This window comes from Leishmania major, chromosome 14 (genome assembly GCF_000002725.2).
Source record: "Leishmania major strain Friedlin complete genome, chromosome 14".
Classification (NCBI taxonomy): Eukaryota; Euglenozoa; class Kinetoplastea; order Trypanosomatida; family Trypanosomatidae; genus Leishmania; species Leishmania major.
This window is the reverse complement of record NC_007255.2, coordinates 1-248,064: the sequence shown is the minus strand read 5'-3', so window position 1 is coordinate 248,064 and position 248,064 is coordinate 1. Positions and strand designations below refer to the sequence as shown.

The window sequence follows — 248,064 nt, the reverse complement described above, 5'->3', positions numbered from 1 at the left end:
ACCTCGCGAAGGACGTCAGAGCATCGACTTCATTGGTGCTGTGGCTCTTCTCTTCGTGTCTGTGCGTGACCTCTCCTCCTTCCATGTTGACCCTCACGCCGACCCGCTGATCGGATACGACACTCCGTTTGTGTCCCGCCCCTCCGTGTACGTCGAAGCTGGAGTAGGCGAAGTAGATGAGAAAGTCTGCGGGTTATGGTCATGTATGCCACCATCAGTCTGTCGGCTTACGCGCTCTTGCGGTGCCGCCTCGCCCACTGGGGCTCCCTTTTCTCCATCATGCAAGTTGCTATGCTCGTTTGTTGGTGTCTTCGGTCGGTCGTTGCTGTTTTGGTAATGCCGCCCCACTCACTCAGCGACTGCGCCGTGTGTCTGTGGTGGCCTGTGTGACCTCCACGGCTTCCACCTCTCCCCGTGTCGTGCGCTTTTGTCGTCTGCCGTCTGCCGTGCACGTGCCCGGACGACCTGGGGACACCCCAGCGTGGCATCCCAGGGTCCGGTGCCCCCACACACCTCCATCGCCACCCACTCGTTGTGGGGAGGAAGCCGCGCAGCCTCTTCGCCCTGCCAGCCACCGCACCACTTCTGGTGGTGACAGTGTCGAGCACCTGCGACGTAAGGGTGTGGGCTCAGTGCGATGCAGCGCCACTGAGGCTGGCGGTGAGGCCGTGGGATGGCGTTGCGTTGGAGCGGCATGCGACCGTGAACACGCTTGCACGATTCGTATGACGGGTGCAGCGTCGGCGTGACTCCGACGTACGCCACGCGGCCATGGCTGCCTACTGGTGCCGGGAGCCTGTGCCGCGCCGAGAGGGGGATGCAGCACGTGGCACCCGGCATGATGGGGGGAGCGGCTGTGAGGCAACCTGCGAGGCGGGCGGGTAGCGCTGGAGGCAGGGGCCGTGCTCCGATGACGGGGTCGGCATTTTGCTGCAAGGCGTGTCCGCCGCTGCCTCGCACCACGCGATGGGGCCTGTGACGGGCCGGGGGGAGGGAGGGGGTAGAGTGGCGTGTCGACCTGGTTGCACGGCCGAGAACGGACGTTGAAAAGGCCGTTCTCCTGTCGGTGTGTCGAGGTGCGCATCGCTCTAGCGTTCTTTGCGGGTAGCGTGGCGATGTCGGCGCTGGCGTGGATGTCTTGCCCGCCCGTCCCCGCTGTTACGCCGACACAGTTGTTTTTTTTCTTTTGGTTATTTGTTGGTGTTATTATCATTGCTGTCATTAGTTGCTCCGGCTGCCTGTTGTGTCTCTCTTTATAGCGTGTCTTTGCCTTAATCTCCACCCCTTATATATGTTACGCCTCATTTTTCTGAACTCGCCAGATATCGCCACATGCGGGTCAGTGAGTGTATGTGTGTGTGTGTGTGTGTGTCTCAGGTATGGCTGCAAAACGGCTGCTGGACTCTAGCGAAGAATTCGGATTCGCATTGTTGTTGGTGCCGTACCTCTTCGCTGCGCACACAGAGACAGACACACACGCGCATTTATTTTCTTTCTCCTCCATACATTCTCTATATACTACTGCGCTGTCCTGCGGAGGGAGGCGCGGACGGGACGCTTGGCCGGCCCATCCAACGCGGCGCGCGTGTTTCCGTTTCCCCTGTGTCTTCAAGATCTATTTGTACCCCTCCCCCTCATATGCGTTTTTTTTCTCGTTTGTGCTTTTGTGTTTCTGAGCAACGACATGAGCACGTGCCCATGGTGCAGACGCGCGTGCGGGTGCGTGAGCTCCAGGAAGCCAGAGAAAGAGAGGCGGCGGAGGAAGAGGCAGCGACCGAGACTCGGCCGCAGTCGAAGCATTGGTAGCTGCCGCGCGAGCACACAGACACGCATGCACGCAAGGAGTGGTTGTGTTGGTGCGCCCCGCTGCTTTGTGCCTGTATGCGAGTCGTTCTCTCTCTGTGTTCGCCTCTTGCATATTTGATGGTGCACGTCCGCTGTCGCAAGTCCAGGCGTTGAGGGCAGCATGCGCCGTATAGCTGCATCACCGAAAAGAGGATGGTGGTACGCCTTCAAGTGTTGCTCTTGCTTTCTCCTTCTTTCAATCTGACTGACGCGACATTCCGCGGAGAGGAGAGAGGGGTCTGACTCTGCGCTACACACGCCCCATGCACGAGATTAGTGACGCGACAACAAAGCACATATACGGACGGGAGTGCGGCGCGATGCACACTTCCAAGTGTGGAAGCGTGCTGTTTCACGCAACATCAAAGACGTATGCCTGCATGATGTCAGATGCACATGTATGTGTCTCTGTCTTCCTGTGTGTCGTGGAACTACGTGTTCGTTTTTTTTTATGCTTGGTGAGGTGATCCCATGCGTGAAAGAGTGCAGGGAGATGCACATCTCTGTGTATGTGTACAGATTTGTTTACGATGCGGATTCTATGCCTTGACCTCTCACTTACTTCACCATGGCCCCTCCCTTTTCTCTCCCTCTCTCGTCGCTTTCGATGTTTTTTCTTCCTTTGCTCTTGGGCATGTGTGTTTCCGCACGCGTGCTCTCGTGTCGCACAATCATGAACACCCCCACTACTTGCGTAAACACATCTGATGTGTCATTCTCTTTTGTTTTTGTTTCGGTGTGTGTATGTGCGTCCTTGTGGGACCAGTCGGTCGCCGTTTGAGCCGCCATCAGCACCTCTGCTAGCCTAGCCCTCACTCGCCCTCTCCAGCTTGCGCTCCTCGATAAGGTAAAACACCAAAAAAAAAAGGGCGGTTGCCGTTTTCTCTCTGCGTGTGTGTGCGTGCGTGCGTGTGCGTGTGCGTGTGTGTGTGTGTGTGTGCGTGTGTGTGTGTGCGCCTTCGCCCCGCGTGCTGCCCCATTCGGTCCCCACAAAGACGAGAAGATGTTCCCGGTTGAGGAGTACGTGAACGGTCACGCGGTTCAGCAATATTTGTATGACAACGTCGACTATGCCTGTTACCTGGTGTTTGCCTACCTCGGCATGGTGCGCTACGGTCCGGGTATTGCAAAGGCCATCCTTGGCGAGAACCCCGCGCCGCAACCGGCCGCCGACGGCAGGCGCGCAAAGCCGGCTGCAGATCCGGAGTGGCTGCGCCTCAGCATGATAGTGTGGAACTTCATGCTGTCTGGCTTCTCGATTTGCGGCGCGATCGTGTTGGTTCCGGCGCTGCTTTCCTCCATCAAGAACAATGGCCTGAAGAGCACTGTGTGCGAATACCGCGTCGAGCTCGCCTACATCTCCCCACGCGGTTCCTGGCTGGCCATGTTCGTCCTGAGCAAGATCCCTGAGCTCGTCGACACCTTGTGGCTGATTTTGCAAAAGAAGAAGACTCCGCCGTTCCTGCACTGGTATCATCACGTGTCAGTGCTCATATTCGCCTGGCTCAGCTACTCCGTCGGCAACTCGACGATGGCCGTCTTCTCCACCATGAATATCTTCGTGCACTCAATCATGTACATGTATTTTGCCCTGTGCGCATGCGGCGTCAAGAAGCTGCTTCGCCCCTTCGCCCCCCTGATCACGGCGCTGCAGATTCTGCAGATGGTCGGCGGCACCGCGCTCACCTTCTACTCGTACGCGGTGAATGTGTCGTCCTATAATGCAGGAATCGAAGACGTTAACAAGCTGCCGTGCGCCGTCCCCAAGTCCGCAGCCCGCTTTGGTGCCCTCATGTACCTGTCCTACCTGTACCTCTTCTGTGAGTTGTACGTGAACTCGTACATCAAGGGCCCCGCTCGCGACACCACCGCCAAAAAGGCCGCGTAAACCAGAAAATTGTTGTTGAAAAATAGCATCCGCAGCAAACGCCAAGCCAGAGGCGGGGGAGGCGACGAAACAGGGGGGTTGAAGAAGCACACGCACAGAGGCTCCTGTACTTGAAGACACCGTGGGCGGGAAAACAAGCCGCAAAGAAATGGGGCGGAAGAGGAAGAGGAGAGAGAGAGCGTCGTAACGCTTAGGAACTAGCCATGTTTTCATCATGGCCGCTCTCCGTCTCGCGTGCCTCTGCTTTCCTCCCTCCCTCCCTGTGTGTGTATGTGGGGGGGTTGACTCTGTATCCTTCTTTTCTTTTGTGTCGATGCTTCTTTACCTCTTCTGTGCGCAGTGAAAACAACTTGCCAGAAAATGAACGATATATTGCTGTGTTTTTCATTTTGTTTTCTTTTCTTGCCTATGGTCTTTTCTCCGTCTCCACCACCACCACCCCCCCCACCCCACCCCACTCCGTCTTATCCACACCGCCGCGAAAACCATCTCGTAGTATCAATACTCGTGAAAAAAAAAAGAAAACGGAACCCATGTCGCCAGCCCCCTCCCCTCAACCCTCGTTCTATGCCTACACCACCACCCCGCCCCGCGGCTGCCTCGGGCCTTCACCTCTTGCTCACGCACATATGCATGCACCCGGCACCTGTCCAACGCAACGCCACACGGAGGACGCTCACCTCGCGCCTCGGAAGGCTTGCGTCTGTCTGACCTCTGCCTCGTGTGTGTGTGTGTGTGTGTGTGTCTGCGTGTCCGGAGGACCCAGGCGAAAACACAAGCGGAAAAAAAGGACGCGAGCGACATGCAAGGAAGGACGGCGTCGAGAAAGAAGCACTTGCGAATGGGGGAAGGAGGGGAGGGGGTAGGGCGAAGAAAGCGAAAACGAAGAAGGGGAGAGCACCGTGTTCTTTGCTATCGTATCCCCCCCCCTCCCCTTTTTTTATGGGGGGTTGCTTGCTCACGTTCCTCCTTTGCAGGGGGGAGGAGGAGGAGGAGGAACGTGTGGGAGAGGAAGGAGAATCATGACGCATGCATAGACAACCACGCACTTCTACACACACACGCGCGTGCACATACATACATACCATCATGCTGTGACAGAAAGTTAAACTCAAGGGGGGCAGAGGTGTCGTCGTCATAACGACAAGGGAATAAACGCATGTGACGAAGAAAAAAAAGAAGCAGTGTGAAGCACCACGCGTGTGACTGCGCAGCAGCAATCTACTAACGGTATTTGCGTTTGCTCGTTCCCTTGATTCCTTTTAAAAGGCACCCTCGCTCGCTCGCTCTCTTCGCCCCTTCCCCCCCCCCTCCCGATCATCATCATCATTACCCCCTCCCCCTCACCACCACCACTACCACGCCCAATGCAATCCGCACCGATATGTGCGCACATGCGTTGAAGCGTAAGCAAAGCACACAGGAACTAAAATGACAAAAAAGGGGACAACCTCACAAGTTGGCGGTCGTTCTCTCGGTTTTGTTGCTGTCCTGTCCCCCTTCCCCTCCCCTTTCTCTTTTCGTGAGGTACGTGTACTGCTCCCTTCCCCATCAATCCACCACCGTCTCGCACCTGTTTTTTCCTTTGTTTTTTTTGTCTTCACTTGCCTTGGCTCTGGATGAGTATCACACATAAGTGATAAAACACAATCGGTTTGTGCACAAAGAAAAGAGGAGAGTCTAATGAGTGTGTGTCACCATCTGCCGAGGTCACTCTATCCCTCCCTCTCTCCGACACACACACACACACATACACACGCGGTCTTTCCTAATGTGTGGGTAGATGTGTGGTCTCATCCGCATATATGTATTTTTTTGTATGGTTTTCCTTTTTCAGTTTGCCTCATCCCTGTCCTTTCTCATCCCCTCGACTCTCCAGCCTTCGAGCCCTCCGCACACACGCCTCCTGCCGCCGTCTTTTCTTTTTTGTTGGTTTTGAGGAACCGATGCTGGTACCCATGTTTGGGGCACACACGCACACGCTGAGCAAGGAAACTGCATTGCTCACTCTCATCCCCCATGGCGTTTCACCTCCTCGCGCACTGTTTGTTTGGAGACTGCGTGCAAAACCCCCAAAGGAGGACATCGAAAAGTAAAACAAAGAAGTCGATGCGTGCGCTGCGTGTATTCGAGCCAGCGAGTGTCTGTCTGTCTGTCTGTCTGTCTGTCTGTCTGTGTGTGTGGGGGGGGGAGGGAGGGAGGGCTACGGGAAGTGGCGTATAGTGCACAGATGCCCGCCTCACCCCCTCTCCCCGCCGCCGTCGACCATCGCGGTCGAGGGAAGAGGTGCGAAGGGAGAGAGAGGGAGAGAAAGCGCTGGTGCAAGGAAGCGGTCGGTTCGCCATGGATCATGCGCGCTGTCCACTACCTGCTCGCGTATGTGTTTTGTGCGTAAGTATCCGGACGGGACTCGCGGCCCCAGGCATAAACTGCATCTCTCCCTCCCTTCCTCAAAGGGGCGCCTGCTTTCCCTTTATTTTGTTACCGTATCGACAACGGCAAAATCGGCCAGTGTGCACCACTTGACCTCTCACTACTCCCTCTGTCCCTTGTGTCCCTCTCTGTTCTTGTGAAGGCGCCAGTGACTCCAACTCATCACCTTCGCTCTCTGCGTGTGCGCACGTGCCCATCCATTTTGTTTTTAGCTTCTCATCCTGCCACCGCAGTGTTTCCACACACACACACACACACGCACACAGACACACAACGCCCGCTCAAAGATTCGGAAGCGCCCTCTACACACGAGGGCATTCGTCTCCTTGCCCCGGTGCACCGCATGGACAACTACTCGGCGACCGGCTTCGATGGCTACGCGGTGAAGGGAAGCTTATTTTCTAGTCAGACTACGCCACGTATGGCGCGGGACTCTACCTCGCCTTCATCTTGTGCGGGCCCACGTTGAACTCCAAGTACCAGTACGGCGGCAACAAAGCCCAGCGTGGCAGCGTGAAAGTCGGTGTGGATGCGCTACCCGTAGATTTTCTCGAACCTTCCGCTCCCTATCTCCTCTTGTTACGGCTCGTTGAACGTCACGCCAACTGTGATCTACAGAATACGCAAGCACGCCCGCTTCAAAACCCTCTACGGGCTGCACAAGTACTTCGCGGGCCTCATCGCCATAGAAATCTGCCTGTTCGCTTTCTCCAAGAACCCCGAGCGTATTGACGGCATCTTCATTGTGCTCCGGGGTCGTCGAAACCTGCCGTTTCTGCGGTGGATCTATCACGTCACGACTTTCCTGTGCTGCTCGCACGCCTAAGCCGTCGGCAGCAGCGTGCTGAGCTACGCCGCGGCGCTCTACTACTCGGTGCACACCGCCGTGCACCTAGGCGTGGCCGAGGGTGCGGTTCGAGAACATGGCGTGCCCGTTCCCGATGTAGATCACGCCGATCCAGACTGCGCAAGTGGTAACTAATCGTGTGCAGCTGCTCCTCGTCGTCGCGAACCTCTTCCTCTTTTCCCACATGTTCTCATATGTGCACAAGAAGTCGCGCTTCGATGGCTCCAAAAAAGAAGGTGAGCTAATATAAGCCAGGCCGAAGGACGTCCGCAGGGGCAGTGGCCACACGGGCACATGTGCGCACAGGAAGCTTGATGTGTGAGAACGCCCACGAGAAGGGGAGACAAAGAGAGAAATGAGAGAGGTAGCCGGGATGCCATGAGCCGTGGGTGTTTGAAGAAGAGTCTCCCCTCACCCCCCCCGGGCGTGTGGGGGCGGGTGCAGCTGAGTGGAGTAGAATGAGAGAGGAGGTAGCGCGTCGCGTTCGCACCGCGGCGGTGACGCGTCGAGGCACCGTGTCTCGCTCGCTCGCTCCTGCACATGCGCATACACGCAGGTGCAGAGGCTTTCACACACAGACCAGCTCGCACAGCTCTGCCCCTCACACGTCCCCTCCCCTCTCCCTCCCTCCCTCCTCCCCCCCCCTCACCGCCTCTACGCCCCATGCATGTTCTTCTCTCTCAGGCGTTGTGGTCACATTCTTTTGAATTTGACAAGAAAACATTGCGCACACCTGCTCGATTTTTTGACTTGCCGCTGTTCCCTGCTCCATGTAGCGTCACCTCTTACTTCATGTTTGCGGCGCCCACACACACACACACACACACCTCCTTATCGTTTTGTGTGCTGGCTTCTCTAGCAGCCTTGCAGCGCCAACACCACCTCCGCTGCCTCTGTCGTTGCACCGCGTCGCGGCATGCAAAATGCGGTGCCTCCTCTTCGTTTTCTCTCGTCGTCCCTGGCTAGTCTGGGCCATTTCTGTTGCTCCCAGTGCACTCCATACATGGACAACACCTTCGCCGCTGCCCCCGAAAGCAGAGAAACAGACACACACAACAGCGCACCCTTCGCTCCCTCACTCTCAAACACCTCACACACACCTCCGCCCTACCGTCGAGCACGCACGCACCTGTTTCGCTTGTTTTCTTTTTTGGTGATTCAAGCGTTCCCGAATGTTCGTGTTTCCCCTTCGTTTTTTTTTCTTGGTCGCGGATGTGCTTTACGGGTCCAGACGGTTATGGTCGCGATGGCTATGCTTGTGTTGACAAGCGGGGGTGGGCGAGTGTTTGAGGAGTCTGTCCATTTAGGTGGGGTCTGTGTGTGCGCGTGCGTGAGCTTCTCGCGTACATCACCGGTGGAGAGAGGGCAAACACAGAAAGGGAAACAAAGAAGAGAAAAAGAAAAGCGTGACTGATATCCTTCGTGTGTGTGTGTGTGTCTGTGTGTGTACGTGTGTGTGTGTGTGTACGTGTGTGTACGTGTGTGTGTGTCTGTGTGTGTACGTGTACGAGGAGATGGGCCCTTCATGGCCACCGCCTTTTCTCTCACCACCCATTACCTCTGCCGCCACCACCCCTCTTATCGACATATCTAACAGACACCTGTGCAGGCTAACGCACACCTTTCGCACCTTCTCTCTCTGGTGTTGAGCGATCCTTCACCCGCTTTCAACGCTGTCACGCCGCCATCCTACTCCCTTCTGTTCTCTCTCTCTCTCTTGTTGTTGCTTTTTGTTGGGGGGAGCGTCACTGCCCCTGTTTAGGGGTTGCCGAAAGCTCACACGCGCACACACATATCGACATCGAGTGTACCATCAGAAACGGGATGGAGGCCCTCGACAACTACCTCATCGACCACTACGACGGCCACGCCGTGCAGAAGTGGCTGGTGAACAACGTGGACATTGGTGTGTACATTGCTGCCGCCTACCTGACCTTCGTCTTTAAGGGCCCGCAGTTGGTGGACTTTATCTTCCGCGGCAACCCACCGACAAGGCTGATCAAGATGTGCTGGACCCTGTGGAACATCGGTCTTGCTCTCTTCTCCATGTACGGAGTGTACCACACTGTTCCCCTCTTCATCAACAACCTTCGCAAGTACGGCCAGAAGGACACGCTGTGCCGCTTCCGCGACGATGAGTTCTACACCGGCAAGAACGGCGTTGCCATGGGGCTCTTCTCCCTTTCGAAACTGCCCGAGTTCGGCGACACCTTCTTCCTGATCATGGGCGGCAAGCGCAAGCTCCCGTTCCTCTCCTGGTTCCACCACGTCACCATCTTCCTGTACGCGTGGATGGCGTACCAGCAGGCCTCCAGCATCTGGATCGTGCTGGCCTCCATCAACTACTTTGTGCACTCCATCATGTACACGTACTTCGCCCTCGCCGAGGCTGGTTTCAAGAAGCTGGTGAAGCCGTTCGCCATGTACATCACGCTTCTGCAGATCACGCAGATGGTGGTGGGTCTTTATTTTACTTTCTCCTTTATAAGCTACCACAAGGCAGACCCGAAGGGCTGCAACGGCTCGACGATGGCGCTGGCGCGCGGCCAGTGCATGATCTACTTCTTCAACTTCTACCTCTTCTCAGAGATGTTCATCAAGGGCTACGTGCTGCCGCGGAAGGCGGCGGCTGGCGAGTCCGCAGCTGCCACTGCCCCCGCTAGTAAGAAGCGCAACTGATGAGCACTCGTGTATAAAGCGGCCGTAAGCGGGGCGAAGACTTGTGACAGCGCGAAGAACATATGCTGCTGCTTCTTTTGTTGTTTTGGTGGTGGGGAGGGGGGAGAGGGGGTATCTCTGTCTGTGCTGATGCTGTGAGCCTCTCCCCTCTCCCTCGTTGTTCTCCGCCCGATCCGATGCCTCCTGTGCATGGCCTTGTAAGGAAGACGTATGTGCAAGACCAGTGGCACTCGCTCTCTTCATCTTTCTCCCTCTGGTTTGATTTTTTTTTTCTCTCACTCTGTTGCAGCCTTGCACGGCGGCGGGACACGATTCCGAGGCTGCGAGCAAGACGGCATGAAGAAGAGCAGCCGAAAAGGCACTTCCTTTACGCTTTTATTTTGGTTTGTTTGTTGTGGCGGTGATGCATTGCCGAAAGGCCCGCCCACCCACCCCCTCGTCCTCGCGCATGCGACTGCCGCGCATGTGCGCACGCACGTGGATGACCGAAAAAGTAACGGTCATATATGTGGTGTAGAGAGAGAAAAGCAAGTCTCTGTTCGGACGCTTGTATGCATATTGTGAGAGTGGTGACGGCCCGAGAGGGGGGCGTCTGTGACCAAGGCAAAGTCGCCTTCCGTGTCCCCTGTCTTTTCGCCTTGCATGAGCCCCTCTATCGCCGCCGCCGACACCATATTGGCCCAGCCACCAAGCGCGGGTGCACCCAACACGATACGGTGCACGTAGAAAATTCCGAGTGGAGGTGCCGTACGCGTCATGTTGAAAAGAAAAAAATATGGCACTGCACGTGTGAAGCCGAAACCGGTTGTTTCTGCAGGGTTTATCGGCACGTCATTTTACTGATGCCGGAGAGATGGTAGACGTGGCGAATGAGGGGGAGAGTTGTAGGGCAGGCCGAAGAGGGGGAGGAGTGATGGCAGCCATGTATGCGCCTAAGCACGCATGCGTCTACTACTCATACGTCGTGATTGGGTATACGTGATGCTCGACGTGCTATGGTGTTCCCTCCTTCCTACACACACCCTTCGCTCTCGCTCTACCTAATCAGATTACGACTCCGTTGTCCTCATGGGTGCCTTTATGCGCAGATGTGCGTCTGTGTGCGGGCGCATATGTGGGCACCTCCACCGGCTGCCGGGGTGTCCCACTGTACTCGTATCCGCACAGGTGATTGAAAGCAGCAAGACTCGTCTGGTCGCGCGTTCGCAAGCCGTCGTCTCCTCCGGTGAGCATCCATGCGGCGCATGAGGTCCTATGAACGCTCCAGGGCAACACTCCACCCCCACTCCTCTCTTCCTTGCTCCTTCTATGAAACCTCCTCTCACGCATGGTTGCTCGCATCTCCACCGCTCCCTCACACACAAACACACACACGCACATTTTCAACGGCGACAGTCCCTCTAAAGCGCACACGTCACCATCCACAGCACCGCTAAGCTACCCGTACGCCATCATCACCCCCTCCTCCTCTCTCTCTCTCTCTCGATCCACCACCACCATTCGCATCAACAAGGGACAATCGCCACTTTCTGAGCTGGTTCCTGGCTGCCGCCGTTGCACGTCGCAATACAAACACAGACGGCAAGCACAAGCACTCATGCAGTGGATCGACAGCTGGGGTGCTAACCACTACGATGGCTATGCCTTCAAGCAATGGCTGCTCGACAACCATGATATTGCCATCTACGTTGCCGTCGGGTACATCACCTTCGTTTTCCAGGCTCCCAAGCTGGTGTCCAAGTACCTGAACCTGCCCGCGAATGCCAAGAGCAGCGCCCTCGTGCCGGTGATCAACAAAACTTGGGCCGTGTGGAACATCCTCCTGTCCGCCTTTGCCTTCTACGGCACAACGCGCGTGGTGCCGCCGCTGCTGTACAACCTCAAGACGTACGGCCTGCACGACACCCTCTGCACCTTCCGCCCGGATGAGTTCTACACGTCCGACGTCGGTGTAGCGCTCGGCCTCTTCACCATCTCCAAGGTGCCAGAGTTCGGCGACACCTTCTTCCTGGTTCTGAAGGGCACGAAGCTGCGCTTTCTCTCCTGGTTCCACCACACCGCCATGTTCCTGTACGTGTGGCTGTCGTACGAGACCGGAAGCAGCACCCTCATCTGCGCCGCCGCCATGAACTACTTTGTACACACTATCATGTACTTCTACTTCTTCCTGTCGGAGGCCGGCTTCAAGAACCTCGCTCGGCCGTTCGCCATGTACATCACAATGCTGCAGCTGGTGCAGATGGTCGGTGTGATGTTTGTGTCGGGCTACGTCATTGCCCAGAAGTACATCCTGGCTGGCCAGGGGATCATGGACGGCATGGAGGGGTCATGCTCTGGCACTACCATGGCAACGGCCCGCCTTCAGCTCGGCATCTATACGGCGTTTCTCTACCTGTTCGGAGAGATGTTCGTGAACAACCACGTGCGCCCGCGCGTTGCCAAGAAGGCGGACTAAGCACTCCTCTTCCTGTGCTGCCTTTCCACTCGCGCATTGTTGTGATGGTAATCGCCGTTGAGGCGAAACGTCTGTTGCTCGGGTGTGTCTGTCAAACTTGGGAATGTGCGCTCAGTGGTGTGCCTTTGTGGTTGCACGTGCTATGCATCGTTCGTCTCCGTCGATCTCTCGACGGCTGAAGCGTTTTGTGAGGATCTGGCGAGACACGTAGCGAGAAAGAAAAGGAGCGATGAGACAGGCCCAAGGCAGCCGCGTGCACATATACGTATATATATATATATATATATTATGTGCGGGCGTGCCCATGTCTCTCTCTCTTTTTCCGCTCCCTTGCTCTGCTCCTGCGAATATGCGTTTTTTTTTTTCTTGTGTGTGTGTGTGTGTGTGTGTGTGTGTGTGTGGTTGTCTGCGATGGCGTTTTTCCGTAGGTGTGACGAGGGACACGTAGAGAAAGGGAGGAGGCACAGTTTCAACGAAGAAGAACGCAACAACTCCTTTTTTCTTTGATTTTTCTCTTTGTTTTCACGGGATCTCTTGCTCTACCTCTCCTGTGGCACATACCCCCACACAACCATACGCACGCACAAGCACGCATGCCCTTATTCCAGTAACGTGACCCCTTTGGTCGGAAGACACACTACCTTCTGCTCCCCTCCCTCCACCTCACTCCACCCAACCCAACCCCGCCCCGCCCCTCACTCTCGCGCACGCACAGACACCCGCTCTTTCTCTCCTATTCCGCAAGACGTGCGGGTGATATGCATCTGTGCCTCTGTGCTCAGGTGTTCGTTTGAGGCGGCGGGGTTGGAGGGGAATGGGGGAGGGCAGTGACGGTGGCAGCCGTGTGTGCATCTCACTCACCGCCCTCGGCCCCCTCCGACACACACACACACACACATGCACATCCTCCCGTGTATGATGTGCATGTGTGTGTGTGTACATGTTTTTTCCATTGTTTTTCTTTCTTTTCGTCTGTTTCTTTGCTTTCTTTGTATTTTCACTCTTTCTTCTCTTTTTTGGTGTGTGCACATCCCCTACAAGGCGACCACACCCAAACCCAAATCCACATTTCCACCTCAACCCCATGTGTGTGTGTGTGTGTGTGTATGTGTGTGTGCACGCGCGCGTGTGTGTGTGTGTGTGTGTGTGTGTGGTGGTTTGTTTCTCGTTCTTTCCGTTGCTTGTTTGTTCTTGTTTAATGGGTAGCCCCCTCACCCCCTTTTCCACCCCCTCACCTGAAATATACCTTCAAACGAAAACGGAAAAGGAACCTCCCCCCCACACACACACACATCATCATCATCATCACCAAACACACACGCACGCCTCATATAACAACAGAATAGCGTGAAAAAAGAAAACAAGGAAGACAACGTAAAACGATGTTGGTTCGTGAGAGGAGTCGGTAGAAAGGGATTTGGAAAGGTCGAAAGGACGGCAACCGACAATGTAAACGAAAACAGAGGAAGAAGACAACAAATAGGAGAGCGAGCAACAGACAGAGAGGAACGAACAACGACAAACAACAAGGGGGGAGTGAAAGGACAGCCCAAATGCGCAAGAACGGAAGTGTCAGCCCGTCCCCCACCCCACCCCACCCCTCACCCCAACTCACGCACACCGATTCCGTGAAGAAAAGAGACAATCATATAGAAGAAAGAAGAAGACTAAGATGGAGTGGCGGTGGTAATCTTCCTGCACGAGATGGCCTAACTTCCCTCTGCAGACGCGCACCCACATGCCCTTCGCCCTTCTCCTCCGTCCCCTTCGCTTATTGATTTGTCTTTGCCTGTTGGTTTTCAGCTCCTCCTCCTCCTCCTCTTTTTTTTTTCGCTCCTCCTCCCCTCCCCTCCCCCCACCCACCTCCATCCACACTTTATCCTCTCCTTCCTTCCTGCTCCCCCCCCTTCCCCTCCCTTTCTACGGACCGATACATATATTCATACGTATGTATATCTTCGCTTCTCTTATGGTTTTTGTTTTTTTGTGCGTGTGTGGGTGTGTGTGGGGGGGGACTTGTTTTTTTTTTCTCTTCTTTCTGTTGTTGTTTTTTGTTCGTTTGTTTTCCTTTTCCGTTTCGGGGCTCGCACAAGTAGCGAGGCACGTTCGTCGTCTACTCTTGTGCGAGTGCAACTCTCCATACACCCACGCCAGCGCACGCCCATGAGCACATAGTCTCCTGTTTCTTTCCTACTGTGTTCGTGTGTGTGCGTGTGTGTGTTATGCCCCCTTTTCCTTCCCCTCTCCCTCAAGGATCGATTTTGAAAGTGCGTCAGCTGTGGGTCTTATATTCCTCCTTCTGAGTTCACTGCCACCTGTCCGCGTTTTTTCTTCTGTGTGTGTGTGTGTGTGATTATGTGCGTGCTCGGCTATGCGGAAGGTCATACCATCGTCTCTCTTTTCTTTCCGTTTTCGTGATGGCGCACAAGTGTGCGTGCATACTTTGTATGGTTTTGTGTAAACGTGTACAGAGGGGTGGGGGTGGAACCCAACAGCAAGGATGGATGCACGCACGTTCGCACTTGAACACCTGCATGCTTACACCCACAGACATACACAAGTATCGAAGAGCTACAAAGTGGACGGAAACAAAAAAAGGTTGAAAAGATGGACCAGCTGGCTACCGCTGGTGCAACGTCCTGCGGGTGCGGATGAGTGCGGATGGGGTGGGTTGGCCTTCGTGCTGCATCGCTCTGTGTTTCCGCCCCCACAGCAGGGGCAGCTGTTCGGGGACAAGGCTGGAGCTCGCAGGCCTACCGGTGCGCACGCGCACGCACACGTGTGGAACGAAAGGGAAACGCAGGGAGGGGTACACCCATACTTGAACTCGTGGTAGTCTACCGCCTCTTTTCAGGAGGTTATTCGCGGTAAGAGGTGTCGCGGCGACACAGCGTGCGAAGTAAAATAAACTTCGCTGTGTATACATGCGTGCGTGTGTGTGTGTGTGTGCTCTCTTTTACTCTGGCTCTTACTCCTCCGTCTGCTGCACCTCTGTAAATAGCATTGGTGCGTCTTACGCAAACGGCTGGCTGGGTTGCCGACATCGATTCCACCCGCTTGAGCGCGCATACACAATTTTGTGTGCTTTACGCAAGGGACTTTGGCTCACTCTCACGAACGCACTCCCGCTACGCCGCCTGTCTTTTTCCGACTGGATATATCTAGTTCGTAGGACGCAGCCAAATACACGCCGAGACGAGATGCAGTGGCTCGACAACTACGGTGACCACCACTACGACGGCCACGCCGTGCAGATGTGGTTGGCGAGCAATGTGGATGTTTGCGCGTACATCGCGGGTGCGTACCTCGCCTTTGTCTTCACCGGTCCGCGGCTCATGGAAGCCCTCTTTCACGGCAAGCCGCCGACGGGCATCAAGAAGGCGTGGGCGCTGTGGAACCTCGGGCTCTCCGTCTTCTCCCTCTACGGCTGGCTGCGTGTCGGACCGCCGCTGCTGCGCCGTCTGATGCACGACGGCCTGCACAACACCCTCTGCACCTTCCACGAGGATGAGTTCTACACCACCAAGGTCGGCTTCGCCATCGGTATGTTCGCTATCTCGAAGGTGCCCGAGTTCATCGACACGGTCTTTCTGCTCATGAGTGGCGTGAAGCTGGCCTTCCTGTCGTGGTTCCACCACGTCACGACGTACCTGTTCGCGTGGTACAGTTATCAGCAAGGGACCAGCATTTTTATCTGCGCCGCCGCCATGAACTACTTTGTTCACTCCATCATGTACATGTACTTCGCCCTATCGGAGGCTGGCTTCAAGAAGCTGGTGAAGCCGTTCGCCATGTACATCACGCTGCTGCAGATCACGCAGATGGTCGGTGGTCTCTTCGTGTCGGGCTACGTACTCGTCCAGAAGCTCACCGAGGGCGCAGGGAACCCCTGCAGCGGCACGTCCATGTCCGCCGCCCGTACGCAGCTGGTTATCTACATATTCAACTTCTACCTCTTCTCAGAGATGTTCATCAAGGCTTACGTGCTGCCGCGCAAGGCCGGCGCCGCCCTGCGCCGCCCCTCGCCGTCGAAGAGGTCTTAGTAAAAGCACCGCAGTGCATCTTGATACTTATAGTAGTTTCCTTTCCCCTCCCCCTTTCTCTCTCCGTCTCCTCTGCCACCGCCCCCACTCCTCAGTGTTCTCTCGTATTTCTGTGTGTGTGTGTGTGTGTACGTGTGCACGTATGTGTGGGTGTGTGCCCCCGTGCTGTCGGATGCTCTTCTTCTCCTGCCTCTCCCTCTTCAAGCACTCTTCTTGCTCTTTCCCACCGTCCCGAGAGGCTCACGGGATGGTGGTTGCGTAGGCGTATACTTTTTTCCGGCTTGCCCGTGGTGGTGGAATGGACATGCTGAAGACAGCATAGAAGCAAATGAACGAAAATGGTGTCCGGCCTCATGACGTGTGAGGGTGTGATCAGGTTCGATGACGATTATGATGATTTTTGTTTTGGTTACGACGGCAGTGATGCGGTGCGTGCCTGTGTCGTATTACACGAGTCTTTTGTGCGTGTACGCGTGTGTGTAAATTTTTTTGCATGATTCTCTTTTCTTTATTTTTTGGTCGCATGTCAAACTCTTCGTGATCTACATGATAGATTCTGAAGACCACTAAGCGGCAAAGCGGAGGCGGTGGCGGAGGAGGGGGGGGGGATGGGGGGCCAAGAACTGCGCCCGCAGGGTATAGACACGCACGCACAAAACTATAAAGGAAGGCGAAAAGTAGCAACAGTGAGGCCGCGTAGGTCGGCGCATGCGCGCATGGGTACAACGCCATGGCGAAAGGCTGCAAAACGCTTGCATTTCTGGTTCTTTCTTTCTCCCCACCCACCCCCTCCCATGGAACTTTTATTGCCGGATTCCCTCATTGCCTATTGGATCGTTGTCTCGCTGAGTGAGCGCGCACAAGGGCGCAGTGCGTTTGTGTGTGCAGCCGTGTCTGGGTGACGCTCTTCACCATCCCACCCTACCATATCTTTATGTTGACCTCTTCTCTCCCTGTGCGTGTTTGTGCTGATCTTCTGTATGCCTACGCTCTGTCTGCGCACCGGCGTACGTGAGCCGGTGCATGTGTGGATGTGGTGTGCGCTTGAGTCGTCCGCAGAAACATCCTGTCCAAACGGTAGTCTGCAGCACCTTGGCCTTGCCCTTTTTTTTTCTTCTTCCCCGCCAGTTTGTGTGTGTCTGTGCGTCTGTGTGTGGTGTTCCCTCCTCGCTCGCCCCTCCCTATCCCTTCCAGTCTCTCTCATGTGCATTCATCATCATCGTGTGGAGCGCACCACCTCCTCCCTGGCTCTCTCTCTGCCCACACCCCACCCCAACTCGCGCCTAAGTGCCCTGTTCTCCTGGGTCGCTTCCAGCGTACACGCGTGGTGCTGTGTAGGGACTTCTACGCACAAATAAAACTATGAAGTACATGTATAGAGAGAGAGAAAGAAAAAGGTTCCTGGTGCGCGTGCACGAGAGGGGTGGGAGAGAGCAGGCACACGCGTCAATGCAATACGCCCCCTTCCCTTCTCCCTCTCCTTCTCCGCCTTCCCTCTTTTGGTTTTTTTTCCGCGACAACTACATGTGGTGTGTGAAGAATCGGGTGAGCGAAGAGGCGCACGGGATGAAGTTTTGTGGCGATGCCCTCCTGGATCCGCTGCCTTCAAGGCTATGCGCGCAGTAGCACGGCGCACGACGACGATGAGCTGCTGTTGCACCTTCCCCTCATACGACGCATTTTGGTTTGTTTTCGCTCTCTCTCTCTCTCTCTCTCTCCCCTCTGTTCTCTTTCGAAGAATCTAACTCGTCGCACATCACCACCGGGCCCCCTCCGCCCATCTGTCTCCCTCCCTTTCCGTGCATGGGACTCGTTCAGTCTGCTTTTCTCGACTTGACAACACGGTATTCGTTGGTGGATAATACCCTCGACCGAAAACAAAGGAAACATTACAGCGCATCCATTCGCCATTCTCTCCCCCCCCCCCTTCCCTTTCTCTCATTAGTATCCAGCACGCCGCTATCAGCCCCCTCCCCTCTCCTCTCCCACTCGTCGACATCATGGCCAGCCTCATCAGTTACATCGTCAACTACGACGGCTACCCGCTGCAGGCGTACCTGCTCGAGAATATTGACGTGATCGGCTACATCGCCTCCATCTACCTTGTCATAGTGGGCAAGGGAGACCGCATTTTGAGCTGGTGGAACAAGCGTAAGGCGCCGGCTGCCGATGCCCAGGCGAAGCAAAACGGTGCCAGCAAGGAGACGGTGGCGGCGCTCAAGTCATGCTATACTGCTGCCTCCACGTACCACCTTGTCCTCTGCATCGCGTGCGCCCTCGTCTCGTGCATTCTGGTGCCCGCCATGGCGCAGTCTGTCCTGGTCAACTCCTTCTTCGCAACCATGTGCCTTTGGGATGACGCTCTCATCTACAAGGGCGCCGTCGGCTTCTCTCTCAGCGCCGCTGTGGTAGTGAAAGTAGTGGAGCAGCTCGACACATTCTTCCTGGTCCTGCGAGACTACATTGTCGCCTCTCCAGAGCAGGAGAAGAAGCAGGTGCGCCGCGTGCGACCCTCTCACTGGTGGTTCCAGGTACTCATCGCCCTCTACTTCTGGCACACCTACAGCATTGGCACCAGCTGCTTCACGATGATTGCCACCATTACGATGGCTATCTCTGCCGCCCGCAACTTCTTCTACATGCAGCAGGATGCCGCGCAGGCCCAGGGCAAGACCGCCATGGCCACCAAGTCGAACCGTGAGATCTTGGCGCTGGACATGGCGGAATGGATCAGCTGCAGCGCGCTCTCCGTCTACGCCAGCTACATGAACTATACACATGAGCGCGGGTGCATGACAGTGCAAGCGAACGTGCGCATGGCCCTCGTCATGTACGTGACGGCTGTCGTGCTGCGCTTCCGCGAGCTGGGCAAGGGCTCGGAGGCCCCGGTAGCGCGCGAGTCCAAGAAGAACCACTAGCACCGCTGGCTCTCACAACCGCTCGCTCGTCCACACACGACGACAGTGTGGCCATGCACCAACGGTGTGCTGCTGCGGCATCCGATGTGGGCGCGAAGTCAGCTGGTGGACGCTCTGCGTGTGTGTATGTGCGTGCGTGCTGCCGTCGTAGCCCCCACCCCCTATCCTTCTTGTGTTGGTTGTTTTCGTTTTTTAGGGAGAGAAGAGGAGGGAGGGGGGGGGGGGGCATTCTTTTCCATCTCACCGGTGTCATCGTGCACGCAGACACACGCGCGCACACATACGAGGAAGGCCCAAATGCGCCCCAAGAAGGCAATATGCACATGAAAGTCTTTTCTGTCGAGGTCTTTGCGGGCTCTTATTCCTATCGCTGTGCGAATTATGTGCGAGTGCAGTCACCTTCGCCCACCCACCCACCCCCTCGCTGTATGCGTGCGTGTGGTATCAAAAGAACACTCTAGTTGCGCTCTCTATGCTCGTCGTCATCAGCACTACGGCCCTCCCCCCCCCAACACACACACAGACACACATACGACCTCTTCCTTTCACGAGAACCCGTCGTGTGGATGCATCTTACTTTATCCTTATCACTTGACTCTCTTGTTTTGTTGTGTGTGTGTGTGTGCGTGTGTGTGTGCGTGTGTGTGTGCGTGTGTGTGTGTGTGTGTGTGTGTGTGTGCGTGCGTGCGTTCCGCTGTTTCGTTACTCTTCGTGTTCTCCACGATGCTGCTTTGTAGTCGCCTGCTCACTTTCAGTGTATGTGTATGTGTGCCGGCGTGTGATTCGATTTTGTCGTCGCTTCCGCCTTCGTTCTCATTCCTCCTCGCACATGTGTGCGCGCCTCCCCCCCCACACACACACACACCCACACACACGTGCACGCACCGGCCTTGTTACACGCCCTTTCTTTTGCTTTGTTTGCCTTTTCTGGTGCTGTGTGGCTTCTCGGGGTGCGCATGTCCGCCACAGCCCTCCCCCTCCCCCCTCCTCCTCCTCCTCCCTCTGTAGGAGAGAGCAGTGCCTGGTCTAAGCGTCTCTGCAAGATGACAGCGGAAGACCAAAACAAAAACGCCGACGAACTCGGGAGTAAAGACGCCCGCGTGCAATGCACGAAATCCGTGAACGAAGGGAGGAGAGGGTTTAGTGGAAGGGGGAAGAAAGAAGAGGGGGCGCCGTCGCGAAACGGGGGCTCGTTGCTGTCGTTTTCTCTTTTCTGGTCACTTGTTTTTTTTTCTAGCCAGCTCTCCTCGTGTCGGCCTTCTTCGTGCTTGACGGACTCGAACCCCATATGCACGCCTGCTGCAACCTCCACCTCCGCCTCCACTCACCCTTCCTCCCTCCCACACACACACACACACACACCTCCCCTGCCCTCGCCTTGCATGTGTGCGCCCTTCTGTGGAACTTTACCTTTTGGGGGGAGCGGCCTTCTGTGTTTCTTCTGTATTTTTTTTATTCCGTCGCACTTCTCTTGGGCGCTGTCACCACCACCACCCTCCCAACCCCTCTCCCCTCCTCTCAGAGGGTCGCACACGATGACGGTGACAATGTGTACAGCATGGCGCCTCTTTTCTGTCGTCCGTTGGTTGGTCTAGTGGCTGCGTGGCTCTTGCGCGAGCAGAGGTGGTACGCCCGTGTGCTCTCATTTGGTTGCTTGACCCACTACACCACAGCACACCACCAAGCCCCACCCCGTCTCCTCACTTGCCTTTTCTTTGCTCATCCATTTTTTTCTTATTTTTTTTTTTGTTCTCGGTGAGGAGGAGGGGGGAACTGTGTGCTTCTCCTCGTATTCGGCATAAACACATGTGTATACACACTCATTGGTACCTTCCTCTCCACCACCACACGAATGTGATTCTCTATTATTCTTTTTATTTTCTGGGGGAGGGGTTGTTGTATTTTGTGTGCACTTCCTTTCGCTTCTCGCAACACCGCGCCCTCCCTCCTCCCCTTCGCTTCCCTCCGCCCCTCGGTAAGGGAGGGTGGCAGCGGTGGTGTTGGAGACCGTGACGGGGTCGGTGAATGGATGGAGAAAAGGCCATAGCATGCCCGTCTGTGTGATGCTCGCTCTTTCTTTAAGACTGGAGCTGTCTCTCCACCCCCTCCCCCATTCTCTTGCAAACACGCGATATAGGTGTGTGCAGCAGGCGAATGGCGTGAAGGAGCCTGCGGGTGCGTCATCTTCTCTCCGTTCTTCTTTTCGCTGTGCGTCGTTGTTTCCAACCGCTGAGACATTTCATTTCATTTCGCTTCGCTCTGTGGCTTGCTCAGTCCCCCCGCCAGCCCCGCCCGCTCGTTCACACCCTCGCGAAACCTCGCAGGCGACGGCGCCGGCAGACCTCACAAGCGACTTTGACGAAACAGTGGACGTGAGCGGCCTCACAGAGATGGTCAAGCAGGCGGACGAATAAAAGGCGCGCGCGACATACCGAAGCCATCAGCGCAGTCATGTGTGCTTACAGTCCACTTCTCGCGCTCTCTCTCTCTCTGCGCCTCTGCGTGCATAAGTGAAGTGGGCGCACAAGCAACTACTGATGCTCACCACAACGAACACGAAAATATAGAGATGCATATATATATATATATTGATGAGCGAAGCGGCTGTGGGAAGCTGTATCTCTTCCACACACACACACACACACACATGCACCTCGGTCGCTGGCTCTCCGCGAAAGTGAAGCGCGCCGCACTTTTCCACGTTTATCTTTCGCCAACTTCCCCGTCCCCGCTTCCCTGGCCGTGTAGAGGCACTCGGCTTGCGTAGGCCTCAGAAGAGGAGAGAACCAAGTATACATTAAAGACTCAACCACGCTTGAATTATGGACAAGGCACGAGGGACGCCCGTTCTCTGCGTGCGCGTGTTTTGGAGCGTCTACTGCATGATAGGGAGACGAGACAAGCGAAAAAAGGGGATTCAGTGGTACGTTTCTGCTGCCTGTGCTCCTCAGAAGAGGGAGGGTGCAGCGCACCTCTGGTGCCGCCGTCTGTCTGCGTGTGTGAGTGTGTGTGTGTGTGTTTGTGTAGTGCTTTCATAGGCTGACATGGTTGAGCGAAAGCATAAAAGGAAACATGTGAAAGAGCAAACAGTCGTGTACACGCATCCGTGTCTGCGCGAGGAGAGAGGTGGGGTTGTGGGGTGCGTTTAGCGCGCTCCACTCCCCATTGCTCGCGTGGTGCGTTGCGGCTGTTGTACCTTCGACTGTGTCTCTTCCTTCCACCTACACACACACACACACACACCTCTCTCTCGATTCCAACACCCCCTCGCATGTCCGTGTATGTGTTTGTTCGGTGCTGTTTTATGCAACTTACCCACTTGATGTATTGCCGCTCTGCTCTGATCCTCTCCTCGCTTGCGGCACATGACCGCACCACGCGCGACGGTCGCTCACGAACGCGCACACCATCACGCGTATCAGAAATCTGGTACGGACACATACACACATGCTCTCTCTCTCTCTAGTTGGCGAAGTCGTTTGCCCCCTCGAACTTGTCCTCCGCTCATCTCGCTGAGCGCCTCTGCTCACGCGTCTCTGTGCGGCGCTGACGGCACTGCCTCGATACGTTTTCTTTTCTTACCGACCGTGCCTTTCCATAGGCATGCTGTTTGGTCAACTGGTCTGCTACGGATGCCAGCGCATCCTCACTTACCCTCTCGGCGCCATCAGCTGCCGCTGCCGATTGTGCAGTAGGGTCAACGCGGCACAAAACTTGCAGATTAGATGCGGCACATGTGGACAAGAGCTCCACGCACCGATCAACACGCTAGCACTCCTGTGCCCGTGCTGTGGCACCGTAACTGACATCCCAGAGGAGCTACTGCCACCGCTGCCGAGCTGCGTCGACCTTGGCGGTGGCGAAGGAACGGAAAAGGTCATCTATGTCTCACATCCGACTCTGCCGCCTCGGCCGCGCCCCAACGGCGAGGCCAACATGAACGCCACTAGCTTCGTCGGTTCACGGAGACTGTCGACGCAGCTCCGGGGTGAAGGACGACGGCGCTCGGCTTCGTTCGCGCGGCGCCGCTTTTCGTCCGAGGAGGGTGAGGGCACGGCAGCACAGGGGAACCAGGAGGAGACCGTCGTCGACGTTGACGCCGATGGCGCGCGCGAGGCTGGAAGAGCGCACAATGCGGATGGAAAGTGCAGAGATATCATCGGTCCCATGGCGCCGGATCAAGCTTATGTATCATCGGCGGTCACCGAGCCGTCGAGGGGGGCGCAGCGGGTGGCTCCGAGCCGCCTGGCGCCAACGGTTATGATTGCGACACGCATTCTGTGAGAGAAGATGAGGGGAAGTACTCTGGGAGCAGGTAAATCAGTCTTTCGGCGTCTCCTTTGAGCCTTCTTTCCCATCCACTCACCCACGAGGTGAAGAGGGCGATTCAAAAATCGTTCTTGGTGATCCCCCACCCCTCCTTCCTTCCTTCCTCCCATGGAGTGCGGCTGCTGCTGTTGCTGATCTCACTATACGGATGACATCTTTCTCTCGCGCTGCTCTCTCTCTCTCGCTCTTTCTCGTTCATGTACACCGTCGCTTCCTTTCTTGTGCACGTTTACTGTGGTTTGTGCGGAAGCCGATCCGTTTGTTTTCTCTCTTCTATTCGCAGACGGGGTCATTGTCAATGGCGGTCATGGTTCGACCGTGTTTTTCATGACGCTCACTGTGCACTGTGCACAGGCCTGTACAGCTTCTCCGCCGATATCGGTGCGACGCCCAACAACAACAAAAAGTCCCTGGACCGCCACCCCTTTTCCATGTTGTGTTCTCGAGATGGAAACCAACGATTCCCACGCCCGCGCACGCGCAGCTGCTCGGGTGCTGGCACAAAAGGGGGACACCCCTTATGCGAATCTCTTTTTCGCCGCTGTGTGCTTGTGGTCTCCCTGCTCTCACTGCTGAGAGCCGTGCGAACAATACAAAAAAGGCGGCGGGCGGGCCGGGGGGAGAGGCTGGTCCGCTCCTGAAAAAACCTCGCTCGCCTCGGGCCTGTGTCTCTCTGGGTATCTTTCAGGCTGTGTTGATGATCCTTCACGGTGCCCTCTCACAGGAGCGGGACCGCCTCCTCTCGTCGTACCTGAAGTCACCCATCACACTGTCGTTCCCCCCCCCTCTCCCTCTCCTCGCTCTTCCCTCTCCCCCTTCCTTCTTTGTGTATAAAAAAAATGTTTTTTTTTTTCGTTTGGGGATGGGGGACGCTCGTAGTGCGTCAAGCAAAGCTAGCAGCCCTTCTTGTGTCCTTGCCGCCACCCCTCGTGATTTTGGGCGTTCAGCGGAGCCTGGAGACAGTCCGCGGCCCCCCATCATCGCCGTCCTGTATCGTCCAGGTCAAGCAAAAAGGGAACGACAACCCGCACGCGGGGGGAGGGGGGGGGGGCAGCGCCGTTTAGTTTCGTACTTTCTCCCCGCTCTTGCTGCTCACGTCAGACACGGCAAACAGTGGACGACGTATCCTTTATCTTTTTTGTATCCATATCGCCCCTCTCACTCTCTCTCCACCCCACCCCACACCCCCTCCATCATCACCGATCCCCGCATTACTCGCCGCAAGCTGGCGTCTGTTTTGTCTTTGTTTTACTTGCAATCCGTCACCATGATGGCGAGCGGTGGTGACGAACAACTCGATGCGCTGGTCGACTCCATTCTGCAGTCCAGTGACCACCTCGGTAGCATTGATCAAATCACCCAGCGGCTGCCATCACCACAGCAGCAGCAGCTGTCCAACCCTGCGTTCACCTCCTCGACACAGCAAAGGGAGCACACCAGCAGCGACAGCCACGACACCGGAGTGAGGGCCCACATGCACGCCGTGAGCCCCGGCGGCAGCAGTAGCTCTGTGGGCAATTTTGTGGTAGCCGTACCGGCTGCCCACCACGCGTCGGCGTCCACGAGCAGAGCGACAGCAACGCACCTGGACACCGAGGATGGAGAGAAAGGAGAAGAGGAGGACGACTTGAGCGCCCTGGTCGAGCGCATCCTTGCTGGTCCCGGCGTCCGTGGGCGCCCCTCTACCTCGTCGGCCTCGTCCCCGCGATTCTCCCAGGTCCCACCACCGCACATCGGGAACTCCGGGGCCACCAGCACAAGCGGGCTCAAGGGCGCCACTCGGGTGAAGGGAGGAAGTAGCAGCCTGTCCCGCACGTTCGGCGCCGGCCCCGCCTCACCGAATGCCCGCATGCAGGCGGTTGTCCGCCGGCTCACCCTCTGGTACGAGCGTAAAGAGGCGAAGCGCGTGCAGGCCGTGTACGAAGCCCTCGAGCGGGAGCAGCTGGACTGCACCTTCGAGCCGCGCATTAACCGCTTGGGAGTGGAGGTGGGAGGCAGTGTGGTTGTCGATGAGGATGATCGCCCTCTCCATCGGCGTCACTACAGCGCAGATGAGTATCCGCGTCGCTCCTCAGCTTCATCGAAAGCTCGTGGCAGCTCCGGCAGTCGCGCAGTCTCGCACACGAACACGATCAGCATGTCCTCGTCGTCTTCCCGAGTCACGCCGCACGTGTGTGAGTACATTCCGTCGCTGCAGCCACCGTCGCAGCCCATCACCGGCGCCGACGCCTTTGTGGAGCGCCTTCGGCGTGCACAGGACGAGCGGGACACGGTGCGAGAGGCCGAGGAGGCGAAGAGGCTTCACTACTACGACCCGACAACCTTCCGGCGAGACCTCACGGTGCCAGTGCCGTTCGAGTTCGTTGAGACACGTCCGCGGCGACTGGCGGCGGCGATGACTGCCGCGGCTGGCGGCTCGCCGTCGCGTGGTCCCGGCGACATTGTGGGTGTCACACGGACAAGCATACCTCCATTCAGCGCGCGCGCAGCTGCACTCGCTGCATGCGGAGATGCGGGGGCGACACCACCGCGACCGGCGGAGGACGGCTTCCGTGACGTGAACGAGGACAAGCGCCTCACGCCCGAGAACACGTTTCTCTCACTCGCCCCACACATTCGCGAGACGCTGCTGTTTGACCGACAGATGGAATTGCAGCTGCGTCGCGCGACGGACTCGGTGCGCCGTGTGACGCGGGGCGAGTGAGTTACGCGAAAGCAAGAGGGGAAGGCGGGCGATTTGAGCGGGGGAGGGTGGCGGGAGAAGGTAAGACTGTCCATCTTGTACATCCGGGGCCACTCCACAGCGTGTACAAGAAGCAAAAAAAAAGCACTGCCGCTGCTGCTTCAGTGTCGCCGTCAATGTTGTTGTGTGGTTGCACTTGCTCGAATATGCTCATGCCACTGGTGCGCCTGTGTGCGCGTAAAGCTGTGTGCTCATTCTTTGTTGTGGTTTCTCGTTCAGTGCGTCTCGCTGGCTTCCTCGTTACTTCAGCTCTCCCTCATATTTCCCTTCGCTCATGTACTTTGTATCTCGCCAAACCGTCCGAAACGAAACCCAAAATAAGTGCCCTTTCCCCTACCCCACCCTTTTCTGCCTTCTGTGGATCATGATTCCACAGGTGGAGACTCTGCAGTTGCGAGGTGGGGGGGAGGGGGAGGGGGGCAGGATGGCCTGGGAGGGTGAGCGGTTGTGCAATGACTGGCAACTTGGTCACCTCATGCCTTTCGGTCGATCTACTCTGCCACCATTACTACCACCAACACTGCAGCCCCTCTACCTGGCGCCTCGGGCGCTCTCTGTGTCTGAAACGCGCGCGTGATTAACTTTTCCGTCCTCTTCATCTCTCTCTCTCTCTCTCCCTTCTGCGCACGGTGTCCCAAGCAGCCTCGCACTTGCTGCTCGTACACATTGCAGCACCTCTGCCTCCCTTGTTGGCAGCGGTGTTTGGTGTCGGGAAGAGTACGAAAGCAGTGGCGGAAGTATGCGTGGGCTGCAGCTCTCTGGTCACGCATGGCGGCCGTGTTTGTCCAGCGCAGCGGTGTCTCTGCGCACATTCAGTAGCTGCACCACGAGCACGTCAGGTGCGGCGGTTGTCGTCACCGCCTCGCGCCGAAATGGGGCAGTATTATCTGCAGTGTACATCACGCAGCGCCTGTACCGCACAACACAACAGAAGAAAGGCACCAGCGACGCGGCGAACAGCGACAGCGGCACTACCGTGGGCACCAGTGTGGGTGCTGACGCGACCAGCGACGACGCTATGGATCTCATTTGGTCAGACATGCCCGATGTGCACGAGCCGAATCACGAGGCGACGTTGACGAGCGGCCCGCACGAGCACAGAGCTGCCGCAGCGACCCGCGCGCCAAAGAGCTCGCCGCATGAGGAGAGTCGCGCATCCGACGCGAGCGACACAGCCGCGTCCTTGCCGGAGCCACCGGTGTCGCACGTGTGGGTATCTATGCACAACATGCCCCGCAACTGGCTGCATGAAGACATTGTCGAGATGATTCACCAAGTCGCCGAGCACGCAGGCATCGCCGCATCCGAGGCTCCCCTCTTGTCAGAGTCCGCGGCGGGCCGAGAAGGCGACGTGGCGGGGGAAGGAGGCGAAGAGGGGCACACCGGTGAGGGCACCAGCAGCGCGCTGAACCACGTGTCGTCGCCGTTTGTGCGCCGCCTGCACATTCCTTTCGGCCGCCGCACCGGTCTTGTGTACGGCAGCCCGAAGCTGCTACTCACCTCGCGGCAACTCGCCGACTATCTCCTCCATCGACTCAGCTTCGACCCAGACGACTTCCGCAGCCGTGTGTACTTTACCCGCACAAAACCAGAAGAGTTGCCAAGTGGCTTTCAGCAGCAGCAACAGCCACGTGAGGGAGGAGGTGCTGAAGGTGATGCAGCCAACGGTGACGGGGTGGCGCAGGTTACGTACACCCCGATTGAGGAAACGGTGGAGCGAGAGCAGGACGAGGCGCTGCGCACGTTGGTGCTCGACCGCTACCTGTTCGCCCCGGACCTGCTCCTCGACATTGCCAAGTCGCATCAGAGGCGACTCGTCACTAAAAACGAGAAGGTGCTGCTTGACGCCTTCGTCGACGGCGAGGAAGACAGCGATGCTGATGAGGAAGACGAAGATGGCGGTGACGTCGAAGATGACGACGCAGTAGGCGGCGGCAGCGGTGCCGACGGCGATGCTGAAAGCGCTGCTGCGACGCTCACGCGCCGTCACCGGCGGCGTCAGCGGCACCGTGCCACGTCAACGGGTGGGCCCGGTAAGAGGAAGTCGCCCCTCACACGGCGTGTTCGGGCGGGAACGCAGAAGCATCTGGGCCGCGGATCCATGCACAACATGCCCATCCCGAAGCCGTACGTGGTGGGCCGCAATCTGTAGCTGATGGGCCTCTCTCTCCCTCTCTTGCATTAGGCGAGAGAGGGAGAGCGGGCGTGCTTGAACTGTATGGGTCGACAGTGTTCCGCTGCATGCGTGTCGCTCTTTCTCTCTCTCTCTCTCTCTGTGCATGGGCGGAGGGTTCGCCCATGCACAGAAGGAGCGAGAGCGGATTATGTGGCGAGGAGTTGTAGGCAAGTGACCATCTACGAAGGCGCGCGCGGAAATCGATGTTCGCCTTCCCTCCTGAAAAGTGGTGTACCGCCTTCACAAGTAAGAAAAACGCAAAGGCGAACAAGAAGAACAGTGTGCGCACTGGCGCTGCTCGTGCCCGACGGCACCCATTGCGAGCCCTGTATCGTGTGTGGAAGACAGCCAGCGCCTGCGGCTCATGAACACGTTCGCAGTACCGTCGTGACGGAGCAATCCACTCGGCTTAAACTGGAGCGGCAGTATGGCGAAGTTATGTGGGTGTTGTCGACGCTGACTTCTACGCGCGTTGCGTTGCGCATGTCTTTCTCTCGCTCTCTCCCTGCACATTTTTCGTTTTGCGTCGAAGGGCAGACTGCACCCATGAGCGTCTTCGAGCTTGACGTCGTGGATGTAGTTGTCACACACAGGTAGTACGAGCTGCAGCCACAACAGCGACGGCCACCCTCCGTACTACACGTCGGTATGACCAGAAAGAAGAAAGGATGGGGCACCAAGACGGCGTGGTCGATGTCTTTCTTCGACATGATGCCGTGGGTGGCCGGGGGCAACGTAGCTAGTGGGGCGCCGCTGACTGCAGCGGCACCCGCGTCGAGCTGCACTCCACCTCACGGCACCACCTCGCCTCCGTGTGATGCCGTCACCAAGGCAGTATGTGCATCGCCCACCTCCTCTACCCCGACCCTACACGGCAAGCCTTACAAGGAGCGCAAGATGCGCGAGCTGGATCCGCTCACGCGCTGGCGTTGCCGGCGTTGTGGCGTGATGCTGCAGCCGCCTCTCGATGCAGCGACGGGCAAACCGCGCTACGGGGTGATGATGACGGAGCACCTGGAAGGGGTATCGTCGGGAGGAACGGCGTGCCTGGCAACCGGGGTAGTAGTGTGTGCCGCCGGCACCATGCGCTACGAAAAGGTGTTGCATGAAGACACCTTGTCGCATTCTCAACCGAGCAAGCGGCCGCGAGACGACGCGGGCGAGGGCTTAGCTAGAGGGAGAGCGACGGAGGAAGAGTCTGTTGTCGCCGGTACTCGCGAGTCCCAACGCCACGAACACGACGGTGTCGACAAGACTACGGCCTGCGAAGCCCTTCGCCGTTTGCTGCGCCGGTGTCAGCAAGGGGCACGGCAGCACGGCAACGCGAACGCTTCACCCTCGCCGCTTCTCTTCATAGTTGTTGAGAATCCAAAGACACCGGCGAACGCGGGCGGCATTCTGCGAGCGATGCGCTGCTACGGGTTGCATGGGCCCGCCGCCGCTGCCGCGACGGTTGCGGCCTCCACAGAGGAAGTCACGGATTTGTGCGCGAGTGTCGGTGCCTCCATGCACGCCACCGTCGAGGCGGCTGCGGAGAGCGCAGAAGGGTCGGTACGACACCGCGTCGGCAGCTTCATCTACTCGGGAACGCGGCTGCAGAAAGCTATGGCGCACTCCGAGTACGCCCACGCACTGCGCACCGACCCCACGCACGCAGGACGCGATATTCCTCAGCTGTGCGTGCCGGCTCTTGACGTACTGTTCAACGTGCTGAGAGACGAGTACGGGTACCAACAAAAGGAGCCGCGGTCACCATCACCCTCCTCCGTGCGTGTGGTGGCCGTGGAGCTGGTGGAAGGTGCCATTCCTCTGCCATTTTACGCGCACCCCTTCAGTCATCCCACTCAAGATGTGGCACTGCCGCGTGTCGAGCAGGACGCTACCTCGACTGTCGCGCATGTCCCAATGGTCTTCTACATACTTGGTGCTGAAGACGGTACCCTTTCTGCCCACCACGTGCAGCACGACGTCGATGATGTTGTCTTCATTCCAACGACCGGCAGCATGAACCTGGCAGCCACCGTGAATGTTCTCCTGTACGACCGCCTCTCGAAGGAGTGCTGCGGTGTGCACCCCGGTGTTGCAGAGGCTGCATCGACAGGGAGTAGGTGGAAGGGCGTGTTTGACACGCGTAACGCCAACAACCGAATGCGCTGGACGCGCACTCCCCACTGAGGGCGAGAGGGAAGCAAGAGTGGCATTGAGTCTGTGCATGTGTGTGCAACCCAGAGCGGCTCTCCTGCGTTGCCAGCGCACCTGTGGCCACACTGCACCGTCGCACCCCTCCCCCTCCCCTTTTTCAGATTGGCTGCTCCCTGCGGAGAGAGGAACCGACGGAGAGCGTGATCATTGGCGGAAGCATGAGCGATGCTCTTTCGTTGGGTACTCTCTCCAACCTTACACCCGAGCACACACACACACACGCACACACACACACACACACAACGTCCACTAACGACCAGCATAACCAACTCACAAAAATTGCAGGCAACGAAGCAAAGCTGAAAGCGCAAGTTGTGGACATGAAGGAGAGAGAGAGAGAGAGAGATCGGGGAATGGATGACTGGCCTTGTTGACAACCGCACACGGGTGGACCCCTTGGGTGTGAAGCGCCTGCGTCTGATGAAATTCCACGCCTCGTTTCTTTTTCGTGTTTTCTTGCACTTTTCCGATCCCGGTCGTAGGCACACACACAGCTAGGGAGCGCGAAACAACGAAAACGAGACTGCGCTGCTGTAGGGCGGACAGAAAGTGGATGCCTGTTCTGAGACGTGCGCGCGTCGACCACCACGAGCGCAGCCAATCTTTCTTTCTCTCTCTCTCAAATCGGTCCCTCCTCTCACTGCCTCTCCACGATGCGCGAATTCAGTGTTCCCGTTTCTCACGCTCGCATGTGCATCACGCAGGCACGCGAAAATGCCTGCGTGATAGCCGCGTACGCATTCCGCGAAGCCGAAGACGTTGCTCACCACACGCACCAAACACGTGTAAAGTTCACTAGACCACCGCTAGCGGCTGCACCATAGATGCACCCAGACACGGACACGCACGCGTGCCTCCGAACATACAACGATTTGAGCTTCTTTTTATCTCCCCTGAAGGGCACTTGCATGGTCCTGTACGACTTGCCTGCATTTTTCGTGTTACAAGCGTAGACGCCGTATGTGGCTCACATGGCTACCTACCACGCCGCCACCTGCCACGTATGTGAGCGGAGCGGCGAGGAATGGGCCCCGCCGGGAGGGGTACCACAGCCGCCACCGCTACGGGAATGCCTTGCCTCTTGCTCCTCGTGTTCTCGCCTCTTCGCACACGACCAAGTAAACCTCTCCTATCCGATAAAGGACGCGTCAGTCACCGCCTGGAACGTGCTGGATCTGGCCCCGGCGCTGCCACGACACGACCCCGCATCAGTGGTGGCCACTGCAGACGCGACGCATGTGAGTGGTGGTACCGTGGACGGCCAAGAGGCATTGTGCAGTCGGTGCAGCAGACAAGAAGCTCCTGCGTGCTGTTGCAGCTCCCTGCTCCAGATTGACCTCGCCGAGCTGCGTGCGCTCCTCTGCGGCTCAGCATCAAGAGACGGCACTGCACTGCGGTATCCATCGGCTGCTCAGCCGCTGCTCGCCCACGCACCAGTATTTGCACGGTGTATACGCCTCCGCTGCATTCTTTTCGATGTTGTACTTCGTGACGGCGCAGGCGATCCAGGCATGATTGACAGCGGTCTTTGTTTATCGCCGTCTGTAGAAGGAGCTCTCGCTGTCGCCGTCGGCGCACACACCGGCGCCGGTGTCACTGAAAACGGAGGAGCGGATGAAGGCCACGGAGGCAGCCGCTATCTTTCACTGGCCGCGGCATCCTCGGTGGCCAGCGCGGCGTGCGCCCTGACGTGGCTCCTGACGGTCTTTCTGCCACGGCCACAGGTGCCGGCCCTGGCAATAGGGCTCACGCTTTCCCGCCCCGCATTTGCGGGTTCCGGCAACGAGGTCGGCGCTGGCACGCCTATGCAGTGGTGCTACGTGGAGCGCGGCGCCACCCCCTCCGTGCCGCACGACGCGTTGTGGGCGCACTGGACAGCGATGGTCCAACCACCAGAAAGTCGCCGAGCGGGTTCAAGGCTCGCGTCGGCGCCCTGTTTTGCCGAGGGCGATCACGACGATGACTTCATCGTTTGGGGCCGCCTGCAGCACTGCACAGAGAGAGCGACGACGATTTTGTTTGGTGGGCAGCCGGCCGACTCTGTGACTCCCAAGTCCACACGTCTGTGCGCCCTTCTCGCGGTGCTCGGCGATGTGCGTGCGTGTGCAACACGGCAGTCCACCTCCAACCCACTCCCGGTCCTGCTCTCCGACGAGACAAGTGTGCCGCAGCGTCTACTCTTTCAGTGGTTCACGTTTCTTGGGCTCCGAAGCACATCGTCGTTAGAGTGCCGGCCTTCGGGAGAGCTGTCAACTGAGATCCATGCCATCGTATCCACACGCGACTGGCTGGCAGAGCTAAGCGCGTGCAACTCGATTTGCTCTCTTGGGCACTGGCTGCACCTCGTCTCGCAGTGGCTGACTTTTCGCGTCCTGGAGGCCGCGCTGGAGTTGTTGCCGTCAGTGCTGCGGTGGAAGACAGGAAGTGCGTCAGCTGCAGAGACGCACCTTCTATTCCGCTCTGATGTCGACTCGAGCCGGTGCTGCTCTGCCAACCTGTGTTCCGGCCCTGATAGCACCGCGTGTCCGGCACGACAGAAGGGTGGCTTGGCACAGCTGCGGCCGTCTTGCTGGATGCGCTACCGAACAACAGCATCGGCACCAGCTGCAGCATCGCCCTCTACAGCCTCCATCGCTGCCGCGCTGCCGGAGCTGCCCAAGGCAGAGGCAGTTCTCGTGTGTGTGCTTGAGCGCCTGATGAGTGCCGCCATCGGCCCCGCCGACGGCTCGCGCAAGTCGCCCGGTCGCCCCGCCACCGCGCACGCTCTTATTCTCGAGCCTGAGGCGCACGGGGTGGTGACGTGTCGGCTGCACCTCGGTTCGCGTCCACCCAAGTGGCAGCGCAATGGCTTGCCTGTACGTGGGGTAAGCGTGCCGCCTCTCTCGCAAAGTTTCTCGACAAGGCACCCGGCGCGGAGCTCAGCACCGCCGACGGCGCGCGCGGCACATGCGCCCGTTGTCGCGGCCCTCCTATCCTGGTACGCAGTCGACTTTGAAGCAGTCTTCGGTCGCCTTTATCGTGTGTGGAGGCTCGCCCAACGGTACCACTCTCGCTGCCCCGCCAAGTCATGCGGCGAAATCGGGGCGGCGGATGCAGCGGCTCTACACAATAGTGACCCGTGGAGGGGTGTAGTGGACGCAGCCGTGCGATGCTACACTGACGACGCTGGTTGCAGTGGTCAAGCGCACGAGGGTCCTGCACTGGGCTCGCTCGGTCGCTGCCTCCTCTTGGCGATTTGGCTGTCACTGGCCCTCGTCGATGTTGACGGGGGCGTCGGTGCCGCCGCCCCCTGCCCACCAATGACGTGGAAAGGGACCCTGTACTACTCCAGTCGACGAAACGTGCTGCATGTGCGGGACTGGGGTACGGCCCTGCATCTACGCCACGTAGCCTCGTGTTTGTCTGCCGGCGACGACCAGGCCATGGGCGGCGACACTGCAAATGCCGGCGCCCTGCAAGATGGGAATAGCAGGGGGAAGGAGTGCGGCGCCGCTGTAAAGGAGGCAGTGTCGACCGTCGTCAACTCATTCGCTCGTGCTCGCACCGCCGCCGTTGCCGCCCAGGCTCGCGCTAGACTTCAAGCGCAGTCAACGACTCATCTGCCTTTCTCTGAGGCACAAGACCCTCGCGGGCACACCACGACAACCTCCCGTGGTGCTGGTGACAGCACGAGCCGCAGCACGTGCCGGCTTTTGCATATCTGTGGCGATGATGGCGCTGCCGCGGAGGACAACGACGAATGCGTCCTGCTGAGCTGGAGCTGCGACACTGCGGAGGAGGAAAGTGGGCCGCGTGAGGGCGGTTCTGGAGTACCGCTCGTGCAACAGCCACAGGGGAAGCCACGCAGGGGTGGTGATGACCCTCTGGCGTCCACAGATCTGCTGGTCGGCACCTCTCCCCAAAGCTTGTGGTTGGACTGCAGCATCGAAGAGTTCGCGGAGGCAAATGACGGCACGATCGGCCAGCCGCTCGTGACACAGGTGCCAGCGCCACAAGTGAAGGAGGGTCCAGAGCACTCTGCTCTGGATCCTGCCCTGGTGGTGCCTCTCGTCAAGCTCGAATCCCATCTTCGCGAACTGCTGACCCGTAACGCCCTGTCAGAGATGCTTTCGCTCATTGGCCTCACCAGAGGACTCGCATGGCGCACGTGTGATGATGGCGAGGTGGCTGCTCGGCAGCGTCCCGCTCGCCACGCGCGGTCACATCACGTGAGGGCGGAGGCGCAGCGGCGGTTCGGTGGTTCTAGTGCGCTTCCCGTAGATGAAGTGCGGCTGCACGAAGATGAGCAGCCGCCATCACCCGCTGCCGCTGCCGCCGCCGCTCACGTGGATGTATCCTTGTCGACGCGGCACGCTCCGGCTGCGCTAGCCTCCTCGAAAGCAACGCGTCTTCAAGAAGACGAAGAGCCTACTCGAAGCAGCCTCTGTAGAGCTGAGCACCGCATGCGTCAGTACGTCTACGCTCGTTGCACACACGTCGGCGCTCTGCTCCTACTGCAGAGCCGAGAGGCGCGTGGACGCCTGCACTTGAGCCAAGTGTGGGAACTGGAACAGGAGGAGTGGCAGGCCCGGTGGAGCACAGTGCTAGTGCCCGAGTGCGTGCTGCGTAGCCTCCTCCACGAGAAGTCCGCCGCAGGAGCCTGGAGAGCGTTGACCCAGCAAGAGGGGCCGCAACAACGGCAACCGCACGGCTGTCGACACCGCAACAGACGTCTTGGCTCTGCATCCCAGTGGCATCAGAGGGGTCCGTGCGGCAGTGCGGCATCCCTCAAGGTCGGCCCCTCTCCCCCTACACCAACTGCAGACGAGGTGCGGACACATCGAATGATTTTGCTCTGCGGAGACGTGGAAGAGGTCGACAGGGGGGCGCCAGACCGCCCTGCGCAAAGAAGCCCACGCGCCAAAGCCTACGCCTCCCACAGCCCTCCACCTTGCCAGAGGAATCAACAGGAGCCGCAGTCGCCACTGCTAGCGCCGCTCCACTCACCATCGCTCACGATGCGGCCGCGTCGCGCGCCTCCGCAAACGTGTCCCAATAAACCCGCGGCGAGGGTGCCTGTCTCGGCGTACGCGCCCGCTGCTGCTGCCCGTTCGGCGGTTCCTGTCCTGTCTATCTCGCTATGCGAGACGCCACCTTCGGCACCGGCGCGTGCATCAACGCGCCGATGTCTGAACGAACTTCCTCTCAACCGCCGCAGGATCGATGCCGGCTTTGCCCGTATCGCGCCATCGCACCAGCTTGTATCACCCCCAAGCACTGCTGCAATACGCTGGTGCTTACCGGCTGAGGACAGCGACGCACTCGTCGATCACGAGACTCCGAGAAGGAAAGCATCGCTCCCGAAACACGAAGACACCCACTGCGACACTGCAGCGCGCCGACGACCATCTGCAGGGGAGAGGGCGTCGGCTGCCTCAGTGAAGTGCAACCTTGCGGACAGCGAGAGCAGAGGTGCCCCTCTTGGCACCGCGGCCCCAGTCCCCTCTAAAGCGAAGGAGAGGTTGGCGACGCACGCTGGCCCACGCATCTCCGCCGCCCCACCTGTGCTTACGCATGTCGCGACTCATATAGCCAGCACAACTTCCGTCCCGCCACGTCGCCTTCGCAGGCCCGTGGTAACGTGGTCGGATGATATGCAGCAATATTGAAGTACGACGGTGCCTCCTTTCTTTCCCTCTCCCCTGCGCACCCCTCAATTCATACACCGGCCTGCGACTGTCCGGCCAACGCGGGTTATTGAAGAGAAGAAGCGCGCCCAAGACGAGGGTGATGGTGCAGACACGTTACGCGGAGCGCATACTCTTTTCCTTCTTGGGTGTGCGTGTGCGTAAGTCCGGTCAACGGCGTGGACTGCCCTGATGTCGACGATGGGACCCTCGATGGCCACAGTCACTGCTCACCAGCGAGTGCGACCAACGCGCTGTACCCCATGTCCTCCCTCCCTCCCTCCGACACACACACACACACAAGCACAGAAGCATCATTCCTGCACTCCCTGCCCTCTCCATCATTGCTCTCCTCTGCCTCATCGGAGGAGTGACAGCGCATCCTGTTCAAGCCCACTCAGAACACCTCGCTTGTAGGTGTCAGTACACACACACACACACACACACACGCGGGCGCGTGTTTTGCGCTCCAGCACAGATTCTAGCATTGAATTTCGACGCCCCTGCCTGCTCACCACCGGCACTGCCACGCTGTATACGTCTCGTGTTAACAGCGTACGGGCCATGCCCCTGTGCGCCTCGCCTGTGCGACTTCAGCTTTGCCGCACGCCGTCTGTGCTCGGCGCCGGTGGAAAGTGGTGGAAGGAAGGGCCTCCGGACTACACCCGCGCCAACCGTCGGCGCATGGAGCTGGAGCAGCAGCGCATCGAGTCGAGTCAGCACCTGCCGCCGATAGAGCCGACCGCCGAGCAAGCGTGCCACCTCTATCGCCGCCTTTTGAAGGAGGGCTACAAGACGCTGGTGGTGACAGACAAGGACTTCTACCGCCGCAAGGTGCGCTACGAGCTCGAAGTCACCTCGCGCCAGACAAGCTCTCGAGTGCGGGGGATCATGTTTGAAAAGGGTCACTGGATGCTGGAAAACAAGCTCGGCGGGATCATCTAGCATGCGCTTCCTCCGGGCCGTCATGCTCTAGCGACGCTGAGCACGCGTTGGGGCGACTGCGCGTGCATTTGCGGGTGTCCAAACCATGTTCGTGGTGTGGCGATGACTGCCGCTGCCTCTTGTCGCCTTTTCCCTCTAGTGTGCGTGTTTCCGGAGGACAGTGATGGAGAGACAGCAACGGATGCTGAAGGAGAGATGCCGCAAGGATCGCTCTGCTCTCGTGCATGTGGCCCATTATTTCTCTCGCACTTTCTCTGCCTGGGCGTGTCTTTCGACACTTCTCCTCTCCTCCACCTCTGCAGCCACAGAGCAGTGCTTGTTTTCTGATGGTCTTCGCGCCATTTTCTGGTGCGGATTGGTCACCCTGTGAATACCGGAGGAGGAAAACAGCGGCAGTCGGCGGTGTCGCACACGGCGGCTGTGTGTGTGTGTGTGTGTGTGTGTATGTGTGTGTGTGTCGGAAGCATCGCACAAGCACAAAACACACACACACTAAGCAAAGAAGTCCTTGTGTGAGAGCAAATGTGAAAGCGCGATGCTCGCCGAAAACCGGTGTCGCATTTGTTTTTCTCTCTCTCTCGAGTAGGTCGGTTCGCTGGATCAGCTTTACGTGGCCAATAATGATCAGGAGTAGCGTTGCCGCGCACGCACGTGTCCCTCTCCGTTGTTGCTGAAAAGACATTGCCCGCTGCTTTCTCTGTGTGGTTCGTCTGGGCACGCATACGAAGTGTTGTGCAGGTGCGTATCCGTGTACGTGCGTCGTGTGGCTTGACGCGCCTGACAGTCGATCTGCGGGAGCACCTGCCATTTAGAGCTGCAAGCTGTGCGGCGGTGCCGCTCAAATGCCGGCCCTTCTCTTTCCTCTCGCGTCACACACAAACACGCGTACATGTGCGCATATGCATATCGCACCTGCGTTCGATCCGTCTGCGCGGGTTGTGTCGGCAGCTCAGTGCGTCTTGAACCCACCCTCCCCCTCCTTCCCCCTTCCCTTCCTCCAGCTTGCTCCTCTCTCTTGGGCAGCGTACCCGAGCCGTGGGCGACGTGCACTTCTCCATCTTTTTGTTTTGTGCGCTTGCGGCAGCGGCGGTCCTTGTTCGCTCGTTGACAGCCAAAGGACAGGAGGAGAGAGTGCGCTCACTTGACAGTCGCGCGTGACGGCAACACATCCCGCACCCGCACCCTCGCCACCGCAACGAAGCCCCCTCCTTCGCAACTCTACCTCTGCCCACCTGAACTGGATTCGACAGGTGGCAATGGTGGAGAAGACGTACTTGCGCTACGTCGTCGGGCCACAAGGCGGCGCTGTAGTGAGCAATGCTTCTCTCGCGATGGATGCCGCTGTGGTGCCGTCTCGCTACGCCGCCGCCGGCAGCAGCGCCCGCCCGCGCACCGGCTCCCTTGGTCGTGGCAGTCGCGGTGGGTCGTCCTACGGACGTGGGGAACATGCCACCAGTGGTCGTGCGGCCCTTTCTCCCGTGGTCGCCACGTCGGCAGCGGCAATCTTTGTGCCCTCCCTCGAGGCCGTCCGTGTCTACTCGGTGCGCAGCGGAGAGCTGCTACACACTCTCATCCCTGCAGAGGCCAAGATGCCGGTCGAGGTCACCACACTGCACGTCGTGCCCATGGAGGCAAACCAACGTGGCAGCAAGTTCAGTGCCGACGCAGACGCGCACAGTGGCAGCGGTACCGCGATGCAGCAGTACAGCACGGGCTGGATGCTGTTTGTCGGGTACTCGAACGGATGCGTGGCGGTGTTCTCCTGCAGTGCGGCCAACAACTACGGTCTGCCGGTGTGCCGCTTCTACGCGCTGGGCCACCGCGTGGACACGCAAGTGCTGGCTGTTGCCGTTGACTCGCCCCGCTCGACGCTGTGCTCAGCAGGACAAGACACCGATATCACGGTCTGGGACCTCGTAAGTCAAGAGGCGTCGTTCCGTCTGCGCGGGCACCGCGGTGGCGTGGTGGCGCTGGCAATGGTGCCGTCCTTGTCTATGAGAACCGGTACCGTTGGTGATATGGGCGGCAGTTCTGGCAACGCCAGCGGCACCGCTTGCGACCGCACGCTGCTGCTGAGTGGATCGGCCGATGGCCTGGTCAAGACCTGGGACCTCACCCTGCGTCAGTGCCTCCACACCGTCATCGCCTCTGACACGCAGGTTACCGCCATGGTAGCGGACTCACAGGGTCGCCGCCTCTACTGCGGCCTGCGAGAGAACTACCTGAAGGTGTACAACACAGAGCCGCTGCTGGCGTCGGCATCGCAGGCCGCGGCAGAGCAGAGCAGCGCCGCCAACGCGCGCAACGGCACCGCCGCCGAGGCGCAGCTGGAGGACGGCGCGATCCTTGACCATGGCACGGTGCCACGCAAGTATCACAAGCCCATCACGGCACTCGACTTCTCGCACGACAGCGCGTTTATGGTGGGGTGCACAAGTCGCACCGTGGAGGTGTTCCACATGCTGACGGCCGAGGAGGTGAAGAGGAAGCTGTACCGCAAGCGCAAGCGACGCCGTGGCCCGGGTGCGGCGCCAGCGAAGGCTGGAGCGGCAGTCGGCGGCGCTGAGGTGGTGGACAAGGAGGCGAGCGCAGGTTCTGGGCGCCAGGCGGGCAAGAAGGCAAGCCGTAAGAAGAGCAAGATGGACGACACTGTAGCCGAGGACGACGGTACTCAAGACGGCGACGAGGACGATGCGGCGCCGTCGCACGGTGGTACCACCGCGAGCGCCGCCACCGTCGTCGCGGCTACGGCTGCGGAGGAAGTCGTCTCACTGCGCGCTTTCTTCCTCCCGCAGAAGATCCGCAGTGTGTGCTTTGTGCCGCCGACGTCCCGGGAGCAGCTTAGCGAGGCCGACACGTTGCACATCGCCGTCACGTACAGCAACAACACGATGGAAACCTTCACGACAACGCTGACGACGAGTGACCGCGAGGGGGCGTCGGTGCTGACTCTGACGGACCTACGGCCGCGTCACACGTTCGACTGGAAGGGGCATCACAGCGACATTCGCGAGCTGGCATTCGTCGACACCGACACAGCGCTGCTGTCGATAAGCCGGGAAAAGGTGATGATGTGGTCACTGACGGTGAAGGAGGACCTTTTCGACAGTGACCACCTGGACCATCACGACTTCTACGACGCCAAGGAGGCAAACCTAGCACGCGTGGACTTTAAGGGCGCGCTGAACAACGTGGGTAGCGTGGACGTCGAGGACGCAACCTGCATGTCCGCCATCTCCTCCTTGCTCTGCTGTGTCGGTCAGCAGGACGGGTCGGTGCTACTGCTCGACGTGGCGTCGTCGGCCGTGCTGTTCCGTGAGCCTGCCATCCACGTTGGTGGTGTCAAGAACACGGTGCGGAAGCCGGACGGCGCTGGCTTCGTCACGCTCGGCGCCGATCGCCGGCTACTTTTGTGGTCCATCGGGCTCACCGAGGACAAGAAAAATGTCCAGAGCGCGGGTAGCCGTGGTGCTGCCAAGAAGACACGGATGACTGGAGCAGATCGTGATGATGATGACGATGCAGTGACCGCTGGGGCCGGAGGCAGCGGTGCCACCCTTCTGCAGGAGCAGGAGATTGAACTGACGGAGGTGCCGCTGTGCGCCGCCTTCAGCCCGGATAGCCGCTTCTTCGGGGTGGGTCTGCAGAACAACAACGTCCAGCTCTTCTTTGCCGATACCATGAAGCCGTACCTCTCCCTCTTTGGCCACAAGCTGCCGCCGACGTCGCTCTCCTTCTCCACGGACGGCACACTGGTAGCCTCGGTTGGCATGGACAAGTCGCTGCGCTTCTGGGGCACCGACTTCGGTGACTGCCACCGCGCCATACACGCCCACGACGACTACATCACGCAGGTGGAGTTCCTCGAGGATACGCATTACGTCTTCACTGTGTCCATGGACGGGTCTGTGAAGCAGTGGGACGGCGACAACTGGACGATGATCCAGCTCTTTCGCCAGCACCAGCGCGGTCTCTGGGCGGTATCCGTCACCGCCAACGGCACGTGCGTCGCGACGGCCGGCGCTGACCGGTGCATCCGCTGCTTCCTGCGCACGCAAGACATCGTCTTCCCTCACGAAGAGGAGGAGCGCATGGCGCAGGAAGCGATGGACGAGGAGGCCGCCAAGCGTGCGGCGTTGCAAAAGCTCGACGGGGCGGACGTGAATGGCACCGGGGCGGCTGAGGTGGGCATTGCGGGCCAGCAGACGGCCACAACGGCGGAGGCAGCGGAGCGGCTAATGGAGGCGCTAGACATCGTGAACGTTGAGCAGCAGCGCAAGCAGTGCGGCGACGATACAACGCCGCGTCACCCGATGCTGCTGAATATGTCGGAGTGGGAGTTTCTCTGGTCCACCATCGAGACGATCCGGCCGAGCGAGCTGCGCTACACTCTGCTGTCGCTCACCAGCATACACGTCGATGCGTTACTGACGGCGCTGGAATCGATGCTGACGGAGAAGGCCGTGCTCAACTACGAGATGGCGTCGAAGATGATTCTCGCGCTTGTCATGATGCCCGCAGAGTCGGGGTCCACTCAGGGGCTGCGCGCCGCCGCCATCCGCGGCGAAGTCTCTGAAGTGCAAGGTGCTCGTCGTCTCGCCGTGCTTCGCCGACGCATCTCCGAGGGCCTGGACGAGAGCGTTAGCCGCATGGACTACAGCGTAGCCGGGTTGCAACTCGTGCGTCAATACCTTGAGGACACCGAAAAGATCAAATTCTTCGACTGCAGCAAGGTACAAGGGTACAAGCGCAAGTATCACAGCCGCGCGCTGTCCCCATCAGAGGACAAGCACTAAGCCTTAGGATCAGCGTAGTGGCGCCGAAGGCGGTAGCCGTGTTGGTGTAGGATGCGGGTTTTCTTCTCTTTCGAGTTTTCTTTGGTATCCTAACTCTCGATGACGCGAATAAACTATTGCAAGAGACAGAGGGCAGCGCCAGAGGTAGAGAGTAAGAGGTGGGTGTGGGTGTGGGTGTGGGTGCACGTGCCAGCGTTCGCGCGTGCGTGGCCTGTGCCTCTCCTGCTCCCTCTCTACTTGGCTGCCACTGGCTGCTCGCACCGCGATCCTTGTACCCCTTGTCTCTTTTATGCACTGTAAAACGAACTAAAACCGTCCCACTCTTCCCTCCCTTGTCTGACAACAAGGGCGGTGGAAGATGTGATGCAACTCCGAAGAAACAAGAGAGAACACCCCCCCCATGCGGCGTTCTACGAGCATAACACAAATGATGCGAGGAGCGCGCTCGTACGTGGCGGTGTCGGTGGGATGATCACGTATGCGTGCGAGGGAGGCCGACGAAATCGAGGATGAAGAAAAGAAGGGGGCTCACGCGGCAGTGCATTGATGTTTCTCTCTCTTGCTTGCGTTCGTCTTCTGCCCCCCCCCCTCCCTCCCCCCTCACCGTGTGTGTCAAGCACCCAGGCAGGGGTGTGTGTGTGGAGGAAGGCATCTCATGGCAGTGGTGGGTCTTCTACGGAGCATCGCAAACGCACCTTTGCTTTTTCGTCTTTCGCCCTCTCGCTCGCTCGCTCGGCCCCTCCCCCGCTCTTTCCCTGCGTTTGCATGTGTTTGTGTGTGTGTGTGTGTGTGTGGACGTTGAGCTTCAAACACGACGTCCGACGAACCGCTCCCTGTTCTGCTCCCTATCCTCCCCCACCACCGCCACAGACCCACTCTTCGTCTTACACCAAACGTCTCCTTTGATCATCCACTCGCTCACACGTCGCCAGGCCAACCAAAATGAGCCAGGCCCCGCCGCCCCTCTAACCCGCCCCCACCACCTCGTCACTCTGTGAGACGTCGCCAAAGCAAGGAAAAGAGGGCAGCTTCTCAGCATCTCTATTAGATAGTGAGGTGGGCGCGAGCCCCCTCCCCTTCTGATCGCTCGCTTCCATCCAGCACGTCACCTTCATCACTCCACTGGTCTCGGTCTCTCTCGCCCTTCGTTTCGCCACCTGCGCCTCATCGCGTCTTCTCTGACCTCTGCCAGGTGGATTCCTCGCCCGCGAGTAGTGTGATGACGTCGAAGGGCAGCCCAGTCAGAAGTGCCGCGTCGCTCACAGTTGATGAGCTGGAGGAAAAGCTTGCGACACTGCACAACTGCCTCAGTACCCCGTACCGCGCGCGTGCGGAGGCCATCTTGCAGCAGCGTCGTCAGCGCGAAGCAAGAGCCTCACGTAACCGGTCACACAACGTTCTCCAAGGGTCCGAGGACGCAAATGCGGGTAGAGTCCCATTGGAGCGCGTCTCGGTACCCTTCCACTCGCCAACATCGATCCAGAATCCTTCCCCGGCAGAGACAAATGGAAACTCGGCTGAAAAGGCACCCGACGAATCGCGCATGCGTGTCGCTGCAGGCATCTCTACCACACCCACGGAGTTTAAGAGCAAGTGCAACTCAGAAGACGAGGTAGCGAAACGTGACGGTAGCAGTGGTCTGTCTGGGCCGTCACCTACAGCGTGTGCGCCAGCCCAAGTGCTACCTCTGGACCCTCACACGAGGCGGTACGTGCAACAGCTAGAATGGCAGGTGAAGATGCTAGCTGATGCGCTCCAGCAAGAACGCGAGCGGCTCGCAGAGGTCGATGCGCGTGTGGTGCAGCCACTTCTGCGACTCGGAGATGCGGCTCTGCAGCGTCAGGTGCAGCTGGAATGCGCACTGGCGTCGTGTCGTGCTCGCGAGCGCGACGAGAGAGATCCGCCGCGTGAAGAAGTGTGTGGCGAGAGAGACGTCAGCCTTCTTGGCAAGAGTCTTGGCGACAAACTGAAGGAAGGCAGGGAGGGTGCGGCTCCCTCTTGAGCACGCACACACGCGCCCCTTGCATCCTCAATCGTCTCCGCTCGCCTGTCTTCGCAACAGAGGGCGTAGTTAGCGTTGTTTTTCAATTGATAGTATCTGCGGGCCCATAGCTTGCTCCCGGGGGAAAGGAAGGACCCCGCTGACACCAAGCGGAGCGTGTTCCCTCAGCGAAGTGTGAGTGGGCCGTTGCGTCTGTGAGCAGGCGTTACCTTTCTGCAGTCGACACTGCTACTATTCCCCACTCAGGGACGAGAAAAAGAATAACAAGCCTAACATGCTCATCATGTGCTGCTGCCGGGAGCCCTCAGTATCCGTTGCTCGTCTTCTTTCTGTTTATGGAGGAATGCGAAGCGCGTGGTTTGCACGGCAACTGTGATGACCATCAGGCTCGCTGTTTGCTCTTCATCCACCACCACCCCTCCTTGCTCCACAGCGGTGCCAATCTTACAATGTATGTTGTGTACTGTCTTTCTACTCTCTCTGATTCCGCCTCGCTCGCACTTTTCCTCGCCAACCATGACCGTTGCGCTTCGTGATAGAACGACCCCTTCCCTCACCCACCACCAACACCACCACCGAAGCGCACACAAACATGCCAGACGCTCTAGGCGCGCGCGATCAATGAAGACAGAAACGCGTGATTTCCGAGTCCCATCGTCACCCAACCCGCCCTTCGCCCTTTTTTCTTCTTGTGCCACACTCTCGATTGTGCCCTCCCCTCCCTCTTCCCGCAGAAAGCTAACAGAGATACGGCGTTCCGCTTAGACCCCCCACCCCAAGCCCCCCACCCCCGCTCACCTCACAATCAGACGTACTCCAACACGCATTCACAACTCGATCTGTTGCCGCCTACTGTGTCTGCTCCCCTTTCGCCCTTATCTCATACCCCCTCCCTCTACCTGACCAATATCGCCCTCCTCTTGTAGGCTCACAGCAGAACAAACATGTTCGCCGTCGCGGCACCGCTCCCCGCCGTGCAGGCTCTTCTTCTCACCCTGCTCCTGTGCGCGTCCGCATTCACCTCGGTGGTGGTGGACGCCTCACCGGCGTACCTGCTGGCGCAGCGCAGAGGCCAAAGGTTCGCCTATGAGGCGAAAAGCGACCCCGTCATCGACGTGGACGGCCTACTGCCGAATGCGTCGTGTAGCTTTCTCTACGCCTTCACCGAGGACATGAACATCTTCATCAAGAACCTCATCAGCAGCTCCGTCATGGCGAACTTCGGCACTGGTGCAGAGGAGCATGGCTTTGACCACTGCAACTTGTTATCCTTGCCGCAGAACGATTGGAACACCACCTACACTCTCTCGGGATGCTTCAAGACACTGCTGCACGCGGGCATCGCTGGCGACTGCGTCGCCGACAACCCGCTCTGCTGCGTTCAGTACTGGCGCTATCCGACGTCGCTGCCGGACCGCTTGCCGTCGGATCAGATCGACCCCCGACTCATCTTCTGGGATGGCACGAAGGCGGTCAACGGCTTCTACACCAACTTCTCCGACAAGTACCGTGCCCACTACTGGAACTGTTCATCCTTCAGGCCGTGGCCGGAGTGCTCCTGCACTTACGGCGCCAACTCTACACTTGCGGTAGACGCCAATGGCGAATGGCGCTACACACGTCGCTACATGCCCTTCTTGACCTATGTCGAGCACCGTGTCGACAGCCCGACCGGCAAGGCAGCCGCCCAGCTCACACTGCTGGACACCACCTCCACCCCGGCGTGGGCGGCGGTGCATCAGTTCGGCGACATCCCGCTACCGGTCCCGATCGTCGTGTTAGCGGGTCTCGTCGTCGTTCTCTTCATTTCTCTCCTCCTCATGTACCTGTGTGGGTACAAACCAGCCGTGAAGGAGGAAAAGGAGTTGTGCGCCAAAATTGAAGACGTGCAGGCTCGAACGGCGAAAGCCGAGGAGAAGCTCGCAGCGAAGCGGCGTCGAAATCAGCGCCGCTCCTCCTCACACAGCATCAGCCCCGAATCCGCCCAGCTCCACGTGCTTTCCCCTAAGCCGCATCAGCAGCAGCACGCCTACGCCGCGGCGTCGCTCCAGAGTCAAGGCACTCAGTCGCAGCTGCAGACGCGTGGCAGCTTTATGGCTGTGCGCAATAGAACGGATGCAGTGCATCAGCGTACGTCATCCCGAGCGGACAGCACCTGCAGTCGGAAAAGCAGCCCTGTCACCAGCGCGGTGTCGACGGTCAATGATCCACCGGCGAACTCGATATTGAAACGCGCGCCAAGTACAGGTTCCATGAAATCGGCAGCATCACGGCAGTCTCCGCAGAGCTTCCAGAACCCGCTCATTGGGCGACAGACCTTTGGCGTCTAGATTTGTTTCTTTGAATACCCACGAGTGGACGACAGAAGGGGGTAGGGAGGTCGTGGTCGTGCACACACATACACACACACACACCACCTCTCTTCCTCCCTCCCTCACACACTCTCCAAATGTGTAGTCTTTCTTTGCATGCACCCAGCTCGATGCTGGCTGCTTTCGTGGGCGTGTATGTCTGCGCTGTGGTCAAGCGTGCAAGCATGCTCTCGTTGGCAAGTCTCCCATCCTCTCTCCTTCCCTTCTCTTCTTGGCTGTTTTCTTGTTTCTTCTGAGCATTATAGGTAAGCATATTTGTTATTGCGCCTCTTATCTCCCACACACACACACACACACGCCCGCTCCGTTGGTGTGCGTGCCCTCCCCTTTTTCTCTGTCCTGCGCTTGCCCTTCTTTTTTCTCCATCCCTCACTCTTCACCCTCCCCCCCCCTCCTCCGCAGTAGCGCAAGCGAATGAGGATTACAGAAAGGGCAACGAAACATCCTCGGTCCACTCCAGCTCTCTCTCTCTCTCCCCATCCACCCGCCGCTAGACCCACTTCATACACGCGCGCACACACACACACATGCATCCTCTCAGTCTTTTTTTTTGGTGGTAGCGTACTCTCAACCATGTTGTTTTCTGTTGTTGGCTCACCTTTACGCACGCAGGCACAAGCGGCCTTTTTTGCTGTTGTCCTTTCTTCCTTCCCTCCTCACATGTGTATCCCTTATGACGCGCGTGCAGCACAACAAACAAAAAAATGGCGTCCGAACAGCAACCGATGAAAAAAAAACACGACCCCGTCACCATCACAACCCAAACGGCATCCGCTGCCATGTGTACAACGGCCCGTGTTTCTCGTCTGTTGCTGTGTTTTCTCGGTCCTTGTCCTCGTCTTTGTGCTCCATCAAGCTCTAGTTCCACCTATAGCTCCTCTTCGTCGTCCCGTGAGACTAAGCGTACTTGAAAGTGCGGCTTTCGCACAAGTGCTCTTGGGCGTGTGTGCGTCTGTGTACGTATACTTATCTATATCTATATATATATATATATAGATATATTCATACGTATGTGCCCATGTTTTGGGCTCTCTCCTCGCCCTTCCCCTCTCCCTCTCTCTATCTGTGCTGTCAGCGTGCAGTCGTGTGTGATTGTGCTCCTTGCTCCCCTCATGTGTTTATTTCTTCATTGCTTTATTTTTTTCTGTTAAGCGACACTCTGTGGACAGTGTGGCGGTTACAATGAGTAATGTCCTCATCCATGTTCTCTCTCCCCCTTCCCCTTGGATGTGCTGCTGACGTGATGTGGGTGCGGGTCAACTCCCTTCATCCCTATGTTATCTTACGTGTGTGTGTGTGTGTGTGTGTATGTGTGTTTCTGCCCCTTCGACGATACTCCCCATCAGTACTCACAGCCCCATCCACACACATACACACCTTCTCCCTCCTTCCCTCACACCCCATGTGCATATGACGCCTCTCTAAGCCCACAAGCACACACACACACACAGAGAGAGAGAGAGAGAGACGCACGCGCACAACGGCGAAAAGATGAAGGCGAATGGTGTACCCTTGCGTGTGCCTTCCCTCGTTCGTGTGCGCGTCTGTACTCTCTCATCGTGGAACGCAGAGGCTACACACATTGTACACCAGGGGGGAAGGAGGGGGGTCGTTTCAGTACAAGTTCCCTCTAAACTCTTGCACCCGTCTGTGGGGGCGGACACTCCATTCGTCTTTGTGTGTGGTGTGCAGGCGGTGGCCTCTGTCGTCTTGTCTACCTCAGCGTGGCCGACGGAAAGCAGAGCGAAGGGTGCGGTGGGGAAGGTACGTTCGCATTGAAACACAGTCGCACAGGCGCATGCGCAGCTATAGTGGTAATAGAAGGCGTGCGCGTAGGTTTGGCGTTGTTTATTTTTTCCTTTCTTGCATACGTAAGCTTCCTGCTATGCTAAGTATGGTACTCGTCCTCTCTTTCCTCTTGTAGCCCTCGTGCTCCACAGCGGCGGCGGCGGCCTCGAACGCCCTCCTCTCCTTCTTTGAAGCCCTCCCTTTTCTTCGGCGGCGGCGGCTTCGCGCCGTTGTTGTTTTTCACCTTCGTTGTAGCTTGCGCGGTTGACACAATGTTGAGTGTGTGTCTCTATGCGATTATTTTTTCCTGTACCTTGTTTTCTTTCGAAGTTCTGATCGGCTTTCTTTTGTACACACACACACACACACACAAAGCATGCATGCACCGGCAGGGACGTTGTTTATTTCTCTCAGCCTTGTATCCCTACCTCACCACTGTTGTATATGTTTTTTTTTCTCTCCCTTTCTACTGCCAGGTAGAACCGTATCCCCCTCTCCCTCTTCGGGTGCATTAGATGTCTTCATTGTTTCGTCGATGTGTAGGTGGGCGGGTAGATGTGTGAATGTGTGTGTGTGTGTGTGTTAATGTGTGTGTGCTTTTCATCGTCGTGGCCGCCGTGTCGATGTCGTTATGTTTCTTTTCGTTGGTGCCTCCCCTCCTCCTCCTCCCCCCCCCCACACACACACGGCTGTTTGTGTTATTTTCTCGGACAGGTTGAAGGCGCATGCGATCGAGCGGCCTGCGCCTGTGTGAGCATGTGCCTGAGTGGCGCCTCCGTGCGTATCTGCTTCGGGGGTCGGTGTCCACCTGCTAGATTCGCTCTTGCCTCCAATCACTTACCTATGTGCGTTTACCCTATCCTCCCTTTTCCTCGCGAGCGCTTGGTGGTGACACACAGGTAGATGAGCTCGCTTGACGGTATCGGTAGAAGATGTCCCACGGAACAAGCACATGCAGAGAGCGCGCGCGCGCGCGAGAGAGAGAGAGAGAGGAAGAATCGGAGGTGCGCGACGCGTGTACGCTCACCGCCAATAAAAACCAAGTCGCTATGTTTTATCCTCTGTTTGCGATCTCTTTCTCTCTGTCACTACAACTACCATCACCACACGTTCTGCACACACACGCCCCCCCCCACACACACATACACACACCACCACCACCACCACCACCCTTTGTCCGTGTCTCTGCCATGTCTGTGGCGGTGCTTATTCTCTACCCGATATATGTGTATGTATGCGTGCATATATATATATATATATATGTACGTGTGTGTAGGTGTGTGTACATGTCGATCATCGCCCCTTTTTTGTTTGTTTCTCCGCCTTCGCTGACGGTGCGATTCGCCCTTTGCGAGCTCGCTTTGCCTTCTTGAGTATGTTTCGATAAGGCACGTATAACATAACGTGTGCACACACGCTCTGCCCAGTCACCCCCACCTACCGTCGATGGTGTAGACATGACGGCTTTTTCCGGATATCGGCGTTCATACACTGTTGCCTCGATGGGGATGGAGCAGCCCGCCCCTCCTCTCTCCCTCTCCGCCCAAACGCACTATCACACGCACAGTGTGTGTATGTGCGTGTGTGTGAGGGGAGAGGAGAGGCAACAGCGGAAAGCTTTGGTGGAGGAGAAGGCGGGGGGGCATGCAAGAACACCTCTGAGTATCCTATGGCACTCCCCTTCTGAAGGATCCCGGCATCCCAGCGTTCACCAGGGCGCACAACGGAACCGCTCGATCGTATCACTCTGTGCAATCGACTTCTCCGCCTTTCCTTCTCCCTCACATGCCTCACGGCTCTTTGTATTCGTTGGTTGTACCTTTACCGCACCCACCAACTCACTGCATCGCTCTCTCATTTTACACACACTCACATATACATATATATGTACATCTGCTGCATCACGCTGTGCGTATTGTGAGGAGGAGGATGGGCTTGAAGGGCGCATCTGAACTGCACATCGTCAGACTCCTTTTCTCTCCTCTTCCCCGCGTCTGAGGTTCACGAACGGAAAGACATCGAAAGTGGCAGAGCAACGCACTGCATTGTCCGACCCCCATTCGCGCTCACTTCCACAAATACACACGCAAGCCGGTCAGTGGCACCAAAACACTTGTGAACACGGCTCCTCCCATCACAGACAGCTTGTCAGCTATGCTGTTGCCCGTCTTCCTTGAGAGTGTGTGTCGCTGTGTACTTGTGTATCTTCGCGCTAGCGCACACGTGAAGGAATGCCTGCCTCCCTTCACCCATCGTCCACACATTGATCCTCGCCTTCTTTCCATCCTGCTCGGTTGCTGCCTCTCTCTCTCTCCCCCCCCCCTCCCTCCCTCTTGCGCTCCCCTGCACGAGCTCCTTGTCCGCCTGCGCGTAGGCCTCACGGTGCGCGTCGACAAGGGCCGTACCCACACCCCACACCTTTCCCACACGCACAGTCGAATTCACGTGCACACACGCGAACCACCTCCTCTCGGTGCACATGTACCTCTCAAACCCACCCCTACCTCTTTTCTCCAAGTCACCTCTGCCTTCATTCTCTCGTTCTTCTCCTTTCTTCTCTCTCTCTGTGTGTGTGTGTGTGTGTGTAACGGAAGGGTCGAGCGTGGAGGAGGAAAAGGCAACAGTGGCGCGTGTGGCCTTTGTGTTCATCACGGGAAAAAAATTTACGCTTTGTTCGTGTTTGCCGGTGATTTTGTGCGTATTCGTGTGATCCGCGAAGCAGCTGCCAGCGAGCGAATGGCACCTTGCGCGTGCTGCGCCATACAGCAGCGGCCCTGTACGTTTCTCGCACTGCTTCTAGCCGCTGTAGTGTGCCTCCCCTCCTCCTCACCTTCATTGATCCTCCCGGGCGTCCTGCACGCCGCGGCGCTGCTGCCGTCACGTGACCTCTTTCTTAGACGCGCTGGCAGCACCTACAACTACACCATGTACTCCGGCAGCGCGGTGACGGGTGAGTCTCACTTTACCGGGCTCACCACGTACCCCTACGTCTTCTCTGCGGGCATGAACAGTGCCATTGTAGCCATGCTCAACGGGTTCCTCTCCTCTGTAAAGTCGAACGTGAGCGCGGTGGGCGGCGGCTTCCACGAGTGCATCGACAATAAGTTAGGTGCCGTGGACGGGACAGCGTGCTTCAAAACACTTTTGGCTGCCGCTCCGCCCGCGGACTGTCCAGCCGCGAACAAGCTCTGCTGCCCGCTCTTCTGGCGCGTCGAGAGCCAAGGCCTGCGCACCACCATGGCCCAGGTCATCCCGCAGACGCTCTTCTGGAACGGTGCGACGAGCGTGAACGGCTTCTTCACGAATTTCTCACGGTCGTACCTGGACGCCAACCGCAACTGCAGCAAGCCGCTCTTGAGCCCAGCCTCCCCCGTCAATCTCGCCATGGACGCGTACGGCGAGTGGCGCTTTGTCGGTCTCGTGACCACCTACACGCTTCTCGAGACCGCCATCAACCGCAGCGCGTCGAGCGCAGCCCCCATTTTTGGCGAAAACCCGCAGGACGCCATCACGAACACGATAAGGTCACAGCAGCCTTTCTACAAGATCATCACTGTCCACATCGCCGGCGGCGTCGAGGCGCTGCTGCTGCTACTGCTCTTTCTCTTCGTCGTTGTTGCAGGACCCTACAGCATCGGTCGGCCAGCGATACGGGTGCGCGAGCTCCAGCTGCTTACTGTGGACCTTGTGTCGCAGTACCGCAGAAAGAGTGCTTGTGCTTTTCTCGACGAGCTGAGCAGCTCAGAGGGGTGCCGCAGCCCGCGAATGAGGTCACGAAGCAGAAGCAGCAGCGCCGGTAGCGGCAACGGCGATGGCGGCGGCTAAAATGGTAGCCAAGTCGACAAGAAGCGGCAGAGGTCCGTCTCTTTTCACGGGGTAGCGGCGGGCAAGTGAAAGAATGAGTCGAATGTCAGCAGGAACGGGGTCGCAGCTCTGCAGCCACTTGCGCCCCAGCCGAGATAGTAGTTGCCGTGGGTCTGCTGGCGAATCTCCGCCTCGTCTGAGCTACATGTCTAGTTTTGTATGCACCAAGCGAGGCCTTGGTCCACGGCGACTGTCACACACGGTGGCCCCGCATCGGCAGCACCAGCAACCTGGAACAGAAAAACTCGATCAACGTTGGACCGCTCGAAAGAAACAGGCATGTGCACTGCTATTTCGCGTGCATCTCTGCATAGGTGTGTGTGTGTGTGTGTGTTTGTCGAGCGGTCGTGGCGGTGAAGTCGTATCGCCAAGGGGTAATTTGGCGTTGGGGCGTGAGCGATCGTGAAGGCAAACTCCCCGCCCCTCCCCTCGCTGTATCCGTGTCCATCTCCACCCTCTGTGACTCGTGGAGATGTGTGCTTGAATCTGTAACACCAATGGTAACTTTTTTTTTCTATACGTCCCTCATCATATATGTATGTCCTTCCCATCGTCTCCTTACCCAACCAACCACCCACCCATACATTCAAGCAGTTATGTGTAGTCAAAGTTCTGAAAGGATGGGTTTCCTGCATGTGATTGGAGTCTGTCAAGGCACCCCACTATTGCAACTTCCGGCCAACACTAGTGCTTGTGTGTGTGTGTGTGTGTGTGTCTGCTGCTGTTCTTTTTTTTTTCTTGAAGGACGCCTAACTCATCTCACCTCCCTTCGTTCTGTCTTCTCCAGCCCCTGCCTATGCGTTCCTCTGTGTGCGTGTGTGTGTGTGTGTGTGTGTTCACGTGTGTATGCTTACATTTGAATCGGATTATGGATTTCGGTGTTCTTCGCTTGTACGACTACTTGCTCTACCCCTACCCCTACCCCTACCCTCTCATTTCCATCACACGCACGCACATGCTGGCACCTTCTGGACGATGGCGTTGTTGGTTTCCTTTGTTATTTTTTTTGTGATTTTTTTGATTTTTTTCGCCTCAGCTGTTGGTGCCTCTTACGCAACAGGCACGCGTCGAATATGCTCGATGTCGACACTCATCTTTGTTGTTGATGATCATTCTGAGTACCTCCTCTTGACTGCTTGACGCGTGTTCGGTTGCTGTCCCATGTCAGCTGGTGATGTCCCTCATGTGCATTACTGTAACTGGGGCGTCTTCGTTGGTTTCGTTCTTGTCTTCGTGGAAGCCAACTCACCCCGCTCCTTCTCTTCCGTTTTTTTTTCAACGGTTGAGGATGTCGAAGTGGTGAACGCGATGCATGGACGAGTGCGTGTGCAGGTGAGCCCGACACTTGGGTAATGTTCAAGCATCGCTGTTCCTTTCTCACAGGCAAATCTTCTCGCTTTTTTTTGTGGGGGGTGTGGATGTGCACATTGTTTGATGAAACGCGTGCAATAGAGTTTGGTCCTGCGTGCTTTTGTTTTGTGTTTGTGTGTTCACAAAGGGGCAGCGTGCCAATGAGCCGGAAGTGTATCGCCTACTACACGAAGCCGAACCTCTTTTCTCACGCACGCTGCTTTCACCTCCGCCTGTTACCTGCGAGGATACGCCCTGCAACATTGTCATCATCGCCACTATGCAGTCGTCCACACGCACACACATAGGCATCCATGCACATGTGCACACTTAGACGTCGCTGCTGTTGCCTTTCCCAGTTTGTGTTTTCTCTTCTGAGGAACTCAATCGTGCTTACACGATCGCTTTTTTTCTGTTTTGGTCTCACCCTCTCCTCTTGAGTGCGTGTGTACGTGTGATGCCTGCATGTGTCCTGCCCATCATCCATCTACCCACTCCACATGAACGCGGACGCATACACACACACTCACACGCGCGCGTGCCTCTCTCGTTGCGTCTGCGACTGTGATGCAAGGCGCCTCGGTTCTCCCCTGCACCTTATCCTCCTCCTTCAATGTGCAATGGCGAATGCCTCTCTGCCTTCTCCTGTCCCTTGCTCCGCTACGCGAATGGCAGATGTAGACAGCGAGCACTGTGCACACGTGCGGTCAAGTACAGCTGGCATGGTGTATCGCACGGAAAGGAAGAATGCAGAGGTGAGAAGAGCAGGAGGGATGGACGGAGAAGGGCGCGAACGAATCCCATACCAATAAGCCCCAAAGTGCATGCGTGCAAACCATGCGGCATCTCCTACGTCTGACCGGGTGGGCTGATGAAGCACAGATGCCGGAAGCATGCGAAGAGCACCCTCGAGTTGCACCATCGGGTCCTCCAGACTCCCATGTGGAGAAGCATGGCATGCAGGCAGGATGTGCAAGGTCCCCAGAGGGCCCTGGCCTGGGGCTTTCCAGCATCCTCCCTGAGCTCATGCGGCAGCCACCTGAACCGCCCCCTATTATCCCGCATGACAGACGCCACCGCTTCCGCCCTCGAGCAGGACCCTGAACACTGCCCGCCTGGTTCGATACGTGCGGCCCACCCGGGTCTCTCTCTGGCCCCAATCGCGCCGCACGGCCCCGATGCAACGGCAGGACGGTTCGTCCTAGACGACGCGGATGTAGCCACGACGCTGCGGCGGCAGATGAGCCATATTTGTGTACGCGTATATATTTATGGAGTTGTTTGTGGCGGAATGGCACCTTGAAGGAAAACAAAAAACGACTCCGTCATCGTATCGGTGCCCGTCACTGGTCATCCATGCCCCCTTCCTCCTCCGGTTTTGGTACGCCCCTACCAGGCACACACACAAAAAAAAAAAACTCGCAATACCCGCGCAGTCGCATCCCCACCCCCGGTTCTCCTCCTCCTCCGCCTAGTCCTTTGCGCACATACGCACACATACACACGTGTGCCACGTCTTTGCTACTTCTGCTGCTCCGCCTCTCCCGTTCGTGCGCTCTGCAATGATCTCTAGAACACCTTCGAAGATCACGGAGGGCGGCCTCGGCGGCTCCTTTCCGCCTGCGGCCGCATCATCAGATGAGCAGAGATCCACCACGTCCGCGGCCGCCGCCGCTCCTGGCGGCACCATCATCGCAGCGAAGCGGCGTCGCAGCACCTTCGCGAAGATGAAGCGATCCATCACGAAAGGGCCGAGACTTCTCGGACGTCGTATCAAGCACTTCTTGAAGGATGATCTGTACATCAACGTCAGTTACCAGGAGGCGCCGCCGAAGATGGTGGCGCGGGAACTGACCGCGCTAGAGGTTCTCTCAGTGTATCACCGCTGGCTGCGCGGGGTGCAGGCGCTGCTCTCCATCGCCGTGTTCATACTCTCGCTGCTGAGCATTGGAAACTCGGCGTTTCTGGTGAACTGCACCATTTTTATCGTCTCCCAGGCAGCAGCCCTCGTCATATGCAAAACGTACCAGGTGAAAGCGCAGTTCTCCGGCGTGACAAACCTGCTGTTCGAGGGGCGCAACATCTTCACCTCACCGTACTTCCTTCACATGGTGGCCGAAATCGTGCTGTGGAACATCCAGACCCCGCCTTTTGTCTTCGTTGGCAAGCAGTTCTTCGAGCTGCTAAACTACTTCATCTTTCTGCGCCTGTACTCCGTCATCGTGTACCTGAACAACGCTATGTACGTGCACCGAACCTTCTGCCGCGTCATGTCCGCAATCAGTGACCTGCCACTTTCCACTTCCTTTCTTATTCGCACCGGGCTGCTCCACCACAAGACGCGCGTTGTGGTGACGGTGGTGATATGTGCGTGGCTGACGGTGGGCTGCCTGTTCGCACGCACCCAGAACCTCTCCCTCGGTGATGCCCTCTGGTTTTCCTTTCAGTCTCTGTCGACGCTGGGGTACGGCGACATCACCCCCTCCACGCTTTCGGGCCGCGCCGTTGCCTTCATCGCCTGGATTGTGAGCTACGTCATCATGGCCTTCCTGATCATCACTATGTACTCGCTGCTGCAGGCGTCGGACCGTTCGCACAACATGCAGACGTTAATGGAATGTCACGAACTCGCACACAGTCTGCGAGGCCGCTCTGCCCGCGTCATCCAGCTGGCGTGGCGGTTGCACAAGGCTCGAAAGGTTGGGCCTCACGAGCCGTCCGTGAAGCAGAAGGTCTACACACTGGCTTTGTCGTGGCTTTTGACTCACATGATTGCCGCGGTGCGCCGCACACGGCAGCAGCTAAACGGCGCGGTGCGCTCGCTGAACGAGACGAACATTCATCCGCTTACAGGGCTGTCGGCGTACCAGTATAATGAATACCTGCAACTCACAGAGAAGGCGGCGCGGCAGCTGCAGCGTGCAAAGGACGTGGATCGCGTGTACCTCGCCCTCCGTGACCGTGACGTGCTAGCTTCATCGCTATCGCGGCGCGACATCGAGTCCATTATTGTTCTTCCAGGCGACTCGCTAGAGCCCATCGACACTGCGCTGCCTGCCGCCCTGACGAGCAGCAGCGGCACAGCGGCGTCAGTGGCAGAGATGGCGGAATGGAGGGACCGGGTGGCGCATCTGGAACAGAAGTGCGCGCGTCTAGCAGAGGTGCTAGAGGCTATCAGCGCTGTGGCCGCGACACATCCCCCTAGCATGGCTGTGTCCCAGATGTGATGTAGATGGCTGATGGTGCGATCTAGTGCAGGATCTGTGGAGGCGGAAGAAAGACGGCTGGTGTTGCTCATCAACGCGCTGATCTTCTTCCCATTTTTCTTTGTCCCTGTTGCGGCTTTCATGCGTCTCTCGGTCGCTTAACGCTGTCTGTCGTGGACCCTTAGCGGTTTGGGCCTCGCCCGTGTTGCGCCTTCCTCGATCCCGCCCTTCCTTCTCACCTTCGCGCACGGAGCCGCCACGTCGCTCCGACTGCTGCGCACTCTATGCGCAGATGCGGGGAGCCGTGACGGCGGCACACAAAACACATGTGCATGCGTGCGAGCGCGTATGTTGCGGTGTCTCTGCACTGTTGCCTATGCGCTCTCTTTTCTCCCTTTCTCTACGTATACATGTGTACACATGTAGGCTTTATCAGTGTTCCTGTGTGTGTGCGTGTGTGTGTGTGTGTGTGTGTACATCTTTAGTTGATTTCGCTCTTCAGGAGCGTCGGGAACGTACAGGACGGATGTGCTGGCGTTGCGTGGAAGATGATGGGCTTTGCCTTCGTTGTCTTTGGACGCATGTTTTTCTTGTTCCTCTGCGTGACGTGCCGCGCATACCACGTTGCTTTCGTGGGGCATTCCAGACATCGACGAAGTGTTCGCGTGAAGCAGGGTGCCGAATGAATAGAGGAAAGTCGTGTTCCTCTAGCGAGAGGGCCCACGTGTGTGTGTGTGTGTGTGTGTGTGTGTGTGTGTGTGTCGCCTCCGTACATCGCGTCTGAAACGAGCGTGATGCAATTTTCCCTTTGTCTTTTCAAACACCAACAGCGAAAGGGGCAGCATTCCTGACAAGTGTGCGTAATACGTGTCTGCTGGCTGAGAGGTTCCAGCACCTGCTCCCAATGAGCAAGGAACACGCGACTAGAAACAGCGCAACTCGTTGCATGCAGCAACGCCCGAAGAGTATGGTCTTTGACTCGATGGCATCATGTTCCCCATGTCTGCTGTTGGTATGTTGGGCGTCAATACGCCGTTGGCAAGGTGTCGTCCAGACATGCAAGCCGTCCTTTCCGCTTCACAGTGCACTCATGGTGACTCTCCGCCTTCTCTCCCTCTACGTGCGCAGGTCGTCGTCTATTCGAAGGTGCTTTTTTGGGCTTACATTCTCATTCTACGTTAGCAGTTGTCGTCCTCGTGGCCGACTGTGTACGCGCCCGATGACTCTCCACCTTTCGACTTGTCTCTCTCGCTTGTGCTACCGCTGCCGCCCCTCTCCCCCCCCCCACACACACACATACATACATACATACAGTAAGTGAGAAGGGCCGACAAGCATAACGTCACTCTACCCAAAAGAGAGAGAGAGGCCGCGGCGGTGGTGATACCACGCCACGCAAAGGCAACAACGACAACAAAGCCAAAAAAAAGTAGCGGCACATCAGCCTGTTGCCGAGCACGGTGGTGCATGACACAGGGTTGTACGTAGTGCATTCTGCCCATACAAAGAGGCGCAAGTAGAGCGATGGAGCTTCGAGAGCGTGTCGGGAAGCTGTCGCGGGCGCAGGCGCCGACGGCCGTGCCACCCACGTCAAACCCGATGACGCAGCGTCTCGTCTCTCTCGAGCATGACCAGATGTCTCACCAGTGGTTCAGAGGGGTGATGGCCTTCCTCGCATTTATGTGCTTCATGCTTTCCATCTTCCAGGTGAGCGGGTACGCTGGTAACCTTGTGGTGCACGTCCTCATTTTGGCCCTCTCGTTGGCGGGAGAGGTGTGCATCGTCCTTGTCTACCGTATCAAGACGCGCTTTGCAGGTGTGACGAACCCAGCAAGTCACGCCGTGAACTCGCTGCACTCCCCGTACCTGTCGCTGATGCTGTGCGAGATGCTGGTTTGGATCATTATGGCCCCGCCCGGCGTCAAGGGCACTTCCAGCTGGGCTCGGGTGCTGGACAGCTTTATTGTGCTGCGCTCGTACGTCTACGTGATGTACGTCACACGCCTCTCCACCCAGAGCGTCTTCAAGCGCGCCGTGGCGTCGCTGTGTGGGTATCGCTTCAACTCCCTCTACATGTTCCGCCACACCTTTATGTCTCGGCACGCCATCGCGACGGCATGCGGCTTTGTCGTGGCGTGGCTCGGGCTGGCTCTGCTGTACACCAAGGGTGAGGAGGTCAGCTACGCGGACGCCGTGTACTTCTGCTCCTCCACCATGGGTTTCGTAGGGTACAGCGACGTCGTCCCATTGACGTGGGTGGGACGGTTCACTGCCTTTCTCGCCTGGTGTCTGGGGCTGCTTGTCATCGCCTGGTGCGTCAGCCTGATGCACGCGCTACTCCGCGTCACTCCGGCCGAGCGCAACCTGCACACGCTCTTTCGCACCAACAAGCTGTGTGCGCAAGTTCCCGGTGAGGCGGCTCGCACCATCCAGCGCGCGTGGAAGCTCTACCTGGCAAAGCTAGAGAAGCGCAACCCGCTCTCTATTCAGTTCAACGCGCTGCTGCTGAGCAGCCAGGCCTGCAGTTTTCGCTCCCTCCGCCGCGAGTTTGTCGAGTCCGAGATGGCGTTCATCCGCTCCACCTACACCTTTGATGACGCCCTCACCGCGCTGAGCCGCCAGTCATCTCTTCGCACAACCCCAGCCGGGTCCCCGCGTTCGCCGATGAGCACAGCCCTCAGCGCCAGCGGCGGGACTCCCAAGAGCACCACTGGCCGGCGCTCCTTTTCTCTCTTCAAGGAGGTGAAGTTGAAGTCACCGCAGATTTCGCCCTTGCCCCCTGGCGCGGATGTGGAGACAAGTTGCTTGGACGGTGGTGCACCACCGCCGGCGTCGTCGTTGACGTCACTACCAGTGTTGGAGCTGCGCGGGCTTATCAATCAGCGGCAGCTCACGCACAGTGGCGCCGGTGCGTCCGCGATGGCCAGCGACATCACCAGGAGGCTGGCCCACCTCGATGAAACCCTCAGCATATTAATTCGCAAGGCGGAGCGCATGGCGCCAAGAATGCTTGCCTCCTCCACTGAGGTAGCGTCGTAAGCCACTACCTGAAACGCAAAGAATCTTTAGCGTTGCATGCTGGTATTTGTTCTCGGATTTTGTGGATATGATATCTTGCGCCGTATCGCTCCGTCTTGCGAGCCGACATGCGAAGAGATGCGCGCGTGTGATGTTACGTTCTTTCTGCGTGTGTGTGTGTGTGTGTGTGTGTGTGTGTGTGCTGCTGCTGCTGCGGCCACCTGCCGCCTGCCGATCATTTTTGCGCACCTTGAACTTACTTCTTCACGTACGCGTGCACGCGTTTCGCTTGCCCTTCCTTCTTCATGAATCCAAAGACCTTGTGCGTGCGTGCGCACGCGCTTCGACTAGTCGGCATTACGTCCAACGACGACAGGAAAATCACGAGCGATAGTCGTACGGCAAGGGCTAGGAATACTGTCGCTTAATGCATCGCGTTGATCACGAGGGTTTCTTCGCTATCAACGCTCGACGAAGTCCCGAAGAATGCGATTCCCATTCTCTCCATCAGGCACACACACACACAAACACACACACACATCCACCAAGTCTCATGTTCAGCTGTCCGCAGTGCCTGTCTGAGTGGCCAGAAAGGCACTGTTGCCAAGCTCTCCCTGTACCCCCTGTGTGTGTATGCACTCGCCTTTCTCATCACTTACATCCTTCTCTGGCTCAACCCCTCACTCTTTCTTGATGCATTCTCCGAATCTCTCTCCCTCTTCCCATCAGGCCCTTCCCCCCTCCCTACCTATCCCACCCCTCCGGTCCGCCGCTCCCCCCCCTTCGCAGCCATGACGCGGCAGGCCGATGAGCAGAAGTCCATGCGAAAGGTCACCGGTAGCGGCGAGGCTGAGAAAACGTCCAAGCTGCGCACCGACGACCTTGCGGCGCTGCAGGAGCGCATGAAGAAGCTGCACGCCGAGGTGACTCAGCAGAGCGAGGCGAAGGAGCAGCGTGCGCGCGAGCTGGCCGCAGTCCCGGTGGCGGACGAGGATGCGCAGGTCGTGGCGGCGGCGCTGATGGTGACCCCCGAGTGCGCGCGGTCCTTGCTGCAGAAAAAGAACGGGGATGTGACAGCGGTGCTGCGCGATGCAGTGGGCCTGCCGAAGGCTCGTGCGTAGTGGCCGCAGCTTTCCTGTCCCGTCTCCCTTCCCGCCGGTGCGCATGTGCCTATGCGCGTCCGGCTACTCCGGTTGTGGCTTTGTGCTGCTGAGGAAGTGTGTTGTTGGGTGCTGCGTAACATGTCCCTGTAAGTCCGACTGGAAAAGTACATGCGAAACGACAAAGAAAACGAATGCCGTCAAGGAAAGGGCGGGGGGAGACCGCGATTCCTCTGTCTCGCTCTCCCGACAGCTTGCTTGGTTTGTGTTTGCTTTTCTTGTGTGTTGTCGGTCGCCCCTCTTGTAGAGAGGGGGGCTCCTCCGGCAAAGTGCGCCCCGGTCGTGCTCTCTGGCATGCGGGAGACGGGCAGGGAGGCCTCTTGCGGGTGTGTATGTATACGTGTATGCGTGTGTGTGTGGTGTTGGCATCGAGAACAAGGGGGGCAAGAGCGTTGCGTTAGCGCGGTGTCTGGTTCGTACGCCGCTGTCTGCTGGTCACTCACTCTCCCCACCCCGGCCCACCCCACATACACACCCTTCACCTCATGCACAGCACCACTAGATTTTTGCCTGATTGGTGTGCATGCTTTCCAGGGTGTTTCTCTCGTCACGCTCATCTGTTCCGCCTCTTCTATCCCCAATTCTCACCCTCACCCCACTGGAATTCTTCATTGGTACTCGTCATCTCTGCCACGAGTCATCCCAACCCCCGACCAATTTCACTTACACCCCGCACGCATGCCCCCAGCGCGCAGCGATACAACAGTTGTCACTCCAACCCCGCACCACCGTGCGCCGCCTCACATTACCCGCTTGGGGGTCCGCGGTTTCGTGAAGTTCCCAATTGACTATTTCGTTGTTGGCTGCCCGTCTCTGCTTTGCCGTCGAGAGTACCAACGGGCTTCACCCTCGGCTCCCCACCTCCGCTTCGCCAATCCTTCGCTGAGGGGCCACAGAACCGGGCGCAGACAGACGCACGGAGACACCTCTATCACACGATTGCTGTGGTTCGTCGTCATTACTGGTGGGGTGCATCGTGCTTGCAGCGCACACAACCGCCCACACGCACATCCATCGTTGCCGTTCGTTTAGTTTTTCTCTCCTCACTGACCCTCTCCCCCAAACTTCGTGAAGTGTGCGTGTGTGTGTGTGTGTGTGTGTGTGTGTGTGTGTGTGTGTGTACCTGCGCTCTCTCTCTCTCAGTGTAGAACACCGGCACACATACGCACCTGCCTCGCCCCTCTCGCTCTTACTCTTCGTCGCCTTGGGTTCCTTCGCCTCCTTTTTCCCCCTTTTCGAGGGAAAGGGACGGCTAGTACTGGATGGCTCCAGACGGTCGTTCAGCATACACGCACATACGCAACTACAGCACATACGAATACCTCGTCGTCTACGAGCATCCTTTCCTTTGCCTTTACACGTCTCCATCACCTCCATCACACACACGCACACACCTCCTCTGTGCTGTCCTCGTTATCGGTTTGTGCGTTTGGTTTTACTTACTAGATTTGCCTTGGTTCTTGCTTCAGCGCTCTTTTTTCATCTGCCTCGGCGGTGTGCGTACGTGTGTGTGTGTGTGTGTGTCACCATTTTAGTCTCGCTCAAGCTCTCGCTTCTCTCCCACCCGCCGTATCGTGCTCGTCGGCCTTCGGCTGTTTACACCCACACACCCTTCCTCACCTCTTCGCTCGCTCTGCCACGCCGGGCGTCAGCAGTGGATTTGCGCGTGTGTGTATGCGCGGGCCTTGGTACTCCTTGCGTTGACGCCCTCCCTACGCTCAAGCCTGGTTTTCTGTCTTCATTGTTCTACATTTTTCTTCCGTGTACACTGCTGTCAGCGGCAGCGGTTCACGACGCCCCCACCCCCACCTCCACCCCAGGCACACGTTTCGAGAGTCGCTTGGCAAGATGCTGCAGGCCGTGCAGAACCTCTTCACCTGCAGCGTCCTTTCCACGGATGAGACAAAGCCCAAGGTGGAGCGTGAGGTGCCGCAGTGGTCGAAGGGCAACTTCCAGTACAACTGGATCGGCATCTACATCATCGGTGTACCACTGCTGTTCGTGCTGCTTGGGTTGTACCTGCGCGTCCCTTTATCCTTCTCGCTTCTGCAATGGCTTGCATTTTTTGCCGTTGTCACCGGCATGGTGGGGGTGACGACCGGCTATCATCGTCTCTTCTCACACGGTGCTTTCACCGGCGGGCAGGCGATGCAGTGGGTGTGCGCCTTCGTCGGGGCAGGCGCGTTCCAGGGCTCTATCAAGTGGTGGGCTCGAAACCACCGCGTCCACCACAAGTACACGGATACCTCCAAGGACCCGTACGACGCGCGCCGCGGCTTCATCTTCACACACTTTGGCTGGTTCATCATGCGCATGGACTACGATCTGCTCGGCGACGCAGATGTGTCGGACCTGAAGGACAGCCTCGTTGTGGAGTTCCAGCGCAAGTACTTTGCCGCCATTGCGACCATGACAGGGATCCTGATCCCCCTCATGGTGGCCGGCGCAACCACTGGTGAGTGGGCAGGTGCGTTCTTCTGGGTGGTGTGGCTCAAGATCTTTCTGGTGCACCAGTTCTCCTTCTTCATCAACAGCCTCGCGCACACGGACCTCTTTGGCGCCACGCGGCCGTACGCAGATAACAAGACACCGCACGACTCCGTCGTCTTTGCGATCATAAACCTCGGCGAGGGCTACCACAACTACCACCACCAGTTCCCGAACGACTACCGTAACGGTCATCTGTGGCACCACATTGATATGACAAAGTGGTACATATTTATGTGCAGCTTTCTGGGCTTCTGCGACAACCTGCAGCGTGCGCCGCGCACTGTCGTCGACCGCGCCGCCGCGGCGCAGGCTGTGTGCATGCACGGGCGCAAACTTCAGGAGGCGGTCGAGAAGGTGAAGCAGCTGGAGGTGCCGGCGGACAAGGAGTACGCGTGGGACGACGTGCGGGCGGAAGTGGAGCAGGGCCGTAAGCTGCTGGTGATGGACGGCTACGTGCTGGACCTCGAGCGGCCAATCCCCGTGGACCCTGCGTGGGCGCAGAAGGACAAGAAGATCAGCTGGCTGAACATGCACCCTGGTGGCCGTGCGCTGCTGCTTGCGTACGTGGGCAAGGACGCGACGGCCGCCTTCAACGGCGGTGTGTATGGCCACACGACGGGCGCGCACAACTACCTGCCGGAGCTGCGCGTGGGCCGCATGAAGGAGCGCCCCGCCTCTTCGGCGTCTGGCGAGGAGGGGAGTGCCGCTGTTTGTACAGGGCAGTGCGTTACGCTACCTCGGCGATGTGACGTTCCCCTGTAATGCAGAGTAGAGCGGCGCTTCAAGTTCTGTCGTCGTTTACTCTGCTTGGGCCCTCCAGTGTCGTCATATTGGCACGGGAGCCTCACTTGAGGCCGACTGCAGGACCTGCACCGTCGCTCTAGCGATGGGCTTCTTTTTCTTTTCGTTTGAGGAGAGAAACCCCCTCCACGGTACGGTCACCACGATCATCGCCTACTCCATCTGTGTTTGTGTGTGTGTGTTCCAACCTAATGAACTTTTCACATCATTTTATGTACATGACATGTGTAAAGCAGATTGTTTTGTGTTTTTGTGCTCTCTTCTTCGTCATGGCGCACCCTGTGGCTCGACCATGGGTGTATGTGTATACTCGCGCTCGCGGTTGCCTTCATCTATCTTTCTGTCCTCGTTCTCGCTGTGTGGTGGTAGTGTGCTTCACTCTGGCTGTGGTGCTGTCGCATGCCTTGCGCACTGAAGGACACGGCACGAATAGGGTATAAACCCTGTAGATGATGTGCTGTGCATTTTCCGTCTATATTGTTATGTGACTGAGCTATGTCATGTGGGCTTGTGTCTGTGCCCCTCTCTGCGTTGATGGCCGGACCGGCAATAATGGTGATTGTGCCCCCTTTTGGAGAGCTGATAGCTTTGGTTTTTTTTCGTTGCCGCTTTAAGCTTGGGGTGTCATCACCTCCCCCCCCCCTCCTGGGGGGCTACACGGCCATCCCCCCCCCCTCTCCCCCTCTTCCCCCTCCGACGACCCCCGCGTTCTCTCTCCCTCGTCAACTCTCCATCCGCCACCTTGCTGTTGCCTTGCTGGTCCCTCTTCTTTATGTTTCTGTGCGTGTGTGGGTGGGTGGGTGGGCGGCTGCCTCGGTTAGCCTCCACACTTCCGCGCCCGTTTCATTCTCTTCTCTCCCGCCCATATTTCATTGATGTTGTGTGCATCTCCCTCTGCCTCTGTGCGTTTTTTTGTCGTTATTTTTTGTTGTTGGGGGGTTGTTCATTCTTTTTTTGCTCGTAACATCGTGTCGCTTGTGTGCTCTTGGTGCTTGCTTCGTGATGCGCTCATGATTGATTCCTATATATATATATATACATATATATACGCATGTGTGTGTGGGTGTGTGCGCTTCGTTGTGGGCGTAGTTCACGCAGGAAATGATGACCCCTTCAAACGCAAGAAATATCGATACATGTATGCATATATACATATGCATATCAGCAGAAGAAAGAAAGAGTATGACGAGGAAAGTTGTCGGTGAATCACGTATGGGGGGGAAACTCGTGGCGCACTTTCTTTTTCGTGTGTGTTGGTGCACGTGTGTGCGCGCGGCTTCTTCTGCTTGCTGTTTCCTTCTCTGTGCGTGTTTTTCTTTTTGTTTGCATCCTTCTACCCCCCCCCTCGCCTCCCAACTATGGCAACGCGGAGGGGTACAGCGCCACCAACGTGAAGAACGAAATGTGTCGGTGGACATCACCAACCAGATGAAGAAAAGAAGGCAAGCATTCATGACGAAAAGTTTGTTTTTTGGTGGTGGAGCTATTTCACGGAAGTGCGCTTCGCCGCTCTTCGCGCACTCGGCGTCTTCGTGTCGAGTGCCAAGTCGCTTAAACGGCACACACACACACACACACACACCAAATACAAACGAAGAGAGAGTTACCTTCGCTTTCCTGAGTGGAAGAGGGAGCGGACGCGGGTGTGTGCGCGCGCGTCTGTGGAAGCCAAGCTTGCCTTGCCGCTGCCACCGGACCTCTCTCCTACCCCTGACGGGCAACGCGATGATGGCATACGCGGAACTCCTCACCACCACCAATCACCCCTCGTCTGAACCTGCCTTCTTTTTTCTCCCGCTCTCCACCCCTCCCCCACGAAACGAAAGAGAGCGCATACATGCCCTCGCGCCGCTTCTCTCAGACTCGTCGTTGAGCCAGAGTCGGCACGCATCACCGACACAAGTCTCGGCAGCCGCGCATGTGGCTCGGTGGAAGCTGCTGAGTGAGTGGACGGTGACAGTGTGTGTCTGTAGGAGCTGTGATTGGTGTTCCCCTTCCCCACCCCCTTTCCCACTGCCAGGCGTTATGGAACGCGAGGAGACGAAGGCCGTCCCGCACCTTCTTCAAACGCAAGAAGCGAATATTCTCACTTTTATTTGTTTCAGCACCGCGGCTGCTGTGCTGTCGAGGGCTGCCCTCGCCAGAGGTGTTGCGCTTCTGGGGCGCGTCTCTCTGGCGCGCACCGTGTATCGGAGATCACTGTTATCGGACCCTGTAAGCCACCAGATGAGAGGAAAGAAGCAGACCGAATTCGTTTTCTTTTGTTGGTGTCGTTCCTCGGGCTACTCGGCGCTCTCCTTCATCACCAGAAAAACATGTAGCGTCGTTCTTCCCATCCCTTTCCCCCCTTTCCACCACCATCGCCGTTCACGCGCGCTCGAAAACAACGAAAGTGAATGATATCATAAGCAGCGGCATCGCCTGAGTACCCCTACAGAGCAGAGCGTAAGCCATCAACGTGGAACAAGCGACGACGCTCCACAACAACGACGGCAACGTCATTCACAGCGACCAGCACAGCACGAAGTGTTCAAATCACACACATATACATATATACATATATATATATATATATATGCATGATTCTCTGCTGTGAGAGTTCGTTTTTTTGCTGTGTGTGTGTGTGTGTGTGGCCTGTGGGATCCAAGGAGAGCTCGCACTTTAGTGTCACAAGTACGCACATCCTGCTCAAGTCCCCAAGTTACTCGGTGCTCCTTTTTTTCTCATGCGCGCATCTGTGCTACTAGGTTGTTCACGTTATTCATGTTTTCTCCTTCGTTTCTAATCGTTGCTATCTACTCCTTTCTCTCTCTCGCTTTCCTTTATTCAAAACTGGTTTTCGTTTTCTTCCGTCCATCTCGCGCGACTCATTCTGCGTATTCCTCTCTGGTCTCTCCCCCCCCTCTCTCTCTCTCTCTTACGGCCAGCTCGCTGGACAAGAACACAACACGGGTAACGAATCTCGGTGCTGGCGCAGCAATCTGTGTTCTTCTTTTTAGTTTGCACGCACTCCGTACAGAACGAACTCAAGCGCTGCTGTGGTGGTGGCGGTGGTGTCCTTGTTGGTGTTGCTGCTGCGGTCATCGCTCATGCGTGCCTTTTTTGTTGTTAAATCGGATGTGACGTCTACTCTGATTGCGTGTGCGTGTGTGTCTGTATGTTTTTGTTTGGTTGTAACTCTTCGCCGCTATCATGTCTATATACACACACACAGGCAGAGACAGGCTTTATCACTGCTGTTACGAGGAGTACTACCACTAACCCACGCACCCTTTCTTTGCTACCCCTCTTCCCTCTCTTCTCAGTAGGCGATAAAAAAATAAAAGAGGCATGTCATGAGTCGGCACTGCACAAGGACGCACGAAAGGAAACCAAAGAGCTCACGGAGACGACAGCGTGCGGTCTGGCGTTGCTTGAATCCGCGAATGTCCATGTCCATACGAAGCGCCAGCGTCGGTGCTCCGTCTCGCTCCCGCTGCCTGGCTGTGGCGCGGACAGCGGAGTGGAGCCGAACAGCTTCGAAGATGGAAGGTGAAGGCGTGAAAGCGGTGGGGCCGTCAAGAGCTCCCCTCCCCACCTTCAATCGTCCCCCTGCGCAACACTCCTTCGATCAACTCCCCCCTCCCCGTCCTCCGCTTTCTATCTCCATGGATCGTCTTTTTCGTGTACGAAGATGACTGCACCACAGGCGCGTGCGTACCACACTCTCTTTTTTGAGGAAAGAAATTCCTCTTGTTCTTGAGGTAACAACTAAACCTCTCGTTGCTTGCGCGGACATGCGTACGTCAAACCCATTGTCGATCATCCATCATAGGTGAAGCACACACCTTCTCCCTACTCTCCCCTCGCCTATCGCTTCCTTTTCGTGTTCTCTCCTTGTTTTTTTTCCTTTATCGTCACTGCGATGCATCCATTTGCGAAAGCCCGCGGGCTCGAGCAAGCGGTGATTCCTTTCTCGGTCGTGCACTCTTCGCCGTCCACAGCGCACCGCTCCTCTGTCTGCGAGAGTGGCGCCGCTGACGATGAGGAACCCCACGCAGAGCCTTTGTACCTCTCTCTCCAACAAGGAGGACGGGTGCGCGTGCTACGGCGAGAGTGTCATCACGGCACAGGTCCATATGGTGCCTCCTCACACATGCTAGCAGCTGCCGCCGGTGGCGCAGCTCTATCGCAGCCGCAGTGGTGTATCGCACAACAAGAAGATGGGGCTATCGGGCTTGTCCCCGGTTCCCTGCTGCAGCGCGTGCCTGGCGCACTTTTTTCTGCGCGTCCCGACTCCGCGGCGGTTGCTATGCACAGTGATCATTTACAAGGCCCCTCATCGTTGAAAGCCCTCACCACCACTCGCCACAGCCACCACGGCACTTTGGAGGCGAGCGAGAAGGCGACATTGTGTGGAGCTGAAGTGGTCAGACCCACGCAAACCCCGAGTGCCAAGAGTAGGTCTCGGTCGCGCGACTTGGCGGACGAAGATGACGAGGTCGCGCATGCGCTTCCACTGCAGGGACGGCGGCACTCAAGCCTGCAAGAGCGGCTGAACGCCTTTTGCGATGCCTCATCCGCGATAATGTGGACAGATGGAGAGCCACACACCACGGGTACCGCCACCGCATCCCCACTTGCGGCTCGCGTCACAGAAACGGCCAGTGACAGGAACTGCTCTGAGAAGGACGAGAAGCGTCGGCTCATGAAGGAAGAAGCACGTGTGCGTGCGGAGCTGCACTGGCTGACGGACGACCTTGCGCCACGCCTGCGAGTAGCGTGCACGGAAGTGCAGGTCCAATTGGAAAAGCTGCAGCAGGATGAACGTCACGTAAACGCAGTCCGCTCCTCCGCTTCCTCTTGCCGCTCCCCAGATTCACCGCATCTGCTCGCAACTATCGATCGCGAACACGAGCGTGTTGCCGGGCTGCTAGAGAGAGTGGAAGTGCTTCAGGCTGAACTGGAGCGCGAAGCGTCGGCGGACGCCGTAGGCGAGCCGCAGAAATCGCAGCCCTCCAATGGACACGATGTCACCGCCAGCAGCACCAGGTGCGAATTAGGGGAATCGAGCCCGCCCGCCGCGTTCCGCGCACGCAGCATCGACGCAGGTCCTCCGGGGCCGCTCGAGGCGAGGCACAGCCGCCACGACGACGTGGCCACACAAGGCCTCCAGTCACCAGACCTGTGCATGGTAGAAAAGCTGCGTCTCCTCGTGGCAGAGGAACTTGAGACGGTGGACTCGTACCGATCACAAAAACTGGCGCTGCAGCAACGTCTGTCTCGGCTGGCTGAGCTGATCGAGGATGTTGCCGCAGAAGAAGCATCGCTGAAGAAGTCGGAGACGGCACTGCATGAGTTGTTGGATGGACGGACAAGCGAGCCCGTGGTTGACTTTGCCTGGCCACGCACCCTGCAGGGGCTAACCGATGAAGAGGACGCAGCTCTGAGGGCGTCTGTTCATATGTTTGACAAGTACCAGCGCAAGCTGCAGCTCATCACGGACGGCGGCCAATGCAGCGCCTCCGCAAATGTCCCCAGCAGCAGTGCGGATATGAGTCTGTTGGCCAACTCGTCCGCCGCCGCCTCCTCACCCACGGCAGCCGCCGGGGCGACGGAGCGGAGCGGACTTCGCACGGCAACCTGTGCAGCAACGCCCAATCGGCGAACGCACTCAAATGGTGGCGCCTCCATATGCAGCGAAAGCAGTGCTGTCGCGACGCCTACCTCTTCACGTGTGGAGCACCTTCGCCAGGTCTTGAGGACGGGCGACCGTGAGCTGGCACAGCTGCAGGCAAAGCTGAAAGCAGCACAAGAGTACTGTGACACGTATGGCCCAATCGCACGAGAACTCGATGCGCAGCTGCAACGCGGTGAGCGGATATTGGCCGAGAGGACGAAATATTTGGCAGATTTACAAGCGGCAGAGAGCGGAGAAGCCTTGAGGAGTGTCTGCTGAAGCACCGTTGTCTGGGAAGGATACCGTCACTGACGTTGCAGTTGCTGCTACTCTGCTCGGCGCATCAGCCTCTTTCATGGCAGCGGCGCAGTGGGGGAGGGGTGAGGGGTCGATGCCATTCTCGCTCTTTCTCTCTACCTCGAAAAAATGGAAGATCACATATGCGGGTGTGTACAAGGGCACATCAGGGCTCTATGAGGCTGCCCGCTACCGCCTCCCTCTCCCCATCCGCACCCACAAACATCCTTTTCTGCTGCCTTCGAACGATGAGCTGTGCGCCTCTCTGTCGATTAGTGTATGTGGTGGTGGCGGTGGTGGTGACTCGCCTGGACACTGCTGCCTATTCGTTTTTTTTTCTTTTTGAACTCCTTATTCTTTTTCCGTTTCCATGAGCACACAGGAAACTATCCGCGCGCGTCGTTCGAGCACTGTGTGTGTGTGTTTGTGTAACTGTGTTTCTCAATCTCGCGGGGAGGGGGAGGAGATAGTGCGACAGTAAAGGGCAAAGGAGCCCTGAACATCAAGGAGGTGCCGAAACCTCGCCACTGCTCGCCTTTCCTCTCTTTTCTATCCACCCCACCATCACCACCGACCACTGTATGCCTGTGTCTCGTCCACACTCACGCGTATATGTCTCTCTGAAGCTGTTGAACTCATTTATATCGGTGGACGCCCGCCGTTGGGGAGCACTTGAACCGCTCCTGCAGCCGTTCGTCGTTGGGGTATATATGTCTGTGTACACCCATTTACATCGATGTCTCTCTCTCTCTCACTCTCTCTCCCTGTCACTATCAACCCTACGAAGCGTTCATCATCATTGTCATCACCACCACACGCGATGGTGCATGCGAATCGGTTCCCTGCTACATGGATCGATCCCACGGTGCACGGGTTAGGTATAGGAGCTAATCGAACGGCGCCGCACGTGGTTCCGTCCCATTCAGGCGGGTGTTCCACAGGAGCAGCCGGTGTGTAGCGTCCCCTTGGAGGAGAACAGGCTTTCACGGATGACACGCTTGTACAGTGCAGCCCAGCTGGCCCTGGCACCCGTCCGTTGCTCACTCCGGAACCCTTCTGCGAATGGAGAGTAGAGACAGTGAGTCCGCATCATCTCGACAAGGAGACGCTGCAGCTCCACTTCGCAGGCACGACGTCACGGCTGACGAATGTTCAAACCGGTCCTCATGGCTCTAGAGCCAATGAAGCAGGCATCACTCGAGATGGGGGATGTGCGCGGTGGGATTGTACGGCGCCGTAGGCCACAATGACCACCATCGACGACCAGGCTGCCCAGTTCTAAATTTTGAGGAGGGGGAAAGAGGTGTGAAGCCAAGCGGGCACCGGCAAAAGGTGGGCCGGGGGGGGGGCGTGTCCTCTGCCATGTGGTACGCGAACGGCCATCGGCAGGCCGTGCTGGATCAGCGACTCGCGCGGCTGTGTGGCTGGATGTTGATGATTTCAGCAGTGGTCTTTGGCACGCAGTGGGAGCTGCAGAGGCGCGACGCGCAGATGGCGAAAGCGGAGGCCGTAGCCACGGCACCGAGTGACCAGACAGATATGCAGCAGCGGCAGCCCGACAGCTCTCAAAGGGGCATGCGGGCATGACCTCGAGTGCGCCCGCACATTTTCGACTGGCAGCGTAGACGACTGGCAACCGGGAGCAAGCTCAAAACGCAACCCGGGAGGGGGAGTGTGACAGGCCTGGAAGGTCGCCTCGTCGTGCATTTCCAGACACTCAACAAGAGCCAGGTAGGGGTTGACGGCCGTGCTGCAGGCCATGGAACCCGAGCTGACAGCTGTCACTCACATATTCGCCGAAACGGGAGAGCGCAACCGCGAGGAGATGTTCGAAGGACAGGCGTCCTTCTCCGGAGATCTGAAGCGGCGAGAAGGCGAGTGATCGGGGATGCAGAGATGGCGGAGCCATTGCGCTCAGTTTTCAGAGTGCTGGGGCAGAAGCCTCTTGGCGGGGCGACTGCGGCTTATCCTGTGGCCCCGCAGCCTCGATACTGCGCTGCAGAACGCAGGATATTTGCCCCGCACGTCGCTACCAGCAGCTCCATGGTAGAGCGTGACGACGGATTGGGGGGGAGAGACGCGTAGTTTGACATGCTTGCTCTTCCAGGTACAGCTGCCGCGCAACACCTCCACGCTCGATTTCGATTCCGGGACGAGGCCCATCTCGTGCCACGAGATGCGGGTGCTGCGAATGGGGCTGCGCGTTAATCCCGAGATCATGCAAGCACACACACACACACACACACACACATACTCGTCGCCACCCTTGGAGGCGGTCCCCGCCTACACGTGGGTGTAGAGGCGGCCTCTTCACAGACAATAGTAGTCGCACAGATCGGCAACCTGCCCATCGCAGGGAAGGGGGAGGCAGCGGTGCGCGACCACCTCCAGCTGGTGTTGCGGCGAGTGGTGCGACCGTCGGCCACGCTGCCGACAGGAGGAGACAGTGTGCTGGCAAGCATACTTCTGTGGGGGCACCCTTGAGCGACGAACTCGATGAAGCTCCGCCTAGTCTCTGCGGCACAGCGAGAGGCGTTCTTCGGGAAGGCTGCGGTTCGCTGCGCACGCTCTGGCGATTCCAGCTTATCGGGTGTCGGTGGCTGTTGAAAGCGGCCCGAGGGGGTCACGGCAAGGCTGAACCGAGGTCGCATCGCCCTCAAGCATAACGTACAGCTGCAGTCCATCGGTGTTGCATCCACTGGACGAAAGCGACTGGTTCTTGCGCGCGATCGCCAGCTGCCCACGCCAGGTTGCGGTTACGCAGCCGACAAGGCAGACATTCAACGCTCACACCGATTCGTCCTCCGTTGGATGGGGTGACTCGTCCATCCAGCGGGGTAGAAGCTGGCCCGTAGTGGTGGGTGGTTGATAGCAGACGCGGCTGAAGCACGGGCAGCCACGCAAGGGGTTGGCTCCCTTTGAGACGCGATCCCCCTCAGATCTCGCGTACGCCCCCCCCCCTTTCGTGGCCAACACGTCCGCGCTTTCCGGGTGGCGTACGGGGGCACGAACGCAACTTCGCCATCGACCACGAGCGGCGCCATCGCACTGAAAGCGATGGCCTCCTTCAGAGTGTGAGCTTCCGACACGCCCCCCCCCCTCGCGATACAGCCTAGCAGATGCTCGGAGTCCGGCGTTGTGGCGGGCGTACGAGTTGTTTTATCGAACGCATAGTTTCTCATCCTTTTCTTCGCCGGCACTCCACGTGTAGATGCGAACGAACAGAACTTACACACACACACACGCACACACACACACGCGCGAGCACAGGGCTTTGGCATTCTCTATTCCTTGCCACCGGGTGTTCCATACATGCAGACTTGTACGTGTCTATGGGTACATGGATATTGGGGGTACGGTAGGCAATGCTCCCAGCCAATGCGGACACGATCCTTCCTTTCTTTCTTTGTTTTTGTCTCTCTCTCGTCGTTCGCTCCTTTGCCTGGTTTAGGTCCCCTTTTCTCAACGCCTTTTTTTCCCCTGATCGAGCGAACCCTTCTCCGCCTCACCCCGGGTGAGCCTCCTCCAATGGCCTGAAACTGGCGACACGGCTTGCGGTTTGGCCAATAACCCACTAGCGACTAGGAGGGGCTGGAGGGAAAAGGGGTCGGACCAGGCGAAACCGAGCAGGCTGAAGGAGGTGTGAGGGATGACTTCTTACACACACGCATACACGCACACGTCGTACGTGGCCCCATGCACGGGCCAAGCAGGTACATATATCATGTGTGGATATGCCGCTTCTGATCCGTGGACAGAAATGAACATGTCATTCGCGTGACGCTTCCACCCTCGCATTCACCCGCGGCGATTCCGGGTTCTCAGGACAGAGGTGGTAAAGGACTTTTCTAGCGTGGCTTCGACGCATACCGTCGCACCGCGCGCTTGTGTCATGCCATGCCCTGCTTTCCTTCCACTTCACTTTCTGGACGCTGCGGCGCTTGACTTCGTCTAGTGGGTGACTTCTACAACCCCACGTTACTCCTTCTATTATGCATTGGAGAGGCGGGGCAAGTATTTGTGCCCAGTCGTGGTCATCTCGTAAAGCAGAGGTGCAGGTGACGCACAAACGAAAGGGGCTTTGATGGTTGTGCGTACGTGGACACTGCGCTGTTTGCCTGGTCACACCCATGTGGTGGAAGATGCCCCCCTTTTGCGGATGTCGACAGGACTCGCATGTGCCTCTCTCCCCACCCACCCACCCCTCTTTGCTGCTCACCGGTACTCGCATCGAGGGACGACGCGGTGCGCACATGCACGTGCTGTGCAGAGGTGCGCCTCCTTCCCCAACCTGTACGTGTGTGTGCGTGTCTCTGCATGCCTGTTGTGGACGCTCGGTGGTCGCTCCCGCTCCCCCTTTCTCCTCCGCTGTGCAGCACTCTGTTGTGCACCGGACCCTGTCTCACACATCTCTACTCTGCCTCCATCGACCTCTCTCTCTGTTTTCCCACCCTCCACTCGCACGCCCTGCTGGACGCGCCCCCCCCCATCCGTGTGCACTACCCGCAACGCACGTCGAACCCCAGCTCTCGTTCTCTCTCGACTTCTACCGCACTCTTCTTTTGTCTTTCTTGCCTTTCCCATCCTCTCTTCCCTCCACTCGCCACCCATTCCTCCGCTGCTCCACTCTTTTTCTTGTCGAGGTTCCCCCCTCCCTGACCCGCCTACACACTTATTGGCCAGCTTGAAATAACCCCCTCTCGCCATCATGCGAACCGGCACCAACGCGAACTGCGAGCCCTTGACGGAGATCAGCTCCCTCCGCACCTCTCGCCGCCCATCCTCGCTGCACCGCCGCAAGTCGAAGATCGGTGGTCGCACGGTTCTCTACATCCCCTGCCGGGAGCGCGTGCTCATCGCCCTCGCCGCGACGATGCAGGTGATCACCTTCGTGCTGCTCATCGCCGCCGCCGCCACGGATGTCCTCATGGTCGACGGCACCAGGGCGATCAGGATCGGCGCCGACCTGGAGGCCGTGAGCACCGCCCTCGGTGTGTCGGTCACCGAGGGCTCGAAGCCGTTCTGCTACTCGCTGTGGGGTGCGCGCAGGTGCGGCACTTCCACCTTTCACACGGAGAAGTGGTACACGGAGCATGGTATCAAGGACAAGGGCTTCCCGTCGTCGGTGACCTACACCATGATGCTCGGCGCGGCCGCATTCGCCGTACTGGCTGCATGCTACTCCTTCATCAACATCATCGGCATCACCGTTGTCGTGTGCATGCAGGACTTCACGGCCGTGCTGTGCGCGTGGTCCTTCTCCGTGTTGATCACCATCCTCATCTCCTGGGCCCTCAGCGTTGGCGTGTACGCTCGCAGCATGGCGACCATGAACAGCACCACCATCGTCGGCCGCAAGGTGCGCGTGAAGGACTACTGCGACTTCTCTTCGTCCTTTGCCCTGGCCATGGCCGCCTTCGTCCTGCAAGGCTTCCAGTTCACCTTCACCACGGTGTACACGCGCGTGTTCGAGAATCGCATGAAGTCGGTGGTGGCTGAGCAGAAGCAGATGAAGGAAGCGCCCCTTAACCACGCCTAGGAGATAGCCGAGTAAGTCTGGTCTGATCGGCCGTTGTGTTTTTTGTTCTGGCGCAACGCACAGGCGGGGGAGATGTGGTGCAGATAGGTCACCGCTACAGAACTCAAGACGATGATGGTGAAAAAAGGCGCACAAGCGGCGGGTAGCTGTCATGTTCAACAGAAATCGCTCGAGGGCTCGTAGATATGTGAACTTTCTGTCTTTCCTAAAGAGAGGAAGGGAGAGAGGCGCTGATGGGAGAGGGCGGTCGGTGAAGGGAAAGGTGGGTTTCTTGTTCACTAAGATGCATGCGACTCCGACGGCTATTCGAGCGGGTTGAAGGAGGAAACAAGGGAGAGGGTAAGAGGGTCACGAAGGCAGTAAGGGAAAAAGAACGAGTGCCAGTTTTTCGTGCCGAGGATCCCTCATCCGTCCTACTTGTCTTTCTCTTCCCATCTCCTCTTTTCGTTTGGCCTCCTCCCTCCCTTTTCCTTGCCCTCCTTCCGTTGCTCTGAGGTGCCTTCTACGGTGTTCGGCTAGTGGTTCCCATCCTGCCTTCCTCCTCCCGGCTTCCCTGGTCCTCTTCGCGTGCTTATGTTCGTGGCCACAGAGGAGCGCCGCACATGTACCAGTCCTCCTCCCTTTTCACCCCACCCCCGCCCATCCCTCATCGATTGGGACCCTCATCCCGGTGGAACTCCAACGAAGCAGAGCAGGAGAGTTATAATTAATCATCTCTCTTTCTCTCGGTTTTTCAGGTTTCTCTGTGTGTGTCCGCGTCTCCTCCTCTCTCTCATCCTCCACCTCCCGCCTCCCCTTTTTTTACTCGCACTTGTCGCTTCCTTTTTTTTCCTCTCTGAGCCTGTGTGGTGTGTGTGTGTCCCTCTTCCATTTCCCCTCGATCTTTCCTCCTCCGTTTTCTTCGTGTTACACGTCTGATTTCCTCTCTTTGTGGATCCTTTCTTCACGTATCTTCCTGTCTCTCCCCCTCCTCCCGCGCCCCTTCCTCGCCACGACAAGTTGTCTCTTTCTCTGTGGACGTGGTCTCCACACATTAGCGCTTCCTCCATGCAGACGAAAAAAAAAAGTACCCGCACCCTTGCTTCTTGTTCCCTCTCCCTCAGTCTCGAGCATGTTCCTTCGAAAGAGCAACGGTAGGTCAGCCGGTCAGTATCGTTGACCATCCGCCTCCGCCCCCTTTTTTCAACCACGCGCACGCCCATAGATGAATTTGCGCACCTTGAAAAACGCTCCCTAGAGAAACAGCAACACGAGAGAAAGAGCACACACACACACACACACATACACACACACGCAGATATATATTTGTATGCATACCGAGGACGAATGTCGCACACACACCAAAAAAAAAAATCTACTAAAGTAAGAAGGATATTTTTTTCTTGTCCGTTGCGTTAAGCGACGAATACGCGGTTACCTGTTGTTTTCTCCCCCCCCCCTCCTTTTTGTTGTTGTTTTCTCGTTTCTCGCTTCCTTTATCCTTCTCCCACTTGTCCCATCCACCCACCCACCCACCCCCTCCGTCCCAACAGGCTCTTACCTCTGTGTTTCTCTTTCGTTGCGGCTCCCCGTCTTCTTGTTGTTTTCTCTGCTCCCCTCCACCGTCGTACGTGGAAACGATCCAGCGCGAATAAGACACACACACACACACACACACACTGGTCCACACTCTTTTTTTTTCTTTGAAATAAAGCAGCGATGATACTCCAGATCAGAACGAGGAATGGGAGGGGTGACAACGGTGCAGATCCCGCCTAGTGCGACGGCGAACACAAGTGGAGGAGGAAGGAGGGAGAGGGCTACCCCGGGTTTCATAGCAAGAAGAAAGGTGCGAACAACAGCAATTCGGTCTCGCCGCGCGCGCTCGTGAGCACGCGTGTGCGTGCGTGTATGTGTGCCCCAGCAGCCGGTGAACGTTATGGTAATCGTTTGTTTTGCATTTGTCTAATGCGTGTGGTGTAGGAGCACCGAGAAGGTGTTGTGAGGAGATAGGCTTCGCTGCGTGCTGCGTGGGTACACGACGGAGACTGGTGTAGATGCATGCTAATTCGCTGAAGCCGCACAAGCACATACATAGAAAGGGACACGCACTGGTGGACCAGAGAGCCTACAGCAGGAAAAACTGAAGTAGTGGGGAAGGCTACCCCTTCTCTTTTTGTGTTGTTTTGGCCATGGGGCACACTCTTCTTTCCTTCAGAAGCAAGACAAAAATGGATATATATCCGCGTAAGCTCTGACTTGTCCGTTTTTTCGTTCCGGCTGTTTGTGTTCTTCTATGGTGCATGCGTGTGTGCCGTTGCCCTTCCCCTGTCTCTTCACCACACCGTATTTTCTGTCCCTTTCTCTCTCTCCCTCTCTCTCTGAGTCCCCCTCCCTCTTTTGTTTCGGCTTTGGGTGCTTTCTCTCCAACCCAGCCCACATTGCTTTTTCTGGTCTGTAAGTGTTGCTCTTCTCGCATTCTCCCCTTCCCCCTGAGTAGTTCCTGAAATTTCTCGTCATGGTCTCTTTTCTTTTTAGCTCTGTTGTACACACCGACACGCACACATCCTGCTCCTTCTCTTTCTTTTTCTGTCCATCTGCGGATAAATCGATCTCCCGAAGGGAAGAGAAGCTGACCTATACAAAAAAAAAAAAACAGAAGGACTTCATTGTATGCCACAGTCTACCACAAGACTATTTCAGCGGTGAACGAAGCCCCCAGCACACGACCACACGCACATGGACACGCGCGCACACACACACACAAATACACGCGTACACATGCACACATCCTATTCAGAAGAGCGGTGAGCTCAAGTGTATGTATGTATTTGTGTGTGTGTGTGTGTGTGTGTCCATGTGCGTGTGGTCGTGTTTTTGCATCAACTCGGACGCACGGCTTGTTGTTGTTGTTGTTTTTTTTTCTGGTTGTGCCCTGCGTCCTTCTTGTGGTGTTTGTAAAGACGCGCACAGAAGACGTCCCTGTTGTGACGATAAACTCCCGCCCTCTCGTTGGCTTTTCCGGCACGCAATGGCTTTTTCTTGTTTCTTGATGTCTTGCCTTGTTTCCTCCGCCGCCTCGACCCATCATCGCCACCATCACCACTTTCTTTAACAGAGACCTCGCCACTCTCATGCGACTCTGTAGGAAGGGACATTTGTTTTTCCTGCCTCTCTGTCTCTCTTTCTTTCCTCTTCTGGTTCACGTTTTGTTTTCTGGCCTCGTGCTGCACGGCATTAACGCATACAGTTGCTTTCTCTGTCCCTCTTTTTTCTTTGACCTCGCCCTCCTCTTGTCGGCAAGTGTATCGTCTTTTTTTGGGGGGAGGGGGGGTTGGTTTGGTTTTCGTTTCTTTCAAGCCCCTTTTCAACGGGCGCTCGACATTCTTCCTTGTCCCCCCTCCATGTGTGTGGAGCGTGAGAGTTTATCCAAAAAAAAAAGGTGGTACAGGATAGCCCCATCCCAAAGAGCGAACGAAAGCGGGGAAGCGTGAGATGAAACAAACAAAAAAAGAGGGAGGGGGAGAGGGGGCAACACGATGAGAGACGCTGTTTTTCTTTCTGTTGTTGGTTTCTCTGCATCTGCGCCTCCCTCTCTCCCTCTCTCTCTCTTTCCATTTTCGTCTGAACTCACCTTCCATGGGAACAAGTATGCCTGTGTGTGTGTGTGTGTGTGTGTGTGTGCAAGCAAGCCCGACAGTATGACCACCCTCTGCCCCCCCCTCCCTCATCCATTGTGCGTGCGGGTATCGGCGTCTCTTCTCGCTTTTTCCTCAAATGGCTTCCACATACCACTTTGTGTCCATGGAACAGTAGGGGGGGGGGGGCGGTTCGGAGGGAAAGAAACAGCGGACACCTCTACAAACTGCCACCGAGAGTGAAAAGCAGCACATCACCACGAAACAAGTCTACTCACAGGAACTTTTCCTCAGCTTGGTGTGAGGCTCGCAACGGCGAACCTGGAGTGTCCACCTGCCTTCGCACCCTCACCTCATTCTGCTCTCTAGCCTTCCTCGTCTACGGCCGGGAGTATTTTGCGGAGATGGGTGGCGAGGAAGAGAGGGGGGCCACCACGTTTTCGGGGCCTAAGAAGTTGCGTGCGACAAGTGACGAGGCGGACAAGGACTATATCTTGCAACCAAATCGGAAAGGAAAAGTACAAGGGCATCTGCACCCTGCGCTATACCAAGCAAAGCCCATACGGTTACGTGCACGAGGGAAAAGGGCTCCTCGCTCACCCTCTCGCACTTCACCTGGTCAAAGCCCGCTCAGGTGTACTGCTTTAGAGAATTCTTTCTGCGGACCCCACATCATCGCTGCGATCAGAGCGGTGGTGTGGCTTGACGTCCCTTGCTCATGTATGCGCTTGCACAGGTTCGCGTCGCGAGTGTCATCGCCTCTGCATCGTATCACACTCTCCTATGTCGCTATGCGCCACTCACACGAAACATCACCACCTTCTCCGCTTCTCCTCTGCCTCTCTTGATTTCGTCCATGTATGGTCTGCTTTTCTGCTTCTCTACGCACGCAAAAGCCAACGCCACACCTCTGTCTTTGCCTTGTCTCCCTTTTGGTGTTGTGCTCCCGTCGCTGAACCCTCCTCCCCCTCGCTCCCCGCTCTCTCTTCTTCTCTCGTCAATCTCCGTCGTAGCTCCGAATCACGTTACGCACACGGGCATTTTCGCTTCTCCTCGTTCTTTATTCAACTCTCCTTTCCCCGGCTCTCGTTTTATTCCTCCCTTTTCCCCCCTCTCGCCATCATGCGAGCCGGCACCAACGCGAACTGCGAGCCCTTGACGGAGATCAGCTCCCTCCGCACCTCTCGCCGCCCATCCTCGCTGCACCGCCGCAAGTCGAAGATCGGTGGTCGCACGGTTCTCTACATCCCCTGCCGGGAGCGCGTGCTCATCGCCCTCGCCGCGACGATGCAGGTGATCACCTTCGTGCTGCTCATCGCCGCCGCCGCCACGGATGTCTTCATGGTCGACGGCACCAGGGCGATCAGGATCGGCGCCGACCTGGAGGCCGTGAGCACCGCCCTCGGTGTGTCGGTCACCGAGGGCTCGAAGCCGTTCTGCTACTCGCTGTGGGGTGCGCGCAGGTGCGGCACTTCCACCTTTCACACGGAGAAGTGGTACACGGAGCATGGTATCAAGGACAAGGGCTTCCCGTCGTCGGTGACCTACACCATGATGCTCGGCGCGGCCGCATTCGCCGTACTGGCTGCATGCTACTCCTTCATCAACATCATCGGCATCACCGTTGTCGTGTGCATGCAGGACTTCACGGCCGTGCTGTGCGCGTGGTCCTTCTCCGTGTTGATCACCATCCTCATCTCCTGGGCCCTCAGCGTTGGCGTGTACGCTCGCAGCATGGCGACCATGAACAGCACCACCATCGTCGGCCGCAAGGTGCGCGTGAAGGACTACTGCGACTTCTCTTCGTCCTTTGCCCTGGCCATGGCCGCCTTCGTCCTGCAAGGCTTCCAGTTCACCTTCACCACGGTGTACACGCGCGTGTTCGAGAATCGCATGAAGTCGGTGGTGGCTGAGCAGAAGCAGATCAACAGGGAGCTCTCGCCGGAGTAAGCGAGAACCACGGGCACACAGTGAGAGACGAGCAGCATTTTCAGGGCTTTTTATTGGTTTTGGCAAGGACGTGAGAAGGGACCGAAAGAAGGACGGAAAGTAAGGTGGGGCAAGGCCTCGCGCTAGAAGCCCGGATCGCCCTCGCAGCTTTCAACGTTGGGTGTGAGTTTGGGTCCCTGTCTTCGCCTACGCACGACAGGTGCTCTGTTTTTGTCCTCCCCTCGGCCGCCTCTGTCTGTCCTCTGCCGCCCCCTTTTTTCCCTCCTGTAGCTCCATGACTCGCTAAAAGCGTCTTCGTTCGTCTTTGCCTGTCCGTGATGTTCGCCTGTCTCCACCTCTCTCTCTCTCTCTCTCTCCCTCTCTCTCCCTCCCTCCTTGCCTCGCTGCTCCTTTATTTCGTTAGTGTTCCTTTCCGCTTCTGATGACACTCTGAACCTCGCAACCGCCATGTCTGTTGTGTCCCTCCCAGAAGTCTCTTGTCTTTGCCTTAGTTTGTTGACCGCTTTCTTTTTTTATCTTCCTCCACCTCGATAATCTCCCGCTCGCCCTTGTACCACAATCGCGCAGCTGCCAAGCCCCTCATCCTTTCGTGTTTTTTTTTGGTTATTGTTTCCCCGTGGTTTGGGTGTGAAAATAAGAAGGGAAGAAGAGGTCTTGAGGCGCCTCACAAGCGCTTGCCCACTTGTTGTGTTGTCACTTCGGCTCTTGATTGGTGTTTCTTCCGTGTGGAGATGAACATCAAGCTCCGCGCTCGTGAGGAGGAGAGGCAGCATCAGCAGTACTCGAGAAGAAAGACCGCACGCATCGCTGCGCGTGTGAGCATGTGTTGCGTACGCTCGCTCACTCAACTCTCCTCCGTTGATCGAAAAGGGGGGTGCTGATAGCAGCATTTTTTTTCTCCTGTTTACGTTTTTAACTGTGTCTCCCTCTTCCTCTGGTGTGTTTGCCTCTTGGCCTTCGCGAGTCCCATAAAGGGGAGCGGGTGGTGATAGTCCTTGATGATACGGAGGGCTGTCGACGACGAGAAGAGGAGGATGTTCGGCGCTGTGGGTTCCCTGTTTGCCCCGTATCGCACACGCACACACATTGTGTGTTTGTATGGGTACGTCTCCTCCCGATGGCCTTCTTTTCGCTTCCCCCCCCCCGTGTTTTGTGGTGCTTGCCGCGATCTTTTCCGTTTTTGTGTGTTTGTTTCGCTGTTGTTTGTTGATGGGTTCGCGTGCCACATGAACAAAACATGCGCGTTCAACTGAAGCGGTGTTTTTTGGGGGGTTGGTTGGTTGGTTTCTGTTCTTCGGTTTCTTGGATCTGCCGTAAAAAAAGGGGGGAGGGGGGAGACGGAAGAACAAAGCTGGAGCGAACGTTTCGAGGGTGTGCGTGTGTGTGAAATGGTGGGAGGGGGGATGTTGTGTTGGCGTGGGTGAGCTTCTCTCTCGCTCTAGCGCGGGTGAAAAACCACGCGTTTCCTTGTTGGGTACAGAGCACATGCGACGTAAATCACGAACGACGCCCCACTTCGCATACGGATGTGGCGCTGCTGCCACCATCATTCCCACCGGCTCACCACACACGCGCATGCGCACGCACTGGTCACAAACCCTACGACTGATTCCTAGCACCGCACATGCATGTTCCTGACGGCAGTGGTGGCAGCGGCTTTGGCACGGCGCGCGTATGTCCTCCGTCACTGTCGTCGTCACCGCTTTCCTTCTTGGCGGCGCACCTCCGTGTCGAGTTGCGCGCTCAGGCAATGCATTGGGCTACCCCGGGTGTAGGGAGAGAGACTGTGGTGCGCACCAACGGCAGTTTGTCGGGTGAACCACCACCACCCCCTCCTCCTTGCCCGTGCCCCCTCCCCATCTCCTACCACGCAGAAGATATGCATGCATACGTACGCGGGTAGGCATACTCGGATCGACCACTGTCGCACCCCCTCGGCGAGGACGGTGACCGAGATGAAAAGCCCCAAAGTAGCTTGCGAAACGCCTCCCTCGCTGCCGTTGTTGTTGATGCGTGTGTGCGCTTCGTTCTTTCCGTGAAGAGAGAAAGAAAGGTGCTGACGAAGAACGGACGGCACCACCCAAGCAACTCACCCGTGCTCGCAGACACACGCACAAACAAACGTGTTACGTAGCTTCCCCCCCCCTCCCCCTCCCCACGAGGGGGATACAAACTGGTATGGACACACCAGTGCACACGGCGGTGCAGGAAGCAGAGCAGGGGCGTCCGCACTTGAGCTGCTCTGAAGAGGGGGTTGCTGACACGCCTGTGCGGGCGCGTGTCGAGTGACCTCCCCCTCCCCCTGTTCCTCGCAACACTTCGCCTCTGCTGTTGAAAACCCACAACGCGCTTCGCCACTCTCAAATTTTTGTGTGTGTCAACGTGTCCAGTCTCTGCTATGGAGCACGAGCTAAACTCCGCTTCAACCAGCCCTCCGCACGTCTACTACGTGCTGCGAAGCAGCGGCAGGCACGCCGCTACGGCGGTGCACAGACACAGCCATCTGAGCACAGCCCCTGCCTCGAACCCCACCCACCACCCGCCCCGCAGGTTGCCTCACAGCAGCTACCATTGTGCCGGTTGCCACGTGCTGCATCCTCCTCGGGGTGGCTCCTCCCGCTCCCCACCACCAGCAGGGCAGTGTGAGGGCCAGGTGTGGGGTACGCTCGAGTCACGCTGACACGCTGCCCATCATACAAATCGTGCAAGCGTGTTCACGGCCGCGGGTCGCACCGACGCAGCGCCGTCCAGGACCTGACCGCCGGCGTGGGCGCTGGACCCTGTCACGACCGGAAGTGGCCCCGCATTGGGCAGGGCTAAGAGGGTGGGTGCTGCTTGGCTTCCCCATACCGAGAGAGTGCCGGACTCTGATGCCGTGCCGGGGTTTCCCTTTTCACCAGAGTTTACCATTTAAATGAACACAAACTTTTGCATGATGCGAAGCCGCGCGGAGAAGCAGGCGCGCACCAAGGCCACGCCGCTACACAGAGAGCGGCGCTCGCGACACGAGGGCCCCTAGAACACCCAGCCCGGGGCGCGCCGCGGGCGGCGACAACAGCCCTTTCAACCCTAGACCCAAAACCAGCTTCTTCCCGCGGCCCGAGCGGCGCCTCTCTCCCTCCCCCCCCCCCCCCCCCACTCAAAAAAGCGCCAATTCCCCCTTTTTCCCGGCCCCACAGGCCCCCCCCCCTCTTCCGCCCCGGAGAAGCTCGGCCAAAAGAACACGGGGCCGGCGCCGGGGCACCATGCCCGCGGCCGCCAGAGCGGAAAGGCACACGACGACAGCCGCCGCGCGCGCGGCACCCGGCGACCCTACGTCTTTCCCCCCACCCCGCCCTGCGGCCTGGCATTTGTGCCAGCACAACGCCTGCAGACGCACCCCGCCGCCCCAGCGCGTTTTCAACGCACGCACACCGGCCGGGCATTCGGGAAAGCAACCGCACCCCAACGAAGAGGCAACGCACCAAAAAGCGCGCACCCAAGCAATGAAAAGCCCCTAACCCGCACACAAAAATGGCAACGAGACGGCAAGGCAAAAAAAAACACCAACACAACCCACACACGGAAGCACCAAGCACCAGAGAGGGCACAAAAGACAGAGAACCGACATGGCGGACCACGCGGCAATGTTGAAGAGAGACCGAAGGAAGAGGCAACCAGGCAAGAAAAGGCGCAAACATGGCGGTGAGAAGGGGTGCCCGTGAACACAAGAAAAGCGCACATGGCATGAAGACCCCACAGCGACGCCCAGCTCCCCCCGCAGAAGGCGCAAAGGAGAGGTGAGGAAGGAATGGAAAACACCGGAGCCGATAAGAGCGAACCTGGCGCAAAGCACGAGGTATGAAAACAAAAAGACTGCCGGTGAGCATGGCGGAGGCAGCCGCCCCAGGAACGCAGAGGGAAAACACACACACAGAGACGCGCCGACACAAAACACCCGCCGAAAAAATGACAGACAGGCGCACAAGCAGCAAAGGGAAAGCATTCGGAAAAGGGGGCGCCACCCGACAGAGACAAAAGGACGCAAAGCGAGAAAATGTTTTTTCAAGCGGGACAAAACCAGAATCACAAGAGGTCAACGAAGCCGACGTTTTGCAAAAAGCACGGCGCGCGCGCGGCCCCCTTTCGTCGAAGACAACGCGCCCAGGGAACAAGCAGCACCGATCAGAGAAAGAAAGGAGATAGCGCACAATAGAAGCGCACCGCACCCGCACACGGAAGAGATGGCGGCAACACCCCGCTATTGAGGAGGGATCGCGAAAAGCGCGGAAAAACAGGGGAAAAAGCGCCGGAAAGGAAGAAGGCGCCCCGAAGGAAAGCCCCATGAGGAACGCAAGGGGAAGCACCCAAGAACAAAACGGGCAGCCAGAGGCAGACAAGACCAATCAAAGATCGGCCGCGAACCGGAACCGGCACAAACAAAACCAATGGGAGGAGCCCCAGCCCATGGCCAAAGATACCAATTCCAAGACGCGCGACCCGTGGAAAGCCCCATTGAAAAACCCAACAGCCGTTGGATGATGTTTTATCCGAGAGCTAAGGAAAATCATTGGGCCTTGAAAAACGTGCCAGCGCAGCCCCAAACACGCACCAACAAAGGGCCATCACGAAAGGCGAAAAGCGACCATGAAAAGAACAAGGGGAGAACCGGACAACACAGAACGATAAGCCCGATCCCAAACATGCCAAAAGACGCACCGAAAAGCACAAAAAGCCCAAGCGCAGCACAACTGCTGCACCCAGCGCCGGCCAGCAAATACCGCACACCCGCTTGCCAGACCCATGGAAAGGCCAACCCAAACCCCTTGCCTTTTACCAGTCATCACGGAGAACCCGAATTTGCAAAAATGCACGCCACACCCTCAAACAGCAGCACCCACCAACGACCCCACGCCCAAGGATACCGCAACGACCATGCAAGCGCAAAGCGTTTACCTATCCCCGACGGGAAACAAACAAAACATGAGGATATACCCCTTGTGGCGCCCCGAGCTTCAACAAAAAACACCGCAGCCCGACCCAGCGACAAACCCACAACACCAGCCAAAGCGCATTTACCCAGAACTGGGGCTGACAGCGTCACATCATAAATCACCCCACACATGAAGCGGCCAGAAACATCCACTGAACCCCCGAAAAACGATTCCACAAAGCCCTGCGCAACCACCTTTAAAGCTCCGCTCACGTAACCAAAAAAAAAGCCCAAACGAAAGACGGGTTCTGGCCCTGCCTCTCCCCTTTTCCGCCGGTGTCAAACTGAAACCGGCGCCCAATGCCCTGGCACAGACCTCAGGCGAGTGATCGGAAGCAGCGGCAGGCACGCCGCAACGGCTTTGCGCAGACACAGTCATCTGGGAACGGCCCCTTTCCGGAACCCCACCCACCACCCGCCCAGCACGTTGCCCCTCCGCAGCCCCGCCTTTGGGGCAGGCCGCCACGCGCCGCATCCCCCCCGGAAAGGCCCCTTTGACCCCCCCCCAGCCGCCAGCGGAGGAGCGTGAGGGCCAGGTGCGGCGCCCTTTTAGGTCGTGCCGGTGTCCTTTCCGCCGCAACTGGGGTCCACGGTGTGGTTGCGGGGGTGGGTGGGGTTTGGGCAAGCGGTGCCTTTTTCCCCAAAGGTGTCGCCCTTATCCGGCCGCTTAAGGGTGGGGCCGCTGCTGCTTAGGGGTACCAGGGGCGGGCGCCTTTTCGGGACGCCAACGCCCTGACCGAGCATCGAAAATTCCCGCCGCGAGCCGAAGGAAAAAAACAGAACGGTGGCAAGGCAATGAGCGGAGCCAGCCTAAGCAGGAAGAGGAAAGCCGGTGAGCAAGGGAACGGGGGCGAAGGGCTGCCCACTAAAAAAAAGGACAAGAGGAGCGCAGGCGCAAGGGGCCCGGCCGGGGATTTGTGTTTTCGGGTGGGGGCAGCGCGCTCCTGGGCAACCCTGCTGGCGATGCCAGAGGGAAAAAAGATCGCATGATAACACGTATAGAAACGAGGGCCCCCCGAATAAGAAAAAGGGCCCCCTTCGCAACCGCTTTCGGAAGCAGGTTACCATCGCCCAATGCGGTGGGCCTTTTTAAAAATCACGCGGGGGCTGAAAGGGGCCCTTTTTTTGGGGCACGCCGGGGCGGGAGGGAGCGGCAGGAAAGGGGCAGGGCCGGGGACCCCCCCGCAAGCTCTTTTGTTGCGCCTCGTTGGCATTTGGGCGCCCGTGGGTGGCGGTGCGGCCCCTGCCACGTGGTTTTCGCCTTTTCCTGCCTTTTAAAGCCACCTGCAAACCTAGAAGCCAACCCCCTAGAGATGAAATGGTTGAAGCGAATGCATTTTTTTCTACGCTGTAAGGGTTACGTTTCGGGAATGGTAGCCAATGGGCGTGGCGCATCTTTTGCGTCAGGCGATGGCTTGCAAAACGTGGAACCTCTGTGGCACCAAAACGCTTTTGTGAAGCGGACACTATCAAATTTCTGCCGGCGCGCTTTTTCTTTGGTGGCGGCCCCCCCCCCGCCTCAAGAAAAGCCCCGTTTTTTGTCAGCTGTGGTGTGGTGGCCCGTTTTTCTCGGGGGGCGTGGGGTCCGGGGGCGGCCGCCATCCCTTTTTTTTCCGGCGGGCGGGGGGGCCTGGGGTGGTTCTGTTTTGGGTGGCGGCAAAGCCGCCCGACCACCCGTCGGCAGACGAGCAAAAAGACGCGAAAAGCAGAGCACCACCCCCAAATGCTCTCCCACGCAGGGCCCCGCTTTTCGAGGCCGGTAGAATTTATAAAGCCTGTGCGCCTGGGCCCGCGTGGGGCTTTGGGCCCCGGGCCTGGTCGTTTGGTTTTGGCCCGTGCCTAGGCTGCGGGTTCTCGCGGGAAAACAGCCCCCGGGCCCCCCGCCACCTCACCCAAACAAAAACGCGGCCAGAAAAAAAAGCGGGGCCGCGGCAAAAGGAAAAAAGACGCCGCCATGCTAGCAAAAATCCCGGGAAGGGATCCGGTGGTCTTTTTTTGGCCGGCGGGTGTGCCGCGCGGGCGCCCGTCAGTTGGGAAAAATGGGGGGGGGGCTTTGGGCGGGGGGCCGCCGCGCGTTTCCCGGCTGGGTGGCCCAGAGGGCAGGGGAAACCCGCGACCCACCGCCCCCAAAACCCCCGCACAGAACCGAAAAGCCCCCGGGGAGCAAAAAAAAAGAACCAAACGGATACGCAATGAAAAGTATTTCTTAAAAGGATGCGCGGTGCGGCGCGGCATCGCGTCGGCCGGGCCCACGCCGGCCTGCTTTTTCTTTGAACCGTTTGGGCCCGTGAATAATGCTTTGTCGCAATGGCGGGCTTGTGAAAAACCTGGTTTTTGCAATCCCGCTTTGGTCCTGGGGCCGGCGGCGTCGGTAAACACGGGGGCTGGGGCGGCGAAGGCGAAACCCGCCGCGGCGGCCGCTTTGGGCCACCCCTTTCGGCCCGGGAAACGCCGGTTTCTTTTTTCACAAACCCGCGAAACCCTTCGGCTTTTGGCCCCGGGGTAAAAGGATGGCCCTGCGCCGTGGCGGTTCCGGGGTGCAAGAAACCCGGAGGCCGTCCAGGCAGCCGGAAAGATTTCAAAAGGCGCCAAAAGCGGATGGGGGGGGGGTGCTTTGGCTACACCGCTGTTTGCATCTGTGGGCTTAAAAAGCGGCTAGTTGGTCCCGGGGGGAGGGGGGCGTAAGTATGCGGCCGTCTCTACAAAACAAAGCGCGGTGGCAGAAAGCTGCGCCCCTTGTTTTGTAGCTGGCTGCTTTTTTGTTTTGCGGCCGCGAAAGCCCTGCGCAGTTGATGCATCGCGGGCGTTTTTCAGGTTTCGGTGCTGATGGCTTTTTTCGGATTCTTTTGCAAGGGGTTTGCTAGCGTTGGCCGGCGGGGGCGCGATGGTTTGCGGCTTTTGTGGGTTGTGCGAATTCTTTCTTGGGTTGGCCTGCGTCCCTTCGCTGCGTTTTTGGTGGGCTGCGCTTTCTGCTGTTTCCATTTTTTGGGGGCTCCTACGGCGGACCCCTTTATGTCCATCCTGCTTGGAATGCAAAGCGGCCAGGTGGTCTTTCTTTTTAGCTGGGTCAGGGCAACCGCTTTTGCCGGCAGCGCGGCGCTTTTTTTTCCAAAGCCCTTATAACGCAGCGCCGCGCGAACCGGGGGTCGTTCGAAACAGCAAGTGCATTTTATGGCCATGGCCCTGCGTCGTCGTTTGGGCTGTGGGGTAACGGGGCTTCTTGGGTTTTCGCTGTTGATGCTTAGCGCCTCTTTCCTACTTGGTTGGGCGCAAATAAAAGACTGCAAACCTGGGAGACACGAACGGCTTTCGGAAAGGTGCCCGTGGCCGCGCCGCAAAAAGGCCTCTTCTGGGGTGGCTGGCGGCGTGTGGGCGGGACCTTCCCCAGCACTGGTGCGGGGTCCCTTTGTCGGTTTGCTGCCTGCCGCGGGGGTTTCGACCGCTTCTTAGTAGCCGGGCATGCTTTGCGCAAAAAATGCTTCCTTCGCCTTTCCCCCGGCATGTGTAAAGGAGTTTTGCGCCTTGCGGATGGAATGTTGTCTTCGCCTCGGCGTTGGCGCTTTTTTTGTCAGCGCACGGCTGCGGGGGTGCGTGTGGTTTCCTCTTGAAAACCGTGTCACTTTCCTCTCTCCGCACCTTTGATTCACACTGTTTTCCGGATTTTGTAAAAGAGATGGGATTGTTACGGTGGCGGTTGCGGCGCCTATGGGGAAGAGCATTTCCGAACGCAGAAGTGTTTTTTTTTCACGTGGTCCTGCAAAATTCTTTGGCTCTGGGAAGGGGATGCGATTCCTGCCTGCTGTGCTGGCGGTTGCGGGGGTGCCAACTTCATCTTTGAAGGGCAGTAAAAGACCCGCTGTTGTCCCTCGGCTGTTTTGTTGTGGTGTCCGCTGTTCTTGTTGGCAGGGTTTTCGCGACGGTCGGGGGGCTGGGGGTTTGGGTGTGCCGTGTCTGGGGGCGTCTCCGCTTTGCGGGGGCCCGCCGGCCGGGGTTTGGTTGGTGGGGGGCTCGCCTCATGGGTGCGGGCTTGCTGGTTCCCCTCCCTTTTTTGCCTTTCGGGTGCCGGCTAAGGTCGCGCTTGGCGCCGCTTCTCGCTTTTGGCTCTTGCCGGCGTTTGGGTTGCGGTGTGTGTGTGGGGGGGAGGGGGGGGGCGCCCCGTTTGGGCGGGGGCGGGGCCTACGGCGCGCGCTCGTTTCTGGCGCACCCCCGAGGGGGTGGTGGTGTCCCCCAAGGCGAGCCCACGGTGCACGCGCGCGGCGGCGCCGCGTCTTTGCTGCGTTTGGTCTTCGCTGGCCGAGTCGTGCGCCAGAGCATCGGCCGCACCGCGGGAATCGGTAGGCACCGCCCGCGCAAACGACGCAGCACGCATACACGCCAACCACCTGAACTGCCGACCACGCGGCGAGGGCGTACCCGATTCGCAGCGGAACCGATAAGCTCGCACACGCCCCGGAGTGGTGTGTTCCGATGACGGAGCAAGTTGTACTGACGACCTTTGATAATGTCAACGGCGCGCAGTGGGCCGCCGTATGCGGTGGCGATGGCGCGCAGTTTCTGCAGCTGCCGCACCATTGGGGTGTTGTGGTTTTGAGTGACAGTCGCAATGACGGCGACGACGTCGGCGCGGGTCGAATGCTTTCGTTTCGCTGGCTGGAAGTCCGATGCGGACCTCCTCGACGCGCTGGCAAGCATCCGCTTGATCGGCGAAGAGTGGGAGGCTGACGATCGGTACCACCGCCTCGACAGACGCCAGCAGGGAGGTGACGCCGCGGTGCGTGAGGAACAAGCGCGTGTTCGGGTGCTTCAGAACCGGTACAGTCGACGGAAGCCAGGACGTCGTGTAGAAGCGAGCAGCCGGCGGCGGTGGCCTTGTTGATGCGGTGCGCCGCTTCCACACCACGCTGAGCGGGGCGACTTCAACGAGCGCGTCCTGCAAGCGAACCTCCACCCCCGGGTCTGGCAAGCTTTGGGTGCCCCAGTTTACGTAGACGACACCTTGTGAGCAGCTGCCTATGAAAACGGTGAGGTCTAACGGCAGGTCCTGCGAGCGGTAGGGTTGGCGCTGATCGCGGGTGTTGAGCGGGCCGACCTGGTGGATGTTGGGGCTGAGGGGTAGAGGGATGTCGAGTCCCCCCCACACAATCGGACCGATGATTGGGCCGTACATGCCCGCCACGTCGTCGACGTCCCGCAGCGGCGGAACACCGTTGGCGGCGACGGCGACCTGGAAGGCAAAGTTTGGGATGCGGGCGCGGAAGGTCATGTGACGCGGGAAGGCCAGTCCCACGGCTGGCAACATTGCCTGCAGGCCGACGGGCATGTGTGCGATGAAAGGAAACACGCTGAATACCGAAAAGTCTATCTTGAGGCCCACGGCAGCTCACGCGTAGATGGTGATGTCGCAGAGAAGCGTCGTGAGAGGCAGAGTGGCATGCACGGCCTGCGCCACTCGTGCGTAGTCTGGCAACGCGAGCTCGTGGTGCTTGAATATATTCTCAAAGAGCACCTGGAGGGACATGATGGTGGAGGTTTTCTCACTGGTAATGGCATGAGAGTCTTGCTCAGTGAACACATCCTTGCAGGGTGGAATGGCGACACCCTGAACATCGAGCGGGTCGTTGCCTTCTGCCATCGGCTTTGTATACGCCGCTGCGTTGATGTTTGCGAGCACAAGCGGCGCAGTGTGCTGGCTGTGCCGCAATAGAGTTTCACACCACACCGCCTGCTCCACGCATGTTACTTTGTGGCTGCGACAGGCCATCTCCTCCGCAAGCGCCCAGAGGTGTTTGAAGTGCCCCCCGCAACGGCACACTCATGACGGCGACGTGCAGATGCGGAACCTCACCGGCGGCACGGTACAGGGATGGCGCCGACAGGGCCACATGCCAAGGGGTGCGCACTGAGACTATACCAGAGACACGAGGCTCTTTTCCTTGTCCATTTTGTGAGCTTGAGACAGGGGCGCTCCACATGCCGTGAGCACGACGAACAACGGCAGCAACAGCGGCAGGGACAGGACCGCCCCACCCGGGCAAAGGCTGGCACTACCTTCATGAGTAAGGCAGAGAGACTCAGTCACAAGCGTAAAAAACACACACACGCGGGGCCTGAGCGAGTCTATCGACGATAGCGAGAAGAGCGTCAATCTTGTGGAGTATCTGTGAATGTCCGTGTGTGTGTGTGAATGCACCCAAACTGAAAGTGTGCGTGCGTTGAGAGAGGCCGGGATGAGGATGAAGCAGATGAGAGACGAAACGAGGAAGTGCAGAAGGTGGTGATTGGAGATTAGAGGCGACGGATGTATGCGTTGCCGAGGCCAGTTGTTGAGCAGCATCAGCCTCACTTCGACCGGAGCATGCCAGCTCGCGTTGCCTGTCCCTCTCCACGCTCATCGATGACTGCGCGCATGCCGCGTTATTTTTTGCTTGTTGGTGGTGGCAGCGGAGAAGACCGCTTCACCGCCCCGCGCAAGGGCACCCCGGTTTCGTCCACGACAGCGCAACGAAGAAGAGGCAATAACTCACACGGCTGTTGTGCTCTCGACCGTCCATTATTGTCACTTCTCGGATGTCCCTCATGACCGGTAGACACAAACATACCCACACACAGTGCGTCGCATCTCGGGACCCGGTGCCCCCACTCTCTCTCTTGCGAGGAGGCGGGGCCGCTTCCGGTCGTGACAGGGTCCAGCGCCCACGCCGGCGGTCAGGTCCTGGACGGCGCTGCGTCGGTGCGACCCGCGGCCGTGAAGAAGCTTGCACGATTTGTATGATGGGCAGCGTGTCAGCGTGACTCGAGCGTACCCCACACCTGGCCCTCACACTGCCCTGCTGGTGGTGGGGAGCGGGAGGAGCCACCCCGAGGAGGATGCAGCACGTGGCAACCGGCACAATGGTAGCTGCTGTGAGGCAACCTGCGGGGCGGGTGGTGGGTGGGGTTCGAGGCAGGGGCTGTGCTCAGATGGCTGTGTCTGCGCACAGCCGTAGCGGCGTGCCTGCCGCTGCTTCGCAGCACGTAGTAGACGTGTGGAGGGCTGGTTGAAGCGGAGTTTAGCTCGTGCTCCATAGCAGAGAATCGACGCGCCGAGCTGAAAAGTGTTGTTGTTGTTTTTTCCTTCTCCGTTTCCGTTGGGCTTATGACGATGATGAGAAGTCGCGCGTTTCGCACGCGTCCTGCTCATTAACGACGCGGTGCTGCACAGGCACTTTGCCAGACAAGACGATACGAGGAAGAAGAGGGAGATGATCAACCACCGTAAGAGCAGGCGCGGCTAAGAAGGATCCAACGCAAGCAGCGACACGAGCCCCCTCCCCCTACACACACAAACACACGCACACACGGGGATGGGCGGGGGGTGGGGTGGGGTGGATGAAGACGTGGCGACAACACTGGAAGAAAGAGAGCGAGGGTCGACAGAGCGCGCTGTCGGCTTCAGCACAGAGAAAAAGAGTGCTTTCCTCTCTCTTTCTTCCCACAGCAGCACACGGAATGGAAAGTCGACACGGTCACGTGCGCAGTTGCTCTGGTTCACGCGAGGATACGACACACACGCACACGTTCGGTTACCCAAACTGTGTGCGTTTCTACCGAGAGCTTCGTGTTATCCGTCGCACGGCAGCTCTGTCTCCACCGTTGTGTCTCCCCCTGCATATCGATGGTGTATTAGCGGGAGACCGAAAGAGGCAGAAGAGGTCAGGCGGGGAGGAAGGTCGCTGCCGCTCATACAAGCGCATGTGTGTGTGTGTGTGCAGCTCTTCGTTCGGGCTGTGCTGGCGGGGGTGCAGTATGGCCCGAGCAGATACACACACACACACACACACGCACACGCACACCACACACGTAGTAGAGAAGGGCACATCAGAAAAGATGTTAATCCGCAAGAAAAGAGAGAAAAAAACAAAAAGCGGGAGAGGGAGGGGATCACATAGATATGCACACACGCATAAGAAGGGATGCCGGCACGCATGGCAGCGCTGCAGAGGAGAAGGAGGGGGGAGGGGAAGGGAAGAGAAGGGAGGGAAAAGGGTGTGTGTGTGTGTTTGGGGGGGGTGAGAGAAGTGTGGAGCAAACAGGCGCGCGGTGAAGGTCCCGTATTTCCTCTCTTCGTGCGTATCACGCCACTATATCCGCTGCGAGGAGCGTATCCCTCTCCTCGATAGAGAGAGAGGCGGAGAGGAGCCGACCTGAGGACGGCGGGAGAGACGAATCTGCGAGACGCCGCGATATAGATAGCAAGACAGCACAACAACGAAGGCTGCAAGGAGAGGAGAGGACGATGGCGTACAGTTTACGCTGAAACACACACACACACACACACACACACACGCACGCATCCATTTCTCTTCTGCACCACTACCCCCCCCTCCCCCCAAAAAAAAAACGACAAGGAAGCGGTGATTTCAGCAGGACCCGTCATTGTCATGGATGGCGACCGCGGCGGCGATAGCCTGCGTTAGGTCCGCAAGTATATCCTCGATCTGTTCGATACCCACGGACAGTCGGATCAGGTCAACTGGAAGTGTGCGCTTCTCCTTCGGGATGGATGCGTGCGAGAGGAGGCAGGGCATTTCAACCAGCGAGTTGCAGCTTCCAAAGCTGACGGTGAGCTTGAACAGCTTGCAGGCCCGTACAAACGCGTTGGAGCGCTTGACGCTGCCGGTCTCAATGGAGAGCACGCTGCCAGGGCCGGAGGTCTGCGAGCGGTGCAGGTAGAAGTTCTCCTCAGTTAAGGAAGAGATCTGGGGGGACGTTGCGGGGTTCAGACCAGCGTAGTGCAGGCGCGACACGACGTGGCTCTGACGCGACAGGAACAGCGCCACCGCGACGGCGTTCAGCTCCTGCTTCTCGACGCGAATGGACAGCGTGCGGATGCCACGCAGGAGCAGCCAGCAGTCAAACGGGGCGAGGGCGTTTCCCTGCGCGTTCTGCAGAAAGGCCACCCGCTTCACATCCTCCTCAGACTTCACGCAGATAAGACCGCACATGGTGTCGCTGTGGCCGCACAGAAACTTGGTGGCGCTGTGGATGGAGTAGTCGCAGCCCAGGGCGAGCGGGGTGCAGCGGAGCGGAGACATCATAGTGTTGTCGATGGACACCTTTACGTTGTGCGCGTGGGCAGCCTCACAGACAGCACGGATGTCGACAATGCGCATCAGTGGGTTCGTGGGGCTCTCCATGTGCAGCAGCTTCGCCGCTGGGTTATCGACGAGCGCTTGGCGCACCGCCTCAGTGTCCCACATCGGCACAAACACAACGGTCATCCCGAGGCACGAGGTGATTTGTGTCAGGAGACGGTGCATGCCCCCGTAAAGGTCACTACTGGCGAGGATGGTGTCGCCAGCGTTCAGCGTTGTCACGAGCGTCTGCAGTGCCGCCATGCCGGACGAAAAAGCGAAGGCGGCGTGGGCACCCTCGAGGTTGGCGACGAGGGTCTCGATGGCCGTGCGAGTCGGGTTGCCGCTACGGCTGTAGTCGTACGGACCGAACTCCTCGATGTCGGGCTGCACAAAGGTCGCGGTTTGGTAGATGGGCATCGAGGTCGGGTGATAAGGGTCGTTGGGGCAGCCGTCGAAGATGACAACCTGCGTGCTGGGGTGCTTCGCTGCCTGGTCGAAGTGCGGGCGCTTTGGGTAGGTGGGGAGTTCGCTGTAATCAGCTCCTTTCGGGAACTTGTAGCTCACGGGAAGCATAGCCTGCTCCAGGTACTGCCGCTCCTCCTCCAGCGCCGTCAGAATAGTGCGATTGATGGTGGTTTTGGCGGCGCTGATCGCGTGCATCATGTCTATCTGGGACAGCTTTTCCTTGAGGAGGTGATTTTCCGCCTCGAGCTTCGCAATGTGGATCTCACTCTTGCAACAACAACAACACTTGTCATCGTCGTGGTGATCTGCCGCCGGCAATGTATCGTGGGGCGTCGTCATCGGCGGCGTGAGGTGTGTGTGGGAGTGGTCACTTAGCGGAATCGAGAAGGTGAAACGATCTATGTTGCTGAGCTCACCGCGTTGGGTGGTTTGGGCGTACACACACGCGTATACATATGGAAAACGCGAGGGGGAGCGATGGAGGTTGCCGAGGAAGGAGGGGTGGTGGGTGGATGAGTGAGCATGTGAGCGGCATCCGGTGGGGAAGATGACTGTCGATGCGAGTCGGAATCCATACTGTAGGGCTAAAGCGGCAGTTGAGGCGATGTCGGTGATGAGGCCGCCGTCCCCGCCGCCCCAGCACACGCATCAGCTACTATGTTTCCTTTCGTTAAAACAGGCGCGTGTCTGGGCAATGGCGAGCACATGCGCGTCTGTGAGTGGAGTAGACGGTGGTGGTAGTGGTGGTGGTGAGGGGGGGGGGGGCAGCCCCGTTACGAACGGAGCCGGTCGAGGACGCAGCACCCCTCGGCAATAATAGAAAACGACAAAGGAAAGAAAGACGACAACCTTATCGCTGCCGCGCCCACACAGACAGAGCCATCCGAGAAATGAAAGAGGAAAATGGTGGGTGGGGGGCTAAGGAGGGAGGGGAAACACACGTAGCGTGTCCGTTGCACTGCACACACCATCTTGTTATGGCTCCACCAGCTCGCGTTGGGGAACGAAGGAAAAGGGGCGAACAGAGAGCGAGCGAGCGAGCGAGAGACTGAGAGGGCTTACAGCTACTTAACAGAACTTCGCCTGCGAGAAGTCCATCTCGGGGTGCGCCTCCATGAACTTGCGCAACATATCCTGCTTCTTCTGCTCGTCGGAGGTTGGCTTGCCCATCATCTTCTGGCGCTGGTCGTACATCATCTTCTCGACCGTCTGACGGGTGTCGCTGTCGAGATCGTCCAGCTTCGAGTTCTCCGGTATTACCTTCTGCAGGTCGATCTCTGGATCGCCTTGGAAGATCGTCTTCCACCACTCCATTGAGTTTACCTTGTAGAGCGTCACGACGACTGTGTGGCCGTCTTCGATGGTCCACATGCACTCCTCGGCGCGCACCTTGCTGTACAGGTCTCCGTCCACGATGGGAGGCTGCCCCTTCATCCCCACCGTCAGGTGGCTGCTCGTGATCACGATGCTCACCTGCTTCCCCTTGACGTTTACCGCCGGCAGCGGCACGCGCACCTCAGCCTCCTGCAGGGACTGGGAGAAGATATATTTTTCATAGGCGAAGCCGTTGGCAGCCGTGGGCGGGAGTCCGCGCGGGGCATCACCGGTGTCGGCAAAGGCCTCCGTCGCGCCTGTTTCCGCCTCGTTCCCTGCTGCCTCCTTCTTTGCCTTCGCCTCCGCCACTTCGCGCTGCGCCCTCTCGAGCTCTTGCTTCCGCTGTGCGGCCTCCTCTGCGGCCTGAGCGGCGGCCACGGCATTCACCTCCTCCTCGCTCTCGAGGACCTCCACTCGAGAAGAGGTGCGCGCAGATTGCTGCTGCTGTTGCTGCTGCTGCTGCGCGGCCGCCTGGGCTTCTTTCGCCTTGCGCTGCTTCTCCTCGGCTTCAGCCAGGTAGCGGCTCATGGCCTGCTGCACGCTGCGGCGCGCCATGTCCGGCTGAGTGAAGAAGTCCGTCTTGCGGTTGAGAAAGGAGAAGAAGGTGTCCAGGATGCCGTCGATGCCCTGCTGCTGCTGCGCAATCGCGAGCAGCATAGAGTCAAAGCGTTCGTCGGCCATGGCGATGGAGAGAGAGTGAGAGAGAAAGGAGGGGCGTGTGTGCGCACGGCGCACCCGTCTTTACGATTAAGTCTGGGGACGATGATACGCTGAAGAAGAAGAGGCGAAGGTTACTGTCAGGCAAGTACTCACGCGCTCCCACCATGCGTGTGCGTGCGTACGTATGTGATATCGATAGGGCTTTGCAGGCTCTATAAGACAGGCAGAGAATGGTCTCTTAGGGAAACGGGGGTGTGAGTGTGGTTGAGGTGCTATCCTGGCGTCTCAACGGCGAGAGAAGGCATGGATGGAGAGACGAGGACACGCAGAGAGAAACAAAAGAGTTTAGGTGGAGCAGGACGCGCCGGAGAGGGAGAAGGGGTAGGGGTGGAGGATCGAAATGATTGAGGCACAGACAGAAAGGAATGGGCCGGCAGACAGAGAGAGAGAGAGCGGGACCGCGTATGTGCACCCATGGGCATCAGCGAAGCGACGACTGATGCCCCCCCCCCCCCCCCGCCGCACCGAGACGCACCGAGGAGATGGCTGCACATCTAAGGCATTCTGCTCAGCTCGCGTTACAGCAGCTCACGCATGAGCATGCATGTACGAGGCTGTATGTATGTGCGTGTGCAAGCGTTCTATGAAGCAGCAGGTGAACAAGGGAAGAAGGAAATAAGAGCGATAGCAACATCGGCAACACAGTGCCCTGCTGTGCACGAGCACCTCCGTGCATAGCCTGCGAGTGCGTCCACATGTGCGCATAGACGTCCTCCGGATCCACACTCCGCGGCGCCGCTGTCGTTGAAGAGTCAGAGGAGGCGAACGGGTGCATCAGAAACCGCCAGCTCAGTTCCCGCGGACTCACCCGACGCTGCGCCCGAGGTGCTTGTCCACTTCAGCACCTGCCTTCTCCTCACGTTTGCAGCACTGCGGCGAGGCGGGGGGGGGGAGTGCAAACGCCGTCCCACCCCTTCCGCCACTAGGCCAGGTGAGTCGCTACTGTGACTCCCTCTATTCTGTGGAGTTAGTGATGGTGTGATGGGCAGGGAAGGCAGGCCGTAGTCTGCATACAGCGCCACGGAGAGCGGCTGCCGCGCGCTGCGATCGCAGCTCCGCGGTAGTGAGGAGGAGAAAGTTGTCCGCTGTCACGGCTTCCTCTTTGTCTGCGAGTTTCCCCAGCTGGAGCGTTGGTCGTGATCGCAGGTGTACACGCAAGCGTGCACGTCTTGCCGACAGCTCCGCCAGCACCACGGGAGCGGCGGCTCCCCTTCCCTGCAGCTGGAAAAATCGGACGTCAGCCCCACCGTCCCGCATCCCTACACCCGCGAGTTGCGGAGGGGCGACGTGGAGGGTGCAGAGCGGATACGATGGCACCGGTGCTTGCAAGACGGCCCTGACGGTGTGCACAAACCGCAGCGCCACATACTCTAAAAGCAGGGGCGGCCCGTAGGCGCTCGCGGCGCCGGGGTCTGCGCATCGCTCGCGGTCTGCCGCCGCCGCTGTGCCATCCTCCTTCACTCTCCGAGGCCTGCGCCTCACTGTCACCCCTGGAGAGGAGGTGCAGGTACGCTTCCCTCCCTTAGAGCTGCATTCACTTGCATCCGCGTGACTGGCATTGTCGACGTGGCAGCAGGCGGGACCACCACCGGGAGTCAGTATCACACTCCCGTCGCACCGCAGCGTAGGTCCATCGTGCGCGTCGAGGTCCACGTAAAGCGATACGCACAAGAGCAGCACGGGCCCAGCGACATGTGTTGTGACTTGCCGATCAAGGGAGAAGAAGGGCATAGGGGACGCGCTGGAGGGTTTCGCAGGTGGGGAGGGAACTCCTGGTGGGGGTGGGTGGGTGGGAAGGCAACCCGCGATGGCCTTCATCATCGTTTTCTGTTGCCCTGGGGGGGTGGCCTGCATCGTCCGGAGTTCGCACACACGAGAGTGTTGCACTCTCCCTCCCTCCCTTCCGTCTCCGAAGAAAAAAACGACAAGGCATGTCGTGTGTGGTGTGTGTGTCTGAGCGTGTGCAGGAGCACACGGCGGTGCGGCCTTCGCATCTGTGTCTCTGCGCCCCCCCCCCCGCCCACGGATGACGTAAGGGAGAGGCGCACATCACAGATGAAAGGGGAGGAGAAGGGCGAATAAAAAAGGGGAGGAGAACCAGAGAAGTGCGAGCGGAGGTCACACGCCGTGTGGTGGCTCCATGAGCTGCACGCTTCCAACCGTTCGCCATCTCCAGCCGCATGCACGAGGCAGGGAAAGGAGAGAAGGATGGGCGTGTGCGTTGCAGAGACGAACCTGCGAGCTGAGGAACGAAAAGAAAAGGTAGCTTTCCAGGCACGACAGCCTCCGAGAGAGGACGCCAGCGAGAGGCTGTGGAGATGGAGAGAGATAATTAAGGTCTGTAAGAAACAACTGCACCCCCCCCCCCCCCCCCCCCCACACACACACGCACACGACAGACCATCGCACTGCTGCAAAGCCACACGGTCGAGGTGCGCCGCTGGTGTTGTTGTTGTTGCAACCGCTTGCGAGAGCAAAGGGGGATGCATGTCCGCACACACATACACACACACACACCTCGCCGCCACCGCTAACTTCCCTCCCCTTTCGCCAGCCATGCTCACATAGCGACTGGCATGTTCATATGTGAACGTCTCCCCCCTTCTTCTCTGCTGCGCTGGTGTAGCGCGGCCTGCGCTAACAATGGGAGAAGTCGACAATGTCAGTGATTTCCTCCTCCATCCACTGCGACATCCGCTGCTTGACCTTTGCCTGGTCCTGCTGCTTGTAGAAGACGGGCTTCTGGAACTCCCTCAGAAGGTAGCTGCGGTCTTGCATGAACTCGTGCACCGAGGAGACGCCGGTCATACCTCCCGACCACGGCGTGCACCCCACAGCGTCGTCGACGCCGAGGCGGACGTGTATGCGTGGGATTCGCATGTGTGCCAGCTGAACGCCGTCGCGGGAGTGCAGGAACATTGTTGTGGGGTTGCTGATGACGGAGTTGAGCTCGCGAAAGAGTGTCCGGGTCTCAATGTCGCTGGAACCGTAGCCGCGCATGACAGGCAAGTTTGTGCACCGCCCCACACCGAAGATGTTTGGGTGGTCTAAGAACTGCATGAGTGTGCTGACGCGGTAATGGCCATCTCTCGTCTCGTGCTCGCGCAGGATGTTTGGTAGTTTTCTCGACCTGCCCTCCAGCTCATCACACTGGATAGGCCGAGGGGTGTCGCCGGTCAGCGCGAAGACGTAATCGAAACCTTCTTCTACCCCGCGTGCCTGCACCACCCCGCACTCCGCCACCTCGTCCCGCTTGCCGTAGTACACCTGCTGCAGAATGGATGGCTGCTGCTGCACCTTGCTCTGCAGCGTGTCGTAATGGACGCTGTATTGATCCGGGACGACGCCGCGGCGAGGCCAGACAGTGTTCAGCAGCGACCGCCACCACGGCGCGTTGGTTGTGGCGAGTGTCAGCGACGACTCCGCCACCGCCGCGTTCGAGGTGGGAGGGTTCACCAGCTGGCCGGCACATGAGTGCCGTGCGGGTGACGAAGAAGAGGCTGCCTTGTCGCCGTTGCTCGGCAGAACTACACCGTCTATGTCCGTCACGCGGGTAAGCAGGTGGAGATGCAGATTCGGATTCGACAGCAACTTTTCCTGCGCGTGGCGCCGACACACACCGGGGAGGCGCGGCAGCAGCTCAGCCCGTTGGTGAAACAGGTGCACCTGCAGATCCGGCCGTGTACTCGCCAAGTCGTGCGCGAGGGACGTGCCGACGGGGCCGCCACCAACGACGGCGACCTTCTTGCAGGACTGCAGAAACTCGTTAAAGCGCTTCAGCTCCTGCACCCGCCCAGAGATGGTGCGTTCGCGGGTCTGGAAAGGAAACGGCTTGCGCTCGCCTGTTGCGAGAAAGAGAAGATCGTACGGCACGGTGCGGCCATCGCGCAGGTACACCTGCTTCGCATCCACACCAATCACGGTGCCCGTCACGACGTTGCTGCGCTTGAGGTAATAGCGGTGCAGCACCATCATGCGTCGGCACGCTTTTGGATTCACATCTTCCTTCCATGGGTTGGTAATGATAGGAATGATATCGTTGGTAAGCTCGTAGAAGTTTTTCTCATCAATGTGCGTGACGGCGAACATGCTGTCCAGCTGGTAGGCCGTCTTACTTCCAGCGTAGCCGCCCCCCACAATGACGGCGCGGATGGGGACAATGTCCTTGCTCGGGTCCATAATGATGGACAGCGTCGGCGGGTCGAGGGCCAGGGAGACATTCGTGGGACCGCGGTGGTAGGCCGAGCAGGCCGAGCCTACCAGGCCACTGACAAGAAACTTCCAGAACATCGTGAGACCACTGTGGGGAGATGCTGAGGGGCGGGGGAAGGAGAGGAGGTGTGGCGTGAAAGTGAGATCAATAGAAGACCAAAGGCCAAGAAGTGTGTGTGTGTGTGTGTGTGTGCGTGTGCGGGAGAGAGACAGAGAGCGAGAGAGAACACAGTAGAGCTGCAGGTTTCAATGCCTCGGGAAGAAGACACCGCATGTTACAGAAGTACGTGCATCACCTCTCCCTCCCCCCGCCGGCCTCGCCACGGTCACATGGGAAGTAGTGACAGCAGGTCATCATGAGCCAGCAGCACAGAAAACAGCGAGACACTTGCTACCCTCTTCCCTGAGACTGCGTGCGTATACATGCCAATGCACTCCGATGGGGAATGCAGGGAGAGGGAGAGGAAGAGAGAGAGGGGGCAGCGGTGCAGTGCGTGCGGATCCACGGGCGGTTCTCATTCGGAGAGTTCTGTTGTGGAGTTTGGTACTTTCCTTCGTAAGCACACCTCTGCACATGCATGTGTGTGTGTGCGCATGTGAAGAGGCACTCATGCACCACATGCCTGACCGCCGTCTTCCCTGCTACCCTCTACCTCTCCCTCACCCTGCTTCGACGCCTGACGACTGTGTGTGCGACATGTTTGTGGTTCCGCACCTTCGTCTCGCTGGGTTTCGGGACTGTGATGATAAGAGAGGGCGACGGACAGACAAAACCAGGATGTTCAAAAGCCGGGAGCCTCACTCGACGACGCGCACCTTGGTGAGCAGCTGCACCACTGCCATCACTTCTTCGGCCACGCGCAAGAGATAGGGGTCTTCCCTCTCCGCCAATACCGTGGCGTGCATATCAGCGTCGTCATCTCTGGTTGCCGTGGCTATTGACGGCTTCAGCAATGCGTCGCCTGCAATTGACGTTCCGGCGCACGTTGTATCCACAAGCGCCGAGGTGGATAGGTATGCAGACGCCGCAGCACCCCCATACACGCGTTTCCACTCACGCATCAGCGCGCGCAGGTTGATCTCCACCTCGACTTCGATCGTGGTCTCCGCGTCGCTCCGACCGATACGTCCCGCCGCTTTATCCGGATAAAACAGCACTGGTGTTGGGAGCACCGTGCCGACGCCGAACACGGTCGTGCCTGTGACCGCCGGGGGTGACGATGACGCGCCCGCGTCCATCTCGAGGTAGGAGCGCGCGGCCGGGGGCGGGTACCACCAGACATCCCGACTGAAGATCGACTGTGTCATTTGAACCGAAAACAAACGCCCGACCGGGACGGACGTGCGCGCACGGCAGCGCGACGCGATCGCCCGCTCCTTCGTTGCATCCGTCAGCTCAACGGGCACCTCCGTCTCCTTAGAGAGAGCGAGGCGCAGGTCAGCGCACCAGCCTGGGCAGCACATGTCCAACATAGCCAACCGGCTCTTCTTTTCGGCAGACAGAACCGTGATACTCTGGGTGAGGCACAGCGGATTGTACGGCGGCACCTCGCGGTTTGAGGCAGCCGTCTTGACGCCGTCTGCGCGCGCACCGTGAGTCTCCCCGTGGAGCGGTTGGTAGCGACAGTGAAGCCGTTTATCATTGGAAAGAAACACGTGTACATCAACTCTCCCGCCTTGCAGGTCCATGTCGTTTCGCGTGGCAAGACCAGCCTCTAGCAGAGCCGCCTGCATCCCGTGAAGCAGTGGACGCGAAATGCCAGCATGGAATTGGTAGACGTTGCGCGCCGTCTCATCCATCAAGGCTGGCGACGCTACGGGAATGGGTATATCTAGCTGACGTGCGCGAGTGTGCGCCAGGATGCTGCCGAGCCGCACCTCCAGTTCGAGCCTTGTCGAGGACGGTGTATGATGCTGCTCTTGCAAGCCGCGCAGGAGCATTCGGGCTACATTGCGGACGAGGGGGTCTCGGTACCGCGGCACACGTTGCAGACCTCGCATGTGTGCAGGGGAGCCACATGCAAACTGGGGAGGAGGAGTGCATAACGAGAGAGAGAGAGAGAGGTTGATGATGGCGCCACACACCCACACCCACAGAGACAAACACGCGCACATACACAGGAGCAGGAGCAGGAGCAGGAGAGGAGAAAGTAGAAGCCACTGGTGATATGATGCGGAGACAACATGGGTGGAGGAAGACCGGGGGGGGGTAGGGCTGCGTTTTTGTAAGTGGTCAAAGGATGATGTAGCAAGAGGTGCGTGACGTGGGTTGTTAGCCCGCTTCAGAGAGCAGCGTCCTGCTGTGAGTGTGCTTTCCATTCCCGCGTTCATTGCGCTTGGGCGCATTGTGAGGGCACAATGCGGAACTCGCGCACTACTCCACATTCACGCCTTTCGTGCGGCATAGACGTTTACAGTCAAGACCCAGTGGACACACCCGCCGCAGCGTACCCAGACGTCGCCCCCCACCGTAACGAGTGGTGGGAGAGGAGGAGGAGGCCAAGATGACGCCTGGATTCCCTCTTCTCACGCCTCCCTTTTTCACTGCTGGCGTCTGCGTGCTCATGCGAGGACGCTTGCGTGTTTATGTGCATCCTTGGCCAAGCTCGACTTCTCATTTCTTCGCACTCTGCTCCAGCACACACGCGCGCAGGCGGCCCAGCTTAGAGGACCGATTTAGCGAAGGGGTGTGCGAGTGCGTGTGTGTGTTTTGGAGAAGAGGAGGGAAGGGGACTTCTATGATCTCTATCACAGGCGAGCACTAAAAAGGCATACAAGCAACTGTATTCACCACACACACACACACACACACACACACGCACACGCACACCTCTTCTCTCCTCTTGCATCATGGCACTGTCCATCAGCCCTTGGGAAGTGAATCTCATCTCGTATATCGCCACGTGTGGGGCTGTCCGCCCTCCGTCTCGATCCAGCGCGCGCTAAAATTCGTAGCGTCTGTCTACGCGGAAGCGCATGCCGCTGCTGCTGCTGCTGCTACTGCTGCTGCTCAATGCCCGGAAGGACTTGATGGCCCCAGGCACTGCCGACGGTGTTGGCACCGGCGCATTGGCAGCACTCGGCACTGGCGCTGGTGGGGGCCAGCTACCGATGCTGCCACCGCGGGTGCCACTTGCCAAGACCGGCACCGGCAGGGACGGCGCGTGAGAGAGGGGCGTGTTTGTCACGCGAAGCGCTGGAACTGGCATTGGATGAGGCGCAGAAAGTTCCGGCGCTGTGACCGGGGGCGGCGGGCTGTGCTGCGTGCTGCTGTCGTGCGTGGCGGGCGGCGGAATAACCGAGAGCGGCGCTGGTGCCGGCGCCGCTGCTGCAGGCACAGGGGTGCAAGAGGAAAAGTATGACCCTACCCCGAGTCCAGGAGAGGAGACCACAGGGGCGAGGGCACCGGCAGAGGTCGTCGATGGCAGCGGAATCGTTGTCGCTGAGGTTGATGCCGCCGTCGCCATCGCAGGTGTGGCACTGCTAGTGAGAGAGGTCGAAGTGCCTGGCCACCCTTTGCTGACAGCTCGGTGCGGCGGCACTGTGGAGGTGGATGTGAGGCTGGAGTTTGTGCTGCTATCCACCCTGTGGTACGGTTTCGGATGCACCTGTGGCGACTGAGGGAGACTTACGGATGGTGTCGGAGTTGCAGCTGGAGGTGCGCCGCCCTCAGTTGTGGGCGCCGTGGTTGGAGAGGGTATCGGGATGGCGGGGGCGGAGAGGTCTGGCACTGAGGGCGTGGGGGACGGAACCGCCGGTGAGGGTTGCTGCTGTTGTTGAATGTTGTAGCTAGGTTGCGGTGCCGGGGAGCTGGACCGCAAGGGTGGCGGCGCGCAAAGAGAAGGCACCGACTGGATCGACGGCGCCGCTGCGGAGGTGAACTGGGGCTGCGTTGAAGACGACTGCGAGTGCGACGGCGGCGGCACAAGGGAGGGCACTGTGGCTCCTGTCGCGTAGACGTGCTGCTGCTGCGGTGGTGGTGGTATTGGAGTGGCTGCTGCTTGTGGTAGCGGTAGCGGTCCTGGGGGCGGCGTCAACGGCGGTGCGAGAGAGGGGGGACCTGCGGAGACGCTGGACTGTTGTTGCTGCTGCTGGTGCTGGCGTTTCTGTGCGTTCTCCAGTTCCGCCACCCACGCAGGCCGCCCAACGGCGGGAGCGTCCTTGGATGCAGTGACGCCGAGACCGGGGGTGGACGGTGGTGTGGCTGGCGAGCAGGCAGCAGCCGCTGCGGATGGCGAAGGCGGCGGCGGGGCTTCCGTGAGCACTGTTGGCGCTGCAGCCAGCTTGCTCGCCCTCAGAGCTCGTATCTCAGCCTCCAGGTCTACCAATTGGCGTCGCAGTGCGCTCTCCGAGGCCTCGCGCTGGCAGGAGAGGTTGTAGTTCATCATTGCGCTGATGTCTGGCACGACGGGTATACCTTTCAGATGCTCTGGGATGACGTTCACTGCCGTCTCGGTTGTTGTCGAGGACGGCACCGCGGTCAAACTCGGAAGCGGCGACGACGGCGACGGTGGCGGTGGTGAAACGGGCGGCTGCACATTCGTACTGGTGGGCGCCGGTGCTGGCTGCTGCTGCGGTTGCTGTGGTGGGGGTGACGTTGTATTCGACCGCGTGGCGCCGAGCATCATGAGTAGCAGGTTCTCACGCTGCTGCCGTTCCATCGCCTCCTTGTCCTTTTCTAACTGTTCCACGCGGTGGCGAAGCTGCTGGAGCGGCTCAGAAGCCTCCGCGGTTGCGATTGGACCACGAGCAGGGGCTGGAGAAACGGTTTGCGAACCCGCAGTAGGCGGCGGGTGAGAGGTAGCAGTGTCGGCGACTGGCAAGCTCGGCGACGCCGCTGTCGTGTTGTGCCTCTTGCGCAGGTGCGACTGCATGGACTCGGCCTTGTGGTACTCATCCCCGCAGTACGGGCAGACGTACAAAGTCGCAGGGACGCCAGCCGCACCAGCAGCGCCACTGCCGGCCAGCCCGCGCGCCAACGCTGCCTGCGCGTTGTACTCGTACGCCAGCAGCGTGCGACGCTGCGTCTTGACCTGCTTCTTCAGCAGGTTAGTCTCGTCGGAGAGTCGCTGGAGCAGCGCCTCCTGCTCCTGCGCCGTGGCTTGCTGTCCCTCTATCTGGTCGTTCAGCTTAACGTTGATTTCGGCGAGGATCTCCTGTGAGTAAACCAGGTACTGAATCACCACTTGGCACAATTGGAAGAGGTGCAGGATGTGGTCCGGCGTAAACAGGGCGGCCTCATCGCGCGTGACACGGGAGAAGGCGATGTTCTCGACGATGCGCTGCAGCGTGTCCACGGTGGTGGACTTCATCAGCCGCTCCACATCAATGGAGACCAGGACGCCCCAGTCAAGGCGCTCGTTGCCCTGCACGAATTCGAAGGCAGGGCTGGCCATCTTCTCAGGTGAGGAATGCTTGCTGTGGCCCACCGTCACGCCCGTTTGAAGGCAGATTATCTATAATGTCTCTGTGCGTTGGACGATGCTAGCGAGCACCTAGGGCGCTTGCCTCTCTCTCGAAGAGGTAGGCCGGGTGGGTGGAAATGAGCGGCAGCAGCGCGCGAGGAAAAGGCTTCCCACAGATCGCCTCCTTCCCACCCTCACTCCAGCTATCGGCGGATCAGAGCACGTGCGGCAGACGAAAACCTTTTTCTCGTCTACAAATGCACCCCTCGTTTTTCTTTTTTTGGGCGGTCGTTTGCGTATACGCGTATATGTGTATATATATATATATGTTTGTGTGTATGTATGTATGTGCAGGTGTTCTCTTGTCTGGCGTTTGCAAGGACGTCGCTGAGGACCGCCAACCATGCGACCCACCGGGCAAAGCAAGAAAGAAGGGGAGAGGGGAGGAGGGGGAGAAAGAAGCAGGCGAAAGAGGTGTATGTGTGTGTGTGTGTTTATGTCCGGCGCAGAGGTCTGTGAAGGGTGCTCAGGATGCCATATGCCCTGAAGCAGTTGCATGAGAGGCACCACAAACACAAACAATAGGACGAGATCGCTGCTCTTCCCACCGCCACCGTAGCCGCTCCTTGCTGAGGTGCCGAGAGCATATCTCGCGTAGGCAGGAACGGAGGCGGCGCGGGTGGGAGCGTGGAGGGCGTGGGGAGCTCGACTCCCCACGCCCTCCACGTCCCGCTCACCATACGCACCCGGCACGACACCCGTCTGCGATGGGGATGCGGGTGTGGATGCTGTTTTGTGTGAGGGGATGTGGTGTTGTTCGGGAAAGCGAGGCGAAGGCCGAACGAGAAGGCGGTGTGCCGTTATCCGGTTGCTTATGCAACCTCCTGCTTAGTCGTTTCCCAGCGAGGGGGCCGTGGACGCACAAAAAAGGGGGGGAGGGGGGAGGGGGGAGGAGCGCTGGTGGCAGAGCGAGAGACAAGGCGAGAAGAAGGAGGAGGTGTGGGCCGTGCGCGCGGGCACCCGGCACCGATAGACACCTACACGCGCATGCGTCACCGTGTTCCGCAGCACCATCGCTGACTCCATCCGTTACGCCACCTTCCTCTTCTCTCTCGCTATGGGGCGTCTCCGTCGCCCCTACGAGGTGACGAAGGAAAAGACGCCGGAGTCGCGCTCGAGCAGCTGCAACATGCGCGACGTGCCTACCAAGCGGTTCAGCTCATGGGTGTCGTAGCGGCAGTAGAGTGTCATTGTGAAGGCGTTCGGCGACGTCGCCACGAGCCTGTTCGTGAGGGATGCGTAGTACTCGGGGAACATTGGTGGGCTATAGAAGATGAGCGCCTCCGCCAGCTTGACGAAGTAGCGCTTGAAGTAGTAAAAACGCTCCGTCACGAGCAGCACCGGGCGCTCAAGGTCGGAGAACTGACCAAGAGCCTTGCGCTGCTGCTTTAGCGAGGTGTACTCGCACAGCGCCACGTAGCTCTCGCGGTACTCACGGTGGAGGTAGTTGCGCATGCGCACAAAGTCGAAGTACGAGGGCACGAAAACGATGATGCGGACGTCACGCTCGGCCATGGCGTTGATCTTGGCTTCGTACACCTGCTTTGTGAAGAACTCGAAGCGGTCATCGTCAACGGTGGCCAGCGAGCTTGGGTCGAAGCGGATGAAGTGCTGCCGCACCGGGACCAGCACACGTGACAGCACGCCGGGGTCGGCGCGACGCTGCAGCACAATTTTGCCGGAGTTGTTCACAGATGCTGTACGGAATGTGGACAGCATCGTCGCGTTGCACACATCCGTCGACATGATCGTCTGGCGGTGGCGGCCGCTCTTGCCCTCCAGCGCCCACGCGTAGACGCGGCGCAGATCAGAGAGACCGTGCGTGGTGTCGGTTGGGCGTTTGTTGAGTAGCTCCAACACCGCCGTGACGTGCATCCAGTTCTGCTGGAAGAGCATCTGCGTATCCTCGAGCAGGCACACCTCGATGGAAGAGAGCGACACGAGAACGTCGCCGTTCTTCTCGATGCGGCGGCGCAGGCCAAGTGGAGAGCACAGGAGTACGTCGCTGTTGAGGGGGTGCGAGTAGACGTGCACCAGCTCTGGCTCCAGCCGCAACCCCACGCAGAAAGAGTCGTCGATGTTGCCCTCGAAGGCGCGCTGGTAATCGCGCGGCCGCCGCTTGAAGGTCGGGTCGACGGCCTCCTCGATCTCTGTAAAGTCCTGCTCGAACATCGCTAGCTTAGGGCACTTGGACGGGTCAGCTTGCAGGATGGACACCAGTGAGTAGACGAACTTATAGGCGTGGTTGCGCAGCGGGCAAAACACACACAAACGTGTTTTGCTGAAGCCACGGTCGCGCAGCTCGAGCTCCTGCTCATCGACGTCCAGATAGTCGGCTTGCGGCTCGCTGTCGGCCTCACTGCTGGTTTCATCGGCCTTCGCCACTTTCTTCGGCTTGCTTTGCTGGCTTGCAGCGGCCTTACCCTTGCTCTTGCTCTGCCGGCCCTGTCTGCCCGGGGAGCTCCGCTCTGCAGGCCACTCGGCATCGGCAACGAAAGCGTCACGGCCCAGCGTGGCTCCGCCGTTTCCGTTTCGCCTCTTCTGCTGTTCACGACGGCGACGCCGCTGCTTCTCTCGCTGTTCTGCCAGCAGCGCATCATGCGCCAGCACGACAGATCGGGCCTTAAACCAGTGGTTGAGGAGGTGCAATACAAAAATCTCTCGCCGCGACGCGCTGTTCTGCCAGCAGTGCAGTGTGTCCAGCAGGTCCGCGTAACCTTGAAGAAGATCCAGCAGGCCACGCTCCTCCGCGGTGAACGTCGGCAGGTTTCGGTGTGCACGGAACGCCGTCCACTTCTCCCACAAAACAGGGTGAAGGTACGGTGGGCACTCCGTCCATGGCTCTGCTACCTGAGGTGTTGACGGCGGCGGCAACGAAGCAGCAGACCGCTTCACGTCAAACGGCGCGTGCAGCAGGTGTTGCTGAGCATGCGCCGTGGCGAGCACTGCGACGTTCTCGGGGTGCACTGCGGCGCACTCCTCCGGGGAAGCGAAGAAGATGCCCAGCTCCTTCTTATCTAAAGTCGACTCCAGCCGTTCAGCCGCGCGCACCTGAAGAAGCTTGTTCGATTCGGCCAGCAGCTCCAACGCTGCATGTGGAACCGGCAGTGGCTTCAGCGGCGTCTTATCAAGCGTGCCGTGTAAATCGAGGTGGTACTTGCGCATCCACTCATCCTTCTCTGTCAACACAACGGTGTTGCTGATACTGCCCTTTGTGTCGTTGGCCACACCAACAATGCCGCACCGCTGCAGAACAGAGACGCTGCTTGTGCTGAGCTCGAAACGTTCCAGCAGAAGACGCCTTTGTGCGTCCCTCTCCCGAACTTTTCCCTCCGCCGCGTCGTTGTCGTCGTCTTCGACAAAGGTGTCCTCCCGCTCTTCGTCCTCGTCGTCCTCCGCCTCGTCGTCGTACATCATCACATCATCGAAGAGATCTGCCCCATCATCATCATCGTCGCCCGCTTCTTCAGCATCGCCATCACCTTGCTCCAGCTCAAAGAGCGGATTGTCGTCGTCTTCGCTTCCCTCGTCATCATCGCTACCATGGTTGCTGTCACCATCGTCGGCGTCGTCGATGTCCATGAGAAGGTCTTTGTCAACGACGTTGTCAGCGTCGTCCGTCTCTTCCTCAAGCTCCGTCGCTTCTCCGTCCACCTCGAGACCGCCCTCCGCACTCTCATTGTCGTCGTCGCTGTCACTAGCGCCACCCAAGTATAATCGCCAGTCTTCGCCGTCCAGATCGTCGTCGTTGGCGAACGTGGAGCTCGCCTTCGCTTGATCCGGCTCATGCCGGGTGCGACGCCGCTGCAGAGGTGGGCGACGATTTCTCTTGCCGTCAGCTGAGGGCGATTCCCTCGCGTTTGCGTCGTCAGCGTCGTCATCGCCACTGCTGTTCCATGGATCTGCCATCTTCTCATCCTCATCGTCGTCACTGGCACGGAGGCGTGACGCGGATGTGGGCTGCCGGCGGGCACGCTTGTGTGATGTGGCTTGAGGGCCAGAGGATGGCGTCACCCCCAGCAGCCTCTGAAGCTTCCGCAACGACTTTGTGTGGCGGTACTCTTCCGCATCCGAGTCCGTCGACGGTTCGTCGTCGCTGGAGCTACTCACCGCCGCGAGCTGCTCCGCCTCACGCTTCGCCGCGTACAGCTCCACCCGCTCATTGTGCTTGCGACGCCTGTCTTCCTTGGAGGCACCCCTGGTGCCGCGCTGCTTGCGCGAGGAGGCGCGCTTCTCCTTCGCCTTTAGCTTCTTGAAGAAACCGTCGGGTCGCCCCATGAGTCGACCTCTTATTTGCTCGCTTCGTAGAGCTTCTCGAGATGCCGTGGATCGCGTTGGTGAGTGGCGTACACCCTTGTGTGCACCAGAGAGTTGTGTGCGAGACGTCAACGAGGGAGGGATGGGCAGGGAGAGAACATACGGGAGAGGTTTCAAGCGGACGATGCTCGCACACCGACAGGCAGGCCACACCGTCAGAAGAGTCGGCCCTGCAGCCATCGGGGTTTCTCTTCGCGCCTCCTCGACAGAGAGGGGAGCGGGGGTGCGTATATGTGTATATGTTTGTGTGTGTGTGTGTGTGTCTGCAAGACCTAGGTGAACGGAGTCGACCCGAAGAGATGATCAGGCTCCGACATACGCATTCACACACACGCACACCAGCTCTTCATGGGGTACTCGGACACCCCCCGCCCCTGTCCTGTGCCTTGTCTGACGCAAGTCTGTACTTTTGAGTTTGCCTCGAGTTGTTCTCGAAAGAAGGGAACTGACCCGAGAGGCACACCACGAACACAGGCAGTGAGCAAGACGCACACACACACACACACACACACACACCACCCCACAACACAAGACCAAGGACAGCGTTCAATGCAGCTTCTAACCAACATACACACACATGCACGGATACAAGAGCGGCCTTACGATTCTTGTGCATCTGTCATCGTCATTGCCACCGCTTCCGCCAGCGCCCGCTGCTGCGCATTCACAGTCTCGACGGCGCAGCGCAACACGCGCCTGTACGCTTCCTGGCACTCTCGCAGGGCACTGGAGGGGTACTCACTAAAGTAGTAGATCGGGTCTGGAGGAAAAAGATCTGACGCTTCACTTCCACAGTTGGGTGCGGGGGGTGCGTGCTGTGACGCAGCTGCGGGCATCTGCTTCTTCCTTCGGTCACCGCTTACCAGCAGCATCTCCCACGCACAACTGCTGCTGCGGATTCGGGCAGCCTCATCGCTTTCGCCACAGCCGGTCTCCTCGACACCACTTGTCGAGGTAGTGGCGGACGTCTGTGTGAGAGACACGAGGGCTTCGAGAGTGCCTTGCGCCGTGGGTACCGCATCCAAGGATACGAAACAGCCTCGCGTCGATTCCTCTTCCCGCTGCGCAGTCGTGAAGCTGAAGGCGGCTTCACGAAGGGCGCTGTGCAGGCGCTCACGCACGTCCTCCAGCTGCTTCAGAGCGGCGAGAACAGCGGCATCTCGTGATGCCACCATCGGCGCGATGGGTGGTACCTACCTTGATGGACGTGAACAATTCCGTGCTACCGGAGACCAAAAAGACGCCTGAGCCGACGCTTGTATGTGCACACACACACACACACACACACACACACACACACACACACACACACACACACACACACACACACACACACACACACACACACACACACACACACACGAAGGAACATGCGTAGAGAGGGTGCGATAGACACAAGAAGAAGGGAGGGACATGTGCAGTTTGCGTGCATGCGTGGTTAGTGCGCACATACACCTCCTGTCCCGTCATGCAAACCAGGCGAGCGAGGTTTAGGGAGCAGGCGCGATGTCAAGGGCGCGGAGGATAGCGGCGAAAAAGGAGGGCTCTCCTAACGACACGCCAAGAGCGTTCGCACAACCGAGGACGCAACCTGTGAACTAGACGGTGCTCCCACCCTTAACCCTTCCACTTCCCCATGCATCCCTGTGCAGGCGAGTGTCCCATGTGAACACCGACACACAGATCTATACCGTCGCCACCCTCACGACATATTTCCAAAAAAACTTCCTTTTAAAACCTGCCATACGAACATGCGTCGCATCTCATTGTACCCACGCGCGCAGACCATAGAACGACCATCACCAGAGTGCCCCTATATCGTCCCTTCTATCGTCCAGCGCCGCGGCGGTCGTTCTAGGCATCAGATGTGTTCGTTGACCGACAAACACTTAACCAAACCCACAGACTCACGTGCACATGAGGGAAAGTCATCCACGACTGCGCTTCTACCGCCAGTGCCTTCCCGCCCGCCGTGTTCGCTCCCTCCAGCTCACCTGCACACCGACAACGTGCTAACGAAACGAAAGCGACGAGAAACGAGAACGAATACGCACACGACCACCTAAAACACATATCTATTAAGCAGACAATGCTCAACGTGACCATCCTCTGACCGTCGAGCACGCGTTACGCAGCACTCTACCCTCCCCCTGGCACAGACCTCAGGCGCGTGATCTGAAGCAGCGGCAGGCACGCCGCTACGGCTGTGCGCAGACACACTCATCTGAGCACAGCCCCTGCCTCAAACCCCACCCACCACCCGCCCCGCAGGTTGCCTCACAGCAGCTACCATTGTGCCGGTTGCCACGTGCTGCATCCTCCTCGGGGTGGCTCCTCCCGCTCCCCACCACCAGCAGGGCAGTGTGAGGGCCAGGTGTGGGGTACGCTCGAGTCACGCTGACACGCTGCCCATCATACAAATCGTGCAAGCGTGTTCACGGCCGCGGGTCGCACCGGCGCCGCGCCGTCCAGGACCTGACCGCCGGCGTGGGCGCTGGACCCTGTCACGACCGGAAACGGCCCCGCATTGGGCAGGGCTAGAGGGTGGGGTGCCGCTCCGCCTCCTCGCAGAGAGAGAGTGGGGGCACCGGATGCCAAGATGCCACACACTGGGGCTCGTGTATCCACCACTCATCAGGGAGGTTAAGCACACGAAAAGAAAAACAGAAAACAGCAAAGAAGGAACGCGGCTTGCATGGAGACGCAAGGAAATGGTGTGGGAGGAGAAGTAGAAGAGAGCAGGGGAGGGGAGGGAAGAAAAAGTTGAGGCGAGGCGCTGGTCGAGAAACCCCTCTCCGCGTGCGCCATCGTGACGTGCCCGGCTTATCGACTCCCTATTCGGGAGCAACAGCAAAAATAGGAAGAGAAGATAGGAGAGAGAGAGAGCATGGCACCAAATGAAGAAAATAGGAAGAGCACAAGAGACATGCCTTCGCGCACTCTACACATGCTGCAGCTCAGCGTGAGTGCGGGCACGCAGACACGCACCAGAGTTGGGGGGATGCCAGGAGAGGGGTGAAGGGGGTAGCATAACTCACACGGGCGGCACACAGTGTGGCGGTGGACTGCCTGTAAGCGAGATTTTAGGGGAGAAACGCAGACTGCGTTGCGGTGGAAGTGCTTCTGCAGGCAAAAATAAAAGTGCAAAACGAAAACGAAGAGGAGGCGCATGGAGGGGGGAGTAGCGGTGGTGCCGGGCGTGTGCGTGTGTGTGTGTGTGTGCGGCACCGCGGTGGTGGTGGGGTGGGGTGGGTTGAGGGAGAGAAAAGAGAGCAAGAAGACGCGAGCAAGCAAAGCAAGCGAGAGACCGAAGGAGGAGGAGAGGGGTCGGGGGGGGGCAGCGCAGAAGGAAAAGGGAGAGGGCAGAGTGAGCCGACAAGGAAAACAGGCAGACACACGCCAAGAGCGAGCGGCAGACGGGGAGAGAGAGGTGTGTGGGGGGGGGGGGAAGGGTGACCACGCCGGGAGAGAACGATAAGGCAGACAAGAAAGGGCGATAGACAACAATACGGCGAAGCCACGCAGTATCAAGGACAGGAATAGAGCAGCAGCGGGAGAGGCCAAGCAAACACGGCATAAAAGGTCCAAAGGAAGTGAAAAGAGAGAGAACACAGAGGCAGCAGGATGGGGTGGGAGCACCGGAGGGGCGGGGCATCGGGAGATCAGTGTCGCTTCGCGCGTGCGTCTGGGTCCCACAAGAGATAGAGGAGCATAGTAGGTAGGCTCCAGTGCCGATGCCCTTCTTCCCCTCTTCCCTTCGTTCCCCCTTCCCGCTGCTCGTTGCTGCGGTCCCAGAGCCCCCCTTTCACTCCTCTTCTGCTGCTGCGGTCTCTTTCTTTTCGCTTGTCCGCGCGCCGTTTTGGCTGCTGAGCACTCGCTAAGCTCCTCCCTTTCTCATCCACCATCGGCTATATCCATACAAGTCTCGACCTGTGCACGTATGAGTGCACGTGAATCGACACCTGTACACACATGTGCACTCCAGTGTACTCACAGGCAGACGGGGAAGAACACGAGGCTGCCGCGTTGACTGAACGCACGCACCGACACGCAAGAGTTCCCCTGCCCCGTCATCCGTTCACCTCGCTCTCTAGTCGTCCATGACATTGTACAGTTCCCTCTTGTTGCCCACCTCGACGGACCGACCATCGCCGGTGCTGCCCTTCCGCTCACCTTCTGCGCTGCCGAGACCGCTAAGCATGTTCAGGAAATCCAACGGGTTTCCACTAGTGGAGAAGTTGATTCTAATGAGGAGGGAGCCGGCGCTCCCGACGTTCTTCTCAACCACACTGCGGTCCACCAGCGCCGTCAGCGCCGACTGATCACCGTTCCTTTCTATGCGATGATAGGCGTTGCCGGAGGAGTCCACGAGCTCGATGCTGTGTGGCGGGACATTGCCCTTTCGGCAGAAGACAAATATGATGTACGTGGCCACGTTGTTTTGGGCGCACTTAAGTCCCGTATGGCCATCTTTCGGCTTGATGTCCAACCGGGCCACGAGCAACGCGTCGCCCACAAAGAAGCCCCGTGAGGAGTAGGGGCACAGGTTCTGCATCTTCAGCTTCGGAATCGACCACGTGACCGATATATCACTCTGCCCGAGCTGATTCACAACGAGGGTGTCGTCATCAAAACAAAAATGCACAATCAGCTTGTCATCCTCCCCGAGGAACTCCTTCACGTCCGTGTGGCTGCACACGTTCCAGTGACCGCAGCGCTCCGAATCCTCGGGGATGGCGTAGGCTGTGTGCTGGCGCATCTCCTCACACTTCGAGTTCGTCAAGTAGTACGAGTACTTCGGGATCGGCGGCTTCTTGTAATGGATGTAGATGCCGACGGCACCGCTGGCGCATAGGGTCATGTGCAGGTGAAATTTTACTTTGGTGAAGCAAGTGACATTGTCGCTGTCGAGAGTCGCGTCAAGCGGGAACTGCGAGAAGTTATCGATCGTCCAGAGAAAACGGCGTCCCGAGTTGTCTGTGGCCTTGAAGGAGCCAGCGCGTTCCTTGCCGAGGAGACCCATTGCTTCTCTGGTGCGTATAGTGTACTGCGCGTGGGCACTGGTGGCGTGTGCGAATGAAGGCGCGGGGGTGTGTTATTGTGTGCTTATGTATCGGCGCGCAGTAGGGCAGGGAGCCGTGGGAGGGGAGGAGGGATATGGACCACTGGGGAAAAGGGATGAGGGACGCTTGGCGGTGACAATGGTGAGAGACGTGAGCGGTGGGCAGGGGTGGGAGGCTAATGAAGGGAAGGCACTAGAGAGTGGGGGACAAGCATGCTAAGGTAGGGGTGTGTGCGCGTGTGCGTTCGCCATAGTTGCATGGAGATGCGTAGGGGGCGGTGGGTGGCGGAAGGGAACAACGTAGATGGAGAGGTGACGCGAGATAGGCCATCGGATGGCGGTGTAGGGAACGTGGATGGCTGCCCGCAAGCGCATTCCACCGCCACGCAAAGGCATACATCAACACATGCACGCACACGCAGTCCCCGCCGCTCACAGGTGTGGGGCAGCGGTGCTTCACGTATCGGTTTAGGTTTTGTTCAACATGACCATCCTCTGACCGTAGAGCACGCGTTACACAGCACTCTACCCTCCCCCTGGCACAGACCTCAGGCGCGTGATCTGAAGCAGCGGCAGGCACGCCGCTACGGCTGTGCGCAGACACACTCATCTGAGCACAGCCCCTGCCTCAAACCCCACCCACCACCCGCCCCGCAGGTTGCCTCACAGCAGCTACCATTGTGCCGGTTGCCACGTGCTGCATCCTCCTCGGGGTGGCTCCTCCCGCTCCCCACCACCAGCAGGGCAGTGTGAGGGCCAGGTGTGGGGTACGCTCGAGTCACGCTGACACGCTGCCCATCATACAAATCGTGCAAGCGTGTTCACGGCCGCGGGTCGCACCGGCGCCGCGCCGTCCAGGACCTGACCGCCGGCGTGGGCGCTGGACCCTGTCACGACCGGAAGCGGCCCCGCATTGGGCAGGGCTAGAGGGTGGGGTGCCGCTCCGCCTCCTCGCAGAGAGAGAGTGGGGGCACCGGATGCCAAGATGCCACACACTGGGGCTCGTGTATCCACCACTCATCAGGGAGGTTAAGCACACGAAAAGAAAAACAGAAAACAGCAAAGAAGGAACGCGGCTTGCATGGAGACGCAAGGAAATGGTGTGGGAGGAGAAGTAGAAGAGAGCAGGGGAGGGGAGGGAAGAAAAAGTTGAGGCGAGGCGCTGGTCGAGAAACCCCTCTCCGCGTGCGCCATCGTGACGTGCCCGGCTTATCGACTCCCTATTCGGGAGCAACAGCAAAAATAGGAAGAGAAGATAGGAGAGAGAGAGAGCATGGCACCAAATGAAGAAAATAGGAAGAGCACAAGAGACATGCCTTCGCGCACTCTACACATGCTGCAGCTCAGCGTGAGTGCGGGCACGCAGACACGCACCAGAGTTGGGGGGATGCCAGGAGAGGGGTGAAGGGGGTAGCATAACTCACACGGGCGGCACACAGTGTGGCGGTGGACTGCCTGTAAGCGAGATTTTAGGGGAGAAACGCAGACTGCGTTGCGGTGGAAGTGCTTCTGCAGGCAAAAATAAAAGTGCAAAACGAAAACGAAGAGGAGGCGCATGGAGGGGGGAGTAGCGGTGGTGCCGGGCGTGTGCGTGTGTGTGTGTGTGTGCGGCACCGCGGTGGTGGTGGGGTGGGGTGGGTTGAGGGAGAGAAAAGAGAGCAAGAAGACGCGAGCAAGCAAAGCAAGCGAGAGACCGAAGGAGGAGGAGAGGGGTCGGGGGGGGGCAGCGCAGAAGGAAAAGGGAGAGGGCAGAGTGAGCCGACAAGGAAAACAGGCAGACACACGCCAAGAGCGAGCGGCAGACGGGGAGAGAGAGGTGTGTGGGGGGGGGGGGAAGGGTGACCACGCCGGGAGAGAACGATAAGGCAGACAAGAAAGGGCGATAGACAACAATACGGCGAAGCCACGCAGTATCAAGGACAGGAATAGAGCAGCAGCGGGAGAGGCCAAGCAAACACGGCATAAAAGGTCCAAAGGAAGTGAAAAGAGAGAGAACACAGAGGCAGCAGGATGGGGTGGGAGCACCGGAGGGGCGGGGCATCGGGAGATCAGTGTCGCTTCGCGCGTGCGTCTGGGTCCCACAAGAGATAGAGGAGCATAGTAGGTAGGCTCCAGTGCCGATGCCCTTCTTCCCCTCTTCCCTTCGTTCCCCCTTCCCGCTGCTCGTTGCTGCGGTCCCAGAGCCCCCCTTTCACTCCTCTTCTGCTGCTGCGGTCTCTTTCTTTTCGCTTGTCCGCGCGCCGTTTTGGCTGCTGAGCACTCGCTAAGCTCCTCCCTTTCTCATCCACCATCGGCTATATCCATACAAGTCTCGACCTGTGCACGTATGAGTGCACGTGAATCGACACCTGTACACACATGTGCACTCCAGTGTACTCACAGGCAGACGGGGAAGAACACGAGGCTGCCGCGTTGACTGAACGCACGCACCGACACGCAAGAGTTCCCCTGCCCCGTCATCCGTTCACCTCGCTCTCTGGTCGTCCATGACGGTGGATACTTCCTTTTACTCGTCGAGTTCGACGGACCGACCATCGCCGGTGCTGCCCTTCCGCTCACCTTCTGTGCTGCCGAGACCGTTAAGCGTGTTCAGCAAATCCAACGGGTTTCCACTAGTGGAGAAGTTGATCCTAATGAGGAGGGAGCCGGCGCTCCCGACGTTCTTCTCAACCACACTGCGGTCCACCAGCGCCGTCAGCGCTGGCTCGTCCTCGTTCTTTGCTACCTGAAAGTAGGCGTTGCCGGAGGAGTCCACGAGCTCGATGCTGTGTGGCGGGACATTGCCCTTTCGGCAGAAGACAAATATGATGTACGTGGCCACGTTGTTTTGGGCGCACTTAAGTCCCGTATGGCCATCTTTCGGCTTGATGTCCAACCGGGCCACGAGCAACGCGTCGCCCACAAAGAAGCCCCGTGAGGAGTAGGGGCACAGGTTCTGCATCTTCAGCTTCGGAATCGACCACGTGACCGATATATCACTCTGCCCGAGCTGATTCACAACGAGGGTGTCGTCATCAAAACAAAAATGCACAAGCAGCTTGTCATCCTCCCCGAGGAACTCCTTCACGTCCGTGTGGCTGCACACGTTCCAGTGACCGCAGCGCTCCGCACCATCGGGGAGGCTGTGGGCTGTGTGCTGGCGCGTCCCCTCACACTTCGAGTTCGTCAAGTAGTACGAGTACTTCGGGATCGGCGGCTTCTTGTAATGGATGTAGATGCCGACGGCACCGCAGGGGCGCAGTGTCAAGTGAAGGTGAAATTTTACTTTGGTGAAGCAAGTGACATTGTCGCTGTCGAGAGTTATGTCAAGCGGGAACTGCGAGAAGTTATCGATCGTCCAGAGAAAACGGCGTCCCGAGTTGTCTGTGGCCTTGAAGGAGCCAGCGCGTTCCTTGCCGAGGAGACCCATTGCTTCTCTGGTGCGTATAGTGTACTGCGCGTGGGCACTGGTGGCGTGTGCGAATGAAGGCGCGGGGGTGTGTTATTGTGTGCTTATGTATCGGCGCGCAGTAGGGCAGGGAGCCGTGGGAGGGGAGGAGGGATATGGACCACTGGGGAAAAGGGATGAGGGACGCTTGGCGGTGACAATGGTGAGAGACGTGAGCGGTGGGCAGGGGTGGGAGGCTAATGAAGGGAAGGCACTAGAGAGTGGGGGACAAGCATGCTAAGGTAGGGGTGTGTGCGCGTGTGCGTTCGCCATAGTTGCATGGAGATGCGTAGGGGGCGGTGGGTGGCGGAAGGGAACAACGTAGATGGAGAGGTGACGCGAGATAGGCCATCGGATGGCGGTTTAGGGAACGTGGATGGCTGCCCGCAAGCGCATTCCACCGCCACGCAAAGGCATACATCAACACATGCACGCACACGCAGTCCCCGCCGCTCACAGGTGTGGGGCAGCGGTGCTTCACGTATCGGTTTAGGTTTTGTTCAACATGACCATCCTCTGACCGTAGAGCACGCGTTACACAGCACTCTACCCTCCCCCTGGCACAGACCTCAGGCGCGTGATCTGAAGCAGCGGCAGGCACGCCGCTACGGCTGTGCGCAGACACACTCATCTGAGCACAGCCCCTGCCTCAAACCCCACCCACCACCCGCCCCGCAGGTTGCCTCACAGCAGCTACCATTGTGCCGGTTGCCACGTGCTGCATCCTCCTCGGGGTGGCTCCTCCCGCTCCCCACCACCAGCAGGGCAGTGTGAGGGCCAGGTGTGGGGTACGCTCGAGTCACGCTGACACGCTGCCCATCATACAAATCGTGCAAGCGTGTTCACGGCCGCGGGTCGCACCGACGCAGCACCGTCCAGGACCTCCCCCTACGGTGTGGGCGCTGGACCCTGTCACGACCGGAAACGGCCCCGCATTGGGCAGGGCTAGAGGGTGGGGTGCCGCTCCGCCTCCTCGCAGAGAGAGAGAGTGGGGGCACCGGATCCCGAGATGCCACGGACTGTGTGTGTTTGTGCGTCTACCGGTCATGAGGATATATATATATATATATATGTAGTCGCAGGTATGGGGCAGGGAGGGCGGGCAGCTAACAAACAAGAGAGACAAAAAAAGGGAGCGCGCCGCGCGTGGGTATCGCAAAGATGAGGCATGGGCGACGGAAAGGGCGAACCGGAGTGGCTGCTACGGTGGGATGGTGACCGCCTGCCCTGCCCTCTTCCCCTACTCCCCCCCCCCTCCCCACACACAGACACTCACGCACACGTGCACTGAAGTGACTCATGGGATTGGTAGGGAGGCGGCATGAATAGGAACGCAAGAGAGAAGCGATAAAGAGAAGTCAAACCGCAACAACAGAGAAAAGGACGAACACATTGACGAGCAGACACGCAAACCCCCGCAGACACACCGAGAGAGAGAGAGAGCCTCACCACCTAAAGGAAGGGTGGTGGTGGTGGGGGGAAGCGCACTGCTCGTGCAGCACTGTCCTGCTGCTGCCGCTGCCGCCATGATTTTTGCGACCTGCTGAACAGCAAGCAATGAACAGGAGCGCTGGCAAGCATGGAGACGGGGTGGGGTGGCGCGGGGGGGGGGAGGAGTGTGTGTGTGTGTGTGTGCTGCGCCGACAAGCAAGTCAAAGAAGGAAGAAACGAAGAACGGCATCAGCAAAGGACGTGGCGTGGCGTTTCCGTTTAAGGGGAGTGGGGGAGTGGGGGGGTGGGGGGGGGCAGGGCTTGCCGTTGTGTCATCCGGTGACGGAGAAGCCACAGAAAAAGGCACGCCGCAGCACACGTGCTCAGGCACGCAGCGACACCCACAGAGCAGGACAACACAGGAAAGGCGACGGCTTAGTGCAGATCAGCCAAAGAACAGAGCCCCCCCCCCCCCCCCACTCCCCCACACACATACGCCCTACAAACGTAAGAGATGTAAGGGGGGGGGGAAAAAAAAGAGCGAGCGGTGATGGAGAGCACCATAGGGCGACTTTCCGCGCACTCGTTGCCTTCAGGTGCTCATGGTCGTGCCACGGCGGGCGCATGCTGAGCAAAGGTGCGTAGGCAACACTGACCACGACGATCACAACGCTCATACAAGCACATCTGTATCCACACAAGTGGAACACAAAGAGAGGAGGAGAGCGAGTGGGGGGGGCGGGAGCGGGAGAAACAACATGCACTGAAGCAGAAAGGCCCACACGCCACACAGCACTAAACACCCCATAGAGACAGAGACAGACACCCCCCCCCTCCACACCAAAAAAAAAGAAGAAGGCAGTGCGCGCGCACAAGACAGAGAGACGGACAGGGGAGAGGTGTGTGGTGTGCGGAATACCATTCAGAGATAAAGGAAAAGAGGGGTACGCTGCCAAGGGAAAGAACAAGCGAACCTAGAAGACGACGACGACGGGGGAGGGGGAGGAGGAGAGCGAGTGGGGCACGCCACACGCGCCACACATCTGAACAAACCCACCACCACGCCTTTCTTGCTCGTCTTGTTTCAGCCCGCCTACTTCTGGTGTGCAGGGGCCTCTTTTATATTTCCTTCTTGCGCTATAAACATATATACCTATATATATTCATACATATATTCATACATATATATATATATACATATATATAGATATACATATGTATGTGCATGCATTTCGCCTTGCATTCTGACCGTGACACGACCACCCCCGCTCTCTCCCTTTCTCTCTCGAGCACCATGTCGCTCCCCGCTTCTTCGAGGCCACGTGTACGCGGGTGCAAAGAGACTTAGACAAGAGCGGTGCCGTACACGCTGGCCTCCTCACGGCGCTGCGTGTAGCCGGCATCGGCGTCCACAAGGGCGGCGTACAGCTCCGGGAACGAGAGCTGCAGCCCCACCGGAACCTCCGCGAAGCACACGTAGATCGTTGTCACGCACGAGCTTACCGGGTTGTAGAAGATGCTGCTCACGATCAGTGACATGAAAAACATCAGGGCCACCGCTGCCGCATTCCACGTCACCAGCGCCGTCAAGAGGGCCACCAGCACCGCGCTCATGAAGGTGAGAATGCCAATCACCTGCCCCGTCAAAAGATCGTTGAATATCGCGGAGAAGGCACACTGCTTCACAAGCGCCCAGGTCTCCTTGGCGGCGTCGACGTAGCCGCACCCGTACACGGCCACGTGAACGAAGGCATACTGGTTGAAGTACCGCACCAAGTCCTCGATGCAGCCCACCAGGCAGCTCATGATGCACATCCAGAAGTTGTCGCCGTCGCTGCTGGTGCGCACCGTATCAATGAGAAAGCGAACAAAGGACGCGATAGCGTTGATGAGGGAGCCCAGGCAGACCGAGCCGAAACTCGTCGTGGTGGCGCGCTGAAATGAGGCCTGCACGGGGAAGGATGGCATGTTCCCCTCACCGGCGAAGTACCACGTGGCTACCACGCCGCACACGGTCACATGCACGAGTGCGGTTAGCACCTCCTGCACCCAGAAGATACCGAAGACGAGGATGACGGGGTAGGCGATATCCGCGCTAGACGCCGTGCCGGCGAGGAAGCGTAGCACGCTCGGCAGCACGCACACCACCGCCGCCAAGACGAAGCACCAGCTTGCGATGGCGGAGCCGAGGGAGATGACGAAGAGGCTGCGATGACGTTGCAGGACCGACACGGTGGCACACAGCATCGTGGTGGTGAAGGGAATCCGGTCGTGAATGAGGTAGATCCACAGAAGCGGCGTGAACGCCAGAAAGGCGAAGACCATTGCCATCAGACCCGCGCCTTGGGCAAGGGCCACGCCAGCGGAAGCAGCAGAGAACATTGATGCGACGGCGGACTGGATGAATATAAGCTGGCGGGGGTAGACAGCGATGAGAAGAAGTCCGCCGTATGCCACCAGGATGGTGGTGGTTGCTGCCGTTGCACACCATATCAGTGCTTGCACGACAGCCCCAATCATCCCGGCGTAGGAGGAGGGCGAGGAGGCGTCACTGTTGTGCGCGTCCGCTGGAGGCTCCAAACCCTCCACCCCGGCCCACAGAGCCGCCACACCAGCACGCAGTGCAGCCACACCGTGCAGCACTTTGCCGTGGACAGAGCCGCCCGCCACAGCGGCGACGGTGTGTGTGTCTGCGTAGCCCTTCCCCTCGGCGACACCAGCGATCACGGCGAGGTCGCGCTCCGTCAGCTGCAGCTGCCACACCTGTTCCATACCCCAGAGCAATACGACCACGATGAGTGCCGCGAAGAACAGCGCTGCCCAACAGTCCTGGCAGCCGCGCGTGCGGAAGCGCCATAGCTCATTGCTGGAGGGTTTCCCACCGGTCGTGTGGAAGGTGTGTTGCGTCTGCTGCTGCTTCGCGTTACGGCAATTTCGCAGCTTGGCCTTCTCCACGTCCCAGTCGGCGTCGTCATCGGTGGGATCACAGTCGACGGTAGAGATGGTGCCAGACGTTCGACTCGTGCGATCGTCTCTGATAAGCGAGGCAGTATACACGAGGGCGCCAGGTCCCAGCTCCTCTACGTAGGGGTCCCCATGAGTCTCAGAGAAGTTACCACGCACCAGCGGTGCTTTCTCGCCTGCCCCACGTGCAGTTGGGTGGGACATGATGGCGCGCAGCACGCGTGCCCTCGCTCGTGCGCACGTGAAAATGACAAGGGGAGAAGCAAGCCGGCCAGGCAAGCAGGACAAGCGCAGCTTGCTCTTCTTCCTCTTGAACGTTCTCTTCTTGGAAGGGTGGTTTGTGTGTGTGTGTGTGTGTCTGCAGGTGTTGCGGTCGCACGTTGAGCGCAGAGTGGGGGGCAAGAGGAGGAGAGTCGGATGCACAGCGTCGACAAACAAGGTCCTCAGGGACAACCCACAAGATAACTAAAAAGAGATGGAGACTTTCGTCGGCGATAGACGTGCGCGCACCCAAAAGGTAGCAGAACACGAAAGCGTGCGTGTGCGACGGTGCGAGGGAGGAGGAGAGCGTGCAGGTGCGCTTTGATTTGTGGGTACGGAGGGAGTGTATATCTATCTACATATATATACATATATATATATAGAGGTGTAGGTGTGTATATATAGATCGATAGAGGGGAGCTGAAAATGGGGTCTTCCTGCGCGTGTACGCAACCGTGCAGAGAGGCCGTGGAGAGAGAACAGAGAAACCGGAAAAGAGGCGCCCGCGAAGCCGTAAAGCGTTGTGCATGCTCGTCGTTATGGACGAGGCAGAGGCGCGGAGGGAGAGAGGTGTGTGTGTGCGTGCGGTTTCAATGGAGTAGATATGTGAAGATACGCAGGGAGGTAGAGACAGACCCGCACAGACGTGGTCGTGTGTGCTTCATGCGCTGCAGAGAGAGACGGTGCTGTGTCTTCCACAGACTGGGGTGGGGGCGAGTAGTGGTGACGATGATGGTGCCCCAGTGCACACGTCGCCGTCGCCGCCTACGAGAAGTGATCACCGATTCGGATGCGGCGGAGAAGCCGGGGAGGGGGTATAAGCAGGTGGACAACACTCGTAAGTTATGTGCGAAAGGGAGTAGGATCAGAGTGACCGTCACCCCCCCCCCCCCGCCGCACCAGAGCTGCGCCTTGCGCCACCGCCCTCCCCCTCTCTCTGTGTATACGTCCATGAGAGCTTCAGATATGAAGCTCGGTAGGGCACCCTTGATTCGCGTTCGTGCGAAGACCGAGTGCGGCTTGCACTCACGGCGGACGATGGTGGCATTAGCCGTGGCGATGGTGATCATTGATGGATGACGAGCGATGACTACAATACCCCACGTCCCACTGACACAAGGGTGTACACACAGCAACAACAACAGCAACTAAACGTGCGCCCCTCGCCTCTTCGCCTTGCGCGTGGGCAGGCGGCGGAATGAGCAGACGCTCACAGCGGCACGACTTTTTTCTTACCTCCTCGCTGCTTCAGTGAGGAGGCCGACACACAAAGACATCGGCACTGCGGTTGTTCGCAGAGGAGGCGCGCCGCACAGCTGCGGCCGGTGTGGCTCGTCCACTTTCGCTGTTTGCCGGATCCTCTGGTGCGCCACTGGTGGCTTCCAACCACCTGCTCTCTTCTTTGTGATCCTCGCTTGCCGCTTCGGCACCCCGCGATGTGCTGTCGGCGGTTGCTTCCGGGAAGTACATGCTATCCACGTACATGCGCTGATAGCGCCAGTCCGCGCTTATTAGGAAAGACGTGGTGGCGTGGCTGTACCTCGGATCTGCCGGCGTCGCAACCGCGAACGCAGCCGCCGAGCCGTAACGACGAGATGCAAGCCGCGTGTACGACGCGATGCTGGCGCCAGGTGCCGCACTTGCAGAAACGGCTTCAGAGGAGGGTAAGGCAACCGCCAAGCCGCTCCGGCTGCCGTGGTCCATGTGCGGAGAAGTAGTAACAGCTGCGCCGGGTAGACCCTGTCTGCGGACAGCCCCAGTGCCCGTGACGCCGCCGCTAAAGCTGAATCCAGGTCGAGCCGCCCAGTGGATGGCAGACGCTGGCGCAAGCAGATGGTGATCTTGTGTCTGCGGCGCCGAGAGCATACTCCTCTGGGCTTGCCCTGACGCACCTCTTCCCTTTCCACTGACAGCGACAGCGCCGCGGCCTCCAACGCTATCAACACTGCGGCCCCGCCTGCGTGGCTGGGATGATTGCATATTATGCTTTCGCAACTCTACGTCTTTTCCACAGGCGCTCCGCAAGCGATCCTCGTCGCCATCCGTTGCAGTCTCAAAGTAGTCCGCCGGCACTTCCTCGTTGTGGTCGTGGTCGCGGAAGCGACGTTGCTCGGTCTGTTGCCGCTGCTGTCGCTGCAGCATCAGTGACGTTTCGAGGCGTGCGATGCGGTTCTCCAGTATCTCACGTCGCTGCTGCTGCTCCGGTGGTGGGGGTATGACGCGATCGTTGCCATCCGCTGCACTCGCTGCACCTGCGCGTGGTTCTGCGACTCTCGGTGATGGCTGAGGAGTAAGCTGAGCCGGCTGTGGTAGAGGGGCAGGGCTCTCATCAGCAACGTGCAAGTGTGACAGTTGGGGGGTGCTCGGTGCCCCTGGCTGGCAACGTATATCGGCGCTTGTAGCAAGTCCCGGCGCGGCCGCGATAGTAAGAGCAGATACCGCTGTCGCCGGCGAAAACGGAGACGGGGCTGAGGGGGTGCAATGTCCAGCGTGCACTTCACTCGCCATGGGTGGCGCGGGAAAGATGGAGAGCAGCGCTGCATCTGTGTCGGGACTCAAGAGACTTTCCTGATCCACAGGCGTCCCCGCACGGCTGGTATGCACCCCAACATCCTGGCCCTGACCAGCCGCATAGATGCTGCGGTAGGGGTTCGCCGCTGTCTCAGGTGTGCTCGCGCCAAGGCTATTGGCAACGGTGTGGCACATCTCTGCAGTGCCCACAGCAGCTAAGGCGAATCCGTGTCCACGTTCTGTTCCCCCTGTTGCTGCTGGGTCTCCCCTGAACGGCTCAGCAGGGCCTTGTTGCGAGAGGAGCTGTGCTGCATCATCGCTGCCAGCGTGCGGCTCTACGAGCCCCGCTGCATGTGCTTCATCCTCTTTGGAAAGGACTACCTGATGAGGTCCGAGCGCGTGCGGTGATGGTAACAGCGGCTGCGACTGAGGACCGTGCTCGGGTTTGTCACCAGGCGGGGTGGGCACAAATTGAGTTGTCTTCGTCGCATGGTGATGCTCTGCATCGGCGAACGTGGAGGCAGCCGTTGGGGTGTCATCGGCGAGGGTGCGCTGCAGTGAAGCTCCTGATGGCTGCTGCGGCGGCTGCGGGGGCGTTGGAGTAGGGGTCGATACGCGCCGAGCGCTGCGGCTATCGGCATCCGATCTGGTCCTCAACAAACCCTCCCCATCGTTCTCTTCGGCCTGCTCCGTCTCGTCTCGACCTCGAGTGGCACCTTCTTCCCCTGCCGCTGCTGTCGCGCTGAAGCCAACGTGCCCCAACGAGGTCGTGCCATGTGCCAGTTCAGAGGTGTGCGCTGTCGAGGCCGCCTGGTCACTCGCTTTCAAGGGCTTGCAGGCTTTGTCGCCGTCTCCGGGGCCTTCCTCTGCCGCATCCTTCATCGACGGGGCTGTCGGTGCGGCATGACGGGGAGCGGTGGCGACTGTGGGTGGTGGAGGCGGCAGCGAGAGGGGCGACGACGATGGCGGTGTACCAGACAGGGACAGCGGTGACTGTGCTCGTACGACATTACTGGTACGCACGTTTTCGCCTGCACACTCGGTCTGACGCGCGGCATCCGTTGGTGCGCTTGATGAAGCATTGCTCGTCATCCCGCCGCGAATGACGGCAGCCGACAGGCGACGCGGCTGATACGCTGAAGGCTCGGACAACCGACGAGCAGCCACCGCTTCATGAGGCGTCGATATGAGGGGGAGCACCCACTGCTCCTGCTGCCGAACTGCACGTCCCTCTTCAGTAACGCGGGGTTGAGGGGCTCCTGTTAGCCGCCACACCACCGCGCTGCGCGGGGACGCCGCAGCTCTGCCGCAGGCACCCGCACGAATGGGAGTAGGGGCAGCTTGACGTGCCCGGATGCCACGTGAGGTGGCGGTTCTTGTCGCCGGAATGGGGCGCCACACATTCGCGGACGCCCTAAGATGCGAGTAGCGCTCCCGCTCATACAGTTGCACGTACGTGGGCCCTGCTGGCTGCCGTTGTCGGCGTAGCTGCAGCAACCTTTCAGCAGTGTTGCGTGCCGCCTCTGAAGCCGAGTACGTCGGTGCCGAGGCTGCGCGGGTCTGCAAGCCAGTCGCAGTCGCAGCAGAAGCAGCGCTGCAGGGCGGGGGTGGCAGCGTACGAGTGCGCACTGGCGATGCTGATACAGCGAAGCCGGCAGTCCAGCGCCTCCCTGGCGTGGCATACGTGGTGGTAGTCGGCACCTTCGACCTCGTCGCTGTCGCGTACAATGATGCCGACTCCCGCAGCACATTCACGCTCTGAGTGCCGGCTCCAGGCCTTGCCCATTTTTCAAATCCACGCGCCTTTTCTGCATTGTGTGCTGCTGAAGCCCTGCAGACTGAACGACGAGGCTGCCACGGTGCGGCCTTAGCGAGACTCACAGGCGCAGCATGGTGTTCCTTCTTGGTGCATTGCGCCAGTGTAGCATACCAAGGCCCAGACCTTCGTGGCACAGCGGGCAGTACGGCCGTGAAGAAGGTGTCCTGGGCGCCAGCATCCGCACAGGCTGCTTCACCAGGTCCCGTCGCTTCCTTTGCTGCCTGCGCACGAGCCTCTCCGCTGCTATCGTCGTTGCTGCCGCTGCCACTGCTGGTCGAAAAGAAGACTGCCCGGAGACCACGAGTCAGAAGGTGAGCCCACGGACGACCAGGACGTAGGTGGGGAGGCGGGCGGCGGCGCGGAGCCCCGCTGCGGGTCTTCTGGTAGCGATGCGATGTTCTCGCTGCAGCACACGCGTCGCTGTGTGCCGCCGCGGAGGATGGGATGGAAGAGACGGTGGAGGCGTCGGGGGCTGCATGCGCTGCTGAGGGGTATCGGCAATCCATCTCATCCAGGCTGTCTGCCCAGTCTAGCGGGATTGTCCACGAGATGGCGGGCTGCTTCGGGGCCGCTGGCACCGCCGCGGAGTGGCGTGCTGCATTCTCAGCCGATTCCCTGCTACCGCTAGAGCAACCGCGGAGGGAGCCCCCCGTTGAGGCCCTCTGGCTGTCGTAATCAGGGTAAATTCCACCACCTACGTCAGGCGAGCAGCCACCGTGCCACGCCTCTCTGAGAAAGGATACGTCAGCTGCTGTGGGCCCTGTATCCTCATCGGTGCGAGGCTGTTCGCATGGGCGCTGGTGCCACGCGTGCGGTGCCGGCGCCACCTTGGTTCTCCGGTAAACAGGTGAGATCATCTCACCAGTGGTGTTGGCCTGGTGCAGCAGCTGCTGCTCTCGACTCTCGTCGCTGCTCACAGCACGGACAGTGCCTTGATTAGGCAGCGAGTAAAAGAAGGACCCTGATGAAGCACCCGACGAGGATGTGGTGCGCGCGTTCCGACGCGATTGTGGCTGCTCCTCATCAGGGTGACTATGTGCCGTGATGGATGCCGGCGCAGGAGAACGGACTGCAGTGCTGTGCTGTGCGCCATGGTCATTGCTCAACGGCTTTGTGGTGGTGGTAACGCTGGGGCTAGTGGTCATCGCTGTTGCAGCCCCACGCACCGGCACTGGCACATCTGTACTCGTGCGAGCAGTCGCATAAGGCGGAAGCGACGGCTCCGCTGGCTGCGGCGTCAGGTGTGACGGACACGGCGCATCGTCGTCCTTCTTCGGGCGTTCATCCACAGCGGCACCTTTTTCACGCAAAACTGGCACGCCCACAAACACCACAGCGTCGGCAGAGTGCGAACGGCCACTGCCGCGGTCGTCTTCATTGTCCGCAGCGTTACGGCTGCTTCCACCGCCGCCATCACTTCCTCCCCTCTCCTCAACATTGGCCTGCACAGCCGCATCGGCTTTCGCTTGTGCGTGCACCATCCCCGCCCCTGCTACTGGATGGTATTCGGCAACGTTGTCTGCAGCCGCCGCTGAGGAGGCACCCACCCACTTGAAGGCCGTCGCCGAAGAGGCATCAGCGTGTTCCACGTCAACTGTTGCCCCCTCCGTGCCGGTGCTGCTGGCATCTGCGCTTGCGGATGGAGACAGATGCGGCTGAGTCCTGATGCGCTGTACAATGAACACAGAACTGGAGGAGCTCGCGCTGCTGATGCTACTGCTGATCCTCTTATCGCCGCTGGGGGGCGATGGGGGCTGGGCGTCGTTGTCCGCTGCGGTGGCAGCCGCTCGTGCAGAAAGCGGACCTGCTCCTGACGGGATGGAGTGTCCAGCGGAGCTGCTGCCACCACTCGCGTGCTTGCTGCCTTCATACTCATCGTTACCCCTGCTTCTTTTATGGCCCTCCGACGTTATTGTTGCCTCCGTTTCCCCTTCGCCACCGTCACCCTCGCTCTCCCTCTTGTCGAGAGTCCACAGGTCGGAAGGAGGTGAGGAATGCCCCTCCAGCGGTGGCGGTGGCGGGTGCGGCATCGATGCGTCGGCGATGTGGGCGTTAGACACCCCGTCATCTCCCTGAAATACGGTTGCTGCCGCGTGCACCGTCTCGTCGACTGGCGTATCCGCGGCAGCGTCGACGCTACAACTGAGTGCACCCTTCCAGTGAGAGGAGGGCGGCTTATGGGGGGAAGGCGGCGACGCGTCTTCCTTTGCGGCAGACGTGGGCTTTGCGGCCAAGTCGGGTGTGGCCGCGTAGTCAGACTCCTGCTGCTGTGTGCGCTCCTCACCTGCCCGAGCGATCGCACCTTTTGGTGCGGGGTTCCCTCCCAGTTGGCCAACTTCGCGCACAGCCATCCCTGGTGTTCCTGTGAGCGATGCGGCCGGAGAGTCGTGCGTCTCCGCCGTTGCGGCGTCCTCAGCGGCAGTTCCCGTTGCCACTTCAAGAGATGACATCAGTGCTTGAGCCTCGCGACCGACGGGACATGCCCTCTTGAAAGCACGCTGCTGTTCTGCATTGTCGATGACAGACATACTGCTCTTCGAGCTTGACAGTGTGCGACCGCTTCTGCTGCTGCGGCTTTCATATCGACTTACCTCAGCTGTGGCGCCGTCATCCGCTAAGCGATCGTTCCTTCGACTTCCGCCCGCTTCCCTACGACTGCCGTCTTTTACGCGATGCGGCAGCTGTCCGACGAGCCGAGATGGAGAGCTGGAGAGCGTGAAGCTCGTGGCTGTAACAGTGTCTTCGTCCGCGCCTCGCAGCCACTCCAAACCAACATCAGCCGCATCGCTGGCCTCGCGGAGCCGAATCGCGTAACGTCCCTCGACTTCCCGCTTTACCACGCTCTGCCGGTGCTGACGCTCGCGTCTCCGCAGGGCACGCAGCTGCTGCGCAGCCGGCACACTTTGTCGCCGTGCCCAGAGACGCGTCGCCAGACACCGGCCGCCACTCACGTCCTCTTCGTTGCTCACGTAGCCTCTGCCCCTGAGACTGGGCCCACAAAGGCCTCCCCCGATGCTGATGGCAGTCAACGCGGTCAGCTCCGTGCTGACCGATTCCACCGACAGCTGCTCCTGCTGTTGTGGAGATGAAGGGATGGAGCTGTTGTGCACATCTGCCGAGCGGAAGCTGTTCAGTGTAGCCAGCACGTCCCCTTCAGCGTCTTGGCGCATCGCTGCATTCGCTTCGTCAACACCGCGATACCGCACAGCACCCGAAAGCCCTTCGCTCCCGTAACGCACACCTAAACTTCCGCTCAGCCTCGAAGCATCCACGGACACTTTATCTGATAAACCAAGATACCCAGCAGCCGCGCTGTCCTCGGCATCCCTGCGGGCTGGTGTGGAGACGTCGGCGCCAGCGGCTGCCTCGTGGCGCGAGGGAGTCGGCACATCGGCGCCGGACGCTGTCTCGAGGCGCAGCGGTGTCGCAGCATCTGCGCCGGAGGCCGCCTCGTGGCGTGAGGGAGTCGGCACATCGGCGCCGGACGCTGCCTCGAGGCGCAGCGGTGTCGCAGCATCTGCGCCGGAGGCCGCCTCGTGGCGCGAGGGAGTCGGCACGTCGGCGCCGGACGCTGTCTCGAGGCGCAGCGGCGTCGCAGCATCTGCGCCGGAGGCCGCCTCGTGGCGCGAGGGAGTCGGCACGTCGGCGCCGGACGCTGTCTCGAGGCGCAGCGGCGTCGCAGCATCTGCGCCGGAGGCTGCCTCGTGGCGCGAGGGAGTCGGCACGTCGGCGCCGGACGCTGCCTCGAGGCGCAGCGGTGTCGCAGCATCTGCGCCGGAGGCTGCCTCGTGGCGCGAGGGAGTCGGCACGTCGGCGCCGGACGCTGTCTCGAGGCGCAGCGGCGTCGCAGCATCTGCGCCGGAGGCCGCCTCGTGGCGCGAGGGAGTCGGCACATCGGCGCCGGACGCTGTCTCGAGGCGCAGCGGTGTCGCAGCATCTGCGCCGGAGGCCGCCTCGTGGCGTGAGGGAGTCGGCACATCGGCGCCGGACGCTGCCTCGAGGCGCAGCGGTGTCGCAGCATCTGCGCCGGAGGCTGCCTCGTGGCGCGAGGGAGTCGGCACGTCGGCGCCGGACGCTGCCTCGAGGCGCAGCGGTGTCGCAGCATCTGCGCCGGAGGCTGCCTCGTGGCGCGAGGGAGTCGGCACGTCGGCGCCGGACGCTGTCTCGAGGCGCAGCGGCGTCGCAGCATCTGCGCCGGAGGCCGCCTCGTGGCGTGAGGGAGTCGGCACATCGGCGCCGGACGCTGCCTCGAGGCGCAGCGGTGTCGCAGCATCTGCGCCGGAGGCTGCCTCGTGGCGCGAGGGAGTCGGCACATCGGCGCCGGACGCTGCCTCGTGGCGCGTGGTGTACGCTTGGCGGAGGCGAGTTTTTTCGTCGGACACGTTTGCGTAGAACACTGAAGGCATGCTCGCCAGCAGCAGTCTTCTCTTCGTTACAGGCTCTTCAGCAGCGGGCGGGTCATGGCATCGAGCGGCTCGCGGCTCGCTGCTACCGTATGTGCCTGCCAAGGCAGAGATGTCATCGTGACGGTAGCAAAACCGCGGTGTGGAGATGGCATCATCGTGCGCTGCACCGTCGCCGAGAAGATGGTCGAGGTGACGGAGGCGACGGCAAAACGGTGTTTCACAGGAATTTGGGCTGCCACCCAGCGAAGAGAGCAGCGACGAGAGATGATCGTCTGTAGTGGGTGATGTCGCTGTGGCGAGATCCCTTATGATATGCACAGCTCTTTCGTGGGCTGCCGAATTATCCTCTCTGTGTTGAGGCAGCTCGGTGATCCCCGGCTGCAGCAGCGACGTTGGGTGAACACCGTGGCGCTCGTGACAGTGCCGGCTGCTGCCGGGGTGGCGGTCGGAATCCATTTGCTGTGACGATTGCGGTAGCAGAGGTGAAGCTCGTAGGTGCTCCTCGAGCCCCTCCAAGAGGGCCCTCATGCTGCGACCTTGGCTCTTGTCCTGGGAGGACGCAAAAGGCAAGGGGCTGCGCGGGCCACAGCTCCGGCGCCGTGCGGACACCACGGCTGCCTGCTCACGGGCTGCAGCAGCATCTTGAAGCGACGCTAGCGGCGGAGGCTGCACCGCTGGTATAAGAGGGCTTGACGCAGCCGTGGAGTTGGACACTGGCGTCGTACCTTTCTCGTGTGCCGTTTCACTGGCACTGGTGGTGCTGCTGCTATCGTTGCTGCAGCCACGGCTGTGCATCGGTGTGGTCTCCTGCTGCGAAAAGGGCGGAAATTTCGCTCTTGAAGAGAGAAGAGCAGCAGTGTGAGGGGGCGCAGCCTCCGCCAGCGCCCGTGGAAGCCTTGTAAGCGACGAGGTCGGCGGTCGAATGCCCGTGAACGGCGCTGGGGCGGGATCAACAAGGTATGCTGCGGCTGTTCCCACCGCAGTGGAGTCTCGCATCGCTCGGGGAGCCACCAAAGTGTTCGTTGCAGTTGACAGCGGCCCAGCACAAGAGGGAGGCATATCGTACACCGTGCTCGCCTGCAGTCCTGCCTGCTCGTTGGCGCACTGATAAGAGGGACCCCCCTCATGGCTGCTACTCGCGAGGAAGAAAGCGGTGTAGGGTACCTGATGCAGTGAAGGCGGGTCATATCGTGTCTGTGGTGGCCGCGTCATGCGACGCAGATAGTCTTCAATGCTGTCGAGATGCCCATCGATTTTGCGATGGTGCCCATTATGCATGGTTGGGATGCTGCTCTAGGTATGGTGGTTGTTTATTTCGTGCTGTGAGTGGTTGTAGACGGATGCGCCGCAGCCACGGAGCGGATGAGCGCGTGTCGACTTCAGAGCTTCTGGCGACCGTGGTGATGATGGCGACCCGGAGGTCGGCATCCAGCGAAGCTCTTGACGGTACAGTTGCTTTCTCAGCAACACGAGAACCGTCTAGGTGAGCCAGAGAGCGTCCGGTCCCGTGCGCGCGCAGGCCCGACCGTTCCACTCGCATTCGCCAAGGAGAAGACGAGAACAAAGAAAAGAGTGGCAACAACGAGCAAGCAGCTGTGTAAGCGAGCCGTTCTCTGTTGCTGATCACTACGCGTGCACGCTCCCCCTTCTCTTCTCCATCCACCCAGAGACGCACGCTGGTTGCTATTTGCGTGAGAGCGAGTGAGCCTCTCTCTCTCTCTATGTGTGTGTGTGTAGATGTGTATATTGTTGTAGGTGAGCAATATCTAGTGTCGGCGCGCGTGTGTGTGTGTGTGCGGGGGTATCTAGGGCAGGCGCACACAGTGGTGTTCGGCGGGTGCCTTCTCGCCAATGAATAAATATAAACAGATGACACGAGTAAAGGCTAACGACAGGTTCTGGTAACGGGAGGGTAGAGATCAAGCAGAGCGCACATTCACTCGCAACACAGTGAAGCGCGTGTGTGTGTTGGGGAGGTGAGGTGAGGGGAGGGGTATGAATGGTATCGTCCTGCTGCTGCTGCTGCTGCTGCTGCTGATCAAGGAATGACAACGAAACAGTACAGCAGGTGCACCCCTCAACTAGAAGCTGAAGAAGAGGGACGAGAGAGCGAAGAGAAGGATGAGGGATGGAGGGGTGAGCGGGTGGGCAGGCTTGCTGGCTGAAGGATGCGGTGCCCACGGAAGTGAACGGACGGGGAATCAGAGAGAGAGAGAGGTGCTGCGCACCGATCGACCTTGAGAAAAGGTGAGACCTCCCTCACGCTCTCAACACGGCATCGCATGCGAGGGGGTGGGGGCGGGCACCATGGATGTCCGCACGCTTATTTTCCCTGCTTTTCGAGGTTTGGCTTATGGTGTGGTGGGAGATCGATCTGTGCTAGATGACGCGCATCATGCCTTTGGATGCTAGACGAGTGCAGAGGTGGCGGCTGCGGTAGCGCGAGTAGCGCCGCGCTGCGATCATTGCTGTCGCTGCTGCCTTCATTGCTTCCCCTCTTGTAGTTTGACGCCTGCGTATTGGACATGGCTTAAGGGGACGACGCTAGCGTGAAACGCGTCAGCCGTGCGCCGAGGCAAACGATAGGGAAGAAGGACGAGGGATGAGGGAGGGCGGTGAGCAACACGTGCACACATGCGCAGAAATGGACGTGCGTGCACTCAGTCCATGGCGCTGAGTCGCTTCTCCAGTCTCTTGATCTCTTCCAGCTGGTCGAACGGGTTATCCTGTGGCGGTCGCCCCTCCAGCTCTGCCACCGCCTGCATCAGCTGCTGCAGCGTCGCACTTCCCGCATGAAAAGCGCCGGCCCCAGTCGCCTCAGCCGCCGCTGCGGTGGCGAAACACATGCCGATGGAGCTGGCCACGGCAGTGCTCCGTGGAAGCTTGTGGGTAGCGACGGTAGACGACTTTGCGTGCCGGGGTGCATGCAAGATAGGCTGTGCTGGGGTTGCCTTGCCTTTGCCGCCGTCGCTGAGGCCAGAGTCGGAGTCGGGCCCAGAGTCGCTGCTATCACTCTTGCTGCTACTGCTTGAGTCGTTGTCGAAGGAGCTTCCCGACGACGATGACGAGGACGATGATGAGGACGACGGCGTGGGCAGCACCACACGCGCTTTCTTTGGCTTCTGGCGAATGGTGCGCGGCTTCCGTGGCGTTGATCGCCGGCGCTTTGGCGGCTTTGCAGTGGCGGCGACCATAGCAGCCCCCGCCGCCACCGGGAACATATCTACGAGCGGTACATCGTCGTCGTCACCACCACCACCGCCACTGTCGTCGCCCTGCCCGCCGAGGTTGTGTGGTGCCGCTGTGACCGTGTTTGGAGCTGCGTCAGTGCCGTCGATTTTCGGACCGCCTCTGGCTCCACAGTGTCGCCGCGCAGACGCCTTTGTGCGCTTCGCACCTTCCGTGGTGGCCTTCTTGAGAGTGCGCTTGTCCGCCTTGTGCTTCTTCTTGCGTGATGAGCAGCTGAGTCCCAGAAAGCCGCACGTCCATGTGTCAGGGACCGGGTTGAGGCGCGTCGCTAGCTTGTGCCACGCGTTGCAGTCATCGCACTGCACCCAGAAGTCTTTCAGGTCCCGGTTGGAGGTGGAGGACGAGAGGCTGGCTGCAGCATCGTTCGAGTTGGCTGAGCGGAGGTGCAGTACGCGCCTGTGCCGGCTGCTTTCCCCATGTCCGCTTGTACTGTTGACGTCGGCAGCATGCTCGCCTATGGGAGGGGGCTGTCGCAGGTTGGGAGGCACCACGGCTGCCGCCTCGCTAGGAGGGAACAGACTCGGCAAGTCCTCCAGAAAGCGCGCACCTGCAGTGCCCGGCTGCGGTGCGGCATGCTCGTTTGATGCAGCGAGCGGTGCCTCCCTCACGTGCGCTTCCTCTCGCACCTGGTACGCTGTCCAACTGTCTTCTTCGGCCTGCGAGTCCCGCAGCGCCTTGACACCTGCGCTGAGCAGCGCACTCGCCTGCTGGCTCAGCTCGCTCCCGCCACCGTTGTAGTCGTCGCAGTTCGCCTTGAGTGTCGTGAGCCGTTCGCGCAGGTGCGTGGGGCTGAAAAAGCAGGACTGCACCTCCTCTCCTACAGCGTTCCCGCTGCCAATGCGACTAGGTGGATACGCTTGCACTTCCAGCAGCCGGCGGGTAATGTGGGCGCGCTGGCGCACACACGCGCGGTGCGTCGGTGCAGTCAATCCACAAAAAGCTTCCTCGTACAGCTGGCAGAGGCTCACGGGGTCACGGGTGCTGCGGTAGTAGCCAGGCGCCTCCATCTCCGACACGGGCATGCGGAACGGGATGGAGGTGGGCAGCGTGTTCCACAACACATCAAGCACGTGAAGAAGCGAGAGCATGCGAGTCGCAGTAGGGACGCGGATGGAGAGACCGTCTGTTGGCAGCGGCCCCACCGCGGCGTCCTTGCGTGTCACTGTAACGAGAGTGGTGGGAGAGTTGGCGGCGGTGCCCGCCATCCCGCTGGGAGGGCCTGGTGGTGCCACATGATACGGGGGCATGACGGTGGCAGGCCCCGGGGGTGCAGGGCACAGGGGTGACTCCACCGATGGCGGGGCCCCGAGGGCAGTGAGTAGGGCATCGAAGCAGCCCACACCAAATGACCAGCTTCCACCGCTGCCAGAAAGCAGCAGCTGCACCATCAGCCGCTGCACTCGCAGACTCTCATACCATACCGCGTTGGAGTACTCGAGCAGTACCAGATCGCGTACGACGCGCGTCGCCGTAGCGGTGCCACGGTGACGCGCACCAGCGTCGACCGGCTCGACGTCGCGCAGTACCACTAGCGAGTCCCAGTGCTGACGGCGCCACGCAGCAAAGCAGCGGGTGAGCTCCGCGTAGAACACGCTAGCGCTGGCGGTGGCGACGGGACGCAGCGGCACCTCAAAGGCAGTTGTCTGCGACGTAAAGAGTGCGTGGGTGTCGTAGTAGCACAGATACATCCACCAGTCGAAGCACACGGAGAGGCTGGACGGGCGGGTAGCCTGCACCGCGAGCCGGTGTGCCTCTGCTGCCCTTTCTTCCGGTGAGGCAGATACCAGAGACGACGATGGTGGCACGGATGCAGCGGAGCGCGGCGGTGCTACTGCGGCAGAGGCTGCAGACTGCCGCACTGGTCGTGCATGGATACGCCTCGAGGCCGACTCGTCGGTGCGGCCCCCGCCTCTGCGCGACTCATGAGCAGCACTACGGTGTTTTGCTGCTGCTGTCGTCTTCGATGAGGATCCTGCGCGCGTTACAGTCTCTTCTGCCTCAGCGCCGTCCTTCAGCGTTCTCCGCCGTGACGAGGACTTATTGGGCGGCACTCGTTGTGGTGAGGGCTGAGCTGGTGTCTCGGTGGTCGCTTGTGGTGGCCCTGCAGTCGATCGCAGATGCAGAGTTCGGCTGAAAGACACCGTTCCCTTGCTCTCCGAGGGGGAGCTGTGCGTGCTTGAGCCCGCGGCAGTCACGGCGGCAGCACCGCTGAGTGCGAGTCGAAGCCCGTGTGTCACCTGGCCGCTGCTGCCAGTAAGGCTGCTGTTGCTGGCTGGAGATGCCGCACGTTCGTGCCACGTTGGGGCGGTATCCTGCACCACGTGCACGACTCCTGCTTTCGAGGCACGGAAGGCGGCGAAGTGAACACGGTGCTGCTGGGGCTGCTGCTGCACCGCGTCCACTGCGCAGGTCAGAACATTGCCCGTGCACCCCGCCTCGACTTGCGGCGTCTCCGCAACGCCCACCCCGTCACCGTTTTCCTCTTCCACCACGATGCTGGCAAAGGGCACGCGTGACAGTGGACATTCCATTGCGGGCCTCAAACCTGCGCGTATTTCCCTCCCTCCCTCACCTCTCTCTGTATGAGTCTTACTATATATATATATCCGTGTGTGTGTGTATGTGTGTGTGTGCCCACCGTTGCCAGGGAAGTGAAAAAAAGGGGGTGGGGGAAGGGAGGGACTTGCAGGGGCTGTGTGGTACGCCTACTGCGCGCGGATATGTGAGCACCACCACCAACACCAACACATCGTGCAGCCACAAACCATGATAATGACAACAAAGGAGGTGTAGACCAGCCAGACCGAGGAATGGGGTAGAGTGTGCATCTCAACCCTGGCAGCGGTAGAGGCCGAAGGCTATGGCCGCTCTAGCGAACGAAGACCTGACAACACACCTGTCTTGTTGGTCGCCGGCCATCGAGAGCCTGCCGCTACTTCCCCTTCGCCGCCGTGCTAGTGGCGGTCACGGGCGCTGCGCCCCTACCAACTGCCGCATCGCCAAATGCTGCCGTATTCGTTTTATCTCTTTTCTCCTCCTTCCCTAGCAGCGGCTATCGTGCTCTCAAGTGTGCGTGTGTGTGAGTGTTGGGGTGGTGGTGGTGGTGGTGGTCAGTGAGGGAGACATGCGCGTGCGCATCCAGCCAGCCGCCGATGCGTCCCGTGTGTTTTTCATTTTCCTGCATTTTGGAAACGAAGACCGTATGAGGACTTCCAGCGCGCACTGTGTGAGCGCCTACTCATCCTTCTTTCTCCTCCCCTCTGCCCAGCCACCCTCGCTCCATGCCTGACCTCCAAGCCATCCCAACGCGCGTGCCGGTGCAGATGCACCCACAGACACACAGGGACAGCGAAAGGGAAGCCGAGAGCGAGACGAGGCGAGCTTTCCTATCTTGTTCAACGTGACCATCCTCTGACCGTAGAGCACGCGTTACACAGCACTCTACCCTCCCCCTGGCACAGACCTCAGGCGCGTGATCTGAAGCAGCGGCAGGCACGCCGCTACGGCTGTGCGCAGACACACTCATCTGAGCACAGCCCCTGCCTCAAACCCCACCCACCACCCGCCCCGCAGGTTGCCTCACAGCAGCTACCATTGTGCCGGTTGCCACGTGCTGCATCCTCCTCGGGGTGGCTCCTCCCGCTCCCCACCACCAGCAGGGCAGTGTGAGGGCCAGGTGTGGGGTACGCTCGAGTCACGCTGACACGCTGCCCATCATACAAATCGTGCAAGCTTCTTCACGGCCGCGGGTCGCACCGACGCAGCGCCGTCCAGGACCTCCCCCTACGGCATGGGCGCTGGACCCTGTCACGACCGGACGCGGCTCCGCCTTCCCACAGGGAGAGAGAGTGGGGGGACCGGGTTCCGAGATGCGACGCACTGTGTGTATGCATGTGTGTGCGTCTACCGGTCATGAGGGACATTCGATGAGCAAAGAAGGAGCATGATATTGGCCACGGAAACAGAGCAGTTCCAGAGATAATAGGCGCGTTGGCACGCTCGAGCCCAATCAGCAATCCACAAAACCCCCAATGCATGCCCTGACGCACGTCTCCCCCACTTCTGTGATGGGCGTCCATTAGTGGCGGATGAGAGAGAGACATGGTGGAGGGAGGTGGCTGATGAGCGGTGGTGGCGACAGTTCTGACCACAAGCACCCACAGATCGACAAGCACGCCATCGTTCTCTCTTCTGCTCTCGACAGACGCGCGCATGCAGGTAGGCGTACGCGGGCTCACCGCTGAAGCTGCCGCCGCTGCTGCTGCTGCTGCCTCCTCTCCCTCTCTTCTCACCTCCGTCCCGCCGCTGCCAAGGAACAGAAAACAGGGCTCGTTCTGCTTCGTTTTAGCACTTCGAAAAATCCCTCAGCTCCTTCTCGATCGCTGCCACATCGGCGCCGACCGCGCGCACCTCCTTCGCCATCTTCTCCGCCATATCCAGCGCGTGCGACAGGGCCGGGTGCGCCTGCTGCTTCGGGGCCGCTTTCTTGATCTCTGCGTAGAGGGCGCGTACTTCCTGAATCGCGGCCGCGACGGACGGAGCCGGCTCACCGAGTTGAGCACCCTCGCCGCGCAGCGAGTGCAGCACCGGCGCTGGGAACTTTGCCCAGTGCGCCGTGCTCGCGATTACTAGCGGCGGCACATCGGTGCCGGTGTCGGAGGACGTCGGGTTGGTGAGGTCGCGCCTCAGGAGTTCCTCCTCGCGGAACTGCTGAGCAACGAAGACGGCGACGGCGGTGTGTGGGTCGAGCAGCCGCGAGCCGCCAGATAGCTCAAAGACGCTTTTAATGGTCGCCGCGCAGTCCTCCTCGCTACAGCGGCCAGCGGTAAAGACGGCCTGCATCGCTGCCCGCACGCCGTCTGGTAAGGTGAAGACACCATTCGTGTCCAGCTCGTTCATCAGCCGCTCCACTAGACCCGTGTCGCCGTTGCTCAGAAGGTACAGGAAACGCTCCACGTTGGAGGCCTTCAAGATGTCGATGGACGGCGACGACGTCACCGCCAGAGTGCGGTTGCGCATGTCGTACGTGCCGGTCTTCACGAAGTTGTAGAGCACGTCGTTCTGGTTTGAGGCGACAACCAACTTTCGCAGGGGCAGCCCCATGATCTTGGCGATGTAGCCGCTCAGGATGTTGCCAAAGTTGCCGCACGGCACGACCACATCGATCGGGTCGCCGAAGACCCACCCCGCAGGCGGGTGCTGCACGTGGTGGCGGTACGCCCAGAAGTAGTAGACCACCTGGGGAATGAGGCGGCCCCAGTTGATACTGTTGGCGGATGAGAGGCGCACTGCTGTCGGCTCTGCCACCGCGAGTTCGTCGCGAAGGGCGGCGTTGGAGAACAACTCCTTCACGGTGCGCTGGCAGAAGTCGAAGTTCAAGTCCACCGCGTAGGCCCGCACCTGCGTACCATCGTCGAAGGAGAGCATCTGCGCCTGCTGCACCGGCGAGACGCCACGCATGGGGTACAGCACCATGACCTGCGAGTGCCCGCCCGCGTTGACGAAACCGCTGATCGCCGCAACGCCGGTGTCGCCGGAGGTGGCGGCGAGGATGATGTACTTGTCCTTCGCCTCCGTGACAGTCGCCGCTCCAAAGCAGCGCGGAAAGAGCTGGAGGGCGAAGTCCTTGAAGGCGGCTGTGGGGCCATGGAAAAGTTCCATTACCGACATATTCGCCGCCCACCGCTCAGGTGCGTTGAAGGAGGCGGACGGGATGAGGCCGTACACTGCGTCAGCTTCGCCTTCCCTGGTCGGCGTGGTCTCCCCGCTCATCAGAAGCGGCGTCAAGGGGCATATGTCGTCCTTGTCGGACCAGCGACTAGGGTCGTAGGCCTGGAGAATCAAGGGATACAGCGTGGACGGGGTGATGCTCGCGTCCACGAGCTGCTCCAGAATCATCGCCGCCGCCTCCACGTAGGGGAGGTTGCGCTGCTTGCAGAAGTAGTATATCTGCGAGTCCGGCATCGTGGGAATCTGCTTGAGAATGTACAGCCCCCCGTCGCTCGCCAAGCCGTCGCGGACAACGTCCAGGAAGTTCGACGCCTCGGAGGCGCCGCGGGTGCTCATGAAGAAGCCGCCGATGCGCTTGTCTTTGTGCGCTTGAGCAGAGGCGATCGAGTCGAGGAGGTGGCGCACGGCCGACACCAGCTCCGCCATCGAGCTCTGTGCAGACCAGATAAAGCGGTAGTGATAGCCCTGGTAGAGCGGCTCCATGACCGCCGAGTCTTCGGCATCGATGCACAGCACAAACACGCTGCTGCTCTCGACTTCTGAGGCCTCCGAAGCGCTGAAAAGTTGCGCTTCATCGACCAACACCGCGCGCACCTGCGCCTTCAGCTCCTTCGATGCGCTGCCAGTGATGAGAAGAATGAGCATCGCTGCGGCAGCGTGCGCCGAGGAGGCAGCCGCGGACAGGTGAGGAAACGGTGAAGGGGAAGGGGGAGGCGTGCTGGTGGGTGGATGGGCTGAAGAGGTGGTGATGGTGGTGGTAGAAGCAGTAGCGGTGGAGCGTAACACACAAACAGAGTGCGGGGGAGGGGGCAATCAATGTGTGGTAAAACACAACGATAGGGCACGAAGAATCAGGCGGCCTGCACAACGCGCCTTGGAGTGGAGAGGGTGGGGGTGCTACTGGTTGGTGCGCGTGTGTGCGTTGTGCTTGGGCTCGCGTAGTGGAAAGAAAAAGTGGTGGCGCGGAACCGATAGAGGGAGGGATGTGTGTTGGGATCAAGGCGGCAGGCATATGGGCGCACCCTAGCATACTGCACCGTCGTGCGCGTGTGCGTGGGGCGGCATGCCGATGGCGGCACCTCTCCCTTCACGTATGCACACACCCACACTCACATTCATGTTTACACAAGATACAGATAACATAGTGGCGGTGACAAGCGGAGAGGGGAGGCGGAGGGGTACAGATGGCCAACAGGTCATCACCCCTGTGGCTCGCCGCGGTGCACTTGACTGGAGGAAGTCCGAGCGGCCTAATGTAGGCAACACACACACACACACACACACACACACACACACACACACACCAGCGATTGCCGCCCCTCAACGGCAGGAGGAGGGTGAGGGGGAGGGGGGGGGGGATACATCCCGAAGGCGAGGCTCGACTTATTTCTGCGCTCACCATTGGGTGCGCAAAGGCGTGAGGGAGCACCTCTACACACACCTGAGGAGAGGAGGCCATAAAGGAAAGGGCTGATGTGCGACACACGCCCACCAGCGGAGACACCGTCATGCATCGTCTCACCACCAAGGAGGAGGAAAAAAAGCGTGATAAGCGACAACAATCAATCAAGCACGCACACATCCATGCACACGCACACTCTTCACCAACCGTTACGACGTGCAGTGTGAAGAAGTATGCAGGGAGAGGCGAGCTAACCAAAGAAAAAAGGTGGAGACAGATGAGCCCACGAAGAGCCACACACACACACACACACACGTAGACGACGAGACAACCCAAGAGGCATGAGGATGAAAGGGATGCGGTGGGCGCGGGAAGACAGCTAGGTGTGTGTGCCGAAGGAGTGGGGTGGGGGCGAGGAGGAGGAGGGGAGCGTACCTGAGACAGATGGAGATTACGAAAGGGAAGAGACAGAGGTAGTGATGCGAAGGGGGAGGGGGGGGGGCGATGTGTGAGTTTAAGGGCTGTATCTGGGTCGATATCGATGCGTGCGTCCCCGTCAGTTGAGCAGCATTACTTGTGCCACGAGTGTACACATAATCGAGAGAAAGCAACACCAGCGAGGTGTGACAGCAACTCAACTATGCGCACATGGGATGCACGCATTCATCCTCCCTTCCTCACCGACTAGCTGGCACACAGAAAGAAACGGGTCAGAGAAAGCTTTCCTACCTTGTTCAACGTGACCATCCTCTGACCGTAGAGCACGCGTTACACAGCACTCTACCCTCCCCCTGGCACAGACCTCAGGCGCGTGATCTGAAGCAGCGGCAGGCACGCCGCTACGGCTGTGCGCAGACACACTCATCTGAGCACAGCCCCTGCCTCAAACCCCACCCACCACCCGCCCCGCAGGTTGCCTCACAGCAGCTACCATTGTGCCGGTTGCCACGTGCTGCATCCTCCTCGGGGTGGCTCCTCCCGCTCCCCACCACCAGCAGGGCAGTGTGAGGGCCAGGTGTGGGGTACGCTCGAGTCACGCTGACACGCTGCCCATCATACAAATCGTGCAAGCTTCTTCACGGCCGCGGGTCGCACCGGCGCCGCGCCGTCCAGGACCTGACCGCCGGCGTGGGCGCTGGACTCTGTCACGACCGGAAGTGGCCCCGCATTGGGCAGGGCTAGAGGGTGGGGTGCCGCTCCGCCTTCCCGCAGAGAGAGAGAGAGAGTGGGGGCACCGGATCCCGAGATGCCACACACTGGGGCTCGTGTATCCACCACTCATCAGGGAGGTTAAGCACACGAGAAGAAAAACAGAAGACAAGACACGCAGGGAAGGAAGGAGGGAAGCCCCGCACCTCACCGCTGCCTCTCCTCTCCTCTCTTCCCCCTGTCGCACTCTTTTCCAACACACCAACGTGTGAGTGTGTGTGTGTGTGTGCTTGTGAGAGAGCCACTGGCCCATCAGCGAGCGTGTCTTTGCCTGTTCTGCTTCGGCACGTACGCGGCACCATGTCGCGGCAAGCAAGCACGCGCGGAAGCTGCCACTGCAGTGCCGCAGGCTTGCATGTTCACGTTTGTAAAGAGCCGATCGAATCATGCTCCTGAAATACGAAGTGTGTGCCACAGCGAGCGCGTGCGTGCGGTCGACTACGCCAGCAGGGAGAGGAGGGTGTCAAGCGCCTTCAAGTACCCGACATCATAGTCGAAGTCGGCATCAGGATCGCCGCCCTGCAGCAGTTCCTTCGACTCGTACGTGTACGCAAAGTCCACCATCGTCACCCGCGCCGTCTTCAGCGGATCATCGGCATCGTACACAAAGAGCAACGAGGAAGTGTAGAAGCGGAAAATGGTCTGCTGGCTGAAGGCGACGCGCAGCCGCTGCAGCTGCCGGCGGAACACCTGCTCCATCTCGCGGCTGTGGAGCAGAAAGGTCGACATCTCGCTCTTCACCTCGTTGAGGCTAAGGCAGCGGCACTGCAGTTTGCTGCGGCAGTTGTACCGCCCCTCATCCGCGTTCCACCGGCGGTACCCAGCGAGGCGGATGCCGTACCGTGCCGACGTGGACAGCCTCGCCTTGCGCTCCTTGCTCCGCTTCTTCTCCGCGGAGGGGTGCAGGCCATACTGACGGCTGCCCATCTTGATGTCCATGACGCATGGACGACGGAAGCGGTAGCACACGTACTCAAGCATGATCATGTGGCAGATCTTCTTGTCGCCACTGTTGTTGTCCTCGTCGTCGTCGTTGTCTGCATCCACCACGATCTGCTGCTTTCCCGGCTGCTGCGGCTGCTTCTTACTTTCGCAGCGGAGCACGTCACGCGCGAAGAGGCGGCGTGTGCCGTGGTAGCGTGGCACGAAGGCGGCGAACAGCTGCAGCGCGCGGTGCTTCTGCACGGCGTATTGCCGCTCTGCGGCGCTGGAGCTGCTGGTGAGCCCTTCCAGCAGCGAGGCGGCAAAGGAGCCGACCATGCAAGGCGTGGCGGTACCGCTCACGCTGGGGGCCAGCGCCGCCGCTGCTTCACCCCTGTGCTCAGCCTTTTCCTGTTCTATCATGGATGCGCTCATCGGCGACAATGGGAGTGTCGGTGGCAGGGCTTCAAGGGAGTCGTGTGGCGCATGGTGAGGCTGCTGCGACGCTGGCGCGGTGTCTAAAGAATAGGTGACGGCTGCACCACCGCTGCCACAGGTGGTGGCCGCGGGTGGCCAGGCCAACGACGACAGTGGCGACAGACTTGCCGCCTCGGCCGCCTGCCGCTGCACCTCGTAGGCGGGCGCTGAAGTGCGGTAGAAGTGACGGCAGCGCACCGTCCACCACAGTCGGGCAGCCAACTCAACGAGATCCTTGTCCACCTGGCGCAGCGACGTTGGCGATGATGGGCTGTTGTATAGCAGCCCAGCGCAGTCACCGCCTCCGCCACCGCGCTGGCGCTCGCACCCCGCATTCTTTTTCGCCAGCTGTTCCGAGGCGAGAATGTTCAGGTTTGACATGTCCTCCGCCTCGTACTGCTGGTAGGCTTCCCACCTTGCCTCGCACATGGCAGCCACATCGTCCGGGTCGGCCACGACGCTGTCGCTGTCGTCATCTCTCTGTCGGTGGCTGGCGCTGGCGTGCAGTGGTGAGAGGTGCCCCGCTTTAGAGGAGGGGGAGGCGGCGGCGGCGGTGGAGGCTGCGCCTTGTTGAACTCCTGCGCACGGCGTGCCCGCGTGGTGTTGGCTCCAATGCTGAACCGTGTGCGGCGCCTGTCGCACCGCTTTCCGCACGAGTGCCTCTTGGTAGGGCTGTATCATGTTATAGAAGGCCTCCTCGCGGCGTGAGCCAGACTGCTTCAGGAAGACACTCCCCTCTGTTACGGAGAGGTGGTGACCGCCGACCGATGAGGAGCTAGAGAGGTCGACATGCGTCGGAGAGCCGGAGGAGTCCTGCAGGTGCTTGGAAGAGGTCTCGGCTGCTGCATGGCCTAGCGGGATTGTCGCGTTCGTTGACGTCAATGTGGCGACGCCGGCAACAGGTGCTGCCTGCAGGGCAACGCCTGTGGTCTCTGCCGCGGCCTCACCTGCCGGTGAAATGGAAAGCGTCTTATCGGGCCTAGGTTCTGCAGAGGGGCCTTGGGTGGCTTCCTGCAGCGGGTTGGCGGCGGCGGTGAGCGTGACAAACCCGTCGTAGACGTTCACCGTGCTGCTCTTCATCAGACCCACCGCAGCAGGTGCGACACATGCTGCCTCTTCGACGGGTGGAGGAGCCATCGCATCGCATGATGTCACTTGCAGCGCGTCTCCGGCGCCAACGGCGCTGCTATTACTTCCGTTGTTGTTGCCGTTACTGGTGATGACCGCAGTGCCCGCCAGGCTTAGCGTACCAGCGGGAGAAAGGATGGGCGGACGCGACATCGCGGTGGGCGACGTCTCCAGAATGCACTGGTCCCCTGCAGCGCGGTCTATCGACACCTCGGCAGCGTCGCAGCTATCGCGTTTGCCTAGCAAACACAGCGACGCTGCCGAGGAGCGCAGCGCCCTTGCTGACTCGCCTCCTCTTCCGTCACGCGCCAAGGCCGGCACCTGCACATGCAGCAGCACCGCATCAAGCGTGTTGCCCACCGCATTCCCTGACTTGGAGCAGGGGCTATCGCTGTTGCTTCTCGTGTCAGCCTCGGCGGTGCGGCTCTCGACGTTCAGCGCCGCTGAGATCATCGCCAGCGACGTCTTCGTGTTTGTGGTCGCGGTGATCGGCTTTGGATAGGGTGTGCACATCCCTTTGAAAGCGCCTTCGCGCGCTGCGCCCCCCGCTGCAGCCACCGCCGGCGTTGAGACGACAGGCGATGCCATGGTCGTCGTGTCAGAGTCCGCCGCCTTCGCCATTGCTGTCGACTCGTCGAAGCTCATGGCCACCAGCCGTTGCCACTCCTCATCGCGCGCAGCGCTGCGTATCAGCGATCCACGACCGCGATAGCGGTGGCGATGGTGGCGGCTGTGGGGCTTGCGACGAGCGTCCTTGCGCAGAGCTGCCGCAACGCTTGTCGACAGCGTTGCTCTAGAAGCGTCTTCACTACTGCTGCTGGCGCTGTTGTCCGGCAGGGATCCTTCACAGGAGCTGCAGTAGCCATCCAGCTCATCGCTGCTGTTGCACAGCTTCAGCGCATCCGTCGAATCGTCGTTCATGTCACGCAGCAGCGGCATCAGCGGCTCTTCCGCCTGAGAGGTGGTGGACTCGCCTTCGGCGCGGTCGCACAGTGCGACGACCTCGACGGCGGTGTCTAGCGCCTGTCCGGACATGGGTCGCAGAGGCTGCTGCTGTTGCGGGCGGTGGTCGAAGCTGGCGTTGACGCTGCGCTGGCGACTAGCGCGCTGCTCCTCGGCAGACAAGTGCTCGAAAACGGCGTTGAAGGTTGACCGCGACAGAGACTTGTGCATACCCGTCTCCCCTCAACGCGCGCGCCCAAGGTGGTGGAGGAAGGCGGGTGGTGACGGTTGCAGCGAAAAGGAAAAATAAAGGCAATACTTATGACGGCGTGCGTGAGGTTATACGATGAGGGGATGGGTGGGTGATGCGCACTCTACGAAGAGCAGATCAGAGAGCGAGGGAGACGTGCCAAATCCTACCGTTGCTCCACTGGTACGCTGCCGTGCACGGGTGTCACACACACACACACACACACACACACACACACGAAACAGCAAGCGATCAATCACAGATCAAAGGCGTGGGCTGGCGGAGATGGGGGAAGGGAGGGGGAAGGCGAGGGAGGGCAGCCCGCAGGGGGACAATGCCATAAATTCGCAGCGGCACTGAAAGTGAATACAGGGGTTCGAAGATGACCCAAGACGATGTGAGGGGGGAGGGACGCAACGCACACGCACGCACGCCTATGCACCGCACAGAGAGGCAACACGAGGAAGCGAGTGAGGCGAGGGTGGTGGCTGTGTGGCAGTGCCTTTCTTATCTCACAGCAACGACTGAAAACCAACGATTACACACGCAGACACGCACACACAGAAAAAAAATTGAGGTGAAGAGGAAGGGGCGATCCGAACAGCAATGACAACGGCGCAACGCGGAAAGAGAGAGAGAGAGAGGGAGGGAGAACCACAACCAAACCAGAAACAACAAAATGAAAAGAGATCAGCGCTTAGGGCAGTGGGAGGGGGGAGGAGGGAGGAAGGCGAGGAGGGAGGGGTTCACCGCGGCAGCAACGAGCACCCCAAGATACACGCGTGCACCGGCAGACAAGAGCAGAACGTAAACAAGCGCAGGTGGGTGATGGGATGGGAGGAAAGATGTTTTGCGAGGGAGTTGGGCAGCACCGCGGAGCATGTGACACAAAGGACAAGAAACAGACAGCGACACACACACACACACACACACACACACACACACACACACACACGTACACGTACAGTTGCAACGCGATGGAGGCGAGACGTCGACGACGACAACAACAGCAGCAGCAGCAGCAACAGCAGCGGAAAAAAAAGCAAGGAATGAAGAACCGACGAGACAAGCACCGAGTCCGCACTTGTTATTATATACACGTACACACACACACACACACACACACACACACACACACACACACGGACACGTACACACACACACGACGACGACAACACCAATACCCGGGGGAGGATGGAAGAGAGGGGGCCGGGCGCAGGGATGTAAAGCGACAAGAAAGAGCAAACAAAGGCACCAAGAAACGATCGGGGAGGGGGAGGGGGAGGCCTACTCACGGTCGCATCTATAAGGTCGGGAGGGGTGGAGAGTGGGGAGAGGGGTAAGGCACAGGGGGCGACGTTGAAAAGAAACAACTGCAGGAGAACACACGCATGCAGACTCGAAGCCTTCCCCGAAAAAAGAAAGAGGGGGCGGGAAGCACAGAGAAATCAGAGACGCACCAAGTCGACGCCGTCGACGGAGCGACACGTTGAGTGCCGGAGGTCAACGCGCACAACAGCTAATGGTGCCGACAGGAAAGGAAAGGCGTATATGTCAACGCCAATCGATGGCTCAGTGTGCACACTCACAGCAAGACGGAGAGAGCGAGAGACGCGGTGGTGACGGCTGCGGGGGAGGGGAGAGAGAGAGGTGGGGGGGGAGCGAATTCGGTGATACGAGGCGTGAGGGCCTGGCGAGTAAACCACACACGCACACTAAGGGTGAGAGGGAGAGCAAGAGCAGGAGCAAGCAAAGGAATGTTGTACTTGTAGAAGTCGTTCGAGCAGTTGTGGGAGGGATGCACGCATGTACGTGTGTGTGTGTGAGGGGAACAGGTGTGCGGAGGCGAATAATTCTAATCTACCGTTCACTAACCGCGCCGCCACTCAACATGTGCTCTTCCCTTGCCTCTTCTGGGGCGTGCGTGTATGCAGTCGGAGTAACGAGTGTACGTGGGTTGTCGTACGCGAACCAAGTCGAGGGGCAACGAGGGTGGAAGAGAAAGACTTTCGGGAAGTGGTGACGGCGCGCCTCTTCCGGGAAGGTAGCGATGATTATGGTGGTGGGGGTATGCCAACAGTAGAGCCGGAGTGCAGCTAAAGGCAGTCAGGAGAAGAGAAGGAATACGCTGGGTGGGTGGGTGGGTGATGCATGGAGTACAAGAGGGTGGCAAGGTGATGGACTGGGGCTTGTGTGTGGGTATGGGAAGCTTCCGCACAGTAGACACACACACACACACACACACACACACACACACACAATGGAGTAGAGTAGGGCAGGGGAGGGTCGAAAGGGAATGCACCGCCGCGGCAAGGACCGCAGAGGATACAGAGAAAGGGAGAGACAAGAAGGGGCGAGTGAGTGGAGCACATGCAACAACGACCACGTAAGTTCGGGGAGGAGAGTGAAAGGCGCTTGTGCGTGTGTGGGTGCGTTGCCACTGATAACATGTGGCCGCCTCAAATTCTCTTGGTGACCAACGGATATGCCCGCTGGGCACCCTTCGGCAGAGGCAAATCTAGCGAGTGGCCCGAAGAGAGGGGCACATGCAATGTGGGGGTAGCCTGTGCGTGTGCTGTCCACACGCTATCATCTCCTTACCACTGGCGGATCAGGAGGAGGTGTGCGGGTGGGCGGGAGAGCCTGCCAGCGCTCAGCTTGACGAGTTTCAACGCCGCCTTGTCCCGTCCAATCGACTTATTTCGCTCATTTCTCTTTCACTCTTCATCGAATGTCCCTCATGACCGGTAGACGCACACACATACATACACAAAGTGCGTCGCATCTCGGAACCCGGTCCCCCCACTCTCTCTCCCTGTGGGAAGGCGGAGCCGCGTCCGGTCGTGACAGGGTCCAGCGCCCACGCCGTAGGGGGAGGTCCTGGACGGCGCTGCGTCGGTGCGACCCGCGGCCGTGAAGAAGCTTGCACGATTTGTATGATGGGCAGCGTGTCAGCGTGACTCGAGCGTACCCCACACCTGGCCCTCACACTGCCCTGCTGGTGGTGGGGAGCGGGAGGAGCCACCCCGAGGAGGATGCAGCACGTGGCAACCGGCACAATGGTAGCTGCTGTGAGGCAACCTGCGGGGCGGGTGGTGGGTGGGGTTTGAGGCAGGGGCTGTGCTCAGATGAGTGTGTCTGCGCACAGCCGTAGCGGCGTGCCTGCCGCTGCTTCAGATCACGCGCCTGAGGCCTGTGCGAGGGGGAGGGGTGGTCAGTTTGGGTAGAGCGCCGTTTAGCTCATGCGCGATGGCAGAGAGCGGTCACGTATCAACGAGCACCTCCCCGCTATCACATTCACCGAACACGTCGGTAGGCGCGCTTCGCGTAAAGGGGACGAAAGGAGAGATCAAGACATAGGCACAGGCAGCACGACCGCACAGACATACGAAACGCGAGCTTACAGTCACACACGGACATCAACAGGTAGCGCTTAACACAAGGTCAGTAAACACAGGAAAAGACGGGGGAGGGGAGGGGAGGGGGTGGGGCGGCGCGCCGCAAGCAGAGAAGAAATATGGCAAGGAGAGGGACGGCGATGACGTGAGGCGAAGGCGACTGTCGGGGCACGGAGAGATGATAGCGCTGGTGGGGTGCCGCAGCGGTTTTTCGGCTGGTCGAGGTGGTGAAGAGAGAAGCGCGTTGAATTGCGGTGCCGTGACTAGCACACAGCTACCGGATATGAAAACAAGAGAGCAGCGAGCACCGTCTGCAGAGAAGCATCGTACTAGTAACCGAAAGGAGCGTGAATGGGCAACCGACCTCACCAACACGAGCCTGCATCTTTCCTTTCTCCTGTCAGAGACAAGCAGAGAAGCAGTCGCGGGAGGGGGTAAAGTGGTGGTGGTGGGGGCAAAGACGGAAGCTGACAGGAAATACGAGCAAGACACACGGCAGCGAAAGGGGGTGAAGAAGCGGCTGTGAAGACGGCGATAGCAGAGGAACGCGAAGTAGCGGCGACGTCGGGCTTATGTACACCTGTGTATGCGGAGGCGAAAGGGGTAGGGAGACGACGCGGTGGAGGCTCCGCTGTCCCCCCCCCCCCACCTTCGCGCATTCCCTATGCATGCATGCGGCATCACTACCCTGCACCACGCCTCCTCGGCGTCTATCGTATGACTCCTCTCGATCGACTTGACATGCAGACAGCCGGCATTCAGCCTTGGGTGTGCGCAGCAGAGTTCTCGCTGAATATACAGGCATAGACGCACACGCGCAAGCGTGTGCAACCACAAACGCGAACGCAGAGAGGGGGCGAGGAGGGGTCGGCGCCGTAGAGCGCGTGACACGCACGCCCAGACACATGAGCAGATATGTGTGCGTGGCTCCTTGACAGTGTCCTCCACCCTTCCCACTGTGACGGGCTCGTGTGTTGACTCGCACGCGTTTATGCACGCGCACAGCCTAGGATGGACGGAGCTCAGAGGACGGGAGTGGAGCGGACGGTGGCGCGTACGAGCGTGCGCCCCACTAGCAACTGTCAGGGGAGCTTGTCTGAACGTTCTTCCACAGCTGCTAGCTGCCGGATACGACCCCAATGATGACCACGACACACCCGTAGAAGCCGACGCCGAAGACGAGAGTGTACTCCCAGAAGCGAAGCGTTCGACCCTTCCGCAGCGCCCAGCGTTCGCGTCTTACATAGTCCAGCGCGGCGGGCACGACAAGGCCAACGATGCCGCAGCCAAGCGAGCCGGATATGGACAAGTCCGTAGTACGGAGCAGTGAAGGCAGCAGAGGCACTCAGAGTGAGGTATGAGATAGCAGGTTCGGCGTGATGTCCCAGTAGTGGGTGAGCCGTGTAATCCCTAGCAGTCGCCGGTCCGATAGCTCGCACAGCGAGATGATCGTGAGAGATGCGAAGAAGAGCAACGCGCTCGCCGCGGTCCGCAGTGGGCCGGACTTCAGCGACACCGTCATGACGGAGCAGGTGTGGTTGCCGTAGGCAATAAAGCCGCTGAGCCCGAAGGCCATGAGAGGTGCCCACGAAATCGGCACCGACACACGCAACAGCTTAAGGTAGCGCTGCGGCGCCATGACGCGCTCCACCGTGACCGTCGAACCAATACCGGTCAAGGCGTACACTGTTACACCAAGTGCGACGAAGAACTCAGATGGCGAGTAGGACCACAACTTCATGGGCGGCCGGGACTTGTAGGTGAAGTCCACACACATCAAAATCACCGAGTTCAGCACGTGTGTGTTGGACATGATCGCCAGCGGCTGCTGGCTGCGTGCGGTCGCCATGAGGACGAGCGGAAGGACGATTAGGGAGGGCAGAATGAGGCCCAGCGCCTGTGCACTGCTACCCTTCATGCCCATAGCACCGAGCAGCACCACCGCGTTCGACGACGAGAATGCAGTGAGGCCGACGAGGTGGATAACGCCGTAGAAAAAGTTGATCAACGGATACCACTTGCCCCATATTATGAGCGGCACCTCACCGCACGGGACAACCTTGTGCGCGTTCTTCATCTGGTTCTTTGCCCCAAAGTACGCCTCCGTCGCGTACTCGGACGTGATGGCGACGAAGGAGAGCAGTACGATACCGCCGATCAGCCCGGCTTGGCGGAACACGAAGGGCGTGGACAGAATATTCGTGCGGAAGAAGCTGCGAAAGGTGTTGCTGAAATCTGTGAAGAGCTGCTTCACACAATCGGACATCACGGCGGACGGAATCGCATTCACCACCAAGTCAGGCAGCCTGTCGATCGCGTCACCAACCTGCTGGGCACCCACGCCGACCGTGTTTGACAACGTGCTCGCGGCGCTCTTCACGCCATCGGGGACCATGCTCGACGAAGTGTGTACCACCGCGTTGACGGAGCTCGAGAACCACCGCGCCACGCCGTTGGGGAGAATTGTGTGCAGCGTATCTGAGACGAAGTCGCGACTGTTTGCGGCGATAACTCCATCGCCCCCCCCCCCCCCCCCCCCCGCATCGCTGCCGACAGCGGCGCCGGCGACCATCTCGTTGTACGCGCGCAGACGCGCCGCTTGCTCCTCCTCGGTTGTGAGCCGCACCGCGGGGACGTGGTGGAGGTTGTCGGCACCACTGCCTTCATCCCTAAGAAGACGGCCGCCGTTGCAGTTACATTCCACGTCGCTACAGTCAATGTCGCTGCAGTTGGCTGCTTCTCGATCCCTGTTGCTGATCGGCTGCACCGCGCCGCTGCTACGGTGCCACAGTGTTGTAGAGGGGTTTCTGCGATCGTCTGTGCCGTTGGGCGCGAGCTCGCCAGTCGACTTGGACTGCGGCGTTGTCATCCAGGCGTGGTGGAAGCTGTCTGCGGCCCTGTCCTGCTCCGTTTCCTTGAGCAAGGAGGTGTGGAAGTACCGCTGCCCGGAGTTTGCACCAGCGGCACACGACGATCTGTCAGTCTCGTCCATTGCGCGCGTGAGGTCGAGGAGCGGTGGCGAGGAGGGGTGGAGCGGGTAGTGTGGCTGCCGCGCCTGCTCTGCCGCCGCCGTCGCGTTCGGCCACGTCGACGTCATCGGATGCGACGACGGAGGGGTGAGGGGCGGAGAAAACATCCGCGGGCTCGTGCTGTGGCCGCCCTCCGCCGCGGCGCCGCTGTTGCTGTTGAAGCGCATGACCGCTGTCTGGTGTGAATGGCACACGCACACAGGCACCGCGTTTTCCAGCGAGGTTGTTCGGTTCGTCGTGGCGGAGGAGGGGAAGGGTTGGGGCGATGGTGGCGGTGGTGACGGACAGACGGCGGGCTCAAGGAAGAGGTGTACTGTGCACGGCTGGGTTGGGAGAGACGCAGCGACGTGTAGAAGGGATAACGAAGAAAAGAATAGAAACACGATACCCCAAAAGGAGAGAGAGAGACCGTGTATGAAGCGATGACGGCGATGGTGGAGGGTGGGTGAGTGGACGTCGGAAGTGTGCGTGTGCTGGGGAGGGAGGCGCTGAAGAACCCACAGACAGAGGGAAAGGAAGCACAGTAACAACAGAGGGTCCCGTTATACAGCTATATGAAAGCACACGCACACACGACTATGTGAGGGGATGAAGAGGACAGAGAGCGGGCAAGATGACCTCCGGCTTCACGCCGACAGCTGCCGCCTTCCTTTGTTTTTCTGTGCAGCGAACACACAAAGTTCCGCGCACAATGGACGGCAATGGGCTTTGTGAGCCGCAACAGGCAAAAAAAGAAGAGAGCAGCAGCAGCAGCACAGATGTGAAGGTGCATGGAGGAGGGAACATGGGGAAGGGGGAGCCTGCAAGGGGCTATTCGCATGTCATTACGGGCCTCCTGTGCATAAGTGCACGCATATGCTTGTGGGAGTCTCGGTATCTGTGTGCCGTCCCCCGTCTGGCGCGTTGGGTGTGATGCGCACTGCGTAGAGGTTTGAAAGACCTTTGTGAACCCTTGATGCTCCCTGGAGAAGAGGTGGGGTGGGGTGTGGTGAGAGGAGGTGGAAGAGGCAGAACAGGAGCAAGACACACAGGGCCCACCACCAATATACACATGCGCCAGTACAGAGTTTTCGGTCCTATGCTTCACAGAAGGAATGATGGGAAGGAGAAAAGAGGGAGCGGATGCCGCCATCGAGGCAATGCGAGTGGGGCAGGTACACGCGTGCACACAGAAGGTTGGTGTGTGTGTGTGTGTGTGTTGGTGTCTCCGGATTTGTCTCGTTCGGCTGTTCATTAACGTTAAGGAGGCTGTCGTGGACAAGCCTCCGATGCTTTATGCATATACATACAATAGAGGAGTGGGTGCATCTTCCTTATCCGCAGACGGATATACGTATAGCAAGGAAAAACAAACCAACGAGGGCTGACGCGGGTCACCTGACGGTCGCGCAGCGCACGGGAGAGGTAGAGAACGCGCGAGAGGAGTGGGGGGGGTGCGGTTGCGTACACAACAGCCGGAACACACACATACACACACACACACACATTCAAAGAACATGCAAACAGACACCCGCATGCATGCACATCTATGTGCTCAGACGGCAGTGGTGCATAGCAAGCATCCGCGCCTGAACCGACGTGGGGAGCTGCTGAATTACAGAGAGGTGGGGGGAGGGGGCGGCTTCCTGGTCGTGCTCATATTTATGGCGCTTGTCAAGATCGGGCTGCGGGGGCCGCTGGCTGGCGTTGGGGATCGGCTGCTGCTCCAACTGCCAGCGGCCGGGACATTGAGGAGAACCTGCTGAGGGCTCAATATCAGTTGCGGCGGCGATGTCGACAGCACTTGTCCAGGCAGGCCCGTAGCTGACAATGTGAAGCCGCCACCGCTGTGTTCCGCGGGGGTGATATCGGGATCCTCGCCGCTCTCCTCGCCGCTCACGGCCGGGCCGTAGTTGCCGCTGTTGGTCGCACCGCCTCCGCCGCCACCGGCGCCGTGGCTACGGGCGCGGTGGCGGTGACGCATGGTCGTCTCAACGCCGCAGGCGACCCTGTAGGTATGGAAGCTGCTGGTTGGCGAGCAGACAGCGGTGCTGCTCCCCAGCGCATGCGCTGTCGCGCTGCTGTTCACAACCATTATATCCGTGCTGGGCCCGTCCTGAAGGGCGTACTCCATGCCGATCATCTCTTCTCCCGCCTGACTGCCGATGGCGTCGCGGTCTGTCATCCCATGCCGCACGTGCCACTGACTGGAGCTGACTTCGCTGCCGCGCGGCAAGACGGTCGACGCAAGCGGCCCAGGTGCGGCCAGAGGCATCGGCAAAATACCGAGAAGAAGGTCGTCCACAGGCTCGCCGCTGTTGCGCTCTTCATCCGCGTAGAAGATGCCCTCGCTCAGCGCGCTGTCGTTGGCGCTGTCGGCCGCGCCGGCCTCCGCGTCGTCACCGGAGGACACCTCGCACTGCACAATGACGCCTTGAAAGCCGTTGCGGGCAAAGATGCGGCAGTACAGCCACGAAACACCACTTCCAACGACGACGAAGCCGACAAGCGCCATGCCTATGCCGAGGGACGTCATGGCTGACACGATCGAGGCCATCAGCGAGAAGGCCGCCGCTGGCAGCAGCACCAATGCCGTCGTGCATGTGCTGAAGGGGAGTGCGTAGGGCCGTGGTAGGTTTGGATAGTCGATGCGCATCTTGACGAGCGACGCGTAGATAAGCAGCATGCGGAGGCAGTAGATAGACTGACACAGCGATACGACACTGGTGAACTCCATGCTCACGCTAAAGACGAGAGTGACGAGGGAGTTGATGAAGATGGCCGGGATGGGGGTGCCGAGGCGCGGGTGGTAGTAGCCGATCACCCTCGACACCTTCTTGGGGAACATCTGCATGGTGCCCATGCCTGCCAGCAGCCGGCTCGTGCAGCACATGCTGGTCAGAGTGAAGCCGATGCCGCTGAGCAGCGCGCCGGCGAACAGCATGTACTTGAGCCAGTCACCGGCGATCACCTTCGCCACCTCAGGCCAGTGCCCCGCCTTCCACTTCGAGTAGTCCTGATCAACACCCATGGCGCTCACGCCAGCGAGCATTGGCATGACGTAGCCGACGTACGTGCTCAGCATGAGCATCATCATGGCCTTTGGAAGAGCCCGGCGCGGGTTCGCGACTTCCTCGACGACAGCGCCAGCGTTTTCAATGTTGGCGTAGTTCCAGCTAAGGATGGAGAAGAACTCGGCCCAGTTCACCTTCTTCACATCCACATACAGCACCGCCCTGTTGAAGCCCTTGGAGAAGAGTTGGATCACCGTCAGCAGCGTGAAGGGCAAAATGGTGATGGCACAGAGGATGATGGAGGAGCTGCCGACGATCTCGACGCCGACGCAGTTGAGGATGCAGCAGAGCGCCACCACACCGACCTTCACACCCGCCACCGGAGCGAGTTTGAGGTTGCCCAACTGCTGCGCGTACTCGGCCGTGAGGTTCGGGTACGTGGCATTGCCAATGAAGGTGATGAAGATGGTTGCAAGAATGCACATAAATGACATGAAGGGTGGGAACGCCGCGTTCGTCCACATCAGCACGCCCGAGTTGCTCGGCACGGCGGTGGACAGCTCGGCGACAGCCAACCCGGTAGGGAAGGCCCACATCCACGGCAAGATACCACACACGATAAGCGTGATGAGGGGACCAGCCGACCCGATGCCATCCTCGAAGCCGTAGCCACCGCCAACACAGTTGGCGAACATGATGCCGAAGAGGGCGATAGTGCTGAGGGAGCCGCGATGGGCGACGCATTCGCCAGCGCGGCGCACCCACTCTGGGCGCCGAATCACCTCCTTGGTGCGTCGCAGCTCCGGGTGGAAGATGACTTCAACGTTGCGGCGCACACGAACCGACTTGCCGTTGGCAGCGGTGGCCAGCTTCTCGTCCTCGATGCCACCGCATCCGAGCGAGATGCCATTCACGCTGACGACATCTTTTATTTGTGACGATGCGTGGACGAGGTCGCCGTCGCCAGCATGCGCCCCATCCGTAGCTCCGCTGCGCTCGCGGGCATGGCGCATCTCACCCCGGTGTGGTGGCGAGGGCGGCGGAGGATCGGTGAAAATCTGTAGAGGAGAGGGACAGATGCGACACAGCCGTCCGCAGCAGCGAATTGAGGGCGAGATGGCAGACACGCGGATGCAAGAGAGAGAAAACGAGTAAGCAATGGGGGAGGGGGCCGATTATGCCCACGCGCGCACACGACAAAGGCGGCAACGGCGTCAAACCAAGAATATTTAACGAGAAATCAACAGTAAAGCCTGAGGCGCCTGTAAGATTGGGTGAGCAAGAGAGAGAGAGACGAGGAGACGAAGGAGAACCAGCGCGAGTGCGTAGTGATGATACGGCTGTGGGCGTATGTCCGCGTCTTCTTCTTGATGGTGACTGTGGTTGTGCCACCACCTCAAACAATCAAAACAAGGAGGAGGACAGAAGTACGCGCTCACGCAATCAAACACCGACACACTCGCGTGCGCGCGCACACACACACACACACGACTATACACAGCTAGACGCACGCCAGTACCGCCTTGCACTATAGTGGAGAGACACGAATGGCGGTCTCGGTGTGTGCGTAAATCTCTGACCGCGCGGGCCAATGCGGACGTCCCTTGGCCGGCGCGAATAAAACGAACTGCACAAGTGCTGCAGCGAGACCAAGTGGGAGACGAGAGGGGAGGAGGGTGGGTGGATGGGCCGCGGATCGATGGCGGGACAGTGACACACGAATTGTGATCCGATCAGAGACCGAAGAGCACACACGCTGTCCAGCCAGGGAATCCAGTGACAAGAGCGAAAGAGGACAGAAAAGAAGAAACAACGGCGACGACGACCAGTGGCGTGTGCGTGGAGTCCACGTTCGGGCGCTACGTGGATATGTGCCACTGGTTGGGGGAACTACACGTATGGGTGCCTACTACCGCTGCTGCTGCTGCTGCTGCGTGCAGCCAACACAATGAAGACGCAGCACACACGCACACTGCTAGAATGACAGGTGTGGGGTGCACCCGAAGAAAACAAAGCGAGGCAACAAGAAGAAACGCGAATGGGCAGAGAGAGAGGGCAGTGCGCGGAGCTGCGATGAGGGGCAGATGGGCTGGGCTTGGCTGAGTGGGTCGAGGTCCCAAGAAAAGAAGAACGACGACGCACCGAGAAACAGAGGAAGGGAGAGCGAGAGAGGGCGGGCGTGGGTCAAGGGCAAAGAAGAGGAGTTGGTAGTGTCGAAAGGTGCCACAGTGCACGCGTGTGCCTTTGTTTTTGCTTGTTCGCCTCTTTCGTCCCCCCTCCTCCTGTCTCTCTCATATATATATATATAATATGTAGGTACGTCTGCGTATACCTCTCCCTCTTCCTCTTCACAAGCGGAGACGCCAAAGAGAAGCTCTTACGCGCGTGTGGGAGGTGGGGATGGGAGGGGAGGGCGTGCGATAAAAGCCAGCGCGGTGGTGGTGTATGTGGCGGAGGGAGTTGGAGGGGTTTGGGGGAAGCGACAGATTGCTATACAGGTGCTTGTGGGTAGGGGTGTCAGTGAACGCGTGGTGGTGTGGGTGAGGGAGAGAGGAAGGCAAGAGAGGTGTTGTACTGCGTGTGGCCACTGCCAGAATCGGTGCGGAAAAAAAGATGGTATATGCATACACGCACATGTACGTGTGTTCCAATGCGATTGTGTTGTTGACGCGTGTGAATGTGTGTCGGCGATGGGACGGCGTCGAAAGCCGGCAGGAGAGAGGGAGGAAGACGGGGAGGGTGTGTGTGTGTGGGGGGAGGGGGGGGGCGAAGCAGAAACAGGAGTGAGTGTGCGCTCGCGCACCCACACGACAAAAATACCCGCACACGCTGAGACACATGCGCCGCATCAAGGATTCGGTGCGCTACGCGTGTGCGTGTAGTCGATGGAGGTGTGGATGAGTCGTGATACTGCCTCCTGCTTGTTCGTGCGCGCGCATGTCCCGCATTTTCTGTTTTGTTCGGTGTTGTCTTCACACGTTCTTCAATGTACTTGTTTTGCTCAGTCAGACAAGATCATCACCCCATGCAGCACATACGGCCTCCACCTCCCTCTTCTTCCCTTCCCTTCTATCCATCCATGCACCCACCCACACCCACACACAGATACAGACAGATAGGCAGACAGGCCAGCCCAGCGGGCGACGCGCGACTGCACGCACGCATAGACACACCCGCACGCGCCAAATACGATGGTATGACCCATCACCTTTTTCTCTTCGTTTGACTTCGCCGCCGTACATCGGATTGCCCCCCCCCCCCCCCCACACACACACACACAGAGCGAGAGACAGAAGTGGTGGTCTGCTTTAGGGAGGAGAGAACATGAGGGGAAGGGGGAGGGCAATCGTATAAGAGAAAACAAACAAAGAAGCGGAGAGGGGGGGAGGGAGGGGGCGCTGATAGCCGCTAGTGATGGCCCCTCCTCCCTCCTCCCTCACCGTCTACACAACCTCGCGCGCACACACATTGAAGATGGAGGACGGAGCCGGGAGGGAGGGGATTTGCGGCATATATATATATATATATATATATATATATATACCTATGTTTGGAGAGCGATGCCGCTGAGCGGGGATGTCACTCGAACGGATATGTGTGCATGTCGCCGAGGGATGCCTCCTCGTGCAGCACCGGGACCCGTGTCGACACCTTTGTCTTCTATCGCCCTTCCTCTCTTCCTGCGTCTCCTCTTCTGCGTGCGCCACGCATATATCAGTCACATACCCTACACACACACACACACACACACACACACGCAGACAGACCCCAAACGTGCGCGGAGGCCTTACGACTCCAGAGCCTGCTCCTGCTGGCGCTGGCGCTCCGCCTCGGCCTGCTCCTCCGCCTCCCTGGCCTGGTCGGCGCGTTCGGCGTGCGGCTTCAGTTCACTAGGGGCGAGAATCTGAAACTGAGGCGCCGTCTTGGGGTGGTGTTTGAACGGCTCGAGCAGCTGATCAACGTTCGAAGCGGGCACTTTGCGCATCACCGCCACCTCCACCCGGCCGAGGTCGATCTTTGCCGTGTCCATCGTCTTGCCCAGCACCCGCAGCGCCAGCAGCATGCCGTCCTCTAGCGTCATGTTCTCGTGCCAGTCCTTCTTCAAGAGTGAGTGCGCCACTTGGTCGTTCTGTCCGATCGCGTACGCGCTCCAGGCGCTGTAGTCGCCACTCGGCTCGGTGGAGTAGAGCTGATAACCATAATAGCGGTCCCATCCAACAAGCAGGAAGGAGACACCGTAGGGGCGCACACCGCCGTACTGCGTGTAGAGCTGCTTCTCGTCACACAGGATGCGGCAGAGATCCTCGATCGCTATCGGCTCCTGGAAGGTGTACTGGTGGCGCAGTGCCGAAAGCCTAGCGTAGTTCAGCAAGGCGTACGCATCAGACGTCACACCCGCCACGCTGCAGCCGATGTGCTCAGCGATCTTGTACATCTTTTCCCCGCTGATGTTCTTGTCTTGCATGTTTTCGCTATCAAAGAGCGGGTGCGGCACCATCTTCTCACCCGCCAGCACGACGCCGTCTTTCGTGCATACGCCGATGACGGTGCCGGCCTGCTGAATCGCCTCCACGGCGTACTCCACCTGGTAGAGGCGACCCTCAGGGGAGAAGGTGGTGGTGCGGGAGTCGTACCGGTGAGACATGGTGGCGATGCGCAGTGGTGGTGATGGTAAGCTGCGGCACAGAGCAGCTGCTTGTTTCAATGCGTGCGTGTCTGCGCAGAGGCGGGGGTGATAGGCACCACGGAGAGTCACGAAGGCAAGGAAAGACGGGCGAACAGAAGTAAACAGAGAGAGAGAGAGGGAGAGGATGCAGTGAGTCTGCACAGCGATGCAATGCTGGAGATGCCATTCAGGGATCCGCCCGTTATCGCACGTGTGTGTATGTGTGTGTGTGTGTGCACAGGCGCGTGCAGATGAGGGGCAGAGGGGGTGGGAGCAAGAGGCGGAAAGAGAGGAAGGGTGTGCGTGGAGGGGAGTCGCACGGATGAAGGCGGCGACGGAAAGCATTCTCGAAGCGCCACTCTTGGATCGATACGACGGGCTTCTCTTCCGTTACTCTGAGAAGTGGGCCGATGTGAGCGAGGGGGCGATGAGCCCGTGCCGGCTTGCACATCGACGCATGCCTGAAGGGCCTCTCCTTTGCTGCCCTTTATCTGCAGCTGCGCTCTTCCTGCCATCTTTCGGTGTTGAGGACACCGGGCGGAGAGGCTGTGCGTCTTCGTAAACGGTTGCTGCTGGGCAGATGCGCACGTGCAGCGTGTACAGTGAAGTGAGGGGGATCTGAAAGAGCGTGGAGGCGCGCGCACACACGCACGGATAGAGAGAGAGGGGGCGGGTGCGAGAAGATCATTTTTTGGCGCAGCTCGAAAGCCTCCAGGGACAGGCAACACGACACATGCCACTACTCGCCCCACGGCTGCCCTAGCACTTTGATCTTCTCCTTTTTCAGCAGCAGCTCCGCCTCCACCAGGCGCCAGAGCGCCGTCAACTCATCGAAGGAGAGACCGAATTGGGTCAAGCCGATCCAGAAGGTGTGTCGCCGCGCCGCCTCGACCGTGCGCAGGTCGTTATTGCTATGAAAGAGGCTGGCGGTCATGGCGTCGTACATGAAGCAGCGAACCTCTCGCGAGCGCTGGAGGAGGTAGTGCTCGGCATCGCGAATACCCTCTGAGGTGATCGGCGGTGAAGTGGCTTCACTTGCGCCATCCTTGCCATCGCGCTCATGGATGCTGGATTGCCCCGCGCAGTTCGGTGCTACGGCTCGCTTGACGGCGACGTTGCCTGTGCCGGGTACCACCACCTCCCTCTCGCTTTCTTCATACATGCCAAAGCTCGTCCGCACTTCGTTGTCGCACGAGCCGCCACTGCGGCCGCCTCGCCTGGGGCTTTCCTGCGCGAGCAGACGCCCAAGAATGTGCTCTCGCAGCTCCTCCACATCCGCCTCCGTCGCGGCGTGCTGCAACGCTGTGTAGATGAGGGATGGGTCGGGGCTGGTGAGAGCAGCGCATCCGGCAATCCAGTCGCGCGCCAGGCGGCTCCCGCCGGAGGCGTGCACGAGGGCTTTGCAGTAGAGCTTGCGTGTGTCCATGGCGTCGTCCTCGTAGGCGCTGTCCCACGACCCCATCGTCGGCGCATCATCGGCGCCGTAGCGCAGTTTGTTCAGCCAGTGGCTTGCTTGCTGAGAGAGGCACCGACGTGCTGTGCAGAAGGCCGAGGGCGACGTCGCAGCTACAGGTGCGGCGCATGCGCGTCGCCGAAGAAGGGGAGAGAGGTTATGAGTTTCCTGCAACTGCCACGCAGCCCTGCTGAATGGTGAGGCGAGCCGCATGATGACGCCTACGACAACGGTGCTGGCGACACTGAGTGAATGAGCGGAGACTGTCGCGGCGGATGTGCGCGCACGCGGTTTCCTTTACGCGGCTCCCAAAAGACAAGAGGAAGGATGTGAAAGAGAAACTCGCACGATCGCTGTTGCGGCTACGGTGCATGTGCATGTGCCGAGTACAGACCTGCGCACTTGCACGCGCGCGTGAGAGGAGAAGAGCACCACCTCCGCTCTCCTTGAAGGAGAAACCATTCGGAGCCTCTGCCGTGAATGTACCGGCTCTCCCGCTGCTCTGTTATCCCTCTTCCAGTGTTGCCCATCGTAGAGTGCACGAGCACGCACACACACGCATACATACATAGAGGTGCGATGCCGTAGCTTACCTATGTGTGTATGTGTGTGTGTGCGTGAGTGGGTGAGTGCTCGTGCTTCCGGCGCGATGTGGAGGAGTCGGCGTGCGTGCCCTCGCTCTCGCACGGCTTATTCTCGTTTTTTTTTCTGTGTCTTGTGAATGCCGACATCCGCACACAGACACACACTTTCCTCCGTGTCTCTCTCTCTCTCTTGTCAACCGCCTCCTTTTACCTGTCGTTCTTGACCGTGCTCGCCTCCTTCGACGCAGTGGATGCTGTCACGGTGCCGTTGCGGTCCTCGTGCAGCGACGGATCGACAGCGTTGCAGATGTCACGCATGCGGTACACGTCACAGATACCGTGTATATCTTTGCCAGGCTGATTCGCCCACGCACACGCGCGCACGGCTGCCTCGGCCACGACGTCCACGCACACCGGCGGCATTAACAGCTTTCCGCCACCGATGGCCGTCAGCAGCTTGTCCAATGGCAGGCCGATCCAGCCCAGCGGTAGGGAGAGCGTGCTTACGGCGTCGGGGTTCATGGCGGAGGCGACGAGGACGTGACGCGTGCCGTAGATGAAGCTGGGCCGCAGCACCACTCCTTTGTTACCAAGGTTCTCCAGAACGGCCTTCTCGCCAATGCGCTTACCGTGGAAGTACCCTTTCAAGAGATGCTTGCTACCCAGGATGCGTCGAGAGTACAGGTTGTACGGCTCCGCCGACACGTACACTACTTTCTGCACCGACTGTGCCAGCTTCGGGTGGAAGACGCCGGCCGCAATGTTCGTCATGACATCTCCATTGACCTGGCGCGCGTCCTCGTAGTTGCGCGTGAGGAGGCCGACGGCGTTGACAACCGCTGTGGCGTCTGGGTGGTCATGCAGAAAGTGAAACACTTGGTCCCTGCTTGTGGCGTCGATGCTGACAAACTCCAGCGCGTTCTCCTCGTCCATCTGGTGCACCGTCTCGGCGAGTTGATCCGCTGACGGGCGCTGGTGAGTGCTGCCGCTACTGCTGCTCGCAGGCGACGATGCTACAGACGGCTGAGTCGTTGTTAAGGTTCGACTCATGGATTCCCGCGCGGCAGCTGGCCCACCAATCATGCGCACTCGCTTGAACAGCGTGTCCATGGGTGAGCCAAGTGGCGGTGCCCCGCCCCGGGTCGCGATGACAACGCGGTAGCCACGACTCAGCGCTTTCCGTGCCACCAACGAGCCCACGAAACCGGTGCCACCAAACAGAAGTAGCTTCTTGTGCATTGCGTGCACGTGTGTACACCTACGAGCAAGGCGGCACAACCACGAAGACTTCGATTTAAGCAGGGGGGAGGAGGAGGAGGAGGAGGGGGAAGGGGTCTGACTCTATCCAGCCACTTGCATGCGGGTATCTAAGCGCTTTAGGCTCACACGTTTTTCTGTATATATATATATGTGTGTGTGTGTGTGTGCACGCGTGCGTGCAGCTCACGGGAGGACGCCCACGCACACACACACAGAGCAGTGATGACCTCTTGCGGTCGTTGCGATATACATGCACATGTATGCGTGCATCGCGCAGTCGGTGAGATGGTGGGAAAGGAGAGAGGAGAGAGAGAGAGAGTGCCACACTGATGGGAGAATGAAGGGACGTGGACCACAGCGCGCCTCCTCTTTCCATCTGTATTACATCAATGCCGTCCAGACAGCAAGGCGCGTGCGATGAACAAGGGACACAACGTGAGCTCTGTTTCGTGCGCCTCCAGTCATCCATCACTCCTTTCGGTCGTGATGGCTTCACCCACCGCGCCGACGCACCCGCAGTGACGGTGCCCCCTCCCCCTCCACCTCCTCCGACACGCACACATGCGCATGAAGGAGCCGGTGGCTCACCGCGCCTATTGGTGGGGGTCCCACGCTGAGTCTCTCTCTCTCTCTCTCTCGCTCTCGACGGCCGTGCTGTTGGCCTAGCGCTGATCAACGCGTGCGGCTCAACGACTGCGCCACATAGCAGCGGATGCTCCACACTCCCCGTTTAATTTTGCGCTTACCGTTTTCCAGAGAGAGGTACGCGCGCGCACGCCCACGCATGCACACCATGATACACGCCCACGGACAAGCCAACAGCCGCCACATCTTGCATACAGACATACCCTCGTCCTTCTCTTGCTTCGACAGACACACACGCACACACACCAACACACAGGGGCACCCCTACAGAGTCGCCGCAACAGCAGCATCGCCGTCATTATCGTCGCCTCAATATTCCGCGCGCCACCTTAAACAGCATTTTTGTGGTACCACCTTACTGCGCTCCTTGTTCCACGTGTGCACGTGCCGTGGGCGGCTCCTCCGCCGTATCCTGCCGCACACGGGCTTCCTCGCCCGCTCGCGCGTCCGCGTCCGCCTGCTCGCCGTCACCATCGCTGCGGGGTCGCTTTTTTCGTGGATGCTCCTCCTCCGACAGCACGCAGTTCGTCCGTGCACTTTGGTGCTTCTCGTCACTACTGTCGCTGACGTGGCCGAGAGCGTCTTCCTCGTCCCCACTCAGCGCTGCCTCGCCGCCCGCGGCCCCGACCGTCTCGGCCGTGGCGGCTTCTGTTGCCCCAGTCGACGTCTCCGCCGCTGCCGCGCGGGTCTGTGTTGGTGTCGGAGTTTCGGTGATGGACGCGTACGTGCTCGCCATCATGGCTCCTGGTGTCATGTCGGGCAGATCGTTATCCTTGAAGAAGCGTGAGCGACCAACGCCGCCAGGGCGGTAGTCGGTCTCAAACTGTTCAACGAGCGCCAACACGCTCTCCTTGCCGCGTGCGTAATCCGTCGGCAGCAGCTGGTCATAGGCGTCGCGGTGCAGCAGATACGTCCAGAGAGTCAGGCCGGTGCGACGCAGCTCCTGCAGGTACCCGCGCTCGTCCTCGCGGCAGCGGGTGCAGTCCTCACTGCGGTGGTGGTACGAGTCGCAGAAGATGCACACCTCAGGGAAGCGGGCGGATCGAAACTGGCGCAGGTGCTGCAGGAGGTCGGTGGAGTTGCTGAAGAGCAGAAAGCTCTGCACCGTGTCCGTCGCGTAGCGGGCCGCAGCGAGCGGGATACGGGCGTCGTCCATCTCGCGGATGGCTTTCATGAAGGCGGTTGGCAGCAGTTGTGCACCGCGCCCGTACAGGTCCATGGCATCCAGCAGCTCGCCGTGCAAGGCGTCCTCTGACGCATAGCGCCGTACACACTGACGGAGCTTGTGGGGGTCAAGCCGCACATCGATCGGCCGCAACGACTCTCGACTCAGCGCGCGGTACGCACGGCGCTCGCAGTTGCGCAAACTGTGCCCGGTTACGTTGCATTGGGGGCACACGGCGACGCGCCGCTCATGGATGAGCTTCACCGCCAGTTGCAGCTCAGCCTTGCGGAAGTCCTTTGCAGGTCGGTCGTCCACGTCGATGCGCTCCATCGCGGCCGCGAGGCGGTACGCCTCCGCCGGGTACTTCATGAACAGGCACTCGTTGTCCTCTAGGACGCGGCGCGCCACCTGCAGGTCCCACTCCTCGATAACGGGCTTCGTCGCACTGGTGCCCGTGCTGTGGCGGCGGTGCTCGGCCTCTTCGTCTTCGCAAACAAGGGGGCAGGTTACCGCCGTGTGGAACGGCTCGAGGCACACACGACATAGGTTGTCCTTTAGGGGGGCCAGCGCCTCGACCTCCTCTGGCACTCGCGCGTACGTGGCAGGGTTGAAGCTCGCCGCGAGGGAGCCGTCCACCAGACAAAAGAAAAACGAGGCCGTCGCCTGCACCTCTTCGAGATTACGGCGAACGCGACTGGACACATCGCGGCGGCGGAAGCACATGTCAAGAACGTCTACCGCGTCCATCAGCTGCTCCCACTCCTGGAAACGGCGTGAGCTCCGGAAGAGGTTGCGGATCTTGGTCATGCACGGGCTGAGCGCTTCATCGTGCGGTTTCGCAAACACCGTCTTGGAGGGTAAAAGGTGGTAGGAGGCGTGCCGCCACAAGGCGTGCCGCTCGCGTGGGCCTGTCACGGCACCACGCACCGTGTCGAAGGCGGCGAGCAACTCCTCGTAGGGCTTCTCGTCGCGGATAAGCTTTGTTATTATGTCCAGGGCCTCCGGCACGCGCAGCGGCAGCCGAAGATGGGACGCGTAGAGGATGCGGGCGGACTGCACGTAGGTCAAGACCGGCAGCGCCGCACCGCCGGTGACGGTGGCGACCAGCGCGCGATGGGTCTTCATGGCACTCTCGTCGCTCGGGGAGCGCCAGAAAGGCCCTTCGCACGGACAACGGGTATCTGTGTGGTCCCAGGAATCGCATCCAGCACACCCGCCGCGCTTCTGGTGCATGGTCTTGAGCCACTGAAATACCGTCCGGTGCATTGCCGGGTCCAGTTGGCGCAGTTCTGCCTCTGTCTTCGGCAGCACGTAGCTCGGTGCCCGCACCGTGTTGTTGTTCTCGCGCGGAATCATCGTCATTGGCCACCCATAGTTGCGCAGCAGCTCCAGCGCGATGCTCGGCCGCGACGCTGTGCGGCGCAGCCGCCACAGACTCTCCCGATACCCGTCCGGCACGACCAACACATCCTCCGCCACGGGAGGCAGGAAGTTGCCGGTTGCCTCGACGCGCTTGACCATGTCCTTCAGTGTCTGGTACACGTCTGGGCGCCACACGGACTTCCACAGGGCGAGGTACTTGCGGTAGCGGCGGTTCATCGTCGCCACCGCGTACGAGTCGACGTTGCGAGTGCTGAAGCCGTTGATCAGCGACGCTGGGACGACCTTGTCGTAGTTGAGAACGACCTCGGCGCTACTGTGGAGCCCGTCTTCCTGAATGCTGCGCACCGACGTATGCCAGCGATATCCGACGAGGTAGGGCAGGAGAGAGGCCAGATGGTCGCCAAGCGACGTGCGGAACACTTCGCTGCTCGCGTCGCCGCACTCCGCAATCACAGCAGTCAGCACGCTCCACGCGCCGGCGCGGTCTTCGTTCACGGACTGGTCGAGCGTGTCATCGGCACTGTCGACGACGCGCCAGACGAGAGCGCGGGCAACCTCGCGAGGGTGGGCCGCGGCGTGCTGCTTTGCAAACTGAATCGCGTTGCCCTGCTCCGTGCTCAGCACCGCGGGGTCAACTAGTGGCGCCGACAGCTGCACGCAGCAGCGGTGAAGAAACTGCTCGTCCAAGCCGCTAGACAACATGCCGGGTCGGAGGAACGGGAGAGAGAGAGTCACGAGGGTCGAGGAGGTGCTAAAGGCCCTGTAGCGCGTGGCGTCTGTGGCGACGACCGGTGTGGGCGGGGAGGTCTGTGTGTGTGTGTGTGTGTGTGTTTGTGTGTGAAAGGCACGTTGTGGGGCCCACCAAACCCTTTGTTGGGGTGACGGAGAAGCAGGTCCGACTTTTCGTGACGCGAAGGCGCAGCAGAGACGCGAGGTGCAGCCGCGTCGACAGCGCGTCCCCCCGTTGCGTCACTGAGAGGCAGCACAAACAGCGTAGGAGGGGAGGGCGAAGAAGGAGCGCGTGCGCGTCTTTGTGAGCACGTGTGTGGGTTACCGTCGCGCTGCCAGAGATTCAGGATGGGATGGCGGTGGGTGGTGAGATGGTGGGGAGGCGACGCAACGAGTGCGTCTCGCGTTGGGTTGCTCACTCGCTCACTCTTTCCACCCAAGCGAGAGAGAGAGAGGCGCGTTAGGGATCAGGAGGTGATGGATGGCGAGAAGCTGGGAGGATAGCTGCAGGGCGCCCTGATCAAAGGCGAAAACCATGGACGAGAGAGAGAGAGAGAGGGAGAGGGAGGAGTGTGTGGAAGGCGCTGTAGTGTGCGTGCGTGTGTCGATGTTAGTGCACAGAGCAGCAGCTGTGGTATGCCACATCCGGCACGTGCTGACCCGAATATAGCTGCGTATGCACACATTGGGCATGCCGCGGCATACCTGTCGGATGCTGCTGACCCGACCCATCCCTCCCTTCCTCCTACATCTTAGTCACGGGGTATGCTCAACGTCACATCGCTGCTCCTGGCATGCGAATGGCGGCGCGTTGGGCTACCTGCTCGAGCTGCTCATCTCTTCCATCGTCGACGTGGCCGCTCAAACACATCCGCGCACTAAGGCAACTCTGACTTGCGTGTTCGCCAGCCAAGGCACACAAAGACACACACACACACACACACACACACACACACACACACACGCGCGCGTGCGTGGCGTCTCTTTGTTCCACATGCTGCACTGCACCTGACAGGGCTTCACGGAAGACTTCGCGACACACAGTGCTGAGCATGCGGACGCTAGTAGTCGGAGTCGTCTGCACGTATGCACAGATGCCAGCGTCCGAGCAGACAGATACACACAATGAGCGCGTAGAGCGCCAGCAGCGTCTCGCCCTCTAGCCACCGTACGCGGTTAGACGACACCACCTGCGCCACCACCAGCGTTGAGACAAAGCAGCAGCAGGCTAGGAAAGGGTGAAAGGACAGCTCCAGGGGGGCCTGCAGCACCCACCACCCTACCAGCACCAGCACTGGCAGAATAAACATGTACAGATGCACGATGGACGTGAAGGCAATGATGGCGGCGATGTCGGGTCTGCCGGCTTGCGACAAGAGAACCGACGCCGCCGCGCCGCCGGCTTCAAAGACACATGGTAGGAGGATCACCAGTATGAAGGGGAGCGGTACCGACGTTGTTGCCTTGGCTGCCGGCAGCGTCACGACCAGCATCAAGCACAGCGTCGTCAGCGTTGTTACACAAACCAGTGTCCCCATCACTGCAAAACGTTGCGAGTAGCGACTGCCGAGGTCGACCTCTCGCGTGCCGCGCAGCAGTTCGTGGTACTGAAGCGCGTAGACGAGGCTCAACGGTGCCTCAGGGCTGTCGGAGGAGAGGTAGTAGTTGCTGTTCGCCTGCATCACTTTCCAGAGGTAGAGGGCGTAGACGGCCAAGGCGCAGAGCGCCAGACTCCGAGAGATGAACAGCATGGTGTACATCCGCTGCTCCTCCACCACCTTGGCGGGTGTGTGCTGGCGACGCAGCTGATCGACGGCGTTGGGCCCGACCACCGTCACGCTGTACACCGTGGGGAGAAGGAAGACGACCGTTGAGAAGACTACGCCACTGGCGCTGAAGGCGGTCCAGGAAGAGATGCCGAGATCCACGGAAGTGCCGTCCGCCAGCGGTGCGGCTAGGATGGAGGAGCCGAGGACACCGAGCAGGTTCAGCAGGGTGCACCCGAGCAGCATCGGCTTCACCCAGCACAGGGATCGCTTCGAGTGGGCCATGGCAAAGAAGGAGAAGGTGAGCTCCGCCGCGTGCTCGGCGAGAAGGTTGGCGGCGATGTTGAGCGAAGGGCTGTCGTGGCGCACCACCAGGTCGTTGACATACTCGATAAGAAGCGTATTGGTGGGTACAATAAGCAGCAGTGCGCACCAGAATAGTGCGTTCCCGGCCGTCCTCGACACAGGTACCAGCGGCAATGCAGAGCTGGAGGCATCGACTGTGGACGGGGTGAGTGCCAGCACCAGCACCAGCGGAACCCACAGCAGCAAGAGACCCTTGACATATGGAGCGTAACGGAACGACTGCGCCAGCTGCTGTATCACCGTCCGATGCACATCATCCGGGATGTCATCGATGCCAGGGTTGCTCGTTATCACTGGCGAGTCCGCGCTGCTGCCGCGGAAGAGAGAGCCACCGGAGATGGACCAGGTGACCGTGCTGCCGACTCTACTGCTGGTGCCATAGTCCTGCACGAACACACCACCAGAGCTGAGCATCAGATGGTTTGCCAGCCTACGTGCGAGACGTAGCAACAGCGGGATGCCGCAAGGGGAGGGGCGGGCCCGAGGCTTGGTGGCGGTGGTGAAGGTGAAGGTGGCGTGGGTCCTCCACAAGTGGGAGGGCGAAGGGAAGGAGGGGAGTGAGAGAGGGGCTCCAATCCGCACGTAGACAGTGACGTCCACCAGGAACGCGTCGCCGACTGAAAGGAGGGAGGCGGAAGAGGTGGAGGGGGAGGGGGGGGGGAGGGGCTGGACGAGCGTGAACACATGAGCACCACAAGAATCGAAGCGGATGCAACTTGGTTTTCGTGCTCGCCTTGAGTGACGTGTGCTGTGTGGCAGCGGGTACGCGCAAACGTCCCTCTGCCACTGTCTGTCGCCTATCACTTCCCGAGAGCGCGGGCTACCGTCTTTGTTTCACGTCTCTCTCCCTCACTCGATTAGATTGACAACTCTGCCGCGCATCATCGACAGCGAAAGGTGACGAAGTCAACACACAAACTGAAATTCTCAAGTACATGCAACGCGCACGTGCGTTTGTTGTGTTGGGTCTGGGCAGTCCTCCCGGCCCCGCCTCGCTGCCGCCACCTTCTCTCTCAGGCGCAACAGCGACATGAGTCCCTGTGCGCTGCAGCAGCGGCGGCTCTCTTTCCTCCTTCCCTCCTCGCCACACACACGCATGCACACACGAGAGAGAGGGGGAGGGGCGGGGGTGGGGGCTGCTGCTGCTGCTGCTGCGGTACACGACCATCAGCGGAGAGACATGCGAACACAGAAGCGAAGGAGGGGCAGTGCAGGACAGGGCAAGACGGGAAGAGGAGAAGGCGGCCGAGTCGATGGCCGCACACGCGCGCACAAACAAGCCGATGTGCTGTATTACGTGTCTTACATTCAAGGGATAAAAGAAAAACCACTGCAGCGAATGGTCACTGTACATGTGCTCTGAGGGAGGGGGGTTGTTGTTGGGTGGGTGGGCTTTAGGGGTGTCGGCGGCCCCTCCTTCACCTTCATTCCCGCCCGCTCCCTCAGCACCGCGCGCAACGGCTCCTCCTCTAGCCACCCTTCGATGTGCTGCCTCTTCGAGACAGCGAGGGTGCGCTGTGAGGGACAGACAGCCTCCCTCGAAGCGCTTCCTGTAACACTTCTGGATGACGACGTCCCTCACGCCGGGCGCAATGCTCTAAGAGCGGCGGCCGCCTGCAGCTCGACCCGGCGAGCGCGGATGGCGAGCTCGACGTGCGCCGCCGCCTGCATCGACGGCAGGTGCACGACCCCGCCTAGCTTGTGCTCACCACCAGGTCCGCTGTTTCCGTCTGTCAGGGTTGTGTAGGGTGACGGTAGCATGTAGCGCTTGGAGAGTGCAATGACCTCAAGTGCCTCATCCTCGCTGGTGGTGTGGAGGATGTGCGTGAGGTAGGCGATGCGGGCCGCCGCTGCAGCGGTCATCAACATCGGCGGTGCCCTACCGGATTCCTCGTCCGTGGCGTCGGCGGCAGCAGCGGTATCGGCTGCGTCAGACTGCGGTGGCGGCTGGATCGCGGAGGAGGCGGTGTACTCCAGCCTCATCTCCCCTACCCGGCCAAAGACGCGCACCGCCAGCTGCGAGTTTGCGGAGGCGAGGAGGCCATAGAGCAGCCGCTGCGTTCCGTGAGGGACGCACGCGATACTGCCCCCGTCTGCGTCGGTGGCCATGCGTAAAGGCGACGGTGCGGCCGCTGCTGCTTGCACACTCGACGCCACAGCGATGTCGCCACCTGTCACATCCCACTTCGTGCGAATGTCGACCAAACACGGGACAGCAGCGGCAGAGACGGCAGCTTGCACGGCCTCGTCCACGGCGCTCCCACCCGCTTCGCTGCTGCCGGACGCCGCTGCCGACGCAAAGCAGCCACCGCAGGCCTCGGCAAGCGCCTCAAGCACCGCGTGATCGGCTGTGGCCGCGAGGGCGACGGCGTGTACTCTGCACGCTCTACCTGCATTGGTTACTTGGCACACCATGGCGACGGCGTCCGCGTCGACTGGTTGGCTTCCGCCGTCGGACAAGACGATGACGTTGCGGACGTAACCAGCTGGGATGCTTGTGGTGATACCGCGCCCTGTGGTAATGTCGTGCAAGAGGGAGGGGAGGTGAGGGGAGAGGGTGGCTGGGCCCTTTGAGGACGACGTCTGCACACCCTCTTCTTTCATGAAGGCTAGCATGGATTCCTGCGGCACCGCGGAGGACTGCACAGACTCATCCGGCAACAGCGACACGGCCCCACCGCGGTGGGCGTCGCGGCACAGGATCACGTTGACGAGACTCGCCGTGCCGTTCAGCGATCTGATCGCCGACATCACCGACTCTGCTGCTCTGGCGCCAAGAGCAGCGCTGTGCACGTCCACCACAAACATGATCTCCGCATTGATGGGGCAGTTGGCGAGGAAAGGGGCAATGCTAACCACCATCGCCGCGGCGACTTCGGCAGTGGGGTGGTCGCTCGGCGCAGAGGTGGGCGGCAGCGAGGCGGCGACGGTGTGCAGACGCAGCGGCTCTGACGTCTCTGCAACCGGTGCACGCACGCAGAGCGGCACCTGCATGTACGCTGTCTTCGGGAGGTCATCATGGTACGTCATCTGAAAGTGCGTGTCGCCCACGTAGTGGACGTTCACGCTGGTGCCGGTGACGCCCATCTCCGGCACGACCTCGGGCCCCTTCTCGAGCGTCACCACGCCTCGGAGTGGCACGAGAAGCTGCGCGTCCACGCAGACGCGCAGGGAGCCTCCTTGCTGCGCGAGGTGTCGCAGCTGACTGCGCGCATCAAGGAACTTCATGTACCCTCGCTGGACATCCGGCGGCCGCTGCACCGCCGGGATAAGCGAGGCGGGCAGCGTAAACACGATCTCGCCAGTGCGATGTGTCACCGAGATGGGGGCGTGGTAGACGGCCTTCATCAATACAGACTCGCCAGGGCTGACGTCCCATGGTACGGACTGCGTGGCTACGGTGGAGACAGCCGTGTCTACGAGCGGCTCGGCGCACAGCGCGCTTCCTGCCTCGACGGAACGCAGCGGACGCGACCGCACATACGAGCGCGCGCTGATTTCGCGCGCGGGGCCCTGCAGCGTTGCGCATTGCAGCTGATACGACGAAGGTGCCGGGTATGCGGCAATCGCCCGCACTAACTTGTTCGTCTCGTTTACATACTCAAGCGACAGAATCACCTGCGCAGCGCTGCCGGAGAGGCGCACCTGCACATCGGCGGCGTAGAGGGAGAGGGGCTTGTACGTGTCGGCGAGCAGGATGCCCCGTTCTTGTGTCGGGAAGCTGCGGAAGGCGGCGCTGGGATCCATGGCTGACAGACAGGCACGCCGTCTTTGAGGGAGACGCGAAGCGTGGTGCGACAGCGAGAGCGAGTGCACAGGTGCTACTCTCACGATGTGTGCCCAGGAGCGGGATGCAGAATAGTGGGCGGGGTGTCAAGGGCGGCAGATAGGGTCACCGCCACTATAGCGAGCAACACACAAGTGAGCGCTCACGCGTGTGTGCGCGAGTCAACGCGTGTGATCGTGGGAGGGAGGAGAGGGAGTGGGTGGGGAGATTAGGAGAGCAGTGTGCGCCGGAAGTGTTTGGTACACGTAAAATGGAGAGAGCAGGGAGTCAGGAGAGATGGCGAGAGGCACACGAACACACATGTGCACGCACACGTATGGAGTGGTGGTGGTGGTCAGCTGTGTGGAAGAGAGAGAGGGAGCGACCCGGCAAGCTGTCCTTGTGTTTTGACAGAAGTACCTACAGAGGACGAGAGGCAGTGGCCGGGGCGTGAGAGAGGGGCGCAATGAGAGAAGGAGAGAGGCATGTGATGAGGGCGATGAGAACCGGCACACCACATCTTCCCTTTCGCAAGGTCACCGGAGGACGCTTACGCTGCAGCTCCTCCGCGGTCTTCCTATGACGGAGAACAACGAACAGAGGGAGGAAGGGCAGGAGAGCTGAGAGGCTGAGCTCCACCGCTGAGCCACGAGCAGGTGATCATGGCTTGCACACACATGGGAGAAAGCACACCTGGCGGGATGGCCAGTGAATGCAGCGAGTAGAAGAGAGAGGCAGGTGGGTCCACCGCGTGACCGGGCAAGCTGGTGCCAACTGTCACGAACACCACGACACGGCGAGCCGAGCCCGAGAGCACCCACCACCGTCCCCAGTGTCCCCACTGTTCCTCTTGCTGCCCGGGATGCGCCATCTCTACTGGTGCGCCCTTCTTTTCGTGTTTTCTGGTCGGATCCCTCCGCGACCCACCCCCTCATCCACAGGCCGTTATCGACTACTTCTAATGCACCTTCACCAGTGATGCATGGAACACAGCGAGCCTACAGACGCACGCGCATGGGCACACACGGGTATTAAGGACCGTCGCACTACGCACGTCACGGAGAAGAGGGAATGCCGACACGGTGTCCCATCCCACACCGCGTTGAGGGCATCGCTCTCCGCAAGCACCATCAATAGGGGGGAGGAGGAGGGAAACGCTCCTCCCTCCAAACAAAGGTAAGATGGCAAAGACGAGCAGCCTTCCATAATGCACGCACACACACGACCGTGTGCAGCCACGCCACAGCACACAGACACATGCATACCCGACCAATATGGACACGGGGAAGTCCGGCCAAGGTCAACTGACCTCTCAACAGCACAGGCGGCCGGGAAGGCGCCGCTAGGCAGAGGACAATGAACAGGAGAGAGACTTCACCCCCGACCCCCGACCACGAAGCCAGCAGCTAATACATAAAACAAGAGCCCAGTTAGCTGCGACGTGGGAGGTAGGGAGAGCGGGAGAGAGAGAGAGAGAGGGAGACAAGGCGAGGGCAGCAGTGCCTCTGGCTGGGCGGGTGGGGAAGTTCACACAGGGCCTCTTGTGCTCTTCCGACACGTATTCACGCTCCCCTCCCCTCCGCCCTCCGCTCCCCTCAACGCCATCAAACCCAAATGACGCCCATCGAAGTTTACGCAGGCACGCGAGAGCTGCAGCGCTGACGGGCGACATCCATTATGCCGATGAGGGAATGACAGAGTGGAGCCACTCGCGCAACAAGGCGGCCACGAGACGGTAGAGGCGACAGGCGAAAAGAGGGAAGAGCAAGGGCTGCCACAGCCAGCCATCATGAGGTGACGGGAATGCTCTCTAAGCCTTGCGTCCGCCCCCCCCCCTCGCTGCCCGTCCGCCCTCCCCCCCCTCGCTGCCCGTCCGCCCCTCCCCCCCCTGAGCGGAAAAGCGGTAAGCTAGAAGGGAGAGGTCAAGAAGGGAGAGGTCAAGAGGGGAGAGGGGTGTGGTGGTGTGGTGGTGTGGTGGTGAGAGCTAGCACACTACAGCGCGCACATGCGCAGAGGAGCGATCACCCCAAAGCGAAGACAGGCAAGGCGTTGTCGCTGAACGGTGCACAGTGCTGCGATCTGCTGTCCTCTACTTTTTTCCGTGTGTGTGTGTGTGTGCGTGTGCGTGTGCGTGGGCGAGTGCACGTACGCCCTCAACCGCTGTCCCCAAGTTTCTTCGTCCTCGCAAATCAGTAACCTGCAGATAGCGCCGCACGCGTCTCACTGCCTGTCCCGGACTCGCTCATCTCGCCTTCCATTTTTCGCATCTACTTACTTGTGGAGACGCATGCGGCGCTGGCGGCTCTCCTCGTTTTTCTGCGCAATCAGCCACAGCAGGGCCGCTGTCAGCGTCGGCGAAAGGATGTAGCTGGCGCGGGGGTCGCTGTGGCGGAAGATGTACGCCATCAAGCAGGTGCTCACCACAAAGAAGACGCTGTTCAGGAAGAACAGGCTGTATCCCAACGCTACCTGTAGGCGCAGACGACGCAGCGCCTTGGCCTTCTCGTCCGAGACCTCGGCGAAGTGGCGCTGACGGCCCCAGAACTCGCTCTGCACCATCACAGCGTACGCTTGACGCAACATATACGTCGTAAAGCCCGTGATAACGATGTACAGGACGAGGTTCGGGACATGGCGCCAGTCGAAGCCGTTGATGGCGTGCGAGAAGTACACGGGCTGAAAGGAGGCGATGAGCGCCATGAAGATCAGTGACTGCTCCGGGTACTCGAGACGGTTCGCGCTGATGCAGGCGTCGAGGAGGGCCTCGTCGCTGGGCGCCTTAGGTGCCATTGTTTCTCTGCTGGCCGGCTGAGGGGCTGTGTCGCAATCCCTCGTGGAGTCGGAGGGTAGGGGGAGGAGAGAGAGGCGGGTTGGCGCACACGAGGAGACACGGCAGGGATAGATGTGCACGTGCAGCTGCTGGTTGTGTGGGTGTGGGCGTGTAATCGGGAGATAAAGCGATTATCCTGAGAGAGAGAGAGAGACAGAGAGAGGAGGGGGCGGGGTTGGAGGTTGGGAGGTTTGGTCGTATGTGATTGGTGGGGCAGAGGACCGCGAGACGCGGCACGTGCCCTTCTGCATTTTGGACCGCGATGTAGAGGGGGAAGGGCCAGAACTGCGTAGCAGGATGGAGGAGGGGTGGGCTGCCATCCATGAAGACTGCACGCTTACAGACAACACCACAGGATGGTAGGCGGGGGGGGGTCGGGAGGTGGGATGTGGGAGCGAGCAAGGCGGAAGGCAGGAGAGCCTCAGCATACCTGAGCGCCCTCGATGGCGCACGTACAGAGAAAAGAAGAAACAGCGACGCACACGTGCTCTTGCGCGAGGGATGCAAAGTTGTGGAGGGCGTGTGTGTGCGTGTGGGTAGGTGGGGGCTGAAGGATATGTGCTGCGGGAGAAGGAGAGAGACGGCGCCGTCGCACCGACATGGCTCACATCGTCTTCTTGTTGCATTCCTGGCCGCTACTGAATCTTCGCGATCGCCTCGCTGTACCGCTTCGCGTCTTCGGCAAGCTCGTCCGACGCTACCTTGACTGTGTCCCAGCCGATTTTCAGCCCCGTCTTCTCATCCGTCTTCGGGATGATGTGGAAGTGGACGTGCGGCACCTCCTGGTGGGCTAGACTGCCGTTGTTCTGAAGGACGTTGTACTGCATAGAGCCATCCGGCCCAGCGACGGCACGGCTGGCTTTGGCAAGCAGCACACCCACATCCGCGGCATCCTCCATGCCCAGCTCGTGCAGGCAACTTGCGTGCTCCTTCGGGATGACAAGCATGTGTCCCCGCGAGAGGGGGTTGATGTCCATGAAGGCGAGCGCCTTGGACGTCTCAGCGACCTTCGCGCAGGGGATATCGCCCTTGATGATCTTGCAGAAGATGCAGTTGGCGGCCATGGTGCGAGCTGAGGTGGTGAGGTAACACGGTACGAGAGAATGAGAGTGCAGACTGTAGAGGGAGAGGCAGGAGACTTAAAGTCCTGCAGTGACGACACACATAGAAAGCAGAAAACGTGCGGAAAGAAAAGAGGCGGCCGCGTGTGCGCATGTGTTGGAAAGGGGACGCGGGGGGGGGAGGGCGGGCGAGTGGTGGCGGGGGTAGACAGACAGACAGACGCACACACGCACAGGCAAGTACACGCAGAGAGTGGTGCGCGACGAGGGGAGTCGGGGCAGTGGGGAGTGGAGGGGTGGGCGGGCGGGACAAGAGAGCGAGACATGGCAAAGGCGGCACTGAGTCTCTTTCCGCCGCCCGCCTTCTCTCGTTCACTCCTCATCCCGCCCTCTTGCCAGATCTGCCGGCCTAAAAACCTGTGTACCTCTCTCCCTCCTAGTGTGTGTGTGTGTACGCGTGCATGCGTCTACGACATGGGCCATGGAAGAGGACATGGGGGACTCTTAGTCCCTTGAAGGCGCGACTTTCAACTGCACACGCACACCCATGCATAGTCAGCGACTACACCGGTGCGCCCTCCCGACTCTACACACAGACAAGCACCGACCACAGCCATTCAATACATGCGACCGCGTCTTCTCTCTATCCATCTAGCATCGCCACCTCTTCACACCTCGCTCACTGCGAAGCGTCGTGTGGTGCGTGTGCTTGTCGAGTTAAGCGGAGAGGCGCCGCAGATGAACAGCACAGAGCGCGCGGCGATGCGGCACCATGGCAGCTCAGACAATCCCACGAGCCGCTCCTCACCCTCACATCCACTGATATGCACGCAAGGGGTACACCACAGAAGGGGCCGGACGGGTAGAAGCCCACCCTCGGCAGACCCCCTCTCCGTCTCCCTTCTTGGCCGCATGCTCTCCACGCTTGGAAGTGCCCGAGGGGCGCTGTGCACTCGTCCTCAAAGCACATTCGAGCGCCGGAAGCGGTTGGCGCGCCTCTCGTGCCGCACCGGCACCCCGCCGTCATCGTCGCCGCTGACGACGCGCCGACGTGCACGCCGGGACACCCGATTGCGCGCCGGTACCGCTTCAGCCCCTTCACTGCCGTCGTCATCGTTGCCGCCCGCCGCATAGCCCGCAAGCGGCACCGAAAGCGGCGGCGGCACCGTTGCGGGTGTGGGCCCCGACTTGGCTATTCCCGCGCTCACCTCGCCGGCTTCCGCGGCGCCGTCTGCACCTCTGCCGTCGGCCGTGTCGACTTTACTCACGCGCCGCACCCGGCGCTTCTGCCGCTGGTCCTGGGCAAGACGGAACACGTTGCTGGCCGCCTCTGCCGCCTTCAACGACTCTCTCTCACTCTCCTGCACGGTGCGTGGGGTGAGGTGCTCTGCGCTCTCCGCGTCGCCGTCCTTATCGTCGCCGAGACCGGCTGAGCTGAGCACCAGTTTCGACCCGTCCGTACGGCGACGCAGCGGCTGGCGCCGGCCGCTCGTACCGGCGCCGCTGTCTGAGCCGACTGCAGGGCCAGTGCCGTCCTCGGGCGAAGCCGCAGACACCAACGCTTTCTTCCGCTGGCGCTCCACTTCTGCTGCCGCAGCAGCGCGAGCGCGGCGGAGCTCGTAGCCCTCCTTGCGTCGTTCGATGCGCTGCACGATGCGCTCTGCCACAGCGCTGCGCAAGCCATTGCCCGCGGCACCGTCTCCCTTTTCTGCCGCACTGCGCAGCTGCAGCAGCGCCGCGCTTGACAGCGACGACTCCTCGAGCTCCGTGTTGATGGCCTCTAGCATGTATGCTAGTGTGTGCATCGCTGCCTGCACCATTCCGTCGCGCCGCTCCTGTCGCTTGTCACGTGACAGGAGCGAGAGGGCGATGACCGCCTCGCTCGCACCACCTCCCTCGCTGTTGCGTGCGGCAACGATCGCCTCGCCGACGGAGGTCGCGTAGCTCTCCAAGGTTTTCGTGACGGCGACAAGGTTTTCCCGCGTCACCGCCAGCTCCGGTAGCAGCTCATTCGTGGTGGGGTTTGCCTTCACGTGCGCCACAACCGAGTCCACGACGCGCAGGATCGTGGCGGCCTCGGCCTCGAGCAGTGTCAGGCCGTACACCAAGAAGCTGGAGCTGCATTCGACAGAGAGCTCCAAGACGTTCACGTCGCTGGTGAAGGAGGTCAGGAAGGTACGCACGAGGTGCGCCACAAGACGCTGCGTGGCGGCGCTGCCGAGAACCGGCTGCCGAATTGTATTTAGCGTCTCGTGCGCGCGAGCGATGCACGCAATCGCGTCGGCGATGTACGGGCGCACTGCCGCTGTGGTGTGCGGAGAGACGCGTTGCCAGTCAAAGAGTGGTTGCACAAAGCCCTGTCGCCTGACGAGGTCCGTGATGGGCTGCTGGGCCAGCGCCAGGTACGCGTTCATCATGGCGTCCACAGCAAGTTGGCAGTGCTCTTCCACCACCGACAGGTAGACTTGACTATACTGTTGCTGCTTACTCTGCAGCATCGCGGCGACGTCGACTGGTGTCGCGCACAGCTCCGGCAGCTGACGCGCAATCAACTCGAAGAAGCAGGGCGCCAGCAGGTGCTCCGTGAGAATAGGCGTCAGCGTTGTGGCGAGGCACAGCGTGTCGGCCATGCACTCGACGACGCACCGCTCGCGCTCGGCGGGGTGCAGGGTGACGTCTGTAGTGGCTGTACGACACTTCAGCTGCAACATGTCAACGAAGGCGAGCAGGAGGTGCGAGAGGAGAGCGAGTACCAGTTCCTCGTGGTCCTGTAGGCTCTCCATCACTAGCCTTCTGTGGAACTGCGCGATGAGCTCCGAAATGGGGTCCACGACGACATCGGTGCCATCTCCGAGAGCGGCCGGTGCGCAGGACTCTGACCCTCGTCCGCGACGCTCCGTGCCCGACCTGTCGCCGCACCTTCCCCTACCGGAGGGATCATTCTCTGAACGCTGGCGCAGAAGCCGACGACGACGCGACGCAGGATTGCGTGCGCCAGCGTCACCGCCGCCTCTTTCACCCGCCACTGCGTCCTCGTCGGCGTCGTCGCGCAGGCTCCCCGACTTGACGGCGAACAGGTCCACGCTATCGTAGACCTCCGTATCGCGCGCAAAGAAGGGGACGCAGCGGTCCATGACGACCGACAAGACGTTGAGCAGCTTGTGGACTGCGTGGGAAGAGACGGAGTCGCGACTGAGCCGGGAGCGGACGCGCGCGTCGAGCGACTTGTCGGTGTGCCGCTGCAGCAGCGGGAGCGCCGTCAGGTAGGCCTTACTCAGCACGCCGATGCCATGCAGGTAGCAGCGCAGGCACGTGGAGCGCAAAACCTCCAGCTCCTGCAGCAGATCACCGACTTCCTCTACCTGCGCCTCCGACGTGATGGTGGCGGAGCTGCTGGACTCGCCAATGACGATCTTTAGCCGCAGCATCGCGTCACTCACGAGGTTCATCATGCGCTCCCACTGGCTAAGAATGACCTCGTAGAGAACGGCCGCGTGCAGCTCGACACGCTCGGAGCGGCTGTAGCGTCTCAGATCACTCGCCCGGTACTGTGCCAGTGCACTCACGAAGCCGTCCACGACGCTCCTGTTTATGAAAGCCAAGAAGAGAGCCTGCAGCGTGGTTGCAGCGGTGCTGATCATGTGATGAACCGCCTGCACCGAGATGTCGCGCAGGCGCTTCGGGCGAGTAGGCTGCTGTGTTGCACTTTCATCACCCGCGTCGGCTGCAGCGGGGTGGAAAACATGCGGCAACGTCGGTATAAAGCGTATACACGGCAGCTGCTCGATGGACCCGGACCCCACGCCGGCGCCTGCCGCTCTCCCTCGCGCGTCCGCCGCGGCCGCGCCGTGGTTTGCTGTGCCCGTCACGGCGGCCCCGTCATCAGAGACATGGGCGTTGTCATCTATCTCTCCTACACGACTTAGCGAGCGTGAGTGTGTGCCACTGAGGATGACCGACGGCGAGCGCTGCAACCCGTTGCCGCCGCTGCCGGCCGCCGCGGCACCACCGGCGCCTGCCGCTGCCGGGGCCGCCGTGTTGCCCAAGAGCTGGGTCAAGATAGTGTGCAGCGGCGAGTCCAGCTCAGGAACGAAGTCGAAGACGCCCGAGTGCAGCGCAGTCGCGATGCCGCCCCAGTAGGAGCCGACCACGTGCTCGAGCGTTCCAACACACTCGGTGCACAGTCGCAGGGCGAAGGTATTGAGAGAGCGTGCCTGCGCCATCACGGCCGACTCGACTTCAGCGCGCGTGAACAGCTGGTTGAGCAGGGAGGAGCTGTGGATGCGGATCTGCAGACAGCTGGACACGAGCACCGCATCCATGTCCAAGGTGCCAACCCGGAACTCGGTGCTGGTGGGGAAGGGCGACTCCGGCGTGTTGAGGGCATCCAGCAGCCTTGACACGTAGGCGTCGGAGATGATGCCGACAGTCTGGCGATTCTCCTCTGTCGGAGTGCCATCACTGCATACCGTGGCGCTGCCGCTGGCTGCGATAGCAGCACCGTCACCGTCGCCGTCGCCGTCGCCGCTCGTCGGTGAGCCCGCAGACGACTGTCGCCGCCTGCCGACGCCGCGTGCGTTCATCTGTGTGAAGGAGCCTTCCTGCAGAAAGGAGTCGTTCGCGTTGCCGATGAAACCGCCGTCGCCGCTGATGCTGACGCCGAGGTGCAAATTTTGCGACAGCCTGCGCCCGCAGATGTCGCTCCCGCTCAGCAGCTCTGCCGCTGCGCCTTCCCCAGCGTCCACCCCTCCAGCTGCTGCGATACGCAGCTTCTGCCGCTGCTCCTGTTGCCGATGCCGCTCCTTCAGACCGCGCGCTGCGTCTGTCTGTGCCTTCGACAGCCACCCACTCGCCTCTCGCAGGAGGCCGGCAGCGCTGGTGTGGAAGAGGTGCTTCTGCTGGCGCTGCACAATGGATATGAAGAACTGCACGGGGTGCTGGTAGGCCGTTGTGCCACGTCGCGGCGCCGTGACAGAGGAAGCCGAGGCTGCCGCAGCACCGCCTGCACCAGCCTCGGTCACGGGCCTGTTGGGAGAAAAGCTGACCGTATGATCGTCGGAAACACCCGGCGTCGAGACGGTGCGGCCACTCTTCGGACTAAAGCATTCAGCTGTTGCCCCGCCACTGGACAGCCGCGTGCGCAGCTTGGTCAGCAGCTGCTCATGCCGATCGCCTTCGCCAAGTGCCTCTTGCAGCACGGCGCAGAAGTGATGCAGCTTCACCGAGGCGATGCTGGTGTCCATCATCATGGACAGCGTATCCTCAATGAGCACGGTGTCAGCTGGGCTCGCGTAGATGAGTTCCTCGGCCAGCTGGCTACAGAGGTACAAGGCGGCGCGGAGGAGGGCCATGGAGAACTTGTAGGCAAACACGCTACGACAGACAGCGCTCACGTTCTTTGACGATCCGGCTACTGCTCCCTCTGTCGCAGCCGAAGTAGTGCCTTGCCCGGCAGGCGGGAAGCGGCCATCTCCTGTCGCAGCTGACGCCTGCGTTGCCTTCGACGGCTCTCCGTCGTCTTCAGTCAGCATCGCACCGTCGATGAGCGAGTACGTCTCCTCGAGGTATAGCATGGCACGTCGCAGGTGCAGCACGGCTGCCTCATAGTTAGCAACATGATCGACATGTTGCCGCCATGCGTCAACGTCCTTGAGGCGCACCAGAGGGGTGCCATACCAGAAATAGATTTCTTCCCCGCTTTCAAGCACGTACATGTCCGCGGGGGCGGTGCTGTCAGCGGGCCCTTCCAAGGTGCCGTGCGGCTTGGCAGCGGCAGCAGCGGTGTCATTCTCGTCGTTGTCGCTCTCGTCCTCCTCGTACTCGTTTTCTTCCTCGAGGCTGTCGCCGTCGTAGTCGCATGAGGCCTTGCGTTTTGCGGATCGGCGAGGCTCCTTCTTTGGCTGGTCGTCTCGACCACTCAAACCACGAGCCTCGCCAGCGCCCCCCTCGCGCGACGCGCTGTCTTCGTCGTCGTCGGAGCTGGTGGAGTCGTCCGCCGCCGTCAGCGCCGTCGCGGTCTGGCGCCGCTGCGCCACCTTGGAGCCGCAACTGTCGTAGATGGCACCAGGGACTCCGAGAACGCTGAAGAACTTGTCGAGCATGTCCTGACTCTTTCGGCTTTTCTGCACGTCGAGAAACGTCGCTGTGATGGGCCTCACGAGCGACTCGCAGCTGGTCGATGCGCTCTTGAACGACCGTGTGATGGCTTCGAGGGCCTCGCCGGTGAAGAGCTCCGCGTCGGAGTTGTACACGGCGTCCATGGCATCCTTAGAGTCGATGAACACGCCGAGGTTGTCGCGTATGAGCTGCTTGAGAGCCTCCCCGGTGTCCTCCTCCGCTACCCCGACTTTGTCGACGAGCTGGCCTTCGAACACAGCATGCGAGACATTGGCCAAGACGCGCTGGATGTACTTCTTTGGCTGAAAGGCGCGACTCGTGAGGTCGAGCGGCGGGTGACGGTGACAGTCCTTCTCGCCGAAGAGCCCATCCATGATCGCTGGACGAGGACGAGTGCAGGAGCTACTAAAACAAAATACAATGCAGCCATCGAAAGGAGACGCTGCTTTGCCTCACACAACGCGCGTAAGGCAGCTACGACGCACAAGACCGGTGGGGATGGTGGTGGGGTGAGTGAGGGGTGGGTGGGTGGGAGCTCCTGAGGCTACCAAGCACAGCGCGCCTCCGTGTGCGTGTGTGTATCCCTGATGTATGCCTCTGTGCGTGCTCGTCAAGGTGAGAGATGGATAGTGGGAGTGGTTGGAGGTGTGTGTGTGTGTGTGTGTGTGTGTGCTAGAGAGCGACGGAATAGTCGAGTAGGTGCTGAGTACAACCACGATGGCAGGACCACACGTGCGTCGCTTCACGTGCTGCATACCCTCGCAGCGAAAACGACAAGTGCATATCGCTTCTCTTCCCTTCCACACGGCACCGTCATCGATGATACATGTCTCCGTGAAGAGAGAGAGAGAGAGGGGAGGCTGCGACACATGTTTCCTTCATCCTGTATTTCTCGCTTCACATGGTACGACGTGCTTCTCTCCCACCCCTGCATGCGTACGCATCTCTCCCTCGCTTTGGATGCTTCCGTGCGATAGAGGGCGCAACGCACACTGGGGGGGTCAACCATCGTGATGGTGGTGGCTGGGAGGGGGTGGGGGAGCTGGCGGCTGACGCAAGCACGCAGAGTGCCACCGATCCACACATCCCTTCACAGGCACACACCACGAGCTCCAGCGGCAACAGCAACAACGAGAGATGACGAAGAGAAAGCATAGCGTGTCCGAGAGCGAGAGGGGAGGGAGACGCATACACATCTGCTATCGCGAAGGCTGACGACTAACTTGCGCGCTCTCCTCCATTCCTCTTGCTCTGCGGCCTGCGCCAGCGAGTGCGTGTGCGCTGGCCCCTTGCGGAAGCCTTTGGACACGCACGAGCCCGCCCTTGCCACTTTCCACTCCGATTCCCTTTTCACGCGAGAGGAAGTATGCCAGAAACGCGTATTCCGTATGCGGCTGTGGCCTTGACGGTGCAGAGGGGGATTCAGTAGAAGCGGAGCCCCGGTGGACTGATCCCGGAAGAGCAGCTGTGCATGGACATTCTCATGCATGGCCGCGCCTCGCGCAGCCTCACTTTTGCGGGGCTCCTGACGGGTTACGCCGGCTGCCGGTGGCATCCCATGAGCAATGAAGACTGGGGAAAGAGCGGAAGTCCTGCGCACGTGGATGTTGCGAGTGCGCATGGCTCGATCATCATGCTGCTGAGGGGAGGGGGTGCAGGTGTCGGAGGAGTTGTGGCGGGCCTGGGAAGACATAGATGCTGCTGCCCCTGAGGAGGTTCCTCGCGCACTGACACACCCACACACGCACGGTGAGAGTGGTATGGTCGCAGTTAGGGTGGGAGGGGGAGGAGAGGCACACGAAGGAGAGGAGCAGACACCTTCACGCGCACGCAGAAAGACGGGCAACCGCACCGTCTGTGCTCGAGAGGTGGCGGCTACACGGGAGGCCATGGCCGTCAGAGCAGCCCCCAACCATGCCGAGGTAGGCGCAGCAGATGCGCTCCGGCCTCAGTCGACGCACCACGTGTCGAGATGCAGGCCGCCGCCCTGTGCGCTGATGCCTGGGCCGCATGTGAAGGATGCGGCCAGCTCTGGCACCCTTCAGCACACCTTGTCGCTGCGCATCAACCGCATTATGTCACCACACAAAGTGGCTGTGGAGCTGTAGTCGCTGCAGCACACGAATTCCATGTAGGGCGCCGGCTGGGAGTCGGCCACCGAATCGGCGCTCGGACACACCGCCTTCATAAAACCAGCGCAGGCGTTGCCGTTGCGCGAGGACGGTGACGATGGAGCCATGCTAGGCGGTGCCGGCGGCTCATCGGTGCGAGAGGTCGACGAAACAGACGGTGGCGCGCCGCCGCTACTGCTGCTGCTGCGGCTGCTGCTCGTATCGGGTGCACGGTAGTTGGCCGCCTCCTCAGCAGAGGTAACACGGCACCCGATGCCGCTGTTCATCCGCGCCATGAGGACGCGCCTGGTGGGGTAGTTGCCTGCAAAAAAAAAAAACGCTGCTTGCCGGCTCGTCCACGCGCCACACGAGTCTGAAATTGTGCCAGTCAGACTGCTGCCGTCGAGGAAGAGTGTCGGCAGGAATGCCATACGATTTCACGACGGTGGAGATGTTCCACAGTGCATAAGCTGCCGCCATGGATGCGATACATGAGTGGCGCCAGCATACGTCACCTAGAAGAAATAGGGCCGGTCAGCGAGTCGCTGGAGAGGCTAAAGTAGGCCAAGGCGCTCAGTGCGCATGCTGCCCAATACAGTTACCACGATGACCAGCGCCGCCACCTGCCGTGGGTCCACGTCCGGTGCATGTGTGTGTGTGTGGGGGGGGGTAAAATCAACAAGCTGCCTGGCTCCGTCGCGTGACAGCTCGGGAACAGGAGCCCAGCCTTGCCTCCATCGGCGCAAGTGGCACCGAGACGGGTACAACAGCCTGTCCCTGTCCAGTGCTGCTTCACATCCGGTAGCAACGTATCCGTGAATGCGAGTAGAGAGCGACGCGTGTGTAGACCTGCTGTTTCTCAGTCAAATCTTTGATGGCGGCGGCTCGCACGCCCCGACCTCACAGCGAATCAGTGTCACGGCAACCACGGGCAGCTGCCAGGAGCAGCAGCACCGGAGTGGGTTGGCGCACGTGCGGAGACATGGTTATTATGCGTGCACGTGCTGTGCGTGCTTGGCAGCGTGATATTAGCGTCGACAAAGCAGGAGGATAGAGAGAAGGGAATTCGGCAGAGAACAAGTGACAGCGCCCGCGCATCGGTGAGCGAACGCGCCTACCTCTCTCTGTGCGTATGCTAGCAGGGTGAGAAGATGAAGAAGGCGTGGCAGCGCCTAAGAGGAGGTGTGCGTGTGTGTGTGTGTGTGTCGACTTCGTACGTGAGAGAGAACGGACGAGCCCGAAGTGTGGTGCCATTGCACTTTGGCGATACCGGTGGCCCGCGGCGGAGCAGGCTCAGCGCAATCTCCACCTCTTTCCTTCTCACCAACGCCAACTTCAGCGCATGGCACTTGGATCATGTGGGTACTAAGTGGGCATCGCAGTTTCGAGTGTTGCCCCACGCACAACCACGCACAAACATGTGAGTGTGTTCCAGGCTTGTTGTTTCGTTCTCTCCGTCGAGGTCAGAAAAAGGAAAACGGCCGACAGACAGAAAAAGAAAGCGCACAGGAAATACACGAGCATACGCGCGCCTGCACCGGCACACCGGAATATACGCTCGGGAGGAGCGCGAGGCGAAGCAGTGCGGTGGTGGTGGTGGGGAGAGGGAGTACCCTAATCAACAACAACGGGAAGAGAACCAACAGGCCGGAGGAACAACAGGAAGAGGCGAAGAAAAGGCGAGGCGCATTTCGCAGTGCCCGTATATTCGAAGGAGGAGCACAGAGTACGTCTGGAAGAACAAACGAAGGCCGGGCCATTGCCGGCCTTCCCGACAGAGTCAGATCCGATCCTGCCTCCGCCTTCGCCTTTCCTGTGCCACACGCACTGCAGAGAGGCAGCCCAGTGTGAAATCCACGCACAACCGCACACACTGTACAAGCACCAACTTACCATTAGCGGTGATACACGGCGCGAGCACAAGTCAGCGTGATAGGGAGGGGGGGGGAGAGAGAGAGAGGCGTCATGAATTGAGATGGGTGGAGCGATGAACGAAGCACACGTCAACCGCAGCAGCAGCGGCAAGTCGCAGAAATCACCGAGGCCAAGAGGTTCACGAGAAGACGCCACACATCAGCAGACGCACGCCCCACCCCCGGATACAGCACCGAAGAAGGCCACGGCGCAAGCACAGAAACCGCGGGAGCACTGAAAGCGAGAGCCGATGGCGGACTCCGGTGAAGCGTCGGCGTAACAGCACCAACACTGCATCCATCGCTCAACACTGACGCACCAGCAATCACTGAGCAACACGACTAACGGAGCTGCCGGTCCGCACGGCGGCGCACAGACACACACAAAAAGGACACCGACACGCGTGAACGCAACAAGCGAAATGAAGAAAAGCAGCTGTGGAGCACTCCACACGTGAAAGCCGTTCACACAAAACAACCTCTGACACCTTCGCAGCGCGCGAGAAAGTGGGAGGGGTGGAGGAAGGAGGAGAATGGACCCGAGAGGGCGCTTCTTCTCTGTGTGCTTCTCTCGCTGACGAGTGCGCGATGCGGCTCACCACTACCACAGACCCCGCTGCTGTGCGTGAGGCAATAAAAAGAAGATCGAGGGAGCCGCAGGGAGTGCACAAAGACCGTGCCGCTGATCTGGCGATGTGCTACCGTGAAGCGTCTCTATTTTCCTCTAGCGTCTACTACGCCACCACCTCGCTGACCTAGAGGCGCGCTACGCAGCAGCGGTTGCCGGCGAGCTCGCGGTGGGATTCACTTCCGTGTAAAAGGCGTCTTGCACCACGCGCAGCAACTCAGAGCCCTTCATGACCTGCTGCACAGCGGCGGCGCATTCGATAGCGGGCCGGGCCACCTGCTCCCGCACCAAGTTGCGCATGCGCTTTTCGTAGAAGAACTTGTATCGGTCACGGTAGTCGGCGAGCAGTGCACGACTCACGGTTTGGGTATACAGCAGTGCCTCCTCATGTGTGCGGTCACGCGTATTCATGAGCTGGGCGCTGGAGAGAAATTGGTACTGACCCAGCACCACATCCACCGCATCCAACACCGCATCAATCAAGTTTGCCTCGAAGCCCAGCCGCAAGCACATGTTCAGATACTTGCGCTCTATGTACTCGCGCTCCTTCTGCGTAACAGCGTCGATCATGCTGACTGCGAGGTGGTACTCGCCGCCAAGAGCGTCAAGCGCCGGGCTGGACCGAAGCGTGCGCTCGTAGTTCTCGAAGGACTGCGCCACCTTCAGCTGCGCGTCCTTCATGTGCGCCAAAGCAGCCAGGTACTTTTCAAACGACCGCGCCGACGCCTTCAGCGCCTGCTGGCGGCGGGCAAGTTGCTCACACACCCTCACCCACGCACAGGCGTCGGACTTGGCCGAGGACGGCAGGTAGGTCCAGTCGTACGTAAACGACGACGACGACGTTGGCACCGGCACGCTGCCGCCGCCGTTGGGGTGCCCGTCGCCACCGCGACCGTCAGTTGCACTGCCGTCGTTCTTGGAACTGAAGAAGAAGCCGGCCACGGACCGCACAAGGCTGCTGGACTTGGCCGCAATCTTGTTTGCGGTGTACTCGGTGAAGCTTCGGTGCCGCTTGCTGCACTCCCGGAAGGGGTGTGTGGCGAGGCGGAGGTCGCGCAGGGCGGCACGCATGCGCAACAGCGTGCCCGTCTCGAAGGTGTCGCGCGGGTCCAGGAAGAACGGCGCTACCCATTCGGAGAAGAAGATAACCTCCGGCATGCACGCGATTTCGTTGAGAAAGAACTGGAGGTTATGGCGCTGCGCCGCGAAGGCGTCCGAGGCGCTGAAGTAGGTCTCGATGTCGCTGACGCTGCTCTTGCGCGGCAGCGGCGACATGATGAGTGTGGGGAACTGGTACGTGAGAAGCTCTCGCAGATCGACCACCTCGCTGTACCGCCGATCCACGCTCGCCGAGTTGCCGCGAGACCAGTCGTTGCGCCGCACGCCGATGTCGATGCCGGCAAGATGCGGCGCGTTGGTCGGGACATCCGGCACGGTGAAGCTCGCGTCGTTCTCCGCGAGAATTTCCGTGGTGATCGGGAAGTATGTGATGGGGCGCATCATCTCGTTGCCCTTGAAGGCGGCGTCTATCCGGAATCGGGCGAGGACGACGCGGCCGTGTGTGTGTGTGTGTGGCGCGACGGAGGGCTCGCTCTCCGCTGCCGGCGGCGCCGACAGCAGCGCGGGTGGAGCGGCAAAAATGGAGTCTGAAGACGTCACATCGAAGCCGGTGCTTGTGTAGGCAGCTGTTGGCTGGGGCGGCTGTGGTGGCGGCGGGGGGCTCTGTGCTTGGGGGAGCGGCACATTTACGTCGCCGACAGATGCGCTTGAAGACCCGGTGGCAGGCGGCCGCGGCACAGGCGCAGCGGTTCGCTGGTACTCCTCCTCGAAAGGGCTAGCGTTGCTGGACAGCATGATTGCACGAGCGACGGTCTGGGAGGAATCAAGGGAGTCTCTTGGGCGTGCGCTGATGAACGCGAACAGTGCTCGAAGCGATGTCCGCCCCTCTCCCCAGAATACGATCGCGACACTGCTGGTTGGGGGGATGGCGATGCGAAGCGCAGCGATAGGGGAAGGGAAACAAGAAGCAGCAAGGGCAAGCGAAAAGACCACGAGACACACAGAGACAGAGACGGAGAGAGATAGTTTGAGCAGCACACAGCAGATGCACACGTGCGTGTGTGTGTGGCTGCGTGTGCGGAAGTGTATAAAAGGGCGGAGGTCCGGGAAAAGGAAAGCAGCGAAGCGACACACGGACACACACACACACACGCCCAAACAATAAAAACGAAAAAGAAGGGAGACGCTGTGGGCGACGATGCGAGCGTGTGGTGAGCACCAACCCAACCACAGCACACACACACGGGGCTGCGAGATACACAATGTACTTCGCGAGTTTCACACCATGCTCTGTGTGTGCGCGCGCGCGTGACTGTGCCCTCTTCTGACCTCTGACACACTGTGGATGATGTGACGGGTGCAGAGAGAGAGAGAGAGAGAGATAAGGGAGGAGGGAGGGAGGGGGGAGCAGGGGCGAAACAGAGAGTGCGCTGTGTGAGCTGTGGGGCGGCTGGAAGCAAATACAAATAAACGAAAGGAATAACAGCGGAGCGGGTGTCAGTGATGATGACGAGGGCGGTAGAGAGGGCGTAGGGATGCGTGGGAGAAAGGTAGATCTGCAGCCATGTGGAGGGGCAGTCAAGATGGAGAGATGGAAGGGATATAACAGGGAGGGGGTCGAAACACTCACGGCACGGTCACTCGCACACGCGCCCGAACAGAAGCAAAGAAACTCTCCAGCTACGTACGAGGACACGCCACCTTTAGCTGCGCACATAATAAGGGCACCATAGGTGTGTGTGTGTGTGTGCTTGAACTTCATTGTTGCCATCGGCAGTTGTGCATTGGTGTACCGTCGCTCATCTGCCTGTCCAGGCGTGAGTGGGACGGAAGAGAAGCACACCACACCTCTACGTCGCCTTTCATACCTCTTGTCCGTCTGTCTGCGCGGCGCAGCGTCGCGCCCGGCACGCTCCCACGCGCCCCCTTTTTTTTGCCGCATCGAGCTGGGCTGATACATCGTCAAGCACAGGGAAACCATACAAGGGTAGTACATAGAAAAGGAACCCGCTAAAGCGGAGTTGGCCACTGCCTTTGCCCCTTCCGCCGCTGCCCTTCACACCCACACGCAAACCGCGCACCACGCCGCTGCGCAAGACGGGCCCCACTGACACATCCGGGAAGGTCGTCGGGCGGAGGACCGAACGAGAGGGCGGCAAGCGATAGTGACGATAAAGGAGCCCTCTCAAAGAAGTGCGTTGATGCACATCGGGTAGTCTACACGGTCTCTCTTGCCACCTGTCAGGGGTCCGCTGCGGACGCTAGTGGAAGGGCTGCGTGTGCCCCCCCCCCCACACACACACACATGTGCGCACTGCCTCACTTTGGGTAGTGACTGAGCTCATGCTGGAGAGAGACGATGGTGGACTCCTCCTTCTTGATGCTGTCCGTCAACTCCTTATGGCGGTCCGTCAGCTGCACCAAGCGGGTGCGGTAGTTGTAGATGACAGCCTTGCGCTTCTCGTAGTCCATCAGTAGATCGCGCGATCCGACCAGGGGCATGCGCTCCTTCATCCGTGTGTTGGCGCGCAGGTGCGCATCGCGGCGTCGCTTTGACTTCGCCAGCTGATCGCGCGCACCACCGAGCTCCTCGTCCGTGCTCGCGACATGCTGACGCAGCTCGGCGTTCTCTGCCCGCACGCAGTCCAGCTTCTCGCGCACATGCGTGGCAATGTGAATGGTATTCGTGACCTTATTGCGCAGCTTCAGCACCTCCTCGGATCGCTCCTCAATCTTCTCGTTGAGGCTCGTGTTCTCAACCTTGAGCTGCTCAAAGTCGATTAGGAACATGTGGTGGTTGGCGGCGTTGGACTCCTCACCATCCTGTCCGGTGGCGGCTGCCGTTGCGGTGGGCGCGGACGAGGACAGTGCCGCGCCTCCTTTGGCCACCCGCCGCAGCCGCAGTAAGCGATTTTTGAGTTGGAGGTAGCGCACGCGAGAGGCATGGATGGCGCTGCGCTGCACCGCCTCCAGCTCAATGTACTTTTCTATCGCCTCGGTCGGGATTGGTCGATTGGACCGCATGAAGCGCACGCTCGCCGCTAGCTCTTGAATGTACTGCTGGAAGTTCCGTTCCTGTGTGGCGGCCTCCTCCATGATAGGCTCGTAGCGCTGCCGCTGCAGCTCGAGGTCCTTCTTCAGAGCGGTGCTCCGTGCCGCCACACGCTGCCGCTCCTCTGCTACCTGGCGCACGAGGGCCCAGTACGCTGCCTCCGCATCTGGTGTTGTGAGCTGTGCCACTTCGTCCTCGCCGTTGCGGCGCCGCTGCTCTGCGTAGTGACGGGACAGCAGTTGTTGGTAGACCAGGTTGTTCTCGAGCAACGCCTTGCGCTTCGCCAGGAGAGCGCGGTACTCCTCCACACACGCGCGGCGCTTCTCTTCTGGCGTCTGCACTGTTTGCGCAAGCTCATCAAAGCCGTCGCTCTTCAGCGGCCGGAGGGCTTCATCAGTCTCGCCTCCTCTGCGCCCTACCACGTCGCCGAACGCATCAGAGGCGACGAGCAGCACACCGTTGCCGCCCGTGCCACGGAGCGGCGCGGCATCCTGCTCCAAGCTGCGCCGCTCCGCGTGCTCGCGCCATCGCCGCTGAATCAGAGATGCGGCAGTATGCTGGCGGGCCTCCTCGCGCCGACGCACCTCTACATCGTCGTACATGGTCGAGTGCGCGCGTATGTGAGTGTGCCTTGGCGCGTACACGTGCACGCACGTTGATGAATGGACAGCGGTGTTGTGAAGACAGGAGCGAGGGAGAGAGGCGAAGGTGGTGCCCAAGAAGGAATAGCGAACGGGGCGAGGAGGAGAGGGTGGGGCGAGATGTGAAGGTGGAGGGCGGGGCGGATAGGCGTACACCAAGGGGCTGAGGTAGTTGAACACGCTGCCGTGCCGCAAGGCAAGTCACATGCGATAGGGAGCGAGGGTAGAGCTTGTTTTCTTTTCGTGTGTTGTTGTTGAAACAGACAGCCGCCCTCTCCTCCATCACTCGGGTGTGGCCGCAGGCGTGATCACATCCATCGATAACGTGCTCTCCCGTTGAGAGCACACGCATATAGCTCTGCGTTTAGTCTGTCGTAGACGCCGAGGGAGAAGGAGAGGAAGAAGAGACGTCCGTCGATGGCGAGATTCGCGGGCTGCGCTCTGGTGCACTCATAGAGGCGTCCGCACAGGTTTCCCCTTCCGTGTGCACCGGTGTGAAGCTCAACGTCTCCTGTGACGCCGCCCCCCTCGACGAGGCTGACGAGGCTACAGCAGGGGCCGCAGAGGGAGGCGTGGCACCACCGTCTCGCAGTGGTGTCGACGCCACGTTCTGGGGAGGTGCTGGCGCCACCGTAACTAGCGGTGACGGTGCAGGGATGGTTTTGACGCCTTCACCGGCCGTGAGGTCTGGCGATGTCCACACTAGTGGTGCCTGTCTTTGAGCACGGTTTGCGTCGCGCTTCTCCTTGGCCTCGCGTGCTAACTTTTTCTCCATCTTCTCGAGCTTCTCCAGCGAGTAGGACTTGACGGGCAGCAGCTTTGGTTTGCACAGCAGCAGTTGCATCTGCTTGATTTCGGAAAATATGAGACCGTGCTCAGGGAGGACGGCCATTGTCGCCTCGTCAACGACATCTCCATGAGGCGTCTGCGAGTCCATCTCCACCGGGGAAGGTGCGGGGAGGGTGGGGGGCGGGGTGCACTCGCTGCACTTGGTCAAGCAGGGTATGCGTGACTGTAGGTATGGATGCGCTAGCAGACACTCTCCTGCTGCTTCGCCTAAGGTGGGAGTAGGGCGGTTCACGGCGTGATTGTGTGTGTCTGTGCCTTCGACAGTGGTGCTGTCCTGACGGGGTTCAGACTTGATGGTGACAATCAACGCAGAGGCACTTTTCGAATGATCGGGCCGTTGCCTGAAGCCTGGCATCGGAGAAAGAGCGATGAGTGTGTGGCGGGGGGGGGGGGAGGCGGAGAGTGGACGAATATGAGCGCCAAAAAAGCAGGGGATAGGTGAGGTAGAGAAGGTGGCACCGTGACGCTTACATAATCAGCGTCACCGACGGCACGGCGATACATATTCCGCACCTACTTTGCAGACGCATCCCTTGCACACCCCCTGGCTGCGCTGATCTGCTTAGGTCCTGCTAAAGGAAAGGGAGACGGGGAGACGGAGGCGAACAAGTGCCGGGACGCAGACATACAAACCCGCTGACAGACGCACACCGACACACGTGTGCGCATACACGTGTGCTCTCGGGAATGCCATCCTTCTCCCGTTTCCGTGTGCGCATCTTTACGCGCTCGTCTCCCTCGCTCTCGCGCTCACTCGCTCTTTCCGCTGCATCGGGGCCCGATGCACTTTACATTCGCTTTCGAAGATGTGTTCGGTGAGCCCTTGGCGTCTTCCAGAGCTGTCAGCGTCTCATGTCGGCCTTCGTCTTCAAAAGTGTGGCGCGTGCAAGGAGGGGCGTCCATCCCGTCATATAACCGTGAGAACGCACGCACAGACACAGGTACACGCGGAAAACAAATACAAACACAAAAGCTAAACAGCCGAAGACAGCGTTAAACAAGCGAACAAGGATGGAGAGGACCAGCGATCCCATCGTGGGATGACGGCGCTCGAGAGAGGGGGGCACAGCACGTGCGCGTGAGCATGCAGTGCGGTTGAGGAACTCCCCCCACCAAACACCTGGGCTCCCTTGGTGTCAGCACATGTTTTTGCTGGGGAAAACGAGGGAGGGAAGGAGGGAGCGAGCGCTTGCTTCGCCGCTGGGAGAGTCGCGTGCATAGTCTTCACCATCCCACAGACACGCACGCCCACGCTGTACCACTTTGTGCCCCCCCCCTCCTCCTCCTCCCGCTGAGCACACCTCTTGTTAGATCCTCTTCACCTGGCTTTCGGGGGTCCGTTGCGGGTTCGCTGCTTACCCCCCCTTTTTCACGTCTTAAACAAACATAATTGCTTTGGCACAGAAAGGCGCGCACACACATGCCCAGACGGAGGGGAGGGTAGTGTGTGTGTGTGTGTGTGTGCGCGCGTGCGTGTAACACGAGACATGTCGAGCTCTCGGGGGTGGGGGAGGCGTTTGATGTCATGGCAGAATGAGCATCTTCGACCTCACTTCTACGTGCTCAGCATCGACACACGTCTGCCACTTCTCCTGCTCCTCCTCCCTCCCCTCACACACACACACACACATACACGACCTCTAACCCATCCTATGGTGCGGTGAAGGGAGCGCTGGTGGACATGTGCGACTTTTCCTTCTTAGAACAGCGACATATCGCCATCCATGCCTTCTGCCTCCTCTTCTTCGACCTCCACCTTCGGGCGAGGACCGTTAGACTCGAGCTCCTCACCAGCCAGCACGCGGGACAGCTGCTCGCGGAAGTTGGACTGGTTGACGGTGTGGGTCTGAAGGAACTGCTGGCGCCACGCGACCTTGCCATCCTTGACAACGAAGGCCATCGGGCACGACATCACGGACAGATTCGACACCTCCGCGTAGCTCTTGCTGATCGCCTTGCCCTCGTCGTAACAGATGTGGGACGGATCCAGGCGCAGGCGCTTCTTCGTGTTTTCATCAATGATCTCCTTCCCCAGGTACTTCTCGGTCTTGGCGATGTCGGCGTCCGTGCTGATAGCGACAAAAACGGCCTTGTCCGCCATCTCCTCCGACAGCGCCGTGAACTCGTCGTTGCAAATATCAGCGCCGCGGTAGAAGGTATTGAAGAAGTACAGCACGTAGACCTTGTCCTCCGTGATTGCGATTTTTTCGCCCTTGATGGGGTGTGCCGACTCGACCGTCGGCGCCTCCTTCCCGAGCGAGGCGTCATCGCTGTACGTCTTGATGTCGATGTCTGTCATCTTCGCTGCGTTTCGGATACAATGAAGGCTGTCGAAGAGGTGGGCGCAAAACGTTAAGGCAGATGGGTGTGAGCGTAGATGCGGGCGAGAGAGCAACTTCGGAAGTCGTGGTCCGTGTGCGCGCACGTGCGCGAGGGTGATGAGAAGAGGGAAGAGGGAGCGGAGGAGGGGCGAATACTTCAACGGAGCTGGCAGCTCTCTAAGAGGGAGGGAGGGACGGACGGTGCCATGCGATGCGCACAACCGTACAGTTGGCAGGCGCGACTCGATGTTCAAGCTTGCATGCGTCGTAGAGTGCGCAAAGACTTCTCCAAAAGCTTAGTCGAGGTGGCAGACGGAAGGTGAAACGGCTACAGCAGGCGACCTTGGGGGGGGGGGCTGCGTAGGGCGTCAAAACACCATCCAGCACCACCACTTGGCGGATTTCCTGACTCAGGGCAGCCCCGCTGGCTGCCACCGTGCTGCACAACAGCAGCCGTGGTGGACGGGGAGGGGAAGGAGGAGGGCGGTTCCGTCCGTGAGGCGCGTGAAAGCAAAGCGGCACATGAACGGTGTGAGGGACCGCAGCTGGGTTTTTGTCGTTTTTTTGTGTGTGTGTGTGTGGGGGGGGGCCCACGCCCACCGGTGGGCGTGGGCGGAAATAGTATATATAGAAGCAGAGTGGATGGAGGATGTTTGAGTGACCCAGCGCAGCAGCTAGCCAGTGGTGAGGCGGCTGTGCATCATGCCAACAACCAGAATGATCAGAGCGATAAAAAGGGAAAGTAAAACACGTGCTGACATCCGCGTACGCGTGTGTGTGCGTGTGGTCTACCACACCGGCCCACTCACGGACCGCGCACTGCGTCGTTCGTGCACTGACAAATCAGACCAAACAAATGAAAAAACGAAATCAAAACATGTATGAAAATTACCTTCGCATGCGATCGTGCGCCCACGGAGTTTGCTGATGTCATCTCGAGGAGAGAGGGAGCATGAAAGAACACACACGAGGTTGCACAGAGCACCAGGCGCCTCCATCGAGGAGCCGATGCCGCGCGTGTTCTCACACCTGTGTCGGAGCAGGGTGGATAGGGGAACGTATAAAGAACCTGCGTGGGCGTGTGCGTGCGAGTGGAGGAGAAGTGCCATACGTACGGTGTGGCAGGGGCTTGTTGACGCTGGCAGGGAAAGGGGGGGGGGCCAGTCCGCAGAACACACGCTCAAAGGACGGCAACAAGCACTGCTTCCACTCCTCAGTCCTCTTTGCGCAAGTAGCGGCGCTCCAGGTGCTCGCGCAGGTGGCGCGGGTTCAGCGGCTCGCCGGTTGCCTTGATAAGCAGCTCGTCCGTCTCGAGCAGGCAGCCCAGGTCCCAGATCATCTCCTTTTGCTTGGCCAAGATGGGATCGATGTGGCCCGTGCGGATGCACTGCGTCACGACGTCGTCACCCAGCTGCTGGCGGATGGCCGCCATGAGTTGCGCAGCGCCGATGGCGCCGATCGTGTAGGCGGGAAAGCCTGCCCAGTAGCCGGCAGCCCAGTGGATGTCCTGTAGGCAACCGAGGTCGTCACGCCCAAGCGTCTCCAGGCCCATGTACTCCTTCATCTTTTCGTTCCACACCCGCGGCACATCCACCGCCTCCAGGCTCCCCTCGATCAGGTCGCGCTCGATCTCGTAGCGCAGGATCACGTGGAGAGAGTAACCCACCTCGTCCGCGAGCGTCCGGATGTAGCTTGGCTTCACCAGCTGGTTGATCTTGCGCACGTTCTCCACCGTGAGCCCTGGCTGCGCGCCAAGGTGCAGCTTCAGCAGCGGCGTCAGGTACTCGGCGAACGCAGCGGACTTGGCTATCATCCTCTCCGCCAGCAGCGACTGCGTCTCGTGGATGCCGCCGGATCGCGCCTCGCACACCGGCTGCCCAAGCAGCTCGCGCGGCCCGCAGTTCTGCTCGTACTTGGCGTGTCCTGTCTCGTGGATCGTCGCCAGGAGGCACTTGGTGTAGTTGTCCGGCGACCAGTAGTACGTCATCCGCACGTCCTCCTTCACCATCCCACCAAACGGGTGCGGTGCCTCGTCGTAGCGGCCGGCGCCCCAGTCGTACCTCCACACGTCCGTCATCAGCTGCCGGCCAAGCGCAATCTGCTTCTCCTTCGAGATCGGCGTCTGCAGCTCAGTGAGGCTCGCGTCCACGTCCTTTTGGTTCTCCAGCACCTCCTTGTACAGCGCCGGCAGCCACGACTTGATGTCCGCGTAGATTGCGTCCAGCTTCGCAACTGTCATCCCGGGCTCGTTGGCACCGAGCAGCGCGTCGTACGGGGACTTCCCGCTCGTGCCGGCTCGAAGGCGGCCCTCCTCGCGCTCGAGGTCCACCAGCTCCTGCAGCGTCGGCAGCCACGCAGCAACGTCGTTTTCCGCGCGGCATTTCACCCACAGCTGCTGTGCCAGCGTTGTCAGCCGCGCCTTGCGCCGCAGCAGCTCCTCCGGCAGCTGCGACGCAAGTTCGTGCAGACGCACCATTTCGCGGAGGTTCGCGCGGTCCACCTCGGCGAGTTCGTCCTTAACCAGCAGCGCCTCCTTCAACAGGAGCGCAACGCGTGGCGCTGTGTGAAGCTGGCGCACGTGCGCCTCCAGCTCCGCAAGCGCGTTCGCGCGGGCCGTCGCGCCCTTCGGCGGCATCATGGTCTGCATGTCCCACCCACCTAGGGCAAGAAAGTGCCGCAGGTTGTGCAGCTGTAGATGCAGCTGCTTCAGCTCCTCGTACGCCTGCATGGTGTCGCTGAGATGTGGGAGGGGTAGGGGTGGGTGGGTGGGCGGGTGGTCAGTGGAAAAGAGCGATAGAGGTGTCGTGTGCGCACAGTGGGCGGACTTGCTGCGTGGTAGTGAGAGCGAGATGCGTGCACACCTCGTTGTGCATCACCACACACCAGCGGGATTATAAGGAGAGGCCGACACGGGAGAGGGGTAGAAAAGGAGAAACGGAGAAGTATGGCACGGTGTCGCGAGGAAAGGGTGCGCGTGGAGGATCGGCCGTCGACCAACGACGCGATGGCGGCGGGGCTTCGCGCATGTAGGCGCTCACGGTGGACAAGGTGCGCCCACCCACTCTTCACCCTTCCAAGCGCATGCGACCCCTCACCCACAGCCTGGCAACTGAGAAGGATGCGGTGCGGCGTGCAGAGCTGCCTTCATGCATATACATCCGTGCGCACAATACGAGTTCTGTGACACGGTACGGCGGCAGGCACATAGCTGCACGAGACGCCCGGAGCCCTGCACGCGCGTCGGGAAGCCACAGCAGACGAGGGTTGCGGCCCTGCGACAACAACCACGAACGGCGAAGACGACGCAGAAGGAATTCGGAGGGGCGGGAAGACCCATACGAGTTAGGAAAGCAGAGCGTTGTTCTGAGCAGATGCACACAGACGTGCACAGACGCTGCGTCGCTGTCCGTGCGGTATCGCGGATGGGATCGAGAGAGAGGAGAGAGAGGGGCGGGGGCGCACCATAACTGTGGCACGGGTAGAGGTGTGAAGCCGAGAGACGGCGAGGAGAGACGAGGAAGGCAAGGGAGGCCGAGTCGGCGGCACACAGACGCACCCACAGATACAGCGCTTGTGCTTGTCTGAAAGAGGATTGCGGTGACATGAGTGCCATGGCACCATCGCGAGAGAAGCAGCGGCACTGGTTGCGCAGCACGCCCACCTGAGTAGGTGGGCGGGAGGGAGTAGAGAAACTCGCTAAAGGCGAGCGCAGACTCCAATCACACCGCAGGGGGTGCTCCTCCTCAGGTGTCGGGATGAAGTACGCCTTTCGCCGAGAACAGGGGCACCCCTGTGCGCAACGCTTCCCCTGCGCGTAGGGGCTACGCCGCCTCTGACGCTTGTGGCGATGAGCGGGTCTGGCCGTGCTCAGTACTCTCGGGGCCGGCGCGGCGATGCTGAGACTGTGGCGGGTCTTTCCACGAGGAAGGTGCAGTCGAGCTCCGCTGAACTGCCCTCTGCACCGCCGCGGCGGTGCGGCGGAGTTCACGCACCAGTGTGTTGCCGCGCACAAAAGCCGCATCCACCGCTGCCGTGACCGGGAGGCGCGTAACAGTATATCCCAACGGCAGCGGTTCTGGCTTGACGTCCGCTGGTGGGGCGCCAGCGTGCGCAGCAGCTTCCCTGTTGCACATCTCCGCGCACTCGGCAGAGTCTCGCAGCTGCCGAATGAGGGCGGCGTACTCGGTAAAGGCCGATGACGTCAGCGGTATCCTGCCAAACTTGGTCTGCATGCGAGCCACCACGTCGCTCACACACTGCGGCAGCCAGTGAGCATCGCCGTCGCCACGTGTGAGCTGGAAGCGTACGCGGCAGACGTGCACTGCCGCTGCCATCAGTTCGCAGCGATGCGACGTGTTGGTGGAAAGATACGCCGCTAGTTCAGCGAGGGAGAGGGCGCATGTCAGTAGCGTCTCCGCCAGCGCGGCTTGCGCCAGTCCAGGTATTTCGCCGCGCTCGCAGATGCTGAAGAGCGCCTCGAGGATCCAACCGGCCGTCTGGACCGCCTCATCAACGAGGGCCTCCATCGTCCACGATGACTGCGGCTGCCCGTTCGGCACAGCTCCGCAGGCGCGCGCCAGAGCCAGGTGTCGAAGACTGCGCAGGCGCAGCGAGGCTAGCAGAAGCGCCAGCCAGTCGCGAGGAAAGTCAGACAACACGACGCCGGCGTCATCTGCTGCCCCGGCAGCGCTGAGCACCGAGTCTGCGACATGGATGACCTTGCAAGCCAGCTGAAAGGCGCGACCAAGACGACTGCGAGCCAGCCGGAGAAGAAACTGGTGATCGTTGCGCCCTTCTGTGCACGCCGCATGTACGTTGTCGGCCAGCGTTGTGCACTGGTGCTCCAGAAGGCTAAGTGCCCACGTGGCGACACCCTTGTCGGCACAGGTGGGTGTGACAACTCCGTCAACGCCAAAAGCAGCACGGCAAAATCGCAGCTCTTCACGCACCTGTTGCAGCGCTTCCTGAGGCGTCACACCCGCCGCGCGCTGCCGCAACTCTTGACAACGACGACCCCAGCGCTCCTGCTGTTTCACGAAGGCGGCGAGCGACCACATCGCATGCGCCGATGGAGGGCTGAGGAGTGGCGTCGATGGCGCTTGCGCGGCAAGACCTAAGTCGGCACTCAGGCTGCAGGGCCTCGCCTTGCCTGCCAGTCGTGCAGATGCGGTATGCGCGTCGGTGGTGGCGCGCGGCTGTGAGGCGCTGCTGCTCGGTGCGGACGCACTCCCTTGGCGTGGGGCCTTGATGGGGGCAGGGGGCGGTGCAGCCCCGGTGGCGGAACTCTGCTGCAGCGGGGTGCGCCAGTCAGGACCAGCCGTCTCAGGCGTCAGCGGAACTGCCTGCATGTAGAGAACAGAGGTCTGGTAGTGCCCAAACAGCACCTCGACGTCGGTGCACAGGAAGTAGCGCGTCTCCAGCCGCGAGGACAGAGAGGGCGTGATGGGGACCCAGGCGCCGCTGTCGACGTCCTGGCCAAGCACCTGCACATTCCAACCCATATGGGAAGGGGGTCGCTCCGGCTGAGGCAGCATCAACGTCGTCACCACATCGCTCCACGTCACTCCACCCTCCACGACGCAGAACGGCAATCTGCAGCTCGTGGCGGCAGCGAGGTGCAGAGATAGAGCGCGGGAGTTGGCGACTGGAATCCGGCGCACTGTGAAGATACTCACTGTCGGTGTCGTTGCTTTTTCGATAGCTGAGGTCATCACTTGATACGCAAACCCGCCTGCTGTATTGAACAAGACTGCTCTGGGAACCGGTGTGGCCGGCGCATGGAAAGATGCCGTCGATGGCTGCGGTGCATCTGGGTGCTTTACGGACGGCTGCGCAGACCCTGCTGCATGATGTGAGGAAAGCTGCTGGAGCTGCGGCATGAGGAGCTGCCGCAGAGATTTCTCTGCGTGTGAATGACCAACGTACACGGTACGCTTTCTGATGGAATTGTGCCGCTTCGGGCAGGATCAGGGGGGTGAGTGAGTGGGTGGGTGGGTGGGTGGGTGGGATGAGAATAGCACTGCGCTGGTGGTCAGTGCCTTCCACACGCTACTTCTATTCGCGACTCGTCAAGCGCGTCTTTTCGTATCTGCACGATGTGTCGTTGTCCACCGCAGCAGCAGCAGCAGCAGCAGCAGCTTCGACCGTCACAAGATCTGTTCTTCTATGTGCATATATGTCTCTGTATGCGTGCTTGCGCGCCGCTGTCGCGCGCGCGTGTTTGTGGAGCACGTGTACCCGGCGTGCTCCAGCAGCGACAGTACACCGCAAAGGCACCTTGCCAGCTTAGGGGGAGGGGGGAGGATCGATACGCGCACACGGGGCACCTTGTCTGGTTGTCTGCGCTTTGTGTGAACGCGAGTGGTGCCGCAATGCGTGAGCGGCTACCACCAACGCGTTTAACTCTTCAAGTGGACGGGGCCGAAAGGGAGAGGGAAAGACACAGCAAGAGATCTGCAAACGCGTCTGCGAATGGTCCTGGTGAATGTGTGTGCGTGCGTGTGCGTGTCTGTCTCTCTTCGTCTGTGCGGGAGGGGCTTGCGTATATAGGTATACGTCTTTCTTTGTTTTTCTGTCGTTTGAGGGTGGACGCACCCCTGAAAACTGCGTTTCGAAAAGGTTCTACACCACACACACACGCAGGGGACGGAGGGGAAGAGGGCCGTACGAATGGAGCGTAGTGGGGTGGAGGGGGGGGGAGAGCGGCGGCGGTTGTGCGTTCAATTGTATGGATGTCCTAGCTGTGAAAGTGAAGCGAGATATAGCAGAGAAGACGAACAACACGAGGATGTGACGAAGCGGTAGCGGAGGCGTGCAAGACGGCGAAGCGCGTAGTCGTGGTGGGTGTGGGCCACATGCACGATGTGTCGGTGTGTTGTACACATACATACACATGTCTGTTGTTTTACGCGTGTGTGTGCGGCGTGCTCGGCGGAGAAGAGCGACACACATTGTATGCGTGTGTGGCGGTGTTGCATCGAGGCCGTGAAGCGAACCACGGAGAGAAGATGGGGGTTGGGGTGGGCAGAGGGACAACGCACCGTTCCAAAGGAGATACGATTCAGACGAGGAAGGACAAAAAAGGGGTCGAAAGAGGCCGCGACCCACTCTGGGAGGCACAAGCGCGTGTGGTTGATGGGTGTCGAGAGCCTCGTGAAATGGACCACAATCGAGCATCAGACGAAACGAGCGGAGGGCGGCTCTGTTGACGCCGAGGACGATAACGGCGTCCGACTCAAAGTGAGATGTGAGCGTGCACGGCCTTACGTATGACGCACACGCGCACGACCACAGTTCGTTCCCCGACACCTTCCTTCCCTTGCATGTTTCTCGCCATACACGGCTTCGTTGGTGATATGGTAAAGCCCCGTCGCCCTTCCCGACACAGTTTGTATCCTCCTGAAAAAAACGTTGAGAACTCTGCTGCTCCGCCGTCGCATTCTCTGCCACGCAACACGAATTCAAATCCACTCTACCGGGCCTGCCACAGGCCCCCATCGCGTGGCGCAACGCATGCCGTGGGCACACGCGTTACAGCTGTGCACCGGTCCAGACATCCCAGCGGGGGCTCTGCACTAAACTCCATCTATCCCCAGCCTCGCAGGTCGCCGCACAGGCGCTCCCCCATTCTGCCGGTCGCCACCTCGTGCATCCCCCCTCGGGGTGGCTCAGGCTCTCCACCACCAGTAGGCATTGAGGTCCAGGTGGGGTGTGTTCAAGTCACACTGACGCTCCACCTACCATATGGATGGCGCAAGCGCGTTCTGACCCCCTCACCATCCTACGTCGTGGGCGCCTGAGCCTGTCACGACCAGAAGCGGCTCGGCATTGGGCAGGGCTAGAGGGTGGGGTGCTGGATCGCGAGATGTCACGCATGGGAGTTTCCGCCTGTCACCCAAGTATGTAGGTGTGGACAGGCACCGAGACGCGTGAACATCCAGCGATGCGCGTGCCGAGGAGCTGGTGTGGCAAGAGCCCCTGCACTTTGGACAATGCAGTTTCGAAGCCTTCGAACTTATCTTGTATAGAGGGCGGCCACAGCATCCCTCTCAAACGTTGGCTGGCAAGTCGTGCTTCCTCTCGCGTTTCTTTTCCGTCTCCTCTAGTATGGTGGTTGTGTGCATTTTCGCTTCAGTCCGCCGCACCTTCATCCGTCGCGGGCGAATCCCTTTCAATGTGCAGAGGAAGACAGGCTTCCCGAGTCTGATGCCCCCCCCCCCAACACACACACACGCTCTTTCATTCTGTGAACGACCGCTGCAGGGCTAAACAGAGATGTGGTGAAAGAGGAAGAGGTCGAATCGAGTTGGAAGCGGTGGCGTGCTGCCGTGTGCGCGCTAAGCGGTATCGAGACGTTCACAACACTTCTCCTTCGCTGCACTCAAGCGTGGAGCTTCCCCAGAGAGGTCGCGGGTTCCGTTGAACTCTTCACCTATGGACTCAGCGTCAGCTCTACCTGACCAGTGAGGTAGGCCGACGCCTCTGTCGTCCAAGAAGGGGTGAATGAAGACGTAATCAGCGCTGCTTCGAGTCGACGCTCTTTCCCATTCGACCGGGACATCGCCGCGTCGTCGATAAGACGCTGAATGTCTCTCGAGTGGCACTCGTACTAGTCGATGGTGCTGCGTGGCTTCAGGCTGGCGCCTGAGCCTGCTGCAGCTGCTCACCGTCTGCGGGCATTCTGAAGCCGAAGAAAAAGAAGCACTCGTGTCGAAGATCTTCACAGGGAGAGGGGGAGGGGTCGGTGGAGGAGCAGTGCGCGATGCCCACCTGTGAGAAGAAGAGCGGGGCGGAGAGTGGCTCCCGTGTACATTGGTCCTAGTGTTGTGCAAGGCAGGATCCGCAGGAGGCTGCCGTACAGATGATTTTGGAGCTCTCATGAGTGGCTGGGATTCATGGCAAGTCGTGGTCCCGATGCTCCTCTCGTGCTGCTTTCCTTGCTTTGCGTTCCACAGGACCCGGCTGAAGACCACGCGCAGACATGCAGTGATCATTGGTGGTGGAGCAGATAACGCACGAGCGCTGGCCACAGAGCGGCACAGAAGCGAATGTGGCAGAGCAAGACGAACACACGCGCCCACGTACACGCATGATGTAGCAGCTTCACGCACATGCCACGGTGCAGTACAGGAGGTGAAAAAGTGCGAGTGAGCAGGCAGTTGCTTCATCATCTGGCCCAAATCCATCAACGCAGAACGACGGAGTTCGTGAGCAGGTAGTCGATGAGCAGCTGTGGAAACACCACCCGGAAGACTGAGAGTGGCATGGAGGCGATGCGACCGTGAACAGGGAACAACTCAGTGGTGGGAGTGGCGGTGTCGTCATCGGTGGCAGGCGTCACCTCGGGAATGATGTACCGCACAACCATCTGCTCCACATGAGGCTTCACGAGTTCTTGGGCAGCACTACCGAAGAGCGGAGACTCGAGCTGCACGCTCTGTCGTAGCTGCTCCACATCCTTCTCCCCCACAAGAGGGTCTAGCGCCACGGGCAGCCCAAACACTGCGCCGCTGTGCGTCATGAGCGGAGGCGCGATGCTGATGATGCGCAGGTGTGAGGACCGCTCCACCTCCAGCGCCATCGCGCACCGCGTTGCCGGGTCGCATCCGTGGAGGCGAAAGTGCGGGTGAAAAGGAGTGATCGACTGCGCGACTTCGATGCTGTGGAGGAGGCTCTGTCCGTGTATGCCACGCCAGCGCTTCTCGATGTCTAGAGCCGGGGCGGTGTGAAAGGCGACGGCGGTGCTGACGGTTGCGGTTCTACACTTCTTCCGGTAGCTGCCGGTGCCGTTTAGGATGGCCGACGCCTCCTCCGCCAAGACCACCTCGCCCAGCATCAGGATCGTCCCCTCCTCCTCGGCGTTCTGGGCGCCGCATGGGGGACGAAGGAGAAGCCCATTCAATACTTCCACCTGCTCCAGGTCCTCCCCTGCAGCCGGAGAGACAGATCGACTGCGTTTTCGCCGCTCCGTTGTGGTGCCTACTAGCGGTGGTGCATCGTGCGCTCGTTTCGCGCCACGCTTCCATTTACCGTCGCGCCAACGTTCGAGTTCCTCATCGGTGGCGTCCATGCACCGCTGGTCCACTGCCTGCACCGTCTCTGCACAGTTCTCTGTTAGCTGGTGGCGCTTCTCCCACGTGAGTTCGCCGGCAACCCCCTCCCACTTCACGGCGTACTCGATGGCGCCGTCATTCTCGTTGATGCGACGATCAGTGATCTCCTCCACTGTGTAGTAGGTCATGCCTGCAAACGCGTGTGCTTGCTAGTCTCTCTCTCTCTCCGTGTGGGTCAGCGCTGTAGTTCAGCTCTCCGTGTGTGGGAGAGGTGCGAAGGTGAAAGCCGTTGCGTGGCGCTCCGTCCACGCGCACTCCCGCTGCATGAGCGAGTCTGCTGCGCGTGAGAGGCACGTAAAGAGAGAGAGAGAGAGAGGGCGAGGAAAGAGGGGGTGGTGTGGTGAAGCAGAGACGTCGGTGCGCAGTTTTCGCTTCTGAATCCTGATGAGGGTGGAAGAGCTGGCGGAGGGCAGGAGGCGGTGCCGTGCCGCTCTCTCCTGGTCCGCGTACGCGACATTCGCCCGCCTCGCACACAGCCCTTTTCCGCACTTGGACTACTGGATTAAAAAGCACAGGGGACGCGTGGCGGGCGTAGAGGGGGGGGGAGGCGACGCTAGCGAGTGGACGCTGCGACGAAGTTGATCCCTCCTGGCTGCGGCCAACTCTCTCACAGCGAAGAGGAGGCGATGAAAGGAAGCTCAGAGAAGACACACCCACCCACAGAATGAGCAACACAACACTACAACAGCGAAAGTATGTGAGGCGCTCATCAACGGAATCCATACCGACAGACGCACATGCAAGATAGACATACCCAGGAGGACGCATATGCACGCAGAGCTTGCAACGCCAACGATAGTTGCCCAAGTACCTCGAACACACACATCCATATCTTTTTTCCTGAAGCCAAAACACACACTTACACACACACACACACACACACACACACATGCCCACTCAATGAGTGCAGACGCCAGGCATTCTATGCCACAGCTGCTGTGATGTTGCAGCGCTTAGAGGAGCTCCACCTTAGCCCCGAGCTTTTCATACAGCTCCTTGAGCTTCTCCGCGTCGTCCTTGCTCATGTTGGTGGCCACAAGACCAGGGCACTTCTCCACTGCCTTCTTGGCATCCGCGATGCTGAGGTTGGTCACGGTGCGCAGCTCCTTGATGAGCTTGATTTTGATCTCTGGCGCAAACTTTTCGAGCTTAACATCGTACGTGAGCTTCTCAACCTTCTTCTTCTCCGTCTTGAGCGCGTCAGCGGCCGGGGCATCGGCTGCCGGTGCCACCGCCGCCGCCGCAGCTGGAGCCATCATAACCGCACCACCGCCACCGCCTAGACCGCGCAGCAGCGCCTTCTCGTAGAATTCGTCGCTGTGACCTAGCTTCTTGAATATGAGGCGCTGCAGGTCAGACACTTCCCTCAGCGTCAGCTGCGAGTACGCGGTGGCCAAGTCGTCGAGCTTCGCGTTGTCGCCTGCAGGCTTGGTGGAGCAGTAGCGGTGCGCCAGCGTGCACCGACTCATGAGGCCGCTTGCAATGAGCGCCCTGTGCATTGCGAAGTTGACAGATGCGTGCGTGTGTGATGAGTAAAGGGAAGGAAGCGAAGTGCTGAGGGGGTGGATGGGAGGGGAATGCACACGAAAATGTAAGAAGCACAGACAAGACGGCGATGCGTCGTGTTTGTTGCACTGCTGTGCCTACTATGGCGGTGAATCCACTGGCGGAGAGACGGGGCTGGTGTCAAGTGTGGCACAGCTGCTAACAAGGACTCTGAGGAAACATGACCGAGCCGTGCGATGTGTGCGATGTTCGGGGAGGGCAGAGGACAGGAAAGATGCGCAAGCGAGTAGATGATGCATGTGGGGGCGAGACGAGACGAAGAAGCGCACACGCTTTTATGAGATGCCCTGCAGCAAGAGGCAGCAGCGCTGCATGGTCAGTGCAGCGCACTCGAGAGACTCGAGAGGGGGAGAGGGGATCGACTAAGAAAGGAGGGAGGACGAGGAGGAGGGCACGAGGTGCGTCTGTGCGGAGGGAGCACACCCGTCGCCTCCACATTCTACATGTGCATGCTCAGCTCTGCATCAGCCGCAGCACATCTGCCTACATCGCTGTTTTTCATTTGGGTCTTTCATCATCTGCGCACACATGCGCTGCATGGAAAGACATCGTGCACCTTCGCTTTGTTTTCATCGCGGTCCTTCGTCTCTCCCTCTGGCGGACAGGCGGTGTCGGCGTAATTCCAGCCTCGGCCTTCACCACCCCACTTCTTCCTCAGAGCCGCTCCATGGAGAGTGCGGCAGCCAGAAAGGGGGCTTGGGGAAGGAGGGGGAGGATGATGGCTCAGAGGAAAACGATGCAGGCTTGCTTCCTTGTGCACACCTCGCGCGCCCTCGTCAACCGCCGGTTCGCGAGTGGGGCGCGCTTGGGTCGCGCCAAGGCACAAACGTTGGCGCTGGCGGCACGCCACGGAACTCTTCGTAGAAGCCGGGGGCCCAGCTGAGCAGGTGTGTGTAGAAGGTGTAACTCGTGATGTCCCGTTCCTTGGTGAGGCGCTTCGTGTAGCACCGTTCAACAATGTCCTCGGAGATGGTCAGCTGATGCCCGTTCAGAAGCTTCTGGTGCTGTAAGGCTCGTATCACATCTGCCTGAATCATCGCTGTTGCCTGCACCAGGTAATCCACAGAGACGCAGTGGCCTTCCTCCATAGCCCGGGCAATGGCCATGGTGACGGAGTCGGCCCAGTAGCTTAGGTACAGCTTCTCACCCAAGTCGCTGAGGGGCTTCTCCGGCGTGCCGACCTTGCCCTCACGGCGCGAGAGCTCGTAGCTGAGCTCGATCAAGAATCGACCAATGCCGCGGCTCTGATACTGCGGTAGCACCAAGATGCATGACAGGTTGTACGGCTCCGGGGTTTGCTTCTCCTTGCTGAAGTACCCCAACACTTGCAGGCCGTGCGTCTCCACGGAGCACAGTACGTAGAACAGGAAGGGCGTCATGTCGTGGTCCAGAGCCTTGTGCTCAAGAAAGAGCTTCGAGAGAAGAGCAAGGTGCTCACAGAAGGTTGGCTCCAGCGAGCCATCCAGCTCCAACACGACGAGGCGCCGCACTGGGTCGCGGTAGATCTCGTTGCCAGGGGGATGACGTAGGCAGTCTTGCTGGAGATGCCGCACTACCGCTGCGTTGTCAAGGAACGGTCGCAGACAGTAGGGGCATATGTGGAGAGAGAAGGAGCGCGTAGCGATTGGCCACTGCCGCATACCGGCACCACTCCCTCTGCCTGACCCGCCCGCCCCTACGCTGACATTCCCGGTGCCACCAGCGCCACCACCAACGTCGGCGATACCAGTGCTCACACCACTAGTGCCGCCTGGCGACGTGGTGGATTGAACCAACTGCAGCTCGGTGCTCCCCGTCACACACTGAGACGCTGCCTGCAGTCGCTGCTGCACCTCTGGGCGGGCGAGGTGGTACGGGCTGAAGTACCACGTCTCCACCTCGTGCGGCCCCATGCAGATCGAGTAGATGTTCTTGGTGCGTGAGAAAAACGCGCTATCGCGTCGCGCGCGCGTCTTCGACACTTTTACCAGGTGCGGGGCGGCACCACCGCCTTTCGCGTTTGCCGAAACCTCTGTGGGCATACCAACCCCTTCGCCCGTCAGCACTGCCGTCTCTGCGTTCTGCTGCTCCGTCACGTGGCTCTGCCGCCGCGTCTTGATACCGCTCGGCGTGTACTGCTGATGGGTGCAGCTGCTGCCATGATGTGTGCGGCCCTGGTGACGTTCCTTGATGTCGCTCGCCTGCAGCCATTGGTCCAGCCTGCTGTCCTGCTCCACGTAGCGAACGTAGTAGAGAAAACCGCCCTCTGTTGCGTCTTCTGCTACCTCCAACACAATCGCCGCATGGAAGGTACCGTTGAGGAGAGCGTAAACCTTCTGCTTCCCCTCGTACGCGGGGACGGCACTGCTCGACATGACTGGCAACGACGGGAGACTCCTCACCCGCCGGTCCTCACTTCTCCAGCGCTTCTCTCTGTGACTGAGCCTGTGCCCTCTGTCTGTATGTGCATGCGCGTGTCGCTGTGTGCCTGAGTGTAGGCGTTGTAGCCCGTTCTAGGCCAATAGTGAGCAGACGCGCGTGCGCACAACACCGCACAGACACATACACATGCACACAAACACAACTGTGTAGATATACTCGCCTACGCACCTGCCAACCGGGCGGAAAGGTAGAAATGGGGCGTGGGCGGGCCATCGTGGCGAGGATGAGAATGAGGCAGCAAGGCCGGCGATGCGTGCAGGGGCAGGAGAAGGTGTGGCGGGAGGCGTGACGGGGGATGCACAGGGGACGGGACAGCCATTGCATGAAGCAAAGTCGGCACTCTTAACGGGTTGTCGAGAAACTGCCGCGTTGCGCCGTTGGCGGCTACTCTCGTTCCTCGCCGACCCCCCCCCCCCACTCCGAAGCTGTGGGCACCACTACTACGCCAGGCCCTCACAGCAGTGGCTCTCTGCCCCCCCCCCCCCCCCCACACACACACACTGCTGTGTGTGCGCGTCGAGCCACATACGCAGACGGAGATTAGGGGATACGCGAGGAGGGGGAGGGATGCGTATTGTGGAGCTGCGTGCGACGCTTGCATGGCGCCATTCAATCATTTTCTTTTGCGCGTGTAGTGAGCAACACCTGACCCGAGGCGGGGCAACGACGAAAATAGAAAACAAGAGAGACACACAACCATCGAAGGGATCAACACAGCAAGCATATCACCGCAGCCTTCTTTTCAATGGCACAGCCCTCTACACACCCAGCTATCACCTCCCACATACGTCGCGTTGCGGCCGCTCCCCCTCCTCCGCTGCTGCTTGAAGGTTAGTCAAAGTTATACTCTTCTCTGAGGAGTCAATGTGAAGCAAAACCGGGAAGGGGGAGGCGGCGTTGGGGCGATAAAGAGTTTCTGAGAGCCACAGTGCATGAGAGAGAAGGGAGGGACGGAGGGGGGAGGGCAGCAGCTTTACAACCAGTCGGCCCGTCCTATAAGTACATTCAGCCACCACTGACAGATATACTGGAGCGACGAGAAACAATAGCGGGGCACGACAACCGCCCTTACACAGCAACAAAAAAGATAAACCAAAAAGAAGACGGCGCGTTGTGCGTGTGGGGATCGCACAACGGAGCCTCTCACCCCTTTCCTCTCATGAAATCAACATCTTCACCTTTCTCTCTGCACACTCTAGGGAACACTCTTTTTCACGCTCCTTGACGGGACAAGGACACATCAGAACAAGCGCGCGTTCTTCTTTGCGCCTGGCAACGCTGGCTGGCAGGCAGGCAGGCAGACAGGCAGAGAGAAAGAGAGAGATCTGGGAAGGGGGTGAGAGGAGGGCGGAGAGGAGGGGGGAGGGGGAAGTGTGTGCGCGCTCATCTGCGTGTGATGAGCGGGTGGTGAGGAGAGAAGGTGCACCCAACACTTACGTGGGTACCCGTATTCGCGCTCTCACGTGGATAAGAACGAAAAATGAAAACAGAGCACACGCAGCCCTGCACCAGAAACTTTCTTGATCATGCGGGTCGCTGTTTTTTTCCTTCCTGCCATGGTATGTGCCCATCGCAAGGGCAAAGTCAGTTGGCGCACCGGCGAAGGGCCGCTAGGGGGTGGGAGGTAGGCGGCGTCCGGGAGAGAGAGCGTGGATCATCGCACGACGCGAACGAGAGACGAAAAGAGCATCGCAGGGCTGCTTTGCAACACAGACGTAAATAAACGATGTGCTTGCCTTCGCTCCCGGCCTCACCTCCACCAGCCATCTACACCCACGCGTACACATACAGCAGAAGACGAAAAGAAAAAGATTCCGAGAGCGTTGTGTCCGTACCGTCATCAACACGACGGGGTGCATATTAAACGTTGTATTCCAGGATGCCATTCATCGCTTCCAAGAAGCGAGCGTTATCGACACGGGTGATCAGCTCGCAGTTGCACCAACGCCCTCGCTTCGCCATCGACTGCTTAGTGCCGTACCAGTCCAGGCAAGTTTGACCACGTGTCTCACGTCCGTGCAGCTCTACGGTGCAGTAGGTGATGAAGCGATCCAGAATGCTCTCGGGGTAAAGAGCGGCGACCACGGCCACCGCATCAGGGATGACACACGTGTTGTCTTGCGTTGCCTCCGCGTCCCCGGTGTTCGCCTTGGTGCCGTCGGGAAGCGGACGGGTGAAGGTCTCCAGCCGCTGGAACACCTTCTCAATGAAAACTTGAAATCGGTTTTGCTGCTTCTTCCCGTTCTCCTGGCGGCCTATCCACTTGTCAAAGAACGTCCACGTCATGGAGCAGTCCACCGTCACCTCCCACGAAACAACGCGGACGGGACGCATACTACGCTGGTTGAAGACGATGTACGCTGCCTCAGGGTCGCAGTGCATGTTGAACTCCGACGTCAAGTTCGAGTTGCCTTTCGCCTCGCTCGCGCCACCCATGATTGTGATGGCCGGTTCCGTCTCGCTGCCCAGTACGTGGAACACTTCCGGATCAAGTCGCATCGCCAGAGCAATGTTGGTGAGGGGTCCCAGGCAGACGAGCTGGTAGACAGCATCCTCGTCCGGCTTAGCCGCTCGCAGCAGCTCCGTGATGGCGAGGGCGGCGTGCGTCTTGGACTGCACCAGCACCCGCGCGGACGGCGGAAAATCTGCATCGCCAAAGCCGTCCTTGCCGAAGCCACCCCACTGCACCGTCTCGGGATCCGACACGAGCGGCGCCTCGGCGCCCTTGTAGAAGGGGATGTCGCGCTCGAAAACGTCGAGGAGCTTGCCGATGTTCTCCATTCCCTGGTTCACGTTGACGTTACCCCAGACGGCCGTCATGGCGATCACGTCAGTATTAGGGTCTGCCAGTGCGGTCATGATACCAATGGCATCGTCGCCGCCACAGTCCGTGTCGATAATGATCTTTCGGCAAGGCATGGCGCGAGGGACAGGGGTAGACCCGAGGTGTTTGCTACGTACGCCGGTGTAGGCGGGGACAGTGTCTCTGTGAGCGTGCTTCTGTGTGGTCGTCTGTGCGTGCGTTCGCCCACGTGGTGTGTGTGTGTGTGTGTGTGTCCAACGGATGAGGTGCTCGTACTACCAGGATTGAGCGAGAGAGGGCGTGGAGCGAAGCGAGGGGGTAGAGTGGGCTCTGGGCAGACAGCTCCACAAGTAACACCGACAAGAGCGTCTTTCAAAGCAAACCGAAAAGGAGAAAACGCTGGGGAGCGACGTCTCGTGCACGGAAAGGCGCTCCCGCAGCACCGTGTGTGTGCGTGTGTGTATGGATGCGGGCTGTGGGAAGGCATACCTTGCTGGAGCCCATCGAGGATAGATCGAGGGCACACAACGCATGACAACGGAGCCCCATCAATGGAGGCTTGCGGGGGATGGCTCTTCTACAGAGCTGCTTTTTTTCCAGTGTGCTGAGTGCGCAGCAGGTGTCATCTACCGAACGCGCTGGCCCGTTAAGCAAGAGGCGCGCTATGCGAGTTCCGATCTATCTGCATCTCCCGATGCATGCTGTATCTCTGACACATCGCCGCTTCCTTCGAATCCGGCTCCCCACCGTGCGTCTGCACAACCATGCACACCGAGGCAGACACACACAAACACGCACAGGCACGTTCGTGCGGTGGGGGAGGGAGGGGACGAGGGAGCAGGGAGAACGTGAGGTCTATCCATGCAGTTCTAGAGATTTGCGCTGCGCAACACCCCCCTCCTTTCCACCACCTCGCTGTTGGCGCGCCACACTGACTGCCTTCGCACGTGTGTGTGCCGTGCTCTGGTACGCCTCCACGCTGCGTAACGAAAAAAAAGGAAACGCCTCACTTCGATGGAGGAAAGCCGTAGTAGCGGTAATGACTGTATTGGCGCTGCAAATCGTACGTGCCCCCGTAGCGCCGCAGCAGATAGTTACCGCTGTAGGAGGTGGGGTACTCGACACACCCCGCCCCACCTGCTGCGCGCTTCGGCCGCTGCTCCGGAGAAGCGACGCGACGGTTCTGCGGACTGCGCCGGCGGCGAGTGGCTGCGATTTGCTCCATCAGCAGTTCGTAGGCGCTCTTGCGGAACGTTGGCGCTGCAGCGGTGGGGGTATCCTTCACTGGTGCCGCCGGCGGTGCAGTTGCTGCCACACGTTGCGCTACCTCAGCAAACTCGCGTTCAGCATCGCTGCCAGCCTGGTTGATGCGCTCGACCGCATCGGCAACAGCGTGGCGCCGCTGCTCCATCAGTGTGTCCCGCTGCCGCGCGTGCGCGGTAGACTGGGTGATGGTGAAGGCGGTGTTGTTCTCGTTTCGCAGCAGACCCACGTCATGACGCCCCACGTGCTGGAGGCTTTGGGCGATGTTTACCATGAGGGTACCAACATCGTATTCGGAGAGGATAAAGAGCCGACACACCTCATCTCGCACCCGCTCCTCCACCGCCAGGTAGCGGGTGGCCGCCATGTTGGGCACCGGCTCGCGGGTGGCGCTTTCTAGGGTCCGCCATGCCTCAACGGAAATGGGCTGCACAGGTGGTGGCGCTGTCACCCCTGGTGCCGCCTGCATGGGTGGAGGTGGGGCCACCACACTTGTGGGAGCAGGGGGTGCGGCTTCCGGAGGCAGCGGGGCCGCAGCGATCGCCGAGGGTGGTGGTGGTGGTGGTGGTGCTGCTGCCGATACAGCTGCATTGATACCTGGCGGCTGTGGCAGAGGAATGACGCTTGCTGGTGGAGGCGGAACCGACGGCGCGGACGGTGGCGGCGGCGTGGCCTCCGCAGGCGGCAGAGGAACGGCGGCCGCGGGTGGAGGGGGCGGCACAACGCAAGAGGGCGGTAGCGGAACCGCGGTTGCCGACGAAGGCAGCGGTATCGCCGCCGGGGGCGGGGGTGGCACAGACATGGATGAAGTCATTATGCAGAGGATTCAAAGAGGAAGAGCACGAGGAGACGCTGTCGTGAAGTATACGACAGCGCTGGGGTGCGTGCGTGCGTGACAGTACCGGTGAAGAGCGGCTCACGCCAACAGCAAAGGGAGGGGGGAGAAGAGCAACACCGACACGAACGCATCCTGCGAGAGGGTGGTGGTGGTCGTGGATCGTGAAAGAAGAGGCGATGAGAAAGGGAGAGAAGGATACTTGTGAGCCAGCGTTTGTGCGGTGCGGGCGGGTGTGCCTTTTTCGCTTCGAAGGTCCGGCCCCCCTCGCGGTTGCATCCCCACACCTGTGCTGCGCTCAGAGGCGCGACTTCGGCACAGTTAAAAATGAAAAAGCGACATGACGTCCCTCGCACATCAACAGTTCCCTCCACCACAGAGAGCAGAAGGGTGTTTATTCCGTATGCCTGCGCACTGACATCTCCACGTCGCGCCCTTGCTCACGCGTCCACGAGAACATCGAGGAAGCGGCCTGAGGAGAAGAGGGAGGGGGGAGGGGAGGGTGCACCGACACAGAACGAAAAATGAAATGCGACTTATTCAACCTGTAGCTGAGCTTGACTGCACCAATGCACGTACAAACACATACGGGAACAAGAGGATAAAGCAAGTACAGTCGGCGGCGTGGGAGGAAGGGGAAGGTGGCGGGTATTGGGGGGAGGGGCGGCGGGAAGGCGACAGTTCAGGATGTCTCAGCGCAGGTGCTGAAATACAGACGCACATCGATTTAGCCCCCCCCCTCTCCCCCTCATTGCCCTTCTTCCTACTTCATACCTAAGAAGTCTCTTGCGACTTGCCGCTCATCTCGCCAGAGTCGTAAAACTTCTTCGTTTTGGGGTTGTGTAGAATCTTATATGCTTCGATGATGCGCTGCATGTGGCGCTTCTTGTTTTCCGCTTCGCCCTCCGGGTGCACGTCCGGGTGATGAATCCGCACCGCCTCACGGAACGCCTTCGTGATGTCCTTCGCCGTGGCAGAGAACTCCTTCCCCTTCAGCCCGAGCAGCTCGTAGTAGCCGCGAGGGTCCACATCCGCCAAGTCGGTGCGGCGGCGGTTCTTCGGATCGAAGTGGGTGCCATGGGCTCGGACACGGTCGCGCGCCGCCTCCTCTTTCACGCGCTGCTCAAATGCGTCCCTCGCGCGTGCCTGACGGCGCAGCTCCTCACGGTACTCGTACTCTTCTTTCTCTTCCTCCTCTGGGGTCCAGCGATAACCCGTGCTGTCGGCGACGAGGTTCAGCACGCCGACGGACTTGAGCTGCGCCATCTGGTGCGCCTGCTCCCGCACAAAGCGCGCCCGCTGCACAGCCTGCTGTACAAAGCCAGAGGAGGCCACAACCGCCAACGCAGCGGCGGTGGCCACCCCGGGCTCCACGAGAGGCGCAAGGCTCAGCAATGTACCAACAGCCGCGGCGGCCGCCAGCCCCAGCCGCTTCCGGCGCTGCACGTGTAGCACCGGCCCTACTACCTTGCCGGTAGCGCCGCAGATGAACGCCGGCACCGGCGTCGAGTGTGAGATGGTGGACACTGTCAGCTTGAAGAGTGGCAGGAACGCAGGCCGAATACTTGACGCCACCATTTGCAGGCTCATCACGCTCACGTTGCTCTTCAGAAACGAGCCGTGAAACTTGCGGAGTTCGCGGTCGATGCGATCCAAAACGACGCGGCGGTTGACACGCCGCTCTATTACGGAGAGGGCCGTGACAGTTGACATGGTGAAGGGGATAACAGTGGGTCGGTGCTCCATCTTTTCCACCTCATGCAGCAGCTCAAACCGCGAGAGCAGCATCGACGGCACGTGGGTGCCGGTGAGGCAGCGCTCCACCACTTTAAGAGGCTCCCGGTAGGACGCGGAGACTTGATTCATCGGCATGTATTCCCCAAACGGGTAGTTGAACTGGTACCGGGGGCCCTCCAGCCACAGAAAGTAGTGCGGCTGGGTGATGTTCATTCGATCGTGCTGGAGGAGATCCGCCTTGAAGGTGCCAGCGGCAGACGTCTCTGTGAGCCAGAATGGCATAAGAAAGCGTTCCACGCTGTGAATCTCAACCGCGGCCCCGTGGTGGCGGCACACATTGTCGACCGCCTCAGCATCAGATATGTGGAAAGGGATTCCATGCGCCTTCTTCTTGATGATCGTCTTGCCCTTCTCCAGCCTGTCAGCGTTGACGGCAAATGCGGCGACAGCCTTGTCTTCTACGTTGTGCTGACCACCGCCGGGCTGCTCTTCGAACCACGACGAAAAACGACGCTGAGGCGACGCCAACGAAGTGCCGCACGCAGAGAAAGTCCGAACCACGCTATCCCACCTGACACGCGCGATGGCGTAGGTTGGCCCGTTCCACATGAGCAGGGCGACGAGAGACAGTGGACAGAGCGGCTTTGCCCTTGGTACCCCCAAGCGACGGGAAAAAAGAGGAAGAAGCTTGCGCCCGAGGACGTCGGCACCGTCGCAACAGCTCCCATCCAGATTCAGCCTCGTGCATCTGCCAGGTGATGCCGCAGCAGTGGAGGCGAGGGAAAGAGAGAGCGCAACCGGTCGGGAAAAAAGACGAGCAGGAAAAGAGAGTACCGGGAAATGAGGAAGCGGAGTGGCAAAGACTCAAGAGCAACGGCGCTGCCTGCTGTATTGCGCAGACCGATCAGGCGGCTCAAGGCCGCCGCCGTGTGGAACGGTGGAGGAATTGGCTCCACTGGATGGTCGAATTTGGGAAGGGAAGAGGCACTGCAGCCTCCCTTTCCCCTTTTCCATACTTCTCGGGAAGTAGGGAAGTGAGAGTGCCTCCGACGAACACAAAAGAGGAGGCCGCTGGAGCGTGTGCAGGTGGGGAAGAGGGCCAGCGCTGATCTGTGGTGCGCCTGAGGGCCCCATGAGTGGCGCCGCCGTCAGCTACCTTGAGTTCCCCAATGCGCAGCCGCAGCGCACTACAGCGAGTACATGGACACATGCACGCACATCAGCACTTACGCTCCGTGGCTGTCGTCGAGGAGACGACTATGGGGAAAGGTGGGGGGACGCAAGGCACGGCTTTGATATGTACATGGACAGAGAGGAGGGCTCAAAAGTGTACACGCGAGCGACGTGCTCGCAAGGGAGAGGGGAGGGGGGGGGTGCGCTGGAGAGAGGCGAGTGGAGAGATTGAGCCTTTGGCAACACACGAACACGGGCACAGGATGCCGATAGATCTACTTGACACAGGGACGAGAATGATGGCGCCAGTACCACGCACCACCGTCGCTGTCCTTTGTCCCTCTTGCTCGTCCCAGTGTCCACTTCCAACGCAGCACACCGTCGTTTCCTAGCGGCTAGGCGACGGTGCCGACTGATGGGCGTGCCTCCTGCGAGAAGTCCACGTTCCTGGGCCCCTCCAACCTAATTGTCGGAACAGTACCCAGGAGTAACGTGGAGTTGATATGGCGCGCACTCAGCTGCTGCACTGTGTGGGCAAGGAAGCCAGCGAGGCGCCGCGGCTCCGGCACAAGCGGATCGGGGCACCAGTGGTGAGCCAGCACCGCGAGCGTATCCACAAAGAGGTTAAATGAGAGCCCACCGCTCATGGCGCCCTTGCAAAAACTCCCCAACGCGGAGACCACCTTGCGTACTTGAGCAGCGTTGATGAAGAAGAGCGGCCGCGTGGAATCAGCTGAGGCGCCTATCGAAGAGTTTCTCCGCCCGCTGCTGTCGAGGAGGAATCGGCAGTCTTCCAGCATGGTGAGGAGCATTGTGATCGACATCTGCGAGGCAAAGCGGCCTCCGAACTGGGTGGCCATCGACGCGTCCTGCGTGTTGCGCGAGGACTCCTGCTTTTTCACGTAGAAGAGGTACACGCGGAACAGATCCTCGTTGAAAAAGCGCAACACATGCTGCGCTTCCGGCTCCTGCAGCGCGCGCGCCACCGGAGAGATTTCATTGGTGAGTAGTTGCAGCCCCTGCAGCAGGCGGCGCGTGCCTTCCACGAGACCGTGCTTACCCTTCTCCGACGCCATGGCCAGTCGCACAAGCAGCTCGACGAACTGCTGTGGTGTTGCGCTGCGGATGTCCATTTCTTGGTAGGCGACCTGGCGCAGCTTCTGAACACTCATCTCGCTCTGATTGCGCGCCACCGCTCTTAGCGCTGCGTCAAGCTGCGGCGTCACAACGTGGTCGTACTGCCTCGCTATCCAATCCATGGGAACTTCCATACCACCAACCAACATGCCACTGCACTCGACAAGGCGCCAAAACGCCACCTCCGAGAGCGACTTGGCGTTCTCTCCAGCGAAGAGAAAGAAGAGGCGTGACGTTGTGTCGACGTGCGCCTGCAGCACCTCCGGGAGCGTCTGTGTCACGATTAGGTTCCACATCTTCTCCTCGGAGTTGAGCTTCTTAGTTCCGCGCAGGTCATCCAACGCGCCGGATGGCAGCTTCCAGAACGCGCACCGTTCCGCTTCATCCACGAGCGGGATAGGGGTTCCCTGAAGACGCTCGCCGCCGAGGCGCGCCTCCTGCACCGCAATAGCGGTACTGGCCTTGACTACCTCGTTCTCCACTGCGAGTGACGTTCTGAACTCTTCGCTCATGGCCTTCACTCGTTCGACATAGTCGCTAACGTGCGCCCTCACTGCGGCCTCGTCCAGCTGCTCGATTGGAACGTCTGCGGCATCCTCCGTTGGTGATGAGGCCGTGCACCCAAGCAGGGCCGCTTTCATGTCACCCTCCGTAAACGCGTTCAGCTCTGTCACCGACCGCGACACCATCTGGTCCCACTTACGTAGCAGGTGCTGCTGGTAGAGCTCGCTCAGAGAGCACACAAGCAGATCCTCCCGCTCATTCAGGAGGTCGGATGGCACCAGCCGGTAGCGAAGGCCACAGTCAGCGACGTAGCCGCGAATGCGGCGAAGCCGCGACTCGACGTCCATGTTGTGGATCTGGAGCACCGTCGGGATCACCTCCGGGAATACGTGCTGAAAAATGTAGAGGTAGCGCTCGCCGTTCGAAAAGTCGGCGCCGAAGGAGCGAATCGGCTTGAATGGTTCTGTGCGACCGCTAGCTTGCCCCAGCACCCCATCACACCACTGCCGCAGCCACTGCAGCGCTGAGCCGGACGGGTTCTCCCAGCTCGCCTCCGTGACAGCGTTCACCTCAAGCGACTGGCCTTCATTTTCAGATGCTTCCTGACCGCCATCACCACTCTGAGAGTGCCGAGCTAAAAGCGGCTTCTCTGGCATAACATACTCGTCCGCTTGCTTCGAATGCAGCAATACGCGCGCCAGCGAGTCGTAGGTCTCCAGCAGCTTCAGCACCTGCGTCACGTTTCGCGTCAGCTTCTCTTTGTACTCTCTCTCCTTGCGCACCTGCTCTTCCTTCAACTCATCTACTTGCCGCTGAAGGCCCTTGTTGATCTGCGACACTCGCTCCATCTCTTCCGTCGCCTCCTTCGCCGTTTTCACCAGACGATCAGCGCGGTAGCACTGCAGCTGAAACTGATTCTTTGCGTTTTCCAGCTGAAACGCGGCTTCGTGCAGTCTCTCTGTCAAGTACGTACTTCGCGATCGTTCTACAAGTAGCTTCCAGTGGTAAAAGACTGTCTGCACACGCAGCCTCGACATCTCCTCTGCCCGCTGCTTCGCTGTGTTGTCGCCCATCATGCGCAGAAGGTGCTGTTGGCGTACATGGTGGCGCCAGCAGCGGAAGGTGACCTCAAGTTGCTGCTGCCGTCGGCGCTCGATAAGGTGGCACACAATGCTTCTGCGCTGGTCGTTCGCACGCAACGCTGCCTCCAGCGACTTTTGAAGCTTGGTAGCAGATCTCTTGTCCACCTGTACCTCATCCACGAACATGGAATGCGTGAAGTACGGGTTGTCCATGATTACGTCCGGTCTCCGCACCTGCAGCTGCACGGCGGGGGGTGCACTGCACAGCTTCTTCGGGTTGTACTCGCAGTACAGAGCCGGCAAAAGCGATTCGAGAACCGCGTTAATGGCGCCGTGGCCAGCGTGCTTGGCCAGGAGCTTGAGGCCCCACGTAGCTGCCGACGCTTTCATCGCAACACTGGCTTCGGTGGAGTGGTTGACCTCCTTCAGCATTGTTTCCACGAACATGGCGGTAGATTGGTATAGGCTGCGTTGCTCATTCAGTCGTGCAACAAGCTGCGCATAGTGGTAGCGGCCGATTCGTTTGTCCGTGGCGTCCTCCTCGCTTACGCGGTGCTGCTCTTCGTGCAGTAAGTTCACTGTATCGATGGTGGCGTCCACGTCGAAGCTGATGAGTGCCAGGCGACTTGGCTCCTCACTGCTTGTAGGAGCCGCCGCCACTGGAGAGGTACTGTGCTCTGCAGTGGGCAGCTTCCGAATTGTTGAGAACTTCGTGGCTCTTGCAGTGGCGGAGACTTTTGGCGCCTGCCGCGACGCGCTCATCGAGGGCATTCCTCTTCTCGGTCCAAGATGTCCTAGCAGGTACGTGGACAGGCACAAGAACCAGACAAAAAAAGAACAAAAGAGGAGTGCCGTTCATCACACACATACCCACAGCCGTCACAGCACACGCGACGCCGCATGTGCACCAAGCGAAAAGGAAAGAGAGAGGCGGAGAGAGGAAACACAGAGATGAAAGACACAATAACATAGAGGCAGGTAACAGTCTTGAGCGGCTGAGTGACTTGCCGGCGCAATGCGCACACATACACGCATGCTGAGAGGCCTGCACTTCTGTGACAGCTGCTGCAGCCAAGGGCACTCTGCATGCCCGCGAGGGGAGGGGAGCAATACTTTGATGCGGATGTCAGGTCATTTCTTCAGCACACTGTGGAGGAAAGGCGGCCTTTTCAAGGCGAATGAATGCGAGTTTATGAGGAGTGCGCCTTGAAAGCGACGGGAGCGAAGGATGGAACGAATTCTCCACGGCCCCTCTCGACGCCCCGAATTTGCCCACTCTTCTCCGTTGCAACCCCCCCCTGCCGACCGACAGACGCTGCGAGTGGCGAAGGTAGACGCCAGTTATCAGTGGAGAAAACAAGATATACAGATACAAAAAACAGAGCAGCATGCCTGATGCACACTCACACCAGGCGTGTGCGTGTGAGCGAACATGAACACGAGAGCAGTAAAGGAGAGAGAGAGAGAGCTGAGGAGCCGAACATAAGTATATACGTACATATACATACATCTATACATAAATGCATATATATATATATATATATATATATATATGTTCTCGAATGCATAACATGAGGCTGCTTCTCTCGTGTGTGTATGTGTGTGTGTGTGCGGTTGTAGCTGGTTGTTGTCATTGCTATCCCTGCTCTCTTGCCATGAGGTTTCACAGGATACATGACCGCACGTGTTTGGCTGTTAAGTGATTGGTGTGTTCGGTTGTGCCGATGATCTCTTTGTTGTTGTCTGCTCTCTTCTCGTGAGAGAACACAGAAGGTTACTTACATCAAGAAGGTACCCGTGTGTCCTCTGCAGCTCCTGCGGCCCTCCATCGCCATAAGTCTTCCATATCGCCTGTTCTGAGGCACTCTCATGCATACTTGTAGCTACAACCGTTGCGATCTAGTTGTCAGCTCTACGTCCCCCCGAGTACACGCGACTGAGATAATCGAGCCGGCGTAACTTATCCGCTCACTGTGGCTGCTTGCTGCGCTCGTACGCTTCAAAGCTAAGGTCGAGATCGAGGCGCACCGTGGTGTGCTGCAGGCGCATCTCTCGCAAACGAAGACATGCTTCATCAATCTGTCGCCGGATCGCATCACTGTCAGCGGGGATGGCGGCGGTAGGGATGAATGGGGAGTAGAGGGCGGACGCATCGCGATCACCAGCACCGCTGCTCTTGACACTCCCGGTGGGATCTTCTAACGTCTGAGGTGATGGGGACAGCGGTTTGTGTGGGGACACCGGCATTGCATAATAGAGGCTGCTGGACAGCAATGGGTTCGAGTTGGGTGACGACGCACGAGGCACAGTAGTCGTCTTCTCCTGTGGAGCGCTGGACTGCGATCGCCGACGATTCGCGCACCTCGCTCTCTCCTTCGTGGACATTACCGGCACTGTGGTGGCGAGGTGATCCTCCCCCACGTCGCTGTGACTCACCTCCGACTGCACCGCCGTGGTGCGCTGCGTGGCGCTGAAGATTTCGAAATCATCTGCGATGTCCTTCCGCTTTAGGGCGTTCAGCGTGATTTTGGTCCTTCGTAGTTGGGAGATCTTGGAGGAGACCGCGGCGGCGGTGTTGATGTCCGAAGTAACTGCAGTGGCGGCTGCGGGTAGAGGGACCCCTGGTCTCAACGGCCGCCGTCTGTGAGCTACGGTGGGCACCGCCGGGCCAGAACCCTGCATCTTGGGCTTGCCCTTGCCTCCATTTGAGTCTGCCGCCTTGCCAGGAGGGGCCTCAGTTGCCCCATCGCACTTTCGCCCCACCCCATTGCGCAGCAGTTCCAGCGCCTTGTCCTTCATCATTGTTAGTCTAAGAAAAGCTTCGTTGGCGCTTGGGCTTGGGTTCTTGTCGGGATGCGCGCACACGGCCAGGCGTTGAAACGACTTCTGCACATTCTCCGCAGAGTCGCGAAGGAGTACTTCTGGCGGCACGAGAGGATCTAGAAGCGCTTCGCAGATGTCGAGATGGCGATGCGGCAGCGGCACCCCTTGCGGGTTGAGGAGCACACGGCAGATGCGCGCCATGCGACTGTACCTGGTTGGGTTCAGCTTTTCTAATGAGTTGTACAGGGACGAGGCGTTGGCGACGTCGCCGTTGCTCAGGAAACTTCCCGCGAGTCGGTCCATGTTTCCCTCTACTGCTGCAAACACACACAACGCGTGCTGCTCTAATGCAGAGTGGCGTCACTCCCCCCGCCATCACACACCTGAAGGCGATGAGACCGCAAGCGACGCGCAGAGACGACGTTTACACAAGGGAAACCACATGCAGGGGTAAGGAGCAAACGCGGGTTCAAGAGTGTGACAAGAGTAGGAGAGACGCGAGAGGCAGGGAGGGAGGAGGAAGGGCAGCACTTCTTCGGCGCCTACTGGAGAATGCTCAGAGACAGTCGGCATTCAAAGCCTCTCGGTGTCGTTGCATGAGACTGTGAAGAGGAGGTTCGGGTTCAGCGGGACCCCTTCAGCTATTTCTGCCTGTGCCACCACGTCCTGCACACGCACTTGTGTGTCTGTTCGACTTTAGCGACAAAAGCTATGTAGCGAAGCACGATCTGCAGCTGGAACTGTGAGACAACAGCACCGCTCCAACACACACACACGCACACACAGCGACATACAAAAGACAACATGAGCGTCGACAAATCGGCTCACAGGGGGCGTATGTGCATGTCCAACGACTGAGGGAGGGAAGCGCACACACCTGAACGAAAAAAAGGATGGTGCATCCGTTGCACTCATTGGTGTGTTAGAACCACCGCCCTGTGCGGTCAAACTGCTTGCGAAGGTCGGCGGCGTCTTGTGAGTCTTTGCCGTAGCGGGTGCCGTCCTTCTTGAGCACCCCTACAACGATGAAGGGGTGGGTGTTGGGCGCCTTGACACCGTCTCCGAGTCTCACTTCAAACACCGGGTACTCCATCATCGTCTCCCAGTCGTACTCCTTGCTCTCGCGCTGGCGGAACTCGCAGCGGTACGTTATTTGAAGCCAGTCCTCCTGCGACATCTGCCCCATGTAGCATGTCACCAGGTCGAATGAGTCCACCTCCATCTCGTACGTGCTCTTAGCTCCTTGCTGCTTCAACGACCTCCAGCTCTTCTTGGCAAAGTCCTCGTTCATGCGTCCCTTGATTTCTTTAAGGATTCGGTCCGCCTCTCCGTGCGTCGTGATGCGCTGCAGCGTTTTGAAGCAATCCGGGCTCTTCTCATGGGAGAGCGTCTTGAAGTGGATGAACAGCTCCTTCAGCTGCACAGGGTCGAAGTCCGGGCGACGGTCCATCAGCTTGCGCATGGTCACGAAACGCCGGAACGCCTTCTTCACTCCTGCTACGGAGGTGTAGCGGATGGGTGTGATGTCGGGGTCCATGATGCAGTCCATAGAGGCAAACCGCATCTGTTTCATCCACTGCTCCTTGTCAAAGTCGTATTCAGTGCGCTTCTGCGAGGCGGTCTGGCTATCGATCTCCCATCGCGTCTGCACGCTGCGATTCATGTTCACATAGCATTTCTGCACACCAAACAACGGTGGCGTAGCCAATCCTGCCCTCTGCGTCGTCTGACGCACTGGCACTATAAATTGACGAAGCATGGTGGCGGTGCACGTCAGGCGGTACGTGAGTTCGGCCCACTACTTGCGTCTACTCCTGCTCCTTTGGAACCAGTGAGAGAGAGAGAGAGAGGCATGGAGGAAAAAAAGAGAGAGCTGGAAAGAGCTGCGGAGGTGCGCGGTGCTGGTGGCTATGGGCATAGAAGCGAGCGAGTCACTGCAGATGTCGCATGTGAACGTTGTTGTTGCTGTTCCATTCACTCAGCGCGAGTGTCTAAGTTCAGTTGCATGACGGCACCCTCGAGACTGGAAGGGTACACCAGAGCCCTCTTACCAGGGAGCCGTTCTGGTGTGTTATTTTTCACTGAGCAGCCATGCGCTGCACAGAAAGACCAATAAAGAGGGGAAGCAGGCTCAGTAATGAAAACAAGGTGAAATGCAGCCAACAAGAGGCTCGACCAAAACAACTCTGTTGCTCCGCCGTCGCATTCTCTGCCACGCAACACGAATTCAAATCCACTCTACCGGGCCTGCCACAGGCCCCCATCGCGTGGCGCAACGCATGCCGTGGGCACACGCGTTACAGCTGTGCACCGGTCCAGACATCCCAGCGGGGGCTCTGCACTAAACTCCATCTATCCCCAGCCTCGCAGGTCGCCGCACAGGCGCTCCCCCATTCTGCCGGTCGCCACCTCGTGCATCCCCCCTCGGGGTGGCTCAGGCTCTCCACCACCAGTAGGCATTGAGGTCCAGGTGGGGTGTGTTCAAGTCACACTGACGCTCCACCTACCATATGGATGGCGCAAGCGCGTTCTGACCCCCTCACCATCCTACGTCGTGGGCGCCTGAGCCTGTCACGACCAGAAGCGGCTCGGCATTGGGCAGGGCTAGAGGGTGGGGTGCTGGATCGCGAGATGTCACGTATGGGGGTGTCTCCCCTTGTCATCAGGGCTTCCCACAGCGACTCGAATAAATCAGAAAGAAGAGGAGGGTACCAGCGAGGGTGGCACGGAGCGCGATTAGCCACATTCCTTCCTCGGAAAGAACACTTGTATCAAGTTTGCAAAGAAGCTAGCACGACCGCGGCTGCGCGAGGCGGCGCCATTCATGTACTCACGATGCGACAATCCCATGCGAATTAGGCGGAGGTTGTGCAGCAGGTACCCGGCAAGAACGAGACTGAGAAGCACGGTGATGACGAGGCCGACAGTGAAGAGGATGTACAGAACCAAGTTTCCCTTCGGAGGCACAACAACGACAAAGTACCCGAGACACGCAGAGATGAAGGCGCTGCAGACGGCGGTACTAAAGAGAAAGAGAAGAAAGTAGCGCCTATTGAGCTCACCGATACAGCACCCGAGAAGACGGCAGTGATGATCAAACAATGCAACGCAGTTGTTGCAGCGCCTACAGTGGCCTGACTGCGAGGGGCGGTAGATGTGACACGTCATGCAATAGGGGAGAGTCGTGCAGTAGTCCTTCGCGGCCGAGCTGCTCAGCGAGGGAGGAAGATTGTTTTTGGGAAGAATACCTGGATTTGTGAGTGATGTGCACAGGAGAAGCGTTGCAGACACCACGGCCAGAAGCGCCACAATAATATCAGGCAACTGCATCATCCACCGGTTGGGAAGGATGTTCGGGGAAGTGTAGCGGAGCGATCCCCAGAGCAGCATAAACAGTAGCGTACCACCTGCCAGGGCGAGCAGGACGAGCATCCAGTGAGATGCCTCGGGGGACCACAGCAGCTTTCCCTTGCAGAACGGGCGCAGATGTCCATACGGCGGCACCTCCGCAGATCTTCCGACGGTGATCATGCCTGCCTCTTCATCTTCGGAAGAGACCACTTCGAAGTCGCTCATGAGGAGTGAAAGAGGTTGGTGGCGGTGGTGGTGGGTACCCGCAAGTTGAGAATCCAATGCGTCTCCGCAACAAAAAAAAAACAGTAACAATGCGCTGGGGGAGGAGAGGAGAGGGGGGGGGGTAAATCAGCAGACAACTCGACAGGTGCCGTGAGTGGCCCCGAGAAGGACTTCGGCACACAGCGTGGCGCGTTCGCGTATGAAGAGCGAAAAACAAAAAGGCACGCAGGAAGCACCTCTGGTTTCATTCACACCTTTACAAGGAAAAAAAAAACAAAACGCAGAAGCTGCAGGTGTGGCGGTCGAGACGGCAAAGACGGGGGAGAGGAGGGATATAGATGACAGCGACAGGCGCAATCGAGTCTTGCGAAAGAGAACAGCAGCGCATCAGGTGCCGCCTCCAATAAAAGGTCTTTATGGCGGGAGAGCAAGTTCGACATTCTAGCAGAAATGTGCCTCTGTTGCAGTCATTCTGCAAGATCGACGGGAGAGGCCATTTTCTCTCGGTTGTACGTGTCTGTTTCCTTTCAAGAGAGCGAGGGAGTTCTCTTGTACAAGATTGTGAGGAGGTCGAGGGGTAGGAAGCAATGGCAGGTGACACCCCTCCTCCCACCGCACACATACGCACACTCGCGCGCATGCGGCATGAGGCGCTCATATACACGATACGCAAAGGGGCCAAGATACCATCGCTACTGAAGGCCACCGAAAACTGCCTCAATCCCTTTGAGCACGTCCCCTGTTCCGATACCATTCCACGAGTCTACCTCAACAACGTCGACATTTGCGGGTGCTTCCACCTCGTCTAGGAAGAAGCTCCGCACTTCCTCTGCCGTGATGGCGTTTACGCTGGCGCATTTCTGCACGGTGATGAGCGTCGGCCATCCTGCGCAGGGTGCATGGCGGCCCTGCGTGAGATAACGGAACATGGTGGAAGCCAACGGCAGCTGGTGAGGAGCCACTCCATCGACGACGTAGATCAGAAGAAACGATGTGTCACCGCTGCCGCCGTCCCTGGCCTTTCGAGACTCAATAAAGCTCTCCCAGGTGTTCACCAGAGATCCTCCCAGCTCCCGCACCTCGACTGTGACTTTCCCTTTGCCAGCGGGGGAGCAGATATTGAGCTTCGTCACTTCCTGCCCCGTCGTCGGCGTACAGGCAGTCGGCACCGTGCGCACAAGCCCCAGAGTGAGATACTCCAGCTGGTGGACGAGGTCTGTCTTTCCACAGCTTTCCGTCCCCAAGACGTAGGCGACGCTTGACGGCATTGCTACCGAACGAGGGAAGGCGAAGTGGTACGCGTTTCCCCTACACACATGAGCGAGGCAAATACACGTCCACACGCCGCAAGCGCCTCAACATATTATTTTCGTCTTGGTTCGTTTGTAGAATGCTGCAGATCTGAGGGAGACAGGGCAAACATCGATGGCTCGGTGTCGTGCCTGTCCACCTCCAAGCGCGACTTTCTGGTGTGCGCTGCTCGACCAAGTGCAAATAAGGAGTAGGAGGATGGAGAGAGGGCATGTGAGGCGCTGGGAGCGGGTCAGAGGGGCGAGTGGGGCGGGCAGTGAGGGGGGTTGGGCGCCTCGACGGGTACACAAGGAGGGCGTAGGAAGAAGACATGGGGCGATTTCAGCAAAATTTAAGGCAGCTCTTGCTCCTTGGAGCCAAGGAATCGAAAAAAAGTGCAAGCACACCGCCAAACGATGAGCCCTATTCTACATCATGCAAGGCGCCAACGAAGTTAGGAAAAGAAAAACGGAGAGCGCGCCAACGCAATGCCTTCAGGGCAGCAGCGTCACGTCGCGCTCGAAGGAGCGGTGCAAGATCACAGAGAGCGCTTCACGCGCAACAGCTGACGTTGATACTCTCTTCGCTTGTCTACGCCATCTGCTTCTTCTCGGAGACGCGTTGCAGTGGTGCGCAACGCGGTAAGACGGGGAGAGAGCACACTGCACTGTCCAGCTGCCGCGGGGGCCGCCGCACGCACAGCTGTGCGCAGTGATCGAGGCACAACAGCTGCCGTCTCCTGCGTTGAAGACGTCTTCTCTTTCGTTTTTTCTCGCTGCTGCAATGACGCAGCGACTACGTCGGTTCTTGGTGCAACAATGACGGGTGAGGGAGCCACAGGGATCTCTGTCAAGGGGCGCGCGGAAGTAACTAGTGCTGGCAAGGTACAGGTGATAAGCCTGCCTTCGTCGTCAAGGGAAAAACACTCTGCACCTGGCCGATGATCGCTCGGGGCGTCGTCGTCCACCATCGTCAGCTCCCCTACCCGCAGGACGTTAAATTTTGCATCATCCCCTGTGTCGGGGTGCAGCGCCTGCAACTGCAATGCCAGACTGGCCAAGAGCTCATTCTCCAGAACGGTGAGGTTGTCGACGGCGTCGATGCTGGTGCTTGGTGGAGACGCTGTCGGCGCAGCTCCCGCGCAGCGACGCTTGTATGCCTTTACACGCTCGGCTGCTGCATTTTGCGCCTTGCTGAGGTTGCTGGCCCCAGTCCCATACCTGCCATTCACGTACTCTTGCGCACTATCCAACATGATTTTGATATCGTTTGACGCAGTGTCGAGCGCCTCCATAAGCTCAAATATTGCTCCAGGAGACCCGTGCAGCACAATAGAGCTGCTCTGCGAGATCACCGACTCCTCTAGCGCCATCTTCACAAAGCACTCGCAAAAGTAGCGAGCCTGGCCTGTGCGCAGAGGCTCGGGTGCTCTTTTCCTGTTTGAGTGCACGACCACGACTCCGGCTACGACGAGAATGCCCGTGCTAGGCGCTCGCTTTGAGGCTACGATCGTGTCACCCGCACAGTACACCCGCACCTGCAGCGCTCGAGCGACGGCAGCGACGGCCGCCTCGGAGATGCCAGCGAAGCAAGGACATGTACGCAGCGCGGATGCTGGCGCGAGCCGGCGCGTTTTGTCGACCAAGAGTTGCGCAGCTGCTTGCACGCAGCGGAGCTGTGTTGCAGCGCTGCACAGGGCAAGTAGCGCGGCGGTGGGGATGCACCACATCTCACAGTACGTAGCCGCCTTTGCCCGCAGCTTCTGATCGTAGTAGTCCGGAAAGCAGCACGGCACAAACGTCTCCAGCCCGACCGCAGTCGACACTTTCGATGTAATCGTCGATGAGCAGCTTTTGCAGTCTTCGATGAGTACCTTGCCGAGGCTGAGGAAAAAGACGTTGTCCGAGTTTGCCACATCGTGACAGATGACGTCGAATTGCAGAAACACGAACGGCCTCAGCTGGAGACGCAGGGCTCTCAGATCTCTTAGCGGAAGGCTTTGCAGGACCGGATTCGCCGAGGTTAGGGAGTGTACGGATGGCATCTCACCCAACTGCGCCATGGCACGTTGAGCAACGGTGCGTGCAACATCAATGACATCGCTTCGCAGCGGGCCGGGCAAACACTGAACTTCTTTCGAGAAAAGCGAAAAGGGAAAGCTCAGCATAACGGCGTCTGTCTGACATCGCAGCGAGCGCCGCCTTCCACCACCGAGCAGCAGCCTCTCGGCATCGACAAGGTGACCGGCATGGTATGTCGCCAGTGATTCCTTGATGCGCTCCTGGGTGGGGGTGAGAGGAGGCAGTGCCGCCTTCGCTGCATCCTCCAGAAAGTGAGCGGGCAGTACCACTGGGCCAGTCTTCGGTGCGTTTGGCGGCAGGTGCAGAAGCTCATCAGCGCACTCGCGCAGCTCGCTCTTCGTCGGCACTTGAGCGACTTTGCCGGCGATCACCCAGTAAACACGCGCTGCTTTCGGTGGCTCACATGCGAAGCCGATGCATGTCCCTTTTTTGTGAACCACCATCACTCCGTGTGACAGCCACTCCTGCAGTGCTGAGTCTGGCCATTTCGCAAAAATCTGAAGCTGCTTGAGGGCGTCTATGCTGGGTGCATGATACAGCGACGCCTTACGTGCCAGATCGGCTTTCGCTCGGCATCGCGAGATGTAAAGCGCGACAACGGGACCGAGCAGCCGCTGCAGCACGTGGAGGCTCTTAGCCTGCCGCACGCCTCGCTTCATGACAGCGGCAGGCACCAGGCGTGGCGAGCAATCCCAAAAGAGCTTCGCACAGGCCTGCGAGGATGCATACACAACGTTATGTCTGCAGGCAAGGCATCCGTGGGAGTTAGAGATGAGGGGTAAAGAAAGAGAGGTGATTAGGTGAGTGGGGAGGTGATGACCACCGAGACATTTTCCTCCAGGTAGCCGTCTTTACAAAAAAGTCATGCAAACAGTGGTTCTCCACTTTTTTATTGTTGTTGCTCACTTCACTCCCCGCGCGCACCCGCGCGTGAGGCCGATCAGGAGGAAGGCGAACTGTCAAGAAAATCGCTGCGTGGGTGCTCTGACCTCCCCTTCCGACACACGCACACACACATACGTTGTTGACCGTATGCGCTGCTCTACACTGTTTTCCATTGTTTTCTTTTGCTCCATCCGGACATACGCGCGCAAGCGCACACGCACAGGCCGGCGACTAGCTCATTAAGACAACACGAAACAGAGAGGGGGAGGGAGAGAAAACGAAGAGTATATATATATATATATATATGAGAAAGGGGGAAGGAATTGACTAAACAAACCAAAGGAATCCGCACAACACACCAATTTGTCATCTACCAAACAATAGGCAAAAGATGCACAGAAACACAGCCAAACACACACACACGTACACACACACGTACACACACACACACACGCACACGTACACACACACGTACACACACGCACACGTACACACACACGTACACACACACACACACGCACACGTACACACACACGTACACACACGCACACGTACACACACACGTACACACACACACACACACACACAAACTATGTGCTCTTGAGACTTCGACCGGGAAAAGCGCCGTGGATTGGGCCATACGCGCACCGTAATCACTGCCCAACGGTCCATAAACAGAAACACAAGCACAACAGTCAACAGAAACAGGTTGATTAGTAGCACCGAGCAGAGTGCAAAGCAGAATTAAACGACACCCAATGCTGACGAGGAGTTCGACGATCGCCACAACGAGTCAACTCACCCCTCACACACACACAAAAAAACGAGGCCCGAGCTGCAGCGTATGTCAATTCTCACAACACATACCTCCACCTTTTCCCCACGCCCTTTTATACCGATTACTAAGCCATATGTGAGCAGCCTGTGGCAGCAGCGTTCAGGAAAAACTGCTTACGCGCGTGAGAATGAGTGCACTGTATGATTATTCTCTCCTTGGCCAGACACACGTACACACACACACACACACACACACATACAAGAAAGAGACCAACGGCACAAAAAGAAAAGGAATACGAGAGCAGATGAGGAGGTACAAGATGAGGCATAATGAAAGGCACGTACAAGAAACACAAGAAAAGAGAGTAGCCAACAGAACATCCACATGGATTCGACGCCGCAGAGACGCCGCGCCCTTGTCGCCTGATGCACTCATTCGCTTTCGCGAACGCTCTCCTGGTAGCGATACACGTTCAACAACGCCCGAGTATCCCCAGCGAGAGAGGTCATCTTCAGTTTTGCCCAAAAGTTCCGCCTTTCTTCATCCTTCTCGTTCGCTGCGCAATCCTCCAGCTCGTCGGGCAACGCCTGCCGACTGGTGCGCTCATGGAGGATGCACTTGAAGAGGGCAATCTTTCGTGTCTGTGAGCGCAGCACGAACTTATTTTCGGTTGCTGAGATAAGGCGATACACGGTCACTGGCTTCCGTTGATTTCGCCTGTACGCGCGCGCGATGGCCTGTGCATCCACCTGCGGGTTCCACCACGAGTCGAACAAAACAACGTGATTCGCCGCTGTGAAGTCGAGACCGTAGGCAGCGATCTTTGTCGATAATACCAGCACAATGAGATCTTTATTCTCGCTGAACTCCTGCATGGCGCGGCGGCGGCGGTCTTGCGAGTCACGGCCGCGAACGGTAAATGTGCAGACCCGCAGCGCCGTCAGGGTGCGATGAATCAGGTCCTGCGAACCTACGTAGAGAGAGAAAACGATGAGCTTCTCCTTGCGGGCTTGCACGCGCAGCACAATATCGACGAGCACCCGCATCTTGCCGCTCAAGTCGATGAAGGCGTCAAGTTGCTCGTTCTCGACCAACTGGACATACTGCTCCAGTCGCATGGTATCAATTTCCTCCAGTTGGGACACCCGCTGCCGCGACGTGTTCGACAGCGCGCGCACTGTCCACCCGCTTACCATCGATTGGTAGCTGTCGGAAATGAAGGCCAGGTAGCAAGCGGGGTGCGTGGAGAGGTGATGCGGTCGGTGCTCCGTGGCTTTTAGGGCTGTCATGGCCGTCTCCGTGAGGCCCAGCTTCTCCTCATACTCCCGCTGCACGTCGGAGGAGCCGCAAATCAACAGGTAATCGTGCAGCGGTGGCAGGTCGTTTTCCATTTCACGAAACACGAACCCACGCATCCAGTCCTGGATGTACTCCTGCGCCACCACTGCATTGTAGAAGGCCCCATCGTCGCCTTCAACGAACTGGTTGATGTCATTCGCGAGCTCCTGGAAGCGCTTCGGCGGCAGTACCCTACTGACGCCTTTGTTCACCCACCCCACTAGCCGGTAGAGTTCGCTGGCGTCGTTTTGCAAAGGCGTGCCGGATAGCACGATGCGGAGGTTGCACCGTAGGCGATCGAGGGACTCTGTCAACTTATTCCCCTTCGCAGCCACTCGGTGGCCCTCGTCCACGATCATGACCAAGGGCGTAAAGCGCTTGAAACGCCGCAGAAACCCTGCTAGGTACTCGCCGTTGATGACGAAGATGTGGCCCGACTTGGGTTTCTCGTTGTTCTTCTGACGCTCGTACTCAAGAAGCTGCTGCTCGAACTCCAACGAGTTGAGCCCGTCGGAGGCGACGAAGTGCGGAAAGTGGAGTCCGTGCATGCCCCACTTGTTTTTCTCGTCCACCCAGTGGCTGATGATCGGTTTTGGCGTGAGGATGAGTATGTCTGCCTGCGGTGCAAGATACAGCTGTGAGAAGCACAACGTGAGTGCAACAAGCGTTTTGCCCAGTCCCATCGTCATTGCCACGACGCACCCACTCTGCTTCTCCGTCCGCTCCACAATGAAGCCGAGGGCAGCAAGCTGCACGGGCGCCAAATGGCTCGCCAGGCGAGTCGGCACAAACAGCGGTGGCAGGCTGCTGTCGGCACCGTTGATGTTCACCGTCGTGTTGCGAACCTCCGTGTTGAGCAGCTGCTCGAGAATGAGCCGATTGAGGTGCTTACGTCGCTCCATCTCGCACACAGAGGACATTAGTCCAGTGCGCAGGTAGCACACAACGCTGGTTCGCTGCCAGTGGATTTCCGGGTTTACCACCTCCGTGTTGCCGTGCTCCAGAGACGTGTCGAAAAGAAGAACGTCACCGACTTTGAGCTGAAACGCCTTCTTGAGCCTTTTGATGGCGAGATGACATCCCTCAAACTCGCCGTTGATAACTGAGAGAACCCCCAAGCCGCTCCGAAAGTCACCCCTGTCGGTATGCACGGCGGTGCGGAAGTTTCTGTTAACAGTGATGGTGCTGAAGACTGTTCCGCACAGCTGGTACTGCGACGGGATGGCCACCCTCTGCAGATGATGGTGCATTGGAGCCAACTGACTGTACAGCTTGTCGAGATGCTTCAGCAGCGGCTCGCTCTGCGCTAGGAGCCCCCAATTCCTGCGGCTGAATTCCGTCTCTCTGCACTTGTGCTGAGTAGGATTCGTAAGGTAGTCGTAGTAGCCCACGATCCCGGTGTCTGGTGGCAGTCCACCGTTCGTGGGTGCCCGCAAATTCTTTTTTGTCGCCGCCGGCTCCAGGACCGCTGCGGCTGCGCGGCACGTGTCCTCTGGTACCCCTCCCGGAATGTACACCGCGACGATGCACTGCCCCTCCCCTTCGCGGTCGTAGAAGATTGATGCTTTTGTCACCAGCTCAAACCCGTCCAGTGTCAAGTACTCTGCCTGAAAGCTGTGCACCGCGTCCACTGTCTCCTCGCCGGTGAGATCCTCCATGGTGTCTTCAGCGTCCTTGTTGACCTCCTCCACTGCATCTTTCTGAAACAGCGCCGACGGCGCAACGCCGCTGAAGAGAGACAGCTGCTCCGTCTCCGAGGCGCCACCACTACTGGCTGCGATAGACATAGCGGTGGCACGCTCGGCTGCAAGCTTCTCCACATCTGACTCTGCATGAAGGCGCAGCTGCTCTGGCACCGGCGACTCGGAGTCGCTTGCTGCCACTGGGGTGCCGCGGGCAATGAGGCGGAGTTGCGTGCAAATCTCCTTTATGGGGGAAATGTGAAGAAAAGGACTTCTGTCCTGCAGTGACAAAACGTCTGCGTCGGGCGCCTGGACATAATAGGAGCAGAACTGGAGTATCCGGCTCACGTAGTCGGCAGGGTGAAATAGTGCTCGCTGATGACGCATGCTGTATGCGAATAGTGGGTATTCTCGCATATACAAGCTGTTGCGCATTTCCGCCTTCTCGTACTCGTTCGCTGCGGTGTACCGCTCACACATCTGAAGCAGCTCGTCATCGTATAGCGGAATAGCAGGGAGGATGGTGTACCCGCCGCGAGGGATTCCCGCAATGCGCAGCTGACGACGCTGTGTTTCACTTGCAATCGTCTCCAAATCGCCAATGCTCGGCGAAGTGAATACGACCGCGATTTCGCCGGACGATTGCACGATATCTAGTATCGACTCCAGCTCAGAACTGGTGCTCACCCGCGTCAGCCCATTTAACATGACAGCTTTTCCTTCAGTTGCTGCGAAAGAGAGAGGAGGGGAAAGAGAGGGGAGAGCGGCGCATGCAGTGCCACCACCACTATGACTCCGCTTGATGCCAGTGCTCAAATCACGTGGCGTATGCTTGCAAACAAGTGAGAACGGCGAAATACGTGACGAAAGAGGAAATGCGTGAGTGCTGAGCATCCATAGTGCAGCCTTTTTTGCTCGAGGACAGGGCAGTTAGAAGGCGGTGTAAACCGTGTAGAGACACAGCGTATCAGGGAATCAAGACACACGCCACAAAGGGAAGTAGCGCAATGCCGAGCGCAGCAGTACGACACATCACAGGAGTCCATCCCCCTCCCCGTCGACGGGTATGAGAGGTATCAGTTATTTCCAGCGGCTTGTCTCTGAACATCCGCAAATACCTGCCGACAACAGAAAGTGGCAACACATTATTTCTTTGTACTGCTCTTCGGCTACTAAGCAACCTCAAAAAAAAAACGATTAGGCTGCCGTCGCAGATAACGAGCAAAAGGCGGAATGGAACGAAGTCAAATTGTTATGTGAGAACACCTGGAGCAAGAGCTACGGAGGTCGGTGGTAAGAGAAAGGGAACAGGGAGTGTGGAAGAGGAGAGGGGAGGGGGGGGGGACGGCGCAGCGGACAAACTTAAAGCGAGTGAGAGGACACACTGCCCGTCAGTGCTTCTCTCGCTAGAGAGGATGTGAACGTGGTCTCGTCACCCATTTTCACCAGAAAGGATGTGTCAAAGTTGATTTGTGCACTGCCATCCGGAGTGCGAAATACATCCTTGTGCATCTCGCTAAACGACTGCTGAACATCTGGCTTCTGCTTGGTGCCAACAGTGTCGTCGAAGAGTGAAGACGATGTCTGCCAAGACTGTGACGGCCCCGAGGCCGGTTCGCCGTGCTCTGTGCGGCTTCCCCAGGGGGTCTGAGGAGGCGGTACGCTTCGAAGAACCGCTCCACGCATGGTGTCGCTTGGGGCCTCCGCCTTGAAGCTGGACTGCACCTCTGCTGCCTCCGCTTTTAGCTTTCTGGGTTTCTCCCTGCGCTCTCCCTCGGCGTTTGACGGGGCTGCGGTAAGGTAGTGGATGCCGCGCTTCAAGGAGTGCCACAGCATTGGGCTGACTTGAACAAATATGAGAATGGCCATAAAGTTCGCAGCGATGAAGCTCATTACTCCAGCCTTGTGCTTGTGCCAGCCGTCGTTGATCCTACGCCTCCATGCACTCAGCGCCGATCCCTCTGTGTTACCACTCTCTTTCGCGCCTGACACACTACTACTCCGAGCGGCTCTCGTGCCCGCCCTCTCAAACGCAGAGTACGCGCTTTGTTTCGCTTTCTGAAACGTCGGGTGAGCCACCACGCGCTGCCCCACGTTCCTTACGGCCTGCTGGAACTGTGGATGGCGAGCAATGTAGGCGAACAGCCGCCGCTGCAGCGGACCCCACGCGACCATCTCCTATGTACTTGTGTGTACGTGCGTGTTCGCGGGTATGGTTTTACTGATGCTGGCAACGTGACGTTTGAGTGAACGGGAGTGGAAGCGCAGGTCCACCGCACGTGTAGAAGCACAAGAAGGCGGAGGTACAGAGAAAGAGTACACGGTGTCGGGACGGGTGCCTAAGACGCCCTTAAAAAAAAGTGACAGATGCACATATATGTGTGCGCGCGCGGTCGTTCCGGTCTACATCGAAACCGCACGAATTTCCGTGCACTCTCCGCCCCGCCGGCTGCACAGTCTCACCACCACACGAATGAAAGTTCGAAGTAAGCCTCTGATTAAGAAGATAATCAAGAAGGACGCGGCGACTGCTACAGGTGAAATCGTGTGCGTGTCTTGTGTGCTCTCTCCTTTTCTTTTCGGTGTCTCTCACCGGAAAATACAAAAACACACGCAGCTATCAGCAGCCCCAAAGGGGCTGATTCTATCAGCGACAAAAAAAAACAGTCATGCCTCGAGTACATGACCACGACATCAATGCATCATAATATGGATGTAGTCGCTCAGCAGTGTGCGAAAATTGCTCAGTGCGTGGTTGAGGTTTTTGTAGTGCTCGGAGGCCTCCTCATCGGTGCGGCTAGGAAGAAGTACTGCGCGCAGCCACTCGATATCCTCCAGGGTTTGTCGCTCCGGTATGCCCGTAGAGAGCACCAGCATAAAGCGCATCATAAGTGCGCTGCTGTTCCGCCGCAGCGCGTTGCACGTTCGGCATGCTACGTCCACAAAGTACTTGAAGATCGGGCTACTAGACCCGCCCATCGCATGCAGGTACATGGGAGTAAAAATGAAACACGCTGTCTCACGCTTGATGCCGAACTTCTTGAAGTTGCCCAGAAAGTGGCCGAAATCGTTGTGAAAGAGGGTGCCATCCTGGCGGAGCATGATGTTGTCGTTATGTCTGTCACCGATTCCCAGGGCGTAGGTGGCCGCCGTGTAGCCGGCGACACTACGCACAACATTCCACAGGCATCGCTCCACCTCACCTCGGTCATGGCTGAACACACGTAACCAATTTATGACCGGGTCAACATTGAACGCAGCCTGTGCCCCACCCTCGTGGCTGGTGATTTTGGCGATCGTGCCACTGTTCGACACCACTTCCATCATGCCAACGCCTTCTCCGGTAGAAATGCAACCGTATGGGATGAGGTGAAGGTCCAGACCGGACGCTTTCCACAGGTTGTCCGTGAACTCCAGCAGCTGCAATGTAAGCAGGACTTGGCTGAGGTCGTCGCCAGGCTTGAATCCAATGAAAAACGCTCTTCTTGATCGAGATAATTCCGAAAAGCAAGCCATGGCGGGGACATTTTCGATTCCGTGACCTTGCACTCATCGATATTCACCGCGCAGCACTCCACTGATGGGTTCAGAGCGGGAGTAAAGCGATGAGGAAATTGAACCTTAGCGAGACTCGCGCGCAGACACTTGACACGATCTTTCGTCGGTGCCCGTTGCACCTTCAGTGCACACTTCAGCAGCTCATTGCAAACGTACACTTGCCGCGCGTAATTCGACCGGTGCGGGGACCACTTGACCAGTTCCTCCAAAAGGAGTCCGTGTCGCTCGCAAATGGTCAGATTCTTGACCTCGGCAGCTAGGTACCGAAAAACGTAGCGTGCAAATACGTGGTTCGAGCGAAGCGACCGCCCAAGGAGAAAACGCGCTAACGCAGAGTCGTGATACGGCTCGTACTTGAGTACCTACACGAGTTGCAGAATACAACCGCGCAGCTCATAGTTCGGCATTTTATCAATGTACTCCACCGCCTGCTCACGAACCACCAAGTCAGCATAATGCGCGTCAAGCAGCTCCAGCGCATCGAACGCAGCCAGCGGGGACCATCGACGCTAAAGGCAGCGTGCCTCGTACACACCGAACGGCATCAGCCAGCTCACTGCACTCATCTCCTTGACCATCGCTTTTGGTAGGCTGAGTAACATCTCCCTGTACTTCCACAGAATAGTTTTGTCGTCACTCGTGAGGTACACCAGAGGGTCGTACATCAGCGCCAGCTGAAGCGGGCGCAGTTGTTCTACCTCGTTGTTTATCAGATGGCTGCTGAGAGCACCCTCACGGTCAGCAAAGCTTCGCCGAGCATCCTCCTCTTTTCGCTGCGGAGGTCGACCACCGGGGAAAGAAACAGGCTTGTCGACGCACGGGAACTCCACCTCGAACGTGCACGCGTTGAAACTGGGGCTGATAGAGTTCAAGCCGATCAGGTTCGCGCGGGTCTTGCGATTCCATAGATGCGCCACATACCCATCCACATTTTCGCAGTGTAATCGAAAAGCTGCGTGGCGGCCGTACCCACGAACAAAAAAACCGAGTGACCTTGATTGTTGGTTTTCTTTGCGTTCTCTTTCACACTGGCAATCACTTCCTCTGCAGTGGCCGCTCGAGCACCGACGATTCTGTCGGTCGAGGAAGCCACCAGCGTAAAACACACCTTTAGCTCTCTTGGCCCATTCGACAGATCGATGCAACCGGTCACCGTTCCGCCATCCTTCCAGTGCATCCTTGCAGCTAAGCTGTGGCTGTTCCTTGCATTCTCGCACAGCTGCCAGCCAGCGATTCGGGGTTCGTAGCAACACCAGGTGCCAACATACGCCTCCACAAGAACTGCAAAGTACAGGTTTGAGGAATCGCGCACGTTTTCCTCCTTCACGCGCGACGCGGAGATGGCAAGCTTTTCGAAACCGCCGGCATCCTGAGAGAAAGCTTGCTGGTCAAGTCCCACAAACAGATTTCAGAGGTACTGAACTTTGACGCATCTGCGTGAAAAAGGTTGGCAAGTGTCCGATACGGGTAGGACGGGCGAAACAGTGGTGCGGCGAAAAGGGTCGCTTCTTTGGGCTCCACGACCAAATCTATCTCCGCCCGCTTGCTCACACAGTCACGAATGTAACAATAATTGATAAGAGGCTGCGAGCCGTATATGTACTCACTTCGCCCCTTAACACGGAAGACAAAGATCAGCGCCGTCCCATCAGATTTTCCCCTCATGTTTGCAAACCCCCGCACGCTGCTCACGGTGAGCCGGATGGCGTCATCGGCGACAGTATTACACGGAAACGTTCGCCTCGTAGAGCATCTCGACCCCGCACAATGCAAATACCACAGACACATCGAAATGCTGCCATCACCCGTCTCCGCATTCCTCGGCCACATTTGCATCAGAAGATACATTTGTGCCGTTTGAAGAGGGGGTACAGAAAACACCTGCGGCAGGCTGCGCATCGCGAGGCTCTCTGGCACCGATGGATGGACAGACTCAAACGCCTTTCATTCGTTCATGTACGCTCTGACGATTGCGCGCCCATACTCGCAAACGTCCTCGCACTTACTGTTCCATCTGCGCTATGGACCCACAATATACTCGACAGCTGCACAAATATCATCACAGCAGGTGACACACTCTCCACTCCCAAAGACGAGCGAGCGCAAGTCATCACTGAGCTCCGACACTCTGTGGAGGTTCCGTCGGTTGCAAGCATTGCTTTAGCTCTCTGCCAGAGTCCTTGAGAGCTCTTCTTGCTGAAATTCCTCGTCGATGTTCACTTGAAACCTATCCCGCTGCTTGGGCAGCCGTAGTCGTGCGCGTAACGACATCGCACGAGACACAACAATCAAAACTCCCCTCTAAACGTATTCAAAAATATGTCAGCTTCCGTCGTGCTTGAAGAAAACGAGAGGCGCAAGTAGAAAAGTACTGCACAGACAGGAATTCAGAGCGAACAAGTCAGCCGCCGTGAGCGCGTAAACCCACAAACGAATGCTTGCGGAAAACAGATGAAAATGCCAGCAGGGCCTAGAGAGTTCTCGGCGTACAGAATAAAATCATAGGCAGCATTCCGTCTAACTCATATGCCTCCTCGCACTTCCAGCTCGAGACCATGTGACTTGAGGCTTTAAATAGTCAGCTTCATTTTCTTTCGCGTTCTTCGAAGTAAATCGGGCAGTTACACGTTACGAAATATTTCGATTGCCCCACTCAGAACAAGAATCGAATTACTGACACACACACAAAACAACACTGCTTTTCAAGCAAAAAAAAAATGCACGTGATCGCCTCTACACCAGCGTTCGCGCGCAAGCGCCGCCGCCAGTAGGGCGACGGTGTTGCATTCCCACCATGTCAGCGACGCGTGCCACAAGAGCATCTCTGTTCTTTGGAAGCGAAACATCAAACACCGACAAGCCTGCATCTAATGACGCCGCAACACTGGCCTCTATTGATGCTGGGTGAATCTGGACTTGCGCCGCCCCTAATGCTTTGATGCAGTTTGCAACACGCGCCACGTTTTGACGTGCGTCCGTGGCGTGCTCCGTCTCCTCCGCGTCGCTAGTAGAGGGTTGCACCGAGCAAATCCATATGTTACCATTCATGCCAATGATCAGTTGTGTGCTGTAGTCCGCGAGTTCTACAAACTGGTGCTTCGCTCGTTTCACCAAAGAGGGACGAACACTCACCAAAATGCCCAGTCCCGACAGCCGACCATATTTATCCGCTGCACGTGTGTGCAGTGACATCACACCATCGGGAGAAATGCGTTGAACCTCTGCCGCAACTAGATCATCTTGGTCAAAGATTTGGCGCATCCCGAGCTCGTCACCGCGGCCTCGGCGCCGCAGTATACCTCCAGGCTCCGTTACGCTTGAAAGCAGCATAATTGCCGTTTGAGTTGAGTTCACATCGACGTGCCACTTGTTTCCTGACACTTCCACGATGCGCCCGACTACAACATCGCCGATTTCCGGTTGATACCGCGGCAGCAGACCCTTCACCGAAATCACGCGTTCGGTCACCTCTATGTGTCCACTGATGGCAGCCACAACCTCGCCAGCCCCTTCGTGGAGCAGAGCCCGATCACTGGGATTATTTCCCGCAAAGGTGTTAAATCCGCGAAGATAAACTTCGTCGTGGCTCGTGCTCAGCTTCTGATCCCCATCGCCTCCACAGATGGAGTCCCCCACAATCACAACGCTGGATGACATGACGGCGAAACAGACTACGACCCCCAGCAAAAGGCACGTCGCGTCGATTCCTTTGCGAATGCTTGTGAAGATTTTGTTGGAAACCAAATTTAGGAATAAAGACAGAGGGACAATGCAGCATTTCAAAAGCGTGAATCATCATCTCTGCAAATGAGCTGACGCAAGTCACGAGTGCAACACCACTCACACTCGAGCACGTACTGGCAACTCGAAAAGTGGAGGGCGGTGCTACGAAGCACCAGATGGGTATTCTTCTGGCGAAGGACATTCAGGAGCGGTAAAAGCGCACACGAAAATTCCAGAGACGCAGCACTGTTTATGTCAGATGCACAAAGCAAACCAAAAGCCGCTGCCCTCTTTTCAACTCTGTCCCCCAGCCGAAATTTCACCCACGGATTTTTGCAGGAAGCACATGGTGCTCAACACTTTTCTCATAACGGAAAGTGGCGCCACTCCCAATAGAAACTGAGAAGCAACACGCGCGCCGCCCATAAGGCTGCTGCCCCAACGGACTCTGCCTCCTTGCTGATCTTCGAGCACCTTGAGAACACAACAGGGCGGAGTAAAAAAGGTGGGGGGTGAAGGAAACAAGAGGCTGTGCTCTGAGCGAGCGATTCACAAGCTCATGTTGTTCGTCGATTGCAAGAAGCTCCACTTTTTGAACGCGGGCGCCGTTGCCGCATCGAGAGCAAGCCTTCAAAACAGCCGGGTCTCACATTAGCCATACGCGGTTTTCTCCAGAGCCAAGCTCACCTGGCGTCGCTCAGGTCTCATCAGCTGGGAGTGTCTGCCTTACCCTTTCGTCACGGCGAAGCCTGCGTTCATCGTTCTGCCAAACTTATTCAACCAGGCCACACACAACCAGCGCTAGCAGGCTTTATGGGCACCCATGAGTTTGTGATCGCTGTTCGAAAACCATGCCATTCTGCGAGTCCCTTCGCTTCTTTGAAGGCTTTCGACGCTCACACCTTTCCCTTGCGGAAAACAGGCGGTGCGCGCACATGATGCCAGCTCAGAACAACCGTTGTCGCGCTGCCTTGCGTACATGGGAGAATTCCCTCTGCTATGCAATTCGTCTCGACCTCATCTGTGTTCGCTCTTGCCCCTGGCAAGCCCTTGCAATTGACAGCGCTTCTTGCATGACGACGTCTCCTCTGAGACTCGCTCAGAACTACCCCAATTCCTGTCTCTTAGTGAACCTGGGGGGGGGGCTTGTTGCAACCACGACAGTCGCGTTGCTTTCCAAGACCTGTTTCTCCGCGCCTGCGACGTCACCTCACTCCGGCGTTGCCGGCATCCAAAACAAATGAATCGCTTTCACTGTCCCCCTGAGTTCCCGCACGCTGTGTGCACCAAAGCCCCCCTTCATCCTTGGGTCTTCACAAAACTAAGCAGGTAGCCTTCAGCGTCGACGGTGGAAGTGGCCTTCAGGGTTTTACATTCGTTTCCCCCCTTCTCCGTACTTGAGTCTCGGTAAGCAAAAGTCTCTGTGGGCTCCATAGCCCTTTTCTCTTCATTAGGCCCCTGCGGCTCCCAATGGTTGTGGAAAACGGATGGGTTGTGACTTAAGGTATCCAGCTTATTGTACAAAAAAAGCAGACTTTTGACGCTGTGCGAGGTTTATAAACTTCTCGAAAGATTACAAAAAACAAAAAAGCACCCAACAGGCGTTTGCATTACCAAACAAAGGGTGGGCGCGGGCGATGCTGGCAGCAAGGCGAGGTCGGCTTTGTTCCGCGGCGTCTATGCACCAACAGGCCTCCGTCGGCTTTCCCCGTTTCCTTCTGACGTTCTAAAGGCAACAACTATCTCGATAAAGCTGGGGGCCTTCCTCACGGCTCAAACGCTATCTTCCATACAATCTGTGGTTATTTCAAACGCCCGGCCCGCATCCTTACCACCCATATGTTTCCCCTTCAGCTCTTCCACCTCTTCCCGATTGCGTCTCGTGCCGTGAAAAGGACGCAGCGGGCCACCCATACATCCTCTTTCAATCATTTCAGCGCAAAAAAACCTCACGAAAAGAAACAGTCCCCTGCGCTTCTGCTTTTCTGATAGTTTCAAAGAGTGGGCTGCTCGTGCTCCGACATAACACGCTACGTTCCTGAGCCTCACGCTCTAGCCCCATTTCTTCCCCTTTCATCCCTCATTCTTTCCCTAGCTTCTTGGTTCGATCATCCGTCACCGTTTCCCCTTTCCATGCACCCAATAGTTGTTAACATGCCTCGGTTATAATTTTCACGAACAATTTTCCTCTCGAAAAGGTCGTGGGCAAAACGAGCACTTAATGTGATGATAAGAAAACAATCTCTTCTCAACAAAAGCATCCCATAACGCTTCTGTAAACACCTCTGCGTATGGGCGCAAATATTACCAACTGTCTTTTCAGAAGCGACTTCAGCAGTCGAAAATCACCGTCCGTGTTCCAACCGGAAAAAAAGGCGCTCGCATTACTGAAAACGTGAGAACCCGGCCCCGCGACCCTGCTACCACTCACGCAAAAAAGCGCTGTTCACCATCATGCTCCGCCAAAACGAAAGCAGGTCGTATACCCTCGTGGGGGATTTCGAAATTCACATCGCATGCACCCAACGGCCGTAGCTACCGCACTTCTGTGAAACGCACCCGTTAATCTAACTACCCGTCTTTCCATCATGAAACTGCTCTGCCATACAAGGAACTGGTTAGGGTTAGGGTTAGGGTTAGGGTTAGGGTTTATATCTCCACTGATTCCTTGCACAGCGACACCCTCTCCACCTGGACGGGTGCGTGACGGTGTACTACTGTACTGGTGTACGGGTGTGCTACTGTACTGGTTAGGGTTAGGGTTAGGGTTAGGGTTAGGGTTAGGGTTAGGGTTAGGGTTAGGGTTAGGGTTAGGGTTAGGGTTAGGGTTAGGGTTAGGGTTAGGGTTAGGGTTAGGGTTTATATCTCCACTGATTCCTTGCACAGCGACACCCTCTCCACCTGGACGGGTGCGTGACGGTGTACTACTGTACTGGTGTACGGGTGTGCTACTGTACTGGTTAGGGTTAGGGTTAGGGTTAGGGTTAGGGTTAGGGTTAGGGTT

General features: G+C 59.3%; 67 protein-coding genes and 3 pseudogenes across 70 annotated transcripts; 22 read left to right on the top strand and 48 right to left on the bottom strand.

Annotated features, from left to right (window-relative positions):
- Positions 1-2,848: 2,848 nt before the first annotated feature.
- Positions 2,849-3,733, top strand: ELO2 (beta-ketoacyl-CoA synthase; the record flags this gene model as incomplete). The annotated part of the gene is made up of 1 exon (XM_001687615.1): positions 2,849-3,733. One exon carries the CDS (start codon positions 2,849-2,851, stop codon positions 3,731-3,733), a length of 885 nt encoding a protein of 294 aa, XP_001687667.1.
- Positions 3,734-6,076: 2,343 nt separating this feature from the next.
- LMJF_14_0665 lies at positions 6,077-7,720 on the top strand (annotated as a pseudogene). The gene has a single exon. A coding segment is annotated over exon 1 (1,644 nt).
- Positions 7,721-8,837: 1,117 nt separating this feature from the next.
- ELO1.3 (beta-ketoacyl-CoA synthase) lies at positions 8,838-9,692 on the top strand (the record flags this gene model as incomplete). The annotated part of the gene is made up of 1 exon (XM_001687614.1): positions 8,838-9,692. The coding sequence occupies one exon, from the start codon at positions 8,838-8,840 to the stop codon at positions 9,690-9,692; it is 855 nt and encodes a 284-aa protein (XP_001687666.1).
- Positions 9,693-11,289: 1,597 nt separating this feature from the next.
- ELO1.2 (beta-ketoacyl-CoA synthase) lies at positions 11,290-12,147 on the top strand (the record flags this gene model as incomplete). Its single annotated transcript, XM_001687613.1, has 1 exon — positions 11,290-12,147. One exon carries the CDS (start codon positions 11,290-11,292, stop codon positions 12,145-12,147), a length of 858 nt encoding a protein of 285 aa, XP_001687665.1.
- A 3,200-nt stretch (positions 12,148-15,347) lies between these two features.
- On the top strand, positions 15,348-16,190 carry ELO1.1 (beta-ketoacyl-CoA synthase; the record flags this gene model as incomplete). Its single annotated transcript, XM_001687612.1, has 1 exon — positions 15,348-16,190. One exon carries the CDS (start codon positions 15,348-15,350, stop codon positions 16,188-16,190), a length of 843 nt encoding a protein of 280 aa, XP_001687664.1.
- A 2,000-nt stretch (positions 16,191-18,190) lies between these two features.
- LMJF_14_0630 (putative fatty acid elongase) lies at positions 18,191-19,108 on the top strand (the record flags this gene model as incomplete). The annotated part of the gene is made up of 1 exon (XM_001687611.1): positions 18,191-19,108. The coding sequence occupies one exon, from the start codon at positions 18,191-18,193 to the stop codon at positions 19,106-19,108; it is 918 nt and encodes a 305-aa protein (XP_001687663.1).
- A 3,603-nt stretch (positions 19,109-22,711) lies between these two features.
- LMJF_14_0625 (conserved hypothetical protein) lies at positions 22,712-23,392 on the top strand (the record flags this gene model as incomplete). The annotated part of the gene is made up of 1 exon (XM_001687610.1): positions 22,712-23,392. One exon carries the CDS (start codon positions 22,712-22,714, stop codon positions 23,390-23,392), a length of 681 nt encoding a protein of 226 aa, XP_001687662.1.
- Positions 23,393-24,134: 742 nt separating this feature from the next.
- On the top strand, positions 24,135-26,141 carry LMJF_14_0620 (conserved hypothetical protein; the record flags this gene model as incomplete). The annotated part of the gene is made up of 1 exon (XM_001687609.1): positions 24,135-26,141. The coding sequence occupies one exon, from the start codon at positions 24,135-24,137 to the stop codon at positions 26,139-26,141; it is 2,007 nt and encodes a 668-aa protein (XP_001687661.1).
- A 778-nt stretch (positions 26,142-26,919) lies between these two features.
- Positions 26,920-28,332, top strand: LMJF_14_0610 (conserved hypothetical protein; the record flags this gene model as incomplete). The annotated part of the gene is made up of 1 exon (XM_001687608.1): positions 26,920-28,332. The coding sequence occupies one exon, from the start codon at positions 26,920-26,922 to the stop codon at positions 28,330-28,332; it is 1,413 nt and encodes a 470-aa protein (XP_001687660.1).
- A 732-nt stretch (positions 28,333-29,064) lies between these two features.
- LMJF_14_0600 (conserved hypothetical protein) lies at positions 29,065-30,531 on the top strand (the record flags this gene model as incomplete). The annotated part of the gene is made up of 1 exon (XM_001687607.1): positions 29,065-30,531. One exon carries the CDS (start codon positions 29,065-29,067, stop codon positions 30,529-30,531), a length of 1,467 nt encoding a protein of 488 aa, XP_001687659.1.
- Positions 30,532-32,069: 1,538 nt separating this feature from the next.
- On the top strand, positions 32,070-36,206 carry LMJF_14_0590 (conserved hypothetical protein; the record flags this gene model as incomplete). Its single annotated transcript, XM_001687606.1, has 1 exon — positions 32,070-36,206. One exon carries the CDS (start codon positions 32,070-32,072, stop codon positions 36,204-36,206), a length of 4,137 nt encoding a protein of 1,378 aa, XP_001687658.1.
- Positions 36,207-36,788: 582 nt separating this feature from the next.
- On the top strand, positions 36,789-37,169 carry LMJF_14_0580 (conserved hypothetical protein; the record flags this gene model as incomplete). The annotated part of the gene is made up of 1 exon (XM_001687605.1): positions 36,789-37,169. One exon carries the CDS (start codon positions 36,789-36,791, stop codon positions 37,167-37,169), a length of 381 nt encoding a protein of 126 aa, XP_001687657.1.
- Positions 37,170-38,425: 1,256 nt separating this feature from the next.
- Positions 38,426-41,965, top strand: LMJF_14_0570 (conserved hypothetical protein; the record flags this gene model as incomplete). The annotated part of the gene is made up of 1 exon (XM_001687604.1): positions 38,426-41,965. One exon carries the CDS (start codon positions 38,426-38,428, stop codon positions 41,963-41,965), a length of 3,540 nt encoding a protein of 1,179 aa, XP_001687656.1.
- Positions 41,966-44,911: 2,946 nt separating this feature from the next.
- Positions 44,912-46,297, top strand: LMJF_14_0560 (hypothetical protein; the record flags this gene model as incomplete). Its single annotated transcript, XM_001687603.1, has 1 exon — positions 44,912-46,297. The coding sequence occupies one exon, from the start codon at positions 44,912-44,914 to the stop codon at positions 46,295-46,297; it is 1,386 nt and encodes a 461-aa protein (XP_001687655.1).
- Positions 46,298-50,281: 3,984 nt separating this feature from the next.
- On the top strand, positions 50,282-51,952 carry LMJF_14_0550 (hypothetical protein; the record flags this gene model as incomplete). Its single annotated transcript, XM_001687602.1, has 1 exon — positions 50,282-51,952. One exon carries the CDS (start codon positions 50,282-50,284, stop codon positions 51,950-51,952), a length of 1,671 nt encoding a protein of 556 aa, XP_001687654.1.
- A 3,116-nt stretch (positions 51,953-55,068) lies between these two features.
- Positions 55,069-56,568, top strand: LMJF_14_0540 (ion transport protein-like protein; the record flags this gene model as incomplete). Its single annotated transcript, XM_001687601.1, has 1 exon — positions 55,069-56,568. One exon carries the CDS (start codon positions 55,069-55,071, stop codon positions 56,566-56,568), a length of 1,500 nt encoding a protein of 499 aa, XP_001687653.1.
- Positions 56,569-58,071: 1,503 nt separating this feature from the next.
- On the top strand, positions 58,072-59,586 carry LMJF_14_0530 (conserved hypothetical protein; the record flags this gene model as incomplete). Its single annotated transcript, XM_001687600.1, has 1 exon — positions 58,072-59,586. One exon carries the CDS (start codon positions 58,072-58,074, stop codon positions 59,584-59,586), a length of 1,515 nt encoding a protein of 504 aa, XP_001687652.1.
- A 770-nt stretch (positions 59,587-60,356) lies between these two features.
- LMJF_14_0520 (conserved hypothetical protein) lies at positions 60,357-60,686 on the top strand (the record flags this gene model as incomplete). Its single annotated transcript, XM_001687599.1, has 1 exon — positions 60,357-60,686. The coding sequence occupies one exon, from the start codon at positions 60,357-60,359 to the stop codon at positions 60,684-60,686; it is 330 nt and encodes a 109-aa protein (XP_001687651.1).
- A 1,887-nt stretch (positions 60,687-62,573) lies between these two features.
- LMJF_14_0510 (putative stearic acid desaturase) lies at positions 62,574-63,977 on the top strand (the record flags this gene model as incomplete). Its single annotated transcript, XM_001687598.1, has 1 exon — positions 62,574-63,977. The coding sequence occupies one exon, from the start codon at positions 62,574-62,576 to the stop codon at positions 63,975-63,977; it is 1,404 nt and encodes a 467-aa protein (XP_001687650.1).
- Positions 63,978-68,307: 4,330 nt separating this feature from the next.
- On the top strand, positions 68,308-69,954 carry LMJF_14_0500 (hypothetical protein; the record flags this gene model as incomplete). Its single annotated transcript, XM_001687597.1, has 1 exon — positions 68,308-69,954. The coding sequence occupies one exon, from the start codon at positions 68,308-68,310 to the stop codon at positions 69,952-69,954; it is 1,647 nt and encodes a 548-aa protein (XP_001687649.1).
- A 4,726-nt stretch (positions 69,955-74,680) lies between these two features.
- On the top strand, positions 74,681-75,511 carry LMJF_14_0490 (hypothetical protein; the record flags this gene model as incomplete). Its single annotated transcript, XM_001687596.1, has 1 exon — positions 74,681-75,511. The coding sequence occupies one exon, from the start codon at positions 74,681-74,683 to the stop codon at positions 75,509-75,511; it is 831 nt and encodes a 276-aa protein (XP_001687648.1).
- Positions 75,512-80,250: 4,739 nt separating this feature from the next.
- On the top strand, positions 80,251-81,078 carry LMJF_14_0480 (hypothetical protein; the record flags this gene model as incomplete). Its single annotated transcript, XM_001687595.1, has 1 exon — positions 80,251-81,078. One exon carries the CDS (start codon positions 80,251-80,253, stop codon positions 81,076-81,078), a length of 828 nt encoding a protein of 275 aa, XP_001687647.1.
- A 9,476-nt stretch (positions 81,079-90,554) lies between these two features.
- Positions 90,555-91,811, bottom strand: LMJF_14_0470 (annotated as a pseudogene). The gene has a single exon. A coding segment is annotated over exon 1 (1,257 nt).
- Positions 91,812-94,449: 2,638 nt separating this feature from the next.
- Positions 94,450-95,829, bottom strand: LMJF_14_0460 (cystathionine beta-lyase-like protein; the record flags this gene model as incomplete). Its single annotated transcript, XM_001687594.1, has 1 exon — positions 94,450-95,829. The coding sequence occupies one exon, from the start codon at positions 95,827-95,829 to the stop codon at positions 94,450-94,452; it is 1,380 nt and encodes a 459-aa protein (XP_001687646.1).
- Positions 95,830-96,699: 870 nt separating this feature from the next.
- On the bottom strand, positions 96,700-97,686 carry LMJF_14_0450 (conserved hypothetical protein; the record flags this gene model as incomplete). Its single annotated transcript, XM_001687593.1, has 1 exon — positions 96,700-97,686. The coding sequence occupies one exon, from the start codon at positions 97,684-97,686 to the stop codon at positions 96,700-96,702; it is 987 nt and encodes a 328-aa protein (XP_001687645.1).
- A 2,676-nt stretch (positions 97,687-100,362) lies between these two features.
- LMJF_14_0440 (conserved hypothetical protein) lies at positions 100,363-102,015 on the bottom strand (the record flags this gene model as incomplete). Its single annotated transcript, XM_001687592.1, has 1 exon — positions 100,363-102,015. The coding sequence occupies one exon, from the start codon at positions 102,013-102,015 to the stop codon at positions 100,363-100,365; it is 1,653 nt and encodes a 550-aa protein (XP_001687644.1).
- Positions 102,016-102,735: 720 nt separating this feature from the next.
- On the bottom strand, positions 102,736-104,052 carry LMJF_14_0430 (conserved hypothetical protein; the record flags this gene model as incomplete). Its single annotated transcript, XM_001687591.1, has 1 exon — positions 102,736-104,052. The coding sequence occupies one exon, from the start codon at positions 104,050-104,052 to the stop codon at positions 102,736-102,738; it is 1,317 nt and encodes a 438-aa protein (XP_001687643.1).
- Positions 104,053-104,879: 827 nt separating this feature from the next.
- LMJF_14_0420 (conserved hypothetical protein) lies at positions 104,880-107,333 on the bottom strand (the record flags this gene model as incomplete). Its single annotated transcript, XM_001687590.1, has 1 exon — positions 104,880-107,333. The coding sequence occupies one exon, from the start codon at positions 107,331-107,333 to the stop codon at positions 104,880-104,882; it is 2,454 nt and encodes an 817-aa protein (XP_001687642.1).
- A 1,146-nt stretch (positions 107,334-108,479) lies between these two features.
- LMJF_14_0410 (conserved hypothetical protein) lies at positions 108,480-111,680 on the bottom strand (the record flags this gene model as incomplete). Its single annotated transcript, XM_001687589.1, has 1 exon — positions 108,480-111,680. The coding sequence occupies one exon, from the start codon at positions 111,678-111,680 to the stop codon at positions 108,480-108,482; it is 3,201 nt and encodes a 1,066-aa protein (XP_001687641.1).
- Positions 111,681-112,318: 638 nt separating this feature from the next.
- Positions 112,319-112,894, bottom strand: LMJF_14_0405 (conserved hypothetical protein; the record flags this gene model as incomplete). Its single annotated transcript, XM_001687588.1, has 1 exon — positions 112,319-112,894. One exon carries the CDS (start codon positions 112,892-112,894, stop codon positions 112,319-112,321), a length of 576 nt encoding a protein of 191 aa, XP_001687640.1.
- Positions 112,895-115,809: 2,915 nt separating this feature from the next.
- LMJF_14_0400 (conserved hypothetical protein) lies at positions 115,810-116,742 on the bottom strand (the record flags this gene model as incomplete). The annotated part of the gene is made up of 1 exon (XM_001687587.1): positions 115,810-116,742. The coding sequence occupies one exon, from the start codon at positions 116,740-116,742 to the stop codon at positions 115,810-115,812; it is 933 nt and encodes a 310-aa protein (XP_001687639.1).
- A 2,545-nt stretch (positions 116,743-119,287) lies between these two features.
- On the bottom strand, positions 119,288-120,190 carry LMJF_14_0390 (conserved hypothetical protein; the record flags this gene model as incomplete). Its single annotated transcript, XM_001687586.1, has 1 exon — positions 119,288-120,190. One exon carries the CDS (start codon positions 120,188-120,190, stop codon positions 119,288-119,290), a length of 903 nt encoding a protein of 300 aa, XP_001687638.1.
- Positions 120,191-122,983: 2,793 nt separating this feature from the next.
- Positions 122,984-124,807, bottom strand: LMJF_14_0380 (conserved hypothetical protein; the record flags this gene model as incomplete). Its single annotated transcript, XM_001687585.1, has 1 exon — positions 122,984-124,807. One exon carries the CDS (start codon positions 124,805-124,807, stop codon positions 122,984-122,986), a length of 1,824 nt encoding a protein of 607 aa, XP_001687637.1.
- A 1,305-nt stretch (positions 124,808-126,112) lies between these two features.
- LMJF_14_0370 (conserved hypothetical protein) lies at positions 126,113-134,878 on the bottom strand (the record flags this gene model as incomplete). The annotated part of the gene is made up of 1 exon (XM_001687584.1): positions 126,113-134,878. One exon carries the CDS (start codon positions 134,876-134,878, stop codon positions 126,113-126,115), a length of 8,766 nt encoding a protein of 2,921 aa, XP_001687636.1.
- A 1,382-nt stretch (positions 134,879-136,260) lies between these two features.
- On the bottom strand, positions 136,261-139,380 carry LMJF_14_0360 (conserved hypothetical protein; the record flags this gene model as incomplete). Its single annotated transcript, XM_001687583.1, has 1 exon — positions 136,261-139,380. One exon carries the CDS (start codon positions 139,378-139,380, stop codon positions 136,261-136,263), a length of 3,120 nt encoding a protein of 1,039 aa, XP_001687635.1.
- Positions 139,381-141,193: 1,813 nt separating this feature from the next.
- LMJF_14_0350 (putative threonine synthase) lies at positions 141,194-143,224 on the bottom strand (the record flags this gene model as incomplete). Its single annotated transcript, XM_001687582.1, has 1 exon — positions 141,194-143,224. The coding sequence occupies one exon, from the start codon at positions 143,222-143,224 to the stop codon at positions 141,194-141,196; it is 2,031 nt and encodes a 676-aa protein (XP_001687634.1).
- A 2,404-nt stretch (positions 143,225-145,628) lies between these two features.
- On the bottom strand, positions 145,629-148,889 carry LMJF_14_0340 (inositol polyphosphate kinase-like protein; the record flags this gene model as incomplete). Its single annotated transcript, XM_001687581.1, has 1 exon — positions 145,629-148,889. One exon carries the CDS (start codon positions 148,887-148,889, stop codon positions 145,629-145,631), a length of 3,261 nt encoding a protein of 1,086 aa, XP_001687633.1.
- Positions 148,890-153,651: 4,762 nt separating this feature from the next.
- LMJF_14_0330 (hypothetical protein) lies at positions 153,652-155,502 on the bottom strand (the record flags this gene model as incomplete). Its single annotated transcript, XM_001687580.1, has 1 exon — positions 153,652-155,502. The coding sequence occupies one exon, from the start codon at positions 155,500-155,502 to the stop codon at positions 153,652-153,654; it is 1,851 nt and encodes a 616-aa protein (XP_001687632.1).
- Positions 155,503-156,929: 1,427 nt separating this feature from the next.
- On the bottom strand, positions 156,930-159,341 carry AAT21 (putative amino acid permease; the record flags this gene model as incomplete). Its single annotated transcript, XM_001687579.1, has 1 exon — positions 156,930-159,341. One exon carries the CDS (start codon positions 159,339-159,341, stop codon positions 156,930-156,932), a length of 2,412 nt encoding a protein of 803 aa, XP_001687631.1.
- A 2,774-nt stretch (positions 159,342-162,115) lies between these two features.
- LMJF_14_0310 (putative proteasome alpha 3 subunit) lies at positions 162,116-162,973 on the bottom strand (the record flags this gene model as incomplete). The annotated part of the gene is made up of 1 exon (XM_001687578.1): positions 162,116-162,973. The coding sequence occupies one exon, from the start codon at positions 162,971-162,973 to the stop codon at positions 162,116-162,118; it is 858 nt and encodes a 285-aa protein (XP_001687630.1).
- A 760-nt stretch (positions 162,974-163,733) lies between these two features.
- Positions 163,734-164,456, bottom strand: LMJF_14_0300 (conserved hypothetical protein; the record flags this gene model as incomplete). Its single annotated transcript, XM_001687577.1, has 1 exon — positions 163,734-164,456. One exon carries the CDS (start codon positions 164,454-164,456, stop codon positions 163,734-163,736), a length of 723 nt encoding a protein of 240 aa, XP_001687629.1.
- Positions 164,457-165,238: 782 nt separating this feature from the next.
- On the bottom strand, positions 165,239-166,081 carry LMJF_14_0290 (conserved hypothetical protein; the record flags this gene model as incomplete). The annotated part of the gene is made up of 1 exon (XM_001687576.1): positions 165,239-166,081. One exon carries the CDS (start codon positions 166,079-166,081, stop codon positions 165,239-165,241), a length of 843 nt encoding a protein of 280 aa, XP_001687628.1.
- Positions 166,082-167,291: 1,210 nt separating this feature from the next.
- On the bottom strand, positions 167,292-170,186 carry LMJF_14_0280 (conserved hypothetical protein; the record flags this gene model as incomplete). Its single annotated transcript, XM_001687575.1, has 1 exon — positions 167,292-170,186. One exon carries the CDS (start codon positions 170,184-170,186, stop codon positions 167,292-167,294), a length of 2,895 nt encoding a protein of 964 aa, XP_001687627.1.
- A 1,088-nt stretch (positions 170,187-171,274) lies between these two features.
- Positions 171,275-172,759, bottom strand: LMJF_14_0270 (conserved hypothetical protein; the record flags this gene model as incomplete). Its single annotated transcript, XM_001687574.1, has 1 exon — positions 171,275-172,759. One exon carries the CDS (start codon positions 172,757-172,759, stop codon positions 171,275-171,277), a length of 1,485 nt encoding a protein of 494 aa, XP_001687626.1.
- A 1,164-nt stretch (positions 172,760-173,923) lies between these two features.
- On the bottom strand, positions 173,924-176,092 carry LMJF_14_0260 (conserved hypothetical protein; the record flags this gene model as incomplete). The annotated part of the gene is made up of 1 exon (XM_001687573.1): positions 173,924-176,092. The coding sequence occupies one exon, from the start codon at positions 176,090-176,092 to the stop codon at positions 173,924-173,926; it is 2,169 nt and encodes a 722-aa protein (XP_001687625.1).
- A 2,290-nt stretch (positions 176,093-178,382) lies between these two features.
- LMJF_14_0250 (conserved hypothetical protein) lies at positions 178,383-178,901 on the bottom strand (the record flags this gene model as incomplete). Its single annotated transcript, XM_001687572.1, has 1 exon — positions 178,383-178,901. One exon carries the CDS (start codon positions 178,899-178,901, stop codon positions 178,383-178,385), a length of 519 nt encoding a protein of 172 aa, XP_001687624.1.
- A 675-nt stretch (positions 178,902-179,576) lies between these two features.
- LMJF_14_0240 (conserved hypothetical protein) lies at positions 179,577-180,005 on the bottom strand (the record flags this gene model as incomplete). The annotated part of the gene is made up of 1 exon (XM_001687571.1): positions 179,577-180,005. One exon carries the CDS (start codon positions 180,003-180,005, stop codon positions 179,577-179,579), a length of 429 nt encoding a protein of 142 aa, XP_001687623.1.
- Positions 180,006-180,961: 956 nt separating this feature from the next.
- LMJF_14_0230 (conserved hypothetical protein) lies at positions 180,962-186,493 on the bottom strand (the record flags this gene model as incomplete). The annotated part of the gene is made up of 1 exon (XM_001687570.1): positions 180,962-186,493. One exon carries the CDS (start codon positions 186,491-186,493, stop codon positions 180,962-180,964), a length of 5,532 nt encoding a protein of 1,843 aa, XP_001687622.1.
- Positions 186,494-190,909: 4,416 nt separating this feature from the next.
- Positions 190,910-192,274, bottom strand: LMJF_14_0220 (conserved hypothetical protein; the record flags this gene model as incomplete). The annotated part of the gene is made up of 1 exon (XM_001687569.1): positions 190,910-192,274. The coding sequence occupies one exon, from the start codon at positions 192,272-192,274 to the stop codon at positions 190,910-190,912; it is 1,365 nt and encodes a 454-aa protein (XP_001687621.1).
- Positions 192,275-194,149: 1,875 nt separating this feature from the next.
- LMJF_14_0210 (conserved hypothetical protein) lies at positions 194,150-195,484 on the bottom strand (the record flags this gene model as incomplete). Its single annotated transcript, XM_001687568.1, has 1 exon — positions 194,150-195,484. One exon carries the CDS (start codon positions 195,482-195,484, stop codon positions 194,150-194,152), a length of 1,335 nt encoding a protein of 444 aa, XP_001687620.1.
- Positions 195,485-195,887: 403 nt separating this feature from the next.
- On the bottom strand, positions 195,888-196,460 carry LMJF_14_0200 (hypothetical protein; the record flags this gene model as incomplete). The annotated part of the gene is made up of 1 exon (XM_001687567.1): positions 195,888-196,460. One exon carries the CDS (start codon positions 196,458-196,460, stop codon positions 195,888-195,890), a length of 573 nt encoding a protein of 190 aa, XP_001687619.1.
- A 1,611-nt stretch (positions 196,461-198,071) lies between these two features.
- Positions 198,072-198,671, bottom strand: LMJF_14_0190 (conserved hypothetical protein; the record flags this gene model as incomplete). The annotated part of the gene is made up of 1 exon (XM_001687566.1): positions 198,072-198,671. One exon carries the CDS (start codon positions 198,669-198,671, stop codon positions 198,072-198,074), a length of 600 nt encoding a protein of 199 aa, XP_001687618.1.
- Positions 198,672-199,906: 1,235 nt separating this feature from the next.
- LMJF_14_0180 (putative carboxypeptidase) lies at positions 199,907-201,421 on the bottom strand (the record flags this gene model as incomplete). Its single annotated transcript, XM_001687565.1, has 1 exon — positions 199,907-201,421. The coding sequence occupies one exon, from the start codon at positions 201,419-201,421 to the stop codon at positions 199,907-199,909; it is 1,515 nt and encodes a 504-aa protein (XP_001687617.1).
- Positions 201,422-202,514: 1,093 nt separating this feature from the next.
- LMJF_14_0170 (conserved hypothetical protein) lies at positions 202,515-204,572 on the bottom strand (the record flags this gene model as incomplete). Its single annotated transcript, XM_001687564.1, has 1 exon — positions 202,515-204,572. One exon carries the CDS (start codon positions 204,570-204,572, stop codon positions 202,515-202,517), a length of 2,058 nt encoding a protein of 685 aa, XP_001687616.1.
- Positions 204,573-207,877: 3,305 nt separating this feature from the next.
- On the bottom strand, positions 207,878-208,933 carry LMJF_14_0160 (conserved hypothetical protein; the record flags this gene model as incomplete). Its single annotated transcript, XM_001687563.1, has 1 exon — positions 207,878-208,933. The coding sequence occupies one exon, from the start codon at positions 208,931-208,933 to the stop codon at positions 207,878-207,880; it is 1,056 nt and encodes a 351-aa protein (XP_001687615.1).
- An 825-nt stretch (positions 208,934-209,758) lies between these two features.
- On the bottom strand, positions 209,759-210,304 carry LMJF_14_0150 (putative 60S ribosomal protein; the record flags this gene model as incomplete). The annotated part of the gene is made up of 1 exon (XM_001687562.1): positions 209,759-210,304. One exon carries the CDS (start codon positions 210,302-210,304, stop codon positions 209,759-209,761), a length of 546 nt encoding a protein of 181 aa, XP_001687614.1.
- Positions 210,305-211,147: 843 nt separating this feature from the next.
- LMJF_14_0140 (putative histone acetyltransferase) lies at positions 211,148-212,725 on the bottom strand (the record flags this gene model as incomplete). Its single annotated transcript, XM_001687561.1, has 1 exon — positions 211,148-212,725. The coding sequence occupies one exon, from the start codon at positions 212,723-212,725 to the stop codon at positions 211,148-211,150; it is 1,578 nt and encodes a 525-aa protein (XP_001687613.1).
- Positions 212,726-214,652: 1,927 nt separating this feature from the next.
- IG-NH (putative inosine-guanine nucleoside hydrolase) lies at positions 214,653-215,711 on the bottom strand (the record flags this gene model as incomplete). Its single annotated transcript, XM_001687560.1, has 1 exon — positions 214,653-215,711. One exon carries the CDS (start codon positions 215,709-215,711, stop codon positions 214,653-214,655), a length of 1,059 nt encoding a protein of 352 aa, XP_001687612.1.
- Positions 215,712-216,601: 890 nt separating this feature from the next.
- LMJF_14_0120 (conserved hypothetical protein) lies at positions 216,602-217,672 on the bottom strand (the record flags this gene model as incomplete). Its single annotated transcript, XM_001687559.1, has 1 exon — positions 216,602-217,672. One exon carries the CDS (start codon positions 217,670-217,672, stop codon positions 216,602-216,604), a length of 1,071 nt encoding a protein of 356 aa, XP_001687611.1.
- A 795-nt stretch (positions 217,673-218,467) lies between these two features.
- LMJF_14_0110 (conserved hypothetical protein) lies at positions 218,468-220,039 on the bottom strand (the record flags this gene model as incomplete). The annotated part of the gene is made up of 1 exon (XM_001687558.1): positions 218,468-220,039. One exon carries the CDS (start codon positions 220,037-220,039, stop codon positions 218,468-218,470), a length of 1,572 nt encoding a protein of 523 aa, XP_001687610.1.
- Positions 220,040-220,998: 959 nt separating this feature from the next.
- On the bottom strand, positions 220,999-224,088 carry LMJF_14_0100 (conserved hypothetical protein; the record flags this gene model as incomplete). The annotated part of the gene is made up of 1 exon (XM_001687557.1): positions 220,999-224,088. The coding sequence occupies one exon, from the start codon at positions 224,086-224,088 to the stop codon at positions 220,999-221,001; it is 3,090 nt and encodes a 1,029-aa protein (XP_001687609.1).
- Positions 224,089-225,294: 1,206 nt separating this feature from the next.
- On the bottom strand, positions 225,295-226,452 carry LMJF_14_0090 (conserved hypothetical protein; the record flags this gene model as incomplete). Its single annotated transcript, XM_001687556.1, has 1 exon — positions 225,295-226,452. The coding sequence occupies one exon, from the start codon at positions 226,450-226,452 to the stop codon at positions 225,295-225,297; it is 1,158 nt and encodes a 385-aa protein (XP_001687608.1).
- Positions 226,453-227,071: 619 nt separating this feature from the next.
- LMJF_14_0080 (conserved hypothetical protein) lies at positions 227,072-227,908 on the bottom strand (the record flags this gene model as incomplete). Its single annotated transcript, XM_001687555.1, has 1 exon — positions 227,072-227,908. One exon carries the CDS (start codon positions 227,906-227,908, stop codon positions 227,072-227,074), a length of 837 nt encoding a protein of 278 aa, XP_001687607.1.
- Positions 227,909-228,885: 977 nt separating this feature from the next.
- LMJF_14_0070 (hypothetical protein) lies at positions 228,886-229,725 on the bottom strand (the record flags this gene model as incomplete). Its single annotated transcript, XM_001687554.2, has 1 exon — positions 228,886-229,725. The coding sequence occupies one exon, from the start codon at positions 229,723-229,725 to the stop codon at positions 228,886-228,888; it is 840 nt and encodes a 279-aa protein (XP_001687606.2).
- A 692-nt stretch (positions 229,726-230,417) lies between these two features.
- Positions 230,418-230,993, bottom strand: LMJF_14_0060 (conserved hypothetical protein; the record flags this gene model as incomplete). The annotated part of the gene is made up of 1 exon (XM_001687553.1): positions 230,418-230,993. The coding sequence occupies one exon, from the start codon at positions 230,991-230,993 to the stop codon at positions 230,418-230,420; it is 576 nt and encodes a 191-aa protein (XP_001687605.1).
- Positions 230,994-231,553: 560 nt separating this feature from the next.
- Positions 231,554-233,755, bottom strand: LMJF_14_0050 (conserved hypothetical protein; the record flags this gene model as incomplete). Its single annotated transcript, XM_001687552.1, has 1 exon — positions 231,554-233,755. One exon carries the CDS (start codon positions 233,753-233,755, stop codon positions 231,554-231,556), a length of 2,202 nt encoding a protein of 733 aa, XP_001687604.1.
- A 1,435-nt stretch (positions 233,756-235,190) lies between these two features.
- LMJF_14_0040 (putative j-binding protein) lies at positions 235,191-238,259 on the bottom strand (the record flags this gene model as incomplete). The annotated part of the gene is made up of 1 exon (XM_001687551.1): positions 235,191-238,259. One exon carries the CDS (start codon positions 238,257-238,259, stop codon positions 235,191-235,193), a length of 3,069 nt encoding a protein of 1,022 aa, XP_001687603.1.
- Positions 238,260-239,141: 882 nt separating this feature from the next.
- Positions 239,142-239,954, bottom strand: LMJF_14_0030 (conserved hypothetical protein; the record flags this gene model as incomplete). Its single annotated transcript, XM_001687550.1, has 1 exon — positions 239,142-239,954. One exon carries the CDS (start codon positions 239,952-239,954, stop codon positions 239,142-239,144), a length of 813 nt encoding a protein of 270 aa, XP_001687602.1.
- A 519-nt stretch (positions 239,955-240,473) lies between these two features.
- Positions 240,474-243,293, bottom strand: LMJF_14_0020 (annotated as a pseudogene). The gene is given in 3 exon segments: positions 240,474-241,295; positions 241,298-242,725; positions 242,727-243,293. Coding segments are annotated over 3 exon segments (2,817 nt in total).
- Positions 243,294-244,070: 777 nt separating this feature from the next.
- LMJF_14_0010 (putative exosome complex exonuclease) lies at positions 244,071-244,994 on the bottom strand (the record flags this gene model as incomplete). The annotated part of the gene is made up of 1 exon (XM_001687549.1): positions 244,071-244,994. The coding sequence occupies one exon, from the start codon at positions 244,992-244,994 to the stop codon at positions 244,071-244,073; it is 924 nt and encodes a 307-aa protein (XP_001687601.1).
- Positions 244,995-248,064: the final 3,070 nt, after the last annotated feature.